Source organism: Salvelinus namaycush, chromosome 23 (genome assembly GCF_016432855.1).
Source record: "Salvelinus namaycush isolate Seneca chromosome 23, SaNama_1.0, whole genome shotgun sequence".
Lineage (NCBI taxonomy): Eukaryota > Metazoa > Chordata > Actinopteri > Salmoniformes > Salmonidae > Salvelinus > Salvelinus namaycush.
In genome coordinates this window covers 20,840,496-21,128,853 of record NC_052329.1, presented here as the reverse complement: position 1 = coordinate 21,128,853, position 288,358 = coordinate 20,840,496, and the positions used below count along the sequence as shown (strand labels likewise).

Here is a 288,358-nt window from a genome sequence, read left to right as displayed (position 1 = left end):
GACAGGGGATATTCCTGTTTGAGGAGCATGCTCTCACTGCCAGACAGGTGATATTCCTGTTTGAAGAGCATGCTCTCTCTGCCCGACAGGGGATATTCCTGTTTGAGGAGCATGCTCTCACTGCCCAACAGGGGATATTCCTGTTTGAGGAGCATGCTCTCACTGCCCGACAGGGGATATTCCTGTTTGAGGAGCATGCTCTCACTGCCCAACAGGGGATATTCCTGTTTGAGGAGCATGCTCTCTCTGCCCGACAGGGGATATTCCTGTTTAAGGAGCATGCTCTCTCTGCCCGACAGGGGATATTCCTGTTTGAGGAACATGCTCTCTCTGCCCAACAGGGGATATTCCTGTTTGAGGAGCATGCTCTCACTGCCCGACAGGGGATATTCCTGTTTGAGGAGCATGCTCTCACTGCCCAACAGGGGATATTCCTGTTTGAGGAGCATGCTCTCTCTGCCCGACAGGGGATATTCCTGTTTGAGGAGCATGCTCTCTCTGCCCGACAGGGGATATTCCTGTTTGAGGAGCATGCTCTCACTGCCCAACAGGGGATATTCCTGTTTGAGGAGCATGCTCTCTCTGCCCGACAGGGGGTATTCCTGTTTGAGGAGCATGCTCTCACTGCCCGACAGGGGATATTCCTGTTTGAGGAACATGCTCTCTCTGCCCAACAGGGGATATTCCTGTTTGAGGAGCATGCTCTCACTGCCCGACAGGAGATATTCCTGTTTGAGGAACATGCTCTCTCTGCCCAACAGGGGATATTCCTGTTTGAGGAGCATGCTCTCTCTGCCCGACAGGGGATATTCCTGTTTGAGGAGCATGCTCTCACTGCCCGACAGGGGATATTCCTGTTTGAGGAGCATGCTCTCACTGCCCAACAGGGGATATTCCTGTTTGAGGAGCATGCTCTCTCTGCCCGACAGGGGATATTCCTGTTTGAGGAGCATGCTCTCACTGCCCAACAGGTGATATTCTTGTTCGAGGAGCATGCTCTCACTGCCCGACAGGGGATATTCCTGTTTGAGGAGCATGCTCTCACTGCCCGACAGGTGATATTCCTGTTTGAGCAGCATGCTCTCACTGCCCGACAGCTGATATTCCTGTTTGAGGAGCATGCTCTCACTGTCCGACAGGGGATATTCTTGTTTGAGGAGCATGCTCTCACTGCCCGACAGGGGATATTCCTGTTTGAGGAGCATGCTCTCACTGCCCGAGAGGTGATATTCCATCCAAACACTGTATGCCATGGCCTCTCCAACATTGTTCCTGCAGCTACCCAGTGCTTAATTTAGGAAACCAAGTGAAATATGTTTGGGAACATTGATAGTAACATGTTTTCTCAATGAAACACATTTCATAAATTGTTGACAGACCGTCTGCACGCTCGAGAAATGAATAAAAGAGAGAGAGGAGATGGAAATGCACGGTGTTGAGATATTCTGTATAGCTAAAGGTAATGTGTCACCCAATTAATTATTAAAATATTTTAAAAATCCCTATTACTGGGCTATTCAAATCAAATACAAATTTGAACCAACAGCATCGCCTAGGGCTATACGTTCTCTCCCAGACTCACGGCTATACGTTCTCTCCCAGACTCACGGCTATACGTTCTCTCCCAGACTCACGGCTATACGTTCTCTCCCAGACTCACGGCTATACGTTCTCTCCCAGACTCACAGCTATACGTTCTCTCCCAGACTCACAGCTATACGTTCTCTCCCAGACTCACAGCTATACGTTCTCTCCCAGACTCACGGCTATACGTTCTCTCCCAGACTCACGGCCATACGTTCTCTCCCAGACTCACGGCCATACGTTCTCTCCCAGACTCACGGCTATACGTTCTCTCCCAGACTCACGGCTATACGTTCTCTCCCAGACTCACAGCTATACGTTCTCTCCCAGACTCATGGATAGAAATGTTGGAGTGTAGCATAAGGTAACCAGTCCATCCAGTGTACATAATAATACAGTCCACACTCAAAGGCTAGACCAATTATGTACCAAATACCTCTTAAATCAGTTTTGTTTCATGTTTTTCTGCCATCCGCAATATGCGGTAGGCTATGTATTGTAAAAGGGCACAATCCTAATTTTAATTCAGGTACATTTTGGGGGGCTAGGGCTCATAAGCCTATGCATATGCATAAGCTCTAATATGTGTATGGGTGTTTTGAAATAATCAGCACCTTAGAAAGCGCTGTCCATTTCGTTGTGTTAGTCTTAGAAAATACATCCACAACATTTAAACCTGCTGTTGAACTTCTTTCTTCAAATTGATGATCACAGTGAGGTGAGTTTGATAGGCCTACTGTTTTGATGAGAAGTGTTTGATGTGATTTTCCATTTAATTTGCATTGATGTCAGAGTGGTTAGAGGGACAATAGAGCCCTGAGTAGCAGGCCATTAGGACCTGATGGTAGTTAGCAAGTTTGGTACTACCAAAGCATGTCCAGAGTGCATAAAAGGAGATGACCATGACTCAATGGTCACGTGGAATTTTACTGCGCTCATGACTGCTGGTGTGCCGGTAACACTGTCACCGCCACCCGGTCACTGCAACAGGCCTAATCATGGCCCATACTTCTCTAATTGCTCCTCTATAACAACCATCATCATAAGATGATGTAATATGGACTTATGGGATGCTCTCAACAAAACAAGCCGCAAAAGGAAAGAGCTGGTGGTGGACCCTAACCCAAAGCTCAAGAACATGACTAATCTGACTGCCACCGTCACTGAGTTATGTTGACAGCGGATAAGAATACCGTCTAATCAACAGCTCAAACAGGTAATAAGAAAGTGGCTATTCTGAAAAGACAGGTTGTTTTCACCCCATTGCCAAGTCTGATTAGAAATCCTGATCTAATACCAAATGATCTGCCAATACCAAGGTAACCATTATTTGTGAAATGGCGAATACCATTATACGTTTATGTTAAATTGTATTATCTGAAGCGCTAAAACCCAATCTGTGCTCCAACTAGACTATATCGGCAGCCAGCTGCTGCTTTGACAAAACATCGACCAAGTCAGACAGCTTTTATATACGTTATGTTCCCTTCAGCCTGAAGGGCAAACAGTGAAACAAGACAACTATGGAGAAAGGTAGAAAATTGTACAACAAGAAACTGTATTTATAATAGCTGCTGATCAATGGAAAACTAGCCCTTGCTATATAATATTATTAATGAAAATGACAGGGGCATAAATTCTTATTCTAATCAGTGACAAAAGCAGCAGACACTGTGTAGCACACAGCAACCCTGGGGGTCGGAAGTCATCCCTCTGATAGTGTCTGAGAGGTAGAGCTGGGAATTGCCAGGGACCTCACAATATGATATTATCACGATACCTAAGTGCCGATACTGTGATTTTATTGAGATGCAATGTTCCAAACATATTGCTCATCATATACAGTGCATTCGGAAAGTATTCAGACCTCTTTACTTTTTCCATAATCCTGTCTCGGAGCTCTATGGACAATTCCTTCGACCTCATGGCTTGGTTTTTGCTCTAACGTGAACTATCAACTGTTGGACCTTATATAAACAGGTGTGTGCCTTTCCAAATCATGTCCAATCAATTGAATTCACATTCACATCTCAAATATGATCAATGGAAAAAGGATGCACCTGAGCTCAATTTCAAGACTCATAACAAAGGGTCTGAATACTTATGTAAATAAGGTATTTCTGTGTTGTTGTATTTTTAATAAATTTGCAAAAAAATATAAAACCTGTTTTCTCTTTATCATTATGGGGTATTGTGTGATTGATGAGGATTTTTTGATTTAATCAATTTTAGAATAAGGCTGTAACGTTAACAAAACGTGAAAAAAGTCAAAGGGTCTGAATACTTTCCGAATGCACTGTATCTGTTGCAGAAGGACAAGAGAGACCCATGAGAAAACGAGTTTTGGTCAATCATGGAAATAAAAGTGCTGAAAACAAATTGGCTCCCTACTTAACCTCTTGACGCCAGGGGTCAGATTTTTAACATTCCCAAGGTAAACGGACTATTTCTCAGGTCCAGATCGTAGAATATGCATATAATTTACAGATTAGGATAGAAAACACTCCAAAGTTTCCAAAACTGTCAAAATATTGTCTGTGAGTATAACAAAACTGATTCTGCAGGCGAAAACCTGAGAAAATATATATATTTTTTTTTATCTGTGTTTCCTGGCCCGTCTTTCTTCCATTTAAAGGGGTATCAACCAGATTCCTTTTTCAATGGCTTCCTCAGGCTGTGACCAGGCTTTAGACATAGTTTCAGGCTTTTATTTTGAAAAATGAGCGCGATTTTTCAAAAGTAGTCAGGTGTCCTCTGATTAGTTCCTGCGCGCGAGAGGTTAGCTCTCCATTTTCTTTTTCTCTCTTATTGAATAGGTTACGGTCCGGTTGAAATATTATCGATTATGTTTAAAAACAACCTGAGGATTGATTATAAAAAACATTTGACATGTTTCTACGACCATTACGGATACTTTTTGGAACTTTCGTCGAACGGAACGAGGCTTTAGTTTTCTGAACATAACGCGCAACCCAAATGGCGTTTTTTTGTTATAAAAGTAATATTTATCGAACAAAAAGAACATTTATTGTGTAACTGGGAGTCTCGTGAGTGCAAACATCCGAAGATTATCAAAGGTAAGCGATTCATTCTATTGCTTTTCTGACTTTCGTGACCAAGCTAACCAAGCTAATATAAGGCTAACTGTTCTAGCATTGATTGATACACTCACAAAAGCTTAGATTGCTTTCGTTGCAAAGCATATTTTCAAAATCTGACACGATAGGTGGATTAACAACAAGCTAAGATGTGTTTTGGTATATTTCACTTGTGATTGCATGATTATAAATATTTTTAGTAATATTTTTGAATCTGATACGTTTGGGAATTTTCTTCTGCCTTTCAGGACCGGAACGAGGCTGTAGTTTTCTGAACATAACGCGCAACCCAAATGGCGTTTTTTTGTTATAAAAGTAATATTTATCGAACAAAAAGAACATTTATTGTGTAACTGGGAGTCTCGTGAGTGCAAACATCAGAAGATTATCAAAGGTAAGCGATTAATTTTATTGTTTTTCTGACTTTTCGTGACAATGCTAACTTGGGGCTAGCTGTTCTAGCATTGATTGATACACTCACAAAAGCTTGGATTTCTTTCTCTGTAAAGCATATTTTCAAAATCTGACATGATAGGTGGATTAACAACAAGCTAAGCTGTGTTTTGGTATATTTCACTTGTGATTGCATGATTATAAATATTTTTTGTAATATTTTGCGCCCTGCAATTCAGCGGTTGTTTAGGAAAATGATCCCGTAAAAGGGATCCGTAGCGCAGAGAAGTTAAAGAAGATGGAGAACAAGCTGTGATGGAAAAATACTGTTTTGGTGCAGGTACAGCCAATTAGCACAAACATTATAATGTGGTATTGTCAAAACGATACGATATATCGTCAAAAATAATATCCCAATATGTAACAGAATCCATTTTTCCCCCCCATCACTACTGAGAGGGTCACTGTTAGGACTGGCACAATTACCATATAAACGTGTAACTGAGGACTTTGGATGAAAACCATGAAAATAAAATAACCACCATAACCATTATATACTAGAGGTCGACCGATTATGATTTTTCAACGCCGATACCGATACCGACGAATATTGGAGGACCAAAAAAAGCCGATACCGATTAATCGGCCGATTTTTATATATATATATATATATATATATATATATATATATATATATATATATATATATATATATATATTTGTAATAATGACAATTTTAACAATACTGAATGAACAATGAACACTTCTATTTTAACTTAATATAATACATCAATAAAATCTATTTAGTCTCAAATAAATAATGAAACATGTTCAATTTGGTTTAAATAATGCAAAAACAAAGTGTTGGAGAAGAAAGTAAAAGTGCAATATGTGCCATGTAAAAAAGCTAATGTTTAAGTTTCATATGAGAACATATGAAAGCTGGTGGTTCCTTTTAACATGAGTCTTCAATATTCCCAGGTAAGAAGTTTTAGGTTGTAGTTATTATAGGACTATTTCTCTCTATACCATTTGTATTTAATTTACCTTTGACTATTGGATGTTCTAATAGGTACTTTAGTATTGCCATCCTAATCTCGGGAGTTGATAGGCTTGAAGTCATAAATAGTGCTGTGAAGCAAGCATTGCTAAGAGCTGCTGCAAACGCAGTAAAGTGCTGTTTGAATGAATGCTTTCTAGCCTGCTGCTTCCTACCACCGCTCAGTCAGACTGCTCTATCAAATCATAGACTTAATTATAATATAATAACACACAGAAATACGAGCCTTAGGTCATTAATATGGTCAAATCCGGAAACTATCATTTCGAAAACAAAACGTTTATTCTTTCAGTGAAATACGGAACCGTTCCGTATTTTATCTAACGGGTGGCATCCATAAGTGTAAATATTCCTGTTACATTGCACAACCTTCAATGTTATATCATAATTACGTAAAATTCTGGCAAATTAGTTCGCAACGAGCCAGGCGGCCCAAACTGTTGCATATACCCTGTGTCACGCCCTGACCTTAGTTCCTTTTTTATGTCTCTATTTTGGTTTGGTCAGGGCGTGAGTTGGGGTGGGCATTCTATGTTTTGTTCTATGTTGTCTAGTTCTATGTGTTTGGCCGGGTGTGGTTCTCAATCAGAGGCAGCTGTCTATCGTTGTCTCTGATTGAGAACCATACTTAGGTATCCTTTTTCCACCTGTGTGTTGTGGGTAGTTGTTTTCTGTTTTGTGTCTGCACCAGCCAGAACTGTTTCGGTCGTTCTCTTTGTTATTTTTGTTATTTCAGTGTTCAATAAATAAATATGAACACGTACCACGCTGCACCTTGGTCCTCTCCTTCCAACAGCCCGTTACACCCTGGCTCTGAGTGCAATGAACGCAAGAGAAGTGACACAATTTCCCTAGTTTAATATTGCCGGCTAACATGAATTTCTTTTAACTAAATATGCAGGTTTAAAAAAATATACTTCTGTGTATTGATTTTAAGAAAGGCATTGATGTTTATGGTTCGGTACATTCGTGCAACGATTGCGATTGCGCTTTTGTTAAATCATCCCCCGTTTGGCGAAGTTAGCTGTCTTTGTTAGGAAGAAAGTCTTCACACAGTTCGCAACGATCCAGGCGGCCCAAACAGCTGCATATACCCTGACTCTGTTGCACAGAACGCAAGAGAAGTGACACAATTTCCCTAGTTAAAATAAATTCATGTTAGCAGGCAATATTAACTAAATATGCAGGTTTAAAAATATATACTTGTGTATTGATTTTAAGAAAGGCGTTGATGTTTATGGTTAGGTACACATTGGTGCAACGACAGTGCTTTTTTCGCGAATGCGCTTGTTAAATCACCCGTTTGGCGAATTAGGCTGTGATTCAATGATAAATTAACAGGCACCGCATCGATTATATGCAATGCAGGAACAAGCTAGATAAACTAGTAATATCATCAACCATGTGTAGTTAACTAGTGATTATGTTAAGATTGATTGTTTTTTATAAGATACGTTTAATGCTAGCTAGCACCTTACCTTAGCTCCTTGCTGCACTCGCATAACAGGTAGTCAGCCTGCCATGCAGTCTCCTCGTGGAGGGCAATGTAATCGGCCATGATTGGTGTCCAAAAATGCCGATTACCGATTGTTATGAAAACTTGAAATCGGCCCTAATTAATTGGCCATTCCGAATAATCGGTCGACCTCTATTATATATATATATATTATTTTGTGGAACAAACAGCTGACTAAAGATGGGATGGCATTCGTGCGGTTGAGTCTGTTTCTGCGGTAACATGGAATCTTAACAACGTGATGAAACTTTGTTGCTAGGCAACACCCCTCTCCCTGCAGCAGCAGCACATGCAGTCAGGAGCGAAGGAGAGGAGAAAATGTGCGTCTTTGCTATTCTAACGGTTATAACGGTGACCGCGATCATTTGACTGACCAATAACTGTCATCCAAAATTCCATGACCATCACTGCCCTAGTCACTGTGAGTGTTGTTTTGTATGTAGTCAGAACACTGAGTTAGTCAGAACACTGAGTTAGTCAGAACACTGAGTTAGTCAGAACACTGAGTTAGTCAGAACACTGAGTTAGTCAGAACACTGAGTTAGTCAGAACACTGAGTTAGTGTGCATGTGTAACGTCATGTTTTTAGTCCCCTAGGGCCAAGCATCTCTCAGAGGCCTGGATCTGTCTGCTCCACTTACCATCAAAGGGGAGGCTCTCCTACCCCTCTGAGAGAGGCTCTGCTCTGCTGGATATCCAGAATATCCAACAATGCATACTTTGGTTTTAATGAATCCTTCATCCATACATTCCTCCTAGATCCTCCATCCATATCCATCCATTGCTGTAGCTCCTCCATCCAAGAGGAATTCAAACACCCCATGATCCCAGTTGGGTCTGGTCGTCAATCTGAGATCATCATCATTTTGTACTGGGAAATATTTCCTTGTGGATTATTTGGCCAGCCTCACAAGATCCACACCTCAGTTGCACGCACGCACGCACGCACAAACCCACACACTCACAGCTGCCTATACAGGGTTGAGGATAAGTAAAGGCAGATGCCAACTGGGCTTTAAGGATAAAATGCAGACATGAATTTTGGCTTGATCCAACAACTTAGTCCACAACACATCAAATATACAGTTATTAAGGTGTATTGATAATACAGCCATAAAATAGGATTAATAAACGTTACTTAAAAGCCATATTGAAAGAGAAGTTTCACTGTACATGCTAAGTGCTCCAAGCTGCCAACCAGCTTGTCTGAGAGGGAGCCCAGCCATAAACAGCTTAAGAAACACATGCTATTCAAACACCAGCTGAACTAAAGATAGCAGTCCAGCAACTAAGTGTAGGCTAGTAAGTGTGTTATAACGTTCTGTACATAAGCTTATTCTTCTCAGAGAAGGTTGTAATGGAGGAGCCCTGGGTGAAAGCTCACTGCAGGTATGTCCATGCTGTTCAATATGAAGAAAGAGCACTGGCCATTGCGTCCTGATTTCAGTGTGTTTACATATAAACACAGCTTTAGTAGATAATGCTGGTAAGTGGTCAGCTATGATCTGAATGAAGATTATCCTATGATTCCCTGGCAACTGAGATTGGAGAAAAACCTCAACTCACATGATTGGCTGGGGTCATCACCATCATATGACAGGATCCAGCAGAAATACAAACATAGACCTAGGCCTACATGATTGGCTGTAGTGTTGTTGTTGTCATAATCACCACTCATAAGACTGTGCAGACAGTCACAGCAGGAACTAAAACGGTCCATGGATAGATGAGGCATAGCCTACGTCTGTGTCTGCCTCTGCCAATATTCTACTTTGAGATATTACTTCTTGGATGTCAAAGTTACCATTCATAGAGAGAAGGCTAACCAGCATCACCAAGTTCAGGACTGTAATCATCAACCTCCATACCGCTGATATATCTAAACACAAACCTCGAAATGGAGATGTTACTCCAAAATCATTATGAATCAGACGCTAGGTTACGTATTGACTCTCTCTGACATGTCATTTCCAACCTTTCTCCATCTTACAGTGCAATCGGAAAGTGTTCAAACCCCTTGACTTGTTCCACATTTTGTTACGTTACAGCCTTGTTCTAAAACGGATTAAATAAACATTTTTCCTCATCAATCTACACACAATACCCCACAATGATAAAGCAAAAACAAGTTTTTACGTAAGTATTCAGACCCTTTGTTATGAGGCCCGAAATTGAGCTCAGGTGCATACTGTTTCCATTGATCATCCTTGAGATGTTTCTGTAACTTGATTGGAGTCCACCTGTGGTAAATTCAATTGATTGGACATGATTTGGAAAGGCACACACCTGTCTACATATGGTCCAACAGGTTACAGTGCATGCCAGAGCAAAAACCAAGCCATGAGGTCGAAGAAATTGTCCATAGAGCTCTGAGACAGGATTGTGTCGAGGCACAGATCTGGGGAAGGGTACCAAAAAATGTCTGCAGCATTGAAGGTCCCCAATAACATAGTGGCCTCCATAATTCTTAAATGGAAGAAGTTTGGAACCCCCAAGACTCTTCCTATAGCTCTTCCCAGCCAAACTGAGCAATCGGGGGAGAATGGCCTTGGTCACGGAGGTGACCAAGAACCCGATGGCCACTATCACTAGCAAGCAGGGAAAGTACTTGATGATACTTAATGGAAACAATTATTTTGTTTTAAACCTTTCCCAAACCATAGCCCTAACCTTAATAACCACTTGGAATTAATACCTAAACTTAACCTTTTGAGTTGTTTCTGTTTTAACCCTGCAACCACATGGAATTAACCCTGTAACTAGTGATGCACCGATATTACAATTTTGGCCGATACCGATATCCGATATTTTCCTTGCCAAAAAAACCCCGATACCGATATTTACAATTTTAGCAGCCTTTTAAGCATTCCAGTACAGTTAAATAGTTAACACACACATGGACGCAGCGGTCTAAGGCACTGCATCTCAGTACAAGATGCGTCACTACAGTCCCTGGTTCGAATTCAGGCTGTATCACATCCGGCCGTGATTGGGAGTCCCATAGTGTGGCGCACAATTGGCCCAGCGTCGTCCGGGCTGTCAATTGTAAATAAGAATTTGTTCTTAACTGACTTGCCAAGTTAAATAAAGGTTACACACACACACCAAAAAGTTATTTTGTTGGCATTTACGTATGTCCCGATTACCAGTAAAATATAATCAAAACCTATTTATTTCACTTACTTGCTGTGTCGTTTCGTTGTTCATTTGTTCAGTCGTTTCAATCTCAAACAGGATTTCCTTGTGGATTATTTGGCCAGCCTCACAAGATCCACACCTCAGTTGCATGCATGCACGCAGACCCAAACACCGTAACACTATTTGACGTGTCAAATAATACAACATCTGTTTCAGTAGCTATAGTTAGCTAGTTGTCATCATCTAAAATAACCCTAATTTATAAGACAGTTCTTATTTGATTAGCCACAATAGTGGACTTTGTGGTTAGCCTTCAAAATAAAAGTATGGCATTATTCTACAATTTGTATTCATTTGCATCACTGTCAATTACATACTTTTATTTTGAAGGCAAACTGCAAATTCCACTATTGTGCCTAATCCTTATTGTGGCTAGCTTCACAACACATAACCCGGTGTGGTCGCGCCTCACTAGCCAGATGAAGCTAGCTGGCTGCTTATAACGTTAGCTTTGGGCAACAGGGTTAAGTTGCTGACTAGCTACTTATTTTCATGAACTGAAGTGAGTACTTTGTGAGTACTTACTCACAAAGATTCCTAAATCATTGCTAAGAATAATGAAAATGATTGCAGGTTCCACTGGTCATTGTTTTCAGGCTGGTTGTATTGGTGCTAACTAGGTACCAAGCTAAAACTAGCTACCCCAGAAGTTGCGGTCAAACAAATTATGCTTTATTACCAATGCGGTATGGTAAACACATCGTTCGTGGCCGGTGTTTGCTTGTTTGCAGACTTTTTTGTACAGCTTTGACAGTGCTACTGTATCTTTTTTGACACGCAGACACAAATGGCGTACCATAGTATGTATGTCGTGAAGCTAATAGCAGTGACGCTATTACTGTGTAACTCCGGTAGGGCAGCATCTGAAAAACAGCTTACTTGGTAGTGTATACCGGTGCTCAACCAGTCGGCGAAAGCCAACATCACCCACGACAGCGAACGGTTGATTGTCAAGGGCAATGAATTCCATTATCTTGGCTTTAACGGATTTCGCCTTTGAGTTGTCTCACTGAAATGTTCTTACTCTTTCAAATGACTGCTCAACTTGTTGAATGCTCGATCCACACAGCAGACATTGTGGGATAGTTTAGGAATGCTGTGTTGCACATATAGCGCAAAATTTTACGTGGCGTAATTACGTCAGCTTTGACATCGGTTTTGCACATCGGGGCATTAAACTAGACATCGGCCGATACCGATGTTGGCATTTTTAGCTAATATTGGCCATTTCCAATATGTTCACCGATATATCGTTCATCCCTACCTGTAACCACACGGAATTAACCCTGTAACCACGCATAATTCATGGTTCAAAAATCCAATTAAAGCAAATTCCGACGTGAAACTATGAGATTAGGTTGATATAAAACCATCGACAGATGTGGAAAAGCGTCAAAAGGCCTACTTTTTTAAGATACAGTAAAGTTAACAGCATTTGAGGATATTCTAGCCAAAATGTATATTCAAATGGCTGATATGTTGAGAGGAACAACAGCATTGCTTGTTGACATGATAAGCAAAGGTCTATTTCCAATTAGCATCTCCTTCTCGCACTACTATAGAATCTCAGGGGAGTAACACAGTGTTCTGCTCCTGGGAGGAATGCAGCATTATTAGCAGGCTCAGCCTCCATCCCAGCTAAAGCTTGAGGACCGTAACTCGTCACCATATCAGGAGGTGACATCACAGAGATGAGTCACACACAGCGTGTAGACTATCAGTTGAGTGAGCATCACCACTAAAACCTTCAGTAACGATCTAGTATGTTAACGAAGCATTTATCACACTTCTAGCTACATATATGACCATCATAAACATGATTTTATAGCCAAAGTGAGACACAAAGAGAGATGCAATCACAGATTCCCAAGATAAGAAGCCTATTTGTCGATGCATAGGCCTATGTTTTATTATAACACAAGACAATAGTGGCCATGTTTTATAATCAAGTAGGGAAATACTTGGATTCCTGCACCTACGCCCCACCAATAGATTGGGTAGGCTATAAAAACATGCAAGGGTGTCTGTATACTAACTTGGACAGATTTTCACTCCACTGAAAAAAGACCAGCATCCCTGAGTCTCCTCTTCTCTGATGTCGTTGAGACTGGTGTTTTGCGAGTACTATTTAATGAAGCTGCCAGTTGAGGACTTGTGAGGCAAAAATAGACTACCAAGTTTCAGAAGAAAGTTCTTTGTTTCTGGCCATTTTAAGCCTGTAATCGAACCCACAAATGCTGATGCTCCAGATACTCAACTAGTCTAAAGAAGGCCAGTTTTATTGCTTCTTTAATCAGAACAGTTTTCAAACATGGGTTTTCTAATGATCAAGTAGCCTTTTAAATGATAAACTTGGATTAGCTAACACAACGTGCCATTGGAACACAGGAGTGATGGTTGCTGATAATGGGCCTCTGTATGCCTATGTAGATATTCCATTAAAAAAAATCTGCCATTTCCAGCTACAATAGTCATTTACAACCTTAACAATGTCTACACTGTATTTCTGATCAATTTGATGTTATTTTAATGGACAATAAATATGCTTTTCTTTCAAATACAAGGACATTTCTAAGTGACCCCAAACTTTTGAACAATAGTGTATGTGTGTCTTTCGGAGGGGGTGTGTTAAAAGCTGAAGTTAAATCTCTGTTGGACCTTGTGTGCGATTGACCAATAAAGTGATCTTAATCGTAATCTTAGGGGCTTTGCTTTGTTGAGAATGAGAAGCCTTGCTGGATTCATAGCTCAGTAACATCGAAAGAGTTATCTCTGCTTGACCATCACGAGTGATATCAACCCATTGAAGTCCATTTTTTTTCTTCACAATCTATACTGAACAAAAACATAAAACGCAACATGTAAAGTGTTGGTACCATGTTTCATGAGCTGAAATAAAAGATCCCAGAAATGTTCCATTCGCACAAAAATATTATTTCTCTCAAATGCTTGCATCCCTGTTAGTGAGCATTTCTCATTTGCCAAGATAATCCATCCACCTGATAGGTGTGGCATATCAAGAAGCTGATTAAACAGCATGATCATTACACAGATGCACCTTGAGCTGGGCACAATAGATGGCCACTCTAAAATGTGCTATTTTGTCACATAACACAATGTCACAGATGTCTCAAGTTGAGGTAGCGTGCAATGTCCACTAGAGCTGTTTCCTATTAATTGAATGTTCATTTCTCTACCATAAGCCGCTTCCAACATCATTTCACATCCGGCTTCTTCACCTGCGGGATCGTCTGAGGCCAGCCACCCAGACAGCTGATGAAACTGTGGCTTTGCACAACCGAAGAATTTCTGTACAAACTGTCAGAAACCGTCTCAGGGAAGCTCATCTGCAGATGGCGTTGTGTGGGCGCGCTGTTTGCCCCATGGTGACGGTAGGATTATGGTATAGGCAGGCATAAGCTACGGACAACGAACACAATTGCATTTTATTGATGGCAATTTAAATGCACAGAGATACCGTGACGAAATCCTGAGGCCCATTGTTGTACCATTCATCTGCCACCATCTCCTCATGTTTCAGCATGATAATGCAATGCCCCACCCATGTCGCAAGGATCTGTACACAATTACTGGAAGATGAAAATGTCCCAGTTCTTCCATGGCCTGCATACTCACCAGACATGTCACCCATTGAGCCTGTTCAGGATGCTTTTGATTGAGGTGTAGGACAGTGTGTTCCAGTTCCCGCCAATATCCAGCAACTTCGCACAGCCATTGAAGAGGAGTGGGACAACATTCCACAGGCCACAAGTAACAGCCTGATCAACTCTATGCGAAGTAGATGTGTCTGGCTGCATGAGGCAAATGGTTGTCACACCCAATACTGACTGGTTTTCTGATCCACGCCCCTACCTTACGGTATTTGTGACCAACAGATGCATATCTGTATTCCAAGTCATGTGAAATCGATATATTACGGCCCAATTACTTATTTTAAATTGACTGATTTCCTTATATGAACTGTAACTCAGTAAAATCTTTGAAATTGTTGTAAAAACTGCTGACAGGGCTGGACCATAGGTTAAATGGATGCTGACAAAATGTAAGCGAGTGAAAGTAGCCACACTTGTGACAGTAGCTTAATCTCAATTTCACACAATCCTTCAGTGATGGCAAAATGTCAGTTTGCGTGCAGTCGCTCTCCCGCCTACGGACGGATACTAGGCTCGAGGACCGGAGTCATGATGATGTTTGGGAGATGACCAGGAGGAGAGTTACTGAGTAGCAACATATGCATTGATGTACGCACGTAAGGAGTGTCTTAAACGCTATCCATCCAATAGACACATCCATACTGTATTCTATATCAATGCAATTACTGGTGATATGACGACAAAAGATAAACCCTAAAGTAATGAGATTAACTTCAACCTATCACACGTGCATGCCAAATTGTCTGAGCAGAATTGAAATGCCTTGCTGGAAGGGGCAATGCTGATGTGTTGCTAGTTAGCTAACAGTTGTGAAAATTATACTTGTCCTAAGAATATGATAAAACAACTTGCTATATATCAAATAAAGTCATGCATTCTTAACTAAGAAAATGTTTAATCGTGTACACCATGGCAGAATATGTTTACAACATCCCTAACTGCGTGGCAGCAGCTAACCAGCCAATTCACATTAAAATACCATCTCATTCAAAAACGTTGTATTGTACAATCTTCCTTCATCCATCCACCTGCTACTGCCGAAGGAGGGACATGTACTGTACACAGTCCTTCAATGGATGGGGATTGTCATGGACGCACAGTCCACCTTTTTCCTGATTCGAGTATTTTATCAAATACCTGGCCTGAATAGCAGCCATTAGGAAAAACAGTAAGATTAGCTTAGCCATCTTACCTGTAGAGCCCACGAGAAGGAAGGCTAAAATGATATCCTTCGCGTGGATCATTGCAACTCCTTGATTAGACCAGGCAAATGGCTTAAGAATGTGGTCCCTGTAGTATGTGGTTGTTCTTGATATTTTCAAAAATAATACATTCCCATATTGCTAGCTATTTATTTTTTGTATGGCAAATTGGTAGTATTTCTAGTTTATTATCGATGTAGTAACGGCAGAAGACCAGCGCCAGCACACTGTTCAAAGAATGAGTGACAAAGCCACTGCCTCCATACACACATGAATTAATCCGCCCAATCGGAATCACAAGGATTTACTGTAAAATAGTGCGCTATGCGCAGTAGTCCGTGGACCTCTTACCTTTTGATTCAAAATAGGTCGAACATAAACTAAAGGTCTATTCGAATCGGCATACCATTATTCAACATTTTGACATATTCAAAATATCCATTTAAAATCAAACTACAAAGCTGTGATATGATGCTAATACAGGAAAGATCTAGACGGACACTTTCTGAGTTCATGCACTTTATTTCTAGTAGATTTGTGTGCAGGTTTAGGCTACTGCTGCTGCTGCTGAACAGACAAGGAGGATAGTCACACGTTCTCCAACAGCTACTGTTGATTTCGGGAACAACTGCTGTATTAAAATAAAACATCTGTAAAAGCTTAAACATAGCAGGCATACAGCAGCTGAAGTTCAAGCAGATCAGATGGTTAGATAGAGATAAGATATGTCTATCTACCATGTCTATCTGTGAAGTAAAATTCGTTCTCTTTGTCATCTCTGACAGAAAACAGAATACATCTCTTATTCCACCTCAGAATTCGTATTTCTAGACAATGCACAAGTAATACATGTGAAAAAGAAAGTCAATCAGTCAAATGTATTAATAAAGCCCTTTTTACATCAGCAGATGTCACAAAGTGCTATAAGTCAACTTGCTCCATGTATTGTTGTCAAATTGAATTGATTAATTGATACGCTAGTGAAAGGTTTGGTCACGCCATCATCATGAACCTTGTTATCACTATTTATCACAGGAACAACAGGTATAATTGAAGGATAAGATTCCCTGTGATATCAGAGCTACGATATCTGCACATGTATCAGTTAGCAGGAGTTAGCGATGGTGTTGTCAGACAGTGGAGTCATTGTCCTGGGAGTTGTACTGCAGGGCATAGAGGGCCCCTTTGTACAGGCCTGATATTAATCTGGGGAGGCAGAGAACTGGAGGAGTCTGCTTGTGTCTCACATACACACACACTGACGTGCACGCACACACAAACACAAACGCAATTCTCCTAAGTCTTTAAAGGAAATGAGAAGCTGGTATCACTGCAACAGGCTTGTTACATTGTTATTACCATCAAATTAGAGATGTTGTATCTAGCTCAAGGAGTTAAATATGTTTATGTCATTAGAGGTTATACTATGTATTTTCATGTTAAAGTGTCTAGTGTTCCATTATTAAAGTGGCTAGTGATTTCAAGTCTATGTATATAGGGTAGCAGCTTTTAAGCTGCAGGGTTACGTAACCGGGTGGAAGCTACCTACTGATAACCCTTACCAGAGCTATCACCCCAGTCTACAGAGGGCTCTTCGTTACACTACATAGTTGGCCAGTGTTTCACTGGTCAGCCATAATGATGCCAAACATGTCATCACCTTTGCTCCTATCTAGCATGTTTGGGGTTGTTGTGTACAGAACAGTTCAGATATTCTGTGAATGCTTTACATCTTACCAGAGCTATTGTATCCATTGGTAAGATGACGTCTTAGAAGACAGAGCATGGGTTTGTCTTTATGGATGCTATGTGAAAGAGGGTCAGTGCCAGGGCCCGTATTCATAAAGCGTCATAAAGTATGAGTGCTAATCTAGGATAAGTTGGCCTTTTAGATCATGATGAATAAGATTGCATGGACAGGGGAGACCTGATCCTAGATCAGCACTCTTACATTTTAATACAGGTCCAGGGCTGTAGATAGACCTCTATGGAACCAATCTGCTCTATCCTACATTTATAATGAATGTTGCCCAAAATACTTGCACACAAGCTTGGCTCCCGTGACACAGTTAATGCAGGGGTTAAAAGCATGCATTACAGTTCGATTCAGAACTGGTGAAGTAGCTTGGATATTATTTTGAGAGTTTACTGATAACCCTATGGTACTTCGATGTGAAATCGTCAACTGGTGTGGTCTGCCCTGCGCATGTTTTCATTACATGAAATCTATATGGGAAACATTGAACAAATCTGGCAAAACAGAGAGATGATTAAGTTGATCTTTCAGTGCCTAGATTACCTGTTCTCTTAGCAGCTTTGAGCATCTCATGTTTTTATGAGCTTCTTTGTATTAGTTTCTTTTCTGGTACTGTGTTAATATGCCCATAGCATAATGCAATGAATGTGACCTCATCACTCCCATGTCCTTCTCCAAGTACAGTGCCCTACTTTGTAAGCTACACCAAACAGTAGACTACCGTTATGATTGCCATTGTTGTTTGTTATATCTTAATATAATATCTTAATATCTTAAAGCAATGTAGCTACCTATGAGACATCTAAAGGCAATTCAACTGAAACTATATCACCCTTCCTCCACTCTCTTGTTTGTGTCTGAATTCTGTGTTTCAGCCTAATTAAACCTCCTAAGAATATGACAGGCCTTGCACAGGATGAATCAGAGCACAGAGGCACCAAGGAACTACTATTGAACCTGCTTCTCACTCGACTCAACAGCACTTAGATATCATTTTGAGTAGCTGCTACCATCTAGTGGTAGTATAATGCCACACATGTTGTTGCAGAAAATAAACATGTAGAGAATGTCGGGATTCTATGGAAGTCCAGAGAGGACATATAAAAAAACGATTCCCTCGTTATGTCGAGATCATGACCTATTTATCTCGTGATCACTACATAACAAAAGTTGTCATCAGCCATTCATTTGTTCAGGACGGCAGGTAGTCTAGTGGTTAGAGCGTTGACTGGCAACCCTGTTTCCAAGGCTGTGTGCCACCACCAAGACCACAGCCAATCACATGCAAGGAACATCGCAGCTAACTTGGCTAGTATTGTGAGCTAGCTAGGTAGTCTTGTTGGCTAGCTAGCAAGCTAGCTTGAGATCTATACTGGTTGTTAGCATAACTGATATGTGTCACTTTGTATTTTGTGGTTAATATTTGCATTCACAGTGGGTGAGCTCAATTTCTGACAGGATGATCAGATTCAATTTCAGCCTTCAATTTCAGGATGCTTGTAGGCTGTTTCATAGGTAAGGCTCCTTGCAGGCAGATTAGCTGTCAGAGTGCTTTATTGGCAGATGTGTATATGATCCAGGGGGTAAACTCTATCCTGGAAGGCTGGTCAAATTCAATAGCAGCCTCAAAAAGCTGATGTCAGGATGCTGCCTTTTAGGCTGTTTCATAGGTAAAGCTCCTTGCAGTAGGCAGCATCCTGATTTATCAACCTCTGAGGCTGCTATTGAGTCTGATCCATCCGCCAGGAATAGAGCACACCCTCTCTTGATCATATACATAATGCACTGAGTCCTAATCTGCATGCAAGGAGCTTTACATATGAAATCCTACAAGGCAGCATGGTGAATTACCAGTCTCTGAGGCTGCTATTGAATCTGATCTGCCTGTCAGGAATGGAGCTCACCCACTGTAAATTATACACATATCAGTGAAGCAAGCAAACAGCCAGAATAGATAACAAGACTACATAACGAACTAGCTAGCTCGCTCGCTCACAAGATTTACCAAGTTAGCTGAGTTTTTGCTTGTGTAACAGTATAGCTTCCTTCCCTCTCCTCGCCCCTACCTGGGCTCGAACCAGGGACCCTCTGCACACATCAACAACTGACACCCACGAAGCATCGTTACCCATCGCGCCACAAAAGCCACGGCCCTTGCAGAGCAAGGGGAACAACTACTTCAGGTCTCAGAGCGAGTGACGTCACCCAATTGAAACGCTATTAGCGCACACCACCGCTAACTAGCTAGCCATTTCCCATCAGTTACACTCACCCCCATTTTGACCTCTTCCTTTTCCGCAGCAACCAGGGTCACGGCACCAATGTAACAGTATAGCTTCCTTCTCTATCCTCGCACCTACCTGGGCTCGAACCAGGGACCCTCTGCACACATCAACAACTGACACCCACGAAGCATCGTTACCCATCGCAACACAAAAGCCACGGCCCTTGCAGAGCAAGGGGAACAACTACTTCAGGTCTCAGAGCGAGTGACGTCACCCGATTGAAACGCTATTAGCGCGCACCACCTCTAACTAGCTAGCCATTTCCCATCGGTTACACTTGCATGCGATTGGCAGTGGTCTTGGGGGTGGCACACAGCCTGGGAGACTGGTTTGCCTGTCAGGCATTGTCAGAGCTTAAATGCCCCACAAGGGCTTAGCTGTCCTATGAACTCTTAGCTCAAGGTAGGGGACATTTAGCTTGCTAACATTCTAACTTATAAACTGATAAACACAAATGAATGCCTAATGTTAACATGAAATGTACCATCCCTTAGTGTAGCAATCAATAAAACATATGTGCTAATCCACCGTGGGCCCCAATGCCTCAGCCATACTGTCGATCTATCATCAATACATCCAGTAAAGTTTATATTGTGAGCTCGACAAAACAACTTTTGTCATGTTATGTAGTGATCATGAGATAAATAAGTTGTGATCTCGACATAACGAGGGAATAGTTTTTTTATGTCCTCTCTGGACTTCCATAGGATTCAGCAGGGATCTACAATGTTCCTGCAATGCTGCCTTGATGTCTTTTGGGGGCAGCAGCTGTCTACACTTTCATTATAGAAAACTGATAGGTTTCAATAATAAATACAAGGTACATTAGGACAGTCCTGAGACAGAGACATCCATAGACAAATATATTGTAGACCCACCCACTGTATCAGCCCTGCTGTCTTGAAAGATAGTGGTTCCATGTTCTTGCTCCATTACCATGCATTATATCTTTACTTTTTCTTTCAAGTTGTTGTCTGATCTCATCTCTGGTTCTACACTTCACCCCTGGATCTGAAAAATCCCAACAACATGAACATCCACTTCTGTCTGACACCCACACACACACGTGAGAGAGAGTGAGAGACAAAATGGCACTCTAAATAAGAGAGACTAAAAAGCTTAACTTCTGATAATGCATTCTATTTTCCATTTAATAAATGACACACTCTGTTTGAAACAACCTTGCAATCTTATCATGCTTTACCAAAAAATAATTACTTTGGAGTGACAAATGAATGAGCGAGCGAGACTGCTACTGAATTAACTGGCAGCATTGATTTGGTCTGAAAACAAAACAATAAAACGCATGACACCATCATAGGGTCCATAAATTAAAAAGCGAATGAAAATGTGCATTGTTTTCATCCAATTACTAATCAGTGGAATATGAAGAGACATAACTGCTGTTCGTTGACAAGTCTACATCAGATTATCAAGAGTGTAGCCAAGATTAAATTAAATTCAATATCAAGGTTTCTCTGATACAAAATACACTTATTGCATTGTCCCCTTAAAACAAGAACAATGTCATTATATAAAAAAATATTTCTTAATTTCTCTCTCACGTTTCCATATGTAGTATCCTCATAATGACATATGCAATTTAGCAGACATTTTAACATATGGGTGGCCGCTTGAAGTGAAACTCAAACCCTGGCAGTGCAAGCACCATGCTCTACCAACTGAGCCATACAGGACAACTTACTGAAAGTGCCTCTGTATCAAACACACTCATACAGTCCAAACACTCTTACCACACAATCATAGTCACTCACTCACACAGCAGCAGCCATACCAGATGAAAAAAAGTAATTCTTTGCCACTCAATTATTGTGATGGATAACTGAAATAGAAATCCAAATTACACTAACTGAAATACAGATCCAAATTACAATCTGATAATGACATAAAATGGCGTCATCGCAGCTGTGTTGTTTGAACAGGTGGTGAAGAACTGCCTAGCATCGTAAATCTGTCAAAACATAAGCATCCAACCTGTTCGCCAAATGAGCCCATCTAGCTGGATGAAGGACATAACAGACATTATTGATTAACGGACAATGCAGTGGAGTTTATCTTTTCTTTTTTTTTGGTGAGATGCGACAGTCCTCAGAAATATGGTATTTGTGCTCAGTATTCACAGCTAATGTGCAATGTCATTATGTTTGTTTCACGTCTTCAATCTCTCCAGAATGTTGTCTGGGATTGTCAGTTTATTCCTGATGTATGACAAGCCACTCACTTAATTTAAATTCATCTCTTTGTTTTAATGTTTCTTATGTTGATTCATGCTTAGCAGGTATTTTTGTTTGCTGATTGCCTATTCCTACATTGCAAATACTGGTCATTTATTCACAAACGTGAGACACAGCCAGGTGTGTCATGCACCCAAAAATCTGAGGGGGCACTAAGTACGTGAATTGGGGAATTTAGCATTTTTCAAACACATGAAACAGCTTTTTCTTGCAATCTAGAGCCGTAATCAATTGCTTAATTCTATCTAAAAATATATATATTTTTCTACATACTGTATTTATAAGCATACCCCTTGAGCTGTCTGTATCCTCCTGACTGATGGTTATTTATTTAAAAAAAATCAAATATGCTTCTCTGCATCTCTGGTAAAATCAGGGAAAAGATTGAAAGGAATATGAGTCTTATTCAGTACATTTACTTATTGCAAGCCAGCTAAGATATATAGACAAGCTATCTTATGAAGGTAAAATAGTGCCTTAAGTGTACAAGCATGTAAAATATGGTCTGCACATTTAAAATATGAGTTGCATCTGTATAATCAGTTTGTAGTTGCAAAAAATATTTGCAAACATGTATCATCTTTTGAGAATAAATGCAACAACACTTCCAAACATGTAAGTGTATATGTGAATGAGTTCAAAAAGATTTACAAGCAGGCAACTACATTTGTGAAGAAATGCAACTCATTTACTAAACTTGCGACTGGTGAATCGTCTTCTGTGAATCTTCTTCTGCCTGGTCCACACATCCCATTATGTGCTTGCAAGTGTTGTTGCATTTATTCTCAAAAGAAAATATATGTTTGAAAATCTTTTTTGCAACTACAAAACTGATTATACAGGTGCAACTCATGTTTACATGTGCAAATAATACTTTACATGCTTATACACTTATTGCACTATTTGACCTTCGTACTATGGTAGCTATTCTAACTTGATTGACATCAAAACTATGAAATAACACATATGGAATCATGTAGTAACCGAAAAAGTGTTAAAAAAATCAAAATATATTTAATATTTCAGATTCTTCAGAGTACTCTTTGCCTTGATGACAGCTTTGCACACTCTTCGCATTATCTCAACCAGCTTCATGAGGTAGTCAACTGGAATGCATTTCAATTAACAGGTTGGCCTTGTTAAATTTGTTAATTTGTGGAATTTCTTTCCTTCCTAATGCGTTTGATCAGTTGTGTTGTGAAAAGTTAGGGAGGGGTATACAGAAGCCCTATTTGGTAAAAGACAAAGTCCATATTATGGCAAGAACAGCACAAATAAGCAAAGAGAAACAACAGTCCATCATTACTTTAAGACATGAAGGTCAGTCAATACGGAAAATCTCAAGAACTTTGAAAGTTTCTTCAAGTGCAGTCACAAAAACCATCTAGCGCTATGATGAAACTGGCTCTCATGAGGACTGCCACAGGAAAGGAAGACCCAGAGTTACCTCTGCTGCAGAGGATAAGTTCATTAGAGTTACCAGCCTCAGATTGCAGCCCAAATAAATGCTTCACAGAGTTCAAGTAACAGACACATCTCAACATCAACTGTTTAGAAGAGTCGGCGTGAATCAGGCCTTCATGGTTGAATTGCTGCAAAGAAACCACTACTAAAGGACACCAATAAGAAGAAGACACTTGCTTGGGCCAAGAAACACGAGCAATGGACATTAGACAGGTGGAAATCTGTCCTGTGGTCTGATGAGTCCAAATTTGAGATTTTTGGTTCCAACGCAGAGTATGTGAACGGATGAACTCTGCATGTATGTTTCCCACCGTGAAGCATGGAGGAGGAGGTGTGATGTTGTGGGAGTGCTTTGCTGGTGACACTGTCTGTGATGTATTTAGAATTCAAGGCACATGTAACCAGCATGGCTACCACAGCATTCTACAGCGATACGGCATCCCATCTGGTTTGCGCTTAGTGGGACTATCATTTGTTTTTCAACAGGACAATAACCCAAAACACACCTTCAGGCTGTGTAAGGGCTATTTGACCACAATCACCCGACCTCAACCCAATTGAGATGGTTAAGGATGAGTTGGACCACAGAGTGAAGGAATAGCAGCCAACAAATGCTCAGCAAATGTAGGAACTCCTTCAAGACTGTTGGAAAAGCATTCCTCATGAAGCTGGTTGAGAGAATGCCAAGAGTGTGCAAAACGGTTATCAAGGCTAAGGGTGGCTACTTTGAAGAATCTAAGATCTAAAATACACTTTCTTGGTTACTACATGATTCCATATGTGTTATTTCATAGTGTTGATGTCTTCACTATTATTCTACAATGTAGAAAATAGTAAAAAAAATAAAGAAAAACCCTTGAATGACTAAGTGTGTCCAAACTTTTGACTGGTACTGTATGTATTCTTTAAAAGGACAAATGTAAGGGGGTGCCCTTTTGCCCCCTATGGGCATGATGCCTTTGGGCACAGCTAAATGCTTGCTCTTAAAGCAACCTTTCACATTTGTGGCAACCACTGTATCAACATTTCATCTCTATGGATAAGATAGCAGATGGGATTGCAGAGTAGGTGGCAATTATATCTGTTGATAATTCTATATTGATGAGTTACTGGAATTTTTTGTTGGCCTCCAATCTGCAGGGGATGGTGTATCATAACCACTGATGACGGATCATGTATTTTTCATATTTTCAGGATTGGGACTTTGTAAATCTGTTCCTAGACCAGATATATGGTTAATAGGACTAAATCAAATCAGATCAAACTTTAAATTCACTTTAAATAAAGTTTATTTTTGATTTTGTCATGTTCTTTAACTTAGATTTTTGGTTGAAATTAAGACGTGAATCCAACATATTCATTATTAACTTGAAGATTACATTTGACATCAACCAAAGCTTGAAACCCTAGGCCTGAATGTATTGTCTATTTTTAGTTGAACCCTGGGATGAATTGAAACAACAGCTGTTGATGACTTCGATAGCCTAAATAGTATCATTGATAATACATTATATGACTTATAGAGAGTATGGTTACATTTAATTTGCTCTGTTAAACACGGGTAGCGGATTCTACTCTTTGAATAGCGCGAATGCTACACTACTGGACTGTTTTGCTAGCACAGACTGGAATATGTTCCGGGATTCATCCAATGGCATTGAGGAATACACCACCTCAGTCATTGGTTCATCAATAAGTGCATCAATGACGTCGTCCCCACAGTGACTGTACGTACATATCCCAACCAGAAGCCAAGGATTACAGGCAACATCCGCATCGAGCTAAAGGCTAGAGCTGCCGCTTTCAAGGAGCTGGAGACTAATCCATACGCTTATAAGAAATCCCGCTATGCCCTCAGACGGACCATCAAACAAGCAAAGCGTCAATACAGGATTAAGATTGAATCCTACTACACTGGCTCTGACGCTCGTCGGATGTGGCAGGTCTTGAAAACTATTACAAACTACAAAGGGAAACCCAGACGCGAGCTGCCAAGCAGACCACCATAGTCCCTGTGACCAAGGAAGTGAAGGTAACCTGCCTAAATGATTACCGCCCATGGTACTCACGTTGGTAGCCGTGAAGTACTTTAAAAGGCTGGTCATGGCTCACATCGACAGCATCCTCCCGGACACTTCAATTAGACCCACTCCAATTTGCATACCGCCCCAACAGATCCACAGATGACGCAATCTCAATCGCACTCCACACTGCCCTTCCTCACCTGGACAAAAGGAACACCTATGTGAGAATGCTGTTCATTGACTACAGCTCAGCGTTCAACACCATATTGCCCTCAAAGCTCGTCACTAAGCTAAGGACCCTGGGACTAAACACCTCCCTCTGCAACTGGATCCTGGACTTCCTGACGGGCCGCCCCCAGATGGTAAGAGTTGGCAACAACACGTCTGCCACGCTGCTCCTTAACACTGGGGCCCCTCAGGGGGTGTGTACTTAGTCCCCTCCTGTATTCCCTGTTCACCCATGACTACGTGGCCAAACACAACTCCAACACCATCATTAAGTTTGCTGACGACACAACAGTGGTAGGCCTGATCACCGACAACGATGAGACGGCCTATAGGGAGGAGGTCAGAGAACTGGCAGTGTGGTGCCAGGACAACAACCTCTCCCTTAATGTGAGCAAGACATAGGAGCTGATCGTGGACTACAGAACAAGGTGGGCCAAACAGGCCCCCATTACCATCGACGGGGCTGTAGTGGAGCGGGTCGAGAGTTTCAAGTTCCTTGGTGTCCACATCACCAATGAACTATCATAGTCAAAACATACCAAGACAGTCGTGAAGAGGGCACGACAAAACCTTTTCCCCCTCAGGAGACTGAAAAGATTTGGCATAGATCCCCAGATCCTCAAAAGGTTCTAAAGCTGCACCATCGAGAGCATACTGACCGGTTGCATCAACGCCTGGTATGGAAACTGCTCGGCATCTGAACGCAAGGCGCTGCAGAGGGTAGTGCGAACGGCCCAGTACATCACTGGGGCCAAGTTTCCTGCCATCCAGGACCTATATAATAGGCAGTGTCAGAGGAAAGCCCTTAAAATTGTCAGAGACTTCAGTCACCCAAGTTATAGACTGTTTTCTCTACTACCGCACGGCAAGCGGTGCCGGAGTGCCAAGTCTAGGACCAAAAGGCTCCTCAAGCCATAAAACTGCTGAACAATTCATAAAATCGCCACCGGACAATTTACATTGACCCCCTCACCCCCCCCCCCCCCCCCCTCCCTTTTGTACACTGCTGCTACTCGCTGTTTGTTTTTTACCTATGGATAGTCACTTCACCCCCACCTACATGTACAGATTACCTCAACTAGCCTGTACCCTCACACACTGACTCGGTACCGGTGCCCCCTGTATATAGTCTCGTTATTGTTATTCTTATTGTGTTACTTTTTATTATTACTTTTTAATTTATTCTAATTGGTAAATATTTTCTTCTTCTTGAACTGCACTGTTGGTTAAGGGCTTGTAAGTAAGCATTTCATAGTAAAGTCTACACTTGTTGTATTCGGCACATGTAACAAATAAAGTTTGATTTGATTTGATTTCGATGGCAACAGTGAATCTATTTAGTTATTAATAGATCACTCAATAATGATTCTCACGATAGCACATTGGTAGTAGTCAAAGACAAATATCATAGCAGGGCTGGGCTTGGTTAAAACCCTGGATGGGAGACCAAATGGATATCTGTATATAGATCAACTCTCCAGTAGAAGGTGCTGCCCAACCTGTTTTTTTTTTTCTGATAGTGGATATAATGGGTAAGATCTGATGTTGTTTCAAACAGTGGAGGCTGCTGAGAGGAGGACGGCTCATAATAATGGCAGGAACCATAGCAAATGGAATAGCATAAACACATGGAAACCATGTGTTTAATGTTTTTGATACCATTCCACCAATTCGGCTCCAGCCGTTATCACAAGCCCGTCCTCCCCAATTAAGGTGCCACCAACCTCTTGTGGTTTCAAAGGTACAAATTCAACATATTTTATACAAAGTTTGTCTATGTTGAAAATTGGTTACCATGACATAATTCTGTGGTTGAAATTTCAACCTCAAAACAACAGAAATCAACAACAGAAATCATCTCCGTATGATCCATTTTGCATCATATGACGCAAACGCACCATCATATGATGCAAAATGCATCAAACGGGGAGGATTTCTGTATTTTGAAAGTAACATATCTTGAAAACTTGATTGCTGACAAACAAAATATTTTGGGACTATGTCATTGAGTAAGGAAACCAACACCAAAATATAGTTTTGGGTGGAGTTTTCCTTTAAGGGGAAGGTAATCCAAAAGTAACTGAAAGTAATCCGATTACGTTACTGAGTTTGGGTTATACAAAAGTTACATTACTGATTACAACATTGGACAGGTAACTATTAACTGTAACGTATTACATTTAGAAAGTAACCAAACCCAACCCTGATAGGCCTCATCTGGGAATGTGAAGACACGTTATACATGCTCAACCATACCCAACCACACCCCTCAATAGTCAGAGACAAGCCTGTGATGACTCATTCATGTGCCCAGGCATAACTCTAGTCTTCAGAGTACAATAAAGGCTACAAACAGCATAAGCCGGACTTTGAAGGGCCCTCTTTTTTCCTCTGTTCAATTCCATTGATTGTGTGATATGTGTGGGCAGGTAAAAAGATAATTTGTTTCTTATTTCCAATTCTCATCTTTTTTCTGAAAAAAAACTTTTCTCTGCTTTTCTACTACTGCAATATTTTGTGAGAACACAATAAACAAAAGTCTAAAAGTTTAACATAACTCAAACAATCTGACAGACTGGAGTTGTGTGTGGGAACGCGGGCTCCGGTTGATACCTTCATTATTGATAAATGCATGCCATGATCTTGTGTGTTATATGTTAATATATTCTTATTTAGCAGATGCAGTATTGCATCGCAATCTCACACAATTCGTGCAAATATGTACAACAATTATATCAGCAGATTTTGTGTTTTTTTGTATGTTTTTGTGTGGCTTAATTCGAAGGAAAAGACACATTTTTGTGCAACTACATTCATAGGAAAAAACATTTTTGGGGGACAAACTCGGAACAGTCTTTTGAAAGTTATTGGAGCAATGCATTTTGGGCAATGGTTTCCCACACTGACTATTATTGTGTCCCACATTTATTTCTATAAAAAAACTATATTGTTAATCAACCATGTTGTCACCGAAATACTTATAATATAATAGTAGCTTTACGTTTTATAATTGTTTTATTAATGCCAATGCTGTTTTCTATGCTTGTTTTCGTGTAATATTTTGGGATACTGGTTCTATGTCGGATTTTATGGGGGTTGCAAGATTGGAGTAAAAAGCTGTATTTGCCTGTTTTTTGTGGTATCAATAAAGGAATTTGACTGGGGAATGGGGATACATTTTCATGATGGGAAATTAATTCCTCAATATATGTGGGGAAACAGAAGACCTGCAAAAACAATCTGTTTGGTTTAAATTCCCCTGGTGCAACTGCATGGTATTTGCAACTATAACAAGTCTGGATTATGAACAATTAAGCCATATCAATGCAGTTAAACAGGTTCATGTAAAATAATGAATTATGTTGACTTACACTTATGGCACTTCCAAGGCCATTTCATGATGATTATTACGGTCATATCAATCATGTTATATACTTAGGCTGTTATAACAAGGCATATGCCAGCATTGTAGGCCTACTGCCTCTGCCCAGAGGACTACTAGGCTTTCATGTCAACAGCCGTTAGAGCTCACTTTGCCACGTATGAGCTCTGGTTAGAGTCCCTGTTGCAGATTTCACTTTCTTCCGCTACATTGGTGGAAGTGTTGGTATCACGTCTAGCTCACATCTAGTTATGTGATCTAGTGGTGGGAAGCATCCTGTTTTTCAACATTGTGTTGGGTGTATTCTTATCCCCCATAGGTTGTAAATAAACCCTTTTTAAGGTGATATGACTTATATAATTATTATAGGGCTGCAGTGGCGATTTAACATGTAAATCTTGGTAAATCAATATAATTATTTGTTCAGCACTTTTGAAATGTACAGCAACAGAATTCAGAACATGGGCCATTCTTACAGTATTCTCCCTTTACACCAAGTCAGAACCGTAGGATAAATAAAGGGGGCATATAAGCAGACACTGAAGGCTCTTACAATATTCAATGATTCCGTTGCTCTAAAACAGGCTATAGGCTACATGTGCACCACCAAGTTAGAACAGTAGGCTAAATTATGAGGGGGAAAGTGACCAAATTATTAGGGTGAGGCACATGGGCTACTAACAGCTTACTGCACAACAGCCACTCAGTATTACTTTCTTAGCTACAGTATACATATCTCCCTGGCATATTACATAATTTATGCAGCAGCATACAATGCATTTTTGGACTCACTTTTTTGTGCTGTGCTCACTTGAACAGGAAGGTGGTGCGGTGGTCCTTCTTGTGGACTCTTTCTAGAGGCCTGAAATATCGACTTGGAATTCCGAGTTGGATAACCGTTAAAAATTATTTTCCGTATGTTCCCAGTTGGAGCTAGTTTTATTCGAGTTTCCAGTTGTCTTGAACTCACTGAAGTCTGAGATTTCCCAGTTTCCAGTTGTTTTGAACGCTGCAGAAGTCATGCTGGATTGACAGCTTGGCTATATATTCAAACTTTTATGGCTCATTGCGTTAACCCCTTTTTCGTGATATCCAATTGGTAGTTATGATCTTGTCTCATCGCTACAATTCCCCTACGGACACAGCGAAGGTCGAGAGCCAAGTCACACTGCTTCTTGACACACTGCTCGCTTAACCCGGAAGCCAGCCGCACCAATGTGTCGGAGCCTGCCACAAGGAGCTTCAGGAGCACGATGGGACAAGGACATCCTGGCCGGCCAAACCCTCCCCTCACCTGATGATGCTGTGCCAATTGTGAGACGCCTAATGTGTCTCCTGGTCACAGCCGGCTGTAACACAGTCTGGGCCCAAACCCGGGGCTGCAGTGGCACATTAGCACTCATTGTTGAATTTGCGATTTCCAACTTGTTCTTTAATGTTTATATCCAATGGTCGATGAGCACCGATACGTTTTATCCATAATTTATCTTCATATGACAATGATTAAAAAGGATTTGGCAGTAGATTTCCAACTTGATGCACGACGATGACTGCTTGTCTAGCTTGCTAGCTAAGATTATGAAAGTATGATGAGTCCAATCAAAGCTACTGTAAATATAACGAGATTTGACATAATTTTATCTGTGGCCAATTACCTTGAGCCTTCTTGGATGGGCACTTCTAATGTAAGTCTATGCCAATAATTAGTGTTGTGACAAGGTAGGGGTGGTATCCAGAAGATAGCCCTATTTGGTAAAAGTACATATTATGACAAGGAGGCAGTTGCAGGTTTAGAACTACTGAGTTAATTTTAAGCAACATAGATCAAAGCGGTACGAAACCCAAAAACACTCTTGTGCTCAAAATATATCTTCATAAACAAAAAAGCACAGGGTCGAACCCAAAGTGAAAAATATAAAGTTCTCAGGAAATAGTAGGAAGTAACATTTACAATGACCGACAAAGACAAATGGCAGAGGGATTATATATACAGTGATAGAGTGGGAATTGGAACCAGGTGTGTGTAATGATAATGAGATAAGTCCGGGGTTGAAGAGTGAAGGGCGTTTGCCAGCAGTAGGTTCGGCAGCAACTAGAAGGCCGGCGACGCAGAACGCCTGAGCTGGACAGGAGGGGGAGCCAAAGCGCAGGCTGGTGTGACAGTCGCAACTGTAGGGCTGTTAAACACATAGCCGAGTGGCTACAGACAGAATTTCTCACCATTTATTTACAGAGAGAAATTTCCGTTTTATAACCGGTAGTGTCAATTGTTTACAGTAGTGTATTGATACATTATTGCTTTCTTTAGTGGAAATACAGAATATGTAAAAAAATGCTAAATATACCAAAAGCCATGTTAACCATGTTAATCATTACTGAAACATGCAAACTACTAACATTTCACCAGTTGAAGATAATGAATACATGACAACTAAATACAATTTTTTTATTAAAATGAATTCATACAAAAGTCAAGAGTTGGCTATAACATGAGTACAAACAAAGTGAGTGTGTGAATATGTGTGTAAGTGTTTGTGTGCGTGTGTGTATTATGATGTGTATTATAATTTCCCATCATAAAAATGTATCACCATTTCCCAATCAAATACCTTCATCAATACCAAAAACAAATCTGTCAACCCTCATAAAATTCGACATCGCCTTGTATAAATGCACTATGAAATAAATGGTGTAATGTACACAAAAAAGTGGAGCCTTATATTAAATGCATTATAAAGAAAATTGTTTAATGTAGGCTCCACGAAATATGAAATACTTTATGAAGAAAATCGTGTTGGCCTACTGTTGCCTACATGAAAAATGGGCCTTTCTGACTACAAGTGCACTAGTATCCAAAAGTATTAAAACAAACAAGCATAGAAAACAGTATTGACATTAACAAAAGGCTACTATTACATTATAATTAATTCCGTGACAACCTGGTTGATTAACAATATTGGGTTGTTAAAATATATTTTTATTTATTTAAATGTGTGACACAAAAAAAAACAGTGTAGAACACCATTGCCCATCATGCATTGCTCTAATAACTTTAAAAAGATTGTTCCGAAGTTTGCCCCAGAAAAATGCATTTTCCTGTGAATGAAGTCGCACAAAAATGTGTCCAAAAATTAAACCACACTCCCTTATCCCAAATCAACTTGCAGTCATGTCATGAGTGAATACATTTTTTAAGACTGTGTGGTCCCGGGAATCAAACCCACTATCCTGCCATTGCAAAGGCCATGCTCTAACAACTGAGGTACTGAGGACCTGTGTGTGTGTGTGTGTGTGTGTGTGTGTGTGTGTGTGTGTGTGTGTGTGTGTGTGTGTGTGTGTGTGTGTGTGTGTGTGTGTGTGTGTGTGTGTGTTTGTGTGTGTGTGTGTGTGTGTGTGTGTGTGTGTGCGTGCGTGCGTGCGTGCGTGCGTGCGTGCGTGCGTGCGTGCGTGCGTGCGTGCGTGCGTGCGTGATTGCGTGCGTGATTGTGTGTGAAAAGTTACATTGTTTCAAATGTGTTAACTTGAACAGAACCCCTACCCTAATGTGTTATATTTTTATGTATTTTAGTTCATGCTGCATGATGACACATTATCAACATCAGTGGCTGGATATTGGTTGGTCATGGGTAATTTCTCTGAAAGCATTGTCGAACACTAAAAGGAGGAGGAGGAGAGCACTACGATCAAATCTCTTTGTTTTAAAGGTTGAAACAGAGAGGTCAGGCAAATCAGTACCCATTTAAAAAGTATGAAGATAAACTTGAAGCCAGAAAAAGACTGCTTTTCTTTTAAGTGATCCTGTAAATATTTTATGTAGTACTTGATTACGTTTCATTTCACAGCGAATGGATATTGGACATGGACAAAGTACTTTAGGTGTCACTTTGCTCTTTGAAGTCAGCTAGCTACACCATCTTATGTCAGCATATCCACATCCTCATCATCCTCACATGCATTTTTCTGAGAAATTCAATGATCATCACAGAATAAAAGACAAAACTATTTCTAATGTCCTGTCAGACAACTCCAATTAAGTTATATTAATGTTAATAAAGTAGCACAAAGACCTATATAAGTTGTGTGTCAGGTGAACAATATGCTAACTGATGTGTCACAAATGAACCGTTTAATGGCTTTATTATTCACATCACCTTCAGCTCGCTTCCTCAAGATATTAAAGTCTAGTTCCCAATTCTAGTCAAACCTACCACAATATGATTCCATTGCAAATATATAACAGTATATTAAACCATCTGTATTAACTCAACATATTGAACACTAAAGGATGCATATTTGCTCTTAAGTGAGAGAGAGAGAGAGAGAGAGAGAGAGAGAGAGAGAGAGAGAGAGAGAGAGAGAGAGAGAGAGAAAGAAACAGAGAGAGATTGATGAAGAACGATGGGTGTAAAATGCTGATGAAGTGCAATGGCATATTCTCATGTGGCTATTGTATGGTGACAGAATTAGCTGAACTGGTAGTGTGTAATAAGAGAGTGATTAAGACAATCTCTCCCTTGACCATGTTCTCAATTATTTACAGAAATAAATTATATATACAGTATGTGACTGTGAAGTACTTCTAGTCCCTGTGTGGTCCAATAACCTGTAGAGCAGAGCTTCTCATCAGTGGCTGGGACTGAGAGTACAGTAAACAACACACCAGCAGAGCTGCAAACAGACAGTTCTCATCAGATTCATCCCATTCAGGATAATACAGGCAAAACCATTATCCTACGGATAAGCATCCAGATATTAAGGATGGAGAATATGCTGAAACCAATTGAGGAGGCTCATAGGAGGCCTGTGATGTGTCATTATCAGTATTGTCCATCACTGAGTTCTGGTCTCTATGAGATACGAGTGACAGACTCTAACAGAGAGACTTAATAAGAGACTGGTGAATGGAAAATGCTGGATTTTACAGAGGACCATGTCTACATCCCAAATGGCACCCAATTCCCTATGTAGTGCACTATTTTTGACAAGGGCCCTGGTCAAAAGTACTGCACTACATAGGGAATAGGGTGGCATTTGGGACAGTACATATTTTAATAAAAATGTTTCATATTAGTCAATATTCAGCTATTCAGATTGAATGATAATACTTAAGATCTGCTGTGAGTACCTTTATAATGGATAAATGAAAGAATAAGGCTTGTATAATTATTAGGATAATAGACAAGTACATTCTGAGAAAATATAGCCTTCAGTATCCTAATAAGAAGTGGGACACTAGTAAACCAGAACAACATAAAGATGGTTGGAAATTCAACCGATTAATGTATCTGTTGTACAAATAATGAATCAATTATCAGTCTGAAATAAAGGTTACATTCGTGTTATCAGAATGTGAAGACCAAACTCAGAATGCTTTGATTAGGCCCATCTGAATAAAAAACGAACTTCTGTAGGTTTATGTTTTAAAGTTTTAACACCAGTTGTAAAAACTGCAATTAAAAATGTGCAGCTTATTTTGGTCTTAACCATGGATACCTCTGATTAGCTTAGGCATTTCATTTGCATTTACATGTATTTTATTGTCTTCCCATTGGGAATAGAGTCTGGGCAGCCAACAATTACATACCTTAAAGCAAAGCATGTTTCTAATTAATAGTTTACTATTATAAGTTAATTTAGTTAAATTGGGGTCACCTTTATCTAGGGGGCGCATGCCTGTCCCTTTCTGAAATCTTCCCCTACATTTCCATTCAAGTAAAGGAACATTGCCAGAGCCACAGAGCAGCTCAAGGTTATCTTCAAGTCAAATCAATTGATAATGTTTTGTTTTATAAGGAGCTCTCTATGGTAGCACCTCAAAGGATGCAATTACAGGTGCAATATGGTAACTCAGTATTGTGTGGTTGTGTATGCTTAGTAGGGTTGAATGGCGGGAACTCGGTTAACAATATTTACCAGGATTTACTACCCAAAACAACTCCCTTTTCCCCTGGATAAATAACTGCAAGAAACCTGTAAATTCTAATATATGATTTCTATGAACAGCATGGCGTGAAATGGAACGGTTAAATTATAGCTGTGTTCGAATACCCATACTAACATACTGTATACTACATACTTCATGAGTATATACTACATATCATATACTATTAGTTAATTTTAGTACTACTAGTACTATAAACGAACAGTATGCTTTCAGTTGAGAATACTAGCTCTTCGCCTGTCTACCGGAAGTTGATGCTGCTGCTATGCAACCTCTTGCTAGTTAGTTAGCATAACAACTTACTAGCTAGACATTTTAGGACTTTGGGTGTGTTCTTGAATTCAATGTGGAGTGCCAGAGTCCGCTCGTAAATTCAGAGCATTGTCAGATTGTCCATTTGTAAATTCAGAGAGTTTCGCTCTCGGGACACTTGGGCCAAGGAGTAGGGCTGATTTGAGCGTTCTGGCCTTACAACGGCAGTCAAGCACCCAAGCTAAAGTTGGCTAGCTTGCTAGCTACTTCCAGACACAAAAGAGACCACTCTGACTATTTTACTCGCCCTAGCAGAGCTGGTTAGGCAGTTTTCATGTTATCCAGAGCGCTGGTGACTATAACTATGCTGCTGGCAACAATTTAATTTCGCTTTTTTTTGCCATCATTTACTGACACTGGCCACTTTCATTTACCATTTAGCTTTACCATTTAGCTAAGCTAAGAATGACGAGAATAATCAAGTCAATAAACGTTGAGTAATTAGATAGCCTATAGTTAATATACTGGCAAGTTTGATGTATAAGTAGCCAACTAACATTAGGTAGCTAGCTAACATACCGGTACATACTGCTGTAATGATATGCTATGTGGTTCGTAAGGACAGCGTAGCTATCAAATTGTCAGCCAACATAACGTGTAAGGTAACTTATTTGAAGTCATTACTTTATTACATTGCTCAACATTTTCTTAACATTTGTCATAATTAGTTAAAGCAATGAATTTGTATCCGCTCTCGTTATACTTCAGCTGCATATTTTCTGCCATTTTCTTCAAATCTGAAAACGTTGTGAACCCTGCCCATTTCCTGAAGAATTGCATTATGGGCCCTAAAGTATGGAAATAGTGTCCTCTGCCTGTATACTTCATATTTGGGCGAATTTAGTACAACATCCGGGAACTTTTGGCATACTAACTATATCCATATATACTCAACTCACGTGACAAATAGTACGGTTAGTATGAGTATTCGAAAACAGCTTTTATGCGATGTCTAAATCTGGCTTCTCTACGGCCTCTGCATGATGAATCAACGCTTGTGGGGACAGACCCATCACAGTATGGAGTGCGCAGTTCACAATGTACAGTATGTAGACCTATCATCTCATGATAAGTTTTTTTCTTGTGACAGGTAGGTTAGATTTAGATTTGATGCATATTAGCCTATGCTGCAATAATATAAAGACTGAATGCGCGTCTAATTTATCCATCTCCATCTGGTTTTCAGGGGTCACCTTGTTTTTTAATTGTAGAGATTATTTTTTTCATTGCAGCTAAAGAGTTTTAAAGTGTTGGTCCCATGAGCTGAAATATAAAATCCCAGAAATGTTCTATACACACAAAAAGCTAATTTTTCTCAAATTTTGTGCACACAGTTTTGTATATCCCTGTTAGTGAGCATTAATCCTTTACCAAGATAATCCCTCCACTTGACAAGTGGGGCATATCAAGAAGCTGATTAAACAGCATGATCATTACACAGGTGCACCTTGCGCTGGGGACAATAAAAGGCCACTATAAAATGTGCAGTTTTGTCACACAACAACACAATCTCACACTCAATTCGTGCAACTCTGAGCAAAAAGTATTTCAGCAGATTTCAAACGTTTATGTGTGGCTTAATTCATGCGAAAAGACACATTTTTGTGCGACTTAATTCGTAGGAAAATTAATTTTTCAGGGGTCAAACTTCGGAACAATCTTTTGAAAGTTATTAGAGCAATGCATAACGGGCAATGGTGTGCCACACTGGCTTTTTTATTGTGTCACATATTTGTTTTCTTTGCTTGTTTTCTCTTAATACTTTGGGACACTGGTGCACTTGTAGTCAGAAAGGCCCTTTATTTGTGTAGGTGTCACGACTTCCGCCGAAGTCGGCCCCTCTCCTTGTTCGAGCGGTGTTTGTTGATCGACGTCACCGATCTTCTAGCCATCACTGATCCATTTTTCATTTTCCATTGGTTTTGTCTTGTCTTCCATCACACCTGGTTCCAATCCCATCAATTACATGTTGTGTATTTAACCCTCTCTTTCCCTTCATGTCCTTGTCGGTGATTGTTTGATTGTATGTTTGTGCAAGTTATGTGTTGGTGTGCGACGAGTTTTGTACCCACTTTGATTATTTTATATATTTTGGTTTTTGGAGTTTTGTTAAGTTTTATTAAACGACTCCGTTTATACCAAGTTCGTTCTCCTGCGCCTGACTTCCCTGCCACCAACACGCACCCCTTACAGTAGGCCACTGTTGCCAACACAATTTTCTTCATAAAGTATTTCATATTTTGTGGAGACTACATTGAACAATTTTCTTTATAATGCTTTTAATACAAGGCTCCACTTTTTCATGTACATTACACCATTTCTTTCATAATGCATTTTATAAAAGGCTATGTCGCATTTTATGAGGGTTGCCAGATTTTGAGGGCAAGACAGATTTTTATTTTGTGGTATCGATGAAGGTATTAAATTAGGGAATGGGGATACATGGGAAATTATAATAAACACACAAACACTTACTTTGTTTGTACTCATGTTATAGTCAACTCTTGACTTTTGTATGAATTATATATTTTTTATATATATTTGTAGTGACGCTGCTAGCATTGCGATGCTGTGCATTAGACTGCTGCGCAACTCGGGAGGTCCTGTATGAATTATTTTTAATACAATATTTGTATCTAGTTTAACTGGTTAAATGTTTGTAGTTTGCATGTTTCAGTTATGATTAACATGGTTAAACAGTCGGAAATCTCTGCTTGATTTAGCTTTTGCTATATTTGTCATTTTATACATATTCTGTTTTTCCACTGAAGAAATCAATTATTTATCAACACACTACTGTAAATAAGTGGACACTACTTGCTCTCCATAAATTAATGGTGAGAATTAACTAGGCAAGTCAGCTAAGAACAAATTCTTATTTACAATGACAGCCTACCGGGGAACAGTGGGTTAACTACCTTGTTCAGGGGCAGGACGACAGATTTTTACCTTGTCAGCTCAGGGATTCGATCCAGAAACCTTTCAGTTACTGGCCCAACACTCTAACCACTAGGCTACCTGCCACCCCAATAATAATTTTGCAAGTTCTATCAGCTTAAAAAGGGTTTATTTACAACCTCTGGGGTATAACATGTTGGGCAAAGTGGTACAAGAGAGTCTGACATATAACCTCTAACTTGAGTTCAGTCTTCGCCACAGAGATCCAAGAGGGGCCTAGCTTCGTCCTTTATGATTAGTCTTGATTCTAGGCCATAGAAAATCCTACATCCATCTCATTAGACCAGAACAGGATGGATCAACATATTACTGGTTTGCATCCTAAAAAAAGTCTAGTTGTGTTTTGCTGCATAACACACTTACATTATCTGTCTACCCATATGATGTGGATCAACACCATGGTTGTAATAACACTTTAAACAGATCGTTTGTAAAGGTGTAGAATGTGTTTGTTTTGGGTAAGTTAACTATGTAAATTAGACAATCACAGAGGAGTTTCTTCTGAATAACTGGTCAGGGCATACCACTTCCCATTTAGCTTCAGGCAACTTTAATGTAAGGCTTCATCACACCTGTAGTGACTACTTCTATCCGTTACGCCCATTGTTGCTTATCCATTGTTCACTAGATATATCAGTGTAATTACACCCAACACAATGTTGAAAACGAGAATGCTTCCCACCACTAGATCACATAACTAGACGTGAGCTAGACGTGATCCCAACATTTCCACCAATGTAGCGGAAGAACGTGAAAGCTGCAACAGGGACTCTAACCAGGGCTCATACGTGGCAAAGTGAGCTCTAACGGCTGCTGCCATGAAAGCCTAGTAGGCCTCTGGGCAGAGGCAGTAGGCCTACAATGCTGGCATATGCCTTGTTACAACAGCCTAAGTATATAACATGATTGATATGACCATAATAATCATCATGAAATGGCCTTGGAAGTGCCATAAGTGTAAGTCAACATAATTCATTATTTTACATGAACCTGTTTAACTGCATTGATATGTCTTAATTGATCATAGTCCAGACTTGTTATAGTTGCAAATACCATGCAGTTGCACCAGGGGAATCTAAACAGTCTTCTGTTTCCCCACATTTATTGATTAATTAATTTGCCATCATGAAAATGTATCCCCATTCCCCAGTCAAATTCCTTTATTGATACCACAAAAAACAGGCAAATACAGCTTTTTACTCCAATCTTGCAACCCTCATAAAATCCGACATAGAACCAGTATCCCAAAATATTACACGAAAACAAGCATAGAAAACAGCATTGACATTAATAATAAATAAAAAAAACTTAAGGCTACTATTATATTAAGTATTTATATTATTATATTATGTATTTCGGTGACAACCTGGTTGATTAACAGTATTGGGTTGTTAACACGTTTGTTTTTATATAAATAAATGTGGGACACAAAAAAAAGACAATGTAGAACACCATTGCCCAAAATGCATTGACCAATGACTTTCGAAAGGATTGTTCCGAAGTTTGCCCCCGAAAAACGCATTTTCCTACGAATTAAATCGCACAAACGTGTGTATTTGAACACTAATTATGCCACACAAAAATGCACAAAATCTGCTGAAATACTTTTTGTACATGTTCACTGGATAAAAAATATATATATATTATGTCCCCTCCACTTCCAAAGCCAAAGTGGCGCCCCTGGTTATGCATAATAAGCTTATAATTTATAGCCTCTGTCTCTTGCCCAATACGCAAGCACCTGTGCTCCGCTGGCGTCTCCTTAAAAAACGCTCTTTAGCTCTTGGAGTCCCATACAGGAAAAGCTAGACTAGAATAGCTTGTTGGACATTTTTGTTGTTGTTGCATTTGTTATACCAATAGACTTTTCGAAGAGGGACGCAAGCTCTTTTTGCTGAATGTTAAATACAGCAGCCAATAGAACTCATGGGTAGTTTGAAAGAAGAGTGAATGTGCGATCGTGGTAGGCTATAGCAGTTATTTATTCAGACCCAAAACCATTCAATCTTCGTGAAGAGAAGTGAAAGCCTTGTTCATATAATTCTAGTCCTATATTATTTAAGGATGTCATTAGAATGATTAAGATAAGGACAATAAAGCGTATTTTATTTAACTGTTGAAAGCGAGGAAGAATGAAGCAACAATACAGAGAGAAACGGCGGTAGGCTAATAACATTAGGGGAAGTATTATGAAAGGTATATATGTGTCAGCCTACAATATATATACAAATAGGCCCTATTATATTTCAAAATTAAAGTTGACTTCACTAGCCTATACTTGTAACTTTGTATGCCGCATGTGCTGCAGCAGAATCGCATGTTCTCTTCTGCTTAATCATGGTTTAAACAATGTGCGTAATTCCAGTCCGTATAATACAGTATAATACAATACAGTACAGTAATACACTCAAAAAGATAAGCCTACTGGAGCTAGTTTCATTTATTTAACCAAGAGAGCACATACAGTTGAAGTCGGAAGGTTACATACACTTAGGTTGTAGTCATTAAAACTCGTTTTTCAACCACTCCACAAATGTCTTGTTAACAAACTATAGTTTTGGCAAGTCAGTTAGGACATCTACTTTGTGCATGACACAAGTCATTTTTCCAACAATTGTTTACAGACAGATTATTTAACTTATAATTCACTGTATCACAATTTCAGTGGGTCAGAAGTTTACATACACTAAGTTGACTGTGCCTTTAAACAGCTTGGAAAATGTCAGAAAATGATGTCATGGCTTTAGAAGCTTCTGATAGGCTAATCGACATAATTTGAGTCAATTGGAGGTGTACCTGTGGATTTATTTCAAGGCCTACCTTCAAACACAGTGCCTCTTTGCTTGACATCATGGGAAAATCAAAAGAAATCAGCCAAGACCTCAGAAAAGAAATTGTAGACCTCTACAAGTCTGGTTCATTCTTGGGAGCAATTTCCAAACGCCTGAAGGTACCACGTTCATCTGTACAAACAATAGTACGCAAGTATAAACACCATGGGACCACGCAGCCGTCATACCGCTCAGGAAGGAGACACGTTCTGTCTCCTAGAGATGAACATACTTTGGTGCGAAAAGTGAAATCAATCCCAGAACAACAGCAAAGGACCCTGTGAAGATGCTGGAGGAAACAGGTACAAAAGTATCTATATCCACAGTAAAACGAGTCCTATATCGACATAACCTGAAAGGACGCTCAGCAAGGAAGAAGCCACTGCTCCAAAACCGGCATAAAAAAGCCAGACTACGGTTTGCAACTGCACATGGGGACAAAGATAGTACTTTTGGAGAAATGTCCTCTGGTCTGATGAAACAAAAATAGAACTGTTTGGCCATAGTGAGCATTTTTATGTTTGGAGGAAAAAGGGGGAGGCTTGCAAGCCGAAGAACACCATCCCAACCGTGAAGCACGGGGGTGGCAGCATCATGTTGTGGGGGTGCTTTGCTGCAGGAGGGACTGGCTCACTTCACAAAATAGATGGCATCATGAGGGAGAAAAATTATGTAGATATATTGAAGCAACATCTCCAGACATCAGTCAGGAAGTTAAAGCTTGGTCGCAAATGAGTCTTCCAAATGAACAATGACACCAAGCATACTTCCAAAGTTGTGGGAAAATTACTTAAGAACAACAAAGTCAAGGTATTGGAGTGGCCGTCACAAAGCCCTGACCTCAATCCTATAGAAAGTTTGTGGGCAGAACAGAAAAAGTGTGTGCGAGCAAGGAGGCCTACAAACCTGACTCAGTTACACCAGCTCTGTCAGGAGGAATGGGCCAAAATTCACCCAACTTATTGTGGGAAGCTTGTGGAAGGATACCTGAAGTGTTTGACCCAAGTTAAACAATTTAAAGGCAATGTTACCAAATACTAATTGAGTGTATGTAAACTTCTGACCCACTGGGAATGTGATGAACGAAATAAAAGCTGAAATAAATCATTCTCTCTACTATTATTCTGACATTTCACAGTCTTAAAATAAAGTGGTGATCCTAACTGACCTAAGACAGGGAATTTTTACTAGGATTAAATGTCAGGAATTGTGAAAAACTGAGTTTAATGTATTTGGCTAAGGTATACAGTATGTAAACTTCCTACTTCAACTGTAGCTAGCTGCGTCTATGTATGCCACATGTGCTGCAGCAGAATCGCATGTTCTCTTCTGCTCTTGTGTTTTTCTGTAGTGTATAATGTGCAGTAGCCTATATCATACTTTTTTGGACTTGGCTCATTAAATGTTGTTAATGTAGGGTATTTGATATATGTCTCATCAGGCTCAGGTAGCATCAGGTTTTAATTTTCATGCTGATCAAGGCTCTAGTCAAATCCAGACATTTATATGCTTTATAATGCTTTTGAATGACACTACCAGTTTCTTCTCGGAATGGAACAATTTTAAAATACCTGGAAAATATTCAACCCTAATACTTAGTGTCTGTGAATGTTGTGTTTATGCCATATAGCATCAGCTGTAGATGAGGTCATTCATGTTTAGGATAAGTTAGAGGCATTTGGCATAATTTACTGTCCAATCTATCCACTTCCAACACAGCGCACCATTATCACAGACTGTTACACTTGAATGTTTTTGTGTGACTTTCCATTACTTTTTTTTGGAAAGATAATTCCTTATTTTTTTGTATGGCAGATGGATCGTTCAGATTGAACTATAATTGCTTTATCAATCATCAATGGCTGCACGCACATGTGAACAGGGATAGAAAGTGAGATGGGCATAGGGGCTTCATCAATATGTTCCACTGGGACCTGATATCTCACTGGGGAAATATGAAGCAAGACGCATCACCAACTTAACATTCATCCATAGCATGGGTGCTAAAGATGGATTTCATCAAACTTCCCTGAGGAGGGAAGGACATGTTCAATTCAATTTAAATTGTGTTGAGTTTGACATGTTTTAGACGTCTCACAATTTTGTCACATTGTCAGAGTGACAGAGAGACAAAAACCCCAGAGAGAGGCAACCCCCTTTCAAAAGCAATCACCAGTAGTACCAGAACAAGAAACAACTCCCATAACTTGATCTAGGGAGGGACTAAGCAATGTTGAGAAAAACAGTTTGCTTTTGGATTGATATGTTAAAAATGGAACCAAAATGAATGTGTACTATAATTCCCATTTGAGAATGGAGGTGGTGTTGCACAATCTATCGTTATGATTGAATGTGTATATTTCAGTCAATTTGCTCTGTGCCTCACAGTTGAGTGGAGTTCAATTTTATACAAAGAAGAAACATAATGACTTTAGAGAGCAAAATCTCAGTGGACCCTTAATACAAGAGCTTACAACAGATCAACATTTCCTTGGGGTGCAAGTCATTCTTTGTCCCTGTGGATTAACTAGCTAGTCAGACACTCAGGAATGTTTTCCTCTCAAAGATGCATTCTGAAATGGCCAAGTACCAATTGAGAATATCTCACTATTGGGTTGTTGGTCAATCTGTAGAATGCTATTGAAGCAGACCTATTGAGTTAATTGAGGTATACTTATACTACCGTTCAAAAGTTTGGGGTCACTTAGAAATGTCCTTGTTTTTGAAAGAAAAGCAAATTTTTTGTCCATTAAAATAACATCAAATAGATCAGAAATATAGTGTAGACATTGTTAATGTTGTAAATGACTATTGTAGCTGGAAACGGCAGATTTTTAATGGAATATCTACGTAGGCGTACAGAGGCCCATTATCAGCAACCATCACTCCTCTGTCCAATGGCACGTTGTGTTCGCTAATCCAAGTTTAAAAAGCTAATTGATCATTAGAAAACCCTTTTGCAATTATGTTAGCACAGCTGAAAACTGTTGTGCTGATTAAAGACTAGTTGAGACTAGTTGAGTGTCTGGAGCATCAGCATTTGTGGGTTCGATTACAGGCTCAAAATGGCCAGAAACAAAGAACTTTCTTCTGAAACTGGTCAGTCTATTCTTGTTCTGAGAAATGAAGGCTATTCCATCCGAGAAATTGCCAAGAAACTGAAGATCTCGTACAACACTGTGTACTACTCCGTTCACAGAACAGCGCAAACTGGCTCTAACCAGGATGGAAAGAGGAGTGGGAGGCCCCGGTGCACAACTCAGCAAGAGGACAAGTACATTAGAGTGTGTAGTTTGAGAAACAGACGCCTCACAAGTCCTCAACTGGCAGCTTCATTAAATAGTACCCGCAAAACATCAGTCTCAATGTCAACAGTGAAGAGGCGACTCCAGGATGCTGGCCTTCTAGGCAGAGTTGCAAAGAAAAAACCATATCTCAGACTGGCAATAAAAAGATTAAGATGAGCAAAAGAACACAGACACTGGACAGAGGAACTCTGCCTAGAAGGCCAGAATCCCGGAGTCGCCTCTTCACTGTTGACGTGAAGAGGCAATGAAGGCAACGTGTTATCAAGTTTCACAGAATCTCAGTGAGCTTCATTGCATTGTAATAATTTAGCAATTTGCAGATTAGTAAATAATATTTTCATAGATTCTGTATGTTGTTTGTTGGCCTTGTTTATTTGTTATAAGTATGTGTGTAAACCATTTCCAATTCAGTGTATGAGACTGCTGATAAAGAGATAAAACATGTCTCCTCTCCACTGTGAAGGGCTGACAAGCTCAGCAGGGGTAGTTACCATGAGGATGATAAATATTTCACAAAGCCCCAGTCAACTGTGTGAAGTTAGCTGCGTTAGGAAGACAAAATAGAGAGTAGAGTAAAGAAACAGGTCAATAATAGTCATTTGAAACATGGTTTTCTTGTTGAGGCTCTCTATTGAGGCTCTAAAACTGATGTCTATTAACAGCCTCCACTGATGCAAGTGCAGAAACATATTTATCACTCATCCAAATTTATATTTGTACAAAAATCATATCAAGAACACTGAGTGAGAGAGAGCAAGTGAGAGAGAGGAAGAGAGAGAGAGAGAAAGAGAGAGAGAGGAAGAGTGAGAGAGAGAAAGAGAGAGAGAAAGAGAGAGAGAGCGAGTGAGAGAGAGGAAGAGAGAGAGAGGGTGAGAGAGGGGAAGAGAGAGAGAGAGAGAGAGGAAGAGTATCAGAACTGTTTAGTGAGCGCTCCAGCTGAAGTGTTGAGACACTAAAGAAATGTGCAGAAGAAAACAATGGTAAAATCAAACAGAATACTTTCTATTTGACCTCATTCAAATCACCCTGTAGTGCTTTCATCTACTGGGAAAGGTGCCAGACTATACAAAGGAAGTATTGTTTTTGGGAGTTAGAATTTTCATTTTGACAGCTCATTGAGACAATATTAAACTAATTCCCTCCATTTATTTGCACACACAGTGCATCCCCTGATACCAAACAGAATCTACCATGTTTCCAAGTTATGATGAAACTGCCAGACTCAAATACTCTGATCAATATTTGAGATAAAAACATCTCAATATTATTTTCCTCAGATAATGATGGCACATCTAAATAATCTGAAAGTATGTCAATAGACGGGGGAAACATTGCTTCCTAACTGAATTAAGCTAGTGATTTCCCCATATATACTGAACAAAAATATAAACACAACATGTAAAGTGTTGGTCCCATGTTTCATGAGCTGAAATAAAAGATCCCAGAAATGTTCCACAAAAAGCTTATTTCTCTCAAATTTGTGCACAAATGTGTTTACATATCAATAAGCTGATTAAACAGCATGACCATTACACAGGTGCAACTGTAAAAAACGAAAGGCCACTCTAAAATGTGCAGTTTTGTCACACAATACAATGCCACAGATGTCTCAATTTTGAGGGAGCGTACAATTGGCATGCTGACTGCAGGAATGTCCACCAGAGCTGTTGCCAGAGAACTGAATTTCCATTTCTCTACCATACGTCGCCTCCAACATCGTTTTAGAAAATTTGACAATATGTCCAACCGGCCTCACAAACGCAGACCACATGTAACCACGCCAGCCCAGGACCACCACATCTGGCTTCTTCATCTGTGGGATCATCTGAGACCAGCCACCCGGACAGCTGATGAAACTGAAGAGTATTTCTGTCTGCAATAAAGCCCTTTTGTAAGGAAAAACTCATTCTGATTGGCCAGGCCTGGCACCCCAGTAGATGTGCCTGGCTCCCAAGTGGGTGGCCCTGTGCCCTCCCAGGCCCAACCATGGCTGCACCCCTGGCCAGTCATGTGAAGTCCATAGACTGGGGCCTAATTCATTTATTTCAATTGACTGATATCCTTATATGATATGTAACTCATTAAAATCATTGAAATTGTTGCATGTTGCGTTTATATTTTTGTTCAGTATAAGTATGTTTCCTTTGTTCATATTGTAGAAACAGTACAGCGTGCATATGACCAATGTTTTAGAGATGCTAATTTATGCTTAACCGGTCTATGCCTAATCACAGCCTGCACTGAGTAAGGCATTATGCATGATGTTATAATAATAGGTCTAGAAAGGTATTTGAAAACATTACATTCTCAGATCCCAATTCAAATAAAATAAAATATAATTGTATTAGTCACATGCGCCGAATACAACAGGTGTAGGTAGACCTTACAGTGAAAAGCTTAATTACGAGCCCCGAACCAACAATGCAGTTTAAAAAAAATACGGATAAGAATAAGAAATAAAAGTAACAAGTAATTAAGAGCAGCAGTAAAACAACAATAGCGAGACTATATAGAGGGGGGTACCGGTACAGAGTCAATGTGCGTGGGCGCCGGTTAGTTGAGGTAGTATGTACATGTAGGTAGAGTTGTTAAAGTGACTATGCATAGATGATAACAACAGAGATTGGCAGCGGTGTACAAGAGAGGGGGAGGGAAAGCAAATAGTCTGGGTAGCCATTTGATTAGATGTTCAGGAGTCTTATGACTTGGGGGTAGAAGCTGTTTAGAAGCCTCTTGGACCTAGAATTGGCACTCCGGTACCGCTGCTGTGCGGTAGCAGAGAGAACAGTCTATGACTAGGGTGGCTAGAGTCTTTGACAATTTGTAGGGCCTTCCTCTGACACCGCCTGGTATAGAGGTCCTGGATGTCAGGAAGCTTGGCCCCAGTGATGTACTGGGCTGTTCGCACTACCCTCTGTAGTGCCTTGCGGTCGGAGGCCGAGCAGTTGTCATACCAGGCAGTGATGCAACCCGTCAGGATGCTATCGATGGTGCAGCTGTAGAACCTTTTGAGGATCTGAGGACCCATGCCAAATCTTTTCAGTCTCCTGAGGAGGAATAGGTTTTGTCACACCCTCTTCACAACTGTCTTGGTGTGCTTGGACCATGATAGTTTGTTGGTGATGTGGACACCAATGAATTTTAAGCTCTCAACCTGCTCCACTGCAGCCCCGTCAATGAGAATGGGGGCGTGCTCGGTCCTATTTTGACTGTAGTCCAAAATCATCTCCTTTGTCTTGATCACGTTGAGGGAGAGGTTGTTGTCCTGGCACCACACAGCCAGGTCTCTGACCTCCTCCTATTAGGCTGTCTCATTGTTGTCGGTGATCAGGCCTATCACTGTTGCGTCATCGGCAAATGTAATGATGGTGTTGGAGTCGTGCCTGGCCATGCAGTCATGAGTGAACAGGGAGTACAGGAGGGGACTGAGCACGCACCCCTGAGGGGCACGTGTGTTGAGGATCAGTGTCGAGGATGTGTTGTTACCTACCCTTAACACCTGGGGGCGGCCCGTCAGGAAGTCCAGGATCCAGTTGCTGAGGGAGGTGTTTAGTCCCAGGGTCCTGAGCTTATTGATGAGCTTTGAGGGCACTATGGTGTTGAACGCTGAGCTGTAGTCAATGAATAGCATTCTCACATAGGTGTTCCTTTTGTCCAGGTGGGAAAGGGCAGTGTGGAGTGCAATAGAGATTGCATCATCTGTGGATCTCTTGGGGCGGTATGTTAATTGGAGTAGGTCTGTGGTTTCTGGGATAATGGTGTTGATGTGAGCCATGACCAGCCTTTCAAAGCACTTCATGGCTACAGACGTGAGTGCTACGTTTTGGTAGTCATTTAGGCAGGTTACCTTAGTGTTCTTGGGCACAGGCACTATGGTGGTCTGCTTAAAACATGTTGTTATTACAGACTCGGACAGGGAGAGGTTGAAAATGTCAGTGAAGACACTTGCCAGCGTATGCTCGCAGTACACGTCCTGGTAATCAGCGCATTCTTTCAGTCAGCGCATGCTCGCAGTACACGTCCTGGTAATCAGCGCATTCTTTCAGTCAGCGCATGCTCGCAGTACACGTCCTGGTAATCAGCGCATTCTTTCAGTCAGCGCATGCTCGCAGTACACGTCCTGGTAATCAGCGCATTCTTTCAGTCAGTGCATGCTCGCAGTACACGTCCTGGTAATCTGTCTGGCCCTGCGGCCTTGTGAATGTTGACCTGTTTAAGGTCTTACTCTCATCGGCTGCGGAGAGCGTGATCACACAATCTCCCGGAACAGCTGGTGCTCCCATGCATGTTTCAGTGCTATTTGCCTCGAAGCGAGCATAGAAGTAGTTTAGCTCGTCTGGTAGGATTGTGCCACTGGGCAGCTCACGACTGTGATTCCCTTTGTAGTCTGTAATGGTTTGCAAGCCCTGCCACATTTTTATTTTATTTTATTTCACCTTTATTTAACCAGGTAGGCTAGTTCTCATTTGCAACTGCAACCTGGCCAAGATAAAGCAAAGCAGTTCGACACATACAACAACACAGAGTTACACATGGAATATACAAACATACAGTTAAAAGTACAGTAGAAACAATAACACAAAAAGTCTATATACAGTGAGTTCAAATGAGGTAAAATAAGGGAGTTAAGGCAATAAATAGGCCATGGTGGCGAAGTAATTACAATATAGCAATTAAACACTGGAGTGATAGATGTGCAGAAGATGAATGTGCAAGTAGAGATACTGGGGTGCAAAGGAGCAAGATCAATAAATAAATACAGTATGGGGATGAGGTAGTTTGATGGGCTGTTTACAGATTGGCTATGTACAGGTGCAGGGATCTGTGAGCTGCTCTGACAGCTGGTGCTTAAAGCTAGTGAGGGAGATATGAGTCTCCATCTTCAGTGATTTTTGCAGTTCGTTCCAACCATTGGCAGCAGAGAACTGGAAGGAAAGGCGCCAAAGTATGAACTGGCTTTGGGGGTGACCAGTGAGAAATACCTGCTGGAGCGCGTGCTACGAGTGGGTGCTGCTATAGTGACCAGTGAGCTGAGATAAGGCGGGGCTTTATCTAGCAGACACTTGTAGATGACCTGGAGCCAGTGGGTTTGGCGACGAGAGTGAAGCGAGGGCCAGCCAACGAGAGCTTACAGGTCGCAGTGGTGGGTAGTATATGGGGCTTTGGTGACAAAACGGATGGCACTGTGATAGACTGCATCCAATTTGTTGAGTAGAGTGTTGGAGGCTATTTTATAAATGACATCGCCGAAGGCGAGGATCGGTATAATGATCAGTTTTACGAGGGTATGTTTGGCAGCATGATTGAAGGATGCTTTGTTGTGAAATAGGAAGCCGATTCTAGATTTAATTTTGGATTGGAGATGCTTAATGTGAGTCTGGAAGGAGAGTTTACAGTCTAACCAGACACCTAGGTATTTGTAGTTATCCACATATTCTAAGTCAGAGCCGTCCAGAGTAGTGATGCTGGACGTGCAGGCAGTGATTGGTTGAAGAGCATGCATTTAGTTTTGCTTGCATTTAAGAGCAGTTGGAGGCCACGGAAGGAGAGTTGTATGGCATTGAAGCTCGTCTGGAGGTTAGTTAACACAGTGTCCAAAGAAGGGCCAGAAGTATACAGAATGGTGTCATCTGCGTAGAGGTGGATCAGAGAATCACCAGCAGCAAGAGCGACATCATTGATGTATACAGAGAAGAGAGTCGGCCCGAGAATTGAACCCTGTGGCACCCCATAGAAACTTCCAGAGGTCCGGATGACACACTGAACTCTATCAGAGAAGTAGTTGGTGAACCAGGCGTGGCAATCATTTGAGAAAACAAGGCTGTTGAGTCTGCCAATAAGAATGTGGTGAATAACAGAGTCGAAAGCCTTGGCCAGGTCGATGAATGCAGCTGCACAGTAATGTCTCTTATCGATGGAGGTTATGATATCATTTAGGACCTTGAGCGTGGCTGAGGTGCACCCATGACCAGCTCGGAAACCTGATTGCATAGCGGAGAAGGTACAGTGAAATTCGAAATGGTTGGTAATCTGTTTGTTAACTTGGCTTTCGAAGCTCTTAGAGAGGCAGGCTAGGATAGATATACTGTAGGTCTGTAGCAGTCTGTAGCAGTCTCCCCCTTTGAAGAGGGGGAGACACTCTAGACACATGACCGCTGTAGCTTTCCAATCTTTGGGAATCTCAGATGATTCGAAAGAGAGGTTGAACATGCTAGTAATAGGGCCTGCAACAATTTCGGCAGATCATTTTAGAGAGGGTCCAGATTGTCTAGCCCGGCTGATTTGTAGGGGTACAGATTCTGGTTCTACATTTTTTTAAAGGGGCATGCTTATTTAAGATGGTGAGGAAGGCACTTTTAAAGAATGACCAGGCATCCTCTACTGACGGGATGAGGTCAATATCCTTCCAGGATACCCGGGCCAGGTCAATTAGAAAGGCCTGCTCGCTGTAGTGTTTTAGGGAGCGTTTGACAGTGATGAGGTTTGGTCGTTTGACCGTGGACCCATTACGGATGCAGGCAATGAGGCAGTGATCACTGAGATCTTGGTTGAAAACAGTAGAGGTATATTTGGAGGGCAAGTTGGTAAGTTGGCCTGTGTTTACAGATTTGGGGTTGTACCTGGTGGGTTCATTGATAGTTTGTGTGAAATTGAGGGCATCAAGCTTAGATTGTAGGATGGCCGGGGTGTTAAGCATGCCCCAGTTTAGGTCACCTAGCAGCACGAGCTCTGAAGATAGATGGGGGCAATCAGTTCACATATGGTGTCCAGGGCATAGCTGGGGGCAGAGGGTGGCCTATAGCAAGCGGCAACGGTGAGAGACTTGTTTCTGGAAAGGTGGATTTTTAAAAGTAGAAGCTCGAATTGTTTGGGCACAGACCTGGATAGTAAGACAGAACTCTGCAGGCTATCTCTGCAGTAGATTGCAGCTCCGTCCCATTTGGCAGTTCTATCTTGTCGGAAATTGTTATAGTTAGGGATGGAAATTTCAGGGTTTTTGGTAGTCTTCCTGAGCCAGGATTCAGACACGGCTAGGACATCCGGGTTGGCAGAGTGTGCTAGGGCAGTGAATAAAACAAACTTAGGGAGGAGGCTTCTAATGTTAACTTCTCTAGGATAGGTGGGACGGTAGAGTCCAACTTGGCCAAAATCCAGAAAAAATGTAGCGCTCCAAATTCAAATATATTACTATAAAAATCAATCTTTCATGAAATCACACATGAAAGACACCAAATTAAAGCTACACATGTTGTGAATCCAGCCAACATGTCTGATTTCAAAAAGGATTTACGGGGAAAGCACACCAAACAATTATGTTAGCTCAGTACATAGCCACAGAAAAACACAGCCATTTTCCCAGCAAAAGATAGTAGTCACAAAAAACAGAAATAGAGATAAGATTAATCACTAACCTTTGAACATCTTCATCAGATGACACTCATATGACATCATGTTACACAAAACATTTATGTTTTGTTCGATAATGTGCATATTTATATCCACAAATCTCGGTTTACATTGGCGCCATGTTCAGAAATGCCTCCAAAATATCCGGAGTAATTACAGAGAGCCACGTCAAATAACAGAAATACTCATCATAAACTTTGATGAAAGATACATGTTTTACATATAATTAAAGATACACTTGTTCCTAATGCAACCGCTGTGTCAGATTTAAAAAAAAACTTTACGTAAAAAGCACACCATGCAATAATCTGAGACGGCGCTCAGATGTAACAACATTTCTCCTCCATGTTGGAGTCAACAGAAATACGAAATTACATCATAAATATTCCCTTACCTTTGATTATCTTCATCAGAATGCAGTGCCAGGAATCCTAGTTCCACAATAAATCGTTGTTTTGTTCGATAATGTCCATTACTTATGTCCAATTAGCTAATTTTTCTAGCATGTGTAGTACACGTGTCCAAACGCTCGCGCAGATGCAGGCAAACGTCGGACGAAAACGTGAAAAAGTTATATTCCAGGTCGAATAAACTGGTCAAACTTAGTAGAGAATCAATCTTCAGGATGTTGTTATCATTTATATCCAGTAAGGTTCCAACCGGAGAATTCTTTTCAGTCTCTTTAAGTAATGGAATGCATGACGATATAATGAGGAAAGCGCATGACCAAGAACTGGCAATCTGCCAGACCACTGACTCATTCCCCTCCCATCTGGTCCCACAACACAGCATAAGCTTCATTCCACGTTCTACAGGCTGTTGACATCTAGTGGAAGGCGTATGAAGTGCAAACAGATCCAGATATTACAGGGAATTGAATAGGCGATGACTTTAACAACAACCACTCTCAGAATTTTCACTTCCTGTTTGGATTCTTTCTCAGGTTTTTGCCTGCCATATGAGTTCTGTTATACTCACAGACATCATTCAAACAGTTTTAGAGACTTCAGAGTGTTTTCTATCCAATAGTAATAATAATATGCATATATTAGCATGTGGGACAGAGTAGGAGGCAGTTCACTGTGGGCACGAAATTCATCCAAAAGTGAAAATGCTGCCCACTATACCAAAGAAGTTAACATACATGAAACCAAGGCTTTTACGGTTACAGAAGTCAACAAATGAGAGCGCCTGGGGAATAGGAGTGGAGCTAGGCACTGCAGAACCTGGGTTAACCTTCACATCACCAGAGGAACAGAGGAGGAGGAGGATAAGGCTACGGCTACGGCTAACTGGTTGCCTGGTACGTTCAGACAGAGAGTTAACTTAAAGGAACAGATTTCTGGGCACGGTAGAATAGATTCAAGGTATAATGTACAGACAAAGGTATGGTAGGATATGAATACAATCAGGGTAAACCTGTGCATAGAGTGACAATGAAAGAGATTTCGTTTCTAGGAATATCATTTTCTCTCTGGGTATCAGCTTTCGGCTGATATACATGATGGGGTTCTCCTCCCCATTGTGTATCTGGGACAGAACGGCCCCTAGTCCCGTGTCACATGCATTTCTCTGGACCAACATCGGCACCTGGAAATCGGGCGTTACAAGAATCGGATGGGAGCACAGCGCTTCCTTCAGGCGGCTGAACGCCGCTTCTGTCTCTTCTGTCCATTTCACTGTTTTTGGGAGGTGGGCCCTGGTTAGATCGGTGAGGGGGGAAGCTATAGCCGCAAAGTTGGGGATAAACCGACTATAGTATCCTGCCAGTCCCAGGAAGGACTTGACCTGTATCTTGGTGCGTGAAACAGGCCAGTCACGTATCGCGTGAACCTTCCTCTCCTGGGGCTTGACATTACCCGTCCGATCAAATACCCCAGGTACTCCACCTCCTCGAACGCTCGTTTGCATTTCTTGGGGTTCGCGGTCAACCCGGCTTGTTTGAGCGCGTCCAGCACCTCCTGGAGGCGCGTCAGGTGCTCTTCCCAACCTTGGCTGTGGATGATGATATCATCTAAATATTCTGCTGCGTACTGCTGGTGTGGTCAAAGTACTTTGTTCATCAGTCGCTGGAATGTGTGCGGGGCTCCGTGGAGACCGAACGGGAGCACCCGGGACTGAAACAATTAGTCTGTTGTCGAAAACGTCGTCTTCTCCCGGGAGGAGGCTGCCAACGGTATCTGCCAATATCCTTTGGTCAGGTCAAGGGTGCTGATGTACCGGGCCTTTCCCAATCGGTCGATGAGCTCGTCCACCCTCGGCATGGGGTAGGCGTCGAACAAGCTTATGTTGTTCACACCCCGGAAATCATTACAGAAGCGCAGGCTACCGTCCAGTTTGGGCACCAACACGATGGGGCTGCACCATGCACTGTAAGACTCTTCAACAATCCCCATCCTCAGCACAGCCTCCACTTCCTGTTTCACGGCCTCCGGAATCCGATATGGCCTCTTTCTAACCATTTTCCCGGCCCGGGTACAAATGTGGTATTCAATGAGAGTCGTGCGGCCCGGCTTCTCGGAGAACACCGCCGTGTTCCGATCGACTAGCTCCCTGAGCTCTTGCTTCTGGGCCAGGTCGAGGTCCTCATTGCTCGGGACCACCACTGGTACCGTTGGCGTCCTGGGTCCCGACCATAACATGGCCAAGGATGTCCTCTCGTGCCATTTCTTCAACAGGTTTACGTGGTAAATCTGTTGTGGTTTCCGTCTCCCGGGGTGCCGTACGCGGTAATTGACTGGTCCCAGCTTCTCGATCACCTCGTAGGGCCCGTGCCATGTTTTCAGGAACTTACTTTCGGCCGTGGGGATCAAGACCAACACCCTGTCTCCCACCTGGAATTCTCGGGGCTGGGCTCCCCGATTGTAGACCTGTGCTAGGGCGCGTTGGGCCTTCTCCATATGTTCCCTCATGACTGGCCATATGGCTGTCATCCACTCCCTCATCGTCTCCACGTGCTCAACCACGCTGCGTAAGGGGGTCGTTTTGGCTTCCCACACCTCCTTGGCGAGGTCCAGTAGGCCGCGTGGCCTCCTCCCGTAGAGGAGTTCAAAAGGGGAAAACCCAGTGGAGGACTGGGGTACTTCTCGGATTGAGAACATTAAGTGGGGTAGTATCTGGTCCCAGTTCTTCCTGTCCTGCTCGATGACCTTCCGCAGCATTTGTTTGAGCGTTTTATTGAACCGCTCGATGAGCCCATCCGTCTACGGGTGAAAGACGGAGGTCCGGATCTGCTTGATCTGCATGAGAGCACACAAATCTTTCATTAGGCGGGACATAAACTCAGTACCTTGGTCTGTCAGGATCTCGTTCGGGATGCCCACCCGGCTAAAGAGGTGGAACAGCTCCCGGGCGATTCCCTTGGACACCGCCGCCCGTAGGGGAATGGCCTCGGGATACCAGGTGGCATAGTCTACGATTACCAGGATGTACCGGTGTCCTCGTGCTGTTATTACCAGGGGTCCCACTATGCCCATGGCGATGCGTTCAAAGGGCACCCCGATGATCGGTAGGGGGACCAGTGGGTTTCGTAAGTGTGCCTTTGGGGCAGTTATTTGACCCTCCGGGCAGCTGCAACAGTAGTCTTCCACGGCCCTCCTCATCCCGGGCCAGTGGAACCGGGCGGCGATCCGTTCCCAGGTCTTCTCCATTCCCAGGTGCGCCCCCAACAGGTGGGTGTGGGCCAGCTGAAGAACAGTTCCCACGTACCGTCTGGGCAGCAACTATACCTCTCAAAGTTACCCCTGTTGGCGCGACACCTGATACAAAAGGTTATTCTTGATTTGGAAATGGGGGTATCGCCAGTCACTCACCCTCAGAAGTAGCTGTCCATCCACCGCTATCACTTGGGCTGCGGCGGCTTTCGAGTTAGGATCCTTCCACTGGTCTGTCCCGAATTGTCCCCTCAGTTGGCCCCCAGGGGGTGTCTCGACTGGCCCTTCAAAATCGAGGAGGGGGAGGCTGGGCTCTCCCTCCCGTGGTTCCCCAGGGGGGTCGGGTTCCGGCACCCCCTCCGACTCCGGACCCGTAGATACAGGTTGGTCAACCGTTTGCTTCCAGGCCGTACAGGCGATGGGTCGTCCTCGCTCTCATCTTAGGACGGCTCGTACCTCCTTCCTCTGCTCATGCCCCCACAGGGCCGTGAACAGTGGACAATCTCGTCCCACTAGGAGAGGTACCGGCAACTCTGGTACTGCACCCACCATCATCTGGCAGTTCCCTTGTGGTGTCACGATGTTGGCCCATACGATTTGTGCCCCTGTGAACACAGGAAATGGACACAGGAAATCTCCCTACCCCGCTTGGTATCCTGGTTCAGCAGGCTCGTGGTTATGAGAGTAACCGGAGTCTAATAGAGCTTCCGTGTCGTGTCCGTCAACCTTCACCGGGACCATGGGTGCAGTTGATTTGTGGTGTGCCCAACAGGAGGTGACGTAGTTCAGTGAGTGACCCACCTCGCTTCCAGGGCTTGCTGATGGCATTGACTCCTCTCGAGCCGGGCAATTCCAGGCCATGTGCCCCCGGGCGTCACACTCAAAACACCTCCTTTGGTCTCCATCTACCTGGGGTCGACGGTGGTGGGTCGGCCCTACCCCAGCCGTCTCTCCACGGGTTTGCGGTCCTTTGGCCCTGCCGACTGTCGGTTCGGGATACCCAGCAGTGGGGCTGTCCTTCCGACTCCTCGAATTGGTCGTCGACTCGGCCCGGCTCCCACTCAGCAGGGCCTGAGCGTTCTGATGTGTCTCCACTGCTTCCAGGAGGCCCTCCAAGGTCTGGGACGCGCATAGACTCGCTGCCCTCTTCATGTCGTGGGGTAGTGCCATAGGAAGCGATCCAGGACCACTTTCTGAAGGATGGGTTAGGAGCCAGCCCCTGGTGACGCATAGTAGGTCACTCATCTGGGCTCGGGGGGATGCGTCGGCTACGAACCTCCAGTTGTCGAATAGTTGAGCCCGATGGGCCAGGCTGAACCCATAGCGAGTATCTCCCATTTGAGTCCATCGTAGTTAGCCGCCTGTTCATCGTTCAGGTCCCAATATGCCTTTTGGGCATTCCCAGAGAGGAACGGGGCCAGCAGACTGGCCCACTTCTGCTTTGGCCATTCTTCCCGTAGTGCTGTCCGTTCAAACGTACAGAGGTAGGTTTCGATGTCATCATCTTCTGTTAGCTTGATTAAAAACTGGTTTGGATGTGATTCAGTAGACGCTCCTCCTTGTAGCTTCCTGATTTCCTCAATGAGGCGGACGTTTTGTAGCCGCTGTTCCTCCAGCGTTCGTTCCTGCACTGCCCGTTGGGCTTGTTGGGCCCGGATGAACTGAGCTATAAACTCGTCCATGCTGATGCTGCGTAAACGTCAACCTTGATCTGACCACGTTGTCAGAGTGCCCGCATTCTCCACCACTTGTGGCAGACCAGGGGGTTGGGTCAAAACGTTTACACAGATCAAACCCGGACAGAGTAGGATTAGCTCAGTTTCAAAGGTGTTTATTAAAATAATAGTCCAAAAGAAAAGAATAGGTCTCCTCCAAGAGACCCTCTCCGGGATACCGTCTACTGGGCTTTGGGTCTTGCTGTATCCTGTGGGGATCAAAACTGAACTCCCTCCTGTTACCTCTGGTACCGTCCCCAACTATACGGGAGTCCTTTCCTCCCCCAGTCTCTCCCCTGTGTGCTGCCCTTCTGGCAGCATTATGGGACTTGTACAGCTGGTGAGCAATCACCCCTTGATTACTCATCAATCCCCAATCAGCCCCAATTAGTCCTGGCCGGAGATCCCGTCGAGACCTGACACGTCCAGCAGATGGAGCCATTGCCTCATGATGTATACTCCGTCTGTCACCAGGCCTCAACGAGTCTCCCCCTGGTGGCTGACCTGCTGTATGCCGAATGGACGGAAGTGGGGGTTTATTCGATCGCCTACGAATTCTCAGAAGGCAGCCCACCCTTCGGCCCCTTTTTCTCCGCCTCCTCTTCACACAAATTCTGGGGATTTTTGCCTGTTCCCGAGAAAGCAGTATATCCTTCGCATTGGGCTAGTCAGACTCGTGAAAGGAGAAAAATATTTTCCTGACAGTCCTGATGTCTAGAAGTTATTTTCAGTTATAAGAGAAGGTAGCGGCAACATTATGTACAAAATAAGTAAAAAAATAAGTTATAAACAACGCAAATAAACTAACAAAAAACACAATCGGTTGGGGACACGTCAAACATCTGCCTTCCTCTCCGGTGCCATTTTAACAATTACAGAGGAGTTTAAAATTGCTAATAAAAGATTGGGATAATTATGGAAACTTTGCAAACAAAAGTCTACTATCTGGTCCCAGCGAGCTGAATAATTCAATGGGCAGATTAGTTATTGTAATGAGACCTAGTGATTGTGTGATGCCTAGTTGTCATATCTCTCATTCTGATGTGCTGTGGCCTCCTTCATTTGCATTGATTTGCTGTCCGGTTCATTGCTCTCTCGAGTGATGATGAGGAAATGCCACTGTACGTTTTCTGTTGGCCTTATTGATTGTGGGCTGCATAGAGCCAGACACGGTCAGACTGTGAATGCCAGAGCAGGTGTTGATTGGCTGGGCAGGCAGACAGGAAGTGTGTCTTTTGGGATTATAAGGGGCGATGCTGTCTTGGCGTTGTATGAGAACAAACTAGTGAAATTATTACAAGCTTCTTATCTACCGTTAACTGGCTGGTTTGAAATTAATCATCAACATGATGGTCTTGTTAACACTGTAGTAGTCTAGTCATACACTGTAGCATCCTCTATTTCCCTCTCCATCCACTCATCTGTGGATGCCATTCATGGCATGCAGTATATACCCGTGGATGACCAAAGCACTTATGGGTTGAATATGAATGGCCCTGACTCAGTGAATGATGTGCATACTCTTTGATTTCAAAGCCCATCTCATTGCACCATGACTAATTTGCTATAGGTCATTTCCAAGTAAAAGGACCCATGAGCAGCAATTTGAAGTTAATAAGAGAATGTCAAATTGGGTCTCAAATGAAAGTTAAGTCTCTATTTTTTTTTTTAATTAGGCATGGAAAGGGGTCTTAGAAAACATCTAACAGAAAAAGTGTTAGAAGGTATTAGAAATACAAAAAAACACAATATTGTTGAAGTAAAGAGCCCTGCCAACAATTTTTTTGTAAGATTTTCTTTTATATTTTATAAATAATACAAAACATACACATACAAAAGGCAACATCATACAAACATCAACTATATCACACCTACCTAGACCCACTAGCACACACACCCATCTCTAGGCTTGCATCACTTTCCTCCACATGGCCTGAAACTGCATCATTTTGTTTCTCTCGTAGCCCACGCACTTTAAATATTTGAATAATAAATAATTCAATTTTTCCATTGTCTTAATGATGGCGGAATGATTGATTTCTACGTTTTTAGTATACATTTTTTCAAGATGAATGCTGAGAAGAGAATTTCTATCCTACCCTGCCTTTCTAAGGTCTTCGAAAACCAAGTTAACAAACAGATCACCGACCATTTCGAAACCCACCGTATCTTCTCCGCTATGCAATCTGGTTTCCGAGCTGGTCACGGGTGCACCTCAGCCACGCTCAAGGTCCTAAACGATATCATAACCGCCATCGATAAGAGACAATACTGTGCAGCTGTATTCATCAACCTGGCCAAGGCTTTCGACTCTGTCAATCACCATATTCTTATCGGCAGACTCAACAGCCTTGGTTTCTCAAATGACTGCCTAGCCTGGTTCACCAACTACTTCTCTGACAGAGTTCAGTGTGTCAAATCGGAGGGCCTGTTGTTTGGACCTCTGGCAGTCTCTATGGGGGTGCCACAGGGTTCAATCCTCGGGCCGACTCTCTTCTCTGTATACATCAATGATGTCTCTCTTGCTGCTGGTGACTCTCTGATTCTTCTCCACCTCTACGCAGACGACACCATTCTGTATACTTCTGGCCCTTCTTTGGACACTGTGTTAACTAACCTCCAGACGAGCTTCAACGCCATACAACTCTCCTTCCATGGCCTCCAACTGCTCTTAAATGCAAGCAAAACTAAATACATGCTCTTTAACCGATCGCTGCCCGCACCTACCCACCCGTCCAGCATCACTACTCTGGGCGGTTCTGACTTAGAATATGTGGACAACTACAAATACCTAGGTGTCTGGTTAGACTGTAAACTCTCCTTCCAGACTCACATTAAGCATCTCCAATCCAAAATTAAATCTAGAATCGGCTTCCTATTTCGCAACAAAACATCCTTCACTCATGCTGCCAAACATACCCTCGTAAAACTGACTATCCTATCGATCCTTGCCTTCGGCGATGTCATTTACAAAATAGCCTCCAACACTCTACTCAACAAATTGGATGCAGTCTATCACAGTGCCATCCGTTTTGTCACCAAAGCCCCATATACTACCCACCACTGCAACCTGTACGCTCTCGTTGGCTGGCCCTCGCTTCATACTCGTCGTCAGACCCACTGGCTCCAGGTCATCTACAAGTCTCTGCTAGGTAAAGCCCCGCCTTATCTCAGCTCACTGGTCACCATAGCAGCACCCACCCGCAGCACGCGCTCCAGCAGGTATATTTCACTGGTCACCCCAAAGCCAATTCCTCCTTCGGCCCCCTTTCCTTCCAGTTCTCTGCTGCCAATGATTGGAACGAACTGCAAAAATCACTGAAGCTGGAGACTCATATCTCCCTCACTAGCTTTAAGCACCAGCTGTCAGAGCAGCTCACAGATCACTGCACCTGTACATAGCCAATCTGTAAATAGCCCATCCAACTACCTCATCACCATATTTGGTTTTGTTTTTCTGCTCTTTTGCACACCAGTATTTCTACTTGCACATCCTCATCTGCACATATATCACTCCAGTGTAAATTGTTAAATTGTAATTACTTCGCAACTATTGGCCTATTTATTGCCTTACCTCCTTACTTCATTTGCACACACTGTATACAGATTTTTCTACTGTGTTATTGACTGTACGTTTGTTTATTCCATGTGTAACTCTGTGTTGCTGTTTTTGTCGCACTGCTTTGCTTTATCTTGGTCAGGTCGCAGTTGTAAATGAAAACTTGTTGTCAATTGGCCTACCTGGTTAAATAAAAGTGAAATAAATAAATAGATAAGTAAAAAACAGAGAGATTTTGATGGTGATGTTTGATTATGCTAATTCGATTTCAGTGCGGGCGCAGACATCTACTCTAGGAGAAACATTGCTTTGTGCCTTGAAATTCCATTACAAAAATCTATTTTCTCTCCCTCATGTGGAGGGAGGATAATGTAAGTCAACAGAAGTAACAATAAAGGGAGACCTGTCAATTAGTTATAGTGTTTTTACTGATATCAATTTTGTTTATGAATTATTGAGTGATTAAAACTCTAAATTCTGTTACCAATCCGTAAAAGAATTTCTGAAAAATCTGTAACGGAGTTTCTGCAACTGGTCATAAAACCAGACTATGGGAAAGTCTGAAGGGATTTCCTTTCCTATCCTAACTTTATAGAATGATTTAATCAATTAGTATGTGAAAATGTGGCAGTGAATATGACAGAACACTAACGCAATTATAGTTTATGATACTTCATTAAACATAGAGCTAATGTTCTTATGCAAATTAAACCAATGAATAAATGCCCAGGAGTTGTTTGACCTTTCTATCAATCATACTTTTATATAAAAAATGTATGCAGAGTTTTCAGGAATAATCAGCTACATTTGGGGGAAACAGTAGTGGAAAATGTGGTGAGATTATTTATATCTGTTCAGGCTTTGAGCTAATCTAACATGATTGACAACTGTCAAGTAGAAGGGTAACCTAAGGTAGGTAATTAAATCCAGCTGAATGTTGTTGTACAGCAGTTGGTCAACTAGAATTGATTTAATTATTTATTTATAAAATTATATTTAATGAATGTATTAGGTCAGAGATAGGATGCTACATGTCTCTCTCTCTCTTTTACTCTCTCTCTCTCCCTCCCCTTTCCTCTCTCTCTCACTCACTCACTCACTCACTCACTCACTCACTCACTCACTCACTCACTCACTCACTCACTCACTCACTCACTCACTCACTCACTCACTCACTCACTCACTCACACACACACACACACACACACACACACACACACACACACACACACACACACACACACACACACACACACACACACACACACACACACACACACACACACACACACACACACACACACACACCATCCTTTTTCAGGTACAATTGTTATGTTCCCACAAGACAAACTCAATATGTCGCTCCCAACAAAGGGAACTAACAAAGAAAATCACTTTGACAACCAAAACAAAACAGAAAGAGGTTTGAAAGGGGTTCTGAAAGGCCCCCATGTGGGTGTCCACTGAAAGTTGTCAAAGCCACTAGTAAGGGGTTCTAAAGGACACCCAACATGGATACCCACTAGGTTTGCCTCCGAAAAGACAAACTAAAAGAAAAATCCACAACACCGGAATATGGTGCAAAACAAACAAGGGAAACACCAAAAATCAGGCGTCTTTCAAACTTAAATAGGTTGAGCTCGAAATCGCAACTCAGCTGACGTGAATTGTAGCTCTCCCAACATTTCTCAAGCTATCAAGCACTGGGCCAGACACTAAACATCACCTGGGCTAGCACAGGTGAAACACCTTCTGACTAATGAAATGGACAAGCCAGCACAGGTGTAACACATACTTACTAAAGAGGTGACATCAATCGTTGCAAATTGAATTTATCATATGCACCTCCAACCTACTTGGTTTCAGCAAGATAAAATGTGCTTTCATTTCTATAAGCCCTGTTCTCTTTCATGCTATTGGGGTTCTCTTAAAGGTCTGATTGAATCATTTTTTCTTTCACAACAGAAGTAACTTGTTTTCATGGTAAAACTGTTTGCCTAGCTAAAAAGATTACCACCTCAAATAATTCAATTCATGTTTACTGATTGATTTCAAGAAAAACAACAAAAAATTGTTAATTTAAAATGCATTGCATTTCTAATCAAATGTTTATTGGAGTGGTGGGTCAGATTCATTTTTAACTAGAATGTTTTCAACCAACTATTTTTGCTCCTATCCAAATGAACATGGCACTTAATGCACTGCATAGATAACATTGATAGAGATTTTCTGATAAATAAAACATTTACAATAACGTCTAGCCATAGACACAAAGTATTTGTGAATCAAAAAACAAACTGTGAATCAATTATGTTTGTATGCATTGTTGGTCCTTATCTCTCCAGAGAACCCAATGACACCATGGTCACCTTCTACCACACACACACGCACGCACGCACGCACACACGCACGCACGCACGCACGCACGCACGCACGCACGCACGCACGCACGCACGCACGCACGCACGCACACACACACACACACACACACACACACACACACACACACACACACACACACACAGTAGACTGAGGCTGGTCATTACTACAGAGGACCCACATGAAGAGTGCCAGTCATCTGATCCAGTCCCATCCATTATTCATCTTGCTGGTGGAAAGATGGTCGGTCGGCACCTCAGAGAGACCCAGGAACCCCATCTATCCTCATGAGCGCAGGAAAGACACACACGAGTGGCGGGAGCCTGCAAAACTGCAAAAGAGAGAAGCCGGTACAACATACGTTTGGAAGTATATGTGAATTTTGGGAGTGCAATAACAAATAAATAGTTCTGTCCAAAACTTGCCTTTTGTTGTCAAATATTTTCTCTAGGACTCTGCAATGTTATATATGAAAGATCATTTAAAATCATGTTGGATTCTCATCAGAAGTAGGCAACAGACTCTGACATACATTAAACCCTATGGTTTGTTCTAGGGCATATAACAAAGCCCCTTGTTAATGTTCAAAGACACCAAGCTCACAAAACTGTCTCAGAATAACTCTACCAGAAATATTCTAATAAATCCAATAATGTAAATGCAGGGTTATTACAGAATAATGTGTGCAATACAATCCCTGACAGCTGCCTATCATCTCATTTCCTAGTAAACAAAGTAGCAGCAGGAAAAGACCTTGTGTATATATCTGAGTGACAGGCAGGGCTGGCAAACTGCCAGGAATAATGACATCAGAAATGAATTTTATGGGAGGGAATTCAATCTGTAGCGATAGAAACGGCTCAGACATTAGAGTGAAGTTCTAAAATGGTATCTGCTCATCCCCTGAAATGAGGATTGACACAAACTCTCAGAGAATAGATTAGCTGTCCTGGCTTCTTTTTGACACCATAAAAGATAAATGATATTCAACATTATCATGCAGACTCCTTCATGCACACTTCCTTGTGACACTATTTCACCCAGGTCTATTTGTTGAAGATAAGACTGATAAGTGTAGTTATTGCAGAGAGAGAAGAGAGAGAGCAAGCGAGAGAGAGAGAGAGAGAGAGAGAGAGAGAGAGATGCAAAGGCACTGTGTAGAATATTCTATCAGCTATTTTTAGAGAGCAAACTGGTGAACTGGATTGTTTCTTGCCTAGCTATTAGCAAAACCATTGTTTGAGATTAACCCTCTAGATAGACATGTGCTTGAAACACAATAATTACCTGTTTTGTACTGAACAAGGTTTCCTGGTGATGCTCTTAGTCCCTGAGACTGTAGGACTCGGTCAGACTATTGTGCTGTTTGGGGTGGAGTGACTAATGCACTCTCTCACACACACACACACACACACACACACACACACACACACACACACACACACACACACACACACACACACACACACACACACACACACACACACACACACACACACACACACACACACACACACACACACGCACAAACTGAAACCCATATAGTGTAGCCTATAGGGATACTGCCTACTACAAACTGCTTCGCTCAGGGTATAACGTAGGGGGCGCTCTTTGAGTGACGAAGGTTAATGTCAAACTGTGTAGGTAGCCTACTACCTGATAAAACAAACTATAACTGCACGATGTTTTCTGAATCGTGATCTATGATTGTGATAGACATTCTGACAGCTAATGAAACAGCTCAATTAAACACTGTTATTGACACATTACTGCCCGTATCATAGGGAAACTAGTAATAGACTCATTTGAATAAGGGGTTTATCATAGACAGCAAATTCAATCAGTATTAGGCCTAAAGACAAAACAGAAAATAACAACGTACTATATAATACGTATTTTTAATAACCGATTAAATGTTAATTGGACTAGGAATAATTAACAACATAGATAATTAATGCATATAGGCTATACAGTTTACATAATTTTAATATTTATTTTAGCTTAAACTTGACATTTGCCACAAATCACACATCCCAAATACTGAACTATGGGTGGAATTATGCAAAACATAATGTAAGTAACTCTAAAAATCACGCAGTGTTATTTGATAGATGAGTCCCTATTTGCGCCCTCCCTCCGCTCGCATCCGATGGCTGTCTCTAGGTGATTTAGTGCCGCCAGTCTCGAGCAGGTGTCCAACATGGCGATCACGGGAAACGGATCTCTCACTATTTCTCTCTCTGTTTTCGTGATTTCAGCGGCGTTTCTTCTAAAAGGTAGGATTACTTACTCATGATGCATGTGCATCAAAAATGTTTGAGCTCATGGAGTGAAAGAACATACCTAAAACTTGAAATGGTTGGTGCGCGATGCGCGATGAGCTTCTCCTAAATCTCAGCATCTTCACTTAGCTTCTTTTGATCTTACTTCAACTTGCACCGTTTTCTATGTAGTCTCTGCTGTAACCCGTGTCCCTATATACAAAACAACATGCCATTGTTTTTGGGGGACCTTTGGATAGCATGTCAGTCCTTTTTATAATCTGAAAGTAGCATGTTATGTAGGCTATGCTGCACCTCAAAAGTGGTAAAAATGAGTAAATGAAATGATCAACAAATAGCCTACTATTTTCATTCATAAAAAATAACATAGGCTACAGTGTAACGTCTAACTTCTATGTTCCACATAATTGCCAGTGGAAGTTTCCTCGGTGTAACATAAACAGAGTGGTCAGGGTAAATGTATTGCAAATGCTCACAGTGGCTAATATTTATGTTCAATAACTCGAATGCCTATTATACTCTAGTACTTTAGTGCGCTGAAAAACACGCAATGCAGCTACATACAGTAAACTGCACTCATGTCACCGCTGCGGTGAATAGGTTTCGGGCGCATTGGCTCCTACCCACAACATACCTCCTTACTATTATCCTATTATACAGGTTCACAGTTAGAGCTTGTCTACGTATTATAGGATAGGATACTGATGGACCCAGAAATCTCATGAGTAGTTGGATTGCAAGGAATTTATGACCTGCCTGACTGTTCCTGTTAGTTGTAGGCTACATAGACTGATATGCTGATACGGTGCATGCACTAGCCTACAAGGTAAATGACGTCCAGAACCACGCCAGTATAATTTCATATAGTCAGCCTCAGAAAGATCTTTTCACAATAATTTAATTTACGCTAGTGTTGTAGTGTGGACAGTAGCCTAAAATGTAGTTTTTTCGCGTCATGGTTTGTCGCTAATATGCAGTCAATTTGTAAGATACATTATTTTTTTTATGATGAGCATAACATTCTTTACAGGTCTGTTATGTTGCTCATATGTAGCCTTTAAATCTCGCAATGCAAAATCAACAGGTCTCTCTGTGTGTGTGTGTGTGTGTGTGTGTGTGTGTGTGTGTGTGTGTGTGTGTGTGTGTGTGTGTGTGTGTGTGTGTGTGTGTGTGTGTGTGTGATGGATGGATGGATGGATGTTTGGGGGGGGGGGGGGTCTATACAGGATTACACCGTTTGTTGCTCAGAAGCCTATCCAAAATAAAGCGAAATGTCTAAAGAAATACAGTGCCTACAGAAAGTATTCATACTTACTCCACATGTTGTTGTGTTACAGCCTGTGTTCTCACCCATCTACACACAATACCCCATAATGACAAAGCGAAAACATGTTTTTGACATTTTTGGCAAATGTATTGAAAATGACATACAGAAATATCTAATTTAAAGAAGTATTCACACGCCTGAGTCAACACTTTGTCGAAACAGCTTTAGCAGCGATTACAGCTGTGTTTCTGGGTACGTCTCTAAGAGCTTTCCACACCCGAATTGTGCAACATTGGCCCATGATTCTTTTCAAAATCCTTCAAGTTCTGTCATATTGGTTGTTGATCATTGCCAGAGAACCATTTTCAGGTCTTGCCATAGATTTTTAAGTAGATTTAAGTCAAAACTGTAAATCGGCAACTCAGGAAAATACACTGTCTTCTTGGTAAGCAACTCCAGTGTATATTTGGCTATGTGTTTTAGGTTATTGTTCTGCTGAAAGGTGAATTTCCCAGTGTCCAGTGGAAAGAAGACTGAACCTGGTTTTCCTCTAGGATTTTGCCTGTGCTTAGCTCCATTACATTTATTTTTTATCCTGAAAAACTCCACATTCCTTAACGATTACAAGCATGGATTTGCCCCTAACATAACACTTTGTATTCAGGACAAGATGGGAATTGCATTGCCACATTTGTTTTGCAGTGTTACTTTAATGGTGTGTTGCAAACAGGATGTATGTTTATTTATTTATTTTATTCTGTACAGGCTTCCTTTTTTCACTCTGTCATTATGATTAGTATTGTGGAGTAATTACAATGTTATTGATCCATCCTCAGTTTTCTCCTATCACAGCCATTAAACTCTGTAACTGTTTTAAAGTCATCATTGGCCTCATGGTGAAATCCCTGAACGGTTTCCTTCCTCTCCGGCAACTAAGTTAGGAAGGACCTTGGGAGTCCATGGAACTTATTATGTGACTTGTTAGGCACATTTTCAATCCTGAACTTATTTAGGCTTGCTATAACAAAGGGTTGAATACTTATTGACTCAAAACTTTTAAGCTTTTCATTTTTAATGAATTTGTAAAAATAAAAAATTCCACTTTGACATTATAGAGTATTGTGTTTAGGCCGGTGAAAACAAATCTAAATGTAATACATTTTAAATTCAGGCTATAACACAACAAAATGTGGAAAAAGTCAAGGAGTGTGAATACTTTCTGAAGGCACTGTACATGTGTACTGAAGGTAACATGGTAAACTACAGGTTTTCAATGGAGGACTGTTGAATGGAGTGTAGTCTGCATTGAGTAGTGGTTGAATACCATTCACTGTATTTTAGAGCTTCACTCTCTGTCACCATTCATTTAATTAACCTCTCTCTGTGTTAAATGCCAGAATGCCTCCAGAATACACAATAGATTCCAATGCAATATCCCAAGTGGTGCAAGATTAGAAGATTATTGCATTTTTTGTGGGGAAGAAAAATGCCAAGCCAAGAAAGACCTATGGATGCAGATCTTTCATTTATTTGATTTTCGTTGCATAAATAAATGCAGGGAGAGGAGAACAAGTGGTTTGCTGACCTAGAAACGCTGTACAGCTGTAACAACTCCCACATATTGTTAGGAACAAAGTTGACCAGGCTTGGTAGGATACCATTTAGATACAGTGCCTTCGGAAAGTGTTCAGACCCCTTGACCACATTTTGTTACGTTACAGCATTATTCTCAAATTGATAGAAAAAACCTCAGCAATCTACACAAAATACCCCATAATGACAAATCAAAAACATTTTTTTTTAAATTGTTGCTAATTTATTTTAAAAAAGTATTCATACCCTTTACTCAGTGATTTGTTGAAGCACCTTTGGCAGCGACTACAGCATCAACTCTTCTTGGGTATAACGCTACAAGCTTGGCACACCTGTGTTTGGGGAGTTTCTTCCATTCTTCTCTGGAGATCATCTAAAACTCTGTCAGGTTGGATGGGGAGCGTTGCTGCACAGCTACTTTCAGGCCTCTCCAGAGATGTTTGATCGGGTTCAAGTCCGGGCTCTGGCTGTGTCACTCAAGGACATTCAGAGACTTGTCCCGAAAACACTCCTGCATTGTTTTGCCTATATGCTTAGGGTTGTTGTCCTATTGGAAGGTGAACCTTCACCTGAGTCTGAGGTCCTGAGCGCTCTGGGGCAGGTTTTCATCAAGGATCTCTCTGTACTTTGCTCCGCTCATCTTTGCCTCGATCCAGACTAGTCTCCCAGTCCCTGCTTCTGAAAGATATCCCCACAGCATGATGCTGCCACCACCATGCCTCACCGTAGGGATGGTGCCAAGTTTCCTCCAGACGTGATGCTTGGAATTCAGGCCAAAGAGTTCAATCTTGGTTTTATCAGACCAGAGAATCTTGTTTCTCGTGTTCTGAGAGTCTTTAGGTGCCTTTTGGCAAACTCCAGAGGGCTGTCATATGCCTTTTACTGAGGAGTGGCTTCTGTCTGGACACTCTCCCTGTCCAAGGCCCTTCTCCTCCGATTGGTCAGTTTGGCCGAGGCCGTTGTATTCTTGGGGACCTTCAATGCTGCAGAATTTTTTTGGTACCCTTCCCCAGATCTGTGCCTCGACACAATCCTGTCTCGGAGCTCTTTGGACAATTCCTTGGACCTCATGGCTTGGGTTTTGCTCTGACATGCACTGTAAACTATGGGACCTTAAATAGACAGGGGTGTGCCTTTCCAAATCATGTCCAATCAATTGAATTTACCACAGGTGGACTCCAATCAAGTTGTAGAAACATCTCAAGGATGATCAAATTCGAGTCTCATAGCAAAGGGTCTGAATACTTATGTAAATAAGGTATTTCTGTTTTTTATTTGTCATACATTTTCAAAAATTGTTTAAACCTGTTTTTGCTTTGTCTTTATGGGGTATTGTGTGTAGATTGCTGAGAAAAAAACTATATTTAATCAATTTTAGAATAAGGCTGTAACATAACAAAATGTGGAAAAAGTCAAGGGGTCTGAATACTTTCTGAAGGAACTGTATGCCTTTATAGTGAGAGTAGAGCACCAAAGAGAAGGGCAAAGTGTAACGTCGTCTGTGTGTAGCTGGTGAGATGAGTCAGGCGCAGGACAGCAGATATGAGTAATAAAAACACTTTTACTCAAAAATCAAAATATATACACGTAATTTACACGGCCACACAATACGGACCACAATACAACAAACAATCACTCTCAAAAACCATGTGGGGAACAGAGGGTTAAATAATGAACAGGTGATTGTGGGATTGAAAACAGGTGTGTGAAACAAAGACAAAACAAATGGAAAATGAAAAGTGGATCGGCGGTAGCTAGAAAGCCGGTGACGTCGACTGCCGAACGCCGCCCGAAAAAGGAGAGGGACCGACTTCGGCGGAAGTCGTGACACAAAGTCTAACTAGATCTTGCTTAGCTGGACTAGGCTTGGCAGGCATTTATTTGACATCAAGCCTGGTTGGTTAATATCTGAAAGGAAAGATTTTTAATTAAAAAAAATATATATATTTCACCTTTATTTAACCAGATAGGTCAGTTGAGAACAAGTTCTCATTTACAACTGCGACCTGACCAAGATAAAGCAAAGCAGTGCGACAAACAACAACAACACAGAGTTACGCATGGGATCAAGAAAAGTACAGTCAATAACACAATAGAAAAATCTATATACAGTGTGTGCAAATGGAGTAAGGAGGTAAGGAAATAAATAGGCCATAGTAGCGAAGTAATTACAATTTAGCAAATTAACACTGGAGTGATAGATGTGCAGATGATGATGTCCAAGTAGAAATACTGGTGTGCAAAAGAGCTAACTCATCCCCAAAAAACAATATGGGGATGAGGTAGGTAGTTGGATGGGCTATTTACAGATGGGCTGTGTACAGCTGCAGCGATTGGTAAGCTGCTCAGATAGCTGATATGGAGTGATACAAAAATAAAGATTTCAAATCATTTTGAAAGCGTCTTGTAAATAGTCTATCTCTCCAGGGGGTTCCTCCATCTCTCCAGGATGTTCCTATGTCTCTCCAGGGGGTTCCTCTATCTCTCCAGGATGTTCCTATGTCTCTCCAGGAGTTTCATATTTCTCTCCAGGGAGTTCCTCTGTCTCTCCAGGATGTTCCTATGTCTCTCCAGGAGTTTCATATTTCTCTCCAGGGGGTTCCTCTGTCTCTCCAGGGAGTTCCTCTGTCTCTCCAGGGGGTTCCTCTGTCTCTCCAGGGGGTTCCTCTGTCTCTCCAGGGAGTTCCTCTGTCTCTCCAGGGAGTTCCTCTGTCTCTCCAGGGGGTTCCTCTGTCTCTCCAGGATGTTCCTATGTCTCTCCAGGATGTTCCTCTATCTCTCCAGGATGTTCCTATGTCTCTCCAGGAGTTTCATATTTCTCTCCAGGGAGTTCCTCTGTCTCTCCAGGGAGTTCCTCTGTCTCTCCAGGGGGTTCCACTGTCTCTCCAGGAGTTTCATATTTCTCTCCAGGGGGTTCCTCTGTCTCTCCAGGGGGTTCCTCTTTCTCTCCAGGGGGTTCCTCTATCTCTCCAGGGGATACCTCTATCTCCAGGGGACCCTCTATCTCCAGGGGGTTCCTCTATCTCTCCAGGGGATACCTCTATCTCCAGGGGACCCTCTATCTCCAGGGGGATCTTCTATCTCTCCAGGAGGTTCCTCTATTATAATACATATCAGCTGTGATCTGATCATCGTATTTCAGACGATTGCATAATGCTTCTTTATTGTCAGCTCCACCTCATTCATCAGCGCTGAATGATGGTGAAATGGATCAATAGAAGCGGTCATGGAGCCTTAAGTAGGCCTGTACTGCTTTTGGTGTGTTTCTCTGATAAACAAAGTAAACGTACGCTTGTTATTGTGCTTATGTTTGCCATACAGTTTTCTATGTGTGAAATGGATGGTGATTGAAGATGCTGTTGAAGGGTTTGGCTTTGAAACAGAGTGATGCAGGGCTGCTGTACTGTATTCTGTCTCTGTACTGAGTCATCACCCTCATCCTTCACATGCCTTGGTAACTGAACTGGCATCTACTAGAATATCTTGTCCTGTGTTCTTCATGTATAATGTATACAGCGCTTTAACAGTGTTGTTGACTGTGGGGCCAGGATACTGATCCTGTCCACTTCACAGGAGTTTTCTATTTCCCTCCAGGGGGTTCCTCTGTCTCTCCAGGGAGTTCCACTGTCTCTCCAGGGGGTTCCTCTGTCTCTCCAGGGAGTTCTTCTATCTCTCCAGGGAGTTCCTATATCTCTCCAGGGAGTTCCTCTATCTCTCCAGGGAGGTCCTCTATCTCTCCAGGGAGGTCCTATATCTCTCCAGGGAGTTCCTCTATCTCTCCAGGGGGTGCTTATGGTTCTCCGGGGAGTTCCTCTATATCTCCATGGAGTTCCTCTGTCTTTCCAGGGGGTTAATCTGTCTCTCCAAGGAGTTCCTCTATCTGTCCAGGGGTCCTTTATCTCCATGGGGTTCCTCTATCTCAAGGGTTCCTCTATCTCTCCAGGGGTTTCCTATATCTCTCCATGGGTGCCTCTGTCACTCCAGGGGGTCCCTCTATCTCTCCAGGAGTTTCCTATATCTCTCCAGGGTTTTCCTCTGTCTCTCCAGGGGTCCTCTATCTCCAAGGGGTCCCTCTATCTCTCCAGGAGGTTCTTCTATTATAATACATATCAGCTGTGATCTGATCATTGTATTTCAGACTGTTGCGTAATGCTTCTTTATTGTCAGCTCCACCTCATTCATCAACGCTGAATGATGGTGAAATGGATCAATAGAAGCGGTCATGGAGCCTTAAGTAGGCCTGTACTGCTTTTGGTGTGTTTCTCTGATAAACAAAGTAAACGTACGCTTGTTATTGTGCTTATGTTTGCCATACAGTTTTCTATGTGTGAAATGGATGGTGATTGAAGATGCTGTTGAAGGGTTTGGCTTTGAAACAGAGTGATGCAGGGCTGCTGTACTGTATTCTGTCTCTGTACTGAGTCATCACCCTCATCCTTCACATGCCTTGGTAACTGAACTGGCATCTACTAGAATATCTTGTCCTGTGTTCTTCACGTATAATGTATACAGCGCTTTAACAGTGTTGTTGACTGTGGGGCCAGGATACTGATCCTGTCCACTTCAATAGTTCTGTATGCTCATAGCAGATTTGAATGATAAGTAGTAAATACAGGACCATTGATATCATGTGGGCACTGTGGTTGGAAAATTGTACAGTTCTCACAACCTGCGGTGAAATGCAGTTATCCTGTTTCAAGTTAAATTTGACACCGAAGCTAATGGCCCTTTGATATGTGCCAGCTCGTGAAATATTTCATTGCCTGTACATTTGGCTCACTACATCCTTTGTAACAATAATATACTCTTCTATTTAAAGAAATTGAATTTATAGCTCATTAAATTTACATTAGATTCTGCTTAATAAACCTCCCCCTAATTGCTAGATAATGCAGGGCATTACTTTATGTGGTGGCAGCAACCGATGTTACTCTTAGTTAGGGAAGGGAAGGCTGAGACATTGTAGTTCTTCTCAGTACAACTTTAGAAAGAGAGAAGATCCGGTAGACACTGTTGACATCCATAAGAAAATCAGCTACTGCAGTTTTGCTAGTCACTACTGTCTGATGTAAGACAGCACATTTCAAGCTGTGTGGGTAGCTCTGTCTGCTTCAGACAGAGCTACCCAGTGTCCACACACTTTTTTCAGTTAGCTCTTTCTGACTGCTCCTCAGTACATGGCGGCAGGTAGCCTAGTGGTTAAGAGCCCAAAGCTCTTAGCTCTTAACCAAAAGTTAAGAGCCCAAAGCCCAAAGCTCTTAACCAAAAGGTTGCTGGTTTGATATCCCGGGCCGACTAGGTGAAAAATCTGTTGATGTGCCCTTAAGCAAGGCACTTAACATTAGTTGCTCTGGATAAGCCCGTCTGTTAAAATGTGAAGGGAAGCAGAGAATCTAGCTGCAGCATAATTAGCAGTCTTGTTGAGGTTCCACTGTTGTATTGGTCTTGAAGTCATACTGGGTGAAGGCATGCAGCTATAGAGGGGTGAGAGATCAGTTGGTCAGAAGGGATGGCCATAGGCTACGTCTGTTGGTGCCTACAGAATGTCTCTCCATCACTGACCTTGTATAGCCTTTCAAGTCTCCTAGGATGCATCTCAAATGGCACCCTATTCCCTTTATATTGCACTACTTTTCAAAAGTAGTGCACTGTATAGAGAATAGGGTGCCAAAAGTAGTACACAATATAGAGAATAGGGTTGCATTTGGGATGCATCCTAGGAGTCATTTCGGACTAATACATAGTCCATCCTTCAAGCCTTCGGCAGGGGAACACAATACAACAATTTTCTGTCTCCGTAAAAGAGCTTTTTGCTAAATAAACGTGTAATGCCAAGGTCAAAGGACAGGGAGAGGGGAATTGTTGACATCCTATTCACTTTAGAGTTATTTTTGGATGGAATACAAATCAGACCTCCCACCTTTTTGTCAACGGAATTTTCAGTATAAAGTACAGTGAGTTGTCAGTGAATGAAGAATGCTGAAAATAGTATCGAAACAACAACATTGGCTGTTGAACTAAAGTGTAATAAACAGTCAAATAGCAGTAAAGGACTGGTGGCGGGCCCTTTGATGAGTGAGTGGACAGAGTGCTTCATTTATGTGCTGTGATAATGAGGAGGAGGAGTGGTGTCTGCTGGTATGAATATGACATTGTTCTCTCTGTGCCCTGGATCTGAGGGTCCTCACTGCATTGTCTACATTGCCTGGCTGTAGCTGTGCGAATCATTTCCGCAATGAGAAAATTAAGAAGCAATGTTGTTGTTTTGGAGGGCATGGAGTGCACATTAGTATGCCTCATGGAGCAGTCACAGCACGCCATTAAGAGAGACTGTGGACCAGTCACTGGCTCACAGCACAGCACCTCGTAAATGGAAACATGGGACAGTTTTACTGCAGAACAGAACATACTCTATCAACAGACATGGCACAGACGTACAGTCCCTAGCATATACAGAACTAGGACCCCAATTATTCGACTAGTCGATTGTTTGGTCAATAGGCTGTTGGCCGACCAAGATTTTTTTTTGTCAAGCAGTAGCAAAAATATATATAGTACCAGTGAAAAGTTTGGACACCTACTCATTCCAGGGTTTTCATTTTTTTTGGTACTATTTTCTACATTGTAGAATAATAGTGAAGACATCAAAACTATGAAATAACACATATGGAATCATGTAGTAACCAAAAAAGTGTTCAACAAATCAAAATATATTTTATATGGGAGATTCTTCAAAGTAGCCACCCTTTGCCTTGATGACAGTTTTGCACACTCTTGGCATTCTCTCAACCAGCTTCATGTGCCTTTTGGCTGGTACTGTACAGTATATATACAGCTGAAGTAAGAAGTTTACATACACCTTAGCAAAATACATTTAAACTCAGTTTTTCACAGTTCCTGACATTTAATCCAAGTAAAAAGTCCCTGTCTTAGGTCAGTTAGGATCACCACTTTATTTTAAGAATGTGAAATGTCAGAATAATAGTTGAGAGAATTATTTATTTCAGCTTTAATTTCTTTCATCACATTCCCAGTGGGTCAGAAGTTTACATACACTCAATTAGTATTTGGTAGCATTGCCTTTAAATTGTTTAACTTGGGTCAAACGTTTTGGGTAGCCTTCCACAAGCTTCCCACAATAAGTTGGGTGAATTTTGGCCCATTTCTTCTGACAGAGCTGGTGTAACTGAGTCAGGTTTGTAGGCCTCCTTGCTCGCACACACTTTTTCTGTTCTGCCCACAAACTTTCTATAGGATTGAGGTCAGGGCTTTGTGACGGCCACTCCAATCTTTTGACTTTGTTGTTCTTAAGTCATTTTCCCACAACTTTGGAAGTATGCTTGGTGTCATTGTCCATTTGGAAGACCCATTTGCGACCAAGCTTTAACTTCCTGACTGATGTCTTGAGATGTTGCTTCAATATATCCACATCATTTTCCTCCCTCGTGATGCCATCTATTTTGTGAAGTGCACCAGTCCCTCCTGCAGCAAAGCACCCCCACAACATGATGCTGCCACCCCCGTGCTTCATGGTTGGGATGGTGTTCTTCGGCTTGCAAGCCTCCCCCTTTTTCCTCCAAACATAACGATGGTCATTATGGCCAAACAGTTCTATTTTGGTTTCATCAGACCAGAGGACATTTCTCCAAAAAGTACAATCTTTTTCCCCATGTGCAGTTGCAAACCGTAGTCTGGCTTTTTTTGGCGGTTTTAGAGCAGTGGCTTCTTCCTTGCTGAGCGGCCTTTCAGGTTATGTCAATATAGGACTCTTTTAACTGTGGATATAGATACTGTTGTACCTGTTTCCTCCAGCATCTTCACAAGGTCCTTTGCTGTTGATCTTGGATTGATTCGCTTTTTTCACACCAAAGTTTGTTCATCTGTGGGAGACAGAACGCGTCTCCTTCCTCAGTGGTATGACGGCTGCATGGTCCCATGGTGTTTATACGTGCGTACTATTGTTTGTACAGATGAACGTGGTACCTTCAGGCGTTTGGAAATTGCTCCCAAGGATGAACCAGACTTGTGGAGGTCTACAATTTTTTTTCTGAGGTCTTTGCTGATTTCTTTTGATTTTCCCATGATGTCAAGCAAAGAAGCACTGAGTTTGAAGGTAGGACTTGAAATACATCCACAGGTACACCTCCAATTGACTCAAATGGTGTCAATTAGCCTATCAGAAGTGTGGTGGTTAATTTATGTATTACCAAATGAGGAGAGAGACAAACTTCACACACCAGTTATACTTAAACTACATCTTTAATAATAAGAGCTTTGCAATAGCACTGACTTTCAATGATGCACCATTTCTAATGAACCATTGAAAGTGACAACACAAAAGTACAAAGATCTTTTATAGCCAAGATACACCCCTCTCAACCTACATGACGAACAACAGATCCATAGAATGGTCACAAGGCTAAGATTTGTATGAAAGGTATCTATAATACATAGCAGACAGCAACTGCTGTGTCAACAGTTTTCATTGTAAAGACCAGTGTCTGGTCCTCCTACTCCAAACTGGAACCGTCTCACCCTGGTACGGTATAGCACAAAAACATTACCTCATGTTATCTGGAATGCTCTTTAGGTTTTATCACCCAAAGACATCGTAAATCTCCTCTGTCAGTGCTAGAGGCCTCATAGAGGCCCTCCTCAGTAGAACACACACACAATAGTTAACAGAATACTCTATTCTGTCGAATAAAACAACCATTATAATGCAATACAAGCATTATAACATAATCTTGCAATTTCCACGACAGAAGCTTCTAAAGCCAGGACATAATTTTCTGGAATTTTACAAGCTGTTTAAAGGCACAGTCAACTTAGTGTATGTAAACTTCTGACCCACTGGAATTGTGATACAGTGAATTATAAGTGAAATAATCTGTCTGTAAACAATTGTTGGAAAAATGACTTGTGTCATGCACAAAGTGGATATCCTAACCGACTTGCCAAAACTATAGTTTGTTAATAAGAAATTTGTGGAGTGGTTGAAAAACTAGATTTAATGATTCCAACCTAAGTGTATGTAAACTTCTGACTTCAACTGTATATATTTATTATGGCACACAAGACACCTGTGTTATTCACATTCCATCTAAGTGAACTAATACATTGCGGAGGCTGAGAATCCATTGCAGAGGCCGCTGGGATGGCACAGTCCAAGAAGAAGGGGAGTGTAGCTAAGATGTACAATGCATGTCTCTCTCCAGAATGTCCTCTCTCCCGCCAATTTGTGCACATTCATTGTTTCATAACTTCATTGTGTGAATTGTTTGCATTTGATTGTTAGTGTCTATCAATTCCCCATTACATATGTCACCAGTAGTATATTTACTGGTAATTCCTATATTTTAGAATCTACAATGTTTGTTTGGTTACGGTAATGTCTATTAATGCATTCAATATATTATTATTCCTGTCTTTTACCGTTCTCAATGTTGGAGTGGACACGTTGTTTGCAGAGGGCACAAGTTATGCTACAATTGTGGGAAACAAGTTTGTTTTATTTCATTCCATTTATGAGTTTTGTTAATTTAGTCATTGTATTTTGTTTGGAGCGCTCCTGTCAATGTTGAGTAAGGACGCATACCTGATTATGTATGGAAGTAGGACTATATGCTACCTGGCCTGCATGTAAATGTAGCCATATAAATGTGCCCATTTGAGGATCTGATAATATTTCTGATTGGCTTAATGCACCACCACTAATGAGCTGGAGCTTCTCAAACTAATGTTTTCTTCACCTCAAACAGCAAACGAACAAAGTCTGTTTTTACGTCCATTGAGAATGACAATAATTCCTCAATGTATTTGAAAAATCTTTCTAGCTCTCTCCCTTTCGATAACCACTCACCGTGAAAGGAAAAAATGTCATGCTCTGATCCAGTGGAAACATCATAAAATAGGTGTACCTGATTACTTCTTATCCCTTGCTCAAATAGCCTACAGCTGTGTCTGTCCCGAGCTCACTGGCACTGGAAACTCTGAGGGCCCAGAATATTTTCTACAATGTTGCAAGGAGCTTCAGGCTAGACCCAAGTTAATAGTTGATACAATGTTTCAGCTTCATTGTAGACAGGCCATTCGTAGCCAATGTAATTTATAGGATATTTATTTTTATTAGGATATTTTCTACCTGCAGGCTGAAATGTTTTTATTTGTTGGCTTTATAGGCTATTTTTACTTAGTTGGTAATGGCAATAGAAGTTAGGTTTAGGTTTGTATAATTTTCATTTAGATTTGGATAGAATTTTGATTAACCACATGATTTTGAGATATGAAGACATTATTATAATTTAAATTAAACTGTTCCACGTAAATGTGCACATGAAAACCATAACTGGCACTCAGATTGGTAGAAATTGTAAGATAAATTGACATTCCACATGAGAAAGTTTGCCGACTCCTCATGTAGCCTATTACCGGCAACTTCAGGAGAGTAATGGCAGAATCTGCGAAAGACAGTAGGAGTCGGAAAAGGATGATTGGGACAGGTTAAGGTTTTTTTCTTCTGGTTATCTTGATGTCTGGCTCCCTCTTGAGTTATTTGTGCCTTATGTCATCAGACATTGAGCGTAAAGCCTCAAACAAGCTCAATGCATATATAGTTGATTTTATTAAAACACATAGGGAGGGTTTTCAGACCCCTTGACTTTTCCCACATTTTGTTACGTTATAGCCTTATTTCAGTCGACCAAGATTTTTTTGTTGTTGCGGACAACCCTATATAGAACAGAGCTTATCAAGAGACATGTATCTGCCTACCATCCACTGTCCATGTATCACCAGTGTCCTTTGGATTTTTTGTCTTAGAGGGGTGTAGTCATTCAGAAGTTAAACTTACAGAGTCATGTCCAGAGTTTCCGAAAAGGTAAATAGTAGCTAGTTGCAGGCGGAAATGTTTATATTTTACAAACAAATGTTTTTGGAAACTTCACAGCTTGCATGCAGTTTATTTAACTAGCCTCACATAGAGGAGGTGGAACTATTCAGAAACCATGACAACAGCTGAAAAGCATCCTCAGCTCTAAGACTAGATAACTGTTGATCAATGTGGAGGACAGAAGGCCCTCAGCTTTCTGTGAGGGAGAGAATTACTAATCGATAATATGTACAGATCCAGCTTTCTGAACGAGAGACTCAGCCGATCAATAGATGTACAGATGCTGCCAGAGGAGAGGAGAGTAGGGCTGGCTGGGTAAGTGGGAATACCATATCCAACTGATCTGATAAATACTCAAGAATGCCAGGTCATCAGATTGTCTCATAACTTATCTCATTGGAGGAAGTAAATGGGTGAGACTCATCAACATCTGTTTGCTCTGCCCTCCACGCATCAACAGTCATGCTGCAGTCACTCCCCATCAGCCATGGTTAAGTGATGTGGTTTGCTTAGCAGATACTTTCGTCCAGATTGAGTCAAATGGCAGCCACTTTATCCACTTTCACAGCTGGATGTGACTGGATTTTTTTGGAGGGCAACGGTGGGATGTCCCACCTGCCATCAGAATCAGTTGTCCTCTGGAACCCTGCCCAGTTCACTAAACTAGTCTACTGGAGGAGTCAGTGAGACGAGGAGGTTTAGTAATGACTGCTTGTTGCCTACTGACTTCATCATCCAACATCTGCATGTTGTAATGGTGTTACTTCACCTTATAGACAGTCATTTAGCAACTGTCTGTTAGCAACTTAGTCAGTCAAGCAACTGATTTTCTGGTCCGTGACCTACTACTCACCGTTTTACTCAGACATTTATAACATCCTTTATGTTCTAGCATGATCATTGAGCAATGAATTGGTCAATGAAAATTGAAAAAAATAAGTTATGTCGAAGAATGTAAAAAGCCTCTTCACGAAAGCCTTTTCAGGTAAATGGTATCTGAAGTAGCATTGCCACTGGTCTAAAGCATACTTTGAAGAATGTTGTCAATAAAATGTCACAAGCAGTTATTGTCCCTCTTGTTATTAGAATACATGATATAATGTATTTGAACACATTATATGCTGTCAATAGTAAATGTTTACTTGCTGTAGGCCTATGCCATAACCCTCTTCCTTTTAATTGTTTTCCAGTGGTAAAGGGCTTAAAAACACTTAGCAATAGCTAGTCCAAGAAAAATATTTGCTTTGGAATATTATGTATTTCAAATGCATTTCGTAGAATTTCCCTCAAGAGTTGTCACTCACAACAGCATGGGGCCTTCTATGACGTCAATGCAGCAATCATGATGTGCCTGTATGAAATCTTATTAAGATAGGGTCATATAGGACCACGTCAACAGTGTACGCAACTAGAAGTTGTTATCATTTCTCAAGGTCGTATACTGTGTGGTATAAGATCATATTTCTGATGTTTACATGAGAGAGGGTTTGCAGTCTGACAGTAGTGTGCTGCAAGCCTGAGGCGTCAGCCTCTTTGAGTTATCAGCCTGACTTAAGAACCATCTTAATTACTCTCCCTCACACACCTCTAATCCGTCATTGTCAGTTGAATCAGGACTGTGCAACCCAAGCAATAATATTAATTCACCCAAACCAGCAGCCCATTGATTACTTCTCATTCTTGGTCCAGTGCTCTGTCTGTCGAGGGACGGCGAGACAGGAAGGCAATATAGTTAATGGAAGGCGAAAACTCAAAGTCACATTGCTACCCTTTAAGATGACAGGTATTAGAGAGGAAATATGGGCTTCATCCATGGGCTGCCAAATGGCAGACTGTTTGTACTTAACATGGAAAGCGAGCCCACTGCAAACTATCTAGTCTGTTCAGTGGTACAGGTGTCATATGCCTACCACTTTATGGACACTCCATACCACAGCCTTACTAGTCCTCTTATAATGAATTACTCTCCCATCCTGCTTGGTGGTTTTCCTACTGCAGCTCAGTCTTTCACCTTATTGTCACTCATTGCAATTTTCGATTGGCTAACAAACTCGTTTGGCCACAGTATAGGCTAACTAAAATACATGGTTAGTCTTTATTTGAAGGTTGCATCATGATGACTAAGTGTTTATGGCAACTTATAACATAGACCCGGCACTTGCACTGTCAGTAAATAAAATTGTTTCTGTAAATTTTATTCTGTCACATTGAACCACATTTGAATGTAATTAAAATGTATTGATAAAAAAAAAACATTTAAATTTTAATCACAGGATGGATTTTTGCTGTACAGGAGCAATTAGCTTTGTCTGCAGTGGGGGTTTAATTGAATGTCTACATCAAAACAATCATACTGTACAAGTTGCTGCAAACTCTCCCTGCTCATATCACCATTCCTCTTGATGTTTGTCCCTCTGTAACTATTGTCCCAGGTAATAAGCACTCTCCATCCTCCTTTCCTCCTCCTCTCCTCCATCCTCCTCTTCTCCAGACCTGACATGTCCTTTATTCATCCTGAACACTGAGGCCTCTCCACAATGTTAATTTAATTTCACCAAGTCATGCCCATTGATTTCTCTTCACACAGGCCTAAAACAGAATGAATGGGAAATAGTTTTCACCAACAGGGCTATTTGGACTCATTTGTTGTCTCATGGATGACAGTGACTGTCATTTTACATTTAGGACATTTTGGAATGGTAGGCAGTCCAAGGCTAGTGTGGGACATCTCTGGTATCTGAAAACACTATTACATACTATGTGTTAACTAAAAACACCTTACAAAAAGTCGCAAGTGATGTACAGTAAGGTCAGAGAGTTTGTGTTTGTGTAATATTTACATGATGCATTATGTTTGTTTATGCTCAGTGGTCCGACAAGGACCCATCCCAAAGCGTCTATGTCTGCTCCTTGTGCAGTCAGTCTATACTTCAAATGAGAATTTACTCTCCTTCACCTCAAAAGCCTGATCCTCTGATTCATGTGTATACAGCATGCCTCAGAGGAAGGCTAACTCTGCTGGTGTTTAAATAGATATCAATAAAGGAAAATAGGACAGGCTTTGGGATGGTGTTGAAAAGAATAGCATGTCTAGACCTAATAACAGCGCAACACAGTTTTATTAGAAAGCAGCATGAGTTATGACCTGTGAGCACTAAGATGACATCCATCAATTTAGAAGTTTTATTGGAAAATGTAGATAAGCTGTGCTGCTGCAGTGGGAGATGTAAATGGTTTATTTAGCATAAAGTAGTTGTGGTTGAGCAGGCAGGAGAGGGGAGGAGGATAGTTGAGTTAGGAAGGGAAAGGATGGGCCTGTTTGACAAAGGCTCTGTTGGAGGAGCTATGGCTAATTTCCCCAGCTTGAGAGCAGGCCTGTCTTAACTCTGGTAATTGGGTTGGTATTGGGAAAGTTGGATTATTGTGTTCACATCTTATTAGTTCTCAGGTGGACAAGCAGACAGTCACATGCTATGTTACAAGAGTTCAGTTGAAAGAGGACGGAGTCTATTGAGTTGAGAGAGGAATGTTTTTTCTGTGGACTTGTTTGATCATATTGTTGAAGTTTGATGTAAATAGTTATTACTTTGAAACTCTGAGTGATTTGTGTTGCCTTGCTGTCATGAATCAATTAGCTTGACTAAACAATAATAACTTTTTAAGGAGCATTTAAATTCAAGGGGGGTATTTAAAAAAATATTTTCTTTCTCTACATGTTTTAATTGGCTGCCCTCTAGGCCAAATAATTTGAACCACTTCACATTTAGGCTTTTCTTTTTTGTTCTGAGTTTTCTTTTCCAATAAATGTTTGGTGATATGGTGCCAAATAAACATGATTGAACGTCTTATCACAGCGTCACATATTCCATTAAAAACAACATTGACAGGATCTGAACCTTCCCATTAGTATTTAAGTAGATGGTTTCATATTTTTCTACATATGCTATAACTTTCTAATTTGACTTTTTTTCAGAGTGATTTTCAACAAACTTTTGAAAGCTTTGCATAATCTAAATAGGCTCAAGTAGTGTGGAAGGCATGGTTCGGAAACCATATCATGGATGCAAGAGCACAAGCAAATCACTCTGTTCCTTCAAGCCTGACATTTAAATGGTAAAAGATATGGTAGTCCCTAGTACATTTCACAATAAACAATATAAAAGCGACAAAACACCTGGAAAACTTTTGAAATACATTTGAAGCAGATCAGTTTCTGAAATTTCACCAACCCACTATTTGTTTTACTCCAAAGTTATGAAATACTGTTAATTTGAATGTAGTTGTGAATCACTTTGACAGACACATTGGTGTCATCTTAAATCCCAAATCTGCATTTATTTAAATGTATTCAGTGCTGTGAGGGTTGTCACTGTGTAATACATCAGGATGTGCAGGTTTCATATATTAGACTACTCTTACTGTCTGCTGCCTCCCTCTCAAGTCTGTTTGCAATAAGGCTCTTCCAGTTTTTATCAGGTGCAGACAAAATGCCTGGCAAACTTCCCAATCTGGCCTCATCAAATATATAGTATCTAGGCCACCTTATCACCCAGCAGTTAAATCAACTCAGAAAATCCTTTGTTCCAAATTGACCTTCGTTCTCTTTCTTTCCCACGCTATCTCAGCACAGCAGAAAGGAAACCAAGATTTTAACAGTTGATTTTATTCATGAAGTTTAAAAAAAGATGCTCCAACACAAAGGATCTTTGAAAGGACAAAGTTGCTTTGGTTGTAAAACGAATAATCTTTTTTATTTCATTTCATGTCTGCCGTCTGGCTGATAAAAATGATAATTTAAAAATGATCTGTAATGCCATTTTGTTTGATCTTTTTTGTTGAGAGACCTGAGAGACCGCCATTTAGCCTTTAATGTGCTACATATGTGCCACGTTCCACCCTACCAATGTGCATTGTCTGATAATGAGGGCTTAAGACACAGAGTCATCCCCAGACTTGTAATTAAATAATTTCATTACACATAACAGGCTGTGGGCTGGAATGGCCGGCTCGCCATACAGAGGTGATGACTTGTGAGAGAGGACAAGGCTATAGTGTTGTGGGTTCTGGTGTCAGATAATGTCCCTGACTCTGACACGTACCAGAGATACAGGCTCCATTTACCCGCTCCGACATCAATCAACATGTCTTGTTGTTTTCATTGATCCTTCAGTTATTTCACTGACATCACATGCTAGATTAGATACGTGTCTTTCTGTCACTTAAACCAGATGAAAGCAGTTACCTATGCTGTCTGGTTTTGTATGTCATTTCAGAGCATTTCATATCACTTCTAACTCGAGTAGTTCTAGGTTTGTCCAGAACCTACCACTGTGGAGATTGAGGTCTGCTATCACCAGAGTAGTCGACTCCCAAAGATACTGGTAACTAACCCAACATAGTTCATCTGCATCATTTCCAATGGGAGCAAATAAGCACAGTGGGCAGAACAAGCAAGGAGGTGGGCAGAGCCAAGCACGAGCTCGCAAGATCTAATTGGCGTGTTTTAACATGTATTTGCATATTTCCATTAGGGAACGGCTACTCTGTGAGGTGCGCGTGTGCAATAACTCAATTCACCCTTGCACTCCTTCTAAACAATGCAATTTTTTTGCAACTTTGGCAAAGGGCCAATTTTTCAAAACTTTGTGCACTCTGTGACAGATTCTATTTTATTCTATCTATGAACTATCTGGGTGTAACGCTCGTCGTTGGAATGAGGTGAGGAGGACCAATGCGCAGCGTGGTAAGTATCCATTTTAATAAGAATACTTGAACAATGAACAAAAACAATAAACTGACAAACGACTGAGACAGTTCCGTATGGTGAAACACAGACACAGAAAATAACCACCCACAAAACACAAAGAAAAACAGGCTACCTAAATATGGCTCCCAATCAGAGACAACGACTGACACCTGCCTCTGATTGAGAACCATACTAGGCCAAACACATAGAAACAGACAACCTAGACATACAACATAGAATGCCCACCCACATCACACCCTGACCAAACAAAACATAGAAACATACAAAGCAATCTATGGTCAGGGCGTGACAGTACCCCCCCCCCCCCCAAAGGTGTGGACTCCGGCCGCAAAACCTGAACCTATAGGGGAGGGTCTGGGTGGGCATCTGTCCGCGGTGGCGGCTCTGGCGCGGGACTTGGACCCCACTCCACCATAGTCTTAGCCCGCTTAAGTGGCGTCTTTGGAGCGGCGACCCTCACCGCCGATCTTGGACTGGGGACCCTAATAAAGGGCACCACTGGACTGAGGGGCGCCTCTGGACTGAGGGGCGCCTCTGGACTGAGGGGCAGCTCCGGACTGAGGTGCAGCTCCGGACTGAGGGGCAGCTCCGGACTGAAGGGCAGCTCCGGACTGAAGGGCAGCTCCGGACTGAAGGGCAGCTCCGGACTGAAAGGCGGCTCAGGCGGCTCCTGACTGAAGGGCGGCTCAGGCGGCTCTGGACTGAAGGGCGGCTCAGGCGCCTCTGGACTGAAGGGCGGCTCAGGCGCCTCTGGACTGAAGGGCGGCTCAGGCGTCTCTGGACTGAAGGGCGGCTCAGGCGGCTCAGGACAGACGGGCGGCTCAGGACAGACGGGCGGCTCAGGCCAGACGGGCGCACCTGGAGGAAGGAGACGGAGAGACAGCCTGGTGCATGGGGCTGCCACAGGACCCACCAGGCTGGGGAGACCTACAGGAGGCCTGGTGCTTGGAGGAGGCACCGGAAGCACCGGGCTGTGGGGGAGCACTGGAGCTCTGGTGCGCAGCCTTGGCACCACTCCCCCAGGCTGGATGACTACTCTAGCCCGGACCCTCCCGAGTGCAGGCACAGGTTGAACCGGGCTGTGGGTAAGCACTGGAGATCTAGTGCATACTACGCGCACCTCTCCCTTAGGCTCAACTCCCACATTCGCCCGGCACAAGCAGAGCGCAGGCATAGGATGCACTGCACCCTCCCAGCGCCCCGGAGACATAGCACGCAGAGCCGGCGCAGGATACCCTGGACCGAAACAGCGTACCGGAGACCAGACACGCTGAGCAGGCACAATACGCCCTGGCTGGATGCCCACACTCGCATGACACTTTCGGGGGGCTGTCCTATAGCGCACCGGGCTATGGACGCGTACTGGCGACACCGTGTGCTTAACCTCATAACACGGTGCCTGACCAGTAACGTACTGCTTATAATAAGCACGAGGAGTGGGCTCAGGTCTCCAACCTGACTCTGCCACACTCCCCGTGTGCCGCCCCCCAATTTTTGGGGGGGCTGCCTCTCGTACTTGTCGCGCTGCCGTGCTGCCTCCTCATATCACCGCCGCTCAGCTTTCGCTGCCTCCAGCTCTGCCTTGGGGCGACGAGGGTCCTTTACCGTCCAAAATCTCCTCCCATGTCCATGAGTCCGGAGATCGCTGCTGCCCGATACCACGCTGCTTGGTCCTTGTTTGGTGGGTGGTTCTGTAACGGGTTTCGTACTCTTCGTCTGACGAGGAGTAGCAAGGATTGGACCAATACACAGCGTGGTAAGTGTCCATATTCAATTTAATAACTGAACACTAAGAAATACAAAATAACACCGTGAAATACAAAACGAAAACGAAACACAGGCTACCTAAATATGGCTCCCAATCAGAGACAACGACTGACACCTGCCTCTGATTGAGAACCATACCAGGCCAAACACATAGAAACAGACAACCTAGACATACAACATAGAATGCCCACCCACATCACATCCTGACCAAACAAAACATAGAAACATACAAAGCAATCTATGGTCAGGGCGTGACACTGGGTTTCCCCTTTTATCTGTGCTAGTACTTTCATAACTTATTGTGACAGATTTGATTTAACCTATTTAATCCCGTCGGTCACAATAGTGACCGTAAAAAACATTTTCAGTTATAAGGCTCTAAAAATGTTACTGAATGACGTATCAATGCATTTCCAGCAAATATTGGAATAATAAAGGGTCGCAATGAAATATGTGCAGTGTCACATGTTTAGTGTAAATTGTCACATGACCAGAGCTGTTTACTTCCTGCTTGCACCATGAGAAGAGGATGGCTGCATCAAAGCTCCCAAACAAAAGGTTAGTAAAGTATGTTAACATAAAGATAGGACAAAGATTTTTGGTACACATCATCTGTAAGGTGTCTAGTATTGATATATGCATTTGCAATTACTCAACTTTGTTCAGTGAGGTCATAGAATGAGTAAACATGTTGACGGCAACAATAGTGACCGGCGGGATAACGCAGTGCATCTAGGTATACACATACTTATACACATACATAGGCTTTGTTCTACCAAACTTTCTACTCGGTTCTTTCTTTTAGTTTCACTTTGAGTCAAGTTCTGAATATGTTGGATCTAGGTGACTGCTCAGACAAGGCGTGCAACATTGCAGTTATCCCTCAGAGATTGTGAAAGCGATGGGTCAGATATGGACTTTGAGGGGGAGACAGGCCATTTGCCAGCCAGGCTGTTGAATGTATATGCTGAACCTATGCAAACTGATCATGACAGGAACAACGTTATCAGTGATGATGACCTACTCCTCACCACCCCACACTCTCCTCCTTGAAACTGGGTTGGGTCATGGACCCAGTGTCGTTCTTGGTGTTGCAGAGCAATCTCAGGTGTCTCAAGGTTGCAAGTTCCTTCATGACAACCTCTTCACTTCGCTTGCACTCCTCAATGAAATTACAGAAAGAGGATATGGGAGCTCTGGAGCGATGAGGCAAAATCGTCTGTTTGATGTCCAATTCAAGCCACAGAAGGACTTCATGAAGTTACCCCGGGGAACCTCTGAGGTTCTGACCCAAGGAGACAAGTTGCTGGTCCGTTAGAAAGACAATAACATTGTCACATTGGCAACAAACAGAGGAGAAATACAGTGAGACCTCTGTCAAGAGATGGAACAAGGAGCGACGTGCCTTTTGATAAAGTCCCACAACCAAAATGCATCAACCGATACAATGAGCACATGGGTGGTGTTGAACTTCACAACCTACAGGTTTCACGATACCATATCTCCATCAGGTCTAAGAAGTGGTGGTGGCCCATCTTTGCATGGTCTCTCAACAATGCACTTGTAAACAGCCATTTATTTTACAGAGGGACCATCAACCTGCTCACCTTCTCATGGATAGTGGCACAGTCTCTTATGCAAAAGTTTGGCACAAAACCACTGAGCCACGGAAGGAGATCTTTACTGGCTGCTACTGTTGAAGATCAGGCAAGATATGACAAAGCTTCTTACTGGACAATCAATACGATGCACCGGTTCCATAGACATCGTCATTGTGATAAACGCACTACCTATGCATGTGAGAAATGCAAAGCGCCACTGCACATTGAGTGCTTCAAGATATACCACGGACAGTAGAGCGAATGAAAATGGGCTGAAAAAGACAATAAAAGAAAAATTGAAAAGTCACTAAAGGGTGAGGAGAAGCAGTACAACGGACTCTAGGAAGAAAATAAAAGTTGACGAAATAGGGAAAAAGACAATCAAAATGACTGAAATGTTTTTGGAAAAGAGGATCAATTGATTCAAGACATACTGTGGTCTGACTGATCGTAGTTCAAAATAGTGATGCACAAACTAATCTTGCACTTGGTTCTGAAGCCTACCTCTATTGTATGTATGTATGTATGTATGTATGTATGTATGTATGTATGTATGTATGTATGTATGTATGTATGTATGTATGTATGTATGTATGTATGTATGTATGTATGTATGTATGTATGTATGTATGTATGTATGTATGTGTATAATATATATATATTTTCTATTTTGTTCAGTGTAGGCCTCTACTTGAATGCATATTCTACAGGCTACCTCTATCCTAAATGTTACCTTTATGTTCAATGTGAATGAATCACACGACTGCTATACAGTTGTTAGTGAATGTTACACTAAAATGTCACAATGACAATGTTACAATGAATATTGCACTAAAGTACAAGTTCAAATGTTACAATAAAGTTACAATATTAATGTTTCAATACATGTTGCACTAAAGTAACAGTGTTACAATAAAGTAACAATGTTGAAATACGTTGATGGTTGTTGTTTTTGCCCTCAGTGTTCATATCGTGTTGTATAAGGGTTTTTGATATGTAAAATAGTCACACTAGAATGTGATGGGGCATTCTGTGGCAATGCTGGGGACTGCCAGTGACAGAGTTTTAAATGTGTTAATAACTGGGCTGGGATATAGAAGAATTTTGATGCCTGCATAGGAGAAATATGTTAATTCAGTATATGTAACATTATCCCACCGGTCACCATAAAACACACTTTTTCACCTACTTTTCCATGAAAAGTTCTAAAAATAATGATTGATTATTTCAAAGGTTTACTAATGACACAAGATTTAGATATTGTCATGTCTGGGAAAAATTTGGGAGGGTTAAAAACAAAAATCATGGTTTAATTAAGGCTCCAGTACTAGGTTTAAGGCAGATCTCCATCTCCAGGTGGGCTTAATTAGACAGAGACTATATTATGTTCACTTCACTATTTCACTCACAGCCCTTTGTGGTTGAACATCTGCAGGTGGAACATTTCTGTTACAGTTCTGAGGAAAACGTGACCTGGGGAGGGACTTGGTGAACACACCCACTACACCCCAGTGGGTTAGGATCAATGGTTATAATCAGCTATAGGGAGAAAAGTCTTAGCTAAGGTAACTGGTAGAATGAATGGTTGACTGGCTGTCATTTGCAGAGACTTAAGCCTGTCATAGAACTTCTCTATGGCATATGAAGGGCTTTGTGTCACGTACTGTTGACCAGGTTTGGAGACAATTCTTGAATTGACTCATGAAGTGAAGAATTTACGTTGAATTCAATTTGAATTTCAACAATCTTTAAGTTATGGTATTGGAATTGAATTGGAATTGTAAAAACATTTAATCTGTGTAATTGAATTGAATTGGAATTCAATAGTTTTACATTTCTCAGTTAATGGAATTAATGCTGTCAGTACAGAAATTGACTGCAGGATTAGTTTTAAATCATTTCAATTTATATTACTATATTTCCAGTATATAGTCTGTCTGAACAGTGACATTATCAACCTGAAAGCCTGATGGAATTGAATTGGAATTTTAATTTTTGGGGGATAATATTGAATTTGGAATTTAATTATTAGAATTTACCTAACTTTGGAAATGAGAGGGATTTAAATATCTCTGAATTCAAAGATTGACCTGGAATTGGAATAGAATTATAATTGAATTTGTGGAATTAACCCCAACCCTGCTGTAGACTTGGTTGCTTGTTAAATTAAGTTAAATTGAGCTGTAATAATGCCCAAAAGAATGACTGACTGCCTGTTGATGACTGACTGCCTGTTTAATGACACCCTGCATCTCCGGGGAAGCCACCTTCTGCCAGTCAGTCAGTCAGTCCATCTATTGAACATCTAACTGACATAATTATGCAAACACTCTAACCCTGATCCTATGTACAGTCGTGGCCAAAAGTTTTGAGAATGACACAAATATTAATTTCCACAAAGTTTTCTGCTTCAGTGTCTTTAGATATTTTTGTCAGATGTTACTATGGAATACTGAAGTATAATTACAAGCATTTCATAAGTGTCAAAGGCTTTCATTGACAATTACATGAAGATGATGCAAAGAGTTAATATTTCCAGTGTTGACCCTTCTTTTTCAAGACCTCTGCAATCCTCCCTGGCATGCTGTCAATTAACTTCTGGGCCACATCCTGACTGATGGCAGCCCATTCTTGCATAATCAATGCTTGGAGTTTGTCAGAATTTGTGGGTTTTTGTTTGTCCACCCTCCTCTTGAGGATTGACCACAAGTTCTCAATGGGATTAAGGTCTGGGGAGTTTCCTGGCCATGGACCCATTATATCGATGTTTTGATCCCCGAGCCACTTAGTTATCACTTTTGCCTTATGGCAAGGTGCTCCATCATGCTGGAAAAGGCATTGTTTGTCACCAAACTGTTCCTGGATGGTTGGGAGAAGTTGCTCTCGGAGGATGTGTTGGTACCATTCTTTATTCATGGCTGTGTTCTTAGGCAAAATTGTGAGTGAGCCCACTCCCTTGGCTGAGAAGCAACCTCACACATGAATGATCTCAGGATGCTTTACTGTTGGCATGACACAGGACTGATGGTAGCGCTCACCTTGTCTTCTCCGGACAAGCTTTTTTCCGGCTGCCCCAAACAATCGGAAAGGGGATTCATCAGAGAAAATGACTTTACCCCAGTCCTCAGCAGTCCAATCCCTGTACCTTTTGCAGAATATCAGTCTGTCCCAGATGTGGCTTCTTTGCTGGTGGTCCCGTGTGGCTCAGTTGGTAGAGCATGGCGCTTGCAACGCCAGGGTTGTGGGTTCAATTCCCACGGGGGGACCAGGGTTCAATTCCCACGGGGGGACCAGGATGAATATGTATGAACTTTCCAATTTGTAAGTTGCTCTGGATAAGAGCGTCTGCTAAATGACTTAAATGTAAATGTTTGCTGCCCTTCTTGAAACCAGGCCATCCTCCAAAAGTCTTTGGCTCAATGTGCATGCAGATGCACTCACACCTGCCTGCTGCCATTCCTGAGCAAGCTCTGTACTGGTGGTGCCCCGATCCTGCAGCTGAATCAACTTTAGGAGACGGTCCTGGCGCTTGCTGGACTTTCTTGGTCGCCCTGAAGCCTTCTTCACAACAATTGAACCGCTCTCCTTGAAGTCCTTGATGATCCGATAAATGGTTGATTTAGGTGCAATCTTACTGGCAGCAATATCTTTGCCTATGAAGCCCTTTTTGTGCAAAGCAATGATGACGGCACGTGTTTCCTTGCAGGTAACCATGGTTGACAGAGGAAGAACAATGATTCCAAGCACCACCCTCCTTTTGAAGCTTCCAGTCTGTTATTCGAACCCAATCAGCATGACAGAGTGATCTCCAGCCTTGTCCTCGTCAACACTCACACCTGTGTTAACGAGAGAATCACTGACATGATGTCAGCTGGTCCTTTTGTGGCAGGGCTGAAATGCAGTGGAAATGTTTTTGGGGGATTCAGGTCATTTGCATGGCAAAGAGGGACTTTGCAATTAATTGCAATTCATCTGATCACTCTTCATAACATTCTGGAGTATATGCAAATTGCCATCATACAAACTGAGGCAGCTGACTTTGTGAAAATTTATATTTGTGTCATTCTCAAAACCTTTTGCCACGACTGTACATTAGGATAGTTGAGTTAGGAAGGGAAAGGATGGGCCTGTTTGACAAAGGCTCTGTTGGAGGAGCTATGGCTAATTTCCCCAGCTTGAGAGCAGGCCTGTCTTAATTCTGGTAATTGGGTTGGTATTGGGAAAGTTGGATTATTGTGTTCACATCTTATTAGTTCTCAGGTGGACAAGCAGACAGTCACATGTTATGTTACGAGAGTTCAGTTGAAAGAGGACGGAGTCTATTGAGTTGAGAGAGAAATGTTTTTTTCTGTGGACTTGTTTGTTCATATTGTTGAAATTTGATGTAAATAGTTATTACTTTGAAACTGTGAGTGAATCGATTAGCTTGACTAAACAATAACTTTTTAAGTAGCATTTAAATTCAAGGGTGGGTTTTAAAAACTATTTTCTTTCTCTACATGTTTTAATTGGCTGCCCTCTAGGCCAAATAATTTGAACCACTTCACATTTAGGCTTTTCTTTTTTGTTCTGAGTTTTCTTCTCCAATAAATGTTTGGTGATATGGTGACAAACAAACATGATTGAACGTCTTATCACAGCATCACATATTCCATTAAAAACAAAATACTGGGTTATTTTACACTATGTATGTACAGATTCAAATGAGGAATTATGTATAAACACACTATTAGTGTGATGGATGGCATGGATGGTATTCCTTGTCCAGCCATTATGCATAATTATGTCTAATGATTCCCCAGATTGGGGCAGACACCAGACACAGACAAAATGCATGTTTGTTTTTTGTCTCCTGCCATCATTCTTTGTGTGGGTAAGTCACCTCTGAATATTCATCACTTCTCATGTCATCAACACCGACTCTGCAATCTGCAGCAATACATCTCAGACGGTCGTCCTCTTCAGACTCTCTACACATTACAGTACATTCTCAGCCCCAGGCCAGCCCAGCTATCAGACATTTACAATGTCATAATTATGGAGTATTAAGCCATCATTCTGACATATCAGCCAGACACGATATGCATAACGGCTGCGAAGACCTGGTTCATTTACTCTGTCTTCAGATTGTCAGAATGGCCTTTAAGAGAAGGTTGTGTTTCTCTTTGGATGTAATTAGAATCTGTATTTATGGAACCAATCAAGCTTTCAGTCAGAAGAAGAGGGGCCCATTTGAAGGTGACACCAGGATACATCAGGCCCATATTGCAGACATTTAGTGTCAGCAGCCTTTTAGACGGGCCATCTCCTTCTCTCACAGCGTTTTAAATCATCATCAATCCAGCCAATTGCCTGTTAGTTCATATGACATGTAGCCTTTATGGATCCCACTAATACAGCAGCACTTACAGACCCCTAGAGTGACATTGACTCTGCCAGGGTGTCTGTGGTTTCTTCTACACCCACAGCAGAGCAGTGACGTTCATGTCTGTGGTGCTGCTTGTTATATTGACTTGGACTCTTGAGTGTTAGCTTGGTCGTGATGCTGCCTAGTGCTTACTGTGTTACATTTTGGGATGTTTCCTGTTCAACTTGTCAGAGGTACTCTCTGTTACCTGCTAGTTGATTGGTCTTTGAGTCTACTGTGTTCTGTCAGCCTGTCTGAGTGTTTTCCGCTGCTCTCTGGCTGCTCCCCTTCTCATTGTGATTGTTCACTCCTCTTGAATCTCTATGGCAGTGGCGTGTATTCATGGATGCCAATGGAAGCCAGGCTTCCCCAAAAATGGACCGAGAAAAAAACATAAAATAATTCATATTTCGTCTCTGTGTTTTATCATTTAACTGTGAATGGTCCGGGCGCAAGAAGAAAAGTGTCAAGGGAAGCCCGTTTGGATTTGCCTTCACTCCTATCACATTGCATCAAGAGAAATACCTAATTGACAGAAACAACTTGAATTATTGCATCTCATTGTGTTGTTGTCCTTCGGTGGCTAGCTAGCTAAAATTGTCCCTTTCATGAATTAGCCATGGATGGAGATAGAGATTTTGACTTGTGGTTTTACTTAATTCTTCCTTACTGGCCAATGATTATAACGGCGATTCTGATCCAACCATAAATTCATACATTTGTCCCTGGACTGAGAGGATTGAAGTTCAATATGTAGCTAGATGTAGAAGGCTAATGTTAACTAGCTAATGTTGACTATGACAGGAACTTAGGCTAGCAAGCAAGCGTTTTAGCCAGGTAGCCTAGGACAACAAAAAATAAATGTGTGTACTGTATGACAGAGTCATAGACCGTTTCATCAACATGAAAGAGAATGGCATTGGCGTTTCTCTACAAGTAGGGTGAATCAACAAGTTTCTTTCTACTTGCACAAATGCACACACACACACACACACACACACACACACACACACACACACACACACACACACACACACACACACACACACACACACACACACACACACACACACACACACACACACACACACACACAAATCAGAACCATGGACAGCCACATCATATTTAGCTTACGTTGAATGGACTAAATCGTTTTTGGTATCTTTTAGTTGTCACTGTATTAGACTAAGCAGAGGTGATTTGATGATGTTGAAAAGTTGAAGTTGAAATGGTGCTGGAATAGTGGAGGCAGCTTCTGTTTTCTTTGCCACAGGTGGTAACTCTCTGTGGTTCTAAATCAATAGTGGTTTAGAAGTCTGAAAATGACAGAAACATTAAAATAACTTGCTTTGTTACATGCAATATGCTATATGGACTTCACCAGACAGAGGTTGCTCTCCGGTTTTGTGATGAAATTAAGGTGTGGTTGAATTTATTCTGCCACTGTGTCTTCTTATTGTCTCGACCTTAAGCCTATATATCACGGTCACAAGGCATATGAACTAACAGGTTATAAAGCAAACAACGCAATTATCACAACACATAGGTTGTAATATGGCTTTTGTTTCTGGCTACCCCAGTGATTTTACACACGCACCGCTACTGCTCTATGGGTGGTGCCCTGCCATGCCACAGGGAACAGAGGGGCTGACTGGTCTACTATAACCTCTAATTATACACTCTTCTAATTCACTGGAAATGGATGAACAGAAACTCTCTTATTCCCTTCTCTCTCCTTCACTCCGCTTCCTGGTGTTGCTTGGCCAGGGCCAATGTGGCTCCTATGGGGCAGATGTGGGTCTGTTCCCAGTGGGTCTTATATCATGCCTGGGCTGGATTGTCCTGGATTCCCCCCCCGCCAAAAGCACAGACCAACCCCATGTATCATTCACAGGCTATTCTTAAAGCCCATCTCTTTCTAATGATTAATCCACTTCAGTTTGATTTAGAAATGATCAAAGGCAAGGCATCAAAGCACTTTATGAAGGTAATTACTCACTCATTAGCCATATGTTTGACAAGTAAACCCTCCCTGGCATTGGCATTGGATAGCACTCTATTAATCAGAAAGAGATCTGACAAAAGGAGAGGGGAGCTATGATGAAATATACATCCTGTCCTTTCTGCCTGTCAGAGAATCTGTGAAATTATATAACTGATGAATTATTGAGCGAGCTGTCATATAATAGCATGATTTTCACTTGATGTATGATGTACTTGGACTATGTTTTGGGTCAACTTCAGACTGGTTAAAATCTTTGTCACAATATTTCATCCATAGGCTCTGTTCTGTGTTGGGGTCTTCAGAATCAATCTAGGACATGCTAAGGGGAATATTTTTCCTGGTGAAAGTCCCCTGGTGTCAACATCTACAGCTTGTTATCACCAAATAACAATCTAAATAGATGATGTTAGCCGGCATCTAAACATGAACATGATATCCTCCATGTTATGAAGACAGCCAGCCCCTCTCTCCTCCCACTCCCCCTCCCCGACACCACCGCCCCCATATTGCAGGCAGATCTCCCCAGGCAGCGAGGACAAGACAGGACAGAGGAGGATAAATTACACCCACAAAGCCCAGCCTCTCTCCCATGCCTTCATTTTCACCAGCAATTAATCAGCCATCACTAGAGAGCTCCTATGTCAGGCCCAGGATTTTATTAGGGATGTCCTTTATGGGTCTTAATGAGACTTATGTCTTCCTTGAGTATTTCATTTGCAGCACACTGGCTGGCTGCTGTAACCTTGAGGTGAAGAGCTTTTCCACTAAAGTAAAGCAGCTCAGCCTTCTTCAGGATATTCCTTTCAAGATGTTCTGACTGCATGGCTGGTTGGGTGTTTTAATTAGATAAAGTCTTGTGTCTCTGAGGTGGCTAATTATAGCTGCAATTAGTCAGACCCTCATTTCATTTAGTTTATTTCCACATTCGTCCACATTTCAATTAAATCTAAGATTTAAACTTTGCCCCGTAATTATTTTGTACGCTGAGAAAATCTCAGAAATAAACTGTCATGTACAGTATGTTTAATGCTAATTGAGTATGTGGCGGGGTGGAATCAGTCCGAGATGACAGCTGTGCTGCTCGCCTGTCAAATCTTGAGGTTTCTGAACTAAACTGCTCAAGGCCCCATACAGAACAGACTTAAAACCTTGTATGAAAGCTGAATAACAGATGAGCAGGTATCATATCGCTGCTCACAGCTCATTTCTCTCTGTAGAACAGATCTGCTAGCTCTCTTTAATTACTTCTAGCTCCTAGCGGCTCCTATTAACTCACAGACAGACCAGACCGGACACCAGACAATTTTTTAAGAAAACCCTCATAGAGGAAATTCGAATATTTTTTCCCCCGTTGGCTATTTTCTTCTTCTTTTATGAACTTCTGTTTATTACCGTTTGTATATTATTACACGATTCTTAAAACCTTAAAAAACCTTTAAAAAAATGATCTGGCCCCTGAGCAGTACCATTTACAATGGCAGTAAAAATACTTTGTGAAGGAGTGGTCTCTAACCCGTTTACCACAGGCCTCTCCAGGGAGAGGGAGAGGGGAAAGGGCTGGGAGGCCATCTGTTTGCATTTTAAAATTATGGTGCAGCACTTTGCCCATATGTGCAACAGACAGGGTCATATGATGGTCAAAACAAGGACGGTATAGGCAGTTCTATAGGGAATACTGTAGATGTAGGGAATAGATGACGAGGTTGCATTGATTCAAGGTCATGTTGTTTGCTAACAAAGTCAGTAACGAGGTCAGTCACAAGGCATTCTGTGGCTGATAGGTGCGGAACGCCCATTAATAGTTTACCATACCATGCCATACCATTCATTTACCATACCATGCCATACCATTCATTTACCATACCATGCCATACCATTCATTTACCATACCATGCCATACCATTCATTTACCATACCATTCTGTTGGTGATGTATGTAGTAGAGTTGCAGTTATGTCATAGGTGAAATTGTAACAAGACATAAAATGCTTGAAATACAGAAATTTTTATAAGCACCTGCTAATACACTGGAACAGTCTTCAATTTCAGAAGTAAAACCATTTCTGATAATACGCTGGCTTTCTCTTCAATTTACAAAGTATAACATTTTCTTAGAATTATTGTAAACCATTAAACCACCCTACGGTACCTCTTCAAGCCACACTAATGTTTGAAAAATGGCCACTCTTTTTTTCTCCCACTTAATTCTTCTCACTCTAGGCTTGAGTCTCCCCTGATCATTACACACAAGTCTCACTGTAGACATGTTACTGACTTTATTCTGGGCAGCTAGTGAGTGTTTTGCTTCAACAATTAACACAACACTCTCTGGAATCCTATGGTCTACAGACTGTTGTTCATTCACAACTTAACGTTTGAGTTTCACAGTCAACACTTAAAACCTTTAAAGCCATTTACAACTTAAATAACACAGGCAACCTTATAAAACTGAAACATACAATGTGTTGCAAGATTCGGGGAGAACGAGTATGTTTGCAGCAGAGCAGCCCACCAGCTGCCCGAGCAGAAATAGCAGGCTATCATTATGGTTGTGCTAAGGGGAACCACCCTGTGTTTCAGTTCACAGTGGAGGTCATGTGGTGATCAGTGGGTGTGGTGATCAGTGGGTGTGGTGGTCAGTGGGTGTGTCTTTATGGCTTTTCGTTAGAAAAACAGACTAAATTAGGCCTTTATGATACAACGATACAAACCCTTCTGAAATCTGCTACTTCAGACAAGAAAATCTTCATGTTTTTTTGCTTTTTTAAATCTGTCTCAGAGAAAATCTAGTTTTTTGACACTGTTAATTGCATTGACATAACATGATGAAATTCACAGGCAAATACATTTGCTTTGTACATTGTTCATGTGTTTCTAGTTAATTTTGAGGACAAGATCTGTTAAAAGAGGTGATAGTAGTTAACAAGATCAATGGAGCTGAAACCTTTGTTGTCTCTCAGCTTATGCTCAGATGTAGGTTTGTCTGGAACGGGTTCCACAGCAGATGATTCAGTAGTGTCCTCACATGATGCAATGCTCTGCAATTCAATATTCCTTTGAACTTGGCCTTTTATGTCAGTCTACCAAATGCTCCTTTTTTTGTTATTGTTGTAATACAGCTCTTTGGTTCATTACTAGTGATGGTCGTCATCAAAGCTATTGACGGGCAGCTCAGAGGAAGAGAAAAAGAGGTCATTTTTTCACTTTTGTTTCAAATCCATCATTATATTTAGCCAATAACACAAGTTATGGTGAAAGCTTTCAGTATAATTGCCTCATGTTCCACGAGCTGAATGGTCTCCGAATGGTCGAAAATTATGATTTGTTTTGCTGCCTGTCAAAAACCATCCGTTATATCATATGGCTTCTTGTATGATTTACTCTCCTCTCCCTTCTATGAAACCTGATCCCAATCGCCAATACATCATCCAGTGAATCATCCCCAGAGTTTGGTCTCTGCTTTAAGTGCGAGCGTGATCCTGATCCCCACAGAGGGAAACTTGGCTGTCATATTCTCTGACAGAGTGCTGATGAATTTCTGGAACGAGTTCCACAAGTGCCTCGCTTCCCAATGTGGGAGCAATAGTGAAATTTTTATGGCTGTGATAAATGAAAAACCTTATCAGAGGAAATGTTGATGAAATCTCTGTGAAGGAGTTCCTTGTGCTTTTGGGGCTGTTAGGGATACTGGAATGAGCCCTGACCCCCTCTAACCTATCTTGTCTCATGTCTGTCAACGGCCTGCTCTTCATTCATGTGTTGTATCAGTGCTATAGAGGGGAAGCTCCCAGAGGATAACCCACATTGAGATGGGGGTGATATCATCTCCTGCTTCCTTATGGCTGTCTATGTGCTAGACATTGGCCGTGTTTATCTATGGACTTGTTGATGAGCCTCCATAGAGCTCTTGAGTGTTCATCTGTAAAAGTCCTTAGAGGTCTGGTTGGATTAGACTAGCCAACAGTGTGGCTCCCTTAACCCCAGTCAGTCAGTCTGGGTCCAGCCAGGTTATTTACTTCCTCATTCTTCTCCCCTGGTTGTATCCAGCCATCCCCTTTAACAGCCCTGGCCCTTTAATAGCCTGTAGGGCCCCATTCTCATCAAGGCCTTAAATCTGACTGCTGTCCACTACAGCTTCATATCGACCCCACTGGACCTGGAATGAGCATGTTCTTAGTATGTGCTTTATTGCCACTGGCTTTATGTTTAAACCAATTCACTTCATGAGTCCTGTCTCATGGTGGCCATTCTATTTACCACATGTTAGGAGGTTATCACTGGGCTAACATGACAAGGACTAGTTTCAGTTATGATGATGATTCTCATTTGAAGAATGGGCTGGATTTCTTCAGAGATGCTGTTTGATTAGCAGAACCTTTGGAGGGGAGAGGGGGTGGAGATGGTCAATTATTAGGCTAGTGCTGTGAAGTGAGACAAGATTTGAAAAACACCAGACATTTTAGTAAAGCTGCCCTTGGTAGCCTCCTGTCTGCTTTCCTCCCCATTGGTGGCTTTAGTTGAATTGCATACAAAATCGCGGCTGATACAGCACGAGCATACAAAATCTAACAACTGTCGTGTGATTACTGTAATGCCAAAAAAGTTCAGTGCCTGTCTTCTTTTTGTTGATTTTGCACTTGTAAATCCTGCTTCCATCATAAAGAATTCCTCTAAATTGCTTTTGCAAACACTCAAATTTTGATGCTAAAACTTTTTCAGTTCACACTTTTACTCGAGGCAGAGTTCACACATCCACGGCTTTTATAAAAAAAATTTATAAATGTACACTCTGAACAGAACACACGTCTCAATTCCCACTCCTTTCACACCTCCTTGGATATGTCTTGTATTATAGCACAGGATGCCCATAGCTTTTTAAAGTATTCCCTTACGCTCGACTCCTTCTGAATCATCATATTCAGCCTGCGCCTTCCTTTGGATTCTAAATAAAAGAATCACATCGTTTGCACAATGAAATTTCTACCTCACTTCTCACCGCCTATGATTATCTTGTTTAAAGTATATCATCTGGAAAATATACTGCGCTATTTGAATAGTAATGATTCCACCAAATATGTTTTGCAGCGACACAATTTTATATTATTTTATTGCTTTTTTATCTTTCGAAATACACTCCCGTATTAGATTGTATTAAATGAACCCTCCACCTGTGAATATGACCTTTATTATGAATATAAATTGTGACTGTGTGTATGTACATGTCACATCATTGTCCTCTGATGTTCATGTGTATTTCACTGTGTGTGTGTGTGAGTGTGTGTGTGTGTGTGTGTGTGTGTGTGAGAGAGAGAGAGAGAGAGAGAGAGAGAGAGAGAGAGAGAGAGAGAGAGAGAGAGAGAGAGAGAGAGAGAGAGAGAGAGAGAGAGAGAGAGAGAGAGAGAGAGAGAGAGAGAGAGAGAGAGAGAGAGAGAGAGAGAGAATGGCTCTGCGGGTTAGCCCTCCCCTGCTACTATAATGGCCTGTAGCTCCTGTTACTCTCTCCCAGGCTGTGATGAAGATGGCCAAGTGGAGGTCAGCCACCCCTCTCTTCTGTTACCACAAAAAGCTTTCCACAGCCGTTGTGTTCCTCTAGGGCTCTTAGTAAAGCACAACCTGATGTGTGTGTCGTCCCTTTTGCTAAGTGAAATGAAATGTACTTCTTAGTGAGTTTCAAGTCTCCAACTCTGGCCTCCCCTGCTAATGCTTGCCTAACTATGATGCTGGTTCAGACTTGGACCACAGACAAAGTTAACCATGATTTTTACATAACTCAAATGATTGTAAGAACAGTAAAACAGGCTAGCAATAACTCTACCTCTCCCCCTCAGTTTTACATTGGTCTTCCGAGTGGCGCAGTGGTCTAAGGCACTGCATATCAGTGCAAGGGGCATCAGTGCAATCCCTGGTTTGAATCTAGGGTAGGCCATCATTGTAAATAAGAATTTGTTCTTAACTGACTTGCCTGGTTAAATCTATATTTAAATATACCCATTATGGGAGAGTGGTTAAAGTAGTCACCAACAGAAATGCATTACCACCAACACTGTGTTGACTGATCTCCACTGACAGGCTAATTAGGTGATATTAATATGCAATTAAGATTATTTTGCCGTGCATGCCGCCTTACTGCTCCAAAGATAAGTGGTACCGCCGCCGTCCTCCTCAGTGATGTGTCAAAATAAATAATATATTCCCTCCCCGCTCTCTGTATCTTTTTCTGCTGGCTCGAATTGCCTGAGCGCGTCAGACAGATGGTTATCGCTCGGTTTCAAAGTCGGGGAGTAAAACTAGCTATTGCTGCCGCCAACTCCAGTCTTTTGTCCCACTGAGTCGTGCTGTTTCGAAAGCAGTCCCATGTTAATTGCTTTAATGAAAGAGTACAACAAAAGGGATGTGCTTAGTGCTTACTGCTCAGCGCATCAGGCTGCCTCTGCGCTGCTCCTACCCTATCCTCTCCGGCCCCAGCCTTCTGCACTCCACTGCTGCTGCCTGCAGGCTGCTAGAGACCAGAGTCCTGAGAGGTAGAGGGATGAATAGGGCCTTTATGGAGATGAAGAAGTGTAATGGCACACTATCCTCTGGAACAGTAGCTCTCTCTCCGTCTTTTATCAGAGACATGAAAGGCAGACAATAAGCCTCTCTGCTATCAACAATATGGTGCCATTTGAAGCAGATTATCCCTCTGTTTAAAGTGGAGAAAACAAAAGCCAAAAAGACAAAGGATGCGGCTGAGAGTTGAGAGCCAAGGTTCCTACTCCCCTGAGGAAATCCTCCCATGCTGTTTTATCTTATTTCCTGACTCTCATCTGCCAAAGTGCCCGCTCATATTTATCTGAGGGTACATTTAGCGCTCATCCTCATCCCAATTATAGTTATTTCAAGGCCTTCTAACGAGTACCTTAATGCACACTCCTAATGTAGTTACCCTACCTAAATGTCCACTAATGGTTACCTTAATGTCCTCCAAAAGTTATCATAATGCCCACAGATACGGATCTGAGGTCCCACTCAAAGTACTCTCAGTAAAGAGGCCTCTCCTGTTGCTAAACTGCTGGTGGAATTGAATGTATGTTGTCAGAGACAGAGAGTCAGTGGCATGGTGCCATGCTGATGTTGTCACGCCCTGACCTTAGAGATCCTTTTTATTCTCTATTTTGGGTACTCTAGTTTTTGCATTTCTATGTTGGCCTGGTATGGTTCCCAATCAGAGGCAGCTGTCTATCGTTGTCTCTGATTGGGGATTATATTTAGGCAGCCTTTTCCCACCTGTTGTTTGTGGGATCTTGTTTTTGTGTAGTGCCTGTGAACACTGCATTTTCTTCACGTTTTGTTTGTTCGGTATTGTTTTTGGTGAGTTTCATTTATTAAAACATGTGGAACTCTACGCACGCTGCGCCTTGGTCCATTTATTCCAACGATCGTGACAGAAGATCCCACCACCCCAGGACCAAGCAGCGTGCCCAGAAGGAGCAGACAGCCTGGACGTGGGAGGATATATTGAACGTGGGAGGAAATCCTGGCCGGAAAGGATCGCCTTCCATGGGAGCAGACCGAAGCAGCGAGGGAGCAACAACGACGACACCGGGGTTCGCGGCCACGACGGAAGCCCGAGAAGCAGCCTCCCCCAAAAATTGGGAGGGGCACACGGGGTAATTGGCGGAGCCAAGGTGGGAACCAGAACCAACTCCCTGTACTCACCGTGTGGAGTTGGTCACCGTTCAGGTGCCATGTTTTGCGGTTCTACGCACCGTGTCTCCAGTGCGCCTCCACAGCCCGGTCCGTTCTGTGCCAGCTCCCCGCACTTGCCGTGCGAAGGTGGTCATTTGTCAAGGACGCGTTGTGCCAGCTCTACGCTCCAGACCTCCAGTGCGCCTCCACGGTCCAGTATATCCTGCGCCGGCTCTACGCACTGTGTCCTCAGCGAGCCTTCACAGCCCAGTGTGTCCTGTGCCAGCTCCCCGCACTTGCCGTGCGAAGGTGGTCATTTGTCCAGGACGCGTTGTGCCAGCTCTACCCTCCAGTGCGTCTCCATGGTCCAGTAAATCCTGTGCCGGCTCCACGCTCCAGGCCTCCTGTGCGTCTCCCCAGCCCGGTACGTCCTGTGACAGCTCCACGCACCAGGCCTCCAGCGACGGTCTGCAGTCCAGAGCCTCCAGTGATGATCCATGGCCCGAAGCCTCCAGTGATGATCCATGGCCCGGAGCCTCCAGTGATGATCCATGGCCCGAAGCCTCCAGTGATGATCCATGGCCCGAAGCCTCCAGTGATGATCCATGGCCCGGAGCCTCTAGTGATGACCCATGGCCCGGAGCCTCCAGTGATGATCCATGGCCCAGAGCCTCCAGTGGTGATCCATGGCCCGGAGCCTCCAGTGATGATCCACGGCCCGGAGCCTCCAGTGATGATCCACGGCCCGGAGCCTCCAGTGATGATCCACGGCCCGGAGCCTCCAGTGATGATCCATGGCCCGGAGCCTCCTTGAGACGATCCAAGGTCCGGAGCCTCCAACGACGGTTCCCAGTCTGGAGCCTCCAGTAACGGTTCCCAGTCCGGAGCCTCCAGCGACGGTTCCCAGTCCGGAGCCTCCAGCGAGAGTTCCTAGTCTAGAGCCTCCTGCGAGGTTTCCCAGTCCGGAGCCTCCGGCGACGATCTACGGTCCGGAGTCCCCGATGACGATCCACGGTCCGGAGTCCCCGGCGACGATCCACGGTCCGGTTCCTCCGGCGATGATCCACGGTCCGGAGCCTCCGGCGACGATCCACGGTCCGGAGCCTCCGGCGACGATCCACGGTCCTGAGCCTCCGGCAACGATGTCCAGTTCCTCCGGCGATGATCCACCGTCCGGAGCCTCCGGCGACGATGTCCGGTTCCTCCGGCGATGATCCACGGTCCGGAGCCTCCGGCGACGATCCACGGTCCGGAGCCTCCGGCGACGATCCACGGTCCGGTTCCTCCTCCGACGATCCACGGTCCGGGTCCACGGCAACGATCTACGGTCCGGTTCCTTCGGCAACGATCCACGGTCCGGAGCCTCTGGCGACGATCCACGGTCCTGTTCCACGGAAGCGGAGGGATCCGCGAGTGGAGCGGGGTCTACGTCCCGAACCGGAGCTGCCACCGAGGCTAGATGCCCACCCGGACCCTCCCCCATAGAGTCAGGTGGGGGGGTACTGTCATGCCCTGACCTTAGAGATCCTTTTTATTCTCTATTTTGGTTAGGTCAGGGTGTGACTAGGGTGGGTACTCTAGTTTTTGCATTTCTATGTTGGCCTGGTATGGTTCCCAATCAGAGGCAGCTGTCTATCGTTGTCTCTGATTGGGGATTTTATTTAGGCAGCCTTTTCCCACCTGTTGTTTGTGGGATCTTGTTTTTGTGTAGTGCCTGTGAACACTGCATTTTCTTCACGTTTTGTTTGTTCGGTATTGTTTTTGGTGAGTTTCATTTATTAAAACATGTGGAACTCTACGCACGCTGCGCCTTGGTCCATTTATTCCAACGATCGTGACAGATGTTATATAGAAGCTTAGTGTGTAGCAGATAGGGCTCATGCTAGAGAACATGGAGAGCAGTGCCAGGGTGTTCTATGGTACAGACAAAATGGGGGACACAACAGAGGACAATAGAGAGAACATACTGTACACACACAGAAAGAGAACAGTCAAATTATGTGGTGATGTGGCATGAGAAGGGGAAGAATGATGATGATTATGATGATGATGATGATGTTAGTAATATGACATAACATGTATCATCAGTTTGTCAAGGAATCATGTGTTCAGTTGGCATGATTGAGCACTGTTGCATGAGACAGAGGGAGAGAGAAAGAGCGAGGGAGAAGAAAAAAAGAGAAGAGAGAGGGAGAGAGAGAGAGAGAATAAAAAAGACAGAAGCGAGAGACACAAACTACTGGGATACAGCCAGACACAAACTACTGGGCTACAGCCAGACACAAACTACTGGGATACAGCCAGACACAAACTACTGGGCTACAGCCAGACACAAACTACTGGGATACAACCAGACACAAACTGTCATAATGACTTAACAACAGTGCTTTTGTATTTTGTCATAATGACTTAACAACAGTGCTTTTGTATATTGTCATAATGACTTAACAACAGTGCTTTTGTATTTTGTCATAATGACTTAACAACAGTGCTTTTGTATTTTGTCATAATGACTTAACAACAGTGCTTTTGTATTTTGTCATAATGACTTAACAACAGTGCTTTTGTATTTTGTCATAATGACTTAACAACAGTGCTTTTGTATTTTGTCATAATGACTTAACAACAGTGTATCGGAATTTAATTTGAATAGGGCTTATTTTTTTATGTATATAAATGCAATATTTTTGAATCGGGCTTCAATGTGCTCTGTCACTGGGCAGGAGTGGTCTGAGCAACAGTGTGTACCTGTTAAAGGCTTACTGCAGCGTGCCACTGACAAACAACACATAATGGGGACATTATGGAGGGTGTGAAAAACACATCAGTTACAGATGAACCCATCTAACCCAAAATGTGTTTATCTGTTTACTCTCAACTAACACACATGTTGTGTTTAAGGTCATTGATGTGTGGTATAACAGAATACATACACATATTAAGTACATGTTTATTCCATCCATCGATAACACTGTGGTATATCTGACCTGTAGACTTCCAGACCCATCTGTTTAGGAGCACCCAAGCATCTCATACTAGGCTATGTGTTTTAGCTCTTTCTCAGGGGAGCAGAAGGGGCTGGTGATTGTTCTGTCTTCAGGTCAGTAATGAACCACTCAGTGGAGAGTCATCCTGTGTGAGTTGGCATTCAGTCCAGAGCTGGAGCTCTATGCAGCCCTTATCTCCAAGCCTAGGACTATCTCAGGCCATGTGGACTACTGAATGGTTAACAGGAGTGGACTTTTGTTCCAAACATTGGCTTTTCTTTGGGAATGTAGTATACAGAGCTGCCAGGTAGCCAGCCCCTCAGTAAAGCACGTTGGACAGTGTAGCTAGAGGTAGCTACAGCTAGGTAGGCAGGGCTTGGGCTATGTGGTTTTCTCTCTCTCTCTCTCTACTAATGGACTGTCCTCAGGCAGGGGTGCTATCCATCACATGTACTACCTGAGGTCTGGATCCTCCATAAAGATTAGGACTGTTAAGACAAGACGGATGGCCCTTGTCATTGCTAAGCATCATCCCCAAATGCCTAAATTAATTCTAGGAATCCTCGCAGGGGGCTTAAATTACCACATTAATAACAGCAGCTAACAGCAACGCGGCAGGGCCCGACACTCTGTTCAATGATGGTTAGTATGGCGTATCCTCAAGTATTTATGAAAAGGGTAAACATAGAAGCTGTTTTAGTGGTATTTTAGATGGACAAGGAGAGGCACTTAGTGATGTGAGAGTGATTTTCCTTGTTAATCTCTTAATGGTTACTTTGTGGTGTGTGGAGTTATTTTCGATCAGGATCCCAATGCATTGGAGACTGGGCTAGCACTAGCAGTACTGACTAGCCCCTACTCCCCCTGTCCGCTCCCCTGACCTCTGACCTCTGGGAATTAGTGAGAGAGGAAAGCAATCGTTAAAGGAGTCCATATTTGATTGACCTTTGTTTCTCAGGTTACACTCCTTCTGGTCTTTTAAAAGGTCTTATTTCACGGTGGCCTTTTAAAGGCAGTGGTAATGGATCTGTTTCCCCTCATTGACACGGCTGGACTCCGGTCACAGCTTTTACTCCCAGTTGGAAACCATTCATAAAATATGTGTTTCTATTGTGTTTTTCTGAACCACTGCATTTCCATCAGAAAGTGCTGTGAGAAATGACCACCACACACTCTGTTTGGTTTGTTTACTGTGCATTGATGAGTCATCTTGGTTTGAAATGTCATTGATGTACCTCTTGTTATTGATAGCTATGAATATACATTACAGCTTACCTCAGTAAACAACAGCACTGGTGGAAATACTGTACAGTCATTAACACCTATGCTATCACTGCCAAGTTTGTAGTACTCAAAGATTTCAATATTTTCACAGACAAAACCCTCAGATCCAAACCTATCCACATAATCTAGATCTCAACATGGGATAGCCTTAACGGTATATTGGGCTGTCACAGCTCTTTTTAAAAATAGGATCAAGGCTTAGGTCATGGAGTCCTCCGCTCATGTTTTTGACATAATGCTAGGGTTGTTAGGTCTCACTCTGTCACTCACGCTGTAAAATACTTAAGTTTTCCCTCCTTCGGTTGACCCCAGGGGAGACTGGCTGTCAATCAGCTATATTAAGTTGGAAATACTCTGCACTGCCAGGCAGCAAGACTCCCTCTCCTCAGTAACTTATATACCACTCATATCTAGCATCAAGGATGCCCCACTGTTTTCGCATCAGGCAGTAAGTGCCTTTGCTCTAATGTCAATGTATCATGCATGGTTTTATAGTTTTATCTGGGCTAGCTGTTAGACCCTTGTGTATCATATGTATGAGCGCTGCAAGGAAGAAAAGAGGAGCTCTCAGTCTCTTTCTCTCATCTTATCTGTCTCTTTTGTAACTGAAACACATTACCACATTGAAAGGCCTAGGGAGAGGTACTGAACCTTAAAGCATCCTACCCTTCCTGCCTCTCTTAGTGAGAGGTGGCCCTAGCCACTGCAGGTGTCTGCTGTTAGCTGTGTTGGCTAGCTGTATGCTAAAGCAGAAATATTATATCTGCTCATTAGAATTCCTGTTTGGCCTTTTTTACCTAGCTAGTTAGATCATGATAAATGTTGTTAGTCCCATTAACAGGAGGCCTGGACTCATTGTGTGTTAATCCCATATCTGTCAGTGGTTATTTAGATATCTTAGACTCAAATGAGTAAGCCAAGCCCTTTAAGTGTTTATACTGGATAGCCTAGCAGGCTGATATGTGGGCATTCACTGCCTGAGCTAACAAATAAAGCTAGCTGCAGTAATGCCAGCTTAGGTGGGCATGCAGTGCCAATTGGGGGTAGCAGGCCAAGACGTGTCACAGCGGCAGACTGTTATTATCTCAGATGAAAATCTGTGCTAACCTGACGGCTACAATTAGTGTCAGCTGGTTATTGAGTCTTTAAAGAGGACTCCTGGCCTTTTGGCTCCCAGCCTGTCTGGCTATAGAAGTCTCTAATGAGTCATTAGCCGCATGGCCTCTCCTCTCAGGAGTCCACCCCATAATGGCACACCTTTCATCTATTTTACAGAGAGGCTGTCCTTGGTTATTAGCAGTGCTCTGAAGTCCTATTACCTTTACGTCTATGATAAATGGATGAAATACGGTTGCCAAGTGCACTATCCCTCCCTTTCTATCTTGTGGTCAGTCTCTCCAATCTCTTTTTTCATTGGCATTTCTCTCCTATCATTGAGCATAATTGGTAATTGACGTACCTTTACTTCATTATTTGATCTGTTTCATAATTTGTAGTTATTGAAGTTTATGATTGATAGCATTTATGGCAACATATTGATGGCCTTTCCATATCATCTTGCGGGTACTTAAACCGTGTCTTTAGAAACTGAACACTTGACCACTATTTGAACAAGGCAACAGATTTCTGTGTTTTTGCTATTTGTTATCGAGCTACAGTAAGTAAGTAAATCAAGGTACAGAGTTTGTATGTGGTGATGAAGATAGTAATCATTATGATTATACAATAAGCATCACCCTGAGCTGAATGGCCAGGTTTGAGTGCTATTGAAGCAAATTACTAATAGTTGCAGAGTTAAATAAAACAGAAGTTTCCCACAGTGACTTCAAGAAATCACAGCTCTTAAAGTTGATTTATTTGTATTTTTATTGTATTTATTTTATTTCACCTTTATTTAACCAGGTAGGCCAGTTGAGAACAACTTCTCATTTACAACTGCGACTTGGCAAAGATAAAGCAAAGCAGTGCGACACAAACAACACAGAGTTACACATGGGATAAACAAAAGTATAGTCAATAACACAATAGAAAAATCTATATACAGTGTGTGCAAATGTAATAAGATTAGGGAGGTAAGGCAATAAATAGGCCATGGTGGCAAAATAATTACAATTCAGCATTAACATTGGAGTGATAGATGTGCAGACGATGATGTGCAAGTAGAGATACTGGGGTGCAAAGGAGCAAAAAAATTAATATCAATATGGGGATGAGGTAGTTGGGTGGGCTATTTACAGATGGGCTGTGTACAGGTGCAATGATTGGTCAGCTGCTCTGACAGATGATGCTTAAAGTTAGAGAGGGAGATATAAGTCTCCAGCTTCAGTGATTTTTGCAATTCGTTCCAGTCATTGGCAGCAGAGAACTGGAAGGAAAGGTGGCCAAAGGAGGAGTTGGCTTTGGGGATGACCAGTGAAATATACCTGCTGGAGCGCGTGGTACGGGAGGGTGTTGCTATGGTGACCAGTGAGCTGAGATATGGTGGGGCTTTACCTAGCAAAGACTTATAGATGACCTGGAGCCAGTGGGTTTGGCGACGAATATGAAGCGAGGGCCAGCCAACGAGAGCATACAGGTCGCAGTGGTGGGTAGTATATGGGACTTTGGTGACACAACGGATGGCACTGTGATAGACTACATCCAATTTGCTGAGTAGAGTGTTGGAGGCTATTTTGTAAATGACATCGCCGAAGTCAAGGATCGGTAGGATAGTCAGTTTTACAAGGCTATATTTGGCAGCATGAGTGAAGGAGGCTTTGTTGTGAAATAGGAAGTCGATTCTAGATTTCATTTTGGATTGGAGATGCTTAATGTGAGTCTGGAAGGACAGTTTACAGTCTAACAAGACACCTGGTTATTTGTAGTTGTCCACATATTCTAAGTCAGAACCGTCCAGAGTAGTGATGCTAGACGGGCGGATGGGTGCGGGCAGCGCTCGTTTGAAGAGCATGCATTTAGTTTTACTTGCATTTACGAGCAGTTGGGGGCCACGGAAGGAGTGTTGTATGGCATTGAAGCTTGTCTAGAGGTTTGTTAACACAGTGTCCAAAGAAGGGCCAGAAGTATACAGAATGGTGTCGTCTGCGTAGAGGTGGATCAGAGAATCACCGGCAGCAAGAGCGACATCATTGATGTATACAGAGAAGAGAGTCGGCCCGAGAATTGAACCCTGTGGCACCCCCATAGAGACTGCCAGAGGTCCGGACAACAGGCCCTACGATTTGACACACTGAACTCTGTCTGAGAAGTAGTTGGTGAACCAGGCTAGGCAGTCATTTGAGAAACCAAGGCTGTTGAGTCTGCTGATAAGAATGTGGTGATTGACAGAGTCGAAAGCCTTGGCCAGGTCGATGAAGACGGCTGCACAGTACTGTCTTTTATCGATGGCGGTTATGATATCGTTTAGGACCTTGAGCGTGGCTGAGGTGCAGCCATGACCAGCTCGGAAACCAGATTGCATTGCGGAGAAGGTACGGTGGGATTCGAAATGGTCAGTGATCTGTTTGTTAACTTGGCTTTCGAAGACTTTAGAAAGGCAGGGTAGGATAGATATAGGTTTGTAACAGTTTGGGTCTAAGGTGTCTCCCCCTTTGAAGAAGGGGATGACCGCGGCAGCTTTCCAATCTTTAGGGATCTCAGACGATACGAAAGAGAGGTTGAACAGGCTAGTAATAGGGGTTGCAACAATTGCGGTGGATAATTTTAGAAAGAGAGGGTCCAGATTGTCTAGCCCAGCTGATTTGTACAGGTCCAGATTTTGCAGCTCTTTCAGAACATCAACTATCTGGATTTGGGTGAAGGAGAAATGGGGGAGGCTTGGGCAAGTTTCTGTGGGGGGGCATAGCTGTTGGCCGGGGTAGGGGTAGCCTGGTGGAAAGTATGACCAGCCGTAGAAAAATGCTTATTGAAATTCTCGATTATCGTAGATTTATCGGTGGTCACAGTGTTTCCTAGCCTCAGTGCAGTGGGCAGCTGGGAGGAGGTGCTCTTATTCTCAGTGGACTTTACAGTGTCCCAGAACTTTTTGGAGTTAGTGTTACAGGATGCAAATTTCTGTTTGAAAAAGCTAGCCTTTGCTTTCCTAACTGCCTGTGTATATTGGTTCCTAACTTCCCTGAAAAGATGCATATCGTGGGGTCTATTCGATGCTAATGCAGTACGCCACAATGCAGAAATCGCTCCACAATTTTCTGGTTGCTAAAACTTGAATAGTTCGCCTAATTTCAGTTTATGTGACAAAATAAGCTAGTATCGTGTAGAATATTTGTACCACCTAAACCGCTGTGAAATATATTTTCCATAACCAAAAATATTGATGTTTCAGCTGTTTGAAGCTGGAGTACAAAACCGAAAGTAAAAGACGCAAAAACAAAACTTAAGAATGGGAAGCAGATAGAACAGATCTACCGCTTCTTAAATTTGCTTTCAAGTAGAATGATAGATCTATAACTCAAATTTCTATGTGAATTTGGTTGGGTTGCCCAAAAGTTACATATTACCACGGTAAAGAGAAACCTCTAAGAAGTTTCTGAGTGGTTTGAAATGTCAGATTTTCTAGTCCGAATTTAGAATTTAATTTAACTTTTCTAAAGCTGTGCCTCCCACCTTTGTTGCTTTGCTGAAATTATTCAATATCTTATAGCTGTCCCCTCTCTGTCTCTTTGTATGTGTCACAGGTATCTCTGTTACAGTATGCAGGGGAGCGACATCCCTTTGCAAGAAAAGAGCCTCTTGTTGAAAGCAGAGTGCAGATGCGATAGAGGGGGTTCAAAGGCATGCTTTGCATATTGCAGGGGGATACATCTAAACAAGCTTTCTTGAACCAGACTGAAGTCTGTCTGAACTCAGTCCCCTGGTCTCTTCCATTTGGCTCGTTTGTGTTATTTCACAAGATATCAGCATACAGAACAGGAATTGAAATAAGAGTAGGCGCATGTATTGGCTAAGCAGTTAATAAACAATTATCAGAGGAAATATGTATTTTTAAGAATCTGGCCAAGCTTAACTGTACAGTAACTTCTCTGTCTGTATTATGTTTAAAGACTATTGACAACACCCCAGCTCACTCCCTGTAGCTCCCTATTGTATACCCCCCATATAATGCACTACAACCTTCCATAACGCTTACTCTTTGACAATCTCGATCTCTCACTGAAGCAGAGATTTGTTCCACAGAGGCAGAGCGCCCAACCTCTCTCTCCCTCTCCCCCACCTTTCTCCCTCCCTCTCCCACACTCTCTTCATCTCCCCCACATCTCTCTGTCCCTCTCCTGCTTCTCTCTCTCCACCTCTCTCTCTTTCTCTGTCTCTCCCCCTTTCTCTTTTTCTTCACTCTCTTAGTCCTCCCCTCTCCCCTCACATACACACTGTCTCCCTCCCTCCCTCCCTCTCTATCTCTCTGTGGAATTCTTTGTGTGGGCTGGTCTGTTTGGGTTTTCTCCCCTGACTGTCACAGCTCAGCTCATTTTTGATTAAACGGCCTGCAGCACTACTGGGGTTCATTCATTCTAATGAGAGGAGGAGTGGAGGGCTGTCCAATGATGAACCTGTATCACTGGACTGTGAGACGCCACAGGATATTCTTCTTCTTCTGGACCCTGTTCTTACTTACACCCTAGCTTACAGCAATGTTTGACTCATTTACTTTGATTGTCTACGCTCCTGGAATAGTATGCCCCTGCCTTGTGCTTATTATGATTATGGTGGATTCTCTTCATCTTCCTCCCTGTGTAGTAGGGCTATGTTGATGGCTCACTGTTTCACCCTTGAATTCAGTCATTTATTCACTTCGGCACCCCAGTGTCAACGTCATGAATAATTTGTGAAATCAGATGCGTAAATCTTGTTCCACATCCTCTGTTGTCTGGTAAGCGCACTAAAAACTCATAGATTAGACTTAACATAGTAAATGTAAATCCGGGACACTCAAATTAGTATGATATGTTACGTTTGGTATGGTTACATAAGACAGATGGTTACTTAAGACAGAAAAACGAAAGTAGGGTGGTTATTTGGGGTGGATGGGTAGACGTATAATGCGAACGTCTAGCAATCCAAAGGTTGCAAGTTCGAATCTCATTACGGACAATTTTAGCATTTTCAACTACTTACTACTTTTTAGCTACTTTGCAACTACTTAGCATGTTAGCTAACCCTTCCCCTAAACCTAACCTTAACCCTTTAACCTAACTCCTAACTTAACCCTAACCACTAACCTTAACTCCTAACTCTAATGCCTAGCCTAGATAGAATTCATAACATATTATACGTTTTGCAAATTCTTAACATAACATTGTAACGTTCGTCGTCTGAAGATGAGGAATCATCGGACCAAAGCGTAGCGTGGTAAGTGTTCATGTTAATTTATTAAAACAGAACACTAAACAAAATAACGAAGAGAATGAACGAAACGAAACAGTCCTGTCTGGTACAGACACAAAGACAGAAAACAACTACCCACAAAACACAGGTGGGAAAAGGCTACCTAAGTATGGTTCTCAATCAGAGACAACGATAGACAGCTGCCTCTGATTGAGAACCACACCCCGGCCAAACACATAGAAATAGAAAATATAGAACAATAACATAGAATGCCCACCCCAACTCACGCCCTGACCAACCAAAATAGAGACATAAAAAGGATCTCTAAGGTCAGGCCGTGACATACATTTAGCATATTTGTAACACTATACGAAATGGGTGATGAACATCCACAAATTAATACATACCATACGAAACGTAACATATCATACTAAATCGAGTGTCTCGGATTTACGTACAGAATTTACATTTAAGTCATTTAGCAGACGCTCTTATCCAGAGCGACTTACAAATTGGAAAGTTCATACATATTCATCCTGGTCCCCCCGTGGGAATTGAACCCTGGTCCCCCGGTGTGAAATGAACCCACAACCCTGGTGTTGCAAGCGCCATGCTCTACCAACTGAGCCACACGGGACCTAACACGAAATGCAGAATAACACGAAATGCACTGAGACCAGGTTGAGAAACTGGATACTTTTTTTCTGTGTTTGTCATTGTCTGAAGTTTTTTCATGTATTTTATACTGAACAAAAATATAAACGCAATATGCAACAATTTCTAAGATTTTACTGAGTTACAGTTCATATAAGGAAATCAGTCAATTGAAATAAATTCATTAGGCCCTAATCTATGGATTTCACATGCCTGGGAATACAGATATGCATCTGTTGGTCACAGATATCTTTTTAAAAAAAGGTATGGGGCGTAGATCAGAAAACCAGTCAGTATCTTGTGTGACCACCATTTCCCTCATGCAGCGAGACACATCTCCTTCGCATAGTTCATCAGGCTGTTGATTGTGGCCTGCGGAATGTTGTCCCACTCAATGGCTGTGCGAAGTTGCTGGATATTGGCGGGAACTGGAACACGCTCTCATACACGTCAATCCAGGGCATTCCAAACATGCCTAATGGTCTGTTGAGTATGCAGGCCTGCTGGTCTGCTGAGTATGCAACTTACAGTAATTGTGAACAGATGCTTGCGACATTATCATGCTGAAACATGGCAGCGGATGAATGGCACAACAATGGGCCTCAGGATCTCGTCACGGTATCTATTCATTAAAATTGCCATTGACAAAATGCAATTGTTTTCATTGTCATTAGCTAATGCACCCCACCGCCACCATGGGGCACTCTGTTCACCACGTTGACATCAGCAAACCGCTTACCTACACAACGCCACATACGTGGTCTGTGGTTGTGAGGCCGGTTGGACATACTGCCAAATTCTCCAAAACAACATTGGAGGCGGCTTAGGGTAGAGAAATAAACATAAAATGATCTGGCAACAGCTCTGGTGGACATTCCTGCAGTCAGTGGGTCAATTGTACGCTCCCTCAAAACTCGAGACATCTGTGGCTTTGTGTTGTGTGACAAAACTGCACATTTTAGAGTGGCCTTTTATTGTCCCTAGCACAAAGTGCACCTGTGTAATGATCATGCTGTTTAATTAGCTTCTTGATGTGCCACACCTGTCACACCTGGATGCCACACCTGGATGGATTATCTTGGCTAAGGAGAAATGCTCACTAACAGGGAAGTAAACTAATTTGTGCACAAATGTGAGAGAAATACGTTTTTTGTGCGTATGGAACATTTCTGTGATCCTTGATTTCAGCTCATGAAACATGGGACCAACACTTTACATGTTGCATTTATATTTTTGTTCAGTGTAGTATGACAAAAGAGGGTATTTCTTTCCTGGCTAGGTAACTAAAAACTTCATACATGCATGGGTGTATTCATACATTCTCAGGTTGTGGCAGGGTCTTCTTTCTTTTCCACATTGACCTAGTTTTTGTGTCTTCAAGGCCTCTTGGTTTGAGCCTGAGAGGCTCTTGGGGCATTGAGAAAGTAGAGAATGGCCTCAGAAATGACAGATAGAGAGAGGTAGTCAGAACCAAGCTGTGTTGATGTACTGGCCTGGCTGGAAGACGTCCTTGTTTTTTGATGGAACCACTCTCATTGAGCCGAGCACAAAACACACTTCACACATAGCTTGAGTCTGAATGCAGTGTAGTCTCTCACTCTGCAGGGTAGCTTTCAGGCAAGGCTGAAGGACAGAGCCCACCTCTCAGCCAGTTCGACCCTGTTGTCCTCTTCCCGCCAGTTAGGTTGTTGGGCGGACTAACACTATCTAGTCTGTTCTGTGAAGAGCCAGACAACTGAAGTATCAGAATAATTTTGCCAATGTATTCCTAGAAAAATGTAAGCTTTACCTCGCACTGCAGTAGGCTATGTTCTCCCTCCAGAGAACATGTGCCGAATACAACAGGTGTAGACCTTCCCGTGACATGCTTACTTACAAGCCCTTAACCAAGAAAGCAGATTTTTTTAGTAAGTAAAAAATATGCGCATTCTTATTTAAACATATACAGTTGAAGTAGGAAGTTTACATACACCTTAGCCAAATACATTTAAACTCAGTTTTTCACAATTTTTGACATTTAATCCTAGTAAAAATTCCCTGTTTTAGGTAAGTTAGGATCACCACTTTATTTTAAGAATGTGAAATGTCAGAATAATAGTAGAGAGAATTATTTATTTCAGCTTTTATTTCTTTCATCACATTCCCAGTGGGTCAGAAGTTTACATACACTCAATTAGTATTTGGTAACATTGCCTTTAAATTGTTTAACTTGGGTCAAACACTTCAGGTAGCCTTCCATAAGCTTCCCACAATAAGTTGGGTGAATTTTGGCCCATTCCTCCTGACAGAGCTGGTGTAACTGAGTCAGGTATGTAGGCCTCTTTGCTCGCACACACTCTTTCAGTTCTGTCCACACATGTTCTATAGGATTGAGGTCAGGGCTTTGTGATGGCCACTCCAATACCTTGACTTTGTTGTCCTTAAGCCATTTTGCCACAACTTTGGAAGTATGCTTGGGGGTCATGGTCCATTTGGAAGACTCATTTGCGACCAAGCTTTAACTTCGTGACTGATGTCTTGAGATGTTGCTTCAAAATATCCACATCAGTTTTCTTCCCCGTGATGCTGATCTATTTTGTGAAGTGCACCAGTCCCTCCTGCAGCAAAGCACCCCCACAACGTGATGCTGCCACCCCTGTACTTCACGGTTGGGATGGTGTTACTCGGCTTGCAAGTCTCCCCCTTTTTCCTCCAAACATAACGATGGTCATTATGGCCAAACAGTTCACTTTTTGTTTCATGAGACCAGAGGACATTTCTCCAAAAAGTACGATCTTTGTCCCCATGTGCAGCTGCAAACCGCAGTCTGGCTTTTATTGGCGGTTTTGGAGCAGTGGCTTCTTCCTTGCTGAGCGGCCTATCAGGTTATGTCGATATGGGACTCGTTTTACTGTGGATATAGATACTTTTGTAGCTAGATACTTTTGTAGCATCTTCACAAGGTCCTTTGCTGTTGTTCTGGGATTGATTTGCACTGTTCGCACCAAAGTACGTTCATCTATAGGAGACAGAACGCATCTCCTTCCTCGGCGGTAGGATGGCTGCGTGGTCCCATGATGTTTATACTTGTGTACTATTGTTTGTACAGATGAATGTGGTACCTTCAGGCGTTTGGAAATTGCTCCCAAACAAAATTGCTCACCTGAACCAGACTTGTGGAGGTCTACAATTTTTGGCTGATTTCTTTTGATTTTCCCATGATGTCAAGCAAAGAGGCACTGAGTTTGAAGGTAGGCCTTGAAATACATCCACAGGTACACCTCCAATTGACTCAAATTATGTCAATTAGCCTATCAGAAGCTTCCAAACCTATGACATCATTTTCTGGAAATGTCCAAGCTGTTTAAAGGCACTGTCAATTTAGTGTATGTAAACTTCTGACCCACTGGAATTGTGATAAGTGAAATAATCTGTCTGTAAACAATGTTGGAAAAATTACTTGTGTCATGCACAAAGTAGATGTCCTAACCGACTTGCCAAAACAATAGTTTGTTAACAAGAAATTTGTAGAGTGGTTGAAAAACTAGTTTTAATTACTCCAACCTAAGTGTGTGTAAACTTCCGACTTTAACTGTACAATAAAAAATTTAATATAAATGAACACAGTAAAATAACAATAACGAGGCTATTTACACGGGCTTGACTGGTACTGAGTCAATGTGTGGGGGTACAGGTTAGTAATATGTACATGTAGGTAGGGGTAAACTGACTTTGCATAGATAATAAACAGCGAGTAGCAGCAGCGTAAAACAGGGGGTCAATGCAAATAGTCCGGGTAGCCATTTGATTAACTGTTTAGCAGTCTTATGGCTTGGGGGGTAGAAGCTGTTAAAGAGCCTTTTGGACCTAGACCATATCTGTATTATCCGGTACGGCTTGCCGTGCGGTAGCAGAGAGAGCAGTCTATGACTTGGGTGGCTGGAGTCTTGATAATTTTTAGGGCCTTCCTCTTATACCGCCTGGTATCGAGGTCCTGGATGGCAGGAAGCTTGGCCCCGGTGATGTACTGTGCCGTACGCACTACCCTCTGTAGCGCCTTGCGGTCGGAAGCCGAGCAGTTGCCATACCAAGCGGTGATGCAACAAGTCAGGATGCTCTCCATAGTGTAGCTATAGAACCTTTTGAGAATCTGGGGACCCATGACAAATCTTTTCAGTCTCCTGAGAGGCAATAGGTGTTGTCGTGCCCTCTTCATGACTGTCTTGGTGTGTTTGGACCATGATAGTGTGTTAGTGATTTGGACACCAAGGAACGTGAAGCTCTCGACCTGCTCCACTACAGCTCCGTCGATGTGAATGGGGTCGTGCTCGGTCCTTCTTTTCCTGTTGTCCACGATCAGCTACTTTGTCTTGCTCACGTTGAGGGAGAGGTTGTTGTCCTGGCACCACACTGCCATTTCTCTGACCTCCTCCCTAATGGCTGTCTCATCGTTGTTCATAATGAGGCCTAAAACCGTTGCTTTGTTTCCAAACTTAATGATGCTGTTGGAGTTGTGCGTGGCCACGCTGTCGTGGGTGAACAGGGAGTACAGGAGGGGACTAAGCACGCATCCCTGAGGGGCCCCGGTGTTGAGGGTCCTTAGCTTAGTGATGAGCTTTGAGGGCAGTATGGGGGCACTATGGTGTTGAACGCTGAGCTGTAGTTAACAAAATATGTTATTGTGGTTCACAGAAGTCTGTGAAAGGATTTTTTTTGTGTAACAGAGTACCCCATACAATACTTTGTCATTATGCTCTCGATTCACTCTGTTACTGTGAGACGCTCTGATGCGCATTAACCTCCCACATTTTCTGTAGTTAGTCACATTAGAAAATGCTGAGCACCGGAATGTATGGGATAATCTACTCTCTCTCCATTTCAATTCAAGCAGTATGCTGTGTTGAAGAGAGATTGGCTAATCTGTGAAAGCGAGTCTGGCGCTCACTGGAGTATTATGCTCACTGATTTAATGCCCTCTCTGTATTTTTCTCTTAGGTAAGCACTTTCTGGCCTCACTGTCGAGGATGGGGGTATGTGCACTAGTGGGGATCACTCCCTATGAGGGGTTGGACGACTGATTGAGGTGATGTACTGCAGCATGGCTCTGCCCATTCACAGCAGATGGGCTTGTAGCCCTGCTGTTTCAATACACAGACAAGCATAGAGTCACTGCAGCAATGGTACACTGTTACTATAGAAATGTAATCTTCTAGTACTGCTGTGTACAGAAATAGGCCTATGTATTATTGCAACCATGCCATATTGATATATAGGAATACCCTAGTCTTGCAGCATTAATACTTAAATAGGCCTTCAGTATTAATGCATAGCAGATAGTAGTATAACCATGCCATATGATTACATACCTGTAGCCTTGCAGTATTAATACTAAGATCAACCTACCGTATTACTATTAATGCTTATAGGAGTATTACTGCTCAACGGATAGTCAGGTAGCTGTAACTCCTGCTGACTCTGTCTTCATTATGCATGAGTCCTGACAACCCATCACCAGCTGTCACAGAGCTGACCAATGAATGACATCTGACCACCCATCACCAGCTGTCACAGAGCTGACCAATGAATGACATCTGACCACCCATCACCAGCTGTCACAGAGCTGACCAATGAATGACATCTGACCACCCATCACCAGCTGTCACAGAGCTGACCAATGAATGACATCTGACCACCCATCACCAGCTGTCACAGAGCTGACCAATGAATGACATCTGACCACCCATCACCAGCTGTCACAGAGCTGACCACTGAATGACATCTGACCACCCACATCACCAGCTGTCACAGAGCTGACCACTGAATGACATCTGACCACCCACATCACCAGCTGTCACAGAGCTGACCACTGAATGACATCTGACCACCCACATTACCAGCTGTCACAGAGCTGACCAATGAATGACATCTGACCACCCACATCACCAGCTGTCACAGAGCTGACCAATGAATGACATCTGACCACCCACATCACCAGCTGTCACAGAGCTGACCAATGAATGACATCTGACCACCCATCACCAGCTGTCACAGAGCTGACCAATGAATGACATCTGACCACCCATCACCAGCTGTCACAGAGCTGACCAATGAATGACATCTGACCACCCACATCACCAGCTGTCACAGAGCTGACCACTGAATGACATCTGACCACCCACATCACCAGCTGTCACAGAGCTGACCAATGAATGACATCTGACCACCCACATCACCAGCTGTCACAGAGCTGACCACTGAATGACATCTGACCACCCACATCACCAGCTGTCACAGAGCTGACCAATGAATGACATCTGACCACCCACATCACCAGCTGTCACAGAGCTGACCAATGAATGACATCTGACCACCCATCACCAGCTGTCACAGAGCTGACCAATGAATGACATCTGACCACCCATCACCAGCTGTCACAGAGCTGACCAATGAATGACATCTGACCACCCACATCACCAGCTGTCACAGAGCTGACCACTGAATCATATCTTTTTTTGTTTTATTTTTTTATTTCACCTTTATTTATCCAGGTAGGCTAGTTGAGAACAAGTTCTCATTTACAACTGCGACCTGGCCAAGATAAAGCAAAGCAGTTCGACACAAACAACAACACAGAGTTACACATGGAATAAACAAACATACAGTCAATAATACAGTAGAAAAAGTCTATATACAGTGTGTGCAAATGAGGTAAGATAAGGCAGGTAAGGCAATAAATAGGCCATTGTGGCGAAGTAATTACAATATAGCAATTAAACACTGGAATGGTACATGTGCAGAAGATGAATGTGCATGTAGAGATACTGTGGTGCAAAGGAGCAAGATAAATAAATAAATACAGTATGGGGATGAGGTAGTTGGATGGGATATTTACAGATGGGCTATGTACAGGTGCAGTGATCTGTGAGCTGCTCTGACAGCTGGTGCTTTAAGCTAGTGAGGGAGATATGTGTCTCCAGCTTCAGTGATTTTTGCAGTTCGTTCCAGTCATTGGCAGCAGAGAACTGGAAGGAAATGCGGCCAAAGCAGGAATTGGCTTTGGGAGTGATCAGTGAGATATACCTGCTGGAATGCGTGCTACGAGTGGGTGCTGCTATGGTGACCAGTGAGCTGAGATAACTGAGCGGAGATTACCTAGCAAAGACTTGTAGATGACCTGGGGCCAGTGGGTCTGGCGACGAGTATGAAGCGAGGGCCAGCCAACGAGAGCGTACATGTCGCAGTGGTGGGTAGTATATGGGTCTTTGGCGACAAAACGGATGGCACTGTGATAGACTGCATCCAATTTGTTGAGTAGAGTGTTGGAGGCTATTTTGTAAATGACATCGCCGAAGTCGAGGATCGGTAGGATATTCAGTTTTACGAGGGTATGTTTGGCAGCGTGAGTAAAGGAGGCTTTGTTGTGAAATAGGAAGCTGTTTCTAGATTTAATTTTGGATTGGAGATGTTTAATGTGAGTCTGGAAGGAGAGTTTACAGTCTAACCTGACACCTAGGTATTTGTAGTTGTCCACATATTCTAAGTCAGAACCGTCCAGAGTAGTGATGCTGGACGGGCGGGCAGGTGCGGGCAGCGATCGGTTGAATATTTAGTTTTACTTGCATTTACGAGCAGTTGGAGGCCACGGAAGGAGAGTTGTATGGCATTGAAGCTCGTCTGGAGGTTTGTTAACACAGTGTCCAAAGAAGGGCCAGAAGTATACAGAATGGTGTCGTCTGTGTAGAGGTGGATCAGAGAATCACCAGCAGCAAGAGCGACATCATTGATGTATACAGAGAAGAGTCGGCCTGAGAATTGAACCCTGTGGTATCCCCATAGAGACTGCCAGAGGTCCGGACAACAGGCCCTCCGATTTGACACACTGAACTCTATCAGAGAAGTAGTTGGTGAACCAGGCGAGGCAATCATTTGAGAAAGCAAGGCTGTTGAGTCTGCCGATAAGAATGTGGTGATTGACAGAGTCGAAAGCCTTGGCCAGGTCGATGAATACGGCTGCACAGTATTGTCTCTTATCGATGGCGGTTATGATATCGTTTAGGACCTTGAGTGTGGCTGAGGTGCACCCATGACCAGCTTTGAAACCAGATTGCATTGCGGAGAAGGTACGGTGGGATTCGAAATGGTCGGTAATCTGTTTGTTAACTGACCGCCCAGGGGAGGGGAGGGGGAGAACAGGAGAGGAAGAGGAAGAGGAAGAGGGAGAGGGAGAGGGAGAGGAAAGCAGATGAGGGGGGAGAAGAGGAAAAGAAGGGAAACAAAAGTAGAGGAGAAGAAAAAAGGAGGAGAGAGAAGTAGAGAGGAGGGGAGGGGATAGGAGGGTAGAGAAGTAGAGAGGAGGGGAGGGGATAGGAGGGTAGAGAAGTAGAGAGGAGGGGAGGGGATAGGAGGGTAGAGAAGTAGAGAGGAGGGGAGGGGATAGGAGGGTAGAGAAGTAGAGAGGAGGGGAGGGGATAGGAGGGTAGAGAAGTAGAGAGGAGGGGAGGGGATAGGAGGGTAGAGAAGTAGAGAGGAGGGGAGGGGATAGGAGGGTAAAGAATTAGAGAGGAGGGGAGGGGATATGAGGGGGGGATGAGGAGGGTAGAGAAGTAGAGAGGAGGGGAGGGGATAGGAGGGTAGAGAAGTAGAGAGGAGGGGAGGGGATAGGAGGGTGGAGAAGTAGAGAGGAGGGGAGGGGATAGGAGGGTGGAGAAGTAGAGTGGAGGGGAGGGGATAGGAGGGTGGAGAAGGGGAGTGGAGGGGATTGGAGGGGGGAATGAGGAGGGTAGAGAAGGGGAGGGGATAGAAGGGGGAAGAGGATGGTAGAGAAGGGGAGAGGATGGGAGGGTATAAGAGGGGGAATGAGGAGGGTAGAGAAGGGGAGGGGATAGGAGGGGGAGGAGGATGGTGGAGAAGGGGAGAGGACAGGAGGGTAGAGGAGAGAGGAAGGAGATGAGGAGAAGATAGGATAGGAGAAGAGGGGATATGAAAAGAGAAGAGAGGCGAGCATTCCATCAGGGTGGCTTTAAGATGAGCCCACTGACATAGAAACATTCTCCTTAACTTTACTTCTGGGCTGCTTCCTTTCCTGTGCCTCCATGGTCCAAAGGGATCAGTGAAATATCACAGTCATCTCAGTCACAGGCACACCTTGATATTATCTTCAATTACACGTCTTGAAATGGAACCTATGCTATCGTTTGGGGAAATAAAAGTTTGTACCAATGTGCATACATTGCATACACAGTAATAATTAGTCTGAAATGATAGAGATAAGTGATTGATCTGTTATAATAATACACTGTTTAAATGTACCTTCAGGGGGTTCATCCTTCTCTCTCTCTCTCTCTTTCTCGCTCTCTCTCTCTCTGCATTGATGATGCAATGGAGCTGATAGTCACAAAGTGTATCTACATTACTGTCTATTCAGCATGTCTAAAAGCAGCCCTATGGAGCAGATGGTGCTGGAGGCATGAGACTCAACCCTCATCTCACCCCAATCTGGAGAGCAGGCCTCAGCAGGCCTGGGATGTGAAAGAGTTGACTCAGAGCAAACTAAAGGCAAACTAAAGGCTGGCTAGCATACTGGTACAAGAAATTGAACGTAATATTATGATGGTGAGAAAAAGCTCCTATGCGTTCATATACACAAAGCCCTCTGCAGTAAGGTTGAATGGTGGGAACCGGATTACCGAGATTTACTGCCAAAACCCACTCCCTTTTCCCGGGATAAATAACTGCAGGAAACCGGTAAATTATAATAAATTATATCTATGAACAGCATGACATGAAATAAAACTGTCAAATGATATGCGATGTCTAAATCTGGCTTCTCTACCGTCTTCTCTCTGTTATTTGCATGATCAATCATCAACGCTCAGGCTGGGGACAGACAGTGCATCCCAGTAGGCTATGGAGCGCAGTTCACAATGCATGTACAGTATCATCTTATCATGACTTTTTTTCTTGTGACAGGTACATTGGTTGCAGCATAGCCTATGCTACAGTAGGATAATATAAGGATTGAATGAGTGTCTAATTTACACATCTACATCTAGCTTTCGGTGGTCACCATACTTTTTAATTGTCATTTATTAAACATTTTTGCAGCTGAGTTTTAAAACATCCTATCACTCGAATATCATTGCTTTAAATCAGAGCGCACCTCAGCACTCTCTGTCTTTATCTCTCTCCATCAATTCCATTCAAATGGAATCAAAAATAGATTATCCTGTTCAAGATGTACATACAGTACCAGTCAAAAGTTTGGACACAGATACTCATTCCAGGGTTTTTCTACATTGTAGAATAATAGTGAAGACATCAACACTATGAAATAAAACATATGGAATCATGTAATAACCCTAAAAGTGTTAAACAAATCAAAATATATTTTATATTTCAGATTATTCAACGTAGCCACCCTTTGCCTTGACAAATCAAACAAAATCAAATCAAAGTTTATTTGTCACGTGCGCTGAATACAACAGGTGTAGTAGACCTTACAGTGAAATGCTTACTTACAGGCTCTAACCAATAGTGCAAAAAAGGTATTAGGTGAACAATAGGTAGGTAAAGAAATAAAACAACAGTAAAAAGACAGGCTATATACAGTAGCGAGGCTATAACAGTAGCGAGGCTACATACAGACACCGGTTAGTCAGGCTGATTGAGGTAGTATGTATATGTAGATATGGTTAAAGTGACTATGCATATATGATGAACAGAGAGTAGCAGTAGTGTAAAAGAGGGGTTGGCGGGTGGTGGGTGGCGGGACACAATGCAGATAGCCCGGGAGTGCGCGGGAGCACTGGTTGGTCAGCCCAATTGAGGTAGTATGTACATGAATGTATAGTTAAAGTGACTATGCATATATGACAGAGAGTGACAGAGAGTAGCAGCAGCGTAAAAGAGGGGTTGGGGGGTTGGGGGGGGGGGGGGGGGTGGACAATGCAAATAGTCCGGGTAGCCATTTGATTACCTTTTCAGGAGTCTTATGGCTTGGGGGTAAAAACTGTTGAGAAGCCTTTTTGTCATAGACTTGGCACTCCGGTACCGCTTGCCATGCGGTAATAGAGGGAACAGTCTATGACTGGGGTGGCTGGGGTCTTTGACAATTTTTAGGGCCTTCCTCTGACACCGCTGTGTCTTTGTGAGATGCAGAGTAGGTGAACAATATTTAGTTTAATGCAGACGAGCGCACTGAATCCAGCTTCACACAGATATGAGCTGGCGGAGCTGGCGAAGGGTACCGTGAGTTTTAATGCTCAGAGGGAGACGGAAGGGTATTCACTTTGAGTCAGGAACCAAAACTCCTCTGTAGTGACCCGTGAATGCTTTGTCTACAGCAATTGGTCACATAATAGCTCGATCAGCTGTTCAATTTCATTTCCCGGCATGTCAACTGAGCCAGGATCACATTCAAACGGATTGGAAATTAGGTCCCAAAATGCTCTTCCAAGCATTGGGGGTGAGCAGTCATCAGTCGTTTGGGACACATACTGATGCTGTTTTCTGTTAGAAACATGCACAGCCGAGGGAAGGGGGCCTGGTTTGCTTTTGAAAGACTTTCTCTCCAATAAGACTTCTTTCCTCTAAATCCACTCATTTGGTCACGCATCTGTAGAATGTTTTTGTATTTCCCCTCCATGCTTGTGTTCAGTTCGTTCAGTTTCCCAAATACATTGCATTCGGATAGTATTCAGACCCCTTGACTTTTTCCACATTTTGTTACGTTACAGCCTTATTCTAAAATGTATAATTTTTCACCCTCATCAATCTACACACAATATCCCATAATGAAAAAGCAAAAACAGTTCTTTTTTTTGCAAAAGTATAAAAAAACAACTGAAATATCACATTTACGTAAGTACTCAGACCCTTTACTCAGTACTTTGTTTAAACTGTCAGGTTGGATGTCGGAGCGTCACTGCACAGATATTTTCAGGTCTCTCCAGAGATGTTCGATCGGGTTCAAGTCCGGGCTCTCAAGGACATTCAGAGACTTGTTTCCGAAGCCACTCCTGCGTTGTCTTGGCTATGTGCTCAGGGTCGTTGTCCTGTTGGAAGGTGAACCTTCACCCCTGTCTGAAGTTCCTGAGCGCTCTGGAGCAGGACCTCTGTGTACTTTGATCCGTTCGTCTTTCCCTCGATCCTGACTAGTCCCCCAGTCCCTGCCGGTGAAAAACATCCCCACAGCATGATGCTGCCACCACCATACTTCACTGTAGGGATGGTGCCAGGTTTCCTCCAGACTTGAAGCTTGGCAGTCAAGCCATAGAGTTCAATCTTAGTTTAATCAGACCAGAGAATCTTGTTTCTCATGGTCTGAGAGTCCTTTAGGTGCCTTTTGGCAAACTCCAAGCAGGCTGTCATGTGCCTTATACTGTGGAGTGGCTTCCATCTGGCTGCAGAGATGCTGCAGAGATGGTTGTCCTTCTGGAAGGTTCTCCCATCTCCACAGATAAACTCTGGAGCTCTGTCAGAGTGACCATTGGGTTCTTGGTCACCTCCCTGACCAAGATTTTTCTCCCCTGATTGCTCAGTTTGGCCGGGTGGCCAGTTCTAGGAAGTCTTAGTGGTTCCAAACTTCTTCCATTTAAGAATGGTGGAGGACACTGTGTTCTTGGGGACCTTCAATGCTGCAGACATTTTTTGTTACCCTTCCCCAGATTTGTGCGTCGACACAATCGACAGTCTCAGAGCTCTACGGACAATTCCTCTGACCTCTGACATGCACTGTCAACTATGGGACCTTTCCAAATCATGACCAATCAATTGAATTTACCACATGTGGACTCCAATTAAGTTGTAGAAACATCTTAAGGATGATCAATGGAAACAGGATGCACCTGAGCTCAATTTCGAGTCTCATAGCAAAGGGTCTGAATTCTTATTTAAATAAGTTATTTCTGTTTTTTATTTTTTACCCATTTGCAAAAATTTCCCCAAACTGTTTTTGCTTTGTCACTATGAGGTATTGTGTGTAGATTGAAGAGGGATAAATATATTTTATCCATTTTAGAATCAGGATGTAACTGAAAAAGTCAAGGGGTCTGAATAAATTAAATCAAATCAAATGTTATTAGTCACATGCGTCGAATTCAACAGGTGTAGACCTTACAGTGAAATGCTTACTTAGGAGACCTTAACAGACAGTGCAGTTTCAAAAAATACTTTCTGTATGCACTGTATGTCTGTGTCGTGTCTTTGCAAAGACACGACATCTGTTACATAAGCAAGGATATACATGTTCTTTTCATTACCTAGAAAGTCAACCAAGTCTGTATTTTTTTATGTCCATTGTTTATGACAACAGTTCCTCTCTCAATGTGAAAAATCTTTTCAACACTCCCCCTTGATAACCACCAAGCCTCGGTGTGAAATAGGCCATTGTCATGCTCAGATCCCATGTCTCAACATAGTTTTGCGCACAGTTGTGCACGCAGTGGATGTGGTTTGATGTATTTACAATCAAAGTTACCTGCTGGAGTATATCTCAGAGTTCTGTGCTCAGCTCTTTTACCACCATTTGCTCTCTGTGTATCATACAATGCGTTCATATGGCAGAGGGAGACACAGTCATAACTAGAGTGCAGAGGCCTGCCATCCCGCCATAGATGGAGCCCATATGTGCAAAAGGCCACCATTCAATCCCATGGAATCTGTTTTTTGTCAATATAGCCACGCAGCACACTGAACATCCCCCTTTCATGCTCGGGAGTCGTGAGGCAGAACAATATGTCCTTGTGAATAGCATCCCCCGACGTATAGCGAACAAAAGTCAATGCATGGCCATCTCAGCCCTCACAGCTAACTTCCATTTGGAGAGCATAAGCTGGGGAGTTTTTGAGTCGTTCAGTCAGAGGTTCCTTTTGATTATTTGCAATAGCATACATGATTTGTTTAACAGTGTTATCTGACAAATGTATTGATGTGAGTTTTGTTGTCTCTGCCTCCCCACACATTGTTTACACCATATCAATTGGGCCAGTAATATCAAAGTTTCTGCAATAGTGTGTGGTTTCATAGCGTAGCGAGCCTAGCCATTCACTGTGAAAATGATTTAAGTGCATTCAATGGTCAAGTGCGACCTTTTCCCATGATCTAAGGGCGTTCTCTGATTGAATTTAATCTTTTAGATTTGAATAATTTTCATTTAGATGTTTTAGGTTAACACAATTACAATGATTTTGAGATACAAAGATGATATTACAAAATACAGTATATATATTTTTTGTATATATATATTTTTTCTTCAGGATTTTGGAAATTCTCCGGCGACCCCATTTTCTTATCAGGTGATCCCACATGGGGTTGCGACCCCTAGTTTGGGAACGGCTGCTTTAGGCTGTGGGCCTGGTTATCTAGAAAGCAGGTTATTTTAGAATGAAGTGAATTACTCTCAGGGTTGTGGTTGTACTGTGTAATATGTTTAAATGATACCGCAGTCAAAGGCCTATTGATGTGTATTTAGACTACACTGCAGGCAGGGAGTATTATTGTCATTAATAGTTTAGGATGGTATGACACTCTTGCATGGCTTAATTATACCAATGCCATTACCACTGAGTGAGATGCAGGGTTGCCTGATACGATTACTGTACCAGCAATATTGCTATGGGCCTTATTTTGTGTGTGTTCACGTGTGTGTGAGCTTGCATGTGTGTGCATGTCCGTGCTAGAGTTTGTATCCTCACTACACGGAGGGAATAGTCTTGTGAATTTATTACACTGTGGACAGTATCTGTTAGAGAGACATGATTGACATTACATTGTCTGTAGAGTGTGTGTAAATTCAGGTGAGTGATTGTGTTTTTAGTTAAGGAACAGAGTTAAGTGTGCGTGTTCATGTGAGAGAGAGTGTGTATTGTATGGAACAGAGCTATGGAGTCAGAGTGGTGATGTGTGTAACAGAGTTATCCCTTATCTCAGGCCTACATAACATAGCACTCGCACACTACTAACGTCCTGTCATCTCCCATTGTCTTATTGAGGATAGCTCTTATCAGTGGCTGGGAGTTCCACTGTCTGATAAAGGAAATTGAAGGCATTTTTATCAGTGTTCATTTGTATCGCTGAGCTCTCTGCAGCTAATTGGATATGTGACACATTTTCCTCATGGCCAGAGTCTATGTTGCATTTCATTTTAGGTTATTGACACAAAAAAATATGTATTTTGAGTTATTGTGGAATCCTTTCAGGTTGTAAGGTCAGGGTCAATGTCCAGTTTATGTTTTCAATGTCATTCTACTATAATTCAGAATTTGAATTTAACCAGAGAAATTACCATTATGCATGAATAAACTAGCAAAATATCTGTCTCACATCATCAAAGCAGTCAAATCCTTGTGCAGGCAGCATTATCAACCCAATACCATGTTTGACTAGCGTTGTTACATTCACTGACATGTTTGTATTTTACAACACTAAACCACTCTTCAATGAATCTACACCGACATTGCTGTAGGTCCCTGTCAAATGAGCAAATGTGTTTCATGCCTGACAGCTATTGAATTCAAAACTCATTCAAAATGTTGTTTTTTTATATTAAAGGTCACATTAGCATTTGTGTTGATAAGTAATTTGTATTCTGGCCCAATTGCAGGCAGGGCTATGGTGCTGCTGTTGCTGCTGGGTGGGAGAGGAAAGGAGGTGCTATAGAGGGAATGGTTGTGTTCTCAGGAAATTATACACAATTACAATACAATTATGAATCATAAGAATTGCCAAATGTTTTGGTATATGGGTGGATGCTTCCATAGATCCTTAATCCAGATAGCAGACCCTACCTCGGCCAACAGCTATGCACCCGCCACAGCAACTTGCCCAAGCCTCCCCATTTCTACTTCACCCAAATCCAGAAAGCTGATGTTCTGAAAGAGCTGCAAAATCTGGATGTGTACAAATCAACTGGGCTAGACAATCTGGACCCTCTCTTTCTAAAATTATCCGTGCCATTGTTGCAACCCCTATTACCAGTCTGTTCAACCTCTCTTTCGTATCGTCCGAGATCCCTAAAGATTGAAAAGCTGCCGCGATCATCCCCCTCTTCAAAGGGGGTGACACTCTAGACCCAAACTGTTATAGACCTATATCCATCCTACCCTGCCTTTCTAAAGTCTTTGAAAGCGAAGTTAATAAACAGATCACTGATCATTTCAAATCCCACCGTACCTTCTCTGCTATGCAATCTGGTTTCCGAGCTGGTCACGGGTGCACCTCAGCCACGCTCAAGGTACTAAACGATATCATAACCGCCATCGATAAAAGACAGTACTGTGCAGCCATCTTCATCGACCTGGCCAAGGCTTTCGACTCTGTCAATCACCATATTCTTATCGGCAGACTCAACAACCTTGGTTTCTCAAATGACTGCCTCGCCTGGTTCACCAACTACTTCTCAGACAGAGTTCAGTGTGTCAAATCGGAGGGCCTGTTGTCCGGACCTCTGGCAGTCTCTATGGGGGTGCCACAGGGTTCAATTCTCCGGCCGACTCTTTTCTCTGTATATATCAACGAGGTCGCTCTTGCTGCGGGTGATTCCCTCATCCACCTCTATGCAGACGACACCATTCTGTATACATCTGGCCCTTCTTTGGACACTGTGTTAACTAACCTCCAAACGAGCCTCAATGCCATACAACACTCCTTCCGTGGCCTCCAACTGCTCTTAAACGCTAGTAAAACCAAATGCATGCTTTTCAACCGTTCGCTGCCCGCACCCACCCACCCGACTAGCATCACTACTCTGGATGGTTCAAATCAAATTATTTGTCACGTGCGCCAAATACAACAGGTGTAGACCTTACAGTGAAATGCTTACTTACAGGCTCTAACCAATAGTGCAAAAAGGTATTAGGTGAACAATAGGAAGGTAAAGAAATAAAAACAACAGTAAGAAAGACAGGCTATATACAGTCGCGAGGCTATAAAAGTAGCGAGGCTTCAAACAGACACCGGTTAGTCAGGCTGATTGAGGTAGTATGTACATGTAGATATGGTTAAAGTGACTATGCATATATGATGAACAGAGAGTAGCAGTAGCGTAAAAGAGGGGTTGGTGGGTGGTAGGTGGCGGGACACAATGCAAATAGCCCGGTTAGCCAATGTGCGGGAGCACTGGTTGGTCGGCCCAATTGATGTAGTATGTACATGAATGTATGGTTATAGTGACTATGCATATATGATAAACAGAGAGTAGCAGCAGCGTAAAAAGAGGGGTTGGGGGTGTTGGGGGGGGCTCACAATGCAAATAGTCCGGGTAGCCATTTGATTACATGTTTAGGAGTCTTATGGCTTGGGGCTAGAAACTGTTGAGAAGCCTTTTTGTCCTAGACTTGGCACTCCAGTACCGCTTGCCATGTGGTAGTAGAGAGAACAGTCTATGACTGGGGTGGCTGGGGTCTTTGATAATTTTTAGGGCCTTCCTCTGACACCGCCTGGTGTAGAGGTCCTGGTTGACAGGCAGCTTAGCCCCAGTGATGTACTGGGCCGTACGCACTACCCGTTGTAGTGCCTTGCGGTCAGAGGCCGAGCAATTGCCGTACCAGGCAGTGATGCAACCAGTCAGGATGCTCTTGATGTTACAGCTGTAGAACCTTTTGAGGATCTCAGGACCCATGCCAAATATTTTTGGTTTCCTGCGGGGGAATAGGCTTTGTCATGCCCTCTTCACGTCTGTCTTGGTGTGTTTGGACCATTCTAGTTTTCTGACTTAGAATATGTGGACAACTACAAATACCTGGGTGTCTGGCTAGACTGTAAACTCTCCTTCCAGACTCATATTAAACATCTCCAATCCAAAATTAAATCTAGAATCGGCTTCCTATTTCGCAACAAAGCCTCCTTCACTCACGCTGCCAAACATACCCTCGTAAAACTGACTATCCTACCGATCCTCGACTTCGGCAATGTCATTTACAAAATAGCCTCCAATACTCTACTCAGCAAACTGGATGCAGTCTATCACAGTGCCATCTGTTTTTTCACCAAAGCCCCTTATACAACCCACCACTGCGACCTGTATGCTCTAGTCGGCTGGCCCTCGCTTCATATTCGTCGCCAGATCCACTGGCTCCAGGTCATCTATACATCTATGCTAGGTAAAGCTCCGCCTTATCTCAGCTCACTGGTCACGATAACAACACCCACCTATAGCACGCGCTCCAGCAGGTTTATCTCACTGGTCATCCCCAAAGCCAACACCTCTTTTGGCTGCCTTTCCTTCTAGTTCTCTGCTGCCAATGACTGGAACGAATTGCAAAAATCGCTAAAGCTGGAGACTTATATCTCCCTCACTAACTTTAAACATCAGCTATCTGAGCAGCTAACCGATCGCTGCAGCTGTACATAGCCCATCTGTAAATAGCCCACCCAATCTACCTACCTCATCCCCATATTGTTTTTATTAACTTTTCTGCTCTTTGGCCCACCAGTATTTCTACTTGCACATCACCATCTGCTCATCTATCACCCCAGTGTTAATTTGCTAAACTGTAATTACTTCGCTACTATGGCCTATTTATTGCCTTACCTCCTCACGCCATTTGCACACACTGTATATAGACTTTCTTTTTTTTCTATTGCATTATTGACTGTACACTTGTTTATTCCATGTGTAACTCTGTGTTGTTGTTTGTGTCGCACTGCTTTGTTTTATTTTGGCCAGGTCGCAGTTGTAAATGAGAACTTGTTTTCAACTAGCCTACCTGGATAAATAAAGGTGAAATACATATTTTTTTTAAATAATAATTTCAAGACATTCTTCATAATCCCAATATAATTGAAATACTTCTTTACTGTAATTCCATATGTACTGAGCAGCTGTTGTTGTTGATCTGTTGTTGTTTTACCCTCCATATTCACTGCAGTCACGTATTCAGAAGAGATCTTAGTATGTATGGGTTGTCATGTAAACACTGTCTCAGTCTGGTACTGCTGCTGCCAAAATGTATACCTTAGAAACTGTGACAGACAGTCAAACATAATTTATCTTAGAACCGCAGTCTCGTTATTATTTAGTTAGATGTGCCTTTCCTTCTGTGTGTTTATGTGTCTGTGTGTCTGTGTGTGTGTATACATTGCGTGTGTGTGCATAATTTCAGTGTTTTCTCCACCCACCGATCAGTTGTCAACAGCACTAACACCACTGTCAGCAGCCGTTGATGGAGCTCCACTCTGCTGTGGGCCTCTCTCTCTCTCTGATCTATCAGCTGTGACGTAATGCTCTCCTCAATCAACAGCACTGCCCTGGCTGGAGAACACTAAATCACAGCTAGCCTAGCAAGGGCTGCCTGCTACTCTGCATGTTACACCGCTCCCCTCCCCTCCCTGTTCCCCTCCCAGGGCCACTCTGCTCTCCCTGCGCTTCCTCTACTCAGCTCATCTACAGTCCAAACACTCAGAAAGCACAGGGATGATAGCTAGAGATTGTAATCAGTGCTAATGACCTCACTAATCAATACCACATTAAAAACACTTACAGTCAAGCCCTGCTAAAACAGAACTGATGCTCTGAGAGAAGTTTGTGTGGAAGATGTTCTGTCTCTTATCCGTCCTAGTTTTTTAATGTTTCACATATCTCTGATCCTATATGAGATTCTCCTTTTACAATTCAGAAGACAGGGGACACCACAGCTCAAATATACAGGCAAGTAAAGCTAAGACATACTGTATATCATTAAAAAAACAAGCCACAGTTTGGACCTCACTACCATTGTCTGTTATGTCTAGATGAATCCATCGTAGAAGGTACCATACTATTACAGAATAGAACTATCCAGCAAAGCCGCAAAAAGAGAAAAATCATCATCAATCGTTGCCATCTAACGTTACCATAATTCTCCTGTCAGGTCCAAACCTGTATTTTACTTCTATATCAACACAACATTTCCTCAAGGCCAACAGGTCAAGTCTATTCCTTCTTCACAACTCAAAGGACTGGATCAATTTGCCACACACCACATAGTTCTGGGCAAAACCCTCTGTCATCCACATAAACACCGGTTTTCAGCCTAAAACACAGGGTGCTGGAAACTTGTCTGGAGCTTGTCACAACAGAAATGCCCCTAAGCAAAGAGATGCTTTGACATGATCAATAGAGGCAGAGAGGAAAACTAGCTGAGATCCTCATGCTTAAAACAGCAGAGAAAATGTATGTTTGTAGAGTCATGTTTGCATGTGTGTATTTAAATGAGTTTATAAAGGTTAACATAATTATTTTGATATCATATGCATTTGTGACTATTCATAATGATATCATGTGCTTCTAGATAGAGAAATGCTGTTTATAAGAAATATGTTTGCATTCACCGGATGGCTTGACTTGTACATAAATTTCCACATCAAAGAACAACTTAAAAGGGGGGATATTATATAGCTTCATTTTCTCGCAGTGGTTCTAAAAGGATATTGGCAGGTGAATACTCCCCATGTGTCTGCATCCATTTGAGTTGTTATTACAACAAGTGTCTCTGACTGATAAAATGTGGAGTCCGAAAAACGATTTCAGGTGAAGGATAGGCATTTCTTATCTCAGATAACCACTTTACTCCTGTCATAACTCTCTCCCTCTGAGTTGAGCAGTGTGTGTGTGTGTGTATGTGTATGTGTGTGTGTGTGTGTGTGTGTGTGTGTGTGTGTGTGTGTGTGTGTGTGTGTGTGTGTGTGTGTGTGTGTGTGTGTGTGTGTGTGTGTGTGTGTGTGTGTGTGTGTGTGTGTGTGTGTGTGTGTGTGTGTACTGTATCCGTTGATGTGTGTGTGTTTACTGTATATGTTCATACTAAATAATCTGGTCATGTTCGAGACATGCTCTTCAGAACTTTAATCGTTGAGCATTAGGGACAATATTATGCCTCACAGTAGGACCCTCCCTTGGGACCTGGTGTTTTAAAGTTGAAATCTTATGACATTATTCATTACAAATATGTAGCTATCCATTTGGTCTGGAATGAAGGAGTACATACAAAACTACCGTATGTGTTTCTTGTGTGTTGCTTCTTGAATGTAAATTTGTCTAAAGCATTTATCAGGGTCATGGATATATTTTGGGAGCTGAGATTGATATTCATTTTATCATGTACTGTATATTAAACTGTTAGGATAGTTTTAATCCTTAGGCATCCCAAACCCTCCTTGCCCTCCTAACCAGTGACCATCCTAACCAGTTACCCTACTAGCCAGTAGCCCTGCTAACCAGTATCCCTCCTAACCAGTAGCCCTCCTAACCAGTAACCCTCCTAACCAGTAACCCTCCTAACCAGTAGCCCTTCTAACCAGTAACCATCCTAACCAGTAACCCTCCTAACCAGTAGCCCTCCTAGCCAGTAACCCTCCTAACCAGTAACCCTCCTAACCAGTAACCCTCCTAACCAGTAGCCATCCTAACCAGTAGCCCTCCTAACCAGTAGCCCTCCTAACCAGTAGCCGTCCTAGTCAGTAGCCCTCCTAACCAGTAACCATCCTAACCAGTAGCCCTCCTAACCAGTAACCCTCCTAACCAGTAACCATCCTAACCAGTAGCCCTCCTAACCAGTAACCATCCTAACCAGTAGCCATCCTATCCAGTAACCCTCCTAACCAGTAGCCATCCTAACCAGTAGCCCTTCTAACCAGTAACCATCCCAACCAGTAACCCTCCTAACCAGTAGCCCTCCTAACCAGTAGCCCTCCTAACCAGTAACCCTCCTAACCAGTAGCCCTCCTAACCAGTAGCCCTTCTAACCAGTAACCATCCTAACCAGTAACCCTCCTAACCAGTAGCCCTCCTAACCAGTAGCCCTCCTAACCAGTAACCCTCCTAACCAGTAGCCCTCCTAACCAGTAGCCTTCCTAACCAGGAACCCTCCTAACCAGTAGCTCTCCTAACCAGTAGCCCTCCTAACCAGTAGCCCTCCTAACCAGTAACCCTCCTAACCAGTAACCATCCTAACCAGTAGCCCTCCTAACCAGTAGCCCTCCTAACCAGTAACCCTCCTAACCAGTAGCTCGCCTAACCAGTAACCCTCCTAACCAGTAGGCCTCCTAACCAGTAACCCTCCTAACCAGTAGCTCTCCTAACCAGTAGCTCTCCTAACCAGTAACCCTCCTAACCAGTAGCTCTCCTAACCAGTAGCCCTCCTAACCAGTAGCCCTCCAGGCCATGCTAAGGTCCTCTAGTTAAGCAGTAGCAGAGATGAACTGACCTTTCAGCCAGGCAGTTAAAACAGCATTGTTCTACAGGCTGTAGCCATCATTGGTCTGTTGGTGCTCCTTATTTGCAGAGTTTTGGCAGCTCTCCCCTTCTGTTTATTAGGCTGGCAAGCTGGGAACAGGGGGTGGGGACTATGGAGAGCTCTGATATTTGGCCAAGTAAACAGTGCTTACTGGAAGACTCTTCATCATGGTCACAGTCCCTGTCAGATACCTGAGCCACTGCCAGCTTTTCCATTTCTCCTGGCCTCCCATGTAATTTGCCAAGCGGAGAAATTGCAATCGTATTGCAATCTGTGTGTAATATTATTTTTTTAACACGGTCGAAGGAGTGACCTGAATGAGACTGAAGGACACCTGGGGCGGGAGGAATCACAAATGAATTGAGACGCTATCACACAGGGCTGCTCTGGGGAAAAAATGGCCGTGTCTCATTTAAGAGGTCACCAGATGGCAGGAAAGTCACCAGTCTTTTTACCTGCCAAATGAAACCCTCTTTAGCCTGAGCTGGTGTTAGTTTTGTACATTATACTAGCAGGTCTAACCATGCAGCTAGTAACCAGATACCATTCTGTTACCTGTGTCTGTGTCATACTGTGTCAATAATATGTCAGTTTGGAGGCTCTGTAGCTACAGTACCTGGAGCTAATTTTGAACATTACTACATACTACATACTACAAATTATATATATAACATGACTTGTATATCAAGACATGTTCCTTTAATAGAAAGATGTTTATTTTCTCCAAGTCCCTCCATTTTTGTGGCCGCTTACTTGGTCATTCCCAGTGAGTTAGCTCCATGCCACCGCGGGCCGGCCTCAGCCTCAGATGGCATTGTGTCAGGATGAGTGTAGTTCTCTTGGAGCATGTCAAAAGGCAGCTTTGGGCTAATGGATTTCCTGTGTAACCATTGGGATGTGTCACTGTTGATAGGAGAGTGGCTGAAGTCCTGCCTGCCATTTACAGACTGGGGAATAGATAACACAGGGACAGACAGACAGACGAACGGACGGACGGACAGACAGATTAAACAGCAACACACCTGACCTGTCTCTCAGAAGAGCCACTTCCCAACGCAGCCTGTTGATTTAGCCGATTGGAGACGGGCCCACTTAAACAAAACACACACAGAGTACAGGAACCCTTGTGGAGTGTGTCGCCAGACAGGAGGTGTTAGTGGCAGTGTTATTGTTAGTGTAACAGGACTCTGTTGGCTTTAGCATGGCAGACATGACCTTTTGAGAACCATTGGAATAACCGTTGGGATAAGTGCAGTAGGTGGGCTGGGAGATGAGTGGAAACAAGCTGACATTACTTACCATCTGCTTCAGTGGGCAGAGAGGGTCATGGCAATGCCCACTGCCTGTATAGCATCAGGCAGCCTCAACAGTGCGCTAGTCCAGTTGACCTGGGGACCTGGGGACCCATCATACAGTAGCAATGCCATAGACCAACCTGGCATGATGTTCACCAGACCACGCTGCAGCAGTTGATCCAAGGTTGTTGTGTTGACCTCTAAGCAAAGGACAGCTTTGAAGCTGCTTCGGTTTTCCTTTGAGTTCCCTTGAAATGTCATTGCACAATTAAACTGTTGGCCTATAGCAAGTTCAGGTATTGCATTAAATCTGTCCTTGGGAGATGTCATTGTTCAGCCACCTATTTGCAGTGTATGCATAGAGAGCACATTGTGTTTGTATCCTTCATGGTTGTGTTGTGACTCATTCAGAGAGCATGCAGGCCAGGGGTGTTATCAGGATACTGCGCTCCTCTGGATTAGTAATGGCTGTGCTTTAACGTGGTGCTAGGCTACAATACTGTATCAGCATGGCCCTGTTCCAGCATGTCATTTGGCCAGAGAGCCTGAACCATCCAGCAGCAGAATGTACCCCGTACTCCCGTGCTGGGGTTAGCATTTTGTCCTCTCACAGCAAGGAAAGATGGAGGGCTGCTGTAGTCTCAAGACTCTAGCTAACTCCTTTATTGGACAGGATAAGTGTCTCAAGACTCTAGCTAACTCCTTTATTGGACAGGATAAGCAAACAATACAAGAGCTTGTTGTGTACTGTATGTTGCCGTCCTCAGATAAGAATGAAGCTTCATAAAAAGACTGGTAAGTGCCTGTCTGTTCCACAGTAACAGGGATAAGAAGCCAACGGTGTGTTCTGATGCTGAGTTGTCCAGCCAGCGCTGACCAGCAGAGTGTTAGCAGCGTGACCTCAGCTGAGTGTTGCTAAGTCTCAGCTCTACTCCATCTGCTGGTTTCAGTGCCCTTGGCAACCCAATGCTGGTCGCTGATGTTGGTGAGTTAATGAGGACTCTGGAAAGGTTAAGTAAACAGGAAGTCTGGCTAACGGGAAAATTATCCCATCATTATCTCGGCTGAGAAGAGAAGTGCTACGGCTGCTTCTGTTATCCTTATGACAGTTATAAGCAACTCCTGTAATGATACGTGGGTAATATTACGTGGGTAATACAGAAAACCAAGAAGCAATCATGGGACCATGTCTGGGTAGAAGTTTAACATCAGTCTTTCTCCTTTTTCGAAGCACTGGGAAACTGCAACCGAAGACATAATAGATCATTTTCTTTCATAAAACTTTTTTTTCTGGATGTGAAGCTGAAACAGGACATATTATTGCCTAACGCAAGATATCCAAAAGCCTGCATCCATCAATTTTCTTTCGTAGATAACTTTATCCAACTGAGCATTAGAGGGGAAAAAACACATTAAGACATGAGGCCATGTGCCGTTTTTTATTTCTTCCCACTTTGGCACTGTGTTTCCTCTGGATTGTATACTGGTTGTCTTAGCTGAACATTTGATTATTGGAGTTCTCCTTCCATCCATCTCTTCCTCTGTCTCTCTCTCTCTCCCTCCCTCTCTTCATCTCTGATGGCCTCTGCCTTTCCTTTCATCAGCCCTCTGACGGAACACCTCCTCGCCAAAACCTCACGAGTCAATTGTTTCTTTTGAAACCCTCCCACTATTTGAGGTGGTGTGGCAGAGAGGCGCCATTTTGAATCTTCCCACTCTTTGTGGTGGTAAGCTAGCCTCCTCCTCCTCCTCGAACCTTCTCCCCAGGACAACTCCATGATGGATGGTGGGATTGTTATTCAGCATTCCTGCGCTCCGCTCTGCTGCCAAACTCCTGTCTTGTCCGATGGCCATTGTTCTCCAGTCGACTGAAAGAGTCACCTTTAGCCGATTGAAATAAATGAGAGATAACCAAACTGAGACATTAATTACAAAGTTTATCTCCCGGCTGAAGTACACCAATAAAGGACTCTAATAAGGCATCCGTCATAGCACCCATTCTGTATGTGGCTAAGGGCAGCGGCCAGGGGTCAGGCCATGTGATGAATGAAAGTCAGTGCCGAAACCAGAGAGAGTTAGAGAGAGTTAGCAGAGATGCTGCTGTATACAAGCCTCCCAAGGCAATTCTCTGCCTCCAAGGTCCACTTTCTGTTACAGCCTCCAAAGTTTAAGAGTACAATTTGGAGGCTGTGACAGCAGAATAAAATGTATTTTGTTGTTGTATCTCTGGGGCTGATAATCTGTTTCCCCTGGAGCAGTGCAGAGTATATCAGTTTTACCTCATTTCTACCAGCATGTCACATGTGCAACCAGAGGAAAAAAAACTCTAGACCACCTTTACTCCACACACAGAGATGTAAACAAATCTCTCCCCCGCCCTCCATTTGGCAAATCTGACCATAATTCTATCCTCCTGATTCTTGCTTACAAGCAAAAACTAAAGTAGGAAGTACCAGTGGCTCTCTCAATACGGAAGTGGTCAGATGACGCAGATGCTACGCTACAGGACTGTTTTGCTAGCACAGACTGGAATATGGTCCGGGATTCATCCAATGGCATTGATGAGTATACCACCTCAGTCATCAGCTTCATCAATAAGTGCAACGACGACGTCATCCCCACAGTGACCGTACGTACATATCCCAACCAGAAGCCATGGATTACAGACAACATCCAAATCGAGCTAAAGGCTAGAGCTGCCGCTTTCAAGGAGCGGGACACTAATCCAGACGCTTATAAGAAATCCAGCTATGCCCTCAGACGAACCATCAAACAAGCAAAGCGTCAATACAGGATTAAGATTGAATCCTACTACACAGGCTCGTCGGATGTGGCAGGGCTGAAAACTATTAGAGAGTACAAAGGGAAACCCAGACGCGAGCTGCCCAGTGATGCGAGCCTACCAGACAAGCTAAATGCCTTTTATGCTCGCTTCGAGGCAAGCAACACTGAAGCATGCACGAGAGCACCAGCTGCTCTGGACCAGCTGCTCTGGACCACTGTGTGATTTTTCCCTGGGCGCCGAAGACGTGGATGTCGATTATGGCAGCCCCCCGCACCTCTCTGATTCAGAGATTTCACATTTCAGTTGAATGCATTCAGTTGTACAACTGACTAGGTATCCCCCTTTCCCTAATAACGCTCTCGGTAGCCTTTAAACAGGTCAACATTCACAAAGTTGCGGGGCCAGATGGATTACCAGGACGTGTACTCTAAGCATACGCGGACCAACTGGCAAGTGTCTTCGCTGACATTTTCAACCTCTCCCTGACCAAGTCTGTAATACCTACAAGTTTCAAGCAGACCACCATAGTCCCTGTTCCCAAGGAAGCGAAGGTAAACTGCCTAAATGATTACCGCCCCGTAGCACTCACGTCGGTAGCCATGAAGTGCTTTGAAAGGCTGGTCTTGTCTCACATCAACAGCATCCTCCCAGATACCCTAGACCCACTCCAATTCACATACCGCCCCAACAGATCCACAGATGATGCAATCTCAATTGCACTCCACACTGCCCTTTCCCACCTGGACAATAGGAACACCTATGTGATAATGCTGTTCACTGACTACAGCTCAGCGTTCAATACCATAGTGCCCACGAAGCTCATCACTAAACTAAGGACCCTGGGACTAAACACCTCCCTCTGCAACTGGATCCTGGACTTCCTGACAGGCCGCCCCCAGGTGGTAAGGGTAGGCAACAACACGTCTGCCACTCTTATCCTCAACACTGGGGCCCCTCAGAGGTGTGTACTTAGTCCCCTACTGTACTCCCTGTTCACCCAAGATTGCGTGGCCAAACACGACTCCAACACCATCGTTAAGTTTGCTTACGACACAACAGTGGTAGGCCTGATCACCGACAACGATGAGACAGCCTATTGGGAGGAAGTCAGAGACCTGGCAGTGTGGTGCCAGGATAACAACCTCTCCCTCAGTGTGAGCAAGACAAATTTGCTGATCATGGACTACAGGAAAAGGCGGGCCGAACAGGACCCCAATAACATCGACGGGGCTGTAGTGGAGAGGGTCGAGAGTTTCAAGTTCCTTGGTGTCTACATCACCAACGAACGATCATGTTCCAAACACACCAAGACAGTCGTGAAGAGGACTTGACAACACCTTTTCCCTCTCAGGAGACGGAAAAGATTTGGCATTGGTCCCCAGATCCTCAAACGGTTCTACAGCTGCACCATCGAGAGCATCCTGACCGGGTGCATCACTGCCTGGTATGGCAACTGCTCGGCATCTGACCTTAAAGCGCTACAGAGGGTAGTGCGTACGGCCCAGTACATCACTGGGCCCAAGCTTCTGCCATCCAGGACCTATATAATAGGCAGTGTCAGAGGAAAGCCCAAGAAATTGTCAGAGACTCCAGTCACCCAAGTCATAGACTGTTTTCTCTGCTACCACACGGCAAGCTGTACCGGAGCGCCAAGTCTGGGACCAAAAAGCTCCTTAACAGCTTCTACTCCCAAGCCATAAGACTGCTGAACAATTAATCAAATGGCCACCGGACTATTTACATTGACCCCCCTCCATTTGTTATGTACACTGCTGCTACTCACTGTTTATTATCTATGCATAGTCACTTCACCCTTACCTACATGTACAAATTACCTCGACTAACCTGTACCCCCGCACATTGACTCGGTAGCGAATACAACAAGTGTAGACCTTACCGTGGAATGCTTACTTACAAGCCCTTAACCAACAGTGCAGTTTAAGAAGAGTTAAGGAAATATTTACCAAATTAACTAAAGTGAAAAATAATAAAAAGTAACACAATAAAATAATAATACACTTGTTGTATTCATGTGACAAATAAAGTTGGATTTGATTTGTCTTACAATCGCTATCTCTTGAAAAATAGAACACCCCTGGTTGTGTTATTTGCAAATTGTGAGTCATTGTGCCATGTACATACTTGCATGTACTGTGCTGTCAGGTGTGTATTAGGTTAGTTTTCATTCAGAAGTTGTGTGAAGCATGTGACCTGCATTAGCATTCTAGAATGCATCTAGTTCTATAATTTTCATATGCTGGTCAGGTGTTCAGACCCAGTGGTTCATGTCTCTCTCTATGCCTGGTTGGCTCAGCTAAACTGAGCTCAGGAGTATCCAGGTCCGACAAGTTCAGTAAAGCTCAATAAAATCCTCTATGCTCCTAAAATGTCTCCATAAAGTCAGAAAGGAGCTCACTTCACCCAAATAAATGTAGGTTTCGAAGATGCTGCAATTAGCTAATAGTCAGTGTTTTATTTTGCTTCTTTATTGGTTTGAGCTACAGACACATTTTCAGTTGTTTTCGTATTGGTTCACTGGTAGTACAAGCACTTCTCTTTGAAAGTCTAAGAAGGAAGGTGATTACTGTACATGTATTGAACTCTGCTTTGTAGTTGGCCTGAAGGACAAGCCTGAAGACCCAACTGTGTCTCTGTTCGGTGCTGTTTTCTTTTGACAGAATAGTGTAATGCCAGTGATATTTTAGTGACCATATTGTAGCTTTTGGCAGCGAGTCAGAATGACTGTCTGATATATCCTCTGCTGCACCAGTAAGATTGCACCAGCTGTCTCCCATTTGCTTTCTAATGTCTTCTTTCTTTGTTAACATTTTGTCATCTGTCTGATTGCAGCGTAACCTGGGGCCATGCTCTGAGCTCTGAGTCCAGCCATGGAGGCACTATTGGCCTATGTTGCCAGCCACAGAGAGATTTGGGAGTACTTTAACATTACGGGAATCATTTTTGGATGTTGCCAGATGATAAATGCAGTAACTTTATTTATGAGAAATGAATACCATAGGAAGAATATAGAAGTACTCTGCTTTATTAGACTCTTGCTAAGAGTGTATTAAGTGGAACTTATTGAGTGTTGTTTGAGCTGAAGAGTTTAAGAGGATAGCTAGAGTAGCTCGTCTTTTCTTCGGGCTCTCCAACACACAATAACCTGCCGAATACCATGATCTTATTTGTGAAATATGAGAGCTTTGTTTTGATTGTAATTCTATCTGAAAATAAAACGTATATATTGTGATCACTCTCTGGTTGGGGGCTGATTAAATGGATGAGGAAGGAATCTGTGCCATACAGAGCTGCTGAAGTTAAAGGGATACTTCGGGATTTTGGCAATGAGGCCCTTTATCTACTTTCCCAGAGATAGATTAGTTTGTGGTCTCTGCAGTTTAAAGGAAGTTTCTAACTAGCGCTAGCACAATTGCTAACTAGCATTAGCAGAATGACTGGAAGTCTATGGGTATCTGGTAGCAGATGCCCTTAAACTTCCAGTCATTGTGCTAATGCTAGTTAGCATTGGCTCGCAAAACTACCTTCAACTTCCTTCATACTGGACACAGAGACATAAAAATGGTATCCACAAATTCATCTGACTCTGGGGAAGTAGATAAAGGGCATCATTGCCAAAATCCCGAAGTATCCCTTTAAGTCAAGGCTATGGGCCGTGGAGAAGAATAAAAGGCAATCCCATTAGAGCTGATTAAAGCAAATGTTTCTGGTATAAAACTGCTCCTTTTAATCACAGACGGGGGTGTTCTCATCCACGTTGTGTATCACACAAGCATGAAAACACATTTATCAGTTTAAAAAATGACCACCACACTCAGAGGAATCACTTGCATTATGCAAAACAGCAGCCTTCCCCCCTCATATGCAAAACAGGCTTTTTACTCATAAAGAGCCATTATTCACTTGCTTGCCTGCATATCCAATTACAAAATTCCCTTCCTTCATTCGAACAATCATAGGCCCAAATGAAAAATCTCATAGGTAGAAATTAGTAACAGCAGAGGGTAACTTAACTTATCTTTCATGTTAATTTCATGTTTGTCATTGTTGACTTTCTGTGTAGTAGACCGCGTCTGATAACTTCCTGTGGTCTGAGATACATGTGGTGTTCACTTCCTGTTTTGTGCTTTGCCAACTGACTCCGTACTGCGATTTATCTGGGATCAGCTGCTACCTGTCCCTGGGCCTGGCGCCAAGGGCATCATGTATCTACACACCGAGATGTCAGCGATAACTTTCTGGGGAGTGAGCTATGTCTGTGACTACTTCCTGTGGAGCGAGATATGTCTGTGACAACTTCCTGTAGTGTGACTACCTCTGTGAATGTGATACAGTAACAGATGCCAGCGTTGGTCTTCCCTGGGTCTCACCTTTATATGGTTCTTTTCAGAGCACTGGCAAAAAAGAAAGATACATTTGTAATGTTAATCAGGATAACATGAGCTTAGAGTGGAGCTTTCTGACTTGACTACACTATCAGAATAGCTCAAATCACTTCAGCAATGCACACTGCTAAGGTTCCATACTACCCTTCCATGTATTAATGTATGCATTGATGGAAACTTGAATAGTGGTCGGCCCTACATGTTAGGATGTAAATCAACGTCGGTCGTCCTTCCCTGCCGGTGCAGTGGTACTGTGTGTAATACTGTGGCCTAGCCTAGACTCTGTGTCTGTCTGCCCAGGGCAAGCTGTCATGTTGTAGCCTTAGCTGAGGAAACTTCCCCAGCTCATCAGTCATGGAGCAGAGTTAAAGCTAAAGCTCTGAATTTTTGCCGGAAGATTTTGAGAACGCTCAGGTGAAAGGGCATACATTGAGTCAGAAAGCCTGTGGGGAAAATCTCTTTGGCTTTTGAGTTAAACTCAGAGTAAGACTGAGTGTGTTCCTGTGGAAACAGTGCCTGAAGCCTTGGTTTCCTGCCAGTTTGAACCTGGCATTACATGTGTGCTCAGTGTGCAGTTCATTTCCAGGCTAGCAGATTTAAATATCCACCTCAAGTTCACACTTCACTCGGCTGTGATGGCTTTCTTTTATGGGGATTAGAAGTTACAATTTGGCTGTGCATTTCATTTGGTTTAATGTTTCATACATTTCTTTGGGATGATGCCAAAAAATGAACGCAGAATTTACTGCTCTGGTATTTTCCAAAGTAATGGACTGTGTACACTTTTGCTTGTGTATGTGATTTTCCGTTTGTTGAATAATGCATATTGGAATGACTGTGAGACATGAAAAATTGCATTCAGTTAAAATTCTAAACAGGATTGCAATCATGAGGAAGTATTTGATGGTGGAGATGTTGACAAGACAAATGTTTGTTCATTGGGTTGTAATAATCTGTAATCAGAGCACAGTAAATGTGTTTTCCATCAGTCTGTTTTCTAGCGCAGATAGATTTGAAAAATTGCTCCAGGACTCCGATCAAACACCAGACTCAATTGTATTAGCACAGTTTGTAAACAGTGTTTACCTGTGTAATCACAATCCTTTTCAGACACAATAAAAGCAAAACGTGTTATTCTGTTTGCATTTGGGTGTAATGTGGCTTGTAGCTTTAAGCCACATCACAGCTACACCTGCAGGTTTATATGTACTATACTGTATGTCCACTCACATCCACTCACAGTGGTGGAAGTGTGTTACAAGGACAGCTCAGGAGTTCACGCTGCTGGCTGTTGTCCTTTAATGGTCTTAGAAAAAGGGTCGACCTGAGGGACACGTTGTCATGTTGTAGATGAAATGCTGGGCTGCGTCCCAGATGCCACTCTTTTCCCTAGTGGACAACGTGGTGCACATAGTAGACACAGACCAAAGGTAGTGCACTATATAGGGAACAGGGTCCCATTTGGGATGCAGCCCTGGTCTAGGCCCTGAAGAGTCTTAACTCATAGTATCCACTCAAACAATATAGGTCATCTTTGGCAGTGTAGAGGGTAATAGAGACAATTCAAGCCAACATGCCTAAAACAGAAAGTCACATTCTACGATCCAGCTCTCATCTTCAGGGAACAAATTAGAACATGAAGTCAGTTTGCTACTGTTTCAATCCTACTGTATAGCCTATCTACTACAGAGTACAGACATGTATCAGACATCAATGGAAGTATCAATTAATAAGGTACTTTATGTGTACATCTACACATTCCATTCAAGCTCTTGTACTGCAGTGTAACAATGGTGAGTGTATTACACATGCTCTACAAAATCCGTAGAGTACGACCCTACCTCACACAGGAAGTGGCGCAGGTCCTAATCCAGGCACTTGTCTGCAACTCGCTGTTGGCTGGGCTCCCCGCTTGTGCCATCAAACCCCTGCAACTTATCCAGAATGCTGCAGTCCCCCTGGTGTTCAACCTTCCCAAGTTCTCCCATGTCACCCCGCTCCTCTGCACACTCCATTGGCTTCCATGCGAAGCTTGCATCCACTACAAGACCATGGTACTTGCCAACTAAGCACCAAGAGGAACTACCCCTTCCCACCTTCAGGCTCAAACCCTACACCCCAACCTGAGTACTTCATTCTTAGTTCTGCCACCTCTGGTCTCATGGCCCTTCCAACCCTACAGGAGGACAGCTCCCACTCAGCCCAGTCAAAGCTCTTCTCTGTCCTGGCACCCCAATGGCAGAACCAGCTTCCCCCTGAAGCTAGGACAGCAGAGTCCCTGCCCATCTTCTGAAAACATCTCAAACCTACCTCTCCTTAGAGTATTTTAAATAAGCCTTTCGTGAACTAACACTCTCACTCAACTTTGCTGGTATTGAGGAAAAATGTGCTTACTATATGACTGAGATATGTGGTTGTCCCACCTAGCTATCTTAAGATAAATGCACTAACTGTAAGTCGCTCTGGATAAATGTCTGCTAAATGACTAAAATGTAAATGTAAACCTTTGGTTAGGAAGTAGAGAGGGCTGCTGTATCTGGCGGGATGAGAGTTCACTCTCTGTCTAATCAGAGGATTATAGAAGACTTCACTCTGGACCAGCAAGTCAGTTGTAAACCCAGAGCCATGCTGTATCCCGAATGGTACCCTATTCCCTTTATAGTGCACTACTTTTGACCAGGGAGCTGGTCAAAGTAATGCAATTTATAGGGAATAGGGTGCCATTTGGGACACATGCATGTTCTGCTCACTCACAGATGGTCCTGAAGAGAATACTAATATTGAGGCAGGACTTTTCTCTGTGGATTTCTGGTGCATGGCGGCTATTACAGATAGACAAGGCTAGTTGAGTAGAATTGTTTTAATTGGGCACTGTACTAATACTGTAAGAACTATCAGACACGTGTGTCTGTGGAATGTGTAATGACAACTTCCAATTGAATTAAATGCCAAAGATCTGCAAATGTTTCACATTAGAGTCATTGCTAATGTATTGTAAGAGCCATTTGTTGTGGCGAACCAGTGCACTTGAACTTTCCATGGAGAGTGGTTTATTTACCCAGAAGCCTGATGGCCTCTCTGCAAGCACACCAGCTCTACTGAGAGGAGAGAGTACATTACATTAATCTGACTAATGAGCTATCACATCGAATAAGTAAATCTACAAGAACAATAATGTATTTTAATAAGAAATGCTAAATGCCATTGGAATGAAAAATGACCTCTCAGAAGCCCTACACAATAAAATCAATCTGAAGTTGATTTTAATAATTGATCAGTGAGAAAGTGCTAGGAGAGAAGAGAGCTTTGCTGATATGCAGAAGAATAGGTTTTTAGGGTTTGAATTGCAAAATCCTATTGATCGTCTTTGAATAACGTTTAGTGGAAGAGTCTCAGACTTAGGGATTGTTTATGGATCGTTGTTGACCTTAGAATTTCTTTTAGAGATTGTGTTTAAGACTGAAATTGGCTGCCAAATTTGCACATGATAAATCCAAAGTGACAGCAATATATAGAGTATAGAGATTTAGCTGCTCTCAGCTTTATTTTTTGCCAACAAACACATACATCATCATCAGGAACAAGTAGTCTACCACTAGGCAGCTTCACCCTCACTCACACCTCCTCATGTTCTCATTCATCACTGTTGATTGAACATGAAGGCTTCAAATCACATGAGAGAGAAAATGAAAGTGGGAATTCAGCTAAAAGATTTGGTGAATGGAGTGTGTGTCAACAAATAACGCATCTATTTTAGAAATAATGTTTTAGATGGTATTTGACCCCTCTGAGGTTGGAATGCTCAGACTCAATCTCCTTGCCATTATGCTCTCATATGTTGATGCAGAAGAGATCTGCCAGCAAAATTATAAAGGATTGGATAAAAAAATGAAAGCTAACTGAAAGCCTACCAATTACTGAACAGCTGTGGCTCTTGAACACAGCACATGGAATCATCAATGCCCTCCCCTCACCATTAACCCCCAGGGAGAACTTCTGTTATGGTACAGACATCATCAAGCAGTCATCTCTGCTTTAGTTACTATGCTGCTTTCTGTTTATTTGCTGAGGACAGGAGACATTTCCAGAAAGAGCCAGAATGATTTATGAAGTGGACTCTTTTCACTCCCATGCCAAACTGACATACAACAGTTTGAGAGGCCAATCAAACAGAAATTGAAATTTGAGTCCCTCCCCCAAGAGCTTGTTAGTACTCTGCCAAATGAGTGTTTCTAATTTCCATTGCAACTGCGACATGGGTATACTAGCATACGATTAGTGTCACTGCAATATAGTGTCACTGAATACTTTCACTCCAACATTATATACTTTAAAATTGTTAAAACTGTCTGTTTTAACAATTTAACATAGATGCATAGATGCTGACACAAGTGACTCATCACAATAAGTTCAATCTTGCATTTTGAAAGCAATTTTCCACTATTTATTGATGCGTTTCCATCCTCAGAAGACACGTTGCTTTTCTTTCTACTGCACCTGGAAGACTAATGGAGATTTTACCTCCTCTGCAGTCAATAGTTTTTGATGCAGCTGTATTCAGTTTATTTATGGGTAAAACAGTTCACTGTCAGATAGATGCACCTTTCAGCACCCGCTGTGAGAAGAAACTCAAAGAGTTTGAAAGCAAAGACAAAGAAGGGAAGTGATAAAAGAGTGAGACATTCAGTGGAACAGCTAAAAACAACAACAAGGTAGACAACATGGTAGATATCAGTTTACAGAACAGTTGTCACTTTAAAACGGCTGCTGCCGATGCTTAATGACATTAATATATTCATGAGCAGTATTCATGAGTTCTTCCTTCCTCCTCTTGGTTTAGGCTATATTAACACATAGCTGCGCTCTACACACAGTACATATCAGTATTTAATCAGTGTGCAGCACACACATGTTCAGTGTGACTAAAACGTTATGCAGTCAGTGTATAGGTGAACCATGTGTTCCTGAATTATGTTAACATTCATGTGTCCCCAAGTACTCACCAGGTCTTGGGTGAGTGTGCATGCATTTTAATGTGTGATTTAAGGGACCTAGAATGAACAGTGGATTACAGGTGATTAGGAGGCTTGTGGGAATCTCTTCCCTGTGTCCCTCTTTGGGTCTGCAGCACACACACTGCCTTTGAAGTGGTGTCACTTTCAAATGATCTCAGTTCTCATCATGTAACTATGGCGGTTAGAGTCGTTCCCGGGACTTGGGAAACATGTTACGAGATGAAAGCTAACACAATGTCAGCACCCCTTTGGAAAGAGTCTTCCACATAATGAACCATGACTTGTAAAACAAGAGATGAACAGCAGTTCTAAACTGTAAGGACTGATCTCAGTTCAGTCTCTGTATGAGGTAAAGAACTGAATGAGAGGCAGAGCCAGATAGATCCTGCTCTCTCTTTGCTGTATAGTACCACAGTGCTAGCTATACTAGATTGACTGACTGTACAGTACCACAACGCTAGCTACACTAGATTGACTGACTGTATAGTACCACAGTGCTCGCTACAGTAGATTGACTGACTGTATAGTACCACAACGCTAGCTACACTAGATTGACTGACTGTATAGTACCGCAGTGCTCGCTACAGTAGATTGACTGACTGTATAGTACCACAACGCTAGCTACACTAGATTGACTGACTGTATAGTACCACAGTGCTAGCTACACTAGATTGACTGACTGTATAGTACCACAGTGCTCGCTACAGTAGATTGACTGACTGTATAGTACCACAACGCTAGCTACACTAGATTGACTGACTGTATAGTACCACAGTGCTCGCTACAGTAGATTGACTGACTGTATTGTACCACAACGCTAGCTACACTAGATTGACTGACTGTATAGTACCACAGTGCTCGCTACAGTAGATTGACTGACTGTATTGTACCACAACGCTAGCTACACTAGATTGACTGACTGTATAGTACCACAGTGCTCGCTACAGTAGATTGACTGACTGTATTGTACCACAACGCTAGCTACACTAGATTGACTGACTGTATTGTACCACAATGCTAGCTACACTAGATTGACTGACTGTATAGTACCACAGTGCTAGCTACACTAGATTGACTGACTGTATAGTACCACAACGCTAGCTACACTAGATTGACTGACTGTATAGTACCACAGTGCTCGCCACAGTAGATTGACTGACTGTGTGCTTTTCTGCCTTAACGAGGTTTACAGTATGTGAGTAATGTTGCTTTGTCTGATTCTGTATTCTGGATGAGCTGGCTAATTGTGCACAGTTCACATTCCCCCAATCCCTTGGCTCCAGTGATGGGGATTCATTTAGCCTTTATTTTACCTCATTATACGGCCCTGTGTTATTGCCAGGCCGTATGTGGGGTATTTTGCATCGTTGAAATTGACTCTGGTAATCTCATTAGATAATGAAGGCTGTTACTGTACACCTCATTCATAGGGGAGAGAGAGAGGGAGGGAGAGAGAGAGAGAGAGAGAGAGAGAGAGAGAGAGAGAGAGAGAGAGAGAGAGAGAGAGAGAGAGAGAGAGAGAGAGAGAGAGAGAGAGAGAGAGAGAGAGAGAGAGAGAGAGAGAGAGAGAGAGAGAGAGAGAGAGAGAGAGAGAGAGGGCACAGCATAAACTGGTTAATTTGGAACAATGAAATTAGTTATTGTTATTGTTTTTGCAAGTGTTTATTTTAGATCTGTGTGTGATAAAAGTTCATTGACATTACGACACAGTATTTTGCAGATATAGCACAACACTAAAGTTTATTAATTTTGCTGTCATAACCCCTTTCACCTATTTTTTTATAAAATAGCAACACTTACAAAAGAAATGCAAATGTGACACAGAAAAATATGACCTAATATGACCTTTGGTCACTATAGCAACTATATGGGTCACATTGAGGAGGGGGGTGGGAGTAGGGCAACATACAGACCTGTAGCTCAGAGAGTAATATTACCTACTGTACCTATCTGTACCTCTGTCATACCCCATTCAGTCTCTATTGCCTTCACGCAACGTTTGGTTTAACCTTGTGCACAAATCAAAGGTGAGCAATGGCTCCTGGGGAAGTGGTTACATTGTCGGGGTTGACTCACTGACTCACAGCCCAGCGAGCAGCACACAGAGAGGAGAAGCACAGAGAGCCACCTCTCTGCCAGGAGCCAGGCAGGGCTTTCCAATACTGACTGTGGAGGCTGTGATGGGTCCAACGCTCCAGTACAGAGCACTGATATAGCACCGCTGGCTGTTCACATTCTCGTTCCCATGCCAGCCTCTTGTCTGGTGCAAACAAACTGCGTCCTCCTAACCGTGACCTTGGTCCTCCTGTCATAGTCCCTCTTCACTCTGAGCTTCTAGGAACAGTACAGCACAGCCTCTCCCAACCCTAAAATAGAACAACAGATGAAACAACATTAGTCTCTATTTATCCTTTTTTCCAAGACAATAGATGATGTAACTGCCCAGTGCATAGTGAATTAGCCCTCTGGTTAGCGAGTCCTGCTGTAAATGAATGGCCTTTCGGTGTGGTCAGGAAGAAGCCCTTCACTGGTGATTCACGGTGGCTGTAGTTTCCTCTACTGCTTAAGTAAAGTCAGTCCACAGGCTCAACTAAAGCTTCAGCCACTTTCCCTGAAGACCTTCTCTAATCCCCTTATTCTAGCCAACTCAGTGTGTGTGTGTGTGTGTGTGTGTCTGTGTGTGTGTGTGTGTCTGTGTGTGTGTGTATGCCCTCCCTTTCACTGTGTGGGCACGGTGTCCTCTGGTGACACCCCAAAGGGTGTATAATGGCACTGGGGATGCAGATAGACATTAAGCTAATGCTTTTAAATTGATACGCTGCACTTACTCTGCCCATACATGCCTGATGCTGCGCCATACAGTTGAAGTCAGAAGTGTACATACACCTTAGCCAAATACATTTAAACTCAGTTTCACAATTCTTGACATTTAATCCGAGTAAAAATTCCCGTCTTAGGTCAGTTAAGATCACCACTTTATTTTAAGAATGCAAAATGTCAGAATAATAGTAGAGAGAAAGATTTATTTCAGCTTTTATTTCTTTCATCAAATTCCCAGTGGGTTAGAAGTTTACATACACTCAATTAGTATTTGGAAACATTGCCTTTAAAATGTTTAACTTGGGTCAAACGTTTCGGGTAGCCTTCCACAAGCTTCCCAGAATAAGTTGGGTGAATTTTGTCCCATTCCTCCTGACAGAGTGTAACTGAGTCAGGTTTGTAGGCCTCCTTGCTCACACACGCTTTTTAAGTTCTGCCCACAAATGTTCTATAGGATTGAGGTCAGGGCTTTGTGATGGCCACTCCAATACCTTGACTTTGTTGTCCTCAAGCCATTTTGCCACAACTTTGGAAGTATGCTTGGGGTCATTGTCCATTTGGAAGACCATTTGCGACCAAGCTTTAACTTCGTGACTGATGTCTTGAGATGTTGCTTCAATATATCCACATCATTTTCCTCCCTCATGATGCAATCTATTTTGTGAAGTGCACCAGTCCCTCCTGTAGCAAAGCACCCCCACAACATGATGCTGCCACCCCCGTGCTTCACAGTTGGGATGGTGTTCTTCGGCTTGCAAGCATCCCCCTTTGTCCTCCAAACATAACGATGGTCATTATGGCCAAACAGGTATATTTTTGTTTCATCAGACAAGAGGACATTTCTCCAAAAAGTACAATCTTTGTCCCCATATGCAGTTGCAAACCGTAGTCTGGCGGTTTTATGGCGGTTTTGGAGCAGTGGCTTCTTCCTTGCTGAGCGGCCTTTCAGGTTATGTTGATATGGGACTCGTTTTACGTTGGCTACTTTTGTACCTGTTTCCTCAAGCATCTTCACAAGGTCCTTTGCTGTTGTTCTGGGATTGAGCTGTACTTGTCGCACCAAAGTACGTTAATCTCTAGGAGACAGAATGCGTCTCCTTCCTGAGTGGTATGACGGCTGCGTGGTCCCATGGTGTTTATACTTGCGTACTATTGTTTGTACAGATGAACGTGGTACCTTTAGGTGTTTGGAAATTGCTCCCAAGGATGAACCAGACTTGTGAAGGTCTACAATTTCTTTTCTGAGGTCTTGGCTGATTTCTTTTTATTTTCCCATAATGTCAAGCAAAGAGGCACTGAGTTTGAAGGTAGGCCTTGAAATACATCCACAGGTTCACCTCCAATTGACTCAAATGATGTCAATTAGCCTATCAGAAGCTTCTAAAGCCATGACATAATTTTCTGGAATTTTCCAAGCTGTTTAAAGGCACAGTCAACTTAGTGGATGTAAACTTCTGACCAACTGGAATTGTCATACTGTGAATTATAAGTGAAATAATGTGTCTGTAAACAATGTTGGAAAAATGACTTGTGTCATGCACAAAGTAGATGTCCTAACCGACTTGCCAAAACTATAGTTTGTTCACAAGAAATTTGTGGGGTGGTTGAAAAAAAAGTTTTAATGACTCCAACCGAAGTCTATGTAAACTTCCGACTTCAACTGTAGGTTAGCAGCCCTGCTAACATTGGCTGTGTTGTGCTAAATGTTAGCCATCTCCCCTGACATTAGAGCTGCTAGGTAAGCTACAGTAATCGCGCCTGTAAATCTTGTCTGTGGCCCTGGTGGATATTGCTGCAGCAAGGACAGGAGAAGGCATAGCAATAGATACTACAAGACCACCAAACTAGGACATTGTTGTGGTATTATACAGTATGTAGTGGTTATATACCACAGGCAGCTGGTGGCACCTTCATTGGGGAGGATGGGATCATAGTAATGGCTGGAATGGAATAAATGGAATGCTATCGACACATCAAACACTTGGATACCATTCCATTAATGTCATTCCAGTCTTTATTATGAGCCGTCCCCCCTTCACCAGCCTCCTGTGTTACATACTACATGAAAGCCCTTTGTAATACTGTAGATAGACATGTCTTACAAGTATTTATATACCTAGGATCTGTACTGTGTTCAGTTGTATGTTGAGGTTTATGTTTTCATCTAGGGACTTATTTGAAGATGGGTACCCGCATATGGACAGTATTCAAATCAAATCAAATTGTATTGGTCACATACACATATTTAGCAGATGTTATTGCGGGTGCAGTAAAATGCTTGTGTTCCTAGCTCCAACAGTGCAGTAGTATCTAACAATTCAGATGTTGTCAACAATAAATGCTGTCATCAGGCAGCATGCCTGTAAAGACAAAATAGGTTTCAGTGAGGGAATGTTGAGCTAACAGGCTCAGAGTCACAGAGGAGCATCTCTCTTGTCTATCTCCGCCGATGCTGTTTGTTTGATGATGTTTGTCTGATGGCTAATGCTGGGAGTCTGATAAAGTCTGCGTGATGCATTCTATATCTCTGCTGGAAGAGCTATGTGATGGCTTCAGAGTCTATTTCACAAATGACCTCTCTGAGCAAACAATAAAATGAGTTCACCTGAACCCCAGTCAGTGCCTTGTTCAGTTGTGCCAATAACCTGCAGCTCTCATATCAGCTATCCCATCAACAGAGCAAACACAGTTTGTGGCTGGGCCTCACCTCATCTGGTACAGCTTGTTGGAGCCAAACCACATCATAGAGAGAGACAATAGAGATGACATTACATGGTTGGTGGCATCTTAATTGGGGAGAACAGGTTTGTAGCAATGGCTGGAGCGGAATAGGTGGAATGGTATCAAATACATCAAACTCATGGTTTCCATGGGTTTGATGCCATTCCATTTGCTCCATTCCAGACATTATTATGAGTCGTTTTCCCCTCAGCTGCCTCCACTGCCAGTCTGCACAGAGCTTTATCAACCCAGAGCATATCGGACTGCTCTCTCTACCATATCACCGGATTTCTGCCGCTCTGGATCATTACACCGGATCATTATTCCGGATCATCGCAGCTAGCTAGCTGCAAACGAGTGGCTATTGTTAGCTAACGCCTCTGTCCCAAAGCTAGCACCAGCTAGCCTTGAGCTAGGCCCATATACCAGCTAATTCTAGTGCTACAATACCTCCTTTGCCAATTGGCCTGGACCCTTTATTGTCGACACGGAGCCGATCCATCACGACTGGACTGCCAACGTGATCGCCCGATGTGGTCTCAACAGGCTATTCTGTTACGATATCGCCGCAGAAACATCTACTAGCCCCGGCCCGCTAGCTTTTCTGAACGCTGTGTCCCCTGCTTGCCCAGCGTAGTAGTGAATACCGTACAGCACCCTGACTCACCTATTTCTACTCTTTTAACCCTATGATCACTCGGCTACACAGCTGATGCCCCCTGGACTGTTTCAATAACACGGAACCTCATTTTGTTTACCTGTTTACCTTGTTTACCTTATGTACCTAACTGCCCATTTATCGCAATTTACCCGTTGTCGTAGCTCTCCTGATCAACACCTGTGATTGCTTTATGCCTCTCTCTAATGTCAATATGCCTTGTCTACTGCTGTCTTGGCTAGTTTTTATTGTTTTATTTCACTGTAGAGCCCTCAGTCCCGCTCAAAATGCCTTAGATAGCACTTTCATCCCACCCCCCACACATGCGGAGGAGACCTCACCTAGGTTAATTGATGCCTCCAGAGACGAAACCTCTCTCATCGTTACGCAACGCACAGGTTTACCTCCACTGTACTCACATCTTACCATATCCTTGTCTGTACATTATGCCTTGAATCTATTCTACCACGCCCAGAAATCTGGTCCTTTTATTCTCTGTCCCCAACGCACTAGAAGACCAGTTCTTATCGCCTTTAGCCGTACCCTTATCCTACTCCTCCTCTATTCCTCTGGTGATGTAGAGGTTAACCCAGGCCCTGTAGCCCCCAGTTCCACTCCTATTCCCCAGGCACTATCATTTGTTGACTTCTGTAACCGTAAAAGCTTTGGTTTCATGCATGTTAAGATCAGAAGCCTCCTCCCTAAGTTTGTTTTTTTCACTGCTTTACAACACTCCGCCAAACCCGATGTCCTAGCTGTGTCTGAATCCTGGCTTAGGAAGGCCTCCAAAAATTCTGAAATTTCCATCCCCAACTATAAAAATTTCCTCCAAAGAACTGCCAAAGGGGTTGGAGTTGCAATCTACTGCAGAGACAGCCTGCAGAGTTCTGTCATGCTATCCAGGTCTGTGCCCAAACAGTTTGAGGTTCTACTTTAAAAAATCCACCTTTCCAGACATAAGTCTGTCACTGTAGCCGCTTGTTACAGACCCCCCTCAGTCGCCAGCTGTGCCCTGGACACCATATGTGAATTAATTGCCCCCCATTTATCTTCAGAGTTTGTACTGTTAGGTGACCTAAACTGGGATATGCTTAACGCCCCGGCCGTTCTACAATCTAAGCTAGATGCCTTCAATCTCACCCAAATGATCATGGAACCTACCAGGTACAACCCCAAATCCGTAAACACGGGAACCCTCATAGATATCATCCTGACCAACCTGCACTCTAAATACACCTCTGCTGTCTTCAACCAGGATCTCAGTGATCACTGCTTCATTGCCTGCGTCCGTAATGGGTCCGCGGTCAAACGACCACCCCTCATCACTGTCAAACGCTCTCTAAAACACTTCAGCGAGCAGGCCTTTCTAATCAACCTGGCCCAGGTATCCTGGAAGGATATTGACCTCATTCCGTCAGTAGAGGATGCCTGGTTATTCTTTAAAAGTGCTTTCCTCACCAACTTAAATAAGCATGCCCCTTTCAAAAAATGTAGAACCAGGAACAGATATAGCCCTTGATTTACTCCAGACCTGAGTGCCCTTGACCAGCACAAAAACATCCTGTGGCATTCTGCGTTAGCATCGAATTGCCCCCGCGATATGCAACTTTTCAGGGAAGTTAGGAACCAATATACACAGGCAGTTAGGAAAGCAAAGGCTAGCTTTTTCAAACAGAAATCTGCATCCTGTAGCACAAACTCCAAAAAGTTCTGGGACACTGTAAAGTCCATGGAGAATAAGAGCACCTCCTCCCAGCTGCCCACTGCACTGAGGCTAGGAAACACTGTCACCACCGATAAATCCACGATAATTGAGAATTAATGAGCATTTTTCTACGGCTGGCCATACTTTCCACCTGGCTACCCCTACCCCGGTCAACAGCTCTGCACCCCCCACAGCAACTTGCCCAAGCCTCCCCATTTCTCCTTCACCCAAATCCAGATAGCTGATGTTCTGAAAGAGCTGCAAAATCTGGACACCTATATATCAGCCGGGCTAGATAATCTGGACACTCTCTTTCTAAAATGATCCACCGCAATTGTTGCAACCCCTATTACTAGCCTGTTCAACCACTCTTTCGTATCATCTGAGATCCCCAAAGATTGGAAAGCTGCTATGGTCATCCCCCTCTTCAAAGGGGGAGACACCCTAGACCCAAACTGTTACAGACATATATCTATCCTACCTTCCTAAGGTCTTCGAAAGCCAAGTTAACAAACAGAACATCAGCCATTTCGAATCCTACTGTACCTTCTCCGCTATGCAATCTGGTTTCCTAGCTGGTCATGGGTGCACCTCACCCACGCTCAAGGTCCTAAACGATATCATAACCGCCATCGATAAAATACAATACTGTGCAGCTGTATTCATCGACCTGGCCAATGCTTTCGACTCTGTCAATCACTGCATTCTTATCGACAGCCTTGGTTTCTCAAATGACTGCCTCACCTGGTTCACTAACTACTTCTCAGACAGAGTTCAGTGTGCCAAATCGGAGGGCCTGTTGTCGGGACCTCTGGCCGTCTATATGGGGGTGCCACAGGGTTAAATTCTCGGGCCGACTCTTTTCTCTGTATACATCAATGATGTTGCTCTTGCTGCTGGTGATTCTCTGATCCACTTCTACGCAGAAGACACCATTTTGTATTCTTCTGGCACTTCTTTGGACACTGTGTTAACCTCCAGACGAGCTTCAATGCCATACAAACTCCTTCCGTGGCCTCCAACTGCTCGTAAATGCAAGTAAAACTAAATGCATGCACTTCAACCGATCGCTGCCCGCACCCACCTGCCCGTCTAGCATCACTACTCTGGACGGTTCTGACTTAGAATATGTGGACAACTACAAATACCTAGGTGTCTGGTTAGAATGTAAACTCTCCTTCCAGACTCACATTAAGCATCTCCAATCCAAAATTAAACCTAGAATCAGCTTCCTATTTCGCAACAAAGCATCCTTCACTCATGCTGCCAAACATACCCTCGTAAAATTGACTATCCTACCGATCCTCGACTTCGGCGATGTCATTTACAAAATAGCCTCCAACACTCTACTCAGCAAATTGGATGCAGTCTATCACAGTGCCATCTGTTTTGTCACCAAAGCCCCATATACCACCCACCACTGCGACCTGCATGCCCTCACTTCATATTCGTAGCCAAACCCACCGGCTCCAGGTCATCTATAAGTCTTTGCTAGGTAAAGCCCAGCCTTATCTCAGCTTACTGGTCACCATAGCAGCACCCACCCGTAGCACGTGCTCCAGCAGGTATATTTCACTGGTCACCCCCAAAGCCAATTCCTCCTTTGGAAGGAAAGGCTGCCTTTCCTTCCAATTCTCTGCTGCCAATGACTGGAATGAACTGCAAAAATCACTGAAGCTCATATCTCCCTCACTAACTTTAAGCATCAGCTGTCAGAGCAGCTCACAGACCATTGCACCTGTACATAGCCCATCTGTAAATAGCCCACCCAACTACCTCATCCCCATATTGTTTTTATTAACTTTTTTCTTCTTTGCACCCCAGTATCTCTACTTGCACATTCATCTTCTGCACATCTATCACTCCAGTGTTTAATTGCTAAATTGTAATTATTTTGCCACTATGGCCTATTTATTGCCTTACCTCCCTAATCTTACTTAATTTGCACACACTGTATATATACTTTTATATTGTGTTATTGACTGTACGTTTGTTTATTCCATGTGTAATTCTGTGTTGTTTGTGTCACACTGCTTTGCTTGATCTTGGCCAGGTTGCAGTTATAAATGAGAACTTGTTCTCAACTGGCCTACCTGGTTAAATAAAGGTGAAATAAAAAAATAAAAAACTGATGTCAGCTAATGAGACTCACATAGTAATCTGTGAGTGACATTTTTTCCAGTTACCCCATGTCACCCTATAGCTGAGAAGATAAGTGAGAAGTGCTTCTATACTGGCTGTGTACCAGGTATAGCGCCCTCTAAACAGAGAACAAAATGGAGTAGCTTACATACAGTATATCCACCAAAGCAATCAATACCTGTAAATGCATTCATCTCAACCCCATTGCAATATGGCTATTCTATATGTGTCTTTGGGGGACAGGTTTAACTGACGACAACACTAGCTTGAGTGATGTGTGTGTGTGTGTGTGTGTGTGTGTGTGTGTGTGTGTGTGTGTGTGTGTGTGTGTGTGTGTGTGTGTGTGTGTGTGTGTGTGTGTGTGTGTGTGTGTGTGTGTGTGTGTGTGTGTGTGTGTGTGTGTGTGTGTGTATGGCCTGTCAGAGCAGCACATCAACAGTGGTAATGGGCGGTCCCTGTGGAGGGCAGACTGGCAGGCAGGTAATGCTCAAAGAGTCTGTTTCCTGTGCCTCATGTTGGGGTGCATCTGTCCCCCTGTGCCTTCACTTTTTAATGGGCTCAGTATGACTGCACCTAGCGCTAACTCATCACACACGTACACACACAAACACACATACAAACACACCTAAACTTACCCACATGCCAGACATGCACCCACACAATAAATCACTGAACTCTTCCCGCCTGCACACTGTCTCTCACTCCATCTCAACCTCTCCATGTCATCTGAACCACATCGTACACCATAAAATATCAATCTGGTGGGGGAGTGAGCAGTTATAGTCAGTCCCATGCATCTCTTTCTATGTCTCTCTCTATGTGTCGCTTTCTTTCCCTCCCTGCCAGTCTGTGAGCATGCAGCCTATCTCTCTAACTTGAAAGCCAAGCCACTCAGTGTTCTCTCTACCTCAATCATGTGTCTGCTGTTTTCCAATGGACATCCATATGGAAGAGCTCCTGCTTTGCTTAGCATATTTAAAAACAAAAAATGTATTTGACCTTTATTTAACTAGGCAAGTCAGTTAAGAACAAATTTGTATTTACAATGACAGCCTAGGAACACTGCCTTGTTCAGGGGCAGAACGACAGATTTTTACCTTGTCAGCTCGGGGATTCGATCTAGCAACCTTTCAGTTACTGGCTCAACGCTCTAACCACTAGGCATAGCAGTTACTGTTTATCATATGGGGATGATTCAGTAGTTGATAATCTTCTGTCTTGCTGAAGATTGGCCAAATCTAATTTTAGATCGTTGCTATGTTGTTATGAAGTGAATTTGGCCTTGTGGGTTGTGTATAGTTATTTGTTATTATATTTAATTATGGAGAAGATTTTAACTGCAGGGCTGTAGTATGTGCGTAGCACATGCATGTGTCCATGTGTATGCATACTCTCTGAGCAAGTCCCCATGTGCATCATGTGTAAACTGCTGATTGGCAGACTTGTCGTTAGCTGGATGTGCTCGCCATCAGCGGCAAATTAACAAGCAATTAACCAGCGTTCAGGTAATTACCCAGCCAATCAAATGAAACCAACTCAATGCAGGTAGTAGTGGGAGCATGATGAGCAAATGTAATCATTCATTGGCAACGCTACCTTTATGCACACTCAGATGTCATCGCTGCAATTTACTTTTTGGCTCAGGCAGAAATCCTAAAAAAGTAATTGAATTCTTAATTCTATGTTTCATTTATTTTAAATCACACCGTGTTCATAGTTGGATTATATTTCCTCCTTTTATCTGAAACCATTAGTATGCTCTTACAACAGTTGGTTACTTAAGATGTGTTTCCTAACTGAACTAGAGGGTTCAACTCCAGGTTAGAGCATACTATTGTGTCTATTGAAAGTTAATGCATTACAATAATGCCAGTATTTACTTTCAACTGACATCACCCTCTTTGGTAACCCATATTTTATACTAACCAATATTTAGCTTTCTCTTTCAGAGTAGGTTTGTCTAATAGTGAAATCGAAGCTGACCTGTTCTGCAGAGCGCAGGCTTTGATTTGATTTGCTTTGGCAGCTGATCCAGCAGAAAACCCCAGAAAGGGAATTTCATAAATGGGAGGGGTTAAGTGTATAGCTGCTGTCAACATAAGATGATTGATAGTCATTTGTTTTGCCCTTTTAATACAACATAAACTGTTCGACCATTCATCAAAGGTCTGAGGGATTTCTAGGGTGTCTCTACAAAGCTCACTAAAAATAATACATTTTCTTGATGCCACGAGCCAGCTAAGCGCTAATATGAAATATTCATGTGGGTCCAGAGTAAATCATATGGCCATTGGCACACAGTTAGATACCGCTCTGTGTGGAGGGGAGGAAATGTCAGGCTGTGAAGTCCTATATTAGCCTGCCATTGTGAATTTACTATAGTTGCCATTTGGCGCAGTCACTTCAAATAGATCTTTGTTTCAATCGATACACTCTGTAAAACACTGGTGCACATTGCAGTATCTGCATAATCCTGGAGTTAGTCCCCACTAGCAGTCTTTCCCATACATATACTGTACATGCCACATTATGTTAAGATTTTTTTATTCTACGTTGGAGTGCTGTCAGTCAGAATTGTCTTCCTCTTTTCACTGCTGACACTATGCGTTTGCTGCCACATGCTATCGCTTTTGTGTTAGATTGCAATGTGCCTATGGTATGAACATGTAGGTGTTTGACTTGATATCTACCATTACGTGAACCAGTTATTTTATTCACTGTAGTGTATTTGCGTTGGTCATTGGGTTAACGACACAAGACATACGTTTTTATCTGTATGCCTAGCTATACAGGTGTAGGATCTTAATTAGATCACCCTGTTGCAGGAGAACTTTCCTGCAATGAAAGGCATGTAAAAGGTGTAGTGTATTTGAGATTTAAAAAGGTTTCTGAAGTTTGTAATTTCCGCTGAAATTTCAGTCTTGATTTTTACCTCAAGAAAAATGTATCAACCCCTACAAAAATGTCCATTAATTATAATCCACATAATACTTCACATTTGCTGTTGCTGCAGGATTATTTTCCTGATGTAGCAAACTGTCTCAAATTAAGATCCTATATCTGTATACATACATTGTATAATATGTTATACTGTGTTATAATGTGTTATCAGTAGTTACAGCAACACCAGACAGGAAACTTGAGTATTGCATCAGCTGATATTGCACCAATTAGATTCACTCTACCTTAATATTGCGGTGTATTTAGTCAACCAGGTGTTGCACCTTCATTCCCTGATGGCTGCCACATGCCCGCTATGCGCTGGTGTTCTTGGTGACATGTTATTGCTGTAACATGCGTTACTTGCCATGTATGTCTGTTTTCTGCTTCCCCACCACCCACCCCAGCCTCCACCTGTTTGGACTGTGATTTGGTTTCGGTCAGGGGGATCGGTATAACATATCTTGCTCACTGTCTGTTACTATAGTTATCTTATCATTATGCATGCTCTGGCAGTGAGCTATCCCAAAGGAGCAGAGCCTGACGCCAAGAGTATCGTATTGCATGTATTGTAATCTTTTCTAATAAATGGTTAAACAAATATGTGGCTTTTCCTGTCGGTACCACTGTAAAAGAACAGTGTGCAGAATAGATAAATTTACTCAAATAGAGAGGGCAAATTCAACGGTGTACATTGTGAATCATTTGGAGCCGGGCAGGGAGACAGCCTTACATTGGCAGCCACACACACACATATTTCCCTCCAATCTCTGACTAATGGAGCTGGGGTTGGAGATGGTTCCATCAAGGTACACGGCCTCAGTTTACCTCCTTCACACACACACACACACCTGATTGATAGCTGTGATTTGACTGTGAAAAAGGCATAGGAAATTGAAAAATGGAGGAAGAAGATTGGAAACAGTGTGCTCATTATAAACTCGCAGAAGAAACAAAAGGCCTTCTCTCCTCTTTTTTATTTTCTTTAGCTCTACACACACAGACAGCAGGTGTGTGTGACAGGTGTCTGATTGAGGCACACAAAAATAAATGACACCTGCAAACAAATGGATGTATTTAGCGGTCCTGGATGCAGTTAGAGCTGTGGGCTGATGGATGTGATTATGAGAGTATGAGCACCGGGGCCGGGCACAGACAGAATGGGCACAGGTGCAACACAGATAGAGAGGGAGGGGGGGGGGGGGGGGGAGCAGCAGACATGTTATTGTGGGGATAAATAATCATCCATACATAGAATTAATGATATGCCATAACCAAGGTCACCAGAAATGCCCACCTATGGAGATTGTATTTAATGTACTGTATCTGTCTCTTTGTAATACAGATCCTCAATTTCATAGCATGCTCAGTGGTTAAGCTCACAACAGCTAACTGGATTTGTCATTATGTCATAACGAGGGAATTTTTAGATAACAGTTAGATAACACATTTTGTCACGTTGTCTCAAAACTCAAATCTCACGGCTCATAGCCATACTCCATCACAATGCACATTTGTTGAGTTATCAAATAGTAATACCCTGTGAGATAGCTTTGTGTTTTCCATAATTGAGGCGAGGGAGTGTCTTGCCTGAGGTCCCAGTGGTTTAATATTCTGTGAGAGATTCCAGACAGTGAGTGGTGGTGCAGCATCTGCCTCCTTACCCCTCTCCAGCCCCTCTTACCCCCTCTGACCCCTGTCTCCTTGCTGGACAGGCTGTGGAGATGACTGGCCTGTCAGAGGCTTCTACTGATGTCCTAATTACCCCCCGACACACAATCACAAACACATGCATGTACACACATGAACCCACACAAGCATATGCACGCGTGCATGTACATACACTCACATGCATACACACACAGACACATGCACGCAAGCACACACACACATACACATACACACACATCCCAATCTGTCCCGTCAGGCATCAGCACAGCGCTTGTATGCCCCTTGCATTGCACCATATTAGATAAAGGGGAACAATGTCCCCATAACTAAAAGAAAATAACATTTCAAAATGTATGTAAAACATTACAGCACAATTGAAAAATATATGGCACATGGAAACCAAACGAGGGTGTTCTATGGTGATAGGTGGGATGGGCTGGGAGTGACTGAGGGGTGGGATTAAAGAGTTTATGTTCGGTAATGTATTATTGTTACTGTATGTGATTGCTGTATATAAAAGTACCATGTATGTCAAATGTGTATGTAAAATGTATGTATATGTAGCAGAAAAGCTGTAAAAAAAAAAAGATGTGTCCTCCCCGAAGATTTAAAAAAAAAAAAAAATAGTAAGAGGCAGTGATTACACCCGTATAAGACTCTTTCTAAGCTTTGATTTTAAAAAAGCTGCATGTGAGTACAATGCAATCAGAGGCGAGCATTGAGTCAGAACTTTGTGTGCTCTCCAGCGGCATTACCACTAACGCTCCTGCTGCCGCCTCGCCTCCACCTGAGACCGGGTTGAAAAGAAGCAGGGCTCTGTGTGATCGCTCCCTCTGGAGCAAGATGGAAGACAGGGCTTTAGCTGAACAGACATGGTGAATAAGATGTGGTGTGTCTCACAGCCGGGGGGTTAAGCATTCACTATGATCTGTTTCTCTATAAAGCCATGTGGTGTGTGGATGCATACATTGCGTATTGTAACGGCAGCCTTGAAGTCAGTGCTTACCCAACCATTCGTGCCAACTATTTGTGCCAACCATTCGTGCCAACCATTCGTGCTAGCATAACACAATGCAGAATCATGCTTATACTGATATTGGTTGTTTTTTCAAGACCTTTGAACCCCTTTAAATCTATTTTGGATGACTGTGGAAGGCTGAGGTGTCACTGTAGTTGGATAATGGCTTCGGTTCCTTCTTCTTGTTGGATTGTTTTCTTGGGGGGGAAATGGTGTTATGTGGTAATTTATATTTTGCTGTGTCAAACACCAGAGTGACTTTCAAGTGTCATGGTGACATAGCGATAGTTTGTTGATTTGTTGGTTTCTTCGTTCATTTTTTATTAATAAAGGAGCCCAGTATTCTGTACAGATATACAGTACAGGCATGTACAACTTGCAGAGAAAGCTTTGTATATGTGACATGTTTTAGAGTGAGAGATGGCAGTTGGCGGGGCTGCTAGGCATCCAGTCAGAGGCGTGTATCTCTAACACAACCACAACCTGAGACAGGCAATGGCAGAGTTCTCTTTCAGCTTCTATATTTTCTGTTATTTCTGCTCTCAGAATGAAAACATTACTTTTGTGTTACAGAGAGGACTTGAAGTTCTGATTGAAGAGCTTATTAACATGTATTGTTTTCAGACAAACATGATACAATATTCAGATCCTCACATACTTCAGCCTCCTTACCAACTAGACCTTGAATACCAGAAACTCACACTGTGAACTCACCATGGGAGAATACTGTTCAATCCCTCTGAATTGTTAGTTAGTTATCTGTGAATTGTTAGTTAGTTATCTCTGTGCCAGGCTTCAACTGTGTGTGTGTGTGTGTGTGTGTGTGTGTGTGTGTGCACACATCTGCTGGCATGTGTGTGTGTGTGTGTGTGTGTGTGTGTGTGTGTGTGTGTGTGTGTGTGTGTGTGTGTGTGTGTGTGTGTGTGTGTACGTGCGTGCGTGCATACATGTGTGTGAGTGTGTGTGTGCATGCATACGTGTGTGTGTGTGTGTGTGTGTGTGTGTGTGTGTGTGTGTGTGTGTGTGTGTGTGTGTGTGTGTGTGTGTGTGTGTGTGTGTGTGTGTGTGTGTGTGTGTGTGTGTGTGTGTGTGCTTATGTGCTTGTGCTCAGGGGTTGCTAAAGGCCCATATTAATATTCAGAGCATGAAATCAGGCATATCCAGTGAGAGGTTGTCACGGCTGAGCTCCAGTGTCTTTTTGTATGTTCCATGAATAAGGTGCAGTTAAACCTCCTCTGGCCATCAGGAAACTGTTTATGTGGGGATACATACATAATCCCCTTTGACTACAGTATGATGGAACAGCCTGTAGATGTGTTCCTGGTAAGCCCACTTGATTAACATGTTACTGTCTGCCATGGAGAGGAATTAGCCTGAGCATTCCCTGTGGTGCGATAGGTAAGTGTTTTCACAGATATTCCACAGGCAATCAGATACCTGCATTAAGCCATATCTGACAAAACGGTGGGAGTACAGAGCAGCTCTCTCTGTTGAGCTGTAGCTGCTCTTGACACCTCCCTCTAAAGCGCTCTGCTGCAGGCAACTATACAGATAGCTGGCGTGTCACATTTTGTCCAGTGTTTGCACAGTGGACTACACTGAGTGTACAAAACATTAAGAACACCTTCCTCATATTGAGTTGCACCCCCCCTTTTGCCCTCAGAACAGCCTCAATTCATCAGGGCATGGACTCTATAAGGTGTCGAAAGCGTTCCACAGGGATGCTGGCCCATGTTGACTCCAATGCTTCCCGCAGTTGTATCAAGTTGGCTGTATGTCCTTTGGATGGTGGACCAGTCTTGATACACACGGGAAACTGCAGCGTTGCAGTTCTTGACACAAACCGGTGCGCCTGGCACCTGCTACCATAACCTGTTCAAAAGCACCTAAATATTTTGTCTTGCCCATTCACCCTCTGAATGGCACACATACACAATCCATGTCTCAATTGTCTCATGGGTTAAAAATATTTTTAACCTGTCTCCTCCCCTTCATCTACACTGATTCCAGTGGATTTAATAAATTACATCAATAAGGGATCATAGATTTCACCTGGATTTACCTGGTCAGTCTATGTCATAGAAAGAGCAGGTGTCCATAATGTTTTGTACACTCAGTGTATATTATGGTATTTGACTTGAGGCTGAGACAAAGATGAAATGAACTCAGCAGGAGTGTGAGTGATTACTACAGTAATGACTTTCAAATCCCAGATTTAATGTACAGTATTTCAATTGTTTCTAGCTGTTTATTTGTAGAACGTCCACCCCTAGAAGTAAACACAGGAGCGTGTGAGCAGTTGTTGTGGTTAGACACTGGCTAGGACACCAATCCTAGAGGTCACAGAAGGTATCTGGACAGTGTTCAGACTTCTGAGAAAAGGTCTTAAACCATCTGATGGCTTGCTGTTTGGAAAATGATGACCACAGCAGCCAATCTGTGTTCCTTGGGTCTACTCAGCAGGTACAGGCTTTTCCATCAAATTTCTTTTAAGAAAAAGGTCTGCATCCCTCCACCCAACCTTTTAATTAAATGAAAGCACAGTGGGACACACACTCACTCACGCACACACACACACGCTAGAGGAGAGGAGACTGCCTGGGCCGCACAGCACCCCAGCATCCTCCTCCTGCTGTCGCCACACATGCGGTGTGAACACACACACGGATAACGTGGCCGGAAATAAGAAGGAAAAATGTTTCCTCAAAGGAGGCCCATACATTTAATGACACCATGCCAGCATAGAGAGGGTATGTTACCTTTCCCCAACTGCTATTACCCAGCAGCCTGGAAAGAGAGGTCGCTCTCCTCCACATTCACAGAGAGAGACCGTCTGCAGAGATATCAGTCTGGCTCACAGAGTGTACTGCAGCTCTGTGGATTCACCCAGATGACAGTCCGCTGTACACTGCTAGTATTGTCTAAAAGCATGAACATATTATCTAATGATCAGATAGTTTGTAGATTCTACTATCTGTCAGGTAATACACTACAAAGAACACTCGTTGACTGTCATTCTTATTCATACACTGGCATATCAGACATTTGCAGATTCTGTCGAAGTACAATAAAATACCAGAAGTTTAAGGAATATGGGTTAGGAGAGTAGGAGAGCAGACCCAGACAAGGACAGGCTTTATTTGGAGGACGGTGGGCCTGTCTGGCCTCATCCTCTATGATTGACAGATTGCGGTGGAGGCCGCCACTTGCAGGGAATAGCATCACACGCATTTCCCCTGAAATCTGTCTATCAGTGCTGTCTAAGCAGAGCGACAGCCATGACATCTAATCACAGCCTGGCTGGCACCTCATAACTCCTGCCTAATGTGCTCCAGGTACAGGGGAGGGTAGGTTCGGTAGCAGGGGGCGCAGGCGGCTATTTATAAGTCTTATCTGTGGCTGTACACTTTGCCCTATTAATACAGTTTTGAACTAGGCTGAGAAAATTGATATATATTACATCCTTACTCCTCATACTATAACAGAAATACAGACTTTCTATATGATTTATAATCTGAGATGTACCTATATTATTATGTGCTGGTTTGTGATTTGTCTCCTGTGAGGATTCATACAAGGCTGAGAAAGCATAACAAGGAAATGCCTTCCATTCAGGTTAGGTCAAAGATGATAACTCAGGCAAGAAGACTAGTGTGTGCCTGCTTGCTCTTCACGAGGTGGTCCAATTAGATGTTAGCCTGCGTAATAGGCTTACCACTTAGAGCGGTGCTGTGAGTCCAGGATGCCCAGGGTGGTGCCGTAGGGAAAATGACAGTCTCCCATGACCAGCTGGTGTGAGATGCCAGTCTCGGGCGACTGGCCACTGTTCCAAGCGGGCAAATTCTGGTGTGCCCCAGGGCTCTCAGGGGACCTTCACTAGGCAGAGGCTGCTCCAGCCCTGGGCTGGCAGGAATCTCAAACAGAGAGAGGCTGGGAAAAACAAAGTCCACAGATAGCTAACTATCTACCCCCGAGCTGCTCCATATTAATAGCCCCCAAATTGACTGAAACTTTACAGTGGTTATAAAAGATACGGTGTTGTAAAGCTATACACTCTCAAATACTCAATCACTTTCAGGAAAGTATATTGGAATCTTCGGTATTGGAATTTTCGGTCAACACACTTTTGGGATTTATGCCAGCCTCTAAAATATAAGAGAGGAAGCACTAAAACCAATGGATTATGACTCATCCAAAATGAGATGAGTTTTGACAGAGTTACCTTCTGTGTGAATTATAAATGAATATGGGCCTCTGCTTACAATGTGTCTGTCTTATCATGAATATGGGCCTCTGCTTACAATGTGTCTGTCTTATCATGAATATGGGCCTCTGCTTACAATGTGTCTGTCTTATCGTGAATATGAGCCTCTGCTTACAATGTGTCTGTCTTATCGTGAATATGGGCCTCTGCTTACAATGTGTCTGTCTTATCATGAATATGGGCCTCTGCTTACAATGTGTCTGTCTTATCATGAATATGAGCCTCTGCTTACAATGTGTCTGTCTTATCATGAATATGAGCCTCTGCTTACAATGTGTCTGTCTTATCATGAATATGGGCCTCTGCTTACAATGTGTCTGTCTTATCATGAATATGAGCCTCTGCTTACAATGTGTCTGTCTTATCATGAATATGAGCCTCTGCTTACAATGTGTCTGTCTTATCATGAATATGAGCCTCTGCTTACAATGTGTCTGTCTTATCATGAATATGAGCCTCTGCTTACAATGTGTCTGTCTTATCATGAATATGAGCCTCTGCTTACAATGTGTCTGTCTTATCATGAATATGGGCCTCTGCTTACAATGTGTCTGTCTTATCATGAATATGAGCCTCTGCTTACAATGTGTCTGTCTTATCGTGAATATGGGCCTCTGCTTACAATGTGTCTGTCTTATCGTGAATATGGGCCTTTGCTTACAATTGTTCTGTCTTCCTTCTTTCCTTCTCTACTGCTGCAACAGGAGCCGCTGAGACCTTGTCAGGTACTTTTAATTTTCCTCTAATGTTCGTCTGACGATGTCTGATGCATTTGCTCACCCTGCTCTTTATTGATTTGTGTAAAGCATTGAGTTATCTGTTCATGTGCTGTGCAATGTCTACAATCATATTTCAATCTACTGCCAATTTGATTGTATTTGTATAGCACAGCTACAGTCGTGTGAATAGAGACCGTTTCAAATAAGACTATGTCAGATGGTGGCAGAGTACATTCTACATTCCCTGTTGTTATTGGCTACTGTCATTATGTTTGCCATATGTGCATTATATTGTTGCCTATATGTAGTTTTCTATTGGTTGACACATGACTTGTATGTACAAAGTGACTATGGTAGCCTACACTAAACCGAAGGTGAACATTCTGTATTGTGAAAGCCCATGTCTAACACTACTATAGGCTAGAAGCTCCCCTTGTCTCTCTATCACACTTAGGAAGACACATCAAGCACAAAGAGCCTCTAACCTGCCAGTACAGTGGAACATGAGATTGAGCAGTCCCCAACATTGATCTGCAGTGAACATAGCACAATCTGCATAAGATAATAGAGTACAGGAGAGATGCTTTTCTCTGTACATCTCTATTCAGATAAAGCCTTGTCAAAGCAGCATCAGACATCTGACATCACATCAGAAACATGATGAAACTTGAGTGAGAGATTGTTTTCAGAGATAAAAGAGATTACATTAGAAGGCCTAAAACGTTAGAAATCCTGCTACGATGCAGAGAAGCCTTGAAACAGTGAAGGTCTAATAATGTCCAATGATATTATGGCTTTTTACTCACAGATGTCCTTGAAAGAGCTTCCCTTCTTAGAGAGCAGGGCTTAATGAATGAGCTGGACATGTATGTATCTCAAGGGGCAGAGAATAGGAGCGTGAGAAAGAGAGCCATGTTCAGTCATTCTTAATGCGGTAAGATAGATCCGGTCGGCTAGATAGCTAGGTCCGGCCGGCCAGATACTTTTGGTAATGTAGTGTATGTGGACACTTGCTCGTTGTACATCTCATTCCTAAATCACGGGAATTTATGGAATTGGTCCCACCGTAGCTGCTAAAAAGCCTCCACTCTTCTGGGAAGGCTTTCCACAAGATGTTGAAACATTGCTGCGGGGTCTTGCAGTCAGCATTACAATTCATCCCAAAGGTGTTCGATGGGGTTGAGGTCAGGGCCCTGTGCAGGCCAGTCAAGTTCTTCCACATCGATCTCGACACACCATTTCTTTATGGACCTCGCTTTGTGCACGGGGACATTGTCATGCTGGAACAGGAAAGAGTCTTCCCCCAAACTGTTGCCACAAGTTGGAAGCACAGAATCATCTGGAATGTCATTGTATGCTGTAGAATTAAGATTTCCCTTCACTGGAACTAAGGGTCCTAGCCCGAACCATGAAAAACAGCCCCAGACCATTATTCCTCCTCCACCAAACTTTACAGTTGGCACTATGCATTGTGGCAGATAGCGTTCTCCTAGCATCCCCCAAACCCAGATCAGTCTGTCGGACTGCCAGATGGTGAAGTGTGATTCATCACTCCAGAGAACGCGTTTCCACTGCTCTAGAGTCCAATGGGGGCGAGCTTTACACCACTCCAGCCGACGTTTGGCATTGTGCATGGTGATCTTAGGCTTGTGTGCAGCTGGTTGGTCATGGAAACCCATTTCATGAATCTCCCGATGAACAGTTCTTGTGCTGAAGTTGCTGCCAAAGACAGTTTGGAACTCAGTAGTGTTGCAACTGAGGGCAGAAGATTTTTATGCGCTACACGCTTCAGCACTCGGTTGTCCTATTCAGTGAGTTTGTGTGGCCTGTCACTTCGTGGCTGAGTCATTGTTGCTCCTAGACGTTTCCACTTCACAATAACAGCACTTACAGTTGACCGGGGCAGCTCTAGCGGGGCAGAAATTTAACGAACTGTCTTGTTGGAAAGGTGGCATCCTATGACGGTGCCACGTTGAAAGTCAATGAGCTTTTCAGTAAGTCCATTATACTGCCAATGTTTGTCTATGGAGATTGCATGGCGGTGTGGTCGATTTTATAAACCTGTTAGCAGCGGGGGTGGCTGAAATAGCCAAATCCACTCATTTGAAGGGGTGTCCACATACTTTTGTATATATTTTGTAGGTTCGGCCAGATAGGTCTGGTCGGCCGACTGGCCAGATAGCTAGGTCCAGCCGGCCAGATATCTAGGTAGTTCCGGCCAGCCAGATAGCTAATTGCAGGGCCTTCAAAGGTCTGTGAACTTAACCTAGCTATCTGGCCGGCCGCACCTAGCTATCTCTGGCTGGAAAGATAGCTTGGTCCGACCGGCCTGTCAGATAAGTAGCTCCGGCTGGATAGCTGGTTCCTCTTTGAAAAGGACAGGCATCGGTGACTCAGTGGAGAGGAATCAGGGGCCTGGCGCTGTCCTGCTTTCCACTGCCCCTTTCATGTCTTTTGATGAAAAAATTTAAAGAGAGAGAGAGAGAAGTTCAAAGAAAAAAGGAATTTGAATCAAAAGGTGCCTTTTCTTAACATCTGGGAAGGAATGAAGAGAGGAACTTAATTTCTCCCAACTTCTAAAAGTTAGCGTCAGTGTTTCTTCTCTGTGTCTTGCATTATGAGCTGCTTGTTGATGGGGCCCATGTCAGACCGCTGATGTAACATCCCAGCGTTGAGTTCACAGACCTTTGAAGGCCCTGTAATTAATTATCTTTGACTGTGTCATTCAGTGTGTTCTGATGGAAGAACAGGAGGGCGGCCATGTGTGGCAATACTGGAGCGTCGCACTCCAAGACAGCTGCTGGAAGGAGTGTGAATTTATCAACCAGTCATCTGCGCCCTGCCTTGTCTCAGCCCACCTCTCTCTCCCTCTCCCGCCACCAGGAATTAATGACTGCCTCTCCTCATTTGTACCCAATCATGACCAGGATGCTGAGGCAATTGAAAATGTTTATTAGAATTGCAAAAACCCCTCCATGTTCCGTAAAGTGGCCTGTTTTCCCTTTGATGGGATTGCTAATCACAGCTCCGTTATTTATGTGTGTTTTGAATTGGAGATGAGCCAGGGATATTGGAGAGGACCCAACCCTGCTAAGGCCTGCTGAAACCTTATGGATATTTTCACTAGAAGTCATGTTCCAGAATAACCTAGCTTTGAGGCTCCTTCATGTTGCTGTTTTGACTGCCAGCTATATTACTTTAACAAAACTGAAATCAAAACAGACTTCAAAACATACTGTGGGCTCCTCTGCTGGGGTAGGCCTACTTACTATAAATATGTCAGAGCTGCCTTTCAGGTTTCAGTCAGACACACTCAAATTAATTACACACTTCCATATTCCAACATTGGAGCACACTTAATAAACATTCATTTTATTGTGTTATAAGGAGTTAATTATCAACCAAGTATTTTGCTATGCTCTAGTAGTCCACTATACATTCACACTTCAGAGGTAGTTGAAAACAGAGGCTTTTCTAATGATAAAACAGATGGATTCCTCAAACATCACAGATACTCAATTAAGACAGTTTAAAAACAGCACACTTCAATTAAAGCAAGTCTTTCCTTACGATAAGATAACACTCAAATACCTCAAGATGCTACCTATTTAGTACAGAATGTACTGTACTCTGCTCTGCTCAATATCAATGTCCATTTTCAGTCATCACTTGATGAACCAATATCTGTGTTGTCGAATGAAATGGAAAGTTCATTGCTACAGACAGGTCTGAGGTGTATTTCTCCACAGGAGGTTCATTTCTTGCTGCTCGCTGCATTCTCTCAGCTCATTTGAATCCTGTTAGTTTGGCTGTCTATTCCCATTATCACTATCTGAAAAGGCAGGTGCTTTTTTTCCACTTTGTAAATGTCAGCCTGGTTTGGAGGTGTCTGACAACTCAGGCATGCAAATGTGCTATGGATGTTTCTTCGGGCTATTGCTGGGAGTCTTGTTCCTCTCCTGGTGCTAATCCAAGGCGTTTAAAAGCATTCTCCATTCTTCTTTTTATGCCTTTTGGCTCCTGCCGGATAAATATAGCACAAGGTGACTTTTGATTTACCCCCTCCCTCACCTGGAAGGCTGAAAACAAACCTTTTTTCTTTGTCAAAACCAAATGGATGCTTGGTTTCAGGCTTTAATGAAGAGGGCAGAGTTCTGTGAAAATAATGACCATGTAGGCAGGCACAGGTGTGGATATACTCAGTCAGTGGCTGACTGAGTGGCTGACAAGGCTGTGATTCCTAAGAGATGGAGACTAAAGCCCTGTGCTCAGACTCAGATGGAGAGCTATAATTCAGCTCTGTCTGTCTGTCTCTCTCTCTCTCTCTCTCTCTCTCTCTTTCTCTCTCTCTCTATCTCTCTCTCGGCTTCCCTCTCTCTCTTCCACCTTCCCTCTCTTCCACTCTCTTCATCTGGCTCTCTCCATCCTTCCCTGTCTCCTTTCTTTCCCTCTCTCTCTCTTTCTCTCTCCCTCCCCCTACCTCTCTCTCTTTCTCTCTCTCTCTCCCTCCATTTTCCTCTGTGTGTGTGAGAGGTAGTGCTTACAACCCATCTGGCAGAGAGTCACAGGACCCACTCTGAGCTGAGAGATCAATAACGCCAACCAGTGCACTGGGCCCTTCTATTGTATTAGGAGGATTAGGAATGTGACTGCAAGTACAGCCAACATACGTCTATAGCGGTCAGGCTGTGTTCACATCTCTGTGGGTGTGATGTAGTATTATGGTGTTCAATGTCGTGGTCTGTTATGGTACCTATGCTGTTACGTGTTTTTGTGTGTCTCAATCCAAAAATAATCAACACTAGACAATAATAAATAAATAAACACTATTAAATAAAAGCAGAATGGCAGTAATTCTAGACCTTTCATGGGTTTCACACCTCCTCTTGTCCATCTGTCTGTCCAGTTGAAGGTCAGAACCTGGGGACTGATAATGTGTCAGTGATCGAGGGGGAGATGGCGACCATCAGCTGCAGGGTGAAGAACAATGATGACTCAGTCATCCAGCTCCTCAACCCCAACAGACAGACCATCTACTTCAGAGACGTCAGACGTAAGTGCTTCTCATAGAGATCCTATTAAATTACTAGAGGGTTATGTCATAAACCCTCAAAGTTCCATAATGGGGTGAAAATGGTAGCCATCTTAGTCAGTGAGAAACCCAAAACCAGTTTATTTGGAATGAATTGCAGTAGAGGCATAGGTGATGCAAACTTCTCCTTTAATTTGAAAAATGGAATCATTCCTCTAAAACTGTCTTGCTAGCTAATTAACACAAATGCATTCTAGTGTTCTAAGTCCTAACTCTATGGTGCTGCTTCACTGGACACTCTACCATTATACAGACTATCTCATTAGACACATTCTCAACAGAGGACATACAGTTTATCTCACTCATGAACCATATCTCAGGGTCTCATTTCAAGTACCATACAGGGCCTCTTCTAGTAAAAGGAATCACTCTTTAAGGTGAGTGATTTATGGCAACTCATCAAATATGATGCTATTGGTGATGGCATCATATTTCAAAGGCATGACACAAGTAATTTTTCCAACATTGTTTACAGACACATTATTTCACTTATAATTCACTGTATCACAATTCCAGTGGGTCAGAAGTTCACATACACTAAGTTGACTGTGCCTTTAAACAGCTTGGAAAATTCCAGAAAATGATGTCATGGCTTTAGAAGCTTCTGATAGGCTAATTGACATCATGTGGATGTATTTCAAGGCCTGTATTTCAAGGCCTACCTCCAAACTCAGTGCCTCTTTGCTTGAAATCATGGGAAAATCAAAAGAAATCAGCCAAGACCTCAGAAAATAAATTGTAGACCTTCACAAGTCTGGTTCATCCTTGGGAGCAATTTCCAAATGCCTAAAGGTACCACGTTCATCTGTACAAACAATAGTATGCAAGTATAAACACCATGGGACCACACAGCCATCATTCCACTCAGGAAGGAGACGCGTTCTGTCTCCTAGAGATTAATTTACTTTGGTGCGAAAAGTGCAAATCAATCCCAGAACAACAGCAAAGGACCTTGTGAAGATGCTTGAGGAAACAGGTACAAAAGTATCTATATCCACAGTAAAATGCGTCCTATATCGACAGAACCTGAAAGGCTGCTCAGCAAGGAAGAAGCCATTACTCCAAACCGCCATAAAAATTCAGATTCCGGTTTGCAACTGCACATGGGGACAAAGATCGTACTTTTTGGAGAAATGTCCTCTGGTCTGATGAAATAAAAATAGAACTTTGGCCATAATGACCATCTGTAACGGTTCTCGTCCTCTTCGTCTGAGGAGTAGCAAGGATCGGACCAATACGCAGCGTGGTAAGTGTCCATTTTAATTTATTAAAACTGAACACTGAAAAATACAAAATAACAAAGTGAATAATACCGAAAACCGAAACAGTCCTGAAATGTGAAACAAACACTACAACAGGAAACAATCACCCACAACACACAATGAGAAACAGGCTACCTAAATATGGCTCCCAATCAGAGACAACGACTGACACCTGCCTCTGATTGAGAACCATACCAGGCCCAATACATAGAAATCTAACAACAGAACAAAACATAGAGAAACAACATAGAATGCCCACCCCAACTCACGCCCTGACCAAACTAAAATAAAGACATAACAAAGGAACTAAGGTCAGAACGTGACACCATCGTTATGTTTGGAGGAAAAAGGGGGAGGCTTGCAAGCCGAAGAACACCATTCCAACCGTGAAGCACGGGGGTGGTAGAATCATTTTGTGGGGGTGCTTTGCTGCAGGGGGGACTGGTGCACTTCACAAAATAGATGGCATCACGAGGAAGAAAAATGATGTGGATATATTGAAGCAACATCTCAAGACATCAGTCAGGAAGTTAAAGCTTGGTCGCAAATGGGTCTTGAAAAATGGACAATGACACCAAGCATACTTCCAAAGATGTGGCAAAATGGCTTAAGGACAACAAAGTCAAGGTATTGGAGCGGCCATCACAAAGCCCTGACCTCAATCGTATGGAAAATTTGTGGGCAGAACTGAAAAAGCGCGTGCGAGCAAGGAGGCCTACAAACCTGACTCAGTTACACCAGCTCTGTCAGAAGGAATGGGCCAAAATTCACCCAGTTTATTGTGGGAAGCTTGTGGAAGGCTACCCGAAACGTTTGACCCAAGTTAAAGAATTTAAAGGCAATGCTACCAAATACTAATTGAGTGTGTGTAAACTTCTGACCCACTGGGAATGTGATGAACGAAATAAAAGCTGAAATAAATCATTCTCTCTACTATTATTCTGACATTTCACATTCTTAAAATAAAGTGGTGATCCTAACTGACCTAAAACAGGGAATTTGTACTCGGATTAAATGTTAGTAATTGTGAAAAACTGAGTTTAAATGTATTTGGCTAAATTGTATGTAAACCTCCGACAACTGTATATGGGATGGTTTCTGTCCTTGACTTAATGGTCCATTGGCCATTGAGTTGATTTATTACTAGTTTTATTCAAGCAATTTCCAGATAATCTCTTAGATTAGGAATCTAAAGAGAATATAAGATTAGGACAATGTTTATGCATGAGCATATGGCTTCCTCTGGGTTCAACCTGAGTTTGCTTAAGTTTTGCTTGTTTGTGTCTTGGATTGGAGCCAGCCTTCAAGGTGATATGAGAAACATTCTTCTTGTTTTCATATTTCATCTCCATCCAAAATGCTGAGTAGCATCCAGATTGGCGTTCTAATTTCTCACTGTACGGCAGAAAGTTATGGAAGGCTGAGTGTACATCTCGGTCATGTTTGTCTTGCTAATGTAATTTATGTGTTTTACCGTGTTAAAGGAGAGATTCAAATAAAGATAACACAATGACACTTGTGACAGCCTTGAACGCAACACAAATAGAAGGGTGTGTTGTCTACCAAATCAGTTTTTAAAGAGCTCCTCCTATAACATTATCACACTGGCCTCACATTTTTTCGGTCTTTTCTCTATTTAGTCTCATATTCCACACAACCTCTTGAACAGTTCGCCCTTTGAACAGTTCACTTATCACATTTCAAAGCCAACTCACACTGGCAGGCAGGAAAATGGCTGAAGTGCGATAGTCAAGTGTTATTACAGAAGCAGTCGGGTATCAGTAAATTGGCTGGAGTTAGTATCAGAAATGAGTCAGAGCTCTGATCATGTCTAACTGCTGCTCCTGGTTGAACCTTACCCCTGCAGACGGAGCCTGGTAAGTCCCAGGGCAGCAGATCTATTCTGGGCTGGGCTCCCAGAAGGCTGTGTTCTGTGGGGACCCCCCTCTGACTGGTGGCATTGTTACCTGTCACCAGGGCCTCTTTCTACAGAGTAATTCCTTTGTGTATGAGGAGGAAAACAACCGTGACACACAGTCACACAGGGAAAACAACAGACACAAACACAGATACAGACACTTACACAAAACACTCTACCAGGAAAATAATACTGAACATTTACCGTAGGGCTACACATCCCCCAACAAATTGCAAACACACTCGCTTTCCTTCTCTGCTTCTTTTGGTTTAAATACCATAGAGTTGCTCAACAGAGCTATCAAATCCACTTACTGTCAACCACTTGGGAGGTTACAGTCCCAGCAATACTAACACAGTAACACTGTCCTTGAACCTGACGCTAGAGACCCAATATCAAGGCTTTTCTGCTTTATATACTTGGTCCAGCGCGCCAATACTTAGGGACTAAGGAAACAAACCACTAACTAGTCGATTTTAAAGGAGAAGTCATAACGAGAAGGCACTTAACGGAGCAAAATACTTATTTGTGACCAACTATCAATTCATGTTGGTGTCATCCTCAACCTTTTATAGGTCACATACAGTACATTACACCTTCAGTTGATGTAGAGGGTAATGATTCAACATTACTTATTGATTGTATGATTGTATTTTCCCTCTGTTTTACAGTGCAACCCTGATGTTGGCTACAGCCTCTTTATAATTTCAACACACTTGAGTAATCATTTGTCAATAAACAAGCTGCTTCATGTCAACTAAATTCACTGGTTCTAGGAATGAGCAGTTTTTCCTTCCTAGCAGGGCCTTTGGCTCTCAAAGCTATAACGAGGCTCATTGTTGTCATTGGAGGAGAGACTTCCAAAGAGTCCTCAAATTGAGACAGGATTGGAAATGAGGTCTCGTATAGGAAGATGCTCAAAGGCCTCTGTAATGATCAATGTGTTGCGTGGCATGTAGCTCTGACAGGAACGGACACTCACACCCATGTTTTAAAGATATGCTGAATAGATTGAGTTCTTTAGCTCTGCGCTTATAGAAGACCTGATAAGAAATGAGTAGGTCAAAACATCATTACACTCTCCAAGGAACAATCTGGGGGCATTTATGTAAAACAGTGTTCAAGTGGGTGGTTAACTGAAAGGGAAAATACTCTGAAAATATAGCTAAATGTAAGATGTAGGATGTTAAGCTAGGTTGCCACACTCAAAGCTAACTCGACTAACACTACTCTTCTATGGCACACCAGTCCAAACACAGATTTTAGTTCAAAACAGCACCTTTTTTATTTAGTATGGACCTCTAGTTCTTGCTACCCCAGAACCGTGATATAATTGATTATGTATGTTACAGTACTTTTCCTTTTCCAGAATATGTGAGGTCGATTCGTTCATTCGTGACCAACTGCAGACCATTTTGACTTCCCATCTTGTTAGAGTCTTCATGAGCACTTCTCCTATTTTCCTGCCCTGGGAGTGCTCTGTAGACTGGAGAGATGAAATTGTTAATAAATCAACTTTTATGAATCATTCTGAAACTCAATTTTCTTTTTAGGACCTGGGTTGTAATGTTGAGGCTTTTTACCATTTAGGAGGCTTTTTTCAGCATAACTACTAGCTATATGAATACAGACCAAATAATTGTACTGTACTATTTCAGTATTTCTCTCTGTTCTCTCTGTTTGTTCTCTCTCTCTCTCGCTCTGTTTCTTTCTCTCTTTCTCTCTTGCTCTGTTTCTTTCTCTCTATTTCTCTCTCTTTCTGTTTCTCTCTCTCACACACATACCACACACTCACACATACACAAACACACACGTGTGTATCTCCCCATCCTGACTGTCTGTCTGGTGTCTGTATCTCCTCAGCCCTGAAGGACAGCCGGTTCCAGCTGGTGAATTTCTCCGACAACGAGCTGCGGGTGTCTCTGTCCAACGTGTCACTGTCAGATGAGGGACGCTATGTGTGCCAGCTCTACACAGACCCTCCTCAGGAGGCCTACGCAGACATCACTGTGCTGGGTAGGTTTTACATACACTTGCCTAAACTCACATGCATGAATGTACGCCTGCATGTACACACAAATAACGTACACACACAAATGATTATGTATGTACACAAAATATTATATATGCACATTACATGGTGCCATATTAGTGGAGGCTCCTCAAAGGATGAAGGAGAGGACCATCCTTCTCAGTGAATTTCATTTATTATTATTTTATGTGAAACATTAAAAAAGTTATCCTTTTTAGATAAAACTATACTACATATATTCACGTCACCAAATAATTGATTAAAACACACTGTTTTGCAATGAAGGTCTACAGTAGCTTCAGCAGCACTCTGTAGGGTAGCACCATGGTGTAGCCAGAGTACAGCTAGCTTATGTCCTCCTCTGGTACATTGACTTCAATACAAAAACTAGGAGGCTCATGGTTTTCAACCCCTTCCATAGACTTTCACAGTAATTATGACAACTTCCGGAGGACGTCCTCCAACCTATCAGAGCTCTTGCAGCATGAACTGACATGTTGTCCACCCAATCAAAGGATCAGAGAATGAATCTAGTACTGAAAGCATAAACTACAGCTAGATAGCACTGCAGTGCATACAATGTGGTGAGTGGTTGACTCAAAGAGAGAGAAAGACAATAGCTGAACAGCTTTTAGCAAATTAATTTCTTCCAAAATTAAGATGAAGCAAGAGAGAGAGAGAGAGAGAGACATAGCTATATATATATATATAACCCGTTTTTAATAGCAATAAGGCACCTCTGGGGTTTGTGATATATGGCCAATATACCACGGCTAAGGGCTGTGTCCAGGCACTCCGCGTTGCGTCATGCTTAAGAACAGCCCTTAGCCGTGGTATGTTGGCCATATACCACACCCCCTCGGGCCTTATTGCTTAAGTAGGTACTGTATATATATATATTTTTTACTTTCACTTACTTAGCTAGCGAATGCAGCTAGCTAGTTTAGCCTACTTAAACACCAGGTTCAAACAGAGAAGCATTCAATGTTAGCTAGCTGACTATGGCTATCCAACACTGGAACTCTTCCATATCAAGGTAAGTGCTAAACTGTTTGCTGTACTGCATGATGGTAGCAGGTTTACTAATAGTTAGTTCTAGTACACTGCCGTTCAAAAGTTTGGGGTCACTTAGAAATGTTCTTGTTTTTGAAAGAAAAGCTAAAAATGTTCGATTAAAATAACATCAAATTTATCAGAAATACAGTGTAGACATTGTTAATGTTGTAAATGACTATTGTAGCTGGAAACGGCATATTTTTTATGGAATATCTACATAGGCATACAGAAGCCCATTATCAGCACCCATCACTCCTGTGTTCCAATGGCACGTTGTGTTAGCTGATCCAAGTTTATAATTTTAAAAGGCTAATTGATCATTAGAAAATCATTTTGAAATTATGTTAGCACAGCTGAAAACTGTTGTTCTGATAAAAAAAATCAATAAAACTGGCTTTCATTAGACATGTTGAGTATCTGGAGCATCAGCATTTGTGGGTTCTATTACAGGCTCAAAATGGCCAGAAACAAAGAACTTTCTTCTGAAACTCATCAGTCTATTCTTGTTCTGAGAAATGAAGGCTATTCCATGCGAGAAATTGCCAAGAAACTGAAGATCTCGTACAGCGCTGTGTACCACTCCCTTCACAGAACAGCGCAAACTGTCTCTAACCAGAATAGAAAGAGGAGTGGGAGGCCCCGGTGCACAACTGAGCAAGAGGACAAGTACATTAGAGTGTCTAGTTTGAGAAACAGACACCTCACAAGTCCTTAACTGGCAGCTTGCTCATGCTGAAACAGGAAAGGGCCTTCCCCAAACTGGTGCCTCAAAGTTGGAAGCACAGAATCGTCTAGAATGTCATTGTATGCTGATATTTCCCTTCACTGGAACTAAGGGGCCTTGAAATTAAAAACCGCTCCAGACCATTATTCCTCCTCCACCAAACGTTACAGTTGGAACTAGCATTCGGGCAGGTAGCGTTCTTCTGGCATCCGCCAAACCCAGATTCGCCCGTCAGACTGCCAAATGGTGAAGCGTCATTCATCACTCCAGAGAACGCATTTTCACTGCTCCAAAGTCCAATGGCGGCGAGCTTTAAACCACTCTAGCTGACGCTTGGCATTGCGCATGGTGATCTTAGCCTTGTGTGCATCTACTCAGCCATGGAAACCAATTTCATGAAGCTCCCGACGAACAGTTATTGTGCTGACGTTGCTTCCAGAGGCAGTTTGGAACTCGGTAGTGAGTGTTGCAACCGAGGACAGATGATTTTTACACATCTACCACCTGTTTGGTCTACCACTTCGCGGCCGAGCCGTTATTGCTCCTAGACGTTTCCACTTCACTATAACAGCACTAACAGGGAGCTCTAGCAGGGCAGAAATGTGACTTTTTGGAAAGGTCGCATCTTATGACGGTGCCAAGTTTAAAGTCACTGAGCTCTTCAGTAACGCCATTCTACTGCCAATGTTTGTCTATGGAGATTGCATGGCTGTGTGCTTGATTTTAAACACCTGTCAGCAACGGGTGTGGCTGAAATAGCCAAATCCACTCATTTGAAGGGGTGTCTACATACTTTCGTATATAATGTATGTGGCTGCTGGTTCTGTGTTTGCATGTGATCAGGGGTGATTCTGTTGAAAAATGTTTCTTGAACGGACGCAAGCAGAACAAAACGGGGATAAACATACCTGCATTTGTCCAATAGAAACTCATGTTTGCAGCTGTTGGACTAATGATTACAACCTACAGTAGATCAGCTAGACGCAGGCAAGAGTGTGCAAGGAGGTATTGAGTATGTTACTGTCTGTCACCTTGATTACTCTAATTTCTCTCAACATGTGCACCTATGTTGTAAACTTTCATTCATAGGTTAGGTTGTAGCAACCTCATGATGGGTACAGGGATAATTTCAGTATCATGTAGTAGTCTAAACCTATCGATGTTACAATGAGCTGGGTGAATGGAATATGAATGACAGTCATCTGATATGCTGTAATAGAAAGAGCGCCACGCTCATAAAAAATGTTTTATCGTCCTCCCTCATCTTAAACAGCACCAACCACCACTGTGCCATATTCATAAGTTAGACATTGCGTTCTACCACACATCACACATCCTATATAAACTGTGAATATACAATTGTTTTAATTAATGTATTTTCTTGATTCATCTTGTTATATTGAGTCCCACTGTAACAAAATGTCAGCCAATTAGGCTCTTACAGTGCTCAATAGCATGGTAATGAATAGGAACAGATGCTGCTATGGATAACAGAATAGATCTATCTCAGACTGGCTTGTTTTTGGCAGCTGTGTTGACTTCTGACTGTTGACTGTGTGAATCCTACTGAATGTTAACTTGGCTGCTCTAAATAGTTCCCTATTGAGAGTCAGCTGTGACAAACAGTGGAGCTACGGCGTGAAATTACACTAACACTAGAGCTGTATTATACATGCAGACATCCTGGGGGATTGAAAATGAATTAAGTACACTTCAAAGTAATTACTCTAGTTTTAGAAATTAAATCTAGAAGCAAAAAGTGTGAACTAACGGTGATATTTTATAGCTCTTGAAACAACATATTTTTTAGTTTTCTCCAAGCGTCTCAGGCAGGCAGTTTCTCTATGTGAGAGACAGTGGAGGTTCTTGTACTTCAATGAGAAATGTAGATCAGCGGAAGAAATAATCAAGGTTGGACATGCTTAGCTTGTGTTCATTGGTCATGCTAATATATATATATATATATATATATATATATATATATATATATATATATATATATATATATATATATATATATATATATATATATTGTTTTCATGGGAACAGGGCATTATAGCCTATAGCATAGTGAAACAGAAATGTATAGCCTATAGCATAGTGAAACAGAAATGTATAGCCTATAGCATAGTGAAACAGGACATTATAGCCTATAGCATAGTGAAACAGGACATTATAGCCTATAGCATAGTGAAACAGGACATTATAGCCTATAGCATAGTGGAACAGGACATTATAGCCTATAGCATAGTGAAACAGGACATTATAGCCTATAGCATAGTGGAACAGGACATTATAGCCTATAGCATAGTGAAACAGGACATTATAGCCTATAGCATAGTGGAACAGGACATTATAGCCTATAGCATAGTGAAACAGGACATTATAGCCTATAGCATAGTGGAACAGGACATTATAGCCTATAGCATAGTGAAACAGGACATTATAGCCTATAGCATAGTGGAACAGGACATTATAGCCTATAGCATAGTGAAACAGGAAATTGTAGTCTAAAGCACAGTGAAACAGGACATTATGTGTTGATGTGCGTGCAAGTGATGGAGAGTGCATGCATGTTTGTGTGTGCATTCCTTTCTGCATACATACGTGTGTGTGTTTGTGTGTACATGTGTGCTTCTGTATATATGTGTGTCCGTCTGTACATATATATCTGAAGCTCTTGATGTGTGTCTGTCAGTCCCACCAGGCAGTCCAATCATGGATTCCCAAGAGGATGTGGTCAGTGAGGGGAACGAGACAGAGCTCACCTGTACAGCCATGGGCAGCAAGCCTGCCGCCTCCATCAGATGGATGAAAGGAGAGCAGGAGCTGACAGGTCAGAGGAATAACAGCCTCCTCCACTTTCCCTCAGATATCATTCAGATATAACCCCAGCCAGGCAGCTTTAACTCTCCACAGCATCGTACTGGAAACTGCAGACTACAAAGGCTCCTTTTACATTCAGGACTTGGTTTCACACTCATCACAATATGCTATATCTACTGATTTGTTCAAGGACTAAAGAGTGAGTATGGATATCAATATTTCAGTTGTTCAAATTGAACTAGGTATAGTATTGACATTGAGTATGACCTATTCATAAAGCACTGTGTTAACTCACTGTCTCCTCAGCAATAGCCACATTACAACAGTTACCAAAGAAGCAGAGCATTTTAGTGCTGGGCTGAACTTGTAGTGTGCCTTTTGCAGTGACCAGATAAATGACTTCAAATGAACTCCCAACTGTTCACCACCCACTCACTACAGCCTCCCCCATGGCCCAGCCAGCAGCCTAGCTGTAACAGAACAGTGTGTAGGCTACAGTACATCCCTATAGTACATCACTGAGGCGCCCAATGTCTCTACTGGTTTAATACACTCATAAACCTGTGTCATCGCCAGATAGCAGGGAGTTGCTATGGAATCCGCCCGGCAACAGCCTGTAAATCTGGACCCTGCCTACTGAGAGCATCTGTTACCTGCTGCTGAAGGACCACAGCTCACACACCAGCAACACGTTTGCTTCTGTTGATCACGTCTTTTGGGTGATCAGATTTCTGATTCAACGGTTTGAAAGCCTTGCTTTGAAAACTATAATGTACTCACCACACTAAAAACACTCATGAACCTCGCTTATTACATTTGACACTATTAATTGCTAAATTAATTGCTAAGTACTTTTTATGAAAATACTTTATTTGAATGACTCAAGCCCGCTGTAGGCTCCTGGAGAGAGGTGCAGTAGTGTATGGTACTATGGTGTGGTGCCTTATTGCTTCACATTTGTTCAAGAAGATCCATCTATTATTCAGCCTATCCATACCCTACAGCAAGAGGGACAATTCATTTCAGCCTGATCCTATCTGCATAGTCACTGGATATCTCTGTTGTCAAATTATATACATGTATGTATTAGAATAGAGAGGACTCATTTGGCTTGTTGAGCATATTAAATATTTAGACTGAGCGAATATAAGCTAAATCTGCACCTCCAGTGTTATAGAAGTGGAACTCAATTTGTGTTTATGAGATCTTGCATCCTCTGCGGTAGGCTGGGCTGGTGTGGTGTGGTTACGTTAGGCAGGCAGGTAGACAGGCACTTTAGATTAGTGAAATGCCACCATGTTGAACAGGGGCTAGTCCAGACTGGCAGAGGACGGACGTGGGCGTACCAGGAAGTCACGTCCTGTCACGTATACTCCCTCCCCGGCCTCTAGGTCATCAGGCTGCTGATTATCCCGCACACCTGTCACCATCATCTCGCGCACCAGCGCCTCATGACACTCACCTGGACTCCATCACCTCCTTGATTATCTTCCCTATATCTGTCACTCCCCTTGGTTCTTTCCTCAGGTATTATTTACTCTGTTTCATGTCAGTGCGTTGTTTGTGTTTCGTGTTTATTTATTAAAACACTCACTCCCTGTACTTGCTTCCCGACTTGCAGCACACTCGTTACACGTCCTTTAGCACCTATGGAAACACAGCTCACTTCTCATTATGACACTCATAATAAGCAAATACTCTCATAAGCAATTCATTTGCTTATAAAGCTCCCCACTTGGCACACATTGGTTGAATCAATGTTGTTTCCATGTCATATTAATGAAATGACGTTGAACCAACATGGAATAGACGTTGAATTGACGTCTGTTCCAAGTGGATCAGGTTTACATTGAAATCCAAGTCACAAGTTGCTGATATACTTATTGAATTGTCAACAACTAAGGATAGATAATCTGAAAACAAAAAAAAATCTGAAAACTAAATCAACGTTTTTTTCTGCTATGATTATTACTGAATATTTGCAGAGCAAACCACTGGAAAGAACCTTTCTCTAGGGTTGTTTTTCAGCGACCATCTCTCAGGAGTTGTCCCTATCTAAGTGTCATGGGGTTAATAGCTATATAGCAATGTGCATGTTAGTGTATGTGGTCAGTGTGTGTTGGAGCAGCAGTGTGATGCCCTATCTGAGCCCTAGACGTGCTCCCCTGTGACTGGCTGGTCGGCTGGCGGAGATGGAAGTGTGCTGCAGGTCACAGAAGGCCCTGTAATTATATTCTCACTTCATTAAGTGCGAGTAAACCATCACACTCAGCACTATGGCTAACGCGCTGCCCCTGTGGCATTGTAATGCTCTCTAAATGAATGCCCCTCTGACAGCCAGACACATGTAGGAGCCTGGTGGGCAGCTGATTACTGCAGAGGTTAGCCTAGACACCACAGAACAGGACCCCACTCAGTCTCCAGGCTGCTGCATAGACACACACACATTATCAAACCACAACCACATCATTCCTACCTCACTCTGGAATCAATGAGAATCTTTGGGTTTTTAAACTACATCAAGTAGGCTTGTAAATGTAATGATGTTAAGGTGTAAAGGGTGGTCAAAGTCACCTTGTGTTTAGCTCGACTGCACACATAGTGCAGTGTGAAATTAAATATTTTTGTTGTGGTAGATGTTGTGTCAATGTGAATAATCTGATCATCTGTTGTGAGTTAAGACATCTCTATAGATGTTGGTTCCCTCACACCGGTGTGTATTTTATTGTTCCTAGGCAAGATGACGGTGGATGAGACCTACGACGGGATGTTCACAGTCACCAGTCGGCTGAGACTCACCGTGTCCAAGGAGGACGACGGAGCGCCAGTCAGCTGCATCATCGACCACCCAGCCGTGAAGGACCTCCGGGCACAGAGATACCTGGAAGTGCTATGTGAGTGACCCGGAAGTGAAGCAGGCATGGCCTGGAAATAGAATGTTATTGACTCTCGCAGTCCCGAAGGCTATCACAGAGGGGGGATACAGTGCCTTCAGAAAGTACTCATACCCTTTGACTTATTCCACATTTTGTTGTGTTACAGCCTTTTTCTCACCCTTCTACACACAATACCCCATAATGACAAACTGAAAACATGTTTTTAGATTTGTTTAGCAAATTCTTCTACAATTATCAGGCTGTAACGCAACAAAATGTGGAATAAGTCAAGGGGTATGAATACCTTCTGAAGGCACTCCATATGAATGAATTAGATCATCAATTCTGTATCTAGTTAAAATACCTGGCAGTCCAGAGTTAGAGATTGACTTTACAATACATCTCCTGGAATATAATATAATCACCTCCAGGTAAAAGTTACCTTTGCTCTAGTCTTGTGTCAAATGTGATTTGCTATTTCCTCAAACGATTTATTGGTTGAAGAGGTAGAACAGCCGTCCTTACACAGTGTAGATCATCAGAGAAAGGTTACGCTAACCTTTGGTAGTCTATGTAGAATATTAATTTATTAACAGAGACGAGTGCTTTGCCTAACCTTTCTAGGCTAAAGGGAAAGCTCAACTAGAACCGCTTGACATTTTGGCAATCTTCTGCTAACATAGATAAGAGAAAGAAAAAATATATATTTTACTTTAAGGTTAGATAGATTGTCTGAACACATAGCCCTTTTCTCTGTTTAACCAAGGGTCTATGTTCCTTTGATAGCTAGGATTATGTAGTCCTATTCCACTCAAAGCCTTAGTCGGAGTTGAGCTGAAAATATACTGGTCATACAAGAGTAATAATATAAGCAATGGCGTAATGACACTATCGTAGCCAGCCAAAGCACTCCTCTAAACTCCCCAATGCATAATAGCATGGTCCTTTGTAGCTCAGTTGGTAGAGCATGGTGCTAGTAATGCCCAGGTAGTGGGTTCAATTCCTGTGACCACCTACATGTATCCGTGCATGACTATAAGTTGCTTTGGAGAAACCTGTCTGTATATGTTATATTTATTATTATATTATAGCTCACTGACAAATGTCTCTTTCACTGGTTTGAATATACAGTATACAGCCTTTTTATAGAGTGACTGAAAGCATGAATCAGGTTGAGATAGGTTGACATTGCTATAGCTGTGAGTATGAAATTAATTAGAAAGTGTGTACTGCTTGTAGACAATGTGTATGTGGAAATACCATCTGCCTACTTTCAGATCAACCAGAAGTGAAGATTGTTCAGGCGTTCCCTGAAGGTTTAACAAGAGAGGGAGAGAATCTAGAGCTGACGTGCATAGCAAATGGCAAACCACAGTGAGTATCCATCCATCCACACATATCATTTAATACTAGTTAACAGTACAGCACTCTGTCCTTAAAAATACCAACATAGACAGCTACATGACACTTCCAGGCTTCCTATATCCCCTTTCTGCCAGCCAAAGCACTCCCCTAACCTTTCCAATGCATTGTAGCATTTAAATGTTACCAATTGGTAGTGTGTTCTGTGTATAATACATCATTAGACGGAACCTGCCAATGGCTCTCCCACACTAATCTGAGTTCTGACCTTTAGAGTGAGATTTTGTCTATTGACGGGGGTCGTGCAGGGTCTTTCTGATGTGGTTGGTATTTGTGTCCTCCAGGCCCCATCAGATCAGCTGGCTCAGAGTGGATGATGATGTGCCGTCTCACACCGTGATCACCGGCTCTGACCTCTTCATCGAAAACCTCAACAAGTCATACAACGGCACGTATCGCTGTGTGGCCTCCAATGCCGTGGGAGAGGCCTACGATGACTACATCCTCTTCGTATACGGTACGTACTGTTATACGGGGCATCGTGACTACTGTCGCCTGTAGTTTGTTCTGTGATTCTATCTATATTTGGAGATGAGTCCAGGCAAGGTGGTCTGTATTGCTGATACAGGTTTTCATGTTCACAGTGTGTACAGATGTGTCTAGTAGATTTGTTGCTGTTAGGTAATCGTAGCCACTCATTAGAATTTGCTACATTTTCCATTGAAGCTTCTCATGAGTCAGTTCACTGATTACAGGTTTCTCTAGGTGAATATGTCACAGAAACCATATCACTGACACACTGTAACATAGTAACAGATGGCTCTGACTAACAGATTTATTCTGACTAACACTGACAGAAAATCCTCACTCTAACATGTATGACTCTCTGACTTAGGTTACTATGGCACTTATAGCAATGCAACTCTGAGATTGTATTTCTGTAAGTGCTCTTAGGCAGATGGTGACGTCTGTTTGTCCCTCTTAGTCCCCTAGTAATTATCTCCCATCAAAAGGATGGCACGTGCTATTAAATAACAGTCCAGGCCTATTAAGGGTTTCATCCTATGACTGAACTCGTAATTGGCGCACTATCCACTCTCATTCATTAGAGGCATGATTCAAACTCCCTCTCTGATGTCACTGTCATACAGTTGCAGTGCCTTTGGAAAGTATTCAGACCCCTTGACTTTTCCACATTTTGTTACGTTACAGCCTTATTATAAAATGTATTCAATAGTTTTTTCCCCCTCATCAATCTACACACAATACCCCATGATGACAAAGCAAAAACAGTTTTTTATACATTTTTGGAAATTAAAAAATGTTTAAGCTCTACTAGCTTGGCACACCTGTATTTGGGGAGTTTCTCCCACTCTTCTCTGCAGATCCACTCAAGCTCTGTCAGGTTGGATGGGGAGCGTCGTTGCACAAATCTTTTCAGGTCTCTCCAGAGATGTTAGATCGGGTTCAAGTCCGGGCTCTGGCTAGGCCACACAAGGACATTCAGAGACTTGTCCGAAGCCACTCCTGCGTTGTCTTGGCTGTGTGCTTAGGGTCGTTGTCCTGTTGGAAGGTGAACCTTCGCCTCAGTCTGAGGTCCTGAACACTTTGGACCTCAGCACTCTCATCAGTTAAAGTCACAGCTGTGTACATCCCCCACCCCCTCAAGCGAACACCAAGACGGCCCTCAAGGAACTTCACTGGACTCTATGTAAACTGGAAACTATATACCCGGAGGCTGCATTTATTGTAGCTTGGGATTTTAACAAAGCTAATTTGAGATCAATGTTACCTAAATTTTATCAGCATATTGATTGCACGACAGGTAGGGCTAATACTCTCGACCACTGCTACTCTAACTTCTGCGATGCATACAAAGCCCTCCCCCGCCCTCCCTTCGGCAAATCCGACCACGACGCCATCTTGCTTGTCCCGGCTTATAGGCAGAAACTCAAACAGGATGTACCAGTGACGAGAAACATTCAACGCTGGTCTGACCAATCGGAAGCCATGCTCAAAAATTGTTTTGATCACGCGGACTGGAATATGTTCCGGTCAACCTCAGAGAACAACATTGATCTATACGCTGACTTGGTGAGTGTGTTTATAAATAAGTGCATTGGAGATATTGTACCCACTGTGACAATTAAAACCTACCCTAACCAGAAACCGTGGATGGATGGCGGCATTCAAGAAAAACTGAAAGCGCGATCCACCGCATTTAACCATGGAAAGAGGTCTGGTGATATGGCTGAATATAAACAGTGTAGTTATTCCCTCCGCAAGGCAATCAAACAAGCGAAATGCCGGTACAGGGACAAGGTGGAGTCGCAATTCAACGGCCCAGACGCGAGACGTATGTGGCAGGGTCTACAGGAAATCACAGACTACAAAAACAAAAACAGCCACGTCACGGATAGCGATGTCACGCTTCCAGACAAACTCAACACCTTCTTTGCACGCTTTGAGGATAATACAGTGCCACTGTCGCGGCTCGCTAAGAAAGACTGCGGCCCCCCCTCTCCTTCTCAGTGGCCGACGCGAGTAAAACATTTAAACATGTTAACCCTCGCAAGCCTGCTGGCCCAGACGGCATCCCTAGCCGCGTCCTCAGAGCATGCGGAGACCAGCTGGCTGGTGTGTTTACGGACATATTAAATCGCTCCCTATCCCAGTCTGTTGTCCCCATATGCTTCAAGATGGCTACCCATTGTTCAAGTACCCAAGAAGGCAAAGATAACTGAACTAAATGACCACTTCTGTCATCATGAAGTGCTTTGAGAGACTAGTCAAGGATCATATCACCGCCACCTTACCGGCCACCTTAGACCCACTTCAGTTTGCATACCACCCCAACAGGTCCACAGATTACGCAATCGCCATCGCACTGCACACTGCCCTATCCCATCTGGACAAAAATAATACCTATGTAAGAATGCTGTTCATTGACTACAGCTCAGCATTCAACACCATAGTACCCTCCAAGCTCATCATCAAGCTGGAGACCCTGAGTCTCAACCCCTCCCTGTGCAACTGGGTCCTGAACTTTTTGACGGGCCGCCCCCAGGTTACTTCGCTGACCCTCAACACTGGGGTGTGTGCTCAGGGGTGTGTGCTCAGCCCTCTCCTGTACTCCCTGTTCACCCACGACTGCGCCATGCACGCCTCCAACTCAATCATCAAGTTTGCAGACGACACAACAGTAGTGGGCTTGATCACCAACAGCGATGAGACAGCCTACAGGGAGGAGGTGTGGTGTCAGGAAAACAACCTCTCACTCAACGTCAACAAAACAAAGGAGATGATCTTGGACTTCAGGAAACAGCAGAGGGAGCACCCCCCATCCACATCAAAGGGAGAGCAGTGGAGAAGATGGAAAGTTTTAAGTTCCTCGGCGTACACATCACAGACGAACTGAAATGGTCCACCCACACAGACAGTGTGGTGAAGAAGGCGCAACACCGTCTCTTCAACCTCAGGAGGCTGAAAAAATGTGGCTTGTCACCCAAAACCCTCACAAACTTTTACAGATGCACAATCGAGAGCATCCTGTCGGGTTGTATCACAGCCTGGTACGGCAACTGCACTGCCCTCAACCGCAAGGCTCTCCAGAGGGTGGTGCGGTCTGCACAACGCATCACCGGGGGCAAACTACCTGCCATCCAGGACACCTACAGCACCCGGTGTCACAGGAAGGCCAAAAAGATCATCAAGGACAACCACCCGAGCCACTGCCTGTTCACACCGCTATCATCCAGAAGGCGAGGTCAGTACAGGTGCATCAAAGCTGGGACCGAGAGATTGAGAAACAGCTTCTATCTCAAGGCCATCAGACTGTTAAACAGCAATCACTAACTCAGAGAGGTTGCTGCCTATATTGAGACCCAATCACTGGACACTTTAATAAATAGATCACTAGTCACTTTAAACAATGCCACTCTAAATAATGCCACCTTAATAATGTCTACATATCTTACATTACTCAAATTACATGTATATACTGTATTGAGACCCAATCATTGGACACTTTAATAAATGGATCACTAGTCACTTTAAACAATGCCACATTAATAATGTTTACATATCTTACATTACTCATATCACATGTATATACATGTACTGTATGTTATACCATCTACTGCACCTTGCCTATGCCGCTCGGCCATCGCTCATCCATATACTTATATGTACATATTCTCATTCACCCATTTAGATTTGTGTGTATTAGGTAGTTGTTGGGGAATTGTTAGATTACTTGTTAGATTTGTGTGTATTCGGTAGTTGTTGGGAATTTTTAGATTACTTGTTAGATATTACTGCACTGTTGGAACTAGAAGCACAAGCATTTCACTACACTCGCATTAACATCTGCTAACCATGTGTAGGTGACCAATACAATTTGATTTGAGAAGTTTTTCATCAAGGATCTCTCTGTGCTTTGCTACGTTCAGATTTCCCTCGATCCTGACTAGTCTCCAGTCCCTGCCGCTGAAAAACATCCCCACTGCATGATGCTATAACCACCATGCTTCACAGGAGGGATGGTGCCAGGTTTCCTCCAGACGTGAATGCATTCAGGACAAAGAGTTCCATCTTGGTTTCATCAGGCCAGAGAATCTTTTTTTCTCATGGTCAGAGTCATTAGGTGCCTTTTGGCAAACTCCAAGCAGGCTGTCATGTGCCTTTTACTGAGGAGGGGCTTCCATCTGACCACTCTACCATAAATGCCTGATTGGTGGAGTGCTGCAGAGATGGTTGTCCTTCTGGAAGGTTCTCCCATCTCCACAGAGGCCCTTCTCCCCCGATTGCTCAGTTTGGCCAGGCGGCCAGCTCTAGGAAGAGTCTTGATGGTTCCAAACTTCTTCCATTTAAGAATGATGGAGTCCACTGTGTTCTTGAGGACCTTCAATGCTGCAGAAATATTTTGGTATCCTTTTCCAGATCTGTGCCTCGACACAATCCTGTCTCGGAGCTCAGCGGACAATTCCTTCAACCTCATGGCTTGATTTTTGCTCTGACAAGCACTGTCAACTGTGGGATCTTATATAGACAGGTGTGTGACTTTCCAAATCATGTCCAATCAATTGAATTTACCACAGGTGGACTTCAATCAAGTTGTAGAAACATGTCAATGATGATCAATGGAAACAGGATGCACCTGAGCTCAATTTCGATTCTCATAGCAAAGGGTCTGAATACTTATGTATTAAATAAATGTGCCAAATGTTTCTAAAAAACTGTTTTTGTTTTGTCATTATGGGGTATTGTTTGTAGATTGATGAGGAAAAATAATAATTTAATACATTTTAGAATAAGGCTGTAACATAACAAAATATGGAAAAAGTAAAAGTGTCTGAAAACTTTCCGAATGTACAGTATCTACAGGAAAATATTTGAGGTTTGGGAATCAGGCTGTAGCCTTGCTTCCAGATGGATCCTTTGTTTGGAATATGATTATTTGTGGTTTTGAACAACACACATCTAGCAGTTCCAAATAGATTTAGCTTCAGTTTGGAGCTTGTGAGAAATTAAAACAGCCAGGACAGAAAACATTTTCCATACACACGATCTTTTGATTTATGTTGTTTTGTCTTTTACGTTCATACTTGTTGTAGCATGTTGGTTTGATGGGGAATGTGAGCTGACCATTTGTTTTGGAGATTTACTCCTCTCCCATGCATAATCAATTTCTATAGTAGGCATCTCTTCATCTAGACTCTCCTCATGTCTCCATATTGCATTTTCCTACATTTCTTTGAAGGAACAACCTGCTCCTTACTCAACAGAGATAAACTGGACGAACTACAGTACACGCAAAGAAGACTCATTAATGAATTTCCATGGTGAAAATGTGTGTTTGCTGGTGTAGCAAACATGCTAGCATGTGTGAGCTGTACATGCTTTGTAGAAGAATTACCTATTTGTATGCCTTTTGCACAGTGAAATATCCCATTTTACATTTTAAGTGCAGTTTTGCAATCTTTTACCACCTCAACATTAGAAACAGCATATATCTTGTGTTATCAGAGCTATCAGTGCAGTCTCTATTCTTCTAGTTAGAGCGTTAATGAGACACTGGAGATTTGTGAAAGGTGCTAATAATGCTGTTTAATTATGTTTGAGATTCCCAGTTCTATTATTCCACAGGATTAGATGCCAGACAAAATAAGCCATGCTGTTGGTCCATAAGAGGATTGTTTTGCCTGAGTAATCATGCTAGCTACTGTACACTAGCTTAACGAGTGTGTGTTTCTGAGCATGGCTACGTCTAGGGGTAAGCATGATGAGAACCACAGATGTGTCAGATTAGCAGGTGTGTCTCTAGGTGAAGAGACTGCTGGGTGGCTTTTTCTGTCTACAGTATCCTGTTTTCTACTTGTATTAGGCCTTGGAGGAGCCCATTAGTGTCTAGTGTTGGAATCCACAGCTGCTATCTCTTAGTATGTCCCTGATGTTCATTAACGTGGATCTGTCTGAGGACTATGTACAGTAGTTGTACCATGTCAAAGCTAGATGACCAGGAACACTCTTAACTACTGAAGGGCAACAGGAGAGTACAGTATGTGAATCAATGTGAGTGCTATTCTAGACATATTAGATATTCATGTATGCTACTTTCTGAGCATGGGAATGTACCGTTTTCTACTCTCATCTTGCCACAGCCTAGCACTGCACTAAGAAACACTCCATCCCTAACAGAAATATTGCGACCTCTCTGTGTACTTCGGCACTAGAAGGGCAAGTCTACAGTAAGTAACACACCCTGTTTAGTTGTCAGTTGTATTCTAGTCTAAGGGTGAGAGAGAAAGTAGTTAGGCTTGTTGGCCTCCTCTGCTGGTTATGGGTTGTTTTCAGTAGGCTGTGAATGCTGCTCCATGGTTGGTTTAAGTCCAGTGTGGGAGTAAACAGGTCCAAAACAGGCTCCCAGCTAGTCTCCCACCAAACTCTATTCATTGTACAAAGTTGACCTGGTGCTATAACTCACACATACTGGCTGTTGGCAGGAGATCAATTATGTATTTTGCTCAAGGGTTTGTAATGCAGTTGACTCCCTGACCCAAAGATTTCCTACACGACCATGAGGTCAAAGATTCCCATGCAGCCATCTGTGCGTCAAGCCTAGTCAGGAAGCATGCTCAAATATGGCTCTGTTGACCCTGAGTTGGATGAAGGGCTGTTGTGAAAACAAACGTGTTGAATCACACAGATTCTGGCCATCACCCATCTCTGCACCATAGAACAGAATAACAGATGAAACATCAGGCTGCAAATCAATAACCCAGTCATACAGTGTCAAGAGAAAACATAGTTTAATATGTTTTGAAAAATCCATCTGAGGACATGGTTGTACTGTATTACGTATGGAGTATTTGTTTGAGTCAGAAATCTCCTTTGCCCTATTATGATGCAAATGTGCATATAAAGCAATGTATATAGAATTGCTAAAAGGTGAAGAAAAATCATGTTTATTAGCTGCCAGGTTTAAGAGGGCATAGTCAAACAATTTCTCCCACATTGTTTCAGTTTATGGTCAGAATTTCTCACATCTCATTTTTTTTACAAATAGAAATGCACCCTGAAAATATGCCCCCTTCAAATACATTCATATTTCAGCAATCATAATGTGGAGCCAAGTCATCCAGCCTGCAAATTGCCCATGGAGAATACTTGTTTGCTAGACTATTATATGTGCCACATCCCATCCAGGCCTTTGTGGCAGCCTCTTATCCCTGGCCTGCATGCCCAATTTCTCAGACTCTGACATTTCAGCTATCAGACCGCCTTCGGTCACAGGGAAAGAAGAAATCCCCCATAAATATTGTTTGCGGAGAATCTGTTCCTGATATCCCCTTCCTCACCTCTCCTCCCCTTTCCCCCTCCTTCCCCAGCAGCGACATTATGCCGCCCTTGATGTTTTATCATTAGTTTGGAAGTGTGTGGTCCCCTACTGTGGACTTCTGATGGGCACAGACAGTAAAGGCATGGAGACAGCCAGCCAATTTCTCCCGCTGTGACTTGTCCCCAGCAAGGGGCCGGCGCTATCTCTCTCTGTGCCAAAAACAGGCAGATATTCCCTGTGGCAGGGAAGCTTTCAAGCCTCTTAGCACCGCTGCATACCTGTATTGGCCTCCATTTTGTCATTCTCATTATTTTGTTTGTGGTGTTATGAAAGGCCTCATCAGTACACTATCAGTCTGTTACTGTTGCAAGGTGTGCAGAAGAACTGCCGGGGAATGTGCCAGAGTTGCTTAATGCACTGCTTAACTTAATTACTGGAAATAATCACTTAATATGTTCATTTATGACTTCCCAACTACCCATTGAATGTTTATGAGCAATATTGGACACATTAAGTTTGTTTTTCAAACTACGGTATGAGTATACAAAATTGTAAATTTGATGTGTTCATGCCAACGTTTTGGCCTATTGTTGATGAGTAGAGGTTTAAGTAAGGTTGGAATGACCTGATATCACACACTGTGCATTATCTATGCTCTGATATTGCATTCACTATCACTAGAAAAGCCATCAATGATGTGTTGACACAGTTTACAGATGAAGAAGGCAATTTTGGAAAAGCAACATCCTTCCTGAGGGAAAAACATACACAGCATACCACCTAAATCATTATCTCTAGTAGTAGTACTACAGTAGATACTTAGAGATTTAACACTTTCCCAATCCTGCTACTTCCATACTTGCATGACCCCATCCTTAATGGCTTCTCACACTTTCTTTATTTCTTATACATGTCTTTATTTTGTATGTTTTCCATCTAGATGCTCCTACCACGATCCCCACACCCACCACCTTGAACCTAGACAACACCCAAGGTACTGTATGTCCCCGCTTTGTTCACTCTCACCCCTCGCCTGTGTGTACGCGTGTGCATGCTTGCTTGCTTGTGTGGGTCTGCAGTAGTGTTGTACAACGAGAGAGTGGGTGAGAGAGTTTGGGAGAGAGGAAGAGAGAGGGAGAGACTGCGGGCAAGCAGTCTTAATCAGATTGTCCTGCTGATAGGTGAAATGGTGGATGACCTACACTGTGCTTTCAGTGACACCTGTCACATGTTTGATCTGTGAGGATGGAGGAGACATGTTGGTCGCTTGGCTCTCTGCTATCTTATCAGCATCGCCATGCAGCCGTATATCAACCTGCGCACGCTCTCATCACATTCACATTATAATGCCCTTTACATCTCCCCATCAAATCACAATCACATCCATCTTTGTAGGCCTGGAAACATTGACCGTTTTATATATATTTATTTACTCATTTACTGCCTTTTTAAAAAACACACTGATATGGCTGACTTGCTTAAACATATGTGGTTTCTTCTGAATTGAGATGTACAAACTATGGCATAATGCAACGATGAGCGGATAAGAGGCTAAACGTAATTTGGATTAAGACATTAATGAGCGAGCTAAGACGGACGTAGTCAATATAACTATTTGTTCAGCACTTTTGAATTGTACAGCGACAGAATTCAGAACATGGGCCGTTCTTACAGTATTCTCCCTGTTCACCAAGTCAGAACCGTAGGATAAATATAGGGGGCATATAAGCAGACAATGAAAGCTCTTACACAATTCGATGTTAACATTTCTATAAAACCGGCTATTTGTGCACCACAAAGTCAAAGCAGTAGGCTAAGTTATGAGGGGGAAAGGGACCAAATGATTCGGGTGAGGCACATGAAATACTAACAGCTTACTACACAACATACACTTAGTATTACTTTCTTTTTTGCAGTATACATACTGTATCTCCCTGGCATATTACATAATTGATGCAGTAGCATACAAGACATTTTTGGACTCAACGTTGTGCTGTGCCCACTTGAACAAGAAGGTGGCGTGGCGGTCCTTCTTTTGGGCAAATTTGGTCATGAAACTTTGTCATCAAAGTCTGGCATTCTCTGGATTTATGGTGCTTTCAAGACAACTGGGAACTCGGAAAAAAATTATGTTGAATCATGACGCCAGTGATCTTCAGGTCGGAGCTCTAGAAAGAGGCCAGAGTTCCCGACTTGGAATTCCGTATTTTCCCAGTTGGAGCTCATTTTTTTCAGTGTTCCCAGTTGTCTTGAACTCAGACAGATTTCCCAGTTCCAGTTCCCGATTTCCCAGTTCCAAGTTTCCAGGTGTTTGAATGCAGCAGATGTCATGCTGGATTGACAGCATGGCCAATGTATTCAATCTTTTCTCGCCCATGGTGTTGCGTGTGAATGTTTATCCTTTTAAGCTTCAGGGATGCAAACTGCTGAGGGCCCAAAAAGGTGACACTTTTTTTTGCACTGAAACATGCAAAAAATCCCTGCTATGGGGAAATACAGATTTTAACTAATTAAACAACAAAGAATATGATCTACATGATCAATCTCTGTGTGTAAAATAAAAAGTGGTTCATGTGAACCTAACTCACTGCTAAAAAATGTAAGGAAGCAATCCAATGTTATTTGTTGCCTGTGTTGAGAAAAAACAATACACTGATATTGCAGTTACCATGACAGCCTTTATAATAGAACGCTTGTGACCACACACATCTAAATATTGCACTTGGGAAAAAACATCTTAAAGTAGAAATAGAATGAAACAACTATGCATTCTATTTTTGCTCTATTATAGTGGCCACTGTAGTACTGTAGACATCGATCAAGTGTGTGCAAAAATAACGTTCACTGACTAAATAATCCCTCCTCACTCACACACAAGTGTTACTGTCAAATTCAACACAACAAAAGCAATATTTTGGGCCTAAACTGCACATTATTACATTGTACACTTTCTGCCTGTGAACATCTGTTCTACAATGTGCCAGCAGAGCATGATACCCTTTGTTGGCATAACTGATCTCTTTCAGGCAGAGAGTACACCTGGCATACCCCTTTTTATCCACTGTATTGAACAAGAGAGAAAGTGTGTGGTGTTCCTTTCACCTCTATGGTGGCATCCAGCTTAAGCCAGGCCCATCTCCAGCTACACTTGATCCCTGAATCCACATGTTTAACAAGCAACGCCTCATTTTCACCTAATTCTCTCATTCTGAAAATTAACCACATACTGTAGAGGGAAGACATTAGTTCACAGATAGTGGTTAGTTCGTTAACTAGTTAACATTTCACACAGATTGCCAGGGTCCAGTAAGCAACTAACGCGTTATAACTTGAGGAACGGCAAGGAGTCGTATACCAGTTAATACTATAGAGAATTGGTTAGGTTACTAATGTTAGCTCATCTGATGTTGTCGTTAGCTGTCTGACTTTGTGTAATGTCCAATGGCCGATGAGCACCGATATGTTTTATCTATAATTTCTCTTCATATGACAAGGATTCAAAAGGATTTGCCAGTAGATTGTCGATGTGATTCATGATGACTGCTTGTCTAGCTTCCTAGCTAAGATGTTGAAAGTATGATCAGTCCAATCAAAGCTACGGTAGATATAACGTGATTTGACGTCATTTTATCTGTGGCCAATGACCTTGAGCCTTCATGGACGGGTACTTCTAATGTAAATATATGGCAGCACCCAAGGGGCTTGAATTGTTTTGCCCTCCCTGTAAAGTTTGCGGTGACTTAGTGTTCCCATGAGTGAAAGCAAAAAAGAGACCATGTTTGTATGCGGCTTTATTAACTCAATACATTTTTTTTTTTTATGTTTGCAAACTGATATGTGACACATATTAATGCCAAAATATAATGCAAAACATGCAACAAAAATAAAATAATAATAATAACTGCCCCACCTGGCCTGAATGATGGGTCGCCACTGCTTATGGTATGGATGGAGGTCAGTTTATTTACAGTGTCAGCTGGCCCACCTTTGTACATACTTTTTAGTGCTGGATCTTCTACAGTACTGTATGTAGCTCAGTTCCTATTCTTTTCACTTTTATGGGAGAAGTGTGCTGCTATTGGTAAGATTTTTTGGTGTATAATATGGTTGTTCAAATAAACCCAAAACCAAAACAAAAATCTGTCTCTCCTGCATTGTAGATAGTTCAGGTTTGTTCATATACGGACACATGGAGACCATGTACTAGGATCGCCAAATTAATTCATCAGTGAGAGAAAGTCCATTTAGAAGATAATACATTTCTGATAAACTGGCAGTGAGAGAAATAGAATGGGACTTCTGGGATGGGTTGGGGCTTTTAAAATATCTATTGAAGCCTAATGTTGGCCAAAAGTACTTGGCAGCATCGGGAGGTGACATTTAGAGATAACTAAATATGGTATTTATATTGCAGAGTAACTGCAGGATTGACAACTGCCATTCATTATTTGATATTTTTTTGGACTGTTGTTTGCCAGCTAAACCCAGACCTCATAATAGATTTCTATCAATATTTGCAAGCATAGTTCCCTCAAACGTTTGGATGAAAATCTACGCTATGGAAGTACTCCATAGGTCCTGCTTTCATTATCTACTAACACACAGGGAAGGGGCAAATGCACTTGCATAGCTGACAATGTACTTCCAGAGCTAACATGAAGTCATCCCAATTCATTCAAAGCCAGCCCATCAAGATGTACCATACGTACAGTACATGTCCCATGGCATGTCACACCGCAGGCTCCTACAGTGGAGGTGGTGGTGGTGGTGGGTGGTGGTACAGTATGGGCTGTTTGATTTCCACTCAGGCACTAGAGAAGTAATCAGGTCCCTTTCATGCTGGTGCTGGAAAGCTCCGGAGGCCATTTTGTGTGTCTGAGTAGAGGGAGTAGAGAGTCTGAGTGTCTCATCAACTGCACAATCAGGTCTACAAGGTGAGTGAGTGGTCTGTGATATGAAGGAGGTCTAGCCCCTATTTCTAAGTTTTTTATTTTTTATTGTCCATTTGGAATATTTCACACCACAGAAGAGGGGTGAACTTTTCTGTACAGGATCTTCTGTATCAATGACATGCTACTATACTGTGTCCCAGTATTTGTACTTTTATACAGATGTAGGATCTTAATTTGATCACCCTGTTGCAGGAGAACTTTCATGCAATGCAGGACATTTTCATCCTGTAGTGTATTTCAAAGTTTAAAAAGGCTTCGGAAGTTTGGAATTGTTTAATTTTTTCATTAATTATAATCTATATATTAATTCACATGTCCTGTTGCTGCAGGATTATTTTCCTGCTGTAGCAAACTGGCGCAAATGATCCTACATGTGTATGTCTGAAGTTTTATATTTGTCCTTGGATTAGGACAAAACTCTGAGGAGACTGTTGAATGATATTATATGGTCTCTACAGAGAATCACAGATGATACTGTAGTTATAGTATTGGGGTTCAACTCCCATGGGTGTCAGCCAACTTACAGTGAGAATGCAATTCGTAAAAACAGGTGGTTGTTAAAATGGTGTGTTGTGTTTTTCATTGTATACCAATTATTCTTCACTTACAGCTTACTGTATGCGGCAGCGGAGACATTTTCATAACTCCTCAGTCATTTCCGAGAGACAGGACTTAAACGGGGGTTTGACATGATTTCTGCAGTGCATGCTGGTAGGATGTAATAGAGCTTTCTTGCTGTTCACTACTCTTCTAAATACCATGTCACAGGGGCCTTGTTAACCTGGCCTGCAAAGCGTCACATTGCATTACTCTAAGCTGCAGAACCGCACCTTCTGTTGGCATTTTCCTCTGTTCAAGTATAAAACGTACATTCGCAACAGAGGGTAACATGAGTGTCATGACCAGAATATCCTTGTAAGCCTGAGGCCCATAGAGATTGAAATACAATGTCATGTACCATAGATTTACATTGTACTTAGATAACTCTTCATTGGACTTCACAGGGATTCCTGTTAGGAACAAATCGAGGACTACATAAGCTAGTTCGTCCCAGCCCTGAGCACCACACAGTGCGCTCCTGTGATGTGTGTGAATGGTGTTATCCAAATGAATGTGTAAACATACAGCTCTCAAGCTGCCATTTTCCATTGATCCACACAAGCAGCCATCCCTCCATGTGGCCTCTCCACTTCCCTTTATGAAGCTAAGGGAAACATTCTGTGGGGTTCCATTCTGAACAAGTTGTTTATGCACCGTTTCCTCTTTGTGTGGCTCCCAGTTCATGTAGAATGTAGCTTTCATTTCCACAGTGTAATGCTTTCATGCCCTGCTAGATTTTTCTCTCCTTGATAAGTGTTTTCTTTTTTTCTTTGCATTTCCTTGGTGTAGCCTAGCAACAGGCTATAGAGCCAGCGGTTCAAGGCCTAAATATGATTTTGTGTTGAGGAGGAGCAAATGCCATGGTAAAGCATGAAACCACAAAGTCGTTTGTACATCTCTGGTGTAGAGCTGGCCAGCCCTCCACGTTTTGTAGCTACTGCTCTATCTCAGAGGAAGGAAGGAAGGAAGGAAGGAAGGAAGGAAGGAAGGAAGGAAGGAAGGAAGGAAGGAAGGAAGGAAGGAAGGAAGGAAGGAAGGAAGGAAGGAAGGAAGGAAGGAAGGAAGGAAGGAAGGAAGGAAGGAAGGAAGGAAGGAAGGAAGGAAGGAAGGAAGATGGTGCTTGGAGAGTTCACATTATCAAGCTTTTCAGTGTTCCTATATAAAATATGTAGGACTAAGGGACTTTAAGTCCCTGCAGAGTTCAGGGGAGAGATGAGCCACAATCTATGAATGCATTGTGTCATGGGTGTGATAAAGCCTAACCTCTTTTCAGTGCTATACTGTCAACTATATGTACACCAAAATTTACTTAACCGAAGGTTATTGTGAAGTGCATTAAAAGCAACTGTTTTAACCTTTTTAAAGTAAAGAGATTGAGAGTGCAGGGGTTACCCAATCGTCTTTTTCCTGAAGGTCTTCCACCTCACACATGTATGGGGAATTTATTTAAAAATATTTTTTACTATTATAAAATGGCACACAAACAAGTACAGTGCCCATCCTAATTCATAAGTGCTGCCTCTCTGATTGGTTTGCTAACCTAATGCAATGCTCCAGGCACCATGGCTTTTATGGAGGAGCTGGTGTGAATAGTTTTCAGCCAGCATTATTAAACAGAGTGGTTTCTGGTATTGTGCTGGCAGGCTGGATCCTATTGGTGAGGGGGTAGTAGTCATTCTGATTCTACATCTCAAGGGGTATAAAGGCAGTCTGCTGAGGTAAAGCCCTCACTCGTCAAACATTCAGAGATGATCCCAGGGAGGGACATCATATCCTGGGTAATCTCCTGCTAACCCCCTCCTTACCTCGCCTTGGCTGGAGAGAGTAGAGAAGCATCTGGACAGAAACACTTCTCACCATTCACAATGATCTCTATTGAAAACTCAAAACACTTGACAGGGCTCCTGTACTGTACATTGTGCCGGTGTGCATGTTGAATAAATTAACTGTAAGAAGTAAATGTTGAGTATCCTGTTCAGTTAAATGAGATCTTCAGAACCCTGTGGTTTAACAACTGATCCAGATGTACAGGCTCAATGACTGGAGGAGCACTAACTCCTCCACATGCAGGGTATCCACAGTTCCCCGTTCAGCTGCAGGCTCTATATTGTCTAAATGTATAGTATGTATACAGCGTCAAAGATAGGCCACTAGTCATGCTGCCTGCTACCACACAGATCTCCGTCAAGCCTGTGTTTGTATGCTGCAAGGATGCTAGCCCACCACAGCGTATCCACTATCATCCAGCTAAATTGATCCTACTCCAGGGAAGGACCTTTCATCAACAATGAATGAGTCAATCTGAGTTTAGCTGGCACTAAGAATAAGGAATGAATGGAACACTTGACCTTGACTTTTCTCTCCTCTGCTTTGTTTTGTGAGGCAATTTCATTGTTATTGACTATAGCTGAAATGTATTGGAGTGAAACTAGAGAAAGTATGCTGTCTTACTGTAAGTGGACGCTGATACTTTCACAGTTGTTTTTGTGTGTTCTCATATGTTTCATCACTGTCTTATGGAGTATGGCTTCTTCATCTTCCAAAAGTACGTGGGCGGGCCTTCAAACTGTGCATGTAATCTTCAGTGCAAACATTAGCAAATGTTCTACAAAGTGTTGAACTGTCTTTACTGTCATAACAATGCGTAACAATATTATAAACAGTAATACATGTTAGTGGTTAACAGAATGGTTAACAGTATCTTACTGTATGAGCTAAGTCCTATCTGTTAGAAAATATAGCCATGTTAAGTGTTACCAACCACACCAAGGCGAGGCTACATGGTGTCACTAAATAGTGTTGAAGCCTGAATATGTCACTGAGTTAATGGGCTACAGTGGAAGTGAGAAGTCTTCCACGTTCTGACGTTGAAACGCTACAGTGCCTAACTTCGGCACACCTCATTGTGCTGCTGAAGCACTGCCAAAGATAGCTCTGCAGACAGACAGACAGACAAGCAGACAGACAAGCAGACAGACAGGCAGGCAGACCAGAGTGTGACTTTATTATGCTGATTCTCCTGGTGCTGAGACAGAAGCAAGAAGACATGTGAATGATTCAGCTGTTCACGGCTTTGACTGAGTGAATCCTTTGGATACATACACCCACATGGTTTAGCACCTTTGAAATCAGATGGCACCTTATGATTATGTACGCATTTAGGGCTGGAGTAAAGTCATACTAGTGTATTATGAAATATACTGTATATGAAAGAGAGGTGAATGGTAGAGGCAATATGTCAGTTTCCACTGCATAGGGATTAACAATAAATGAACTGTCTGAGTCAATAGTGTTAGAGCCAGGCTTGAATCAGAATGCACATCAAGCCTGGCTCTAACACTACTGATTCAGACAGTTAGTGTGCGTTAATTCATTGTTTATCAAACATTTGGTCATTTGTCAAACATTTAATGCAAACACTTAACACTTGTATATCATTAGCCTTTGAGGCTTAACATTAAATGCTTATTTGATTTGCAAATGATGTTGACTCAGATTAGCAGATTGGTTCCCTTTGTAATGGGTGTCCTTTGCTTTCTTGATTTAGCAACAAAAAATAAATCCATTTATGTGAGGAGAAAATTAGCCACTAGCTCCAATTTAGTCTGTACAATAGTCCACTCTAATTGGTCCCCAGGGGTGTTTAGGTTGTATTGTGCAAGGATGAGGATGTTCAAAGAGTGTCATACTAAATGAAGATGGTTTTCTCATATGGCCTGATTTTAACTTGAAATATGGATATTTAACTTTACAACTTTTTCTCAGATCTTGAGCAGCTAATGTTAGAAGATCATATTTGGGAATATTTGAGGTAAAAAAGGAAAACAGGCACAGATGGATTCAATATTCCTCAAAACCCATTTTGAACCCTTTCAACATTCTTAGGTTGACATGCACCGCAGGAGAATGTCTAACCAGAAGTGGTGTGTTAGTTTGTTTACCTGCTGACACTCCAAAGGGTAACAATATACGGCATTGGAAGTTCAGAGAACTCAGTTCCTCTAATATTCTTTCTGAGGAGGTTAGAGTCTTGGTTACGTTGTCCACCGGAACATGTGGTACAGCTGCTACTGTGAGAGCAGGGTAGAGCACTGGAATATATTTTCCATTAGCTTGTCAATCACTTTCCTTAGCCATGACCTTCCCCAGAAAAACACTTTAAAGGAACACGGTAGAAGCAGGCAGCATTCAGTATCCTTTTGTGTGTAGTTGAGAAGCTTGTTTTGTCAAATCAAAGTTTCCCAAACTACATTTTTGCTAACATCCCATGGTCCAGAGTTCACAGTCAACTCTCCATTCAGAGATGTTATGTGTTGCCATCAGTCCTTCAACTGTATTTTCACACCTCCATAAAATGTCATGGTTGAGTCTGCGAATCTTCACTGCTTTGTTCAGAATTGATAAAGCAAGTTTGTCTCTGAATCTCTAGCAGGCTGTTTGATTAAATAATTAAGACACACAAATTACTCAAGAGGGAGTCAGAGATCAAGATAGCCTAACCAGAAGAAAATAACTTTCTCCCGCTGCTGCTGGTCTTCACAGAATTACGCTCCTGAAGTTGTCGGTAATAGGCTACACCAGCAGTCGGGAACCTTTTTAAGTATTTGTATCTCAAAATCATTACATGTGGTAAATCTACATTCTATCTAAATGAAAATTATACAAATCTAAAAGTAACTTTTATTGCCATTGCCAACTATGTAAAAATAGCGTACATAAAGCCAATACAATAAAAACATTGCAGCCTGCAGGTAGAAAATATCCTGATAAAAATAAATATCCTATGAATCACATTGGCTACGCTCAGAAAGTCGTGCTAGCAAACTTGAAGCATTGTATAAAATATTCTGGGCCCGACCTCCCGAGGGGCACAGCGTTCTAAGGCACTGCATCGCAGTGTTGCGGCGTCAATACAGCCTGGGTTTCGAAATTGGGGAGAAAATGTAAAAATATAAACAATTAAATATTCCGCGCCAATGAGCTCGGGACAGACACAGCTGTAGGCTATTAGTGCAAGGGATTAGAAGTAATCAGGTATTTTATGACGTTTCCACTGGATCAGAGCTTTACATTTTTCACCTTCTTGCCAAGTGGTTATCGAAAGGGAGAGAGCTGGAAATATTCTTCAAATACTTTGAGGTACTTTTGTCATTCTCAATTGATTATAAAAACAGACTTCATTTACGTGCTGTTTGAGGTGAAGAAAACAAAAGACGCTGAATAAATTGACAAAACTCGAAATGGAAAGAAATAAACAAAAACTTTTTTTCCAAAAGTATAGCATAGGTTGTGCATTCTGCAAAACACATGTCCACTCCAACAATGAGGACGTTAAATGACTGTAATAATAATATATTCAATGCATTAACAGAAATTACCGTAACCTAACAAATATTGCAGATTAGTAATGATGGGAATTAACGGTAAATGTAGGTTACTACTGGTGATATACAGTACCAGTCAAAAGTTTGGACACACCTACTCATTCAAGGGTTTTTCATTATTTTTACTATTTCTACATTGTAGAATAACAACTATGAAATAACACATATGGAATCATGTAGTAACCAAAAAAAGTGTTAAACAAATCAAAATATATTTATATTTTTGATTCTTCAAAGGAGCCACCCTTTGCCTTGAAGACAGCTTTGCACACTCTTGGTATTCTCTCAACCACTTCACCTGGAATGCTTTTCCAAAAGTATTGAAGGAGTTCTCACATATGCTGAGTAATTGTAGGCTGATTTTCCTTCACTCTGCAGTCATCAACTCATCCCAAACCATCTCAATTGGGTTGAGGTTGGGTTATTGTGGAGGCCAGGTCATCTGATGCAGCACTCCATCACTCTCCTTCTTGGTCAAATAGCCCTTACACAGCCTGGAGGTGTGTTTTGGGTAATTGTCCTGTTGAAAAACAAATGATAGTCCCACTAAGCGCAAACCAGATGGGATGGAGTATCGCTGCAGAATGCTGTGGTAGCCTCGCTTGTTAAGTGTGCCTTGAATTCTAAATAAATCATAGACAGTGTCACCAGCAAAGCACCATTACACCTCCTTCTCCATGCTTAATGGTGGGAACGTCGCATGCGGAGATCATCTGTTCACCTACTCTGCTTCTCACAAAGACATGGCGGTTGGAACCAAAAATCTTTAAAAAAATAATTTTAAGAATCTCAGATTTCCACCAGTCTAATGTCCATTGCTCTTGTTCCTTGGCCCAAGCATGTCTCTTCTTATTATTGGTGTCCTTTGGTAGTGGTTTCTTTGCAGCAATTCCACCATGGCCTGATTCACAGTCTCCTCTGAACAGTTGATGTTGAGATGTGTCTGTTACTTGAACTCTTTGAAGAATTTATTTGCGCTGCAATCTGAGGTGCAGTTAACTCTAATGAACTTATCCTCCACAGCAGAGGTAACTCTGGGTCTTCCTTTCCTGTGGCGGTCCTCATGAGAGGATGTTTCATCATAGCGCTTGATGGTGTTTGTCACTGCACTCAAAGAAATGTTCAAGGTTCTTGAAATGATGGACTGTCGTTTCTGTTTGCTTTTTTGAGCTGTTCTTGCCATAATATGGACTTGGTCTTTTACCAAATAGGGCTATCTTCTGTATACCACCCCTACCATGTCACAACACAACTGACTGGCTCAATTAAGAAGGAAAGAAATTCCACAAATGTGCTTTTAACAAGGCCCACCTGTTAATTGAAATGCATTCCAGGTGACTACCTTATGAAGCTGGTTGAGAGAATGCCAAGAGTGGCAAAGCTGTAATCAAGGCAAAGGGTGGCTACTTTGAAGAATCTCAAATATAAAATCTATTTTGATTTGTTTAACACGTTTTTGGTTACTACATGATTCCATATGTGTTATTTCATAGTTTTAATGTCTTCACTATTATTCTACAATGTAGAACATAGTAAAAGTAAAGAAAAACCCTGGAATGAGTAGGTGTGTCCAAACTTTTGACTGGTACTGTATGTAATGGGGAATTGATAGACACAGCAAACAATGCACACAATGAAGTTATGAAACAATGAATATCCACGAAATGGCAGGAGAGAGCGCATTCTGGAGAGAGCCGTACTTGTGCATCTGAGCCACAATCCCCATATTCTTGGACCGTGGAATCCTCGCGGCCTCCTCAATGGATTAGTCCACTCAGACAGGCACAGATCAGACAGTTGTCTCGTGTGCCATGAAAAAAAAAAATCTATTTGCAACTGCTCGACTAAAAAAATGGGATGTTTTCAATACAGACCCCTTTTGTCATACAGTATTCCATATAAGGCACCCAGACGTTCTGAATGTTTCACAGTATATACCCTCAATCTTGTAATAAATTAAATCTAATGATGCATAACTTGACATTTCTGCCATCCATTGTGACATTCTGGGAGGATAACCAACCTTCCAATTAATGGCAATGCTTTTCTTAGCCGCTATAAATGCTAGGTTACACAGTTTCTTCTGATAAGTCTCCAGTATCAACATTTCCAAGCAATCAGAAACAGGGAGAAGCCTGAATTCAGCCAGCCTTGACAAGATCATAACATATGCAAATATGTCTCCTTTTGTGTTTTACACCTCCAGCAGAGGACTTTCATTTCTGAGTGCATGATATTCATTTTCACTGGCATGTTCTATGGATGGTCTTAACTTGCAGTAATTTATGTCTGAGATTATATGAACATGACTGCACATTCAAACATATCTGTATGCTTTCATCTTCATCAATAGTGTTTCCCAGGTCTTCTTCACATTTTTGTCTGTCATGTTTTGTGTCATTGGGAAAAGCCTCTATCAACCCTTGATACCGTCGGGAATTCAACTTTAGAGGTTTGTCAGACTTTCTTAAAATAGTTAAAATCTTTGAAGCTTCTGGCTTGTCCATTGTTTGCTGCAAAGAGAATGCAGTGTTGTATCTGCAAAGTTCACCTCAGAGCCGTCACAGACTTGTCTTCGCTGGTTGCCTGACCCTGCTGAAACCCCTGTCACCATCTGATCCTGCTCAAATGAGGCATGACAAAGAATGACCTTTGTGTAGATATATACATGATATTATCCAATAATAGAATCAATGGTTCAATAATTGAAATGACCATTATTCCCAGATTCCAAACTGTAAGCTACCAATCAACTCAAGATGGAACTTTGTATCCATTCACTGATTACCATTCACAGTTAATTTACTTCTGTTGAAACGGGACAAAAAGGCAACAAAACATTTCCATACACACACCAGCTGTTAAATGCTGCTACCTGACAGATAGCTAGAGGCTAGAGCTGAACAGGCTGTGGTAGCTACTAGCTAGCTAGCTAGTTCATTCTCTTCAGACATAACTTCAGTCGAGAGGGGATGAAACATTAGCTAACGTTCCATGTCAGTTACACTACTAGCTCAGCACTGAGAATAAATACTTTTATTTTATATAACAGCTGTTACCTTGTTAGCTACATCAGTCAAATAAAGAGTAGCCCCCGTCCCCAGTGAAAGTTGCACCCCTGTTCCAAACAACACATAAAGGATTGACCTCACAGCCCTAAATTATGCCTGCACTCTATGAACTGACCTCAACAAAACACTTTCAAATCTAAGGCTCAATTCAATTCAGTCCAGCCTGCCTTTGCCATATTTATCATGTACAGTGGATTATAATCATTTAACATTTTTGTAGGGGTTGATAAATCAAGTCTGAAATTTAAAAGTGGAAATTACAAGCTTGGCACACCTGTATTTGGGGAGTTTCTCTCATTCCTCTCTGCTGATCCTCTCAAGCTCTGTCAGGTTGGATGGGGAGCGTTGCTGCACAGCTATTTTCAGGTCTCTCCAGAGATGTTTGATCGGGTTCAAGTGGCAGGAACACTCAAGGACATTCAGACTTGTCCCGAAGTCACTGCTGCATTGTCTTGGCTGTGTGCTTAGAGTCGTTGTCCTGTTGGAAGGTGAACCTTTGCTCCATTCTGAGGTCCTGAGCGTTCTGGATCAGGTTTCCTTTAAGGATCTCTCAGTACTTTGCTCCGTTAATCTTTGCCTCGTTCCTGACTAGTCTCCCAGTCCCTGCCGCTGAAAAACATCCCCACAGCATGATGCTGCCACCACCATGCTTCAAAGTAGGGATGGGGCTAGGTTTCCTCCAGATGTGACCTTTGGCATTCAGGACAAAGAGTTCAATCTTGGTTTCATCAGAACAGAGAATCTTGTTTCTCATGGTCTGAGAGTCTTTAGGTGCCTTTTGGCAAACTCCAAGCGGGCTGTCATATGCCTTTTACTGGGGAGTGGCTTCCATCTCTACTATAAAGGCCTGATTGGTGGAGTGCTGCAGAGATGGTTGTCCTTCTGGAAGGTTCTCCCATCTCCATAGAGGAACTCTAGAGCTCTGTCAAAGTGACCATCGGGTTCTTGGTCACCTCCCTGACCAAGGCCCTTCTCCTCCGATTGCTCAGTTTGGCCAGGCGGCCAGCTCTAGGAAGAGTCTTGGTGGTTCCAAACTTCTTCCATTTAAGAATGATGGAGGCCACTGTGTTCTTGGGGATCTTCAATGCTGCAGAAATGTTTTGGTACTCTTCCCCAGATCTGTGCCTTGACACGTTCCTGTCTTGGAGCTCTACGACTTCATGGCTTGGTTTTTGCTCTGACATGCACTGTCAACTGTCAGACCTTATATAGACAGGTGTGTGCCTTTCCAAATCATGTCCAATCAATTGAATTTACCGCAGGTTGTAGAAACTTCTCAAGGACTCAAGTTGTAGAAACATCTCAAGGATGATCAATGGAAACAGGATGCACCTTAGCTCAATTTCGAGTCTAATAGCAACGGTTCTGAATACTTACCTAAATAAGGTATATCTGTTTTTTATTTCTCCATAAATTTGCAAAAATGTCAAATAACCTGATTTCGCTTTGTTATTATGGGGTATTGTGTGTAGATTACTGAGAATTTTTATTGATTTAATCCATTTTAGAATAAGGCTGTAACCTAACAAAATGTGGAAATAATCAAGGGATCTGAATACTTTCCGAATGCACTGTATTTCTATTGAGGGTGAGATTGAATTTCCCCCCTTGCCTAATATGTCATGAGCTTTTTCCATCAATTCACAAGAGTCAGCATTGCAATTAAATGTGTGTAATTACATCTGTAAATCCACAGTGCGCATACAAACCGCCTGCCTGTTTTCGCAAGAGTGTGTTCCAGTATCACTAATGAAATCAATATTCAATGTAATCAGCCAAGGGACAGAGATACACACAACTGATCCCCAGTTACTGTCAGTCATTCAGTCACCAAGTCAGTCATTCAGTCAATAAGTCAGGTAGTCAGTCACTAAGTCAGTCTGTCAGTCACCAAGTCAGTCATTCAGTCAATAAATCAGGTAGTCAGTCACTAAGTCAGTCAATAAGTCAATAAGTCAGGCAGTCAGTCAGTCACTAAGCCAGTCAGCCAGTCAGTCACTAAGCCAGTCAGCCAGTCAGTCACGAAGTCAGTCAGTCAGTCAGTCACTAAGCCAGTCAGCTAGTCAGTTAGTCAGTCAGTCAGTCAATCAGTCGCTAAGTCAGCAAGTCAGTCAGTGCGAGGCTGCTAGGTTATTCCACCAGTGACCTGGCTATGTGTAATTAGTCATTCCAGAACAGACACAGAGAGAGAGGGAACCATAAAGCATTTGTCCCCTCCACTCCAGCAGAGCACATGTCAGTGCTGTGCCGACCGACGTGGGCATCGGCCACAAATCCTCTTTATTCCCCCATAAATTCACCTGGCTGTGCACATCCTGTCAGAACCGAGGTGTGGGCATGTAACAGCTCCCTCAGCCACATCCTGTTAGGATCGAAGTGTGGGCATGTCATAGCTCCCCCGGCCACATCCTGTCAGGACCGAGGTGTGGACTGTCATAGCTCGACCGGCAACATCCTGTCAGGACCAAGGTGTGGGCATGTCATAGCTCCCCCGGCCACATCCTGTCAGGACCGAGGTGTGGACTGTCATAGCTCGACCGGCAACATCCTGTCAGGACCAAGGTGTGAGCATGTCACAGCTCCCCGGCCACATCATGTCAGGACCGAGGTGTGGACTGTCATAGCTCGACCGGCAACATCCTGTCAGGACCAAGGTGTGAGCATGTCACAGCTCCCCGGCCACATCATGTCAGGACCGAGGTGTGGGCATGTCATAGCTCCCCAGCCACATCCTGTCAGGACCGAGGTGTGGGCATGTCACAGCTCCCCCAACCACATCCTGTCAGGACCGAGGTGTGGGCATGTCATAGCTCCCCAGCCACATCCTGTCAGGACCGAGGTGTGGGCATGTCACAGCTCCCCCAACCACATCCTGTCAGGACCAAGGTGTGGGCATGTCACAGCTTCCCAGCCACATCCTGTCAGGACCAAGGTGTGGGCATGTCACAGCTTCCCAGCCACATTCTGTCAGGACCAAGGTGTGGGCAAGTCATAGCTCCCCGGCCACATCCTGTCAGGACCGAGGTGTGGACATGTCACAGCTTCCCAGCCACATCCTGTCAGGACCGAGGTGTGGGCATGTCATAGCTTCCCGGCCACATCCTGTCAGGACCGAGGTGTGGGCATGTCATAGCTCCCCCAGCCACATCCTGTCAGGACCGAGGTGTGGGCATGTCATAGCTCCCCCAGCCACATCCTGTCAGGACCAAGGTGTGGGCATGTCATAGCTCCCCAGCCACATCCTGTCAGGACCAAGGTGTGGGCATGTCATAGCTCCCCAGCCACATCCTGTCAGGACCAAGGTGTGGGCATGTCATAGCTCCCCAGCCACATCCTGTCAGGACCAAGGTGTGGGCATGTCATAGCTCCCCAGCCACATCCTGTCAGGACCGAGGTGTGGGCATGTCATAGCTTCCCAGCCAATAGCAGGACTATGTGGGAGGCAAAGGCCGAATGTTAGAGCAAATCCATATTATAAACATAATCAAAATTCAATTTAGTTTACGTGCAAGGCTATAAAGGGCCGCTAATGTGGTTCTGAACTAATAGGCAGAACCATTGAATGACTCCAGACAGGGCAACAGTGTGGGATGGTTCCGTTACAGATCTGTCATTCATCTAGCCATTGGACATTAGAGATGGGTTATCGATTTTACAGTCCCCCAGTTGATATTTTGTGATACCTTTTAGGTACGTTCAATGCTTTAGACAGGCCCACTTCTTTGTGTGAAAATAAACCAGCTCCATTTCCCCCTCTGTGTGCTGTGGCAGGCTGGTTGTGCTCCCAGACGTTTGTCTGGTTCAGGTGTCAAATGGAAGGGGGGGGGGTGAGCCGGGGCAGGGCGGGGCGAGGGAGGGAGGGGACATGACAAGGCTCCTCGGCTCAGTCCATTTAGCGTGTTGATGTTCATTAGCATGGAGCATGGGCCCTTCCCTCTCCTCAGGGAGCATGCTGTGCTGTGCTGTGCTACCAGATGTCCCTGATACTGGAAACAAACAGCTATGCTCTGCTCAGCTCAGCTCATCCTGCCTGAGATACAACCAACAGCAGCAGCAGATGAGACTCTAGTCTGTGTCTACAGTATGTGAGCTCTGCCTCTGCTTGGTGGAGGTAAGTCCATTTTGAAGAGGAAATGCCAATGAAGCGTGTCTTTACTGTCTATTCAAGTTAAGGATGTCAGACATTTTATGCTTTTATCATTCGCATTCAGAAAGAAAGTCCTTTCTCCTAATCATAATCTTTATTCAAAACCATCCAATTTCAGTTCATGATTGGAGGGGACTGATGGGAAATGGAGTCTCTCCTTCAGGTAGTAAAGTAACACCCCTTCTCTCACCTCTCCTCTTCACTCCTCCATCAGTCTCAACTGACACAGATCCCCACACTTAATCTGTAGACCTCAAGTGCCGAAAATTCAGAAAGTTTGGAGATTTAATGCCTTGCCGTTTTCTTTTGTAGCTAGAAGATGTATAAATCTCACTAAACAGTAAACAGTGGACTAAACAGTGGACAACGATCCACTGTGGGTTCCTGGGGGGGAAATGTATTTCTGCGAGAGGGGACAGCACACCGGGCCAGATTTATTACGTGCTTGTGTCTACTCTCTATGATTGAGGTCTATAACTTCCTGATATTACCGCTTAAATCAGAGTATATTTTACCGTTCCCTGGAATGTTTCTGTTTAAATTGTGGGGTATGTCAAGTATATCATTTTTATGTAACAGTCTCTGAACATTTTACACAACCACTTTTTGGAGAGGAGAAGCTCTAGCTTCCCAGAATAAGGAGGTATTTGGAATTATGATACAGTGTCATAGAGTTCGCCAGATTTCATTCTATTTTAAAGCAGAGAGAACAAATGCATTGACATGGTACATATCCTGTTGTGAATGTCCATTGCCACACACAGACAATGACTAATCACTTATAAATTACATAGATAAAGATAGGCAAAAATTGAGGCCTCATTCACGGCAGTGCAGTATCAGTTTGAATGGCCATGGGGTCTGAAGTGGTCATTAAGTCACACATACATATACATTAGACTTGCATTTGGTAGTTTGAATAATATCATTCAGAAGTGCAATTCAACTGTATGCAGAAAAAGTAATGAAACCGCAATGAAGTGGGCTATTCTGTTCTACAGCCACAGTAGGAAGGGAAGAGAAGGTGTGACTGAGTGGGAGGAGGTTAATCATACATTTGAATGTTGATTTGAACTGAAAACACTCCACTGCTTCACGTTGTACAATGCATTGTTGTCCTTCATTGTTGAAAAAGACACCTTCAACAGAATAGCTCTAATGGAATTGTATTGAATACGACAGTAGTCACTCTGTATTGAGTCACAGCTACCTCCCTGAGTGGGTCACTCTTTGACCATGGACATCTATAGTAGGTTCTATGTAGAAGTTGACAAATGTAGTTTGTCTTCTGGCTGCAAATGTTACCCGATTTCTTAAAGTGTTTGTGACTTTGAGTACACTGTACATTACTATGCTACTGCCGGTCTCCTGCTCTGTGATTTAATCAGAAGGCAGTCACTGCTCTGATAGCTCGTATTGGCTCAAAGAAGGGGTCTGGGGATCATTGTTTTAAGAGGCTGTGATTGGCTTGTTTCCAGACTCCAGAGCTGGCGAGGGAGCGCCACAGAAGATAGACCACGCTGTCATCGGAGGCGTGGTTGCCGTGGTGATGTTCGCTATCCTCTGTGCACTCATCGTCCTGGGGCGCTACTTCGCCAGACACAAAGGTATAACGGCTCACCTGGGTCCCCTGGCTGTTACAATGCTTCCACTGGCTTGAGATGAACTGGTGTACACTATCATTGATAATTCATAGACCTAGAAGTGGACTAGCTGTAGGGATTCATTATCATCCATTTAAGTCCAACAGGGGTGTTCATAAATTTGTTTATTTGTTGCAGGCACCTACTTCACACATGAAGCCAAAGGGGCAGACGACGCAGCAGATGCAGACACGGCCATCATTAATGCAGAGGGGGGACACAACAACACGGAAGAGAAGAAGGAGTACTACATCTAATGTTGAGAGGCCAGGGGGGTGTTATGGTGGGGGGTCCTGTAGGAGCACTATATCTAACTCTGAATGGGCCGGAGGGGGTGGGGGAGAGGTGGAGGATGAAAGGTGCAGCTGAGGAGGAAAGAGAGGTGGGGAAAGGAGAAGAGAAAAGGAGAGTAATGATGAGAATTGAAGAGGAGAGGAAGATTGGAGTGGATGAGTAGTGGGAGGCTTCATTGCTTCGTCGTGGATTCTCCCATCCAACCTCTCCTGAACTGCTGGGTCCCATTCTGTATAGTTCAATTATTTTACAGACAATTTTGTGCCTTGTTCTATTTCTTTCGTAATTGTTGTCCTCCCCACCCCAAACCTGTTGACTCCACCAGTTCCTTTTTGCTGCAGTTATCTTTTAGAGGAGATGACACAGCACTTCTTCTCTTGTTGTCCTGCAGCTCCATCTTAGCTTGTGTACCAGGCTTTTAGAAGCACCCTCTCTCTCGCTCTCTGTGTCTCTCTCTATGCTGTGTACTGTAGAAGCAGCCAACAATACATTTTAGTAATTTCCAGCTGAAACCTATTGTAAACAACTCTTATCAATATCAAACTATACTGTCCCTCTTAACTCAATCATAAATATGACCTCTCCTGCTGTATCAGACATCCTGAAACATCACTTTTATTTTAATTCTGTGGTTAAAAGACTGAAGTTGCTGCCATGGTCATAAGACTTGTTGAGTTGTTGTCTTAACTGTTACGCTAAGAGGTTCAAATCCCTTAATGAGGTCACCTGGTGTGGGGTTAAGGTCACAATATGGTTTACTCTGGGTCATCATACTCATACCCTCAATGATCAGTAAATGACCAATGTAATAGTAATGCTTGTACATGTGTGTAAATACAGTGCATATATTACCCAGTATTTTCAACACAGGTTCAATTCTAGTTGAAATAATGCTCTTCTACAGATAAAACAAGTTCAATTGTGTTACTATATACTGAATTTAATATATTGAATGTATATTTAGAAACCTTACAAGGACCTTCAAACCCTATTTTATTGCTGTCTTAGGCCAGGGATCATCATCTAGATTCAGCCGCGGGCCAATTTCTTCTTGAGCGGATAGTTGGGAGGCCAGAACATAATAAAAATTGTAGACTGCAAATTGACCGCAAGAAGCACAAAAATATTAATAATAATATTTCACTAAAACATAATAATTTCTAACTTTGTTTACATATGGGGACATTGCTCTGCATAGGGGGCCGTCTTTTGGATGGGATGTTAAAACGGGTCTCCTGCCTCTGTGGTCATTCAAAATCCCATGGCATTTATTGTAAGAGTAGGGGTGTTCACCTCAGTGTCATGGTTAAATTCCCAACCTGGCCACATTCCATCATGACCACCTAATCATCCCCCGCATTGCTAATTGGGATCCAATTTTCTAAATTAAAATCACTTGAAGCTGATTTCCTGGAATTTTTTATAGTCAGTCTTATGTCCAACAATGAAACCCCCCCCCCCCACCAAAATATATATATTTGAATTATTTTTCATTTTATGCTCAGAAAACTAGGGGGGCCAAATAAAACCACCCGCGGGCCAAATTCGGGCCGCAGGCTGCCAGCTGGGGAACCAACCCTTCCTTTAACTAGTCTGTTGGCTCAGGTTGCTATTGAGAGGAATATACTGTATCTCAGTATGAATATACTGTATCTCAGTATGAATATACTGTATCTCAGTATGAAAAGGGAAGAAAATATGTTACTTATACTTTAGATTGAAGATGTTTTAATTGTAATGCCGTCTAATAAAAAAATCTTCTGTCTCTATTTTTCAAACATTAGCTAGTACACAATTCTGTATGTATTATTTTGACTGCCATTGTATAGTTTATGGATATTAGGATACACTTTTATATAATTGTTGCATTACTTCATGTTTTGTTTTCAAATTAGAAATGTAACAGAACACTAATGGTTATTGCTCAATGAGCATTCCTAATGGTGTCTGTGAATAATAAGTTATTGAAGATCCCCTAGAAGTTTTGAATGGGGAATGAGTAGCATGGTTTCCATTTCTGCCATGTTTCCGCTTTTGAAGTAAATGTACAGATTGCTGTGGAATCCCTGTAATGCATATTGAAGTTCCTGCTTTTATTTTTCCATGGTGCATTAGTCAATGGATTTATTGGATATATCGGTGTGATAGACAAAACAACTCCAAATACATGAATAAAAAAGGACAGCCACTGCCTTACTTTGCTTTTAAATATATCATAATGGTGACGGAAAAAAAAGAGTGAAGGACTAAATTCAGTGCCTTCCTTTATTTAAAGGGTATACAGTACGATGTCAACAGTGTCATACTATATCTTAGTATATGAATCTCTTGCTACCTTACACCAGTAGTGGTAGTCTCACTCTCTATTCACATGTAACTCATAAATCAGTCAGTACTAAGAACTGGAATAACAAGCCAGAGTTATTTTCAGGTTGGATAAATAATTGGAATCGTAACTGAATGATATGGCAGCTTCTATTGAAAAACAGCTCCCCATAACAAACAAGCTAAGTAGTATTAATGATTTTATTTACGGGTGATCTATTTCTGTCCGTTGAGAATTTACAAGGTAGCCGAAATAGTTTATTTAATTTATTTACTAAATACATTTTGGTTGTATTTATGTGGTTATTGTATTAGGTATGTACTGTAATTGTGGTCAAGGCTCACCACACTTTTAGGAAAGGTAAAACAAGCGAAACAGCCATGGAAATCTGATGTTTATTTAATTTGAATTGCTTGAGTGTGATGCAGAACATAACCGATACCAGTATAACAAATAGAAATTTGCAAATCAATATTAATCTCAAAGCTTATCGATTAGTTCTGAACTTGCTTTTGTTTTGTTAATCATCAATGTTTATTCTGGATACAATTGAAGTGATCGCTGTAGAGATTCATATGAAGTGTTGTTTTTGTTTTCAGTATACACTCAGTGGCCAGTTTATTGGGTACGCCACCCATTCACGAAAATGGTTTTGCTCCTACATAGAGCGAGTCACGTTGAGCATGGTATGTATTTCAGAAACGGACGGCCTCCTGGGCGTTTCACGCACGACAGTGTCTAGGGTTTACAGAGAATGGTGAAACAAACAAAAAACATTCAGTCAGCGGCAGTCCTGTCGACAAAAACACGTTGTTGATGAGAGGTCGAAGGAGAATGGCATGAATCGTGCACGCTAACAGGGGGGCTACAAACAGGCAAATAGCGGCGCAGTACAACAGTGGTAGGCCGTCTTTGTGAATAAGAATTTGTTCTTAATTGACTTGCCTAGTTAAATAAAGGTTTAAAAAAAGTGGTTTGCAGAACGGCATCTCAGAACGCACAACTTGTCGGTCCTTGTCACGGATGGGCTATTGCAGCAGACGACCACACCGGGTTCCACTCCTATCAGCTAAAAACAAGAAGAAGCGGCTCCAGTGGGCACTCGATCAACAACACTAGACAACTGAGGAGTAGAAAAACATTGCATATCCAGGTTCCTGATGGCAAAGTCGGTATTTGGTGTAAGCAGCATGAGTCCACGGCCCCATCCTGCCTGGTGTCAACGGTACAGGCTGGTGGCGGTGGTGTAATGGTGTGGAGAATGTTTTCCTGGCACACGTTCAGTCCCTTGATACCAATTGAGCAACGTTTCCATGCCCCGAAGAATTCAGGCTGATATGAAGGCAAATGGGGGTCCGACCCAGTACTAGATGACTGTACCTAATAAACTGGCCACTGAGTGTATTTGATATGTAGTCCATGTGTTTCCACTTTCTCAGGTTCATGTTGAATCTTGTGTTTTGCATCTCAGGTGAAATGCAAAGCGAAGGCCCCCCAAGAATACTACACATTTCAGAAAGTTATAAAATCACAAGATATATCTTTTTTTCTCAGTTGTATATGTTGTGTTCTTAATATATGGTGCACTGTTAAATGTTACGTATTATTTTGTATAGACGTAGTTCACAATGAAAGAACTAGAGTTGTTAATCAGACAATATCACTTGTACAGTCGGTGTCCACTAAAATACAAGGGTTGTTATTTATAAAACCTTATATCCACAGTAAAATGTATCGTCTGTTTTTCCCCCAGACATAAAGAACAAGTAATCACCAAACAAAATGGAGACTAAGGGCTCTATTCAATCTGTATTGTTACAGATTGTGCAACATAAATGTAAAGGTCATTTCCGATTGAGCTGACATATACATCGTTTACAGTGAATGCAGTCTCCGCTAACGCAGGAACGTTCCCTTTCAATTTCAATCACGCTGTAACGCTGAACTTCTGCAATACGGATTGAATAGAGCCTTAGCTAGCATTAGATACTCTCTAATGGTGTATTAACACCCTGAGTAGGATGCATGTCAGTCACATTTTCAGATGTTTTCAAACAACAGGTGGTATATTTGCAGTGGTTAAGATTTCTGATTAACCCCCAACATTTCTTTGATGTTTGGATGGAGAACATGTTTGATGCCTAGAACGTTTTGGTTGGTTCATTGCCCCAGTTAGTTGTTTTGAGGTCAAATCTTTAGTGTCTCTGTACCTGGGCAACATTTCTGTGTAGTAAAGAAAGGTTTCCTCATGTTCCCATACATATTTTGTATTGGTTCATAAAACATTTTTACAAAACAAATCTGAAGAGTACTTGTCTTAATAAAAATATATCAATGTTAAATGAGCTGTATCGTCTTTTACCTGATATTTCTGTTGTCAAGAACTTTTAACACGGTTCAACCCATAAAGGTGGTTACCATCCTTTCTCTACTCTGTGCTGTGACAGTAGTAATTCCTTTGGTCCTGCACTGTTACTCCTGGTGTGGATATAGTTTTGTATTTGTACTTCAGTTTTGCTTCAAAATCCTCTATTCAACTCAGCTTCTAGATCCAGAGCTTTTGATATTTCTTAAATATTGTACCCCCTTGGTCTCTCAATTGAAGCTGAGCAGTGTATTTAATCACAATTAGCTGTGATGTGGTGAGTGATGTACTGTAGTTGTTAGTGATCCTGATTGAATTAGTCTTTTTTTCATAGCTCAACTCCACACATGTTAAGATATCAGACACAGCCTTTGGATGTTGACATTGATTTGAGAAATTGATAGGCATGTTCAAGAACAGGACCTAATTTATTAGCATGTAGCATTTTGTCTTCATAATTCTGTCACAGCAGCCTTTTCCCATTATTTGAAGTGATTCCAGCTAAAGGTCAGCAGCATTATTCAAGCTTTAATGGAAATGTTTTAACCTCAGAAACCAGACATTTCTCTCCATTAGCCACGGGATCATGAAAATGAAACACCCCCTCTTGTGTTAAATGTCTGATCATTTAATATGTTACAAATGTATTTTATCATCTCTACACTACACTCTACATCTCTATGTTCTCTACACTACACTCTACATCTCTAAGTTCTCTACACTACACATATCTATGTTCTCTACACATCTCTAAGTTCTCTACACTCTACATCTCTAAGTTCTCTACACTACACATCTCTAAGTTCTCTACACTACACTCTACATCTCTAAGTTCTCTACACTATACTCTACATCTCTAGGTTCTCTACACTACACATATCTAAGTTCTCTACACATCTCTAAGTGCTCTATACTACACTATACATCTCTAAGTTCTCTACACTATACTCTACATCACTAAGTTCTCTACACTCTACATCTTTAAGTTCTCTACACATCTCTATGTTCTCTACACTACTCTCTACATCTCTAAGTTCTCTACACATCTCTAAGTTCTCTACACTACTCTCTACATCTCTAAGTTCTCTACACCAAACTCTACATCTCTAAGTTGTCTACACCAAACTCTACATCTCAAAGTTCTCTACACTACACTCTACATCTCTATGTTCTCTACACATCTCTAAGTTCTCTACACTACACTCTACATCTCTAAGTTCTCTACACTACACTCTACATCTCTAAGTTCTCTACACTACATCTCTAAGTTCTCTACACCAAACTCTACACCTCTAAGTTCTCTACACTATACATCTCTATGTTCTCTACACATCTCTACGTTCTCTACACTACACATCTCTATGTTCTCTACACATCTCTATGTTCTCTACACATCTCTAAGGTCTCTACTCTACTCTCTACATCTCTAAGTTCTCTACACATCTCTAAGTTTCTACACTACTCTCTACATCTCTAAGTTCTCTACACCAAACTCTACATCTCTAAGTTCTCTACACCAAACTCTACATTTCAAAGTTCTCTACACTCTACATCTCTAAGTTCTCTATACTACACTCTACATCTCTATGTTCTCTACACATCTCTAAGTTCTCTACACTACTCTCTACATCTCTAAGTTCTCTACACCAAACTCTACATCTCTAAGTTCTCTACACCAAACTCTACATCTCAAAGTTCTCTACACTACACATCTCTAAGTTCTCTACACTACTCTCTACATCTCTAAGTTCTCTACACATCTCTAAGTTCTCTACACTACTCTCTACATCTCTAAGTTCTCTACACCAAACTCTACATCTCAAAGTTCTCTACACTCTACATCTCTAAGTTCTCTACACTACACTCTACATCTCTAAGTTCTCTACACTACATCTCTAAGTTCTCTACACCAAACTCTACATCTCTAAGTTCTCTACACTACACTCTACATCTCTATGTTCTCTAAACTACATCTCTAAGTTCTCTACACCAAACTCTACACCTCTAAGTTCTCTACACTATACATCTCTATGTTCTCTACACATCTCTACGTTCTCTACACTACACATCTCTATGTTCTCTACACATCTCTATGTTCTCTACACATCTCTACGTTCTCTACACATCTCTAAGTTCTCTACACTACACTCTACATCTCTAAGTTCTCTACACTACACATCTCTAAGTTCTCTACTCTACTCTCTACATCTCTAAGTTCTCTACACATCTCTAAGTTTCTACACTACTCTCTACATCTCTAAGTTCTCTACACCAAACTCTACATCTCTAAGTTCTCTACACCAAACTCTACATTTCAAAGTTCTCTACACTCTACATCTCTAAGTTCTCTATACTACACTCTACATCTCTAAGTTCTCTACACATCTCTAAGTTCTCTACACTACTCTCTACATCTCTAAGTTCTCTACACCAAACTCTACATCTCTAAGTTCTCTACACCAAACTCTACATCTCAAAGTTCTCTACACTACACATCTCTAAGTTCTCTACACTACTCTCTACATCTCTAAGTTCTCTACACATCTCTAAGTTCTCTACACTACTCTCTACATCTCTAAGTTCTCTACACCAAACTCTACATCTCAAAGTTCTCTACACTCTACATCTCTAAGTTCTCTAAACTACACTCTACATCTCTAAGTTCTCTACACTACATCTCTAAGTTCTCTACACCAAACTCTACATCTCTAAGTTCTCTACACTACACTCTACATCTCTATGTTCTCTACACATCTCTAAGTTCTCTACACTACACTCTACATCTCTAAGTTCTCTACACTACACTCTACATCTCTAAGTTCTCTACACTACATCTCTAAGTTCTCTACACCAAACTCTACACCTCTAAGTTCTCTACACTATACATCTCTATGTTCTCTACACATCTCTACGTTCTCTACACTACACATCTCTATGTTCTCTACACATCTCTATGTTCTCTACACATCTCTAAGTTCTCTACACTACACTCTACATCTCTAAGTTCTCTACACTACATCTCTAAGTTCTCTACACATCTCTAAGTTCTCTACACTACACTCTACATCTCTAAGTTCTCTACACTACACTCTACATCTCTAGGTTACCTACACTACACATATCTAAGTTCCCTACACTACACTCTACATCTCTAAGTTCTCTACACTACACTCTACATCTCTAAGTTCCCTACACTACACTCTACATCTCTAAGTCATCTACACTACACTCTACATCTCTAAGTTCTCTACACTACACATCTCTATGTTCTCTACACATCTCTAAGTTCTCTACACTACACTCTACATCTCTAAGTTCTCTACACTACACTCTACATCTCTAAGTTCTCTACACTACATCTCTACATCTCTAAGTTCTCTACACTACACTCTACATCTCTATGTTCTCTACTCTACACTCTACATCTCTAAGTTCTCTACACTACACTCTACATCTCTAAGTTCTCTACACTACACATCTCTATGTTCTCTACACTACTCTCTACATCTCTAAGTTCTCTACACATCTCTAAGTTCTCTACACTACACTCTACATCTCTAAGTTCTCTACACCAAACTTTACATCTCTAAGTTCTCTACACTACACTCTACATCTCTAAGTTCTCTACACCAAACTCTACATCGCTAAGTTCTCTACACTACACTCTACATCTCTATGTTCTCTACACATCTCTAAGTTCTCTACACTACACTCTACATCTCTAAGTTCTCTACACTACATCTCTAAGTTCTCTACACTACACTCTACATCTCTAAGTTCTCTACACTACACATCTCTAAGTTCTCTACACCAAACTCTACATCTCTAAGTTCTCTACACCAAACTCTACATCTCTAAGTTCTCTACACTACACTCTACATCTCTATGTTCTCTACACATCTCTAAGTTCTCTACACTACACTCTACATCTCTAAGTTCTCTACACTACATCTCTAAGTTCTCTACACATCTCTAAGTTCTCTACACTACACTCTACATCTCTAAGTTATCTACACTACACTCTACATCTCTATGTTCTATACACTCTACATCTCTAAGTTCTCTACACTACACTCTACATCTCTATGTTCTATACACTCTACATCTCTAAGTTCTCTACACTACACTCTACATCTCTAAGTTCTCTACACATCTCTAAGTTCTCTACACTACACTCTACATCTCTAAGTTCTCTACACTACACATCTCTATGTTCTCTACACATCTCTAAGTTCTCTACACTACTCTCTACATCTCTAAGTTATCTACACATCTCTAAGTTCTCTACACTACACTCTACATCTCTATGTTCTCTACACTACACATCTCTAAGTTCTCTACACTACACTCTACATCTCTAAGTTCTCAACACTACACATCTCTAAGTTCTCTACACTATACTCTACATCTCTATGTTCTCTACACTAAACTCTACATCTCTACGTTCTCTACACTCTACATCTCTAAGTTCTCTACACCACACATCTCTAAGTTCTCTACACTACTCTCTACATCTCTAAGTTCTCTACACATCTCTAAGTTCTCTACACTACACATCTCTATGTTCTCTACACATCTCTAAGTTCTCTACACTACACTCTACATCTCTAAGTTCTCTACACATCTCTAAGTTCTCTACACTACACTCTACATCTCTATGTTCTCTACACATCTCTAAGTTCTCTACACTACACTCTACATCTCTAAGTTCCCTACACTACACTCTACATCTCTAAGTCATCTACACTACACTCTACATCTCTAAGTTCTCTACACTACACATCTCTATGTTCTCTACACATCTCTAAGTTCTCTACACTACTCTCTACATCTCTAAGTTCTCTACACCAAACTCTACATCTCTAAGTTCTCTACACCAAACTCTACATCTCAAAGTTCTCTACACTACACATCTCTAAGTTCTCTACACTACTCTCTACATCTCTAAGTTCTCTACACATCTCTAAGTTCTCTACACTACTCTCTACATCTCTAAGTTCTCTACACCAAACTCTACATCTCAAAGTTCTCTACACTCTACATCTCTAAGTTCTCTACACTACACTCTACATCTCTAAGTTCTCTACACTACATCTCTAAGTTCTCTACACCAAACTCTACATCTCTAAGTTCTCTACACTACACTCTACATCTCTATGTTCTCTACACTACATCTCTAAGTTCTCTACACCAAACTCTACACCTCTAAGTTCTCTACACTATACATCTCTATGTTCTCTACACATCTCTACGTTCTCTACACTACACATCTCTATGTTCTCTACACATCTCTATGTTCTCTACACATCTCTAAGTTCTCTACACATCTCTAAGTTCTCTACACTACACTCTACATCTCTAAGTTCTCTACACTACACATCTCTAAGTTCTCTACTCTACTCTCTACATCTCTAAGTTCTCTACACATCTCTAAGTTTCTACACTACTCTCTACATCTCTAAGTTCTCTACACCAAACTCTACATCTCTAAGTTCTCTACACCAAACTCTACATTTCAAAGTTCTCTACACTCTACATCTCTAAGTTCTCTATACTACACTCTACATCTCTAAGTTCTCTACACATCTCTAAGTTCTCTACACTACTCTCTACATCTCTAAGTTCTCTACACCAAACTCTACATCTCTAAGTTCTCTACACCAAACTCTACATCTCAAAGTTCTCTACACTAGACATCTCTAAGTTCTCTACACTACTCTCTACATCTCTAAGTTCTCTACACATCTCTAAGTTCTCTACACTACTCTCTACATCTCTAAGTTCTCTACACCAAACTCTACATCTCAAAGTTCTCTACACTCTACATCTCTAAGTTCTCTACACTACACTCTACATCTCTAGGTTACCTACACTACACATATCTAAGTTCCCTACACTACACTCTACATCTCTAAGTTCTCTACACTACACTCTACATCTCTAAGTTCCCTACACTACACTCTACATCTCTAAGTCATCTACACTACACTCTACATCTCTAAGTTCTCTACACTACACATCTCTATGTTCTCTACACATCTCTAAGTTCTCTACACTACACTCTACATCTCTAAGTTCTCTACACTACACTCTACATCTCTAAGTTCTCTACACTACATCTCTACATCTCTAAGTTCTCTACACTACACTCTACATCTCTATGTTCTCTACTCTACACTCTACATCTCTAAGTTCTCTACACTACACTCTACATCTCTAAGTTCTCTACACTACACATCTCTATGTTCTCTACACTACTCTCTACATCTCTAAGTTCTCTACACATCTCTAAGTTCTCTACACTACACTCTACATCTCTAAGTTCTCTACACCAAACTTTACATCTCTAAGTTCTCTACACTACACTCTACATCTCTAAGTTCTCTACACCAAACTCTACATCGCTAAGTTCTCTACACTACACTCTACATCTCTATGTTCTCTACACATCTCTAAGTTCTCTACACTACACTCTACATCTCTAAGTTCTCTACACTACATCTCTAAGTTCTCTACACTACACTCTACATCTCTAAGTTCTCTACACCAAACTCTACATCTCTAAGTTCTCTACACCAAACTCTACATCTCTAAGTTCTCTACACTACACTCTACATCTCTATGTTCTCTACACATCTCTAAGTTCTCTACACTACACTCTACATCTCTAAGTTCTCTACACTACATCTCTAAGTTCTCTACACATCTCTAAGTTCTCTACACTACACTCTACATCTCTAAGTTATCTACACTACACTCTACATCTCTATGTTCTATACATCTACATCTCTAAGTTCTCTACACTACACTCTACATCTCTATGTTCTATACACTCTACATCTCTAAGTTCTCTACACTACACTCTAACATCTCTAAGTTCTCTACACATCTCTAAGTTCTCTACACTACACTCTACATCTCTAAGTTCTCTACACACTCTAAGTTCTCTACACTACTCTCTACATCTCTAAGTTATCTCCACATCTCTAAGTTCTCTACACTACACTCTACATCTCTATGTTCTCTACACTACACATCTCTAAGTTCTCTACACACACTCTAATCTCTAAGTTCTCAACACTACACATCTCTAAGTTCTCTACACTATACTCTACATCTCTATGTTCTCTACACTAAACTCTACATCTCTACGTTCTCTACACTCTACATCTCTAAGTTCTCTACACCACACATCTCTAAGTTTCTACACTACTCTCTACATCTCTAAGTTCTCTACCCATCTCTAAGTTCTCTACACTACAACATCTCTATGTTCTCTACACATCTCTAAGTTCTCACACTACACTCTTACATCTCTAAGTTCTCTACACATCTCTAAGTTCTCTACACTACCACATCTCTATGTTCTCTAACATCTCAAGTCTCTACACTACATTACATCCTAAGTCCTACACTACACTCTACATCTCTAAGTCATCTACACTACACTCTACATCTCTAAGTTCTCTACACTACACATCTCTATGTTCTCTACACATCTCTAAGTTCTCTACACTACACTCTACATCTCTAAGTTCTCTACACTACACTCTACATCTCTAAGTTCTCTACACTACACCTCTACATCTCTAAGTTCTCTACACTCTACATCTCTATGTTCTCTACACTACACTCTACATCTCTAAGTTCTCTACACTACACTCTACATTTCTAATTTCTCTACACTACACTCTACATCTCTATGTTCTCTACACTACTCTCTACATCTCTAAGTTCTCTACACATCTCTAAGTTCTCTACACTACACTCTACATCTCTAAGTTCTCTACACCAAACTCTACATCTCAAGTTCTCTACACTACACTCTACATCTCTAAGTTCTCTACACCAAACTCTACATTGCTAAGTCTCTACACTACACTCTACATCTCTATGTTTCTACACATCTCTAAGTTCTCTACACTACACTCTACATCTCTAAGTTCTCTACACATCTCTAAGTTCTCTACACTACACTCTACACTCTAAGTTTATCTACACTACACATCTCTAAGTTCTCTACACCAAACCTACATCTCTAAGTTCTCTACAACTAACTCTACATCTCTATGTTCTCACTACACATCTCTAAGTTCTCTACCTACACTCTACATCTCTAAGTTCTCTACACTACATCTCTAAGTTCTCTACACATCTCTACAGTTCTCTACACTACACTCTACATCTCTAAGTTATCTACACTAAACTCTACATCTCTATGTTCTCTACACTACACTCTACATCTCTAGTTCTCTACACTATACACTCTAATTCTCTTACACTACAATCTACATCTCTAAGTTCTCTACACTACACTCTACATCTCTAAGTTCTACATACATCTCTAATTTTACACATCTCTAACGTTCTCTACACTACACTCTACATCTCTAAGTTATCTACACTACACTCTACATCTCTATGTTTATACACTCAAATCTCTAAGTTCTCTACACTACACTCTACATCTCTATGTTCTCTACACTCTACATCTCTAAGTTCTCTACACTACACTCTACATTTCTATGTTCTATACACTCTACATCTCTAAGTTCTCTACACTACACTCTACATCTCTAAGTTCTCTACACATATCACATCTCTAAGTTCTACTACACTAAACTCTACATCTCTACGTTCTTCTACACTCTAAATCTCTTAAGTTCTCATACATACTCTCTACATCTCCTAAGTTCTCTACACATCTCTAAGTTCTTACACTACACTCTACATCTACTATGTTCTCTACACTACCCTCTAAGTCTCTACACTAACACTTCTACATCTCTAAGTTCTCTACACTATACATCTCTATGTCTCTAACACATCTCTACGTTCTCTACACTACACATCTCTATGTTTCTCTACACACTCTATGTTATCTAAACATCTCTAAGTTCTCTACACTACACTCTACATCTATCTAAGTTCTCTACACTACATCTCTAAGTTCTCTACACATCTCTAAGTTCTCTACTACAACTACTCACATCTACATCTCTAAGTTCTCTACACTACACATCTCTAAGTTTCTACTACTTACTCTCTAACATCTCTAAGTTCTCTACACATCTCTAAGTTCTCTACACCAAACTCTACATTTCAAAGTTCTCTACACTCTAATCTCTAAGTTCTCTATACTACACTCTACATCTCTAAGTCTCTACACATCTCTAAGTTCTCTACACTACTCTCTACATCTCTAAGTTCTCTACACCAAACTCTACATCTCTAAGTTCTCTACACCAAACTCTACATCTCAAAGTTCTCTACACTACACATCTCTAAGTTCTCTACACTACTCTCTACATCTCTAAGTTCTCTACACATCTCTAAGTTCTCTACACTACTCTCTACATCTCTAAGTTCTCTACACCAAACTCTACATCTCAAAGTTCTCTACACTCTACATCTCTAAGTTCTCTACACTACACTCTACATCGCTAAGTTCTCTACACTACACTCTACATCTCTATGTTCTCTACACATCTCTAAGTTCTCTACACACTCTACATCTCTAAGTTCTCTACACTACATCTCTAAGTTCTCTACACTACACTCTACATCTCTAAGTTCTCTACACTACACATCTCTAAGTTCTCTACACCAAACTCTACATCTCTAAGTTCTCTACACTACACTCTACATCTCTATGTTCTCTACACATCTCTAAGTTCTCTACACTACACTCTACATCTCTAAGTTCTCTACACTACATCTCTAAGTTCTCTACACATCTCTAAGTTCTCTACACTACACTCTACATCTCTAAGTTATCTACACTACACTCTACATCTCTATGTTCTCTACACTACACTCTACATCTCTATGTTCTCTACACTCTACATCTCTAAGTTCTCTCCACTACACTCTACATCTCTAAGTTCTCTACACTACACTCTACATCTCTAAGTTCTCTACACTACATCTCTAAGTTCTCTACACATCTCTAAGTTCTCTACACTACACTCTACATCTCTAAGTTATCTACACTACACTCTACATCTCTATGTTCTATACACTCTACATCTCTAAGTTCTCTACACTACACTCTACATCTCTATGTTCTCTACACTCTACATCTCTAAGTTCTCTACACTACACTCTACATTTCTATGTTCTATACACTCTACATCTCTAAGTTCTCTACACTACACTCTACATCTCTAAGTTCTCTACACTATACTCTACATCTCTAAGTTCTCTACACTAAACTCTACATCTCTACGTTCTCTACACTCTAAATCTCTAAGTTCTCTACACTACTCTCTACATCTCTAAGTTCTCTACACATCTCTAAGTTCTCTACACTACACTCTACATCTCTATGTTCTCTACACTACACATCTCTAAGTGCTCTACACTACACTCTACATCTCTAAGTTCTCTACACTATACATCTCTATGTTCTCTACACATCTCTACATTCTCTACACTACACATCTCTATGTTCTCTACACATCTCTATGTTCTCTACACATCTCTAAGTTCTCTACACTACACTCTACATCTCTAAGTTCTCTACACTACATCTCTAAGTTCTCTACACATCTCTAAGTTCTCTACACTACACTCTACATCTCTAAGTTCTCTACACTACACATCTCTAAGTTCTCTACTCTACTCTCTACATCTCTAAGTTCTCTACACATCTCTAAGTTTCTACACTACTCTCTACATCTCTAAGTTCTCTACACCAAACTCTACATCTCTAAGTTCTCTACACCAAACTCTACATTTCAAAGTTCTCTACACTCTACATCTCTAAGTTCTCTATACTACACTCTACATCTCTAAGTTCTCTACACATCTCTAAGTTCTCTACACTACTCTCTACATCTCTAAGTTCTCTACACCAAACTCTACATCTCTAAGTTCTCTACACCAAACTCTACATCTCAAAGTTCTCTACACTACACATCTCTAAGTTCTCTACACTACTCTCTACATCTCTAAGTTCTCTACACATCTCTAAGTTCTCTACACTACTCTCTACATCTCTAAGTTCTCTACACCAAACTCTACATCTCAAAGTTCTCTACACTCTACATCTCTAAGTTCTCTACACTACACTCTACATCTCTAAGTTCTCTAAGTTCTCTACACTACACTCTACATCTCTACACTACACTACACTCTACATCTCTACTCTACACTACACTACACTCTACATCTCTACTCTACACTACACTCTACATCTCTATGTTCTCTACACATCTCTAAGTTCTCTACACTACACTCTACATCTCTAAGTTCTCTACACTACACTCTACATCTCTAAGTTCTCTACACTACATCTCTAAGTTCTCTACACCAAACTCTACACCTCTAAGTTCTCTACACTATACATCTCTATGTTCTCTACACATCTCTACGTTCTCTACACTACACATCTCTATGTTCTCTACACATCTCTATGTTCTCTACACATCTCTAAGTTCTCTACACTACACTCTACATCTCTAAGTTCTCTACACTACATCTCTAAGTTCTCTACACATCTCTAAGTTCTCTACACTACACTCTACATCTCTAAGTTCTCTACACTACACTCTACATCTCTAGGTTACCTACACTACACATATCTAAGTTCCCTACACTACACTACACTAAGTTCTCTACACTACATCTCTAAGTTCTCTACACATCTCTAAGTTCTCTACACTACACTCTACATCTCTAAGTTCTCTACACTACACTCTACATCTCTAGGTTACCTACACTACACATATCTAAGTTCCCTACACTACACTCTACATCTCTAAGTTCTCTACACTACACTCTACATATCTAAGTTCCCTACACTACACTCTACATCTCTAAGTCATCTACACTACACTCTACATCTCTAAGTTCTCTACACTACACATCTCTATGTTCTCTACACATCTCTAAGTTCTCTACACTACACTCTACATCTCTAAGTTCTCTACACTACACTCTACATCTCTAAGTTCTCTACACTACATCTCTACATCTCTAAGTTCTCTACACTACACTCTACATCTCTATGTTCTCTACTCTACACTCTACATCTCTAAGTTCTCTACACTACACTCTACATCTCTAAGTTCTCTACACTACATCTCTACATCTCTAAGTTCTCTACACTACACTCTACATCTCTATGTTCTCTACTCTACACTCTACATCTCTATGTTCTCTACACTACTCTCTACATCTCTAAGTTCTCTACACATCTCTAAGTTCTCTACACTACACTCTACATCTCTAAGTTCTCTACACCAAACTTTACATCTCTAAGTTCTCTACACTACACTCTACATCTCTAAGTTCTCTACACCAAACTCTACATCGCTAAGTTCTCTACACTACACTCTACATCTCTATGTTCTCTACACATCTCTAAGTTCTCTACACTACACTCTACATCTCTAAGTTCTCTACACTACATCTCTAAGTTCTCTACACTACACTCTACATCTCTAAGTTCTCTACACTACACATCTCTAAGTTCTCTACACCAAACTCTACATCTCTAAGTTCTCTACACTACACTCTACATCTCTATGTTCTCTACACATCTCTAAGTTCTCTACACTACACTCTACATCTCTAAGTTCTCTACACTACATCTCTAAGTTCTCTACACATCTCTAAGTTCTCTACACTACACTCTACATCTCTAAGTTATCTACACTACACTCTACATCTCTATGTTCTATACACTCTACATCTCTAAGTTCTCTACACTACACTCTACATCTCTATGTTCTATACACTCTACATCTCTAAGTTCTCTACACTACACTCTACATCTCTAAGTTCTCTACACTATACTCTACATCTCTAAGTTCTCTACACTAAACTCTACATCTCTACGTTCTCTACACTCTACATCTCTAAGTTCTCTACACTACTCTCTACATCTCTAAGTTCTCTACACATCTCTAAGTTCTCTACACTACACTCTACATCTCTAAGTTCTCTACACTACACATATCTATGTTCTCTACACATCTCTAAGTTCTCTACACTACTCTCTACATCTCTAAGTTATCTACACATCTCTAAGTTCTCTACACTACACTCTACATCTCTATGTTCTCTACACTACACATCTCTAAGTTCTCTACACTACACTCTACATCTCTAAGTTCTCAACACTACACATCTCTAAGTTCTCTACACTATACTCTACATCTCTATGTTCTCTACACTAAACTCTACATCTCTACGTTCTCTACACTCTACATCTCTAAGTTCTCTACACCACACATCTCTAAGTTCTCTACACTACTCTCTACATCTCTAAGTTCTCTACACATCTCTAAGTTCTCTACACTACACATCTCTATGTTCTCTACACATCTCTAAGTTCTCTACACTACACTCTACATCTCTAAGTTCTCTACACATCTCTAAGTTCTCTACACTACACTCTACATCTCTATGTTCTCTACACATCTCTAAGTTCTCTACACTACACTCTACATCTCTAAGTTCCCTACACTACACTCTACATCTCTAAGTCATCTACACTACACTCTACATCTCTAAGTTCTCTACACTACACATCTCTATGTTCTCTACACATCTCTAAGTTCTCTACACTACACTCTACATCTCTAAGTTCTCTACACTACACTCTACATCTCTAAGTTCTCTACACTACATCTCTACATCTCTAAGTTCTCTACACTCTACATCTCTATGTTCTCTACACTACATCTCTACATCTCTATGTTCTCTACACTTCTCTCTACATCTCTAAGTTCTCTACACATCTCTAAGTTCTCTACACTACACTCTACATCTCTAAGTTCTCTACACCAAACTCTACATCTCTAAGTTCTCTACACTACACTCTACATCTCTAAGTTCTCTACACCAAACTCTACATCGCTAAGTTCTCTACACTACACTCTACATCTCTATGTTCTCTACACATCTCTAAGTTCTCTACACTACACTCTACATCTCTAAGTTCTCTACACTACATCTCTAAGTTCTCTACACTACACTCTACATCTCTAAGTTCTCTACACTACACATCTCTAAGTTCTCTACACCAAACTCTACATCTCTAAGTTCTCTACACCAAACTCTACATCTCTAAGTTCTCTACACTACACTCTACATCTCTATGTTCTCTACACATCTCTAAGTTCTCTACACTACACTCTACATCTCTAAGTTCTCTACACTACATCTCTAAGTTCTCTACACATCTCTAAGTTCTCTACACTACACTCTACATCTCTAAGTTATCTACACTACACTCTACATCTCTATGTTCTCTACACTACACTCTACATCTCTATGTTCTCTACACTCTACATCTCTAAGTTCTCTACACTACACTCTACATCTCTAAGTTCTCTACACTACATCTCTAAGTTCTCTACACATCTCTAAGTTCTCTACACTACACTCTACATCTCGAAGTTATCTACACTACACTCTACATCTCTATGTTCTATACACTCTACATCTCTAAGTTCTCTACACTACACTCTACATCTCTATGTTCTCTACACTCTACATCTCTAAGTTCTCTACACTACACTCTACATTTCTATGTTCTATACACTCTACATCTCTAAGTTCTCTACACTACACTCTACATCTCTAAGTTCTCTACACTATACTCTACATCTCTAAGTTCTCTACACTAAACTCTACATCTCTACGTTCTCTACACTCTAAATCTCTAAGTTCTCTACACTACTCTCTACATCTCTAAGTTCTCTACACATCTCTAAGTTCTCTACACTACACTCTACATCTCTAAGTTCTCTACACTACACATCTCTATGTTCTCTACACATCTCTAAGTTCTCTACACATCTCTAAGTTCTCTACACTACACTGTACATCTCTATGTTCTCTACACTACACATCTCTAAGTGCTCTACACTACACTCTACATCTCTAAGTTCTCAACACTACACATCTCTAAGTTCTCTACACTATACTCTACATCTCTAAGTTCTCTACACTAAACTCTACATCTCTACGTTCTCTACACTCTACATCTCTAAGTTCTCTACACCATACATCTCTAAGTTCTCTACACTACTCTCTACATCTCTAAGTTCTCTACACATCTCTAAGTTCTCTACACTACACTCTACATCTCTAAGTTCTCTACACTACACATCTCTATGTTCTCTACACATCTCTAAGTTCTCTACACTACACTCTACATCTCTAAGTTCTCTACACATCTCTAAGTTCTCTACACTACACTCTACATCTCTATGTTCTCTACACATCTCTAAGTTCTCTACACTACACTCTACATCTCTAAGTTATCTACACTACACTCTACATGAATGTGAATGAACATATGCACACTAAGTATACACACGGATAGCATGAAACAGAGTGCACAGGTACATGAACGGATGAATGTTACGGTATGATGTCACATTAATTATTATTTTTATTTTTTATTTCACCTTTATTTAACCAGGTATGCCAGTTGAGAACAAAATCTATGTACAGTGAGTGCAAATGTAGAAGAGTAGGGAGGTAGGCAATAAATAGGCCATAGAGGCAAAAATAATTACAATTTAGCATTAATACTGGAGTGATAGATGTGCAGATGAGGATGTGCAAGTAGAGATACTGGGGTGTAAAAGAGCAAGAGGGTAAGTAATAATATGGGGATGAGGTAGTCGGATGTGCTATTCACAGATTGGCTGTGTACAGGTACAGTGATTGGTAAGCTGCTCTGACAGCTGATGCTTGAAGTTAGAGAGGGAGATATACTCCAGCTTCAGAGATTTTTGCAATTCGTTCCAGTCATTGGCAGCAGAGAACTGGTAGGAAAGGCGAGCAAAGGAAGTGTTCGCTTTGGGGATGACCAGTGAAATATACCTGCTGGAGTGCGTGCTACGGGTGGGTGTTGCTATGGTTACCAGTGAACCGAGATAAGGCGGGGCTTTACCTAGCAAAGACTTATAGATGACCTGGAGCCAGTGGGTTTGGCGACGGATATGTAGTGAGGGCCAGCCAACGAGGGCATACAGGTCACAGTGGTGGGTAGTATATGGGGCTTTGGTGATAAATTGGATGGCACTGTGATAGACCACATCCAGTTTGCTGAGTACAGTGTTGGGGGCTATTTTGTAAATGACATCACCGAAGTCAAGGATCGGTAGGATAGTCAGTTTTACAAGGGTATGTTTGGCGGCGTGAGTGAAGGAGGCTTTGTTGCGAAATAGGAAGCCGATTCTAGATTTAATTTTGAATTGGAGATGCTTAATGTGATTCTGGAAGGAGAGTTTACAGTCTAACCAGACACCTAGATATTTGTAGTTGTCCACATATTAAGATGCTGTTAGTTATTTTTAAACGTTCCATTTTAATTTGCAATGTCATGTTTAAGGGTAATTAGCACAGTGTAGAAATGGAGAGTGAATGAGTGTCAGTGCATGGCTTGTTTAGTTGGCTAATTTATTGATTAAGATTGATGACATGTATCACTTGCTTGCCTGCGGCCTAGTTAAATTATGTAAGTATAAATAGGTGCATGTGTGTGAGCAGAGACAGAGACAGCTAGGGGCAACAGGTTCTGACTGCTAGCGTAATTCCAGGTATTGTGTAACCATACATGTACAGCCAGTGGAGACTGCTGAGGGGAGGACGACTCATAATAATGTCTGGAACGGAGCAAATGGAATAGCATCAAACACATGGAAACCATGTGTTTGATGTACTTGATACCATTCCACCTATTCCGCTCCAGCCATTACCACAAGCCTGTCCTCCCCAATTAAGGTGCTACCAACCTCCTGTGATGCACACACACACACACACACACACACACACACACACACACACACACACACACACACACACACACACACACACACACACACACACACACACACACACACACACACACACACACACACACACACACACACACACACACACACAGGCCTTGGCTGATTCATCAGTGGGCAATGACTGAAAGGACAAACTAATCTTTACTCCAGTTACCCAGCAGCCTTCTGTACAAAGCTTTAATTCTCAGTGTTCATAAGAGGATGTCCTCTAGTTTTTCCACACAGGAGAGATGCTTTTGTTACAAAAGATTCAGTGGGAATACACACAACAGCCAAGAAGAAAACACATAATTATTTCAGGGACTTGCTTTGTACAAGAGATCTACACTACCAACAGTGGAGATAATTGATTGTTGAGGGACAGCAGCTGCCTCACTAGAATAAGAATATCATTCTGACCAGAAGTGCTGTGGAGGTTGTTGTCAGGGTTTGGTTATAAGCAAAGGCACACATTGGAATACATTGAGTGCAAAAATGGTACCCATTTCAAACTTTTAATAGGGATCAAATGCTCAAAACAGACCTCATTAAAAAGTTGAAAATTACAAACCAAAGCCCTATATTTAAACAAAGAAAATAGCCACAACTTTAAAACGTTATAGTTTTACAAATAAAACTAAATGCTGAATCTCAATGACAAACACCTGAATCGTCTGATCAGTCAGAAAGACAGCACATTATCTCAGCCTCCTATGAAGAAGAGAGATGTTGGTTAATTAAAACACATAGCCAAGCCCTGCTAATCCTGTGTGTGAGTGGCAGACAGAAAAGTCTTGTGTTTGGGAGGTGATTAACTCTAAGCCTAAAAGATGCTGTGAACAGCACTACAGGCTCATAAGTCAGAGATGCTATTGCTTGATGTTCGGGTTAATACTCATTGCCTAGTACTTAATCAGACACTGATGTTTACCAGAGGGAAAATGTGCTGGATTTTGATATTCAGTTTGCATGTGGCTGATAATACAAAAACAGCACAATTATAATAATACCTTGCTCCTCTTACTTCTCTATGAAAATAGACTCAATTAAAGAATGTCACAGAAAAAAACTATTTCCTCAGATTGAGTTCTCTACAATGTTCTGTATTAGCACACTGAGATATTTCCATCAAGTTTTCCTCAAACTCATTTTCAGGGTGACTCCTTTCTCTCCAAAAAGTTATATTGTTACACAGTTAGAGCTAGAGGCAATCGAAACTTGAGAACAAATTTGCTCACACTCCTAACTGTATTTAAATATTCCCAGTCCTGGTACATTATCTACTCCTGTTTTGATGCATATCAGTCCTGCATCTTATTTTGTTTTGTTCAGACATAATTCGTTTTCTAAACTTTTAATTTGAATGTAATGGTTAGATAGCAGTTAATATTTATCTCTATGGCCTTGAATAGCTTAAAGATACCATTGTTGCAGTTGCAGAAAGAAATGTGCTGTTTCTTACCTGCTTCTTCAACTACTTTCAGTATTTATGTACTTTCTGTCTTTGTGTGCAATTAGATATATTCTTACCTTGTCAGCTGACATGTTTAATTTGTTATCCTTTGGAACTCGTCCTATTAGGCGACCACAAGACACAGTACTTATTAGTGTCAGTTAAAAAAAACGTCTAACTGAAGTCTAAGGAAATACTTGTCGAACTTTTCTGTGGCAGGTTTATTTAATTGAAAGTTGTTTTTCTGTGCCAGTCTAACAGGTTTATTTCTAATTACTCTGTTGACTGAGTGAGCGATATGTTAATGTTAGACAGGCAGACAGACAGACAGACAGCTACCTAACCTCAATATAGTGGACATGTCATCTGCTGCCTGAACTCACATCTCTCCCACTAGTGCCCTCTAGCTCCTACGAGGTCCTGGAGAAAAATACAGAGAAAACATGACTTCAAGTCTTCCTGCTTCATCTACCATGAGGAGAGCCACAGAACAGCAACACTACAAATGACTGTGTAAACTGTCAACCTTCAACACTGTTTGTCCAGTCAACCTCATAAAGGGCTGTCTACATTACTTAACAGTGTGTAAAGTATAATTTGTTTTGTCGATCGACCAGTGAGTGAAATAACAGTAAACTAGAAGATAAATCAGGCTTATTGATGACACTAGTAGAAGCCATTAGAAATAGGCTTTGTTGATGCAGGGAGGGAGTTGCTAAAGAAGAACACTGCCTACTTCCTCCCCAATCATTTATCATTGTGACACATTTGCCGTGTTAAATTAATTAGTTTGGTAATTAAGTGTGACATGAATGAATTAAATAGACATGAATTCAAACACTATAGGACTCCATCAGAAACAAAAGGTTAGTGGCACATTATTCATTAGCGTTTAAAGTTAAATTACATTTCCTTTGTGTGGGTGTGGAAAAGCATCTCAGAAAGACATCATCTTGTGCTTGTATGTAAGCAGCTGCCAATGGCTATATGTCAAATCGACTGTCAGAAGAAGTTTATTTATGTATTTAAAGAGTCAATATGGATTACTAGACTAAGTGTAATGTAGCATGTAGTACATCAAGTCGTACATTCAATGCTCTTGAATGCCAAAATGTTGCATAGCTCATCGACACCGTATTATTGTTGAGTTTCTTGCAGAATCTTGTTATAACACATGTATAACACACATATAATACAGTTTAGCATATCGCCTGTGACACAGCATGTCTCCATACGATGGAACACTCAGACAGAGAGGTGGGCGGTGGAATGCGACCTCACTCTGGGTGGATGAGCAAAGTCATCACCAAGAGCAGAATTCAACGGCTATCAAAGGCTATTCATTCTCCAACGGCATGAAAGGCAGAGCAGAGCATAGCTAAGTATCTGAAGTTAGAGAGTAGAACTCACACTATCTCTCTGAGCAGATTATCAATAGGCTGTGTCCATCAGAAGAACCACTGATGTGAACAGTGGAAAATTGGCTTTGCATAAAAGAGGAGAAAATGTATTGTATGAAAGAGAGGCCAAATGGGCCTATCGTCTGATGCCAAAGTGTAAAGTTACTCAGAAAATGTTCCTGCAAAAGTTCATCAATTCAGTAAAATGGATGGACAAAGATGGACAAAGTAATATTTTTCCCATTATGTCTCATTTTGAATGTAAAACGATTAGAGCCAAGCCCAATCTGACATACAGCTAGTTGCAGGACAAGGCAGCAGTAATTGCTCTTTATATTGTTTGCTTCCTTATTTGTGTTTCAATTTGTTTTTGCCGGATTAATGAGTGTGCCAATCAACTGAATTATAATAATGACACATTATTAAAGCACGTTCATGAAATCCATATCAAATTATTCTAATAGCGACAACAAACTACCTGTTTGTTATTGAGTATGTGTGGGGAGGTTGCTGTAATGCACACATGGCTGCCTCTGAGGAGATGACTGGAGTCCAGACAACAAACCTTCTGACACTAGTGGCCAGTGGCTTGCCTCAGAAGCTAGCTAAACTAGATTAATTTTCTTTCCTGCACAGTCATCGGCTTCCTTTTTAAGAGATAGGTGGCAAGATTAACCTGCAGTTATCATCATATTATCATCAGATGACGTCTTAATAATGCTCCCCTGAGCTCCGACTCCGAGAGGTAATGAATTTCAGATCTATTTACCATCTTATCGTGACTCGCCGGTGTGTGGCTTCTCAAGGGGAGAACTATAAACCATGTGATTCAATACACCCAGGTTTTCTCTGCATCAAAGTATACAATGACAGAATAGGCCTTGATACTGTACTGCACCTTCACTCAGTCATGGAAGAGTGGCATCCGTTGAGTGTTTTGCCTATTAGCACACTAACTGTGTGTGTGTGTGTGTGTGTGTGTGTGTGTGTGTGTGTGTGTGTGTGTGTGTGTGTGTGTGTGTGTGTGTGTGTGTGTGTGTGTGTGTGTGTGTCTGTCTGTCTGTCTGTCTGTCTGTCTGTCTGTCTGTCTGTCTGTCTGTCTGTCTGTCTGTCTGTCTGTCTGTCTGTCTGTCTGTCTGTCTGTCTGTCTGTCTGTCTGTCTGTCTGTCTGTCTGTCTGTCTGTCTGTCTGTCTGTCTGTCTGTCTGTGTGTGTGTGTGTGTGTGTGTGTGTGTGTGTCATTTGATGGGGAACAAGTGACGCAGGCACATAACTTTTATGGATCAGTCATAAATGTTAAGTGATCCGAAGGGAGGCAGAAAACAAACAGTAATTTATGGACTAAACCATTTAACCCTCCCCTTACACCTTATAAAGACAATAAACCCTTTAACCCTCCCCTTATACCTTATAAAGACAATAAACCATTTAACCCTCCCCTTACACCTTATAAAGACAATAAACCCTTTAACCCTCCCCTTACACCTTATAAAGACAATAAACCCTTTAACACCCCTCATACACCTTATAATGACAGTAAACCCTTTAAACCTACCCTTACACCTTATATAGACAACCCAATACCAGCTGTATTATAAGGCACTTACTAATCTCGTCAGTTGGCTCTCTAGCACTTGAGCCTGGGGACGAGGTTAGGTACTGACTAGTGCCACGTACAGCAGATAATTAGTGGTACACAACTAATTAATATCAAAAGTCTAACAATTACCCTTTGTACCCACAGTATTTTCCTGAATAATTGCCTACCTTGCTAGGGTGACAGGTAGGGCATTATCATTTAGGATCGGTCACCTACAGAGAAGGGTCAAGAGCTTCATCATCAGCTGTGACAGTGACACCTGGGATTTGGCATCAGTCCACAGTCCAACTACGCCTTCTTCTCAACCACAATCAACTCCACTAGAATAGAATACAGAATCCACATGAGAATATCAGAATAGAAGAGGGGCCGTGTAAGGGTTGATGCTCAGTGAAGAGATGTTGCCTAATGCAATTGTGAGGTCTAATCAGGCACTTAATCAGCCCAGTATTGTTTCTCTGCCCTCCTCTATCCCATCAACCCCTATCCCTCCAATCCATCACCAAGAAGGTGAAAGCCACTGATTGCCTCCTCTATTCCATCCGTATCCAAGGTTACAGCAATAGAAACCTCAAGCACTACTAAGGCTTTGTTGATTGGGGTTGTCGCTAATTCATTTAGCACCCTATTGTTGAGGTGATTATGAGGGATGCAAATATTTTTTAAAGGTTTATATTTGTCCTGGTAATGGCACCTACCCCTTTGACAGAACAAGCAATTGAAGGGATTTCAATAGTGTCAACATTCAGGTGCTGAAAAGCAGGATATGCCAATCAGATTCAAAAGTGCATAACACCATGGCCTTTTTCCTTAGCGTCTGTGTGACACCCCATAAACATACTTACCCCCTGGTATTATCCCCAAGGACAGAGTGTCTCTGTACAGGTGTCTATAGTGCTGAGCCACCCACGCTCTTTCCCAGACAACAGTCACACCCATAGGGCAGATTACAGATCACTCCCCCCTGAGAGAGGTCCTACCGCCAGGCACCTGCTGTCTCCACCAAACGGGACAGCAATGGGCACAGCTTGGCACCAAACTCCCCCACACAGCACATTTCTGCTCTCTCTGCATCTGGACAGGCACAGCTGTTCAGGAATAATTCTCCAAGCAAGCAGGTGAAGAGGGTTCAGACTTCCCCTTCACAGTTTAACTCAACCCTCTCTACCCCTTAACTTAAACTCTACTTTGGTTAGGGGAAAAGGGCGGCCAACTTTGAGAAAATGACATTGGGCATTATTACAGGAAACCATTACCCCTTCATTTCATTTTCCCTACTGAACGATGAGGCGTAAACCTGAAGCTGAAAGGCAGCGTGTCCCAAATACATCACAATGTCCGCCGAGCAGATGGCCGTCTAGCTGTGGTCCAGACCCACCACAGTAAAGCTGAATAATGCATGCACACCTCGCTGTGATCCAGCACATTCAATACACAAACTGATCGCTCTGGGTCTGGACGCAGCGCAAAACGCTTTGCTAAAAGCTCACTTTACCCAAGTCGTCTCCCATAAATAATTTCCCCTCCAACGTTCACATGCATAGAAATTGCAACTTGTTGGTTATAAGAGGGTGCGGTACGGGTGCACATTGAATGTCAATGCAGCGATGAATAAACAATGAATCTGTGGGATGGCTGCTCCCGGAGCAACGCTGAGCTGACAGGAGGGATGTCTCGGTCTCCTCAGGTCTCAGTAATTGTTTCTGCCACAGTGCAAGGAAACCTCTCAGTCAGCTGTGATTTGATAGAGGCTTGTTTTCTCTTCATTTACAACAAAACACCCAGCAAACCAAAATTGGTTCTGTTAAATTTCCCAGAATATTCGTTAGGTTGTGGTAATGTTCTCAGAACACAAAAACTATCCAGTTGTCCAGTTGTATAAAACATTCGCCTGACGTTACAAGAACGTTCCCAGAAAACATTTAGTCTGTTCTTTAAAGATCCCCAGAATGTTTCATTAAGTTATAGGAACAGTGTGGTGGTAACATTGTGGGGACATCACAAAGGATATCTTCCCAAAACACAAAAACTGTCCACTTGTGCTGACGATAACAATGTTTCTAGTAGGTTGAAAAAACATTTGCCTGATGTTGTAAGAATGTTCCCAGAACATATTTACTATGTTCTTTAAAAGTTCCTAAAACATGTATTTAGTTTATGGGGATATGACAAGAAATAGCTTCCCGAAAATCAAAATCTTCTGATTACATTTTTACAATGTTTGTATTAGGGTGCACAAAACGTTCCTTCAAAGTTTGAATGTTATTCCTATCTTCCCAGAATGATCAAATGTATTTTTTAAACTGGGTGGTTCGAGCCCTGAATGCTGATTGGTTGAAAGCCGAAGACCACAACCTGTAAGTCAGAGTAAAGGTGTAAACAACTATATATTTGAGTTGATCCCATCTCAGTGGCGCAGTGGATTGAGTCCAGGGATAACACTCCAAGCTCGCGATAAGGCCTGAGGAGGTGTGGTATATGGCCAATATACCACGGCTTGTATGTCAAGGGCTGTTCTTACGCATGACGCAACACGGAGTGCTAGGACACAGCCCTTAGGTGTGGTATATATGCCCATATATCACACCTCCTCAGGCCTTATTGCTTAATTTGAACAGTTGTACAGCAATCCACGTAGAAACACATACAGTATGGCAATTATTTGGAATCACATAATTTATTAGACATTTATTGAAAACATAGTTTTACCGTATTTTGTTGATAGTCACAAGCAGTGAGTGAACCTGGGAGCTTGGAGTGTTATCCCTGGACTCAATCCACTGCGCCACTGAGATGGGATCAACTCAAATATAAAGTTGTTTACACCTTTACTCTGACTTCCAGGTTGTGGTCTTTGTCTTTGCAAAAGAGAGGATAACTGTGACTCTAATCCAGTCATTTGTCATACTCTTAGGATCTGGAAAGAGATTAGGTATATTCTTAACATACCCACTGTATACATTGACAGCCCGATTTGCCTGAATCATGCTTTCCACCCTGCATTGGATGATGTGGTGTTTTCACAGTGGAGGGAGAAGGGGCTCACAACAATTGGTAACATACATTGATGGTCAGTTAGCTTCATTTCAACAATTACAGGGAAAGTTTAACATGCCAACAACACATTTTTTCAGATACCTCCAAATCAGGAATTTCTTCAGGACACATATCCCACAGTATGGCATTAAGCCAAAGTATCCTACATTAGATAGCCTGATCCTTGTCAAACCCCATTCAAAAGGGTCGGTCTCTAGACTATATGATGTGCTACAGGCCCACATAGAGGTATCCACAGACACTATTAAAAGGGCTTGGTAACAAGAACTTGGTTCAGAAATCTCAGATGAGGACTGGGTAGAAGCTCTCAGGAATATAAACCACCGTTCAGTGAATGCCAGACACAACCTTGTTCAGTTTAAGGTGATACACAGGTTACATTACTCAAAAGTAAAATTGCATAAAATATTCCCGGACACCTCACGACTGTGTGAGGTGCAAGCAGGATGAGGGGACGTTGACCCACTTATTTTGAACATGTCCTAAGTTACATGCTTACTGGGCTCTCATTTTTGATTACTTATCTAAAGCCGTCGATAAAGTTCTAGCCCCAGACCCATTGATCGCTCTGTTTGGTTACAGTTGATGGAAATAACCAGGAGGGGAAGGCTGTCTCTCTTTGTACTCTATTAGCCAAAAGGCTCATATTGCAATTTTGGAAATTGTAGACCGTACCTACCTTTGAAATGTGGTTACGGGATTTAGGGAATGTAACGCATATGGAAAAGATTCGATACAATACCTCCAATAGAAGTACAATGTTTTACAAAATATGGCAGCCGATACTGGATAAATGGTCTAGTCCCGCTTCATAACTGGGCTGACGATCTGCTGCTACTCTGTGCTGTACTCCACTCAATATTTATTTTTGGCTTAACTACACTGCTTATAATGACTATATGCTGTCTACATGTACCACATAATAGGATTTAGTTTAATTTTGTGTATGTGTGAGTTAAGTTTTGTTTTGTCCTATAAATTGGCCATCCCATTCAACAGTACAATGAATGTCAATGTTTGTATCGCTGTCTTTTTTAATTTATTTTTTATTGGAAAATAATAAACATTATAAAAAAAAGAGAGGATAACTAAATCCTCTATTATTACTTACTCTGCCAATCTTCTTCTTTATGCTGTGTCGTGTCTTTACTGTCATTAAATTGAAGAGTTATAGTTTTTATCAAAGATTCTCTGTAATTAGTTATTACGCGATCAACTAAATAATAACGTAACAAATTAACTTGGAAGTTGGGGCACCAGGGAAAGTATTCAGATTACAAAGTTATAATTTCCCAATATAACCTTTCAGATATTTTCATATCTGATCAATAGTCTTCTGATTAATGATTTATTTATTTTACCTCACGTTAGTCTCATTCCAAACGTCGTAAATTGTTGGTTATCTGCACGAACCCAGTCTTCACTATGAGTCATCCATACATCAATTGTCTTAAATAATTTATTTATTACTAACAAAGTAATTCACAGAAATGCATAAACAAACAAACAAACTTAAAATGGTTACATTAAATGATAGGAGAATATGCCCTAGTGGGCTGAACCGGCATGGCGGCTTGTTAGACAAAGGGGAAATGAGGGGGTCGACCAAGAAGTCACTACAGAGTTCATAATTATAACAATTGACATGCTAACCCTTACACATGAACGCTCACTCATTCGGGAACAATTGCAATCAATATATATATATTTACGCTCAGTGTGTCATCTTGATCGCTGGTGAAAAGTTAGTTTCTGTTGGAGAGTTTCGTCCGCTCTCTCCCTCTCTCTGTCGTGGTTATTGTGGATAGTTCAGAGTGACATTCGTTATAGAATGGATGTTTCAGCGGTTGTCGTTCTTCGCGTTCAATGATACCGAATTCCTAGCTGCAGACTAGTAATCAATATCAAAGACTTGTTCTTATTCTGTCGGTATAGTCTAAGAGTTTAACCACGTGGTATGGTTAAAAGATTCAGCAATTGTCCACAACCTTCGTTCCCCTCCTAATGGAGAAAAACATGGTCTAGTGATAATTTCTCAGAGTTGGGTTTTTATTCGGAATTGCAGAAAGGGGCTGTCCCAGGATGTCTGACCCTAACTGGGCTCAGGGGCGGTCCTCGGATTTAGTTCAAATCAAAAGGGATTGTATTTTTCTTCATTAAACAGTCCAAAATCATATTACACAATTATACAAACAGTATCATACTCACTCATTCATCTTATACAACAATTAGATGTAAACCTCATATCTGAGGCTATTATATAAACAGCGGTATGGTAATGTAGCCACACAGTCTCCCATGAGTTTCCCAAGTTGTGACAAACGGACCAGTTCCAAGCTGGAATCTTCACCGTTCTTTTATACTTTTTTCAGAACATGAAATCTGTTCATACCTCAAGTTCTGTGAGGTGGAAGAAATCCCTTTGTTCTCTATGAAAGTTTACCCTCTCTCTAATACTGTGTGGCCATGAGGCAGGGTCTTCCTTAGGAATTTACGACCTCTCTTTGACCACAGCAGCCTAGTTGTAGGGGGAAAGGGGGAGGCAGGGAGTGGCAGGGAGAGGGGGATGGGGCTTGCTATACCCAAACAGGCAACGTCATGACAACTGCAATGTCGGGATGTTTTGACTTTTATTTTCCCTACAAACTTGATTTCAGAAATCATGTTAAATTATTGCCTGGCAGATTGTGGTGAAGTGTACATAGATTTGCATATGTATTAAGACATATAGCCATAGTTTGGATTATAATAAGGATTTCACTACAAAAGGAAATCCACTGAAGACATCTTGATCCTGGTGGCACAGCAGACTAAGTATCCTACAGGGCTTGAAGATGGCAGATTGCAGGTTCAAATCTACTTACTTACCATTCTTTAAAATAGCTATGTTTTGACAATACCCTAATAAAAAAAGTAAGAAGATTGAAATGCCATTTATAATGTTACATTACAAATCAATATTAGCAGAACATTGCAGTTTTTTTTAAATTGTTGAAGTATGTTTTTAGAACAATTTTGGATCATCATTTCATAACCTTAAAATATACCTTTATGAGAGTCTAGCGGGAATGTTTCTTGATTGTTGTTATAGGTGTTAGTAGTTTTACAGTAGCTCCATCAACAAATTAATATTCCAGGAATGTTTTTTTCAAACAACTTCAAGTGTAACGGGTGTCCTCCTCCTCTTCGGAAGAAGAGGAGGAGTAGGGATTGGACCAAAGCGCAGCGTGATAGTTTGACATAACGAAGTTTATTAAAGTAAAGACGAAAACACTTCAACAAACTACAAAATAACAAAAACGACGTAGACAGACCTGAACATGGAACTTACATAAATACACGAAGAACTCACGAACAGGAACAGACTACATCAAACGAACGAACAAACCGAAACAGTCCCGTGTGGTGCAACATACACAGACACAGAAGACAATCACCCACAAACAAACAGTGTGAACAGCCTACCTTTATATGGTTCTCAATCAGAGGAAACGTCAAACACCTGTCCCTGATTGAGAACCATATTAGGCTAATTTCACCTGACCTAAACATAGAAACACAAAACATAGAATGCCCACCCCAACTCACGCCCTGACCAACTAAACACATACAAAATTAACAGAAAACAGGTCAGGAACGTGACAGGACCCCCCCCTCAAGGTGCGAACTCCGGACGCACCACCAAAAGTCTAGGGGAGGGTCTGGGTGGGCATCTGTCCACGGTGGCGGCTCAGGCTCTGGGCGTGGTCCCCATCCCACCATAATAAATCCCCGCTTTTTTATCCCCCTCACAATGACCACCCTCCAAATAACCCCACCTAAATTAAGGGGCATCACCGGGATAAGGAGCAGCACCGGGATAAGGGGCAGCTCCGGACTGAGGGACGGCAGCTCCGGACTGAGGGACGGCAGCTCCGGACTGAGGGACGGCAGCTCCGGACTGAGGGACGGCAGCACCGGACTGGATGGCGGATCCTGGCTGGCTGGCTCTGACGGATCCTGGCTGGCTGGTTCTGGCGGATCCTGGCTGGATGACGGCTCTGGCGGATCCTGGCTGGATGACGGCTCTGGCTGGTCATGGCTGGATGACGGCTCTGGCTGGTCATGGCTGGATGACGGCTCTGGCTGGTCATGGCTGGATGACGGCTCTGGCTGGTCATGGCTGGATGACGGCTCTGGCTGGTCATGGCTGGATGACGGCTCTGGCTGGTCATGGCTGGATGACGGCTCTGGCTGGTCATGGCTCGCTGACGGCTCTGGCTGGTCTTGTCTGGCGGAAGGCTCTGGCTGATCCTGTCTGGCGGAAGGCTCTGGCTGATCCTGTCTGGCGGAAGGCTCTGGCTGATCCTGTCTGGCGGAAGGCTCTGGCTGATCCTGTCTGGCGGAAGGCTCTGGCTGATCCTGTCTGGCGGAAGGCTCTGGCTGATCCTGTCTGGCGGAAGGCTTTGGCTGCTCCTGTCTGGCGAAAGGCTCTAGCGGCTCCTGTCTGGCGGAAGGCTCTAGCGGCTCCTGTCTGGCGGACGGCTCTGTAGGCTCATGGCAGACGGGCGGCTTTTCAGGCTCATGGCAGACGGGCGGCTTTGAAGGCTCAGTACCGACGGGCAGTTCATGCGACGCTTGGCAGACGGACAGTTCAGACGGCGTTGGGCAGACGGGCAGTTCAGGCGCCGCTGGGCAGACGGGCAGTTCAGGCGCCGCTGGGCAGACGGGCAGTTCAGGCGCCGCTGGGCAGACGGCATACTCTGGCCGGCTGAGACGCACTGTAGGCCTGGTGCGTGGTGCCGGAACTGGAGGTACCGGGCTAAGGACACGCACCTTCAGGCTAGTGCGGGGAACAACAACAGGGCACACTGGACTCTCAAGGCGTACTATAGGCCTGGTGCGTGGTACCGGCACTGGTGTTACCGGGCTGAGGGCACGCACATCAGGGCGAGTACGGGGAGAAGGAACAGTGCGTACAGGGCTCTGGATACGCACAGGAGGCTTGGTGCGTGGTGTAGGCACTGGTGGTACTGGGCTGGAGACACACACCATAGGGCTAGTGCGTGGAGGAGGAACAGGGCTCTGGAGACGCACTGGAAGCCTGGTGCGTGGTGTAGGCACTGGTGGTACTGGGCTGGAGCGGGGAGGTGGCGCCGGAAATACCGGACCGTGCAGGCGTACTGGTTCCCTTGAGCACTGAGCCTGCCCAACCTTACCTGGTTGTATGCTCCCCGTCGCCCGACCAGTGCGGGGAGGTGGAATAACCCGCACCGGGCTATGTAGGCGAACCGGGGACACCATGCGTAAGGCTGGTGCCATGTAAGCCGGCCCAAGGAGACGTACTGGTGGCCAGATATGTAGGGCCGGCTTCATGACATCCGGCTCAATACTCAATCTAGCCCTGCCAGTGCGGGGAGGTGGAATAACCCGCACCGGGCTATGCACACGTACAGGAGACACCATGCGCTCTACTGCGTAACACGGTGTCTGCCCGTACTCTCGCTCTCCACGGTAAGCACAGGGAGTAGGCGCAGGTCTCCTACCTGACTTCGCCACTCTCCCTTTTAGCCCCCCCCCCCCCCAAGACATTTTTGGGGTTTACTCACAGGCTTCCTTGCTAGTCGCGTACCCTCATAACTCCGGTTCCTCTCTCCGGTTGCCTCTGCTCTCCTAATCGCCTCCAGCTGTTCCCATGGGAGGCGATCTCTTCCAGCCAGGATCTCCTCCCATGTGTAGCAACCCTTGCTGTCCAAAACATCCTCCCATGTCCACGAGTCCTGGTTTTTTCCCCCGCTGTTGCTGGTTCCTTTCACGCTGCTTGATCCATGGTTGGTGGGTGATTCTGTAACGGGTGTCCTCCTCCTCTTCGGAAGAAGAGGAGGAGTGGGGATTGGACCAAAGCGCAGCGTGATAGTTTGACATAACGAAGTTTATTAAAGTAAAGACGAAAACCTGAAAACACTTCAACAAACTACAAAATAACAAAACGACGTAGACAGACCTGAACATGGAACTTACATAAATACACGAAGAACTCACGAACAGGAACAGACTACATCAAACGAACGAACAAACCGAAACAGTCCCGTGTGGTGCAACATACACAGACACAGAAGACAATCACCCACAAACAAACAGTGTGAACAGCCTACCTTTATATGGTTCTCAATCAGAGGAAACGTCAAACACCTGTCCCTGATTGAGAACCATATAAGGCTAATTTCACCTGACCTAAACATAGAAACACAAAACATAGAATGCCCACCCCAACTCACGCCCTGACCAACTAAACACATACAAAATTAACAGAAAACAGGTCAGGAACGTGACATCAAGTGCTCCAGCATTTTATTGCTGAAGTACAGTACCAGTCAAAAGTTTGGACACCTACTCATTCCAGGGTTTTTCTTTACTTTTACTATTTTCTACATTTTGAATAATAGTGAAGACATCCAAACTATGAAATAACACAAATGGAATCATGTAGTAAAGAAAAAAGTGCTAAACAAATCAAAATAGATGTTATATTTGAGACTCTTCAAAGTATCCACCCTTCGCCTTGATGACAGGTTCGCCTTGATGACTCTTGGCATTCCCTCAACCAGCTTCATGAAGTAGTCACCTGGAATGCATTTAAATTAACAGGTGTGCCTTGATAAAAGTTAATTTGTGGAATTTCTTTCCTTCTTAATGTGTTTGAGCCAATCAGTTGTGTTGTGACAAGGTAGGGGTGGTATACAGAAGACAGCACTATTTGGCAAAAGACCAATTCCATATTATGGCAAGAACAGCTCAAATCAGCAAAGAGAAACTTTGAAAGTTTTTTCAAATGCAGTCGCAAAAACCAACAAGTGCTATGATGAAACTGGCTCTCATGAGGACCGCCACGGGAAAGGAAGACCCAGAGTTACCACTGCTGCAGAGGATAAGTTCATTAGAGTTACCAGCCTCAGAAAATATAAATGCTTCACAGAGTTCAAGTAACAGACATATCTCAACATCAACTGTTCAGAGGAGACTGCATGAATCATGCCTTCATGGTCGATTGCTGCAAAGAAACCACTACTAAACGACACCAATAAGAAGAAACTTGCTTGGGCCAAGAAACACGAGCAATGGATGGCTGCCTCCTCCATGCTTCACGGTGTGATGATGTGGGGGTGCTTTGCTGGTGACACTGTCAGTGATTTATTTAGAATTCAAGGCACACTTAACCAGCATGGCTACCTCAGCATTCTGCAGCGATACGCCATCCCACCTGGTTTGTGCTTAGTACTGCCAAAAAAGGGAGGGGCCCAGTTGAAGACGGAAGTTTACATACACTTAGGTTGGAGTCATTAAAACAAATTTTTCAACCATTCCACAAATGTCTTGTTAATAAACTATAGTTTTGGCAAGTCAGTTAGGACATCTACTTTGTGCATGAAACAAGTAATTTTTCCAACAATTGTTTACAGACAGATTATTTCACTTATAATTCACTGTATCACAATTCCAGTGGATCAAAAGTTCACATACACTAAGTTGACTGTGCCTTTAAACAGCTTGGAAAATTCCAGAAAATTATGTCATGGCTTTAGAAGCTTCTGATAGGCTAATTGACATAATTTGAGGCAATTGGAGGTGTAGCTGTGGATATATTTCAAGGCCTACCTTCAAACTCAGTGCCTCTTTGCTTGACATCATGGAAAAATAAAAATAAATCAGCCAAGACCTCAGAAAAAAAATTGTAGACCTTCACAAGTCTGGTTCATCCTTGGGAGCAATATCCAAACGCCTGAAGGTACCACGTTCATCTGTACAACCAATAGTATGCAAATATAAACACCATGGGACCACGCAGCCGTCATACCGCTCAGGAAGGAGACGCGTTCAGTCTCCTAGAGATTAACATACTTTGGTGCTAAAAGTGCAAATCAATCCCAGAACAACAGCAAAGGACCTTGTGAAGATGCTGGAGGAAACAGGTACAAATGTATCTATATCCACAGTAAAATGAGTCCTATATCGACATAACCAGAAAGGCCTCTCAACAAGAAAGAAGCCACTGCTCCAAAACCGTCATAAAAAAGCCAGACTACGGTTTGCAACTGCACATGGGGACAAAGACCATACTTTTTGGAGAAATGTCTTTTGGTCTGATGAAACAAAAATAGAACTGTTTGGCCATAATGACCATCGTTAAGTTTGGAGGAAAAAGGTTGGACGCTTGCAAGCTGAAGAACACCATCCCAACCGTGAAGTACGGGAGTGACAGCATCATGTTGTGGGGGTGCTTTGCTGCAGGAGGGACTGGTGCACATCACAAAATAGATCAGCATCATGAGGGAGGAAAATTATGTGGATATATTGAAGCAACATCTCAAGACATTAAAGCTTGTTCGCAAATGGGTCTTCCAAATGGACAATGACCCCCAAGTATACTTCCAAAGTTGTGGCAAAATGACTTAAGGACAACAAAGTCAAGTTATTGGAGTGGCCATCACAAAGCCCCGACCACAATCCTATAGAATATTTGTGGGCAGAACTGAAAAAGCGTGTGTGAGCAAGGAGGCCTACAAACCTGACTCAGTTACACCAGCTCTGTCAGGATGAATGGGCCAAAATTCACCCAACTTAGCCCAGGCTCTGTCACAGCCGGCTGCGACCGGGAGGTCCATGGGGCGACATGGGGCGACGGGTTAGCGAGGGTTTGGCTGGTAAGGATATCCTTGTCTCATCGCGCACTAGCGACTCCTGTGGCGAGCCGGGCGCAGTGAACGCTGACCAGGTCGCTAGGTGTACGGTGTTTCCTCCGACACATTGGTGCGGATGGCTTCCGGGTTGGATGCGCGCTGTGTTAAGAAGCAGTGCGGCTTGGTTGGGTTGTGTTTCGGAGGACGCATGGCTTTCGACCTTCGTCTCTCCCGAGCCCGTACGGGGAGTTGTAGAGATGAGACAAGACAGTAACTACTAACAATTGGATACCACGAAATTGGGGAGAAAAAGTGGGTAAAAAAATAAATAATAATAATTCACCTAACCTATTGTGAGAAGCTTGTGGAAGGCTACCCAAAACGATTGACCCAAGTTAAACAATTTAAAGGCAATGCTACCAAATACTAATTGAGTGTATGTAAAATTCTGACCCATTGGGAATGTGATGAAAGAAATAAAAGCTGAAATAAATCACTCTACTGTTATTCTGACATTTCACATTCGTAAAATAAATTTGGTGATCCTAACTGACCTAAGACAAGGAATTTTTACTAGGATTAAATGTCAGGAATTGTGTAAAACTGAGTTTAAATATATTTGGCTAAGGTGTATGTAAACTTCCGACTTCAACTGTATATTCCTTATCTGGTCATAACACTTGCAGAGTTGGTGAATGGTAACTTAAATGGTAGCTTTCTGAGCAGAGAAGATCTCGTCATATTCATTGTCTCTCTGCCCAGATACTGGCTCAGCTCAAACCCTAACTAAACTTAGTTTGATTGTTCGCTAATGTTCTGAGAATGTTCCCGCTTTGCTGAATGATTTATTCCTAATTTTGCACTAGCAGTTTCCTTGGATATGGATGACAGATCAACGGGAGAGGATGCATTTACTTCTTTTCAGATCCTGTTTGGGAAATAAATAGTCACTGTTGTGTGTATAGTAATACCACTACACATCTAAGGAATGAGAGATTTGATGAGAAACGGATTTAAAGTGATTATAAAAAATGTAAAAACTTGTCCTATCTCCACTAGAGATTCAGAGAAACATTATTAGGGAACCACTTTCTCTGCAATACTGCAGTGCCCTCTGCTGCTTAAACTTCTCTGAATCTGCAAGGTAGCAAATTCCCAGTGAGTATGTATTTTTCCTCCAACCAATAACTTAATTAAATGTGCATTCCCATGAACAAAATGGTAAAAAAAAAATCAAATAAAGTCTGACCATTTTTCATAGTATGCTATAGATATTATTTATTTTTAATTTATATTCTAATGAAAAAACAACATTAAAATGTCTTAGCAATATCTCCTCATTTACAGAGGGTTGGGTTTGAAATAACATATTTAATGAATACAAAAGAACAAAGCAACAGTTAAAACATGGCATACCATTAAAATATCCCTACGAAGAGAGAACTAATGTCCTCTCATAATACACCACAATGTCATGAAACATCACAGCTTCCTGTTAATGTGAGAAGTGCATTGACATACACTTTCACATTTGCAGCACATGTACACATTTGGAAGTTATTTATTCTGGTAAGATGACAGATGGACCCTAACTGTGGTCACAGTCCTCCTTGCTCCTTAATCTTTCCATGTCTGAGTGTTTTGTGAAGGTGAGAGCAGTGCCGTTGAAGAAAGGTCCTCTGTGTCTTCCACTATTGTATGAACTAAATAACACCAAAAGTGCTAATGTTACAAAACACCTTCAGTGGAGAATCAGTGGAATTGCAAAACATAAAAGTCAAGGAGCTCTATGCATGGTTCTCATTTACTATATTCTTAAAAAGTGCATGTTTCTTCAGTTAGGGCGTAAATTATCTAAGTAAACTAGGCAAAAAATATCACATTGGCAGTAGGCCAAATAAGACATTATATCTTAGAATATTATTGCTCATAAGATTAACAATATTTGGCAGATATTTAAAATGGTATTTTCTGTTTTTTGAACAATATTATCTCATGGACATGAAATTATAATTAACCTTTGGGCATAAAAATTATACAAAACCTTCATAAACCATTGCACAAAACAAGCTTTCAAAATCTCACCGTTACCAGTCCCATTGTAGTTAATGAGAATATAATGTACCTCTTTCTTTGCTATCTACACGTTACCAACAGTATGACCCACCCATTTGTGTCAATTCTACATTTTCTTAAAAACAGTTTATGAAGGTTTATATCTGTATGCATTTTTTCCATTTTTATAAACATCAACATTAATCTGTTGAGTTGGCAATGTATGCCAAACTGGCCTCAGCTTCTGGTGTGATTAGAGGACTGAATCACTCAGCGTAGACTCCAGCTTCCGGCCTGAGGCCTGACTGTAGGAAGGCCCCGTGGCCCCCTAGGGCCTGGGACAGCAGTCTGTGGCTGTGTGGGGTCATGCAGCCGTGGCCAGGGAACGGCCCTGGCATGGCCTTACTAGACCCTGAGGGTTTGGGCTTGGGAGCTGGGTAGTACCCCTCCAGGTTATCATAGTGAGAGGGCATGGCCTTGGTGCTCTGAGTTCTCCTGTGGGGCTGGGTGGAAAAGGACCCAGGGTGATCTGGTTCCACAGGTGATTTGACATGGTGGTAGTAACGAGGCTCTTTGATGCTTTGTGATCGTTGTCTCCTGGGGATGCTTGGTTTTAATTGGGCAGAGTAGCTATTAGCAGCGTTGCCCATCATTACTTTGTCCTGGTCACAACCTCTGCTAGGACCACCCTCACCCTGCTCCATGTTCTTAACATCTAGGAGTATGGGGACGTTGCAATGCTGTGGTTGATGTCGTTGGGAGGTGCCCTGCTTAGACTGGGTTCTCCTGGAGACACTCTCTCTCCTGGGAGGGACTGGTTCCTCACCTGGCCAATGACCCCTCTGGTGCCTGATGTAATCACTAGGGTCTGAAAGCTGCTGGCCAGGGGAGATTGGGGACATGGCAGGTACTTCACGTTGGCTGTCCACTCTGTCGATGGCCAGCAGGCAGGCATTACCTGGGTCTGACCTGCTTCTGGTGTGACTGATATCTCTGCCCCTGATGTCACTCTGTGGGACAGGAGGATCCAGGTTCTCATAAGGAGACATGATAGGGCCCTGGGTCCTCTGCCTGGCTCTATTCTCTTGCCTGATTGGATGATAGACTAGTCTGTCACAACCCTCTGGGTGGTCCCAGGACTCGTAAATTACTCGCTCTAGATCCCTACTCTCCAAGAAGAGTTCTCTTTTTGCAGGTGGGATGTTGTTTGAAGGGCGATAGTGGTAGCCAGGATGTCCACTATCCCTAGTAGAGCGCATGGTGTATGACTGACTGTGTCGGATACGGCTCGTCCTGTAAGGGTCCACATAGTAGTAAGACTCCTCTAGAGGCGCTGCGTCTGAATGGGAGCTGTAGCGGTACTGAACACGTCCGTTCTCAAAGTACGGCTGCAGGGGTTGGACACCTGACTGGACTAGCCTCTGGCACTCCTTTTCCTGGACAACTGGACGTTGGACATAGAACAGGATGTCTGGGGGTAGGACTTCAGTTTCTGCCAGTTGAACACAACTAGGTTGCTGGACATGGAAGGAGCGTGCCCTGCGGATGACTGGGTACCTCAGGGCTCTCTCCTCAGTCCTCTGCCATTGTCCCCTGGATCTGTGGTGGCCGCTGGAGCTGTGCTCCTCCCTGGGTTGGGGTTGACCTCTGTACTGGGGGGAGGAAGATGGGTGGTGCCGGAGGCCTAAAGTGCTGTAGCAGCTGTCAGACGTGGGTTTGTACATGCTCTTGGGCCCTGCCAGGTGGGGAGGGAGACAGCCAGGCCGAAGATGGTGAGGTCCTGCTGGATTGACCCGATGATGTCTGTACACATCTTCAGCCTCCCTCATAGCTCTCTCTTCATCAGAGCTGTACTGATGGACTAAGGACGGCAGAGGAGGACATGAAGGGATCTCCTCCACAGACCCTGGCATGGACGCCTCAGCCAGAACAGTCCGATAGTTATAGGCATTGACAGAGTCAGTGTTAGCGAGGACAGCGGCGGCTAACTGGCTCTGAATGGAGCAGACTGATTGAAAGGGAGGGGAGACCCTACCACTGAGATACAAGGAGGAAACCATCTGAGGGTGAACAGATCTCACAGCTCCCAGGGGCCTGTCTCTCCCTTCTCTTTGGTCCCTCACCTCTGTGCTGCCCTGCAGTAGAGCTCCAGCTTCTAAGGGACTGACAGTGGGAGTGAAGTTACTCATAGCCACTTGTCCCTCAGGGGCCTGTTTTCTCACATGGCTAGGGAAACGGCCACAAGGACTCTCAACTGATGTACCAGCCAAGGGTAAGAGGGGGGATGGAGAAGAGACCTTGAGGTCGCCGTAATCCTGAGAGCAGGGTTGGAGGTGGAGAACAGAGGGCCGTGGGGGTCTGTCCAGGGGATGGGGGGTGTCCTGTCTCTGGAGAGGATAGGGGGGCTGGGTGCTCCTCCTCTGGGAGGTCAGAGTGGCCTTCTGGGCAGACTCAGCCAGGGCCAGGGCCAGCCTGCGGGCAGCCATCGTCAACGGAGGGTGAGGAGGGAGGACAGACACTGAATTCACAAGCCTATCTGTTCCTGGGGAGGCATAAGACAAACAATGCTGCTACAGTATGACAGGACAAACAACGCTGTGATCAGACATGAGGGGACAACACATAGAATAATACCATAAGAACTTCAGCTAACAAGGGAGCACAATAAGAACTGTACATGCACATGTTAAACGTTGTTGCACATTAATGATAAACTGTAGATTTAAAAAGGCTTTACAAATAAAATGAACAAAAATTGAATTTGTTTTTAAATGTGCCACTGACCTGGATCCTGAGGGTTTTGTGAAGCCAGGCTGTCTGTGAAAGTTGATGTGAAGCTTGGAGGGCTGGGGGGCCGGCAGGGAGCCCTGGCCTCACTCCCCTCCCCACTCACTAGTAGGGCCTCACACAGATCCAGAGGTGGAGGGGAGGAGGACTCACCACCCTGGGTGTCTGAGACACAGCGTGGGGCAGAGACACACACAGTGTGCACATCTGTTTCAACCACAGTGGGGGACGTAGAGGACTTCCGTCTGAGTTTGGGGGAGACGACCTGAGCCACTTTCTTTTTCTCCCCTCTTTTCCTATGGACTGGGCTGATGTCAGGGGACTGGGAGTTACTGAGGACTTTGAGGGATGAAGAGATGGGCTCTGATTCACTGGAACCACCGACATTCTTCCTCCAGTTGACGCTTGCTTTGCGTTGAGGAGCGGATTTAGCTGTTGGTGGGCTCAGTGGGCTGCACTGGAAGGACATGGGGTCAAAGTCCAGAAAGGCCATGCCAGGGGCTGGAAGACAGAGGTCAAGGTCATCCTCCTGATGTGGAGAGGACACACCAGCTGGGTCATAGACTGGACCATCAGCACCATTATGGCCCTCCTTGGCCTGTTTGTGGTAGCGGTCGCCTTTGTCCCTGGCATCACACAGGTCATCCCTGAATGCGGTGGAGAGGGCATCGCTGGTAGAGCGTGGTCTAGGGGGGCGGTACATCTGGGGCTCCCCTAGAACAGATAGACAAATAGTATGCATTACTGTTCAGAGGCAGACTTCAACAGACAACATAAAAATAAAGGTAACAAACAAATGATTACTCTAAATTTGTTTATCAAGTATTATGAAACACAGGTACTGACAGGATTGAAAGTGTGACTGGGGGCATATTTACCTTCCACATTGTGCAAAGAGGTGAGAGATTCTTCACTTTTGGTGGAGCGCAGTGTTCCACTATCACCTCTTCCACCTGAATAATATGGAAGTACAAACTGAAGTTGAAAATAGACTTCTTAAAAAAAAAACATGACTTCATCACATCACCCAAGTGGAAAAAACACCCATACATTTAACCACAGAGACATGACTGGGAAGTATTTTATAACATGGCTGTGAAGAAGGTCCTTATGGTTGTGTACAGTCCTGGATGGTGACAGTGTAGTGCTGGTTAAGGCCTGACCTGGCAGCGCGATGCTCTTGATCTCATTGGGTTCGCTGGGGTGACGCTTCAGCTTGCGTTTGGAAGTCATGGAGGAGGACTTGCCCAGGTGGAAGAATGAACGCCAGCTTCCCACTGGGGACTTCTTCACCTTCCCAGGAGCCCTCTTACTATAACACAACATGCCCCGTGACTAAAGCGGAATGTACAGGGTGATCAGTACCAGTCAAATGTTTGAACACCCCTACTCATTCCAGGGTATTCTTTATTTTTTACTATTTTCTACATCAAAACTACGAAATAACACTTATGGAATCATGTAGTAACCAAAAAAAGTGTTAAACAAATCTTAATATGTTATATTTGAGATTCTTCAAAGTAGCCAGCCTTTGCCTTGATGACAGCTTTGCACTCTTGGCATTCTCTCAACCAGCTTCACCTGGAATGCTTTTCTAACAGTCTTGAAGGAGTTCCCACATATACTGAGCACTTGTTGGCTGCTTTTCCTTCACTCTGCGGTCCAACTCATCTCAACTGGGTTGAGGTCAGGTGATTGTGGAAGCCAGATAATCTGATGCAGCATTCAATCAGTCTCCTTGGTCAAATAGCCCTTACACAGCCTGGAAGTGTGTTTTTGGTCATTGCCCTGTTGAAAAACAAATAATAGTCCCACTAAGCGTAAACCAAATCGGATGGTATATGGCTGCAGAATGCTGTGGTAGCCATGCTGGTAAAGTGTGCCTTGAATTCTAAATAAATCACTGACAGTGTCACCAGCAAAGCACCCACACACCATCACACCTCCATGCTTCACGGTGGGAACCACACATGGAGATCATCTGTTCAGCTACTCTGCATCTCACAAAGCCACAGCGGTTAGAACCAAAAATCTGAAATTTGGACTCAGACCAAAAGATTTCCATCGGTCTAATGTCCGTTACTCGTGTTTCTTGGCCCAAGCAAGTCTCTTCTTCTTATTGGTGTCCTTTAGTAGTGGTTTCATTGCAGCAATTCGACCATGAAGGCCTGATTCACGCAGTCTCCTCTGAACAGTTCATGTTGAGATGTATCTGTTACTTGAACTCTGATGTATCTGTTACTTGGGCTGCAATTTCTGAGGCTGGCAGCAGATGTAACTCTGGGTCTTCCTTTTCTGTGGCGGCCAGTTTCATCATAGCACTTGGTTTTTGGACTGAACTTGAAGAAACTTTCAAAGTTCTTGAAATGTTCCAGATTGACTGACATTCACATCTTTATTAAGTAATGATGGACTGTAATTTCCCTTTGCTAATTTGAGCTGTTCTTGCCATAATATGGACTTGGTCTTTTACCAAATAGGGCTATCTTCTGTATACCACCCCTACCTTGTCACAACACAACTGACTGGCTCAAACGCATTAAGAAGGAAAGAAAATCCACAAGAACTTTTAACAAGGCCCACCTGTTAATGGAAATGCATTCCAGGTGACTACTTCATGAAGCTGGTTGAGAGAATGCCAAGAGTTGCAAAGCTGTCATCAAGGCAAATGGTGGCTACTTTGAAGAATCTCAAATATAAAATATATTTAGATTTTTTTGGTTATTGGTTATTTGGTTAACACTTTTTTGGTTATTACATGATTCCATATGTGTTATTTCATAGTTGATGTCTTCACTATTATTCTACAATACAGAAAATATAAAAAATTAAGATAACCCTGGAATGAGTAGGTGTCCAAACTTTTGACTGGTACTGTACATGGTTTATACAACTACAACGTACTGTAGGCTACTAGTTTCTAGAAGCACCAACAACAACCTACCTCTCAGTGGGGAGCTCAATGACTGTGTGGAACTTGCCCATCAGTGCCCCGGGTCCCTCCCCCACCTCGATGTACTCGCTGTGGGACAGAATTGGAGTAGTAACAGGGGAGCCCAGCTGGGCCTGGGTACGGGCCTGGGCTTCCTCCAGAGACAGGAGTTTAGTGGAGGGAGAGCACACCAGCAGAGACTTGGGCCTGGATAGGGTACTGGTACCTGGGAGCAGAGGGAGCAATGTTTTTGAACTTGCCATAATGTCCTCACAACTTCCCTATAATGATTGCCTAAACCAGAGTAATGCTGTACCTGTGCTCTCCCGGATGAGGGCGTTGAGTTTGGGGCTGAAGAGTGCCTCTGTGTTGTTCAGAATGAACTCCACCACCACTGACTGGATACGCACCTCCATGAAGGCTGCTGTTCCACTAAAACAGGCCGACTCAATCTGCTTGGATCTGAAACACAGTTATATCCTATTCAACTTCATGGCCAGTCATAACCAGTTACAAAACAGTGTATATTCACAGTAAATACTAATGACAGTGTTGGTTGTTGGAATGTTACAATATACCTAAGCAGGTTGGGAGCCCAGACGATGGCCAGGTTCTTGGTGTGCATGTTGGTAATAGGGCTGAAGGTGGCTAGTTGGGACAAATGTCTCATGAGGAATTCCAGAGTCCTACAGCACAGACCAGAGAGTATTACAGATCAGGTAGAACACAGACATGTGGAATACACCCTTCTTTACCGTCAGCTTACAATACCAAGACATTGACTGTTCAATGCTCTCTGTTAGCCAACAGATGGCGCTTTAGCACCTACAGTTCAGTGGCGACTTTATATACCGCTGTAGTGAATACAGAAGAAGCAGTATTGCAGAAGCCATTTGGGTGTGCTGTGAGTTCATCTCCAACTGACCTGTAGTGAGGAGGAGGAAGCTGCTGGATGACGTTGTGGATCTTCACCAGCCTCTCCTCATCAGTAGCTGCAGACACAGCCTCCTGTGGAGGGAGGGAACACCGGAGGTCCACACAGAGAGAGCCTCAGAACTAGGCCAGCAGGAGCTTTCTGTCCTTTACTGTTGTTTCCCCTGTTTACGGTTATCTTCAATACACCCCACTGTGCTACGAGGATTTTTTCTGATTAAGAATTCTACCCCTTATGTATTAGTACAGTATGTCCCTTGGTTTATTACAAGATGACTATATTATTAAGAATATCTCCTCCACTATTCTTTTCCCAATCAGCCCCCCATCTCTCCCCTAAGTACCAGTATTCTGCTACTTACTGAGAATCTCTCATAGAGCTGGTAGGTGAGCAGAGGGTTGGGCAGCTCTCTGAAGTACAGTTTACACAGAGACCCTACGGAGTGGATATCCTGCTTGAAGACATCTCTACTGAGGTCTGGTATCTGCTCCGAGTCAAACTCATGTCTGTGGAAACAGAGAAGACACTGGTTAACGCTCAACATCAGACCATCACGTACAGTCAACACGCTAAAAGTCTGTAAGCAGTACTGACATGATGATTGAATCTCAATTTTTTTCAAAGATGTTGTACATTATTTAATGCTAAGTGAAGCAAGGATTTACCTCAGTTTCTGGATGTTGGAGGAAATCCCGGAGAGTCTGTACATCCCATCCACGACACCATGTCTCTCAATAAACTCAGTACAGCATTTGATCACCTGGGGGACTGGAAAAAGGGCCATCAACACAGTAACATCCAAAAGATTAACAACAAAGACTGAGAAGACTACCATTGTCTATACAGTGCTAACTATAGAGAGATAAGGTTAATGGGAGACTGACCATCATGTCCTGAGTTGAGGAGGTGCTCCCCCAGGTCACAGCCAAACACCCTCTCCCTGAGGATCCCACGCTGCCTCAGCTTCTGGGGGGGTGGACGGGACTTCATGAAGCTCCTCAGGAACGTCACCAGCTTTCCGTGCTTCTTACAAACTGATGGACACAAACTGAATTAATTTAATTTAGTTTTTGGGTTGTAAATAAAACAATAACTGTTCATTTGAATCCCAGTGGATAACACTTGAAAGTATGAATAAAAACACTTAAGCCCAAAGTGGTCCTCTCTTCAGAGTCAACCCATATAACACTTACACACACAGTGCATTCGGAAAGTATTCAGACTTTTTCCACATTTTGTTATGTTACAGCCTTTTTCTAAAATTGATTACATTGTTTTTCCCCCCTCAATCTACACACAAAACCCCATAATGACAAAGCAAAAACAGATTTAGAATTTTTTTCAAATTATTAAAAATAAAAAAACAGTACCAGTCAAAAGTTTGGACACACCTACTCATTCAAGGATTTATCTTTATTTATACTATTTTCTACATTGTAGAATAATAGTGAAGACATCAAAACTATGAAATAACACATATGAAATCATGTAGTAACCAAAAAAAAGTGTTAAACAAATCTAAATATATTTTATTCTACTCTACAAAAATCTACAAAAATGTATTCTACAAAAATCTCAAATTTGGACTCAGACCAAAAGGACAGATTTCCACCGGTCTAATGTCCATCGCTCCTCTTTCTTGACCCAAGCCAGTCTCTTCTTCTTATTGGGGTCCTTTAGCAGTGGTTTCTTTGCAGCAATTCCACCATGAAAGCCTGATTCATGTAGTCTCCTCTGAACAGTTGATGTTGAGATGTCTGTTACTTGAACTCTGTGAAGCATTTATTAGGGCTGCAATTTCAGAGGCTGGAAACTCTAATGAACTTATCCTCTGCAGCAGAGGTAACTCTGGGTCTTCCTTTCCTGTGGCGGTCCTCAAGAGAGCCAGTTCCATCATAGCGCTTGATGGTTTTTGCGTCTGCACTTGACTGACCTTCATGTCTTGAAGTAATGATGGACTGTCGTTTCTCTTTGCATATTTGAGCTGTTCTTGACATAATATGGACTTGGTCTTTTACCAAATAGGGCTATCTTCGGTATACCACCCCTACCTTGTCACAACACAACTGATTGGCTCAAACGCATTAAGAAGGAAAGAAATTCCACAAATTAACATGGCGCACCTGTTAATTGAAATGCATTCCAGGTGACTAACTCATGAAGCTGGTTGAGAGAATGCCAAGTGTGTGTAAAGCTGTCATCAAGGCAAAGGGTGGCTACTTTGAAAAATCTCTAATATAGAATATATTTTGATTTGTTTAACCCTTTTTGGTTACTACATGATTCCATGTGTTATTTCATAGTTTTGATGTCTTTACTATTATTCTACAATGTAGAAAATAGTACAAATAAAGAAAAACCCTTGAATGAGTAGGTGTGTCCAAATTTTTGACTGGTACTGTAAGTATTCAGACCCTTTACGCAGTACCTTGTTGAAGCACCTTTGGCAGCGATTACAGCCTCGAGTCTTCTTGGGTATAACACTACAAGCTTGGCACACCTGTATTTGGGGAGTTTCTCCCATTCTTCTCTGCAGATCCTCTCAAGCTCTGTCAGGTTGGATAGGGAGCGTCGCTGCACAGCCATTTTCAGGTCTCTCCAGAGATTTTCGATCGGGTTCAAGTCCGGGCTCTGGCTGGGCCCCTCAAGGACATTCAGAGACTTGTCCCGAAGCCACTCCTGCGTTGTCTTAGCTGTGTGCTTAGGGTCGTTGTCCTGCTGGAAGGTGAACCTTCGCCCCAGTTTTGAGTTCTTGAGAGCTCTGGAGCAGGTTTTCATCAAGGATCTCTCTGTACTTTGCTCCGTTCATCTTTCCCTTGATCCTGATAAGTCTCCAAGTCTCTGCCGCTGAAAAACATCCTCACAGCATGATGCTGCCACCACCATGCTTCATGGTAGGGATGGTGCCAGGTTTCCTCCAGACATGACGATTGGCATTCAGGCCAAAGAGTTCAATCTTGGTTTCATCAGACCAGAGAATCTTGTTTCTCATGGTCAGAGTCTTTAGGTGCCTTTTGGCAAACTCCAAGCTGGCTGTCACTCCTTTTACTGAGGAGTGGCTTCCGTATGGCCACTCTACCATAAAGGTCTGATTGGTAGAGTGCTGCAGAGATGGGAGAACCTTCCAGAAGAACAACCATCTCCACAGAGGAACTCTGGAGCTCTGTCAGAGTGACCATCGGGTTCTTGGTCACCTCCCTGACCAAGACCCTTCTCCCCCGATTGCTCAGTATGGCCGGGCGGCCAGCTCTAGGAAGAGTCTTGGTGGTTCCAAACTTCTTCCATTTAAGAATTATGGAGGTCACTTTGTTCTCGGGACCTTGAATGCTGCAGACATTTTTTGTTACCCTTCCCCAGATCTATGCCTTGACACAATCCTGTCTCGGAGCTCTACGGACAATTCCTTCGACCTCATGGCTTGGCTTCTGCTCTGACAAGCACTGTCAACTGTGGGACCTTATATAGACAGGTGTGTGCCTTTCCAAATCATGTCCAATCAATTGAATTTACCACAGGTGGACTCAAATCAAGTTGTAGAAACATCAAGGATGATCAATGGAAACAGGATGCTCCTGAGTCTCATAGCAAAAGGTCTGAATACTTATGGAAGTAAGGTATCATTAAAAAAATATATACATTAAAAAAAAATATATGTTTTCACTTTGTCATTATGGGGTATTGTGTGTAGATTGAGGCCACAGTACCTGGTTTTGGCACAGAGCTGGACACACAGGGGGGAACCCTGTCACTGATCAGCTCCACACAGTCACAGGGGAAGAAGCCAACCTGCACAGAGAGAAACAGAAGGAGGAAAAGTAACTCTCCTGCGCTGTTTATGCACCAGATACGATCTAAGGAAGAGTAAGTGATAGTAACCTCCATGTACAGTAGGGGGTGGGATGCAGACAATGAGTCACTAGTATGAAGGGACAGACAAAGCTGTTTAAGTCAGACTTATTTGAGGGGTTTTACCTGAAAACCATGCTTCCCTCTCCACCAGCCAGTGTCCTCTTTAGGAGGCATGTCAATAACTGACACAATGTCCCCTACCTAGAACAGGGACGACACAGAAAAGACAACAGAGAGTATAGTAGTTTGAGTGGGTTTAAAAACATCAACAACCACGGCAGAATGTGTACAAATATCCTAGTGAATGTATCCCCATATTTTCCCACTGTTCCCTAAACCCCTGCTCTTTCCTATCCTATCACAAGATGCCCAGACGGGTCACCTCAAAGGTCAGCTCGTCTGTGGCCTGGGCAATGTAGCGTTTGATGACGTGGGCCGCGGCGATGGCAGGAACATTGATGGAGGACTCCTCAGCTACCAGCATGTGGTTGCCCTTGTTATCAATCTGAGAGACAAAAACACAGGCTGATGGAATACAAAATACAAAAAAAACGACATAACGGAGTTTAGCAAAGACATCAAATGGATCTATTACGATCTATGGAAAATTGAATTCTGCATGAAGTCTAATTGAATAAAGAGAAACATGAGTAGCTCACCTCAATCCATGTCAGCACTGGACCACAGTTGATCTTGTTGTCAGCGATGGCTGAGAGACGGGACAGGTAGGCCGCCAACATCTTGGTTATTTCCTGAGGAGAATAGAGCCAGCGGGAATGAGTTAGGTTGAACGCAAAGCCAGGGGAGATACCTGATGTAATGTAACTATGACTGTGGAAGTGTCCCTAATGGCACTCTATTCCCTAATTAGTCCACTAGTTTTGACCAGTTTCCTGTGCACTGTTCAAAAGTAGTACACTATTTAGGGAATGGGGTGTCATTTTGGGATACAACCGGTCTCATTCACAGCAGATAGTATAATATTGCCAGTAGTAAGATTTAGTCCTGTTGACTGACCTCTACCTCTACTGTGTCCTTCAGAGAGTCAATGCGGGGCAGCTCAGCGAGTTTAGAAAAGCGTCTGTCATAGATACAAAGGTGGAGGTGTTTGTCGAGCACACGGAAGTCTTCATAGGAGCGCTTCACCAGCCAGCTCAGACTCTGAGACACAAACAGAGACAGTGAGCCTGAAATGAGACCAGACTGATAAAAAAAGTGAAGGAATCTCGGATAAAGCTACTGTACAAAGGCACAAAATGGATTATCCCAGCCTGTCTCAAACCTCTCCTCCTGGACCTGTAGCCATTCCATGTATTTGATCTAGTCCAGAGCTAGCAAACCTTGTTCAACTAATCATCAAGCCCTCGACTACTTGAATCAGGTGTGCTAGTTCATGGCTACAACTAAATTGTGAAACGTCTGGGGGTCTCATCAAGCCCTCGACTACTTGAATCAGGTGTGCTAGTTCATGGCTACAACTAAATTGTGAAACGTCTGGGGGTCTCATCAAGCCCTCGACTACTTGAATCAGGTGTGCTAGTTCATGGCTACAACTAAATTGTGAAACGTCTGGGGGTCCCGAGAGGGTTGAGAAACACTGGATTATCCTACCCCCTTAGATATGAGTATCATTCTTCAGATAAAATGTTCTATGGGTCAGAAACTAGGGCCTAGCCCTCAAGCTCCATTATACCTGGCAGCAGATCTGAACCACGAAGAGTGGCTCCTTGGAGTCCAGACCAGCCTTCTTCCCCTCAGTCTGCTCCTCTGCAAAGGACAGCTGCAGGGGAATGGGTACAGAGAGATTAAAATAGTGAGGGACACCACACTCTAAATAATGCAGGAGTTTAATACAGCAACCTCTTTCTGTTTCTGAACTAGTGTGAAAGTAAAACACACACCAAATTCATGTTCGGTCACTTATCTCACTCTCCAAACTCTATCAGTGATGGACAGTAGAGCCAACTGGGTAACACTATCATGGTTAGAAATTGGTTAGTTTGTCATGACCAGAAACATCTCAAATCTAATTGTATTATCTACATAATATATCAAAAAGAAGAGGCCCCTTTAAAAAATGTGTTGAGGTCCTTTGGTCTTGAGAGCTGCTGACTTCATGTACAATAAGAAAGAACTCTTAAGAAGCACTTGACATATGTTTTTCAACCCAAAAAAGAATGCAGTATATGAATAATATATAAGCAATTGAGAACCCCTTCAGCGTTTGAGAGGCTATGGAAATGTACCACCCCCCCCCCCCCCCCCCCCCCCATATAACTCCATAAACTCCTATACCAAGAGGAGATCAAAGCCTCAGGAATAGTAAGGGGTATACAATGATATCAAATACAGACATAACTTCAAAGGCCTGCAAGGCAGGGGAGGTTTTGGTTATTTAGAACAGTGAACGGCTAATCTAGATACACTAGAGTTGCCCAACACAATATGACCTAGTTACCCATCACTGCTCAATAACATGGTAAACCACAGCTCCTTCATACACGTAGCTATACAGAGAGTAACGAATCAATGCAAAATACCTTATTACAAAGCAAACATTTGAAATAGAATAGAAAATAATCAATATTGTTTGGAGGATGTCAACTATTAATACAGGCTGGAAGAATAATCATTAGTCAATGAGTGAATTAAACAATAACATTAACTACGGTCATGTAGATGGAAAGATGGACGGTTGGCATGATAAGACAACAAGCATGAATCAATGATGATTAACAATATGTCAAGAGGATGTCTGGACAGAGAAACAGTCACATGGAGCGGAGTCATTTAACACTGCAAACTAAACTGAGTAAATTTAGTGTCTTACTTATGTTTTGTTTACGCTCTTTCTATCCCCCAACTCTTTTTACCAACGCATTTTAGCCAAGCAACTGAAACAGACAACCTCACACGGCGCAGCACAAATCCCTAAATAGAAACATGCCTGCAGTCATTAACTATTAATACACACATCTGGACCCAGAAACAGAAATGAATACACAATCACATACTGGTACCTGCCAGTGCAGGCTCCTAACTGGTCCTCAGCTTTTAAGTCAGGCTACAACACAGCTGGATGTCTCCCAGACAATGTTCAACTGCAGTCCTGTGTCTCCAGATAGAAGTCACTAAGCTGAACCCTTAGCTTCCTACCACTGGCTGGTGGATTTAGGACAGAGGAAAAGCATGGAGTTGCCTCTGGATTGAGCAGCGTTAAACAGATGCTGGTTGCTTTCATCTGCCCCTTAGGTTAAATTAAAATGCTCCCCTTCAGTCTGCCCTTCGCCATGAGGTGGATCCACAACATGCTTTCACTGTTTAATTACACCTTAATAGCAGAGAATAGAAATAGGGGAAGCATCCCGATGTTTCTCTCTCCCTTGGTCCCGCCCATTCCCTCCTCATCTCAATCTCCCTCCCACTCTCCTTCCTTCCCTCCCTCTACCTTCCCTCATCCTCTCATGACAAATGAGCTCTACAGTATATAGGCTAAACCAAAGCAGTTAGCGCACAACCATACGTAAGCCTGGCACAGAGAGAGGTGCAGGAGGACACAGACCACCCAGGCATTTCCATTTCAAATGATGCTTCTGTTAGAGATGGAAGTAATCTCGGGCAGAATCGACCCAGTCCGCTGTATTTGTTTCAGAGGCTGCTGTCCTCATGTTGTCATTCTGCCTGAGACCTGATCTGTCATATCCCTGCTGGTCTTGTGTGTGAGTTCTAGGATGAGTCTAGTCATGAGATCCACCACAGGGACAATGTTTTGACACTCCCTCTAATCTGTCAGCCCACCCTCTTAGGGTGAAGTCAGCATGTAACTTATAACACTATAACAGCAGTTAAAGGTCCAATGCAGCTGTTTTTATCTCAATATCAAATCATTTCTGAGTAACAATTAAGCAGTGTTGTAGTACTCGAGTCCAGGACTCGAACTTGAGTCCCAATTTTCATGAATTGTGACTCGACTTCTACTCGACCATTGGTGACTTGGACTCACCTTCCTGTGACTTGTATTTGCACCATGACTGGATTGGCTACTAAGATAAGCAAAATATTTGCAGCACTGGTTGCGCAGAGCAGTGAGGGTTCTGTCCTCTAGCTAGCCATGGGAATGGCGCACCACACTGGCACACGCAGCCTACATCAGCTGGTGAGCTGCGGGGGAGCAAGCGATGAGTGTGGGCAGACAAGAAGGCAGGCTCCACTCTGGCTCCGCCTCCAATCATACACATCGCGCAAGCGACTCCTGCTTCCCCGTATTCACCAGTCGCCAGCCTACTATTTAGCTTTGCATGGTTAAGAAACACAAACTGCTTTACGAAATTGAAAACAATTCTATTGAGTTTAAAAGTAAAACAACAGTATAGCTATTGTCTTCCTCTTTCCCCATGAGTATTGAAAAGTAGTTTGTATTTGAATTTGTCATCTCGCTCTACCCTCCCACTTTCACCAGTCTCCCTTTAGTTTTCACTCTGGAATAAGTCAACCTACACAAATATTAGTGGGCGATTACAAAAAAAGTAGCTAATAATAATCTGGTCAATCTGACAGGAGCAACAGCCAATTCCGTCAAGAGACCATTCATCCCTTTAAAACATTACTGATTTGACATAACTATTGAACATTATATTAAAATAAAATGTGTGTGAGACTGTATGAAGGACTATTTGTTTCATAGGCTATAGTATATTGCAGGAAATTATGACCATTGTGCAACAGAAGGAAAATCTTTGCGCTACTTCAACGCTCACATGAAAATCTTCCCACCAGCCTGCCACTAGTTGTTGTTGGGCAGATTTCTTCTACTAAATACGAGCCAAATCAATAGAGCAACAGACGAGCGTCAAGCCACCAATACAAGCGAGCAGAAAAACAACAGTAACTAAAATACCAAATATGTCTAAAGAACCCTGAATCATTAATTTTGCTTTCAAAAGTTATATATTTTTTTTATGTGCACATAAACCAATATTAATGTAGTATTTTTTGTTAAACTCAGACCCAGTGACTCAGACTTGATCACTTGGACCAGGACTCGAGCACTGGGACTCAGCCATAGGGACTCGTGACTAGACTCGGACTCAAGCACAGGGGACTGGTGACTCGACTTGGACTCAAGGTTTAGTGACTCAACTGCAATTAAGTACCTTAATTAAAATCGTCAAAAAGAAACAAAAATTGCTTCTTAGCAAAGAGCAAATTCTCAAGCAAGAATTTAGCTAGGACTGTCTGGAAGTGGTCTGAGTGAAGATGGGACAGCTGAGTGAAGATGGGACTCACCCTGGAAAGGCCAAAGCTCCATCCCACCAAAACAGGCTGAAATTTCAGGCAGTCTTTTCAAACAGCTCTTACACTAAAAGGGCATTATCATTATTCTTTACATTTTTACAGTATTATTCCAACCTCATAGTGTGGAAATATATATAAAACACCGGAAAACAGAGCTTTTGACTGCACTGGGCCTTTAAGAAAACAGTTAAGCGTGTGTAGTCTAAGTGTCAGAGTGAGGCATGGCTGGTCTCTCCCTAGAGTGATATTGCTCTCCTAGCTCAGCTCATCTTCTCCTGTAGGAAGATCTCAAGGTCACAGACAGACACTTCTGTTCAGTAGCTACGCCCCAGCCACACATCTAATGTATCATAATTGCCACAGCTACAGTAGGTCAGCTATTCTATAGTTACAATGCACTGTGCTTGAGCTGGCATCAGCTCACACACATACATGTAATAGGTAATGTTGTACCCACCTACGAACATTGCACTTCAGTGAGGCGCTCTCAACGGTAAAAGCAAAGATGGTTTAGTACGACGATATGCAAAAAATGCTTCTCCAAGGGAAGAATTTTTCACTTCTCTCATTGAATTCTCAAACCCCGGTCTGGTTTGTCTGCTTCGCAAGCGTTCCCGGAAGTCTCGCGATGTTGGGCCTCTGGGTTTAGAAACTGGTAAAAGCATCAGTGTGCAAAAGTGTAGATGACTACTGCTCTCTGCTGTCAAGCCCACAGAATTACACAGGAATTATCCAGGCAATGAACAGCCACTTTCACAAATGAGTGAGCAGCCGCTTCCGCCTGACTGATTCAAATTATCACCACAGGCAAAACAAATTCTCACTCTCAACCCTCTGGAATCTGTGCTGACTAATGGCAATGAATCTATAGTTAAAGTGTCAGCAATGGGCCAATAGGGCCATCCTAAATGACCACCTGACGAGGCTATGGGATGATATCACAGGTGCAAGCTAAGCAAACAAAATAACATCTTATACAGTTAAATGTTCTGTTACATTCTACAGTGTTAAACATAACTCCCTGCACATAACTGCTCTCTCCTGCCACCTCCTGGAATCTGAAAGCTGCTACAGTTCACTCTCTCAACTACAGTGGTACTGACGCCTGTGGATGCTCCTACAGTAATGCTGTGTACCCAGAAAAATCACACTATTTCTCTGGCTGATACCATCAGCTTCATCCAACAAGTGCTGAGGATTGCAGGTTTAACCTGAGCTGATCGGACAGGAATGAATGCTACTTAGTGGATCAATGCACACACTGGATTAAATATTCATGAACAACATATTAAATATACTGATATATTGGATTTCATGTTGCTTATTGCCTTATCACGTATCCAATTTTATATTAAAATTAAAGGGATACTTCTGGATTTTGGCAATGAGGCCCTTTATCTAATTTCCCAGAGATAGATGAACTAATGGATACCATTTTTATGTCGCCATGTCCATTACGTAGGAAGTTAGATTTAATTTCGTGAGCCAATGCTAACTAACGTTAACGCAATGACTGGAAGTCTATGGGTATCCCGAAGTATCACTTTAAGTACATAATGAATGAGATCATTTATATTCCATCTGTATTTTTTCCAAATATGGGAAATTGGAGAGTGGAATGTGGGTCGGCGGGGACAGGATGATCTAAAATAATTAGGACAGACTTCTCTCTTCCATTAAGGGAATGAGGTATTTTGTGGAACAATTCACCATGATGTCCACTGAGCTACACATGAACTTGAGCCAAAGACACAATTACCAAAATACCAGCAACAAATGACTTCTGTTCTCCATAGAATGTATGTGTGTTCAGTTCCGGGCTGGGCCTCACCTGCACAGTGCCAAAGTCAACGGTCTCATAGTGGAAGTGGGCACATTCAGCCAGCCTGGGAAAATGACCTCTGGGGAACGTCAGCCTGAAATACAACAGCATCACCTCATCAGTATTCTACTGGCTGTTACACTGAGGCAGAAAGAGCTAAGAGGGAGAGGAGTGAGGAGAGAGTGAGCATGAGAGAGAGAGCAGAGAGAAGGAGAGCAGAGGAAGAGGGCAGAGAAAGAAAGAAGGGGGAGATGGTAGTGTGAGAGTGAGACAGCAGAGAGAGCAAGTTGACCAGTCAGTCTCTGCCAGGCCCCAGCCCATCATTTTACTGCACTTTATTTTACTGCCCTGGTTTAGAGGCCCATTTTACAGCCCATAATAGACCGTTTCCGTGGGGACGGGAGCACCTACTTCTTCACGTTTTTGACCTTCATGCTGGCTGTGCTGACGCAGGAACGCAGGGTGGGCTCAGGCTCAACAGGAAGCTCTGTGACCTCATCACTCTGTAGCTGCCAATCAACAACACACAATATCTGCCAATCAACACATACAATACTCAACATTCCTGACATGTAAACCAATTACAAGACAGTCAGCACTTTACATTTGCTGGTTCAATAATACTTAAAAGAAACCCATACTAGCAGTATATATATAAGACTACATAGTAGTAGAGTTCAGAGACTGCTATTCCAAGGTTACAGTGCTTGTATCAGACCTCAACTAGTGATTATAGACAGTGTACCATGTCAGTTGTGCTCTCTTTTGGAGATTTCTCTGTTGGAGTAGTGCTCTTGTGTGGATCAGGCTGGGTCTCTTCTTTATCTGGTGTAATACACATGGCCCTACACAGGGAGAGGGAGGGAAGGACAGAGATAAACAAGGAGAGAAATATGAAGAATCTGAATCCATAAATACATTACATTTGAAATACTTGAAATAAAAAAACAATTTTCCATAGAAGCCACCAGAGGGAGCCAGTGAGAGACCAATATATTTACATCATGTTTCTGGTGCTCAAATCATGACACTGCACCAGTGGCCCAGAAAACCTAATGTACCCTGTGGTATTTACATCCTTGTTACTCTGGTGATAGCACATAACTGCACACGGTCTCAAATGGCTCCTGACTGGTACAGAAAGCTCCAGAGAGGAGTATAGCCTAGCCTACATACAGTAAACACATCATTGGGAAAGAACATACTTAGCCTGACAAAAGAAGCATCTCACACTTGGTAGGACCAAAACAAAGCTATAATGGCTTTTGTGTATGTTCGGGTAAGCAAAGCCTTTCCTTTGAGTAAGTCACGAATGCAATCCGCCCACAAGGGAGCGCCTCACAAAACCTGCAGCTGAAATCTGAGTCAGTGTGCTAGGCAGAGGGAGAAAAGTCCTTTCAGACCAACTTTTCTCAGGGACAATGAAGAAGAGTGGATGCCTTAGATTTGTCCTTCCTTCCAGGGCTCAGACACAGACTGAGTGATGCAGTGATACAGTCTCATAGACCACTGCTCCTGAGATCTGCTAAAAAGGACAAGAACACTGGCACTGATAGAATGAGCTCATCTCATCTGCAGGAGAGCTGTGACTAAATGAGACCCATCCTATCAAGGCCTGGTTGTTTTCCAGCATACTTACAGTAGATAGAGAAGAGATAATTTGTCTGTCATCGAAATACTGTAGCCATCACTAATGTCTTTTAGAATTCCTCTCTTTCCATCACTCTTCCTCCCCGTCAATCTCTCACGTACACATAATATACACACATGCTCGTACAATCACTCAAGCACACACATATCCTCAACTGATCCTGTATACGTCTCCTTTACATTTCTGGGTGTGATATCTGCAGAGTCCTGGTCAGCTGACATAGCAGCAGTACGGTACAGTGCAGCGTGAGTGTGAGAGAGTAACTCACCCCTCAAGGACGTCACCACTTCCTGGTTCTCCCTGATGTCCTGAGCCAGCATTCCCGATCACCGCGGCAACCCCATAGTCAGCCTCCATCATACTGCCTTACTGAAGCAGTCGACTGACGAGATGGAGGAGAGAGAGAGATGAGGGGGAGAGGAGAGTCAACCTTAGCTGGGAAGCTGCCAGACATTAACCCACTCTTAGCTGCAGCTTGCGCTGTTTAGAATAATTTCACGCCTTTTAAAAGATGAATGGTTAATGTGTCTATAGTAAGACAGGCATTCAGTGAACAAGTGAATACACACTTCCTACACATCAAATTGTTTAATTCAAAATAGGTAATATTGAAACATTTCTTTTTAAAACAATCTGGAATCCATCCATACTGCAGGTGAAGTATTGGGACTTGAATGTGTGGCTGGGTTTGGAATGGTCCTTAGAGGCAGAAACTAACCCTTCATGATGAGTTATCCCAGAAGGGATAACAAAAAGTACATACTGACCTCTTAAACATTACAGTTAGTGAACACCCATTTTCAAAACAATTAATACAGGTCTAAGAGGAGCACTACATGGGAGCTTTGGGACTCTCCTTCCGCCAACATGTGTCTATGACTATGTTTGGCACCATCCTGAGAGGCAGAAACCAACCCCACCAGCATGGGAGTGTTGTGACAGCCCCCATGAGGACATAGTTCTGGTGTCAACGTCTCCGAGCCATCATCCCTAATACAGCTCTTTATAGCCTGTCAACAAATAAAAGGAATGCTCTGACAGAGCGGAACAAACACATAACACAGCCTTCTAATCTTTCCATAACTAGGCCTCATGAAAGGCAGTGCTGGGATCTGAACTCACATCTTAGATATTGGGCAAACACAGTGCAGTTGTAACCAACCAACCCTGCTCCTGGAGTGCTACAGTATGTGCATTGTGCACACAAAGTACCTCAGTTGTACACCTCAGCACTAAAACTCCCCAGCCAATCAATACCGAGGTAGTAAAGCAGGAGTTTTCTCTTCTCCAATCAGAAGCTGTAATGATCACCATAGAGATGTTTGGAGTAAGGAGTAGTAGATAGATACATCAGGCCAGCCATTACAGTACAGGGTAGCAATTTCCCCAAGAGAGCAGGCAGAGGGAGGCAGCCCATTGGCCCGTAGCCACAGAGTGGTGCTCACTGCTGACAGAGTTCCACACAGCCCTCTGACTCAGCACAATGTGACCAGCCAGAGACACTGGCCAAATCAGACCCACTCCACACGCACAGATCTACTATATTCTACTGTACTCTCACCTCTCTCCAATGGCAGATGAAGCCTTTCTATAGGATATCCTATCAAACATTAATACAACAAATATTTGAGAGGATAGCATGATGACACAAAAAACAAGCAGCGATTTATCTGAAGTCCCAAATGTGTCCTGAGTCTCTCCAGGGATAGGCTACATTACTTTGAAGATGAACAAAGTAATACACTAGTTTGTATGTACAGAATGTTTTTGCCATTCAGTATAGTCTGGCAATCTGTCAACCATCAGAATGTTTGGTCCAACTTTGTTTGTCCAGTAACCTTTTCAAAAGCACTGTAATCTTTTCACTGCATTGCATTTATTCCATTATAAAATGTAACATGCCCGACCTTGATTGTTCAGAATGGAGAATGTTTCTTCTCAGATAAGGACATCCTGTGCAGGACATTTCTGTGTAGCAGACACTCTGCACCGCCTTATGGCAACACGACAAGGTACATCCATTCATTTAGGATATCGATAACATGGCAATGCAATTCAATTTAATGAGAACAGATTTTTTTGCCACGTTAAATTAACCCATACCAAATGTGAGGCATTGGTAATGTCCCAAATGGCACCCTATGCCCTACATAGCGCATTTCTTTTGACCAGAGCCCTATGAGTCCTGATCAAAATGTAGTGCGCTATATGGGGAATAGTCTGTAATTTGGGACATTATCTTTCCCCTGCTTATCTGTCAGTCATACCAGACTGGTCATAGTAAAACCATCATCCTGCAATGTACAGTAGCGGTAGCTACAAGACATCTTGTTCACCACTTGAAGGAAGCTCTCCATTTCTGCTGCCTAGAGACAGAAACAGCTCTGATCTGGCTTTGACGACTCTGGCCTAAATGGTACTCCAGGAAAACTAGGGCAGCCTACGCAATTCTGCATGCCGTTTATGAAACCTGTAATACAATTCATGGGCTGGAGTGAGGAATTGATGCCCACACATTATCTCTAAGAGAAGAATTTCATGACACGATCCTCTGAAGCTTCATATTAGGCACACTAACATGTTAACCTAATGCATTTGCTACAGTGCTGTGCTGTATGCATGTAGGCCAAAAGCTTTAAGAGATGTGGTGTAATATATCTAAGGGAGCCGCTGGGAAGAGAGAAATGACTGTTGTTTCACCTCATACTGTTATGTTGTTCAGTTTCTCTGGGGTCACTGAGCAGCCCCCACCCAGACAGCTGAGCTCACACACACACACAGGGGTGTAGGCAGTACTGTATTCGTCAACAACATCTCCATGGGTTTTGATAGAGGCGCTCCCTAGTGTATGTTTCCATCTGGCTGTTGAGGGGAAAGTTTTGCACTCTCATTCGGAGCTCTGGAATGCGGTCATAAAGTTAGACGCAGTGGAGAAGGCCTGGGGTTGCTATGGTAACCTGCCGGTTGTGAGCTGCTCCTCTTCTCGACTGATGAGGAAGCCGGAAGAGGAAATTAAACTATGTACTATGAACACAATACTGTACTATGAACACAATACTGTACTATGAACACAATACTCTATACAGTACAGTGGTGATTGTGTTTATGGGCTTAAAAACCTGATTAATGCTATTCTTCTCAGGGAGGAGAATCATACGATTCTATAATCTGATTTACATCTACTACAGTGGGATTCATTATGTTTCATCTCATGATGAATTTCATAGCTGTATAAATCATTATTTGTCCCATTCCAGACACACACAATGAGGATTAGAAATATAGTATAAAGGTCATAGACTATACTGTGTCCAAAAATACAGGAAATGTATTTATTTACACACAGTTTCTTACCATTGAGAAAAGCAATTCAACAAAGGACCGACCGTAAGCCTATTTGCATGTTGTTCAAATTTAATCAGTTAGGTATGTGAGAGGAATTGTTTAAGCTTAGTTGACACAGGTTTGGTGCTGGTAGTAACGTTTAAACGCCCACACCTGTAGAAATACACTTTTTCGACCTGAAAGACGATGGCCAGAGCTTACCCATGATGCAGCACAGCGATTTAAGTCAAAAAGTCATCGTTTTAGTCAAAGTATGATATACAGTATTTGGGCTTGAAGTGACAAATCCGAACTGCCCACTTCACGCAAATCCGTGAGAATGCAGTGTCTTTTCCTATCAAGTTAAGTTTTATTAGTCATATGTACGGGATACACATGGTATACACAGTCCAATGAAATGCTTACTTGCAGGTTGCTCCTCGACAATAAGAAATAAGAAATGCAGTGTCTGTTCCTATGATATGACAAACTCTATTCAGCCTACGTTTCGTTTCATGGCTGGGTTTTATTTGAATTTTACCACCCACCATGTTTATTAATCAGAAACTGCTGTATACCTCTTCGTGACTGAGATGAGCCAAACAGCCTTGTGTCCACTTGGCTGCCTGAGCCATGGAGCAAATTAAAATATGGGGTGCAAACATGTGTTTCAGCACCTCCACTTTCTTTTATCTGAAAATTATCATAATCCATTGGATGTCAATTTTCAAAACATATTTTGATAGTCTGTATTAAAAAATATGACAATTTTATCAATTCTAAAATTACGTAATATGATAGCCCCCCCATCGCCCCAAGTTTTGCTTCACTACACGCTCCACTGCTTTTGATTTGTTTGCTATTCAGATAATGAGCAAAGACATTCTAGCCTACCATTTCACTTCCCGGTGAGAACCATGAGCACGGGCTGACTTGGCTTTGCTGTACCGCAGCCGAAGGTTGCACAGTGTCCATTAACATGTAGAAAATTGCATATCAGTAGTCATCATCTATTACCGGAGCTTTATCTTATTCTCTCTAACTATTTTGATGGCGGATTCGCGGCCACAATTTATGGAAGATACCAAAACTTTGGAAACAACGAAGTTAAAGATGCTGGCAGAGTTACTCCACCTCAAGAATTGCATTTGGCGAAAGGCTTGGCACACGCATACTCAGGCCGACTGGCTCTCGTTCAGGCAAGTGAGAAATAAGTGCACTCAGGCTATCCGGAAGGCCAAAGTTAGTTACTTTAAGGAGCAGTTCTCGCTCTGTGGGTCTAACCCCAAGAAGTTCTGGAAACGGTTAAAGACCTGGAGAATAAACCCTCCTCCTCACAGCTGCCCATGTCCCTTAATGTTGATGATGTGGTTGTTACTGACAAGGAGCACATTGCTGAGCTTTTTAAATCACCACTTCATTAAGTCAAGATTCCTATTTGACTCAGCCGTGCCTCATTGCCCATCTAACATTTCCTCATCTCCCAGCCCTTCTAATGTGACTAGCCCCGATGCTCCTCACTCTTTTTCCCCTGCCCTGCTACAAAGTTTCTCCCTGCAAGCAGTCACTGAGTCTGAGGTCCTAAAGGAGCTCCTTAAACTTGACCCCAAAAAAACATCTGGGTCAGATGGTTTAGATCCTTTAAGGTTGCAGCCCCTATCATCGCCAAGCCAGTCTCTCCTCTCTGGGGAGGTTCCCATTGCATCTTTTAATTAAAGGGGAGATCAAGCTGATCCTAACAGTTATAGGCCAATTTCTATTTTGCCCTGTTTATCAAAAGTGTTGGAAAAACTTGTCAATAATCAGCCCTTGATTCTAAGCAATGTTGTGCTGCTATTTTTATGGACTTGGCAAAAGCTGTTGATACGATAGGCCGTTCCATTCTTGTGGGCCGGTTAAGGACTATTGGTGTCTCTGAGGGGTCTTTAGCCTGGTTTGTTAACTACCTCTCTCAAAGAAGGCAGTGTATAAAGTCAGAATATCTGCTGTCTCAGTCAGTGCCTATCACCAAGGGAGTACCCCAAGACTCGATCCTAGGCCCCACTCTTCTCAATTTACATCAACATAACTCAGGCAGTAGGAAGCTCTATCATCCATTTATATGCAGATGATACAGTATTATACTCAGCTGGCCCCTGCCCGGATGTTGTGTTAAACGCTCTACAACAAAGCTTTCTTAGTGTCCAACAAGCTTTCTCTGCCCTTAACCTTGTTCTGGACACCTCCAAAACAAAGGTCATGTGGTTTGCTAAGAAGAATGCCGTCCCCACAGGTGTGATTACTACCTCTGAGGGTTTAGAGCTTGTGGTACTCACCTCATACAAGTACTTGGGAGTATGGCTAGACGGTACACTGTCCTTCTCTCAGCACATATCAAAGCTGCAGGCTAAAGTTAAATCTAGACTTTGTTTCCTCTATCGTAATCACTCCTCTTTCACCCCAGCTGCCAAACTAACCCTGCTTCAGATGACCATCCTACACATGCTAGATTACAGAGACGTAATTTATAGATCGGCAGGTAAGGGTGCTCTCGAGCGGCTAGATGTACTTTACCATTCGGCCATCAGATTTGCCACCAATGCTCCTTATAGGACACATCACTGCACTCTATACCCCTCCGTAAACTGGTCATCCCTGGGTTGCTCCTCTTTTCAGTTCGCTGCAGCTAGCGACTGGAACGAGCTGCAAAAAAAAAAACATTCAAACTGGACAGTTATCTCCATCTCTTCATTCAAAGAGTCAATCATGGATACTCTTACTGACAGTTGTGGCTGCTTAGCATGACATATTGTTCTCTCTGCCTTCTTGCCTTTGTCTGTGCCCAATAATGTTTGAACCATGTTTTGTGTTGCCACCATGCTGTGCTGTCACATGTTGCTTCCATGCTATGTTGTTGTCTTAGGTCTCTCTTTATGTGTGTTGTCTCTATGTTGTGATGTGTGTTTTGTCCTATATTTTTTATCCCAGCCCCCGTCCCCGCAGGAGGCCTTTTGAAAGGCCGTCCTTGTACATAAGAATTTGTTCTTAACTGACTTACCTAGTTAAATAAAGGTTAAATGAAATAAATATAATAAGACAGACCAGTGGTTTCCAGCTAGCTAAGGTTAGCATGCTAGCTAGCTACACTGACAGCTGTCAGTCCCTTATTTGTTGATGTTTATCAACTCCACGTGGAGATTCCCATACCCAATTCGCGAATATGTACAAGTAGCCTTCTCCATTCTTTGGGGGTGGAACCTAAACGTGCATTTCCTCTCTAGGATAGGAAATTACATCTAAATAGCGGTGGAAAATTCCTCTGGGGGGTCCTTTAATATAACTCCCAATACCTCTACCCTTTTCGAATGAGCCTGCCTGTCGAATGACTGTGGAGTCATTTTCAATATAGGCTTATCTTCAATATGGTTTTACTCATGAGAGATACAGCTGTGGCATAGTCTCCTATTCCCTAACCCTGATCATTAACAAGCTTGCACACAGACTATAGTCACCTTTGACCTTCCACAGTGAGTGAATATCTGATCCATTTATATGATATATATGATCATATACACTACTTTTCAAAAGTTTGGGGTCACTTAGAAATGTCCTTGTTTTTGAAAGGAAAGATAATTTTTTGTCCATTAAAATAACATAAAATTGATCAGAAATACAGTGTAGACATGGTTAATGTTGTAAATTACTTTTGTTGCTGGAAACTACTGATTTTTAATGGAATATCTACATAGGCGTACAGAGGCACATTATCAGCAACCATCACTCCTGTGTTCCAATGGCATGTGGTGGTAGCCTTTTAAAATTATAAACTTGGATGAGCTAATTGATCATTAGAAAACCCTTTTGCAATTATGATAGCACAGCTGAAAACTGTTGTGTGGATTAAAGAAGCAATAAAACTGGCTTTCATTAGACTAGTTGAGTATCTGGAGCATCAGCATTTGTAGGTTCGATTACAGGCTCAAAATGGCCAGAAACAACAAACTTTCTTCTGAAACTCGTCAGTCTATTCTTGTTCTGGGAAATGATGGCTATTCCATGCGAGAATCTGCCAAGAAACTTAAGATCTCGTACAATGCTGTGTACTACTCCCTTCACAGAGCAGCGCAAACTGGCTCTAACCAGAATAGAAAGAGGAGTGGGAGGCCCCGGTGCACAACTGAGCAAGAGGACAAGTACATTAGAGTGTCTAGTTTTGAGAAACAAACGTCTCACAAGTCCTCAACTGGCAGCTTCATTAAATAGTACCCGCAAAACACCAGTCTCAACCTCAACAGTGAAGAGGTGACTCCGGGATGCTGGCCTTCAAAGAGGCCTTGAAATACATCCACAGCTACACCTCCAATTGACTCAAATTATGTTAATTAGCCTATCAGTAGCTTCTAAAGTCATGACATCCTTTTCTGGAATTTTCCAAGCTGTTTAAAGGCACAGTCAACTTAGTGTATGTAAACTTCTGACCCACTGGAATTGTGATACAGTGAATTATAAATTAAATAGTCTGTCTGTAAACAATTGTTGAAAAATTACTTGTGTCATGCACAAAGTAGATGTCCTAACCAACTTGCCAAACCTATAGTTTGTTAACAAGAAATTTGTGGAGTGGTTGAAAAACAAGTTTTATTGACTCTTGACTTTAACTTCCGACTTCAACTGTAAATACAATACCCAACATCTGATTTGGACCAAATGTTTTTCTAACAATGGGTTAAACCTGAGGAATCCAAAGGAATGGTCAAAAGCGTTATAGTATGAGTTCTCTGTGTCTGACAAGTAGTATGGAGCTGCGGCTTGAAGTATTGTTTCTTCATCCTATGTAATATATTCCCAGTGAAATTGGTGATGTTTTTTCTCCTGTTCAGAGAAATTAGTAGTTAGTAGAATTTGTTAGGTTTATGTCTCATCCCACATCCTGATATTACCAGGTTCTGACAACTAGATGAAAGCTTTCACCACCCTGTGAAGTTCATAACTTATTTCATCCGTAGTCTAATTATCTGCATGGTTTCCCGAGTTGTAGAGGGAGGACCACATCAATTTCACGTGACTCCAAGTTAACTTCGATATGATGGTTATTATATCAATATCTCCGCATAAAGGCATTTCCACCGCAATTTTTCACATAATACATTTACAATCTGAGATGGTGGGTGTCATGGCTTGCTGAAATGACATGGAACGACCCTGTATTTATAATTACATGACAATATTTTAGGTTGACTATAATTACATTACACAATTGATGATACATCACATGGCTCACTTTTATTTTCCTGCATAAGTAAAAACAGAAAATGCATCACCTATGCCATTCATTCCAATTAGACTTTTGGGGGGATTTCTCCCTAACCAAGGTGGCTGCCATTTTCGCTCCAATATGAAACTTTGAGGGTTTATAACCCCTCTAGTATTTTAATATGATCTCTATGTAGTTAGCATGTCATTACATACAACATACTTATCTCATAACCTTCAAAAGCCACAACATTCATTCACACCCTAACTTTCTCACTCACCTAAAACCAATACACACCACATCAAAAGTAGCCTATGACGACGATAGTAACACTTTGAGATGGTCTTTTAAACATACCTGTAACCGTAGGACAAACCACCATGCGTCTCCTCTATCTTTTCCGAGTCGCAGTGTGCCGCGCAGTTCACCACTATTGAGGGTTTCGACAGCAATGACTTTGATTTTTCAGCATCGCACTACGAAGCCCAGTTCGCACTGCTTGAGTAAAAATGTGTAAAAAGTCAGGGATTCGTCGATGAACATGTCCTAAAAAAGAGACCATGGCACTGAAACCTTAGACTCCTATGCTCTGCACCCGACGCTGTGAGCGCGCAAAACCAGTCTGGGCGCGTACTCGCAGGCAAATTCAATGATTCCTTAAATTATTCTAATCCTAGTGCCCTCAACTGTCCTAGTAGGCCTACATCAGAGATCAGGTTTCAATCGCTCTTCCACTCCCAACAAAGAAACAAAAGTATGTGTACTATGTTGTGGATGATTTATTAGAAGAAAGATATTTGCTATTGGCAAACAAAAAGGAGCCTTGTCAACTATTTCATCAGTGGATTTCAGTATATAGGTTATGTTCACACATTCGCACCCATGTTGCAACCTGGACTCGGGAGTAGACGTAACATAGTAAGGACAAATCCGGGACACTCCAAATAGTATGATATGTTAAGTATGGTATGTATTAATTTGTGGATGTCTATCATCCATTTCGTATGATATGTTACAAACAACAATGTGTATGATACTGTATGTTACAAATAACAATTCGTACAATATGAGGGCAAAACTAAAAGCGTGAACCATTTAACTATGGCAAGGTCACTGGGAATATGGCCAAATACAAACAGTGTAATGCAATCGAACAGGCAAAACGTCAGTATAGAGACAAAGTGGAGTCACAATTCAAAGGCTCAGACACAAGACGTATGTGGCATGGTCTACAGACAATCACGGGCTACAAAGGGAAAACCAGCCACGTCGCGCACACCGACATCTTGCTTCCGGACAAGCTAAACACCTTCTTCGCCCGCTTTGAGGATAACACAGTGCCACCGATTCAGGTCGCTACCAAGGACTGTGGGCTCTCCTTCTCCGTGGCCAACGTGAGTAAGACATTTAACCGTGTTAACTCTCGCAAGGCTGCCGGCCCAGACGGCATCCCTGGTCGCGTCCTCAGAGCATGCGCAGACCAGCTGGCTGGTGTGTTTACGGACATATTCAATCTCTCCCTGTCCCAGTCTGCTGTCCCCACATGCTTCAAGATGTCCATCAATGTTCCTATACCCAAAAAAGCAAAGGTAACTAAACTAAATGACTGTCACTTCTGTCATCATGAAGTGCTTTGAGAGACTAGTCAAGGATCATATCACCTCTACCTTACCTGACACCCGAGACCCACTTCAATTTGCTTACCGCCCCAATAGATCTGACGATGCAATCACCATCGCACTGCACACTGCCCTATCCCATCTGGACAAGAGGAATACCTATGTAACAACGCTGTTCATTGACTATAGTTCAGCATTCAACACCATAGTACCCTCCAAGCTCATCATTAAGCTTGGTGCCCTGGGTCTGAACCCCGCCCTGTGCAACTGGGTCCTGGACTTCCTGACGGGCCACCCCCAGGTGGTGAAGGTAGGAAACAACACATCCACGTCGCTGATCCTCAACACAGGGGAATCACAATGGTGCGTGCTCAGCCCCCTCCTGTACTCCCTGTTCACCCATGACTACATGGCCACTCATGCCTCCAACTCAATCATCAAGTTTGCAGACAACACAACAGTAGTAGAACTGATTACCAACAATGATGAGACAGCCTACAGGGAGGAGGTGAGGCCTCTGGGATTGTGGTGCCAGGAAAATTACCTCTCAGTCAACGCCAACAAAACAAAGGAGCTGATCATGGATTTCAGGTAACAGCAGAGGGAGCACCCCCCTATCCACATCGACGGGACCGCAGTGGAGAAGGTAGAAAGCTTCAAGTTCCTACTATTGTGAAATTGTTAGATATTACTTGTTAGATGTTACTGCACTGTTGGAGCTGGAAACACAAGCGTTTCGCTACACCCACAATAACATCTGCTAAACACGTGTATGTCACCAAAACAATTTTATTTGATTTATTAAAATGTGCAAATGTATGATATGTTACGAATTCCAATTTGGCATGTCTAACGTTGGCTAGGTGGATAATGCTAACGTTAGCTAGGTGGCTAAAGTTAGCTAGGTTAGGGGTTAGGGTTAGGAATTTGGTTAAAGGGTTAAGGTTAGGGGTTAGGGGAAGGGTTAATTAACATGTTAAGTAGCTGCAAAGTAGCTAAAAAGTAGTAAGTAGTTGCTAATTAGCAAAAATTTTCCATGATGATATTCAAACATGGAACCTTTGGGTTGCTAGACGTTCACGTTATACGCCTACCCATCCACCC

General features: G+C 42.5%; 2 protein-coding genes across 3 annotated transcripts; one reads left to right on the top strand and one right to left on the bottom strand.

The window, feature by feature from the left end:
- The first annotated feature begins 65,368 nt into the window (after positions 1-65,368).
- LOC120018753 (cell adhesion molecule 1-like) lies at positions 65,369-218,065 on the top strand. Its single transcript, XM_038961958.1, has 10 exons — positions 65,369-65,458; positions 175,925-176,071; positions 181,154-181,306; positions 185,801-185,938; positions 188,664-188,822; positions 190,082-190,178; positions 190,511-190,683; positions 198,947-199,000; positions 217,639-217,767; positions 217,942-218,065. The coding sequence occupies exons 1-10, from the start codon at positions 65,383-65,385 to the stop codon at positions 218,058-218,060; spliced, it is 1,245 nt and encodes a 414-aa protein (XP_038817886.1). The 5' UTR covers positions 65,369-65,382; the 3' UTR covers positions 218,061-218,065.
- Positions 218,066-257,010: 38,945 nt separating this feature from the next.
- LOC120018174 (rho GTPase-activating protein 32-like) lies at positions 257,011-286,365 on the bottom strand. Of its 2 annotated transcripts, none has more exons than XM_038961223.1 (22): positions 285,993-286,365; positions 277,347-277,460; positions 276,173-276,272; positions 275,839-275,936; positions 275,437-275,521; positions 270,004-270,090; positions 269,328-269,471; positions 268,970-269,062; positions 268,693-268,815; positions 268,434-268,511; positions 268,166-268,247; positions 265,346-265,495; positions 265,127-265,229; positions 264,823-264,967; positions 264,453-264,535; positions 264,106-264,213; positions 263,844-263,989; positions 263,540-263,753; positions 261,759-261,907; positions 261,474-261,548; positions 260,593-261,309; positions 257,011-260,350 (listed from the first exon to the last, which is right to left on the bottom strand). In XM_038961223.1, exons 2-22 carry the CDS (start codon positions 277,436-277,438, stop codon positions 258,075-258,077), a joined length of 5,148 nt encoding a protein of 1,715 aa, XP_038817151.1. In that variant the 5' UTR covers positions 277,439-277,460; positions 285,993-286,365; the 3' UTR covers positions 257,011-258,074. The 2 variants fall into 2 exon arrangements, with proteins under 2 accessions (XP_038817151.1, XP_038817150.1); XM_038961222.1 differs by lacking the exon at positions 285,993-286,365 and adding an exon at positions 282,956-283,005.
- Positions 286,366-288,358: the final 1,993 nt, after the last annotated feature.

Bases quoted from the DNA above. Each gene is read 5' to 3' on its own strand.
- LOC120018753 (XM_038961958.1), top strand. From the start codon at position 65,383: ATGGCGATCACGGGAAACGGATCTCTCACTATTTCTCTCTCTGTTTTC. The intron at 176,072-181,153 runs GTAAGTGCTTCT...GTATCTCCTCAG, and splicing joins CTACTTCAGAGACGTCAGAC to CCCTGAAGGACAGCCGGTTC. The intron at 217,768-217,941 runs GTATAACGGCTC...TATTTGTTGCAG, and splicing joins CTACTTCGCCAGACACAAAG to GCACCTACTTCACACATGAA.
- LOC120018174 (XM_038961223.1), bottom strand. From the start codon at position 277,438: ATGATGGAGGCTGACTATGGGGTTGCCGCGGTGATCGGGAATGCTGGC. The intron at 275,937-276,172 runs GTACACTGTCTA...GTTGATTGGCAG, and splicing joins AAGAGAGCACAACTGACATG to CTACAGAGTGATGAGGTCAC. The intron at 269,472-270,003 runs GTATAATGGAGC...TTTGTGTCTCAG, and splicing joins TGGTTCAGATCTGCTGCCAG to AGTCTGAGCTGGCTGGTGAA.